The 202,000-nt window shown below is 37.8% G+C and overlaps 1 protein-coding gene and 1 long non-coding RNA gene across 3 annotated transcripts; one reads left to right on the top strand and one right to left on the bottom strand.

The window, feature by feature from the left end:
* Window positions 1-26,274: 26,274 nt before the first annotated feature.
* Window positions 26,275-44,638, bottom strand: LOC128810184 (uncharacterized). The gene is made up of 3 exons (XR_008437969.1): window positions 44,087-44,638; window positions 27,154-27,229; window positions 26,275-26,339 (listed from the first exon to the last, which is right to left on the bottom strand). It is a non-coding gene; the product is annotated as an uncharacterized LOC128810184 (long non-coding RNA).
* Window positions 44,639-44,721: 83 nt separating this feature from the next.
* Window positions 44,722-192,681, top strand: RAPGEF4 (Rap guanine nucleotide exchange factor 4). 2 transcript variants are annotated; one of them, XM_053981813.1, is made up of 31 exons: window positions 44,722-44,809; window positions 56,284-56,426; window positions 57,502-57,590; window positions 66,191-66,337; window positions 114,985-115,057; window positions 116,114-116,178; window positions 138,449-138,502; window positions 138,799-138,905; window positions 140,527-140,648; window positions 142,098-142,281; window positions 147,121-147,205; window positions 150,696-150,756; window positions 151,492-151,568; window positions 152,682-152,828; window positions 154,062-154,177; window positions 157,281-157,369; window positions 158,948-159,026; window positions 163,473-163,623; window positions 164,836-164,924; window positions 165,345-165,375; window positions 165,611-165,689; window positions 166,912-167,058; window positions 168,228-168,325; window positions 171,349-171,474; window positions 171,932-172,110; window positions 177,821-177,911; window positions 180,132-180,182; window positions 180,813-180,900; window positions 181,232-181,296; window positions 189,814-189,868; window positions 191,420-192,681. In XM_053981813.1, exons 1-31 carry the CDS (start codon window positions 44,745-44,747, stop codon window positions 191,545-191,547), a joined length of 3,081 nt encoding a protein of 1,026 aa, XP_053837788.1. In that variant the 5' UTR covers window positions 44,722-44,744; the 3' UTR covers window positions 191,548-192,681. The 2 variants fall into 2 exon arrangements, with proteins under 2 accessions (XP_053837788.1, XP_053837787.1); XM_053981812.1 differs by lacking the exon at window positions 138,449-138,502.
* Window positions 192,682-202,000: the final 9,319 nt, after the last annotated feature.

The raw sequence follows: 202,000 nt of genomic DNA, 5'->3' as shown, positions 1-202,000 counted from the left end.
CAAGCATTTTATAAAATTATTAAAAGCAAACTCCATTGTCAATATACAGTTTATAATTTCCCTGTTATTGATTAATTTTTGTATACATTTTCTTTACCCAAATCACCTACTAAGTTTTCTGACTCAGTTGTGGTTTTTTCCCCCCAGTCTTGCTGTTTCCAGCATAATTCCCAAATTTTTGGTGCACTTCCTTGTAGTAGACTCCAGGGAGACAAAAGTAACACATGAAAGTAGGAGCATAAAATCCAAACTGTTCCACTGCCCACCATATGTAAGGTAAGACCTAAGGAGCAAGGACTGATGTTAGCAGCTTTTAACAGTAGGGTCGAGCTCTTTGTTAGTGACCAACCTGTTGTAGGACAGGAACAGAAGATTAGATAATGTGGTATCTCTCTTGTATGTTATCTTTGTCTTGTATGTTACTCAGAGGAGATAATGATAGTAGATATAGCAGGAAGACACATTTCCTGACAAGAACTTGGAGCCATTGAGCCCAGAGAGTCCCAAATGGAAAAGAGAGGGATGATTTGTACTGAAAGTCCTTTCGAGGCTAAATAATTTTAGTGGCTTTTTATGTGTGAGCTCCAAAACCATGTTTTTGTGGTATCCAATTTAAATAATATAGAACTAATATAAAGAAGCATGCTATTCTTAGAGAACAGGGCAGACCTGGAGTTACAGATTTAAATAGAAGGAAGAGAAGTGAGGAGTATATATTTTGATTCAGCTGTGTTTGAGAAGGGTTTGAAAAACTCTTGTTCCTGGAAACAATGAGATACAAACCTGTTTGCATAGTTGATCTCTGGCCAGAAAGGATTCCTGTCAGGTGAAATATTAACCCATAAGGAATGCAGTTTCTTAGGGCAATGAGCTATTGGCTTCAAACCAAATTCAATGCAGAGCTAAGGTGACCATTTAAAAACATATATGCATCCAGAGGTCTGCATGACTGCCAGACCAGAATAGGATTATCCTTTCTCTTAGCTATAGCTTACCTGTTTGCAATTGGCCTGGTTCCATAGAGCTGAAAAGTAATTTCTAGATGTATAGTGGACAAAAGTCTATTACTTTGGTTGTGTCATTACTGCACAAGCAGGTGTTTATATTATGAAAACTATAATAGCAGCTGGGAGCTCTACTAGTAGTTCTAATGTTTCAGGATAAAGAGAGAGCTCAAGGAATGTTTCCTTCCCAGAGTCTCTGCTGGGAGTGATAATCTTCCTAAGCAAGGTCAAATTTACACAGGACCATGCGATAGGAGGCAGGAAAAGGGAAACATGAAAAGCTCTGAGCTTGTTGAAGGTGACAGGTAAAAAGTCCCAAGCCCCATTCCTTTGCAGCATGATGTGCTAGTTCTGCTAGTAAATGCCATGTTCAAGATGCACCCACTGAACCCAGCAGGTAGCTGCTGCTCCAGGTAATGCTTTTTAGGCCCCAGGAGGCATCTATGCTAAAATGGCAAAATACCAGTGGAACAACTCATTCTTTCTGTCAACTCAGAAAAGGCTAAGCCTCTAAAGCACAATCTAGACCACAGTGTTCATTCTAAATTGTTCCCTTTTTTTTTTTTTTTTTTTTTTTGTTCACAAAGTGCAAAGTATGACTTTCTCTCCATGGGCTCTGATGGACTCTGATGTGCTTTGCAGGTGTTCAATGTACAGCTGAAAGAGGCCCAAACATGTTGGAACTCACACCTGTGGGATAATTTAAAAAAACCCCAACTGTGTCCTCTGCAGAGTTTCTTTTTATAAGTACTATTCACTTCCCAATGACTTGGTGGCACTGTGGAGATACCAAGAGTAAGACTGATGTGCTCCTTTTTTTGGTGGGTTTCAGTTCACTCATAGGTTCTTGTAGATTCCTTATGATTAGAACCTTTTTGACTAGGAAGTTTAGAAGGAAGATGGGAAGAGGTAAACATTACATCCCAAATCCTACTCACTTGTGACAGTGAAATGGAAATTTATTCATGGAAGGTATATGACCTTAAAAGAAATAAGGCCTTATTGATAGCAATGTTAAAACTATAATAACTAGGAAGCTGGGTTAATCCACTCAGAAGGAAAAGGTGTCTCCATTTGCTGTGCTTTTATTTTATATTTTTCACAGGGTCATTCCAACATTCATTCACATTGGGTGAGCTCCTAGTCACAGCAAAAAGAAAATACTTCCTCTAGAATTTCTTCTCAGGTTAAGTGTTTGACTATAGCCTCAGAGAAGGACTGTTATGGACAGTGTCCAGGAAGTGTCTCAGCTCTCATTAAACACAGATCATTAAACATACTGCGCAATGAGTCATTGTGGCTGTCACATATAGTTAGGCCATGCTGCTGCTGCTGCCACTATGCAAAAGGCATGATGTTAAGCTTTATATCAATACAATTTTGTCCATGAAAAGATGCAGAAATTTAACCAAAGCAACCACTTTGCTTTCTTTAACTCCTCCTTTTATATCATACCTGTTAATATTGATCCATGGAGGGATTTCACTTCTCAGCAAATATCAGTGGCTTATAGACAGAGTTAACTGTAAAACAGAATTTGTGGACCCATAGTTCACATTGCTTTCAATGACAAGGAAACAAAGACATATAAGGGACTAATTGTTTGAAACACTAAGCATTTCTGACAAGGCACTTTGAGTAGAAAATGGAAACCTGATACTCTTGCAGAACCAAACTGAGCAAACAATTCTTTAACAAGAGTAAAAAAGAGAGAAGAATACAGCCCTAGAGGGGATTTGTAAATGCCTTAATAACAGGAGGCACTACTGAACTCCTATAATGGCACCTAGAGTGTACCACCATAAGATCACCTTTCTTATGGAGGTGTATGGAAAACAGCACATCAAACTGCACCCTCTGCAGTCAGTGATTAAATTGCTCAGTCCATGAACAGAGTAGGTCCCAATGTGGTGGAGATCGCTGCTACTATTTTTAGTCTGTATTTCAGTAGCTTCAGTTGTCTTAAGCAGGTATTGCCCCTCATCCCTCTCACAGGGGATGTACTGTCAACTACTGTGTGTCTGCAGCTGGGATGCAGCCTAATTCCAGCCTTCTTCCAATGTGCTTCTGTAGCACAAGGGCAGAGCATTTAGTAATCTGTGATTCAAGTACACCTGGCGGTTAAAGCTATTGCAGCACAACTAGCAGAAAAAGAATAAATTGTCTGAAACAGGTACTCAATGCTCGAATGGACAATCTCCTTCCTTTAAAAAAAACAGAAAAACCTCACTGATCCCATGTTCTGCTTTTATTTAAGAAAACCCTCAGAGCAGAATAGAAAACCCACTCCCCAAAAAGCAAACAACCCTTCACTCAAAACCACAATTCAGGTGAAAAGGTGATAGATAAACTAACCAATTGGATTTTGACTTGCTGAGATCTATGTAATAACTCAGATCTTGCAACTGGGAGCACTAAATTTATGTGAATAAAAAAAAAAAAAAAAAAAAAAAGAAAATCTAAATTTTGAAGAGAATCTGCCACCCCAAATTTAAGGAAATTGTATCCTGTTGTTTTATCTCCATTATGACAGCAGGTAAACAGATAATTTTATTTGTGATCCAAATAGAAAAACATTTTGGCATCTGTTCTATGCAAATAGTTGTTCTTGCTATGAACATGCTTACATTTTATTGCATTGGGCTATTTGCCACTTTATGTAAGCTACACCAGCTGCTCTTGCTCTTGCAGGACAGATTACTGTATGCAGCACTCTGGTTTTTCCTAAAGCAGATAACGCTTTGTAAAATCCGGAGAACTAAGTCTCTAGGAAGTGATTGTAAGTTATATTAAAACTGTGATAACTGAGAACCGAAACAGCCCTGAAGAACTGTACTAAAAATCTGCTACTTCAAGGGAAGATTGTGGTTGTGGATAGCTGGTTCTTTTACTAATGTATATTCTTACATTCTTTTACTTGTTATATTTTTTCTAGTACTTGCTGGTTTTGCTTAAAGTTGGCACACAATGAAAAAAAATATTAATAATAACCTTATACACTGAGAAAATGTCTATTTTCATTTTTATGGCAATGAAATACACTGAAATCAGTTTAGATCTACTGAAAAAAAACAAAGCCTCCAAATTCTCTTTGTTGCATTTCTGTGGCAGGTTTCATGCTCTGTTTTCCTGGCAACCTTCTGCCTGGGAAAGCAGCATTATGCAAATAAAAACTCAAATGGCAGCCACAGAAGGAAAATATAACACAATTTTCTTGACATCTTGGTAATATAGGTAAGATTGTACCATCACAAAACTAAACCAAATTTTTTTTTCTTGGGTGTAAACTCTGCCTCAGCTACATTTTAAAACCAGTTTTTCTATGATTTGGATTCAATATGGCTGCAAAATCATATTGATTCCCAATTTAGAAATTACATGGTTAAGCAGTAGTTGAACTTTGCTGGTTTGGACGGGTGTTGGTGATTAAAGTGCCCATAAGTATAAGGTTGTGTGGGCACTGCTGCTGCAATAAAAAGTCTAAGTATAATTGGTCTGAGGTGGAGAGAAGCAGCAGGGGATGCTGGTAGGAACAGTAAAAGCTCAACAGGGTTACGGAAACCTGCCAAATCTCCATCCTCACTGCAGGGAGCTCCTGATGCTGCCAGGCAGCAAGGCAAACAGATGGCTGTTGCCTTTAAAGCCAGTAACATTAATTTCTGTGCCTGTTGTGTATTTTTGCTCCTTCCCCTCGATTTCCCAACTCCTGCAGTAGCTCCCGTAACAGCCAGGCATTGGCAGACATGTTGGAAGGCAGCCACGTACGCGGGTGAGTTTCAGCTGAAGATGATGGCTGCTTTGTTTTGATTTTCCTTTTCCCCAATCTGCTTCCACAATTTGGCAAAGGAGTGTCAGGATTAGAAATACTGGGATTGGAGAACATGCCAGAAGCTATTAGAAGGAAGGAAGCAGAGCTATAGTAAATGTGGAGATGGAGCAGTGCCAGTAGGAGTGTGGGCATGGAGGTTTGGGTGCAATTAGCACAGCCAGACAAACATACCCTAACACGGACACTTCACAGCTACATGCTGAATAATCCTCTATTTTGTGCTTATTTTCAGTGGGGTATAGCTAAAACCTGTAGATAGGGCCCTGTTTTTTTCCTCAAAACCAGCAATAATGTGAACCTGATAAGTCTGTAGCAGCTAGAATTGATTTCATAGAACGCTCTAAACCAAGTGTCTGTATCTATAAGAGAAGAGCATGAGATGGAAAAAAACTAACATTTAAGTTTGTTTGCACTGTATTTCAGCTATTCTGAATGACTGAAAGAGTTTGGGTTTTTTTCCTTAGCTTTCTGAATATTCTAATGCATTTGTGTGCTGTTGTGAAGACTAACGAAGCACCAGTTTGAAGAAAGACAGAAACATATAAGATGCTGAATTTTAATTTTAGAATATCATTAAGAGAGCTCAAAGAAAGACACAGGCTTGAGCTGAGTTAGGAATTCAATGAAATATTTGCATCGGTTGACATGCAGAGTAATGATGGCATATGACTGACTTATCACCTACCTTAGGGGAAAGATTCTGCCCTTGTGCAGGTTTCTGACTGTTGATCTCAACCAATGAATGTTTTGTACTTTAAACAGATGTTTTTGATTTAGGCCAATGAAAGCTAATGGAAGCTTTTTCTAGTCTCTGAGGAAAGAGTGCCAGCCCAATCAAACAGGCAAATTTGGCACTTGGCATCTGAATTAAATAGCAAAACTGGATAATTTCCTCTTGCAAAAGCTGTGTGCCATCATTATTCTATGATACTCTAAAAATTAATAATTAGTACTGATTTGTTATTTTTGCCATCTCCTGCATTTAATCATTTAGCTATTATTGCTGTCTACCAAGAAAGACACTAAAGCCACTTATGCAAAAGGCCTGTCTGGCTTGTCCAAAATAGAATACAATTCCCAAACCAGCAAAATATGATGCATACAGCTGCCCAGCTATGTAATTGTAGCAAATATTTCTAGAAGCACAGCCACAAAACAAACTCAATAGAGGCATCTAAGTATTTGACAGGCATGAATTTCCAATTTATATTCTTTTACATTTTCCTGTGGTGTCATAGGTTATCACCATTCTTGTTTATGAGCTTCACATGGGGAAGCAAAATATAGCGTAGAATAGCCATAGTGCATTAAATCACAAAAATAAAAAAATCCCATTGATAAGTCTGATGGAAATGGTACTTATGACTTAATGGTAAGGTACTTAAGAGCTATATCTACAATAGATCTTTTATTAATGCTGTAGAACATGCTCTGTCAAACTAACAATAAGTATATACAAATAGATGGTTAAAACACCTGTAGATACTCTTATAGTCTACACAGAACTGAAATTATCATTTGGCAGAAAACCATAATATTTCTCAAGAAAGGCTGTAGTATAGGTATAGATCATTAATTTATAGCTTCCAGTTAGGGATGATCTGTGATTAAAGCACTGTATTATTTCTTTGCTTTTAGTCACAAGTAACCCTGTCTCCCTGCAGTCTTTGAATCTGCAAGTAGCTGAAGGATCTGGTGCAGACTGCAGAACATGAATGAACATTTGAAAACGAGTGGCAAGAATTTTCTTGGCTCATTAATAATAACACGTTGTGGAATTGGAAAGAAGATAGATATTGCTTTATTACCTTCTGTTCTCAACAGTCTTAGAATTTTACTTCGTATGCGCTGTATATACAGGCTTTATTCCCCTGCAAAGAGAAATGACATTTTCTCCAAGCCCTTAACTTACAAGTTGGCACAGTGGTATGTGTGATAAGAGATACCGGACCTCTGGAAGTGTATCTAGTTCCCTGTTGTGATGCTGCTGTTTATTGAATATCTCCAAGCATGTATTTTTGGAAATGAACTCATGAGTTTAGTTCCCATTTTGTGCGAGGCTGTTGATACATGCAAATTCTTTTTTTTGTGGGGTGGAATGGCAACCTTGTTTATTACTGTTACTGTTACTGTTACTGTTACTGTTACTGTTACTGTTACTGTTACTGTTACAGTTACAGTTACTGTTATTATTACTATTTATTACTATGCTCTTGCAGTACTTGGTGCTGTTTTGTTGCAAGCATTGCTTGTCTGTGGGACTACTCTTAACCGTCTGGAGTGTCTAAGTTGTATATGAATTAAATTATTCATTGAGGGTCATAAATTCTGGTGAGAAGTGCTGTGTAATGCCCTTACACAAAGGCAAATCATTACCAACTGGATGGAGTGGTAGGCATCAGAAATTTGGAAACTCTGAAATGGGGTGAAAAGTTTTTTTCTTTCCTATAGTGCTTAGAGAGTGCCTAGAGAGTGTAAAATGCCCAAGTGATGTATCTTTAATCCAGTATCTGAGGAAGATGCAAAACCTCACAGTAGTGGGCTTAAAGGTTTGAGGGAAATGAATTTTACCAGTCTGAAAATGTGGAATAAATTACTTGACTCCATCCTAAAGAGGAGGGTGAGGGACCTTTGTATTTTCTCACTGGTTTGACTCTGGGATGGGAAAATTTTCTCACAGCTGGGGGATTTAGTAATCTTCTGGCTGCAGGCTTTGAACTGAAAATACACCCTACTATCAGTGCTAGGTTCCTCAGGCCCTAATATGGGATTATGGTGATAACTGCATGGTTTAATAAAATATTGTAGTTGGGATTTGAGCAGGAGCTGCTCAGATCATGCCAGCATAAGCACTGGCCACAAAAACAGGACATGTAAACTCTCAGCCCTGCTTAGAGCAGAAGGCAACATGCCAGTAAACAGGCAATGCTTCTAACAGATGCTGAGGTTATAAGACTTAAGGTTATAAGATGTTTAAAACCAGATTTTTACAAAAGCTGACATGGTAGAATCTCGTGGGTTTATACAGGCTGCATGACATATATTAATGCTGCACTTGGTGTAGGCACCAAGATCTAAATCAGTTTCAGGGAAAGGAAGAAAGAAATCAAATATTTAATCAAGGCACTGTTCAAGTTCACAATGTGCGTGAAGGTGGAAGGCCTGTGTGAACACACTTCTAGGGGGAGTGAAATCCTGCACTGATCATTTCAGGGAAACAGAAGTCCTAAAACACCCAGTAAATCTGCTGAGGTTCTTTCCCTTCATTTCCCGTTCAGAGCTAGAAGTGGAGGAGAGAAATGTACCACGTGTGGTTTACCCCAGTTGACCGTATTGTGGTGTCTGGGTTCTCAGAAAGCCCTAAAAGCTTTCTGTCAAACTATGACTTTTTCAGTGAGAAATGGGTTCATACAATGTAATTGGACTGTTTTCATCACCTGAGCCTCCTTCCTGAATTGCTGCTTGCTTCTCACTTTGACTCAGCTACCCAGTGGTCCCTGCTTCTGGGGTCAGCTGGAATATTTTCAAAATAACGGGCTAAAATCCAAGAATGTACCAAAAGCTGCCCAGCCACCAAATGCTCCTGAACTAATTTCAAACATTACTTGGGAGTGATTCTTCTTACATTTTGGAAATGTCTTACAGCTATAATGGGAAGCTGATAGTGTCCTGCAAACATGTCTCTCTTAAGGTTTAGTGCATGTTTGTTATTAAAAATGTTATTGAAAAGCAGAATCAGAGTGATAGCAGCAAACCTTTCTTCCATGCCACTCTGAAAGACTTGCTTGTGTAATATAATCAAATCATTAGGAAATGCTTCTTCCTGAGAAAAATACAACAAAAGGACTAAAGTCATTGTGTTTATACAGGACTCCATAAGAATTTTATTTGGCTATCTATTGTGATAGCTCATCCTTGCTGCCTACATCTACAATGGGTAGCACAGTTATTCCAACTCATGAAGTGGACACATAAAGTGCCCACAAAGATTATACACTCTCAAAATTTTTTTGTTTCATTAAAAAAAAAAAAAAAAAAAGATGAATTGCTGTTACGGAACATATCTTACATTGAATTTATCTATATTGTTACCTAATATTTAATCATTGTTTAAATTGGTCCTGCAATGGAGTTTAGCGACTATATGTGGCTGATGTGGAATATCTGGTCAGACAGAATCAGGATAATCTTTCACTTTCCATTTCCATAAAATTTTATGAAAAAATTCTTAAATTCTTTATAGATTTACAGTTGCCTTAATTAGTGTTTGAAACCCTAGTGACAGGGAAATTTCATGTGGTTCAATGTTTGTTTTTCAATCTGCCGACTAACCAGAAACCTCTATGTATTTTCAGTGCCATACATCTTGGACCACGGTCTCAGCTTCTGAGTCCTTGTGCTTCAGGTTGGGATGTATACACATAGACATCCAGAAATACTATGAAGAACTTAAATAAGGTTATTCAGCAATAAATTAGCATTTCTGGTTTTGGCTGGCTTTTAAGTTTGCATCTGCAAACAGCTGAAGATCAAAGGCTGAGACTTCTGTATTTGTTAATCTAATTTTACATCTCATTCTTCAAATAGCATAAGTATTTTAATTTTTTGCAGATTATCAGTACATCTTCCTTCATTGTGCTGTTTCAGGAGCATTCAGTAAGCCTTACAAAGTCATGATCATACCTATTTTCTGGGATGTTCTTCTTCTTTCAGTATAAATCTCACATTTAAACTCCATAATAAGAGATATTGGCAAATTCTGTTCAAAGAATTCATTGCCTTTGTAGCATAGATCTGCTTTTAATTTAGAATGTGTTCCTATTGTTTCCTTTTTTTGCAGCATTACTGGACAAGAGGACCTTGTGCACTTTTGCAATGATTTGCAAAAACGCCCTGAAACAACCTTTACTGAGACTATGTTTTGTACTAGTTGAAATTATATTTGTGAGTGTTTGATAACACAAAATTAAGTGATACTCATCAGACAGGCATTGTTGACTGGCAAATTCACGGAAAGTGAAGAAAGAGGAGGAGGAGTGTGTGGGTAAGGATGGCTATTCTGTAGTAGCTAGCTGACTGTGATTTCAGAGAATAAATCTAATTTTTTTCTGAGGGGATTCCCTGAATTTGCACCTGGGATTCCTAGAAGTAAGGGTGTCTTGAGTCTGAAATGATGAAAATTTTAATGGCATTCCAAGTTTTTCCATACATTTTTTGTGAATGGTAGCTTTCCAGAAACCATTGTAAAAATCAAGGAAATTACAGAAATACTACTAAGTAGTGAAGCTCTGCATGAGTTGTCTATTTTAGCAGGGTTCAGAGTTTCAAGAAAATCAAGTAACTGATAGATGGTCACACTCCTGGTTGGCCTTAGGGCCAGCTGCCACTCTGCATACATGAATGCATACGAGTCATCTAAATGCCTTGGGGAGGAGGTTGCCCCATGGGTTAGGGTAACATGACAGCTTGTTGGAAATTAGAGCAGAGAGAGAGGGCCCTGCAGAAGTTTATAAACAGAACAGGTGGCAGAAAGTAAGGGGTAATCACACATTTTAAATTAAAAAGGAAAAAAAAAATCTCTGCGGGCAGTATGGCCCCAAAATCTTCAGCTAGGTCTAGGAGGGCTCCTGTGAGATTCAATGCTTCAGTCACCTAGCAGGCATACTTTGGTAGGCTGCTCTGCCCCCCAAAAAACTGTTCCCTTAGTGTTCTGTACAGGATTTATATGCTTCACTGAAAGTCCACCTGCTGCATGTATATGTCAACAATCAGCTCCTGAACAGCCATTCAGGGCAATGGGGTTTGGTGTTGTTTTGTCTTTGGGGTAGACTTTTGGGATATATGCTGCAATTCCTTGGCTCATACAAGGCGTAATGAGAAACAGTTGAAAAATTATCTGAATAGTCTTGCTTCTTCTAGTAATAAGGAGTTAAAGGATGCAGATCCTAAACTGCATGATGCACTACTCTCAGATCTTTCCAATACTGACTTTCAAACTTTTGTTAGTAGAAGTACAAACTGGCCTGGTGAAACAGATTCATGCCCTATGCTGTCAGTGTAGCAGTGATGCTGAGAGCACAGGGAAGTCTAGAAAGCAACCAGATTTTTATTTCTTAAGATCATTTGTATAAGGAAAAATAATGGAAATATGTGAATGCAAAAAACTTGTTTTCTAGTATTTTAAGAGTCTCCAGGTCTCATCAACAGGGTCTCAGTGTGGTAATATTCCATTATTTCAGAGAAGATTCAGAGATATCCTTGTGTGTAATATATATAGCTTCTAAATAAAAAGGCAAACAAAAGAATTTGTCAAAAGCCTTGATTTCACTTATAGTACTTCCTCTTTCCTTGCTTCTAGTTTACCATTGCTTCAAGTCTGGGTAGTGGCGGTCTGTGTACATGACTTATGTGAACAATTGTAAGAATCTTCTTTGTACATTTCCATTTTTCTTGTTTTTTCATCATTGTTTTATCCTTCCCACTTGCTGTTCACAGTGACTGACCATTCACCTTTTGAAATATTGCTGGCATTCTTATTCTCCTATTCACTCTCTGCTTCTGAGCACCCAGGCCCTGAAAGTCGAAAAGCCAAGGCTGTGTGGCAGGTGGGCAAGTGCTTCTTATGCAAATACATTAATTTGCATTTGAATGTACCATTTGCATACAAATGCTTTCATTCATAGGAATAAAAAGATTCTCTCTATGTGCACCATTTGTGCAAAGAAAAATTGGATTAATGAAATTACTCAGAAAAGTAGGGGAGAGATCAGGTCTCCTGCCATTTTCACTTTGGTATTATGCTTACAATTTAATAATGTACGTCTGAGAAGAATCAAAATTCAATTTTCAAGTACTGTTGATTTTTAAACTTTGTACTGCATGAGATTTTTGTTGGCTTTCCATGGTGTGCATACAGAGCCAAATAGTGTAGACCTAAAGTGGTCTCAATTCTAACTGGGACCTCTTCTAACTAGAGATGAAGAAGGTCAAATACAATTTCTCCTCAGAATTGCTGATATTGAGCAGAAACTCTGAAAGTCTTTCACTCTTAAATTTTTTAGATCTATAGTAGATACATTTGTACTTGAATCTGTGGCTTTTTAATACCCTTTACTTGAGATCATCACTAGCATAGGCACACCTGCTTCTTAACTTGGCTCACAATTCTGTATACAAATCACTTTTCTATCAGGAATTACCAGTTAAATGAAAAGTGTGTCAAAAAAACCTAAATAGTACTATGTATGTAAATAATTTGAGTGGTGTCATCAGCAAAGAAACAGTCATCATAAGAGATAAGGTCAGCCAATGCTTGAAAACAGACTATTGGCAACACTTTTAAAAATTATTTTTACTTTTTGACTTGCATTTTAAGTGGGATGGGAGGAACTGTTGGAAGAGCGCACTTGTTTAAGTTTTGAAATTTTTCTTTATGTATTAGATGTTGAGCTGACCAAAAATGTCTTTTAAAAATGTTCTGATATGACAGCTACTAGTCTTTGTGACAAAAAAATTCAGAGCCTGTAATCTTCCACCAGAAACTTCTCTCTGGACACTGAAATGATTCTGTGAAGACCTGAACTCATGGCTCTGCTCAGATGAAAATGATCTGAAGAAAATTCTGAGGTAAGAAGAGGTGGTTATAGTGTTTCTTAAGACATTTCATCCCAAAACCCTGATTTTGTTCCAATTGTTTAGGAGATTAAATAGGTTAATGGAAAAGATATGTAACTCTGTAGTGCCTGTTTATTTCTGTCATGCAGAACCTAAGACATTCAATTACAGTCCTAGGTGCACAGCCAAAGATCAGGTACTGATCTTTGAAGACGCAGATACTGCAAGGTACTGAAGATGCAGATACTGCAAGGTTTATTACTTGGCTTCCTGTGTTTTGCAGTGTGTAATGGTGTGGTCTGGAAACTACTAGTTCAGTGCTTGTGGCGGCTTTAGAGTAGGTAGTGCGGTGCAGTCAGAGTGACCAAAGCTGTGAAACAGTTGTTTCTTTTACAAATGCACGTTGTAACTGAGCTCGGTAGAAATCTGTATCTGAATCTTAGAAGCCCCAAGTAAGGGAGATTATCACCCAGAAACCGACATCAGGACAGTGACTACAGGGGAGGTATTTGGCAGAGGTGATGTTGTCTAGCAGTCTACTGCTACTTGTGGTGAAGAGAGAGCCAACAGCTAAGCAGGTGGGGAGTGATATGGTGAGACTGTCCTAGAATCCAGTTAACTTAAAAATTTTTCTAAAGTTAATGTTTGCAGTGGCCTAAAGTAGAAGCAGGCATGGAAAAAGTTTGATTCTTCTTGTGCCTTGCACCTTCTCAAAGGCACCTCATAGCAGCGTAGAGGAGCTCTAACACTTTTATAAATCCAACACATTAACTAGATAATTTATAGTCATTACAGTCAATATGTGTTTCAAAAATCCAAGGAAAGAATAGGATGGGGTTATTCCTGGCTAGTGTTTGGAAAGATAAAAAAGAAATAACAGGAAGATGTTTCACAGCTTTTTCAGAACCACAACTCAAAGGAATCATTATAAAGTGAAGAAGTAAAGGCCAGTGTCGCCGCCTTGCACAGAAGGATCTAAAAACTTTTTGTATTTTCTATCTCTGATTTCATTACTCCTAATAACTCTTTTCCTGATGGAAGGTAAAGAGGCACCTGAAATATAGATTTGAGTCCTTTTAGTTAAACCTTTATCTCTTTGTCATAGCGGGTTTTTTTCTTCTGTAGTTTCATTCATCTGCTCTACTGGAACTTTCAGTCGCACAGCGTTAAAATATGGCTGTTCTGAGCTAATATGCATTAACTTTTTAAAACCTGTTTTATACATAACCTATTGTATTAATATAAAACGTTAAGGCCATTTTTTCGTTTCCTGGGAATGGCCCATTACATTGTGAGCAATCTACTCTTGCTTTTTTAGAAAAGACTTTGAACTCAATACAAAAGGAAAATATAATCATGTACAACTATAAAGACTGCTTTTTTCCCTTTTGTGCAGAGTAACAGAGGTGGATGAGTAGCATGGTAATGAAGAGATGGACCGTCTTTATTAGCAGGCTCGGTGAAAGGGTTCTTTTCAGAACTTCAACTTTTCTTATCTTCTTAGTTTTCATGACGTCTATTCGGACTCTTTCCTTTCTTGACTTCCTTTTAAATATGTCTAACGGACTAGCAAAGCCAAGCCAGTACATCCTTCTTTCCTAGATACAAAGTCTAGGTGGTATAGATGCTTCCATTAAAGTTTTTTCATATATTTAGAGAAATATTGCTGTTTGCATTGCTTAAGAAATAGTCATGTGTATTGACGTCTCACAGTCATTCTTTATTTCTCTAAAAACAAACACAACAAACCCTTGCAACGATGTTTTTATACTGTAGTTAAAAGAGGCTAATGATATAGGAAGCTTCTTTGAGTAACAAAATAGAACTAGAAATACCACTTAACCCTCTGTCCTAGAAATTGGTTAATATAGTAGTTTTGTAGAGGGCTATTTGATGATCTCTCGCCCACTTCTACAATGTGCTCCACAACTCTTTTTGATATTTCTCTGCTCCTCCTCTATGCTCCCTATTTTTCTGCTGTTCCTCCCACTCTTTCTGCTTCAGTATTCTTTGTTATGCACACAGTTCACTTTTAATCTTGCTCAGTTAAGGAATTCCACTACAATGAAAGGTGATTGTCATGTGATTGCAAAAAATTCAATCTGGGTGGTACAACAGATAAAAACTATGTTCCCTTCTGCCATTCTGGTGCAGAGGAAGTATCCCATCATCACTGTGTTGAGCTCTGAGGAAGGAGCCTCACGAACAGCAATCAAGGAACAGGAAACATTATTTATTATCTGAAGCTGGAAAACTGAAACCTTAGTTTGTTGACTAGTATTTGCCTGTTATAGTATTATAAAGAATATTAAAATACTCTGTGAAGGACATTTATTGTTGCATTACTTAGAGTAATATATCAGTCCAACAGTGTTGCTGTTTAGCCTGGGTATCTTCAGTGCACTAAGCTGTTAATAGATCTTGGTTTTGAAAGGATGTGGCTTTTCTGCAAAGATTGCATAGCAAAATCAAAGTATAAATAAGAAATTATGAATTGTGTAGACTGAAGGATACAAATAATGTTATAGCAAAGTTGGCTCTGACTTGAGCTCTTGTTATGAGCAGCTCAGAATAATGAATATTAGTTTGTTTTATAGATGATGTGTTCCAGTGATACCAAGTGCCTGCTTTGTGAAAGATTTACAAGGCACTTATCTTCAGTATACAGAAAGAGCTTGAAAAAGTGATATAAGGCCTTTGTTGTAACAGGTGAAAAAAGTAAAAATTTGTAGAACTGTGAATCAGTAAGAGGTATGTTGATATGAGTCATCTAGAAAGTGCTTTGAGAAGGACTAGATGATCTCCAGAGGCCATTCCAATTCCAAGGATTCTGTGGTTCTGTGAACCATGATTTTGTTTTGCATATAAACTAAATCAGTGGTCATACACAATTTATATTTCACCATTTACAGGCATATACCCTGATCAAACAACCTAAGAGTGTGTATGTGTGTGTGTATGTATTTCAGCAATAGCATTACTATTCCAGGGAATTACATCCCTAAAACTGACATGAATTGCAGGCTTAGTAAATAAGCAAAGTGATTTACACAGATATATAAGAATTATTTTATATGCAAATGGAAATCTTACGTCATCACTGACAGTAATTCTGATTTTAGCTTCTCATCAGAAGATTATTTAAGAGCTGGTTGTTGTAATTTAAGTTCATTGGCTAGAGGTGGATTAAACTAGATAAAAGAAAGACAATTAAAACATTTTTTAGTTTTAACCCAGAATGGTTACTCTTTGTAGCATGGACTTGAGAACATGGTTTCAGGATGAAAAATATTTATCAAAAAGAATTTATTAATTATAAAGCAGATATTTTTGCCAGCTCTGTAAACAGTTTAGGTGGTTTTCACTGTTTAAATTTTTTTTTAGATATGAGCACCATTTGTAGTTAAAATAGCATTTTCTTCTAAGAAATTTAATTTTTTAAATTGTAAATTAACTTTTCCTTGAAATATACCAAGTGTTGAATTTTTAGGGAAGTGTTGATTTTTTATTTTGACATTTAAATACAGAATATGTAACTAGAGATACTTTCTGTCTCTTTTGGGAGACAGTCTCTTTCAGCTATATGTGACTGCTTAGAAATGTCGAAACAGTTTTATAGCTAATGATAGTTAAGAAATAATAAGATGTATCTTGTACACAAGAAGCATATATGCTCACAACAGTGTAACAAGTCCTGATATGGTTCCTTTGAACTGCCTACAAGATGTATAAAATAATTTTTTCCTTGGCTGCAAGTTCCCACACTATGATTCTTTCTTATGCTTTGTAACTATGTTACTGTATTGAAGGGATTCCATTTTTAGTAGAAGCTATTGCCCAGTATGAGGCTTTTCAGGTGACTGTGAAAACTCTTGAAACCATATTCTTATACTGATATTATAATTTTCATGTCATGTCAAAATAAATATATAAATTTAAATGGGGATTTTAAAAATAAATTTGAGATTATTAGCCTTTCATTGAAAATCAGGTGTGCTGCTGAAGAGTTGTCTGGAAGGTAAAGCAAAATCTTTTAAATGCTCAGCACAGAATCCCTGTTGTCCTTACATGTGTCCTTTGGCATTGGCTGCAGCCCATGCCAAAAAGGTATCCATATCAATATTTCATTTGGTAGGAGAAAGGCATAAAGACAATTTGCATAATGTCTCCAAATGGTGCTATCTTTTCCAAGGGTTTAAGTATATGCAATGTATCTCAGCCTTACTATATTTATTACATCTCTTCTAGGCCAAGTGGCACAAATTACTCTGTAAAAAAATTAATTTGGAACCTGAGTTCAGCAAGAAGTGTTGCAACCAGTGGAGTATTGATATAGCATAAAGTATAAGAAAACAGCCTTGTTTTAGTCAGTTGATCTGGCAAACTGGGCCTGTACTATCTCAATGTGCAGAACAAACAGATACATTAATCTATTAATGCCCATTTAAAAGCATGAGCTCTGTCAGTTCAAATGAACTTCAGTAAGAGCTCTTGAGGTGTAGGCAGCCCATTGGGACAACATGGTTAAAGCATATTGGTTTCTGTAGCATGCAGCCAACTTCAAATCCATCCGCCTTCTGCTCCAAACAGTAAGTGCTGATGACACAATAAGAAAATCCCCACACACTTTGTACAAGTCTAAACAAGACTGGTGACAGGTAGGTAGAATATTAGAAGGTAAGCTGCCTGAAAAGAAAGTGTATTCTTTTTGCTCAGAGAAATGTCTGTGCTTCTGGGAACATGCATATCACACCCACTACAAAACATTTAGCCCAGCTACATACTCTGTAACACATACTCTGTCCCTGCTAGCAACTGTGGAGCTACAATAGGATATGATCCTCTGCGAAACTACTTTAGTTGTCATATAATTGTATCATCATACAATGTGTTAATATTTACTCATCATGCAATAGTGTCATGTACATCCAGTTACTTACCAGGAAAACCTCATCTCCCTAGTGAAACACAGTATGTGCAGACTTTCTGACATAAATCAGACTCTGGACTATGAGGTAAAAGGGCTCCTGTGATGGTAAATTTTCACTGGTGAACATACACCAAGCACTACTTGGTTGCTGTGCAGCTGAATGGGCTTACTCAGCAAATCTGTTCCAATAAATTGCTTCTGTATGTGCAAAGAACTAAAATTTTACTTCCCTCTGAAAAACTACATTTAAATTTAAAAAGTATTACCAAAAAGCTGGATAAAATACGAGAAAAAGATCAAATGTGAAGCAAAATGTTTAGATTTCCAAATAAGAGGAACTGAAAATCTGTGACTGTGGCTTTATAAAGATCAGCAAACAGGTATTGTCGAGGTATAAAAAATAAGATGATTTGCTACTTTCAATTACTTCTTCTTCCAATTCAAGTTTAGAGCAGAGATGAAAGAGAAGCACTACAGATTTAGACCCTAATTTTGAAGCTGATGAATTCTATTTTAGATGCAACACATAAATAAACTGAATCATTCACTTGTACAAGACACCTGCAAAACCAACAGATTATCAGGACAAAGAAGAGGATATTGAGAACAGCCACAAATATTTTGGACAAGATAAAAATAAATGACATTGTAAATATTAACTGACTGGACCAGAAAGAGAAAATATCTAGAATCAGGTACTTTATTATAATCATCAATAGGGCTTACTTGCATTTTTTTCTGAAATACTTAGTATTTGGTGCTGTCAGGAGCTGAGTGATGAGTAGGACAAAGCAATCATTTGATTAAGAATGAAAAATGTAATGTTCCTGTTCCAGAAGAACTAGGCGAATTCTTGTATGCTATTTTGTTGTTTTCCTTAGACACTATTGACACTGATTATTCCTTATGGTAAATTTCTTTTTTGTTATTGCTTAGAGTTAAATAACTTAAAAGGAAATGCACAATCAGTGCATTTCTCTTCATCACATATGAGCTATCTCAGATGCAGAGATGAAAATGGTTACTACCCAGACTAGACTTGGCTTCATGAAACAGTGGTATGCCCTTCTAGCAATTCCCAAGGAACATGTCCTGCTCTGGAGAGACTGTTCAATCCATGTGGCTGGCATGGGAGGGGGCAGAGATGAATTTGACTAAACGGCACAGGTAGTTGGACTGGTACATTCATGCATAATACCTCATTGCTTTTTGTGGTTGAGAAAAACAGCAAGACTTTTCTGATAGTAAATAGTTTCTTTTTCTTTATCTCAGTTACAGTGGTAAGTATACAAATATGGAAATAAGGTTAAATTTGGCTCAGCTTCTGAAAAATCGAATTTGAACTCATGCTTTAAAGTACAGATGCAGTGTTGCTGTGAAATATGCTGCTACAACTGTATTTCTAGAATGAAGGAAAAAAGCATTATAGAATTTAGTGAAAGATTAAGCTGCTGGCTGAAGGGTGATCGGCTGCTGTAGCAGCATTTTTTTTTTTTGTGCTAAGCTTTTGCTTGCTCTTGTTAAATAGTCTGCTCAAAGTCTTTTACATAAATTCAGAAGTATTTAATTTGAAATAGCAGCTTAGGTAAGCCATGGATTTAATCACTATAATGATATGATTTGCAACTCATTTGGATTTTCACTTTTAGCTGATTGTAATACTATTTTATGACACTCAGACACTTGTAATAGATTCATTTATAGCTACTTGCTTGAACACAATAAATAAATGAGTGCCTTATTTTTATGGAAAATTTGTGCAAACTTTGTATAATGTTGAGCAAGGGCAAGAGAGTAAAAAAAAAAAAAAACCTGAAAAAAAATTAATATGACCTATTATTATTCTTCCCATTCTTAATGCTTATCCAAGAAGTTAAGTTATTCCAATCCATACAGGGTAATTGCAAAGCCTGGATTAATACTCTGGATTTATTGCTCTTTCAGTATGAAGCCTACTCTGGATGGTATTACATTATATGCATATAATGGCACTTTTTTTTTTTTAGCCATGATGCTTGTGCAGTATTCTTTCCCATTCTAATTGTTGGACAAATGTTAATGCGACTCTGTAAGCTCAGCTTGAAGTTTTACATTCCCCAGAATTCTGGAGGGACAGAAATCCTATTCTCATTGCTGACTATTGAGATAAATGTGCAACATCATATATGCATACCAAACCAGATATGAATATAACTGGAAGGTAGTACTACTATTTTTATTTACTGGTGCTTTGACTCTTATTGTTGAGTTCCTGGTTTTAATGGGGAAATTGGAATAGTTTGTGTTGAGAATAGAATTTTTTTACTGATGTTTTGCATGAAGAACAACAGAAAACACCTGGCTTTCAAAATAGTTCACTGTGGTGCTTGTGTGGGGTATTGTACTGCTGTCATGCTCAGGCAGAAACTGTCTTTTTCACTTTCTTCCTTTTATTCTCTCTTTCTCCCTTCCCTTCCCTTCCCTTCCCTTCCCTTCCCTTCCCTTCCCTTCCCTTCCCTTCCCTTCCCTTCCCTTCCCTTCCCTTCCCTTCCCCTTCCCCTTCCCCTTCCCCTTCCCCTTCCCCTTCCCCTTCCCCTTCCCCTTCCCCTTCCCCTTCCCCTTCCCCTTCCCCTTCCCCTTCCCCTGTCTGTTGAAAATAATATGTGCAATCTGAGCCAAATCATCAATAACATGTAAAACATTTAAAAATGTTATTAGAAATTATAATAATTGGTAAAATGGCTCCTTTAGTATGGCTATAATAAGAGGACTTGTTAAAGGTAGCCATTTCTCATGGTGTATTTAGACAAGGACGCTTCATGCTGTGTTTGGAGATCACTGATTATCAAGGGAGCTATTAATGATAATGAATATTGTGATATGTGTACAGATATGTGAATATCACAATAAGTGTAGAGAAAAATAATATTTTGGAATTGAAGTCATAAAGCATTTTTAACATCTTTTGCTAGTTATTTTCTCAGCTTTAGTACACATGGTAATGAAGATCTTGATGCTCTATTAATATCTTAATATTACGATTAAGATCTTAATATCTGCTTGTATGTAAGTGGTGTTTCATGAGTAGGAAGAGAAGTTAAAATGGTGTAGTTAGTATTTAGAGTTTCTGCTTTCTTTTATACACCCACACTACTGGAAATATTCCACAACTTTAAAAGCAAATCTGAGGTCAAGAAAATGTCAGTTTTATTGTTGTTATGTTCTGGTTCTAACAGTTCTATATTATCACTGTTGGACTTAAAATTGCATTTTGGCAGAAGGGGAGTACTGCTCTTGAATTTTTTTAGTTGTTTTTTCTTTATCAATCAATCTTATTGAGGGGAGGTGAGGGAAAAGCCTAGATGAATGGATCAAATAAAAAGAACAGGGAAAGGAAAAGGGAAATTTCTGTGGGCTATGCTGACAGCATGAAACTCCTAGTGGCTTTCAATCTGTGCACATATTGTAAATAAATGAAAGACTAGGAAATCACTAGGAAATAATACATATAAGACATTAAACAATAAATTTAATCACTGATCCAATTTTAAATGGCCAAGTTATTTATTTAATGATAGAAGTTTTAACTTGTTTCTTAAAATAATATATAACTAGTTCATATAAATATAGTCTGAGAGAGAAATTTCAGTAGTGTGACCTATTGCTTCTCCAAGGCAAATCCAAAAGATCAATTTGAAAACTTTTTTTTTGAGTGATTAAATGAAATGCAGTTATCAGAGACTGAAGCTTCAGCTGTGTAAGAACTTGTACTGGAAAAAAAAATTAATAGAAACCAAATGTGAACAGAACCAGAACTTGTCAATTCAGACACTGTACACTCAGGAAATTCCACAGTTTCTGAGGAAGGCTCATGTCTTAGCATGCTATCACTCCTTCCAACAAATCTTGGACCCGTAAATCTGGTAGGAACTTCCAGAAGTCCCCTAGCCTATCCTCCTGCAGTGTAATGGGATCAGTGACAGTTCTATAATTCCTGTTTTTTTCATTCATTATTTATTATTTATTTATTCATTCATTCTTTATTTCTTCATTAGCTTATTTCATCCTAAAAAAATTTCTAATAGACAACCTGCAATTTCTTCAGGCAAGCTATTCCAGTCTTCCAGTATATTTGTGGTTAGATTTCTCCCCCCACTTCCCAATATCAAATTTTAAATTTTTTCTGGTTTATTACTTCTTGCCTTGTACAAAATAGAGACAGGGAATACATTTATATTATTCCTTTACAGAGTCCTTTTATATCCCTTAAGACTGTTACCATGTTGCCTCTAGTCCTCTCACACAGAAACCATTCTGAAATACCCAAAATTGGACATGGTGCTTTAGCTGTGGCCTAAGCAATGCATAGCACAGCAGAGGGATTATTTCTCGTGCCCTGCATGTTATTATCCTATTTATGCATTTCAAGATCATGTTGCTTGTTTGCTTTTTTGGCTTGTTGGAAGCCTTCCGTTTTTGTTTTGCTAAAGTGTGCTCAGATGTAGAAAGATCTTTCTAATGCATGCTAGATGTTGTACATTCCCAGGATAAATGTCAGTTATTTTTAAAATATGTCAAAACCAAATTCTGACTCTAATTTTAACCTTCTACATGCTTATTGTGAGCAGCACCACATGACTTGCCAGAGATTCCAGCTGCTTTTTTTTTTGGTCATTTTCCAAGCAATGCAATCACACAGAATATTCTGATCTGGCAGACAGAGCCTGAATGTTAAAGTGTCAAACAAATTGTATTATAGTTAAATTATTGTAAAGAATAACTGTGTGCAGACATATATTTTCATATAGGCTTCTGCACACACAAACACATTTTGTTGTATTCCATACTATGGGATAAGAAAAGCACAGTAAAGGCAAAAGTGCATGGATTGCTAATGTGCTTGGTCTCCATTTTCCATTTGTTTTGGTGGAGACTGTTCAGTGCCTTTTACTTCAAGCAGGAAGTCAACACTACATATTTTGTTCAGTCAGAAATAAATCTGAATTTTAATTTCTTTGAAATCTAACCCCTACAGCTGGATGGATCTAGGAAATTCTTGACTAAGTGTCATTTGGATATAGTTCCATCCATGTTTCTTAGAATGTTTTTATATCCTATGCCCTTTAAAGTTTTCCTTTACCTGTATTTCAGAAGGAAAAGTATTTCTTAGCCTAAAAAATATTAAATAGTTACTGAATTTCAAATTATAAAGTTATGGTTATACAAAACTAAACTGTGACATTTTGTAAGATTGTCAATACATTTAAATGTATTATTTCATCTGACTAGAATGTGCTAGAGGTGGCTCAAAGGTTGGTTCAGTCTCAAAGAGAATTGCATCACAGGCAGTTGAGTCTTACACAGCTCTTCCTCAAGTAGATGGAAAAAGTTCTCTGTATCCACATAGAGAATCTTTAATTTCTGGCCTACATATGTAGATTTTAGTATCTATGTGGGCCTTTTGAAATCAACTGGACTCCAGCAGAAGGCGAAGATTGTCATAGCAGGGATTTACATATGTTATATATATAGCTATTACAAAACTCTCTCTCCCTTTCTCTCTAAGGGCTAGCCTTCACTAGGTGCTACAAAGTCAGATATTATATCTTAAAGATTTCCCTAATAATCTTTATATGCAAACTTTCTGATTGATGAAAACTTGTTTGAGATGAACTAATCATCTGGTACTTTGCAATGTCAAACATTTTTAACATTTGATGCATTTTCAAGTATTTCTGGAAGCACAGAATGGAGTATCTGTGGTTTTGGCATTTAGTAGTAGTGATCTGGATCTATATGATGGCAGTGTATTACTTAAAAAAAATCTGGAGAACTGCTTTTAAAAATGTTCTTTGAGGAAGGAATGCAAAGACAGCTTCAAGAGGGCTTAGAAATCTGTTTGGCTTGTCTGCTGAGAAACTTGGCTGCCCATCAGTCTCTTTTATACTTTTGGGTCTGAGTAACATGTTTGCTTCTAATAATGCAAAAACAACTCCTTTTGTATATTTCCATGAGATCAGTACAGATTCATTCTTATAGTCCATTGAAGTTTGTTTGACAGTCTGTTGAAAATATAATTGCTGAATCATCACTGCCTGTCCATTATGAGTAAATTCCTCTTACCTTTTGAACAACATGACTCATTTTGAAGAATACAAAAGCTATTCATTATTGTTATTGCTTCTTGGCCTAAGTGGTTGCCCTGAGTTTGAGATCCTGCAAACTGTTTCTTTTGGGAAAAAAGCTCATGATAAGAGCAGAGGATCTCTGTACAGAGCTGCATTGAAGAACGTTTGAAGGTCTCATTTTGTGCATATAGGAGGATCTAAAGAACAACAACAAGCAAATTCTTTTGCCTGTACAATCACCGCGTTTTAGCACAAAATGTATGGACATTTTTCCAACAACTGTTTTACTAGAGCTATTCCAGGTTATATTTCATATTTTTGTACCTTTTTCTCTCTTACTTCTTGTGTTTCTCTTGTTTCTCCCTTACATAAAGGTAGATAGGTATTTCCCAGAATCACTTCTGCCCAGTATATTCCAAATCACTGCAGTCTCACATGGACCTTTGGAGTGAGTACAGGTGTTTGTACTGTGAATTGAAGGCATTTGTTTTAAAAACCTAACTAAACTTAAACCATGCAAATACTATCCTGTATCAGCTTGGAAGAAATTGCATGGTGTCTGTGACTAGACTACCAGCTCAGATTAAATATTACAAAAATATAGTCTCTTTTCCTTCTATTTTAGATGTTCTGTCTTCTCTATCTGTCCAGACCAGCAACCTTGCTATCATATCAGATTCTTTTTGTTCTGTTTCCAGATTATGGATTTGTCTGGAAAGTCTATGCCTCTTTTCTGTGCACTGACCACCTTGTCTATATAATCCTTACAAGGTGTACTTTTGAAAGCATATTGATTCTGGACTCCAAAAAATGGTAAGTATGGAAAGGAGGGAAATTATGCTGCCATGAGATTGCTTCTTCAGGCAATATGAAGTATATAATGTTTCAATTAATGAGCTCTGTATTTCACACTGCTCAAATTACATGATGAGGCAGCTCATATCAGGCCAAGAATTAGAACTGAAACCCTGAAAACCCAAAAGAGTTTGTGCAGATTTGACCCATCAAGCTCTCTCTTTATTGTCTAATCTGGCAGAATCATCTGGGTAGTTTGTGAATAAGCCTAATTATTTCATTGTCATACAGCTGGCTGAAGAATACATGCACAAAGTGGTAAAATTTTAGTTTTGGTTTCCTGAGATACAAAACTGCCTTCTGTACTTTGAGCCTCTTGAGAACTAATCTCCAAACAGCTTTCTCCTATTCTCTGTATTACCTCTCACAGTTTCTTCCCTCCAGTTTTTCACTTGCACCACAACTCACCCCTTCCCCTTCCCTTTCCTTCTGTCCCTACCTCCTCCCTAAGCCCCCTCTTAAGTTTTAGTCACTGTCATCATCTTTGACTCCATCACAAATTATCTGTAAAGTATCCCAGTTCTCTCTCACTCTTTTCTTTTTGCCCTATATCACACAATTCTCACAAGCATATGTGTGCTTCAGTTCTCTGCCCCACTGGCTAAGTGCAAGATTTCACCTACCAGGAGGCAAAAAGGTGGTCTAAGGAGGGCCAAGTTTGGATACCCTTGCTTTTATTCCCCAGTGGCTGGAAGACTAGGACTCAATGGTGGGGATCACAAGGCAGAGGAATACACAGTATTCCTATTGCAAGATGAGACAGTTTGGCCAGACAGTGGCGGTTTCCTCTCTTGTTTCAGGCCATGACTCAGTCTAACCCAGAAATGCAGAATATGTGATAGAAATTGCAAATTGGATGGCTAGAGGCCAGTTAAATCTGTAACTTCGCCAATAAGACTGCCCCACCTACCTAAGGCAGATGACATATTCTTTGCAATGATTTTCTGTGGTTTTTTATGATAACAATAATAAGCCAGAATCTGAAAAAAGGAAAATAAATGCTTTTCTAAACAGCCACTAAACCACAACTTTCTGGAACTGTTTGGGTCCTGCTGGACAACTGTAGTTACCAATTTTCAGACAGAAAAAGCCCTAATATTTTTGAAAAAAATGGATGTTGAAACCCATATGTAATGTTCTTGATCATTCTATTTTCCCCTTATATTCTCAACACAGAAGCCTATCATTCTAGCAGAAGTACATCACATTGTCAGTGGAAATTTCACCCAAGGAAGGATTTTGTAATAGTGGGTTTTGCAAGGCACATTTGTAGCAAACAAATGCCAACCATTCCTCTTCTCCACTGCAGGGTAATTGTGTTACAGTGAAAGGCTTTTAACTATGAATCTGACTGAATTGCTCAACCCCCCAGGAGACATTCCTGGAACATGAATTTTAGTCTGGCATGCTGAACGCACTGTTCCTGCAGCTGCTGTTACCACTGACCAGATACTCTGTAGGAGGGGAGCACTGCAATACAGTGGTGGCAAGGCAATCCTGAGAGAGTGTGGGAGAGAATAGTGCTGCTTCAGAGCAGGAATAGCATTGACTAAAAGCTTCAGCGTAGATTTAAAAGTGTTATACACAAAACACCCATCTGAGTAATAAGAATCACTGACTGTCATTCAGCTCTGATCACAGCCTTTTAACTGCTTCAGTATTTGGTTAATCTCAGCAAAAAAAGTAAAAACTAATGTGCTTTATAATTTTTCTGGTTATTTTCAACCACAAAATCAATTAAATTATGTCATGTATTGCACTACTTACAGTGATAAACAACTGTGCAAAGGATTGCCCTTTCTCAACAGTGTCTGGTATATATATTTGTTTAATAAACATAAGCATGGAAAGGTGCTTATTATGGAGTACCTGTCATAATTTTGATTTATACTTATGAAAGCATGGTGTTGGCACTAAGCTCCTGGAACCTTACCTTTTGCTTTTCATCTTGACACCCTGCCCAAAAGAAATGAAGAGGTCCTGTTGCAGTTCTCATTTTCCTTTGGAAAACAATACAGAAACACACATCAAATAATATTATTCTCTTATCCTAAATTGTTGAATACATAAGGAAAGGACACAAGACTTAGAGAGCCCTTCTATGGATACTGTCTTTTATTAGATTTTTATCTGATGTCAATTACTATACTTCCTTTGTGTTCCCAAACTGAATTTACTCTTCAGAAAGTTCAAATTAGCATTTTAAATGCTCTCTGTGCAATTTAGGAAGCCCTGTGCTGCTCAGAAACCTCTTCTCCCTTCCCTGGGCTGACCACTTCCTGAGCAAGGGAAGAGTCCTTCCAGGAACTAGTCCCAGCACACAGGGCTTCAGGTAGTAAAAGGCAGTAAAGTGAGAACAGTGTTTTAATTTCTCATTGTATCATCTGTGTACCATGTGTACCAAACAAACATGTACCAGCATATGTTTGTGTGATTAATTTTTTTTTTTTCCTGTTCTGGAAGAAGTAGGTGCAAACCTAGCAAACCTAAACAAAGCAATGGGAGACAGGATACTCACAATACTCACAATGAAGTGACTCATTTCTATTTGGCCAGTGGACTGAGATGAAAAACAAAAGATTTCTGAAGTCTTATGAAATGCACAACCACTATCCTCCTTCTCTAAAGGCACTTCCAGGAACATTAACGCATGAGAAAACCTCTAAAACTGTTTAACAGCATCTTTCACATGATCAACTCAACGTGCACTCGGGGCTGAATATTGTTCTGATAAGCAAACCATTCTAATGCACAGGATTTCAGAGTTGTGCTGGAAGATAAATGGATGGGCAGGGGCAGTTTCAGGACACTCACCCACTTTGCAAGGTCACAAAGTCCCAGAGATGTAATGGTTCAGCCATACTCATAGGAACATAGGTGCCCCAACAGCCTGAAAGAGAGAAAATGGGGAAAGTGACTGGTTCAAACTGGAAGTCTTGTAGCAACAGTATTTGAAATACAGGATAATGGAACAGGCTATAGGAAATGGGAAATACTTTGAATGAAGGAAACTCATGACACATGAGAGAAATAAATTCTTTATAGCTAACTGGGATCAAATGAGCTCTCTTCAGCTTTGAGTGGGCTGCTATAAATGTAGTGGGCTTTGTTCTGGTGCCGTAACTCAAGAAGGACTTCAATCACATATTTGCAAAGAAGTATAAATATCTTTAAATAGCTATGTAGTCTATTGAGACATTTTAATTTTGTAATTTCCTCTGAGAACAAAAAATCATACTTTATTTGCTTTTGATTTTAAAGGATTCTTCAAGAACATAGGATAAGTCCTATGAAGAGCTGCCTTTGTCCATTCAGATTTGGACTCTTTGAGATCTGTATGGTAATAAACAGCTGTCATTACTGGGGTTCTGGACATAATCCCAAGGTGTGCATTGTAACTACATCCTCAGGCAGCTCAGCACTCAGCAGGGGGAGACCCAAGCAGTGTTTCTCACCAGAGCTCCACTCTCCATGAGCAGAAATCCCTTCGTTTGAGAGTCAAAAAGTACCATTAAGTGGTCCAAACAGGTCTCAAATCCAGATGATGGGGATTCAGATCATGTGAAATTTTGCAGTCTATACTTGCCAGGTACACACAAGCTGTAAATGTGTTTTCAGATCTCACGTGGTAAGAACTCCAGAATGAGACAAAAAAAATCTGCTCAGGGCTTAACTTCTAGAAGATATTTCACTTCAAAAATTAGATTTTTGAAAAGAAGTAGGACCTTCTGAAACTCATCATTGAATGGTTTGACAGACAACAAAATCTGAAAAATAATTTCCTACATCTCCCTTGCTCTCTTTCAAAAGGGCTTGGGATATCATGTATCCATTTTTTGGGCTGTATCAGGAAACCTGCCAGGCCTAACCTAACTTGTATTTTCTACTTTCAAGCCTGGTAAGAGTGATACCCACTTTTCTCAAGTTTGTTGAATGACACAGGAACTGGTTGCAGGCACACAAAGAACATTTTTGGCTCATGGGATTATTTCTAACCTAAATGTGGATCTTGGTTGATGTAGAAGAAAGAGAACTTTTATTGGCCCGAAAAGAAGCCTCCAAAAAGCTGCTGGACTGCAAAGAGGAGGATGACAGGCTGAGGAGAACACTAGGCTTGTAATTCTTTTATTTCTCATTTGTGCTGTTTACAATTCTGAGAGTTCCTTGTCTTGTTGGCAAGTCTCTTACCAAGCTCACCCAAGAAGCAGCCTATTTGGTTTGCTTTTGTTGAAGCTCTTTTTGCCTATAATAACAACATTTAGGGGGATGTTAGTTAAGTACCTGTCTTACACATGTACAATGACAAGAATAAAAAGAGCATAGAAAGGAGTTGTCTTCTCCCAAATACAAAAGAAACCCTGTAAGTGGGAAATCTCAGAGTGATGTGATATGACATGTGTAACCCATACAAATATGATTCATACATAATGAGGGCAGGGCCTGTGTAAGGTTAACTACTATGCCTGAGTAACATGCGCTCTCCAACAGAAAATAGAATAGCTAGATGCAACTGGGGATCTCAGTAAACTAATGAAAATCCATGTAGGTCAGCACTAAAGCCATGAGATGGCTCACAGGACCCCAGATAGCTCAGGTATCTCATTCTGTCGTTCAGACTCTTAAAGAACTGTTTAAAACAATTACTATGGTTGGCTAAAATTGAATTTTTTTTAAATAAAAAAATTCTTTCTTTTCAGTGAAAACCAAGATGATGCCTTTTTAATTGTCTGTTTCAAAATATGAAAACATGACTAAAACAGATATTTTTAATTTATATATTTTAAACTTTTTTTTTTAAATCTGAAACTGTGGTAAAAATTGTTATAAAAATCCAAACTCCACAGCTGCTCCAAGAAGTAATTATAACAGCAAATAAAGGATTTATTTAAACATTATTTAAATGTATCTATCATTCTGTATCTTGATGATCTGAGAAAAGAGATATAGTATTCTCGTTACATATTAAGGTCCTGAAGGCAGAGACATTGTCTTTGCTTCCAAAGTGCCCAGCATATTTTAATAAGATGGTGTAATATAGCCATGTGGGCAGGCATACTTTTTTTCAATTGAAAATCTCATCTGTTTCCATTTAAAAAAGGTGAAAAATGTCTACCAGAGTCCCTCAATAATTAAGCGGTAACTGTACATTGCACATTTTCATGAACAAATATATGTATTTTTCCACATTAAAGCTAATTTGATGTAACAGCTGTGGAAAGCAAAATACACTTCTTTTGTAGTTTTGAGGGTCTCCTGGTCCTTTTAGATTTAAAGTGCAGGTACAACCTTGTGTAATTCCAATAATGGCATTATGAAGTTTTTTAATTTGAACTTTTCACGTATTCCAAGGCAGCAATCCACAAAGTCGATCACTTAATTTCTGCTTAAAATTTTGAACTTAGAAGTACATTTGAGGTGCAACCCTCATCTTTTTCAGTGGATTTGTGAGCTTAACAGCACTCCTTAAAGCCACTGGTGATTAGTAGCTTGTAAAGTATTTTTCACTGCTTTTTTTTTTTTTTGCTTAGCTGTCTGAAGACAGAAGCTGAAATATTGGTGCAGGTTGTAGAAACTTGTAAATTAAATGTGGAATGACTCATGGGATAGTTAGCATGGCATTCTCATGGAACATATATTATTGACTGTCCAGATCTCTTCATAGTTGAAAGGTGCAGAAAATTCAACTTCTCAGCAAATGCCTATACAGCTCATTGACATAAACTAGGACAAATACCATCCTGTCTGTGAGAAAAGTTGTATCCTGTATAATACTGAATATTCTACTAAAATTTCTAGCTCAGGACAGATTTGAACAGCAGCTCTGCTACCTTACTACATCCAGTGGAACCCGGAGAAATGGGAGAAGAAACAGGATCATCAGGTATGGAGAAACAGCAGGACAAACATTTTGCATAACATGCTGCCTTAAAGTAACAGGCCATGATCACAGGACCTCACAGTGTCAGTGCTATTATATTGGGAAGAAGTTTTTCTGACCTGACTCAAATGATGCTTTATGGTGTTAGGCACAGATATCCAAGTCTGTATTACTGAAATGGTAACACTGCCATTGCCTGTGATAGGGTCCTTCTAAGTAAGAAGCCAATTTCAGTTAAAAAAAAAAAAGTAATTGAATAAATATTTCTTTAATTCATTCATTATCTTATCTTTATAATCATGTGGAACTATTTGGTGTTTTTGGAAAGGTTGTGCCTGGATTCAGCCTTATCAAACTGTTCCACTGATATTTGTGGTGACTATGAATCAGTTTCATATTGGCTTTTTAAATTGTAACATGTTGCAGATTAGTGAAATAAAGCTTCCAAGTAAGTACAGACGTTTCAGTTGGGGGTTGGGGGGAGGAAGATATTTGGTAAATCTTGCTTCCGAGTCATGAACAACCTAAGTGATGTTTCTGCATTGCCTAGTTACCGTTTCTGTTTAGTTGGCAATGGTGTTCACTGAAAATATTTCTGCTCCAGACAGCTACAAACGTGCAATCATACGTAATCTTATAAACTCATACACTGTTAAGTGGATGCCCAATACACATCCTCAAATGTGAGCAGCGGATTGCATTGCCAAGTTACAAAGTCAATATTGAACAGCACTGTCATGCTAAGCTAATTTACAAAAAGTTTTCACTGGCTGGTCCATTTCTTCAGCTGTTAATAGTCTAGCCTGACATATATAGAACAAAGTTCAAAAGCAAACATGAACAATTTGCTAGACTAGTTGGCAGAAGCCAGACTGACCAATGGCCTCAGGAGACTGATGCTGACTTTATGCCAGTTTCAAATCTCTGCTCACTCTCCCAGTTTACCAAAAAAGCTACTTTTCCTTTCAGCCACACTGCTAAGGGCAACATGCGGAAGCCTGGTATCTGACTAATGCTCACCAAGTGTTACAAGGCTGGAGCAGAAGGAAATATGCAACCTTGTGACCCTGACTCAGAATAGCCAAACTCCATCTGCTCTGAAACTTTAAATGGTAAGAACGCCTCCATTTCTTACTGGACATATTTGGAGGTAAGGACAGGCAGTGACTGCTGTTGTGTTCATTTTAAGCTGCAAAATTTTCATGCAAAAAATTGGAAAAAAAAATTCTTAACTTTTCTGGGAAAAGTTAATCTTAAGAGTTAAAGACAACCCTCAGAGTTGAAGCTTAAGTGATGTGTTGGATTTAAATGCAATTAGGAGTCAAAAAGTAACAAAAGACTGTTGTATTGTGAGATGATGCACAGTTGAGATGTTGTATTGTGAGATGAACTTCACAGTTCAGATGGCTGCAAGAACACAAAATGTAAAAGGAGCAAATGGATCTATTTACAACATACAGGCAAAAATGTATAAACATGAGTGGTGTAATGACATATCACACATGCATATTAGGACTAAAATATCTTTGGAATTCGAAAAGTTCTCAAGAAGCATTTCACAGCTCAAGGAACTGCATCCAGTACAGTGAAATCCTGTGAGATACTATTTCAAAAAATAAAAACAGACTAATCAAAGTGTCTAAAAACAGTGGTAGCTTATCTTGAAAGGATCATATGATCACATTTTTTATTTGCAAACGGTGAGAACTACTTAAATATATACAGTTTGTGAACTTGTGTCTGAGACAAATATATACAAATTATAACAACATTCTCTAACTTTCTTGGACCATGAATCATCTTCCATGAAGCTTTCCATGGTAAAATTATGTTCTTTTTAGTCATGGTAAATTCAATATTTTTCCTTTTTATTTTTTTTTTTACACAGGACTTTATTCAGGGAAAGCTCAGAAACTAGAAGTACAGAATCTCACAAAACCAGAGAAGAATGATCAGGTACTATAGCTTACAACATATTGAGCATATTAATCACTGCCTGATAGAATCTTTCACAGCAAAATTTGTTATGATCCATGTGCTGATATTTGTTGCAAGGAATCCTTATAACAAATATATTAAAAAACATCAGTGAAAAATACCACCAATTCCTCCTTAAACAAACTGATTCATTCCTAGTAATTGTCAGTACTCCTGAAGCCATGTATTCATACCCACACTGGAGTATGCCTGAAATCTCACTGACATCTCCCCCCCAAAATATCAATATAATGCTTCTTTCACATCCTGAATAACTGGTTTAAAAAAGAAAAGTAAGTTGCATAGGAAATACTGCTAATAATTAATTATGATTCTGCAGTTTAAGATTGGTTCAATTATTTTGTCATTTCTTAGTCTGATAGTTGTCAACTTTGTGCATCTCGTTGACTTCTTTTAATCTACCACCAGGGAAACTCTAATCACTGCATACCCTCTTCACAGGATGAGTACCTTTGGCTACTGTTAGAGATCATTCTTTTTCTACAGTGAGGGATTATTTATTTATTAAATGAAATAACTTCAATTCCTACAATGCTTACAAATCACTGATAAATAGATTTACTGTCTGTAGTACCTTTCACATTTGGCTCTAAAAAAGTGGACAATAATATCAGAGACTTCTTGTTGTTACTTTTTAAACCATCATTTTTATACTGATACAACAATAAAACTTGAAAAGAAATTAAGAAAAAATAGGAGTAACACCCCATATCACATAAAGACTTCAGAATATATGCATTTGACCATCTCTACGCTACTGAAATTGAAAAAATTCTCAAATTATCTAATGCCGCAAATGTGTCAATATCTTCAGAAAAGAACGCGAAATGTTAATTACTCTTTACCAGCGTTTAAAAATAATTTGTATATCCTCTTTGACAACAGCTGGAATGATAAGTAAAGTAAGAGCATTTAGCTTAGAATAATCTAGGAATATACTTCCATTGCCCCATACGTTATCACAGGCATTTATTTCCTCACATTTATTTTCTCCAGCTATATGGTTCCAGATTTTTTTCTTGTTTCCATATTATTTGCAAAAGTGAAATCTTTTACTGAAAGACTTTTTAATCCTGCTTTTGGAGGCAGGAAAGAAGGTTGGTGGTTTTTTTTTTTATTCTTTTATTTTTATGACAATTTAGTCAGAACTTTTCAAGTGACAGCCAAAGGCCCAGTTACCTCCCACAGGCTCTTGTCCAGCAGCCTGTGAGCTGATAGCTGGATCTGCTTTCAAACAAGTCTGATTTAGATTTATCTAACTTCACCAGTCTAAGAAGATTTTCTGTTTTATCAGGAATTGAACAAGCCCAGTTTCATAAATGAATAAAGTTATTTTTAGATTGTTTTGAAGAGGATTTCTGGAGTTTTCAACCTAAGCTTTTCAACACATTTCTCAGTCAGATTGTCTTTTCATTTCTAGTTTGATAAATACCTGTTCAGTTCACTTATAAGTATTTAGCCCTCTGTCTACTGTCTGGAAAGTTAAATTTAATTATGATCATAGGGAGAAGACTTAAAGCATGGATAATGCACACTGAGGAATGGAATTCACTTGCAAATTATTTTTATGGCAATGTTGGAGAAGGTAGCAGGTATTCATTTTGCACTGATAGAAAGATAATAGCTCTGTTTCTTGCAGTGGAATATTAAACAGCAAAAACAGAGAATAATAATAATGATCTTTCTACAAAGGGTCATGTTGCTAAAATGGTCACTTGGTCATGCATCCAAATTAATTCACATCCAGATCCTTTTTTATTTAATTTATGAGAAATCTAAAAAGCTGTTAAGATTATGTATATAAATCCTACTTTTTGCACCATGAGGAGATCAGTGATTTTGGTTAAAACTAGAATTAGGAAAACAAAAATGCCAAGACCATAAGGCAGTAGTCCAAATTAAGGCACAGTAACAATTTAAAGGAAACAGAAGGAAAGTCTTATCAGAAGAAATAGAAATCTCATAAGCTTCTTGCACTACAAATGCTGACAAGTGAAGTACAAACCCATTACTTTTAAATTCTTTTTGTATAGTGTCTTATATTTGAGGTGCCTGCTATGGCATAAATATTCTTCTGCCAGAAAATGAGCATAATTTTCATAAACTGTGCTTTTGAAATAGTTGAACATGTAAAGTATATTAGAGCATAATATTAGTTCATCTGATTTCTTGTCCTAGCAGTTGCAAGTGCAAAAGCATCACACAACAGTGTGATTTATACCAAGCACATTAATACTCTTGGAATGCTTGTTAATAGTAACAAAATTCTGGCAATTTTTGTACATACAAAGCAAATGTTTGTATATCTTGTACCCAGAAGCCTTTAAGGTGACAGATTGAAGATTTTATTCACTTTCTCCAAAACCCCATGTGGGACAGTGATTAGTAATGTTGTCTTTATCACCTAAGTTTATGGTTGACAGGATCTACAGGGCCATTTCTGCATAACTTCCATGGGTGTAACATCTATATTCCACTCTTACTCCAAACTCACTCAAGTTAATGGCAAAACTTCTGTGTCCCTCAGGGTTTTTCTTGGGCTCTTTGAACCATATGGAAGCAGAGCTGCTAGCTTGTTATGGATCCCCTGTCAGAGTGCTGCTGCACACTTGCTTCCTAGAAGAATCTGTATAAAACAGAAGCTTTCAAGGTTTTCTTATTCCAGTGCTCCATCCATCTGTTAGCTTTAAATATCTTATGGATAAACTTACATGGTCAAAATAAGAGACTGGGCACCTTTGTCATCTGGGAATATGTAATGGGTTTGTAACAGAAGCAGCTCAAGGAAGGAAGACTGCCTGTTGGAGTGCTCTGTAATTCTGAGACTATTGCATTGGTAAAGCACATACTTAGTAGTAGTGGATGCTTCTTATTAAATATTGCTGGTAAATATAGCTGTATTAAGTCTTCCAGACTCACCAGTGCGTAAATGTAAGAGCCTTACCTTATAAGTAATTAAAGTTACTACTCTAAAGCCACCACTCCACTATTGTCTAAGTCTGGAATTTATACGCTCAAGACCTTTATACTAAAACTCAAGTCCCCAAAACAAATGTGTATCATAAACATCAACATAGGTGCACTTCATCACTGGGGATAATACTGTGACACCACATATTTCCTTTGTAAAGAACAATACCAATAAGCTAATGTCTGAAAATTATTTGGAAGGAAGTGAGTGTAGCACTGCAGCATTTTTATATTAGTTTGGTCTTGCACAATGCTGTCCCTCCTTTCCTTCCTGCCCAATACTATTTTAGCAATATTCAAGGTTTTTAAAAGAGGCCAGAAAACAAGAGCCAGAACTTGATTTCCATACTAGTCACAAATGGCAGCTGTAGGGCAAACACAAAATGTTGCGATTACAATCAGTGCCTTTTTTCCTATTGAAAAGATTCTTTCCATATTCACATAGAGTAAACTCAAAGGAAAAGCACAAAAAAGGAATTTTCTCTTCATAGTATTTCCTTGGCATGGATAAGAAGTATTTAAAGTACAGCAGATGTGCCTATGTTGTACAATGGAAATGGAGTATTTTATATAATCTGTTTAAATATTTTTATTTCAATATATATATTGCTGTAATTGAACAGTGGCATGCTATCCTCATATTTTTCTTTCCCAGAACTATGTTAGTTTCAAATATCTAAATGTTTTACACAGGACTTCTATTATAAACTACAAAGGACTTTATTATAAACGACACAGTTTATAATAAGATGACATAATAGTTCTCAGCTTAGTGAAGGCAAACCAAAAAATGCCTTAAATAATTAAATTTGTACAATTTGCACATTTCCCTGGTTTAGCTGCTAGCAAATATTAACTGAAGCATTTTTGGTGGATTTGTATACTATCTTCTGAATAGAAGTATTCTGTAACATCATCTCTTCCAGCGAGCAGAAAGCCTAGAATAAATCAGTCCCTCTGCCAAAGTGAAACGACATTGGTTAGTCACAGACAATGTCTGCTTATACAGTCTACATCATTCAAAACCCCAAAACCTTAACTGAAAACCTAAAATTTTCTATGTAAGTAAACCTGAAAAAGATCAACAATACAAGTGAATCAGTGCTTTGCTTTTTTTGAGTTTTCCTGGAATCATTCAGAAAGACCTGTAGTATCTTTATCCCTGATCCACATTGTTTTCACCCCAAGAAACTTACTAGGTTGTTGTGTAAAAGGTGCAATCATAGCAAAACTCTTCAAAACTTTTAAATGCATTGTTTAAAAACTTTTTTGGCAAAAGTGTGCTTACAAGTGCAGCTATTTTGAGGGACTAAACTACTAAGGAGAGCAAACATAGGTACTTCTGTGAACTCTTTCCAGAGGTCTGCTAAGGAGGAAATGGAGAAGAATGGGTGCATGTGCTTCTAAAAGATATCTATTTTCTGATGAGTACATGGCTCATAGGTTGACAAATTTTAGCCCTCGTGATGGGGCTCTATCACATAACCGTCCCTGGGGATTGTGACAACGTGAAGGCTGTTGGATATTCTGAATATCCAGTGAGGGCTGTAAGCATGCCAGGAAGGTCTTTTGAGGGCAATATTGCTGGGCTGTGCTGAGAACTAGCCCATCCCCGTCCCACAGGAAAGTAAAATGATCACAGGGAATCCTGGAGTGAACTGTCCCCAGAGATCCTCTTCCATCCCAGCCCTCTGAGGCACCCACTAGGTTGCTAGAGGGAATATTCATATGCAGTAGGGAAAGATGGCCAGTATTTTGTCATATATGATGTGTATCTGAACAATATTAAAACTGTGAAGTCTAAAATCTTGTAAAACCCAGTATGATGGACTTAGAGGCTAGAGCTAAAGATGAAGCCAGACTCCTCTCAGACACGTCCAGACACAGAACAAGAGACAACAGGCACAAACTGAAGTGGAGGGAATTCCACTTGAAAAAAAAACCCTAACTATTAAAGTGATTGAATAATGTAACAGGTTACATTGACTAGAAGTAGAACAAGAGCACAAAAATCAAAATGTTAAAAAATGTTAATATGCACTTTTTGAATAAGGAAATGCAACAATGAAACCCTGCCTTGTCAGAAACAAGCTGTGGCTATTTGAGGACCATAAAAACTTTTGGCAACTGTCACTTTTCTTTCTCTTTTCAGGAACACTTGGTACGTGGGAGCTGATGAGCTATTACATCAATGAGGAGGTACTTATTTGCTGCATTTCTTGGCTGTTCCTAGAAGCCCAGCTTCTTCTGCTTAGTGCCTAAGAAGTCTTTCTCCCCTGTTACTTTTCTGGTCATAACTTCATTTTATTTCTTTATCTGCATCAAATTTTCTCAGTAAGATTCTTCTCCACAGTCCTCAAGAAATTCAAATCCTGTAAAATTTTGAAGTCAATGCACTTCTCATCAGCAATCTCTTTCCAGTCTGCTGCTCAACACTTACCCACTTTTTGTGCTGGCCTCTTATTTGCTTTTTTCTTAGCTTTTGTTTATCCATCCTTTCCATCCTTCCACAAAGTACAAAGCATTAGAAAAATAGGAACTTTAAGATAATGTGCTGCTGTTAGGCAGCTGAACATTGCTACTCTCAGGGAGCAAGGGAGCATCTGAAATCTGGAGTCTTTCTTTCATCAGGAAAATCGGAGAACACCAAGAAAATAGAGCATTTCTGTAAAAATTTGCTGTATGTTGCCCAGTCTCTTCTTAAAGCTTTCAGATTTGTGTAACTTTTCTCTAGAACCAGTATCATTTATATGCAAAAAAAACCCCCATGCTTCCAACTGGGGAATTATTTGGTTTATGCTACTGTGGTGTCATTAACATATTTTTAATCCATACAGGTTTTGTTTTTTTTTTTTTACATACCCTGTTGTTTTTACATGCACGAAGTAGCACCTCACAACTGCTATTCAACTATGTGGCTGCTGTAGCTGGGTTTCCTGTTACACAACTCAACACTCTGGTTTTAAAGCAACAAATGCCGCCTGTCTGTACCAACCAGCATGTAGCCCACAGTCAAGGCAGCTTCTTTTCCCACTTTCTAATTGGTTCACCCTTTTTTTCTCAGCCAGAATACATTATTAGAGATGCCTGTGCTTTATTCAGGTTGTTCTTGGTGTGAATTAACTGGAAGAATAAGCCTGCAAGCAAATTCATTGTAGGTGTATTTTCAAAGCTGTGAAAAGAAGACTGTAAGCATGACATATAACCTGAGGTGTACTGTGTAATTTATACCATATAAATAAATTATTAAATTTGTCTTTCTTTTTTCATTTGCCAAATTTCATAATTTGATTTTTATGGGCATGTGTTGGTGCCCCCAGCAGGCTCTTAGAAAAATTAAATCTGAAATCCTGTGAAACAAATGTTGCAGAAAGAATTAACTCGTTTACTGTATTGTGATGAATAGAATAGCTGCATTGAATGTATATGAAGCTGCACAATTAATTACTACATAAATGTTTTGTCAAGTGCAAATGTGTGTCATGTATGATCTTTACCTATAGCAGACCATATTGCATTGTCCAAGTAAATATAAAGCTCTGAATGCTTTCATTGTAGTACTTCTGTGATGCCAACTACAGTCCTGTTCTTAGAGGAGTGAAGAACACCTATGCAAAAAGGAAATCTCACACTTATTAAATGTCCTGGACTTTCATTGCATGTATTTCTGAAATTATCACTTGCACTAGAATAATTTTTGAATTTTATCTGAATTACACTCATAGCAGTGTATCTTCTTTACTGAAAGAATTTACAGAAAAGAATTATTTCGTTTCTTTAGTCACTGCAGATCATGAGTCATTATTTCATATAAAGTCTAATTAAATTACATGTCCCAATTATATAGGACTAATTCTCAGAGCTTTTTAGGAGTGCTTGTTTCATGATATGAATAATGTTTTACAGCTCTCAATTTTGCAAACAAGGAATCAGTGTGACAGCTAAGGCATTGGAAGCTAGAGAAGGAAGGCTATTGAAAACACCTTTCACCCACATGACAGGAATTTTATTTGCCTGGAATCAAAGTACCATGTTCCTTTTGCCCTTGAAAACCTCAGATTATAAGGGGAGGTGTGGTAGTCACATAAATAAAAGTGTCTACTACTGAGAGGTTGTTTCATGAATTATCACAAAGGACTTCTGACAGAGTGCAGTCAAATGATTTTATGCCCCATATCTCGTGAATAATACACATACACAAATAAATAGAAGAATCTCAGCATTGCATCAGAGTCTTGACATTGCATCAGAACTTTGTTTTTTAAGTGTCTATGCATCAATACAAAAACAAATTGAGAAAAAAATAGATACATTTGACTTCTGGAACTGATTGCTAGAAGAAATGGGGAACAGACCAGGAAGACTAAATTTCCCATAGTGATCAAGCAATGTTGAAATTAGATTTGGGTTTGAAACTAATTTGAATTTGAATTAAGTCTGAAAAGATCAATATAATGAAAATAAGGGTCCTAAGGAAGGCCACCTTATACACATTACACATTTTCTTGCTGAGGTATTATCTGTGAGGACATAGAAAACATAAGGTTATTTAACTAAGTACTTTGCTCCTAGAAATTCACAGGCTTTCCCCCAGACTCCACACCGCAAAATGATGAAAACTAGGTATTTAATAATGATAAATAATAGTAGTCTAATAGTTTCAATAGCATCTGTAGCAAATGTAGAGGCTGATCATGGACTAGTGCTCTTCCTGCCCAGTGTACCTAGCAGAGAGAGCTGACACCAAGTTGTGAAGATAAAACTTGGCCTGAACAGTTAAAATATGCTCATCTGGCTCTGTAGGTAAGCAAAACCACATTTTCTTTCAGCCTTTGATGAAAATCTATGAAATACAGCAAAGCTGGCAGGGAAGGATAAAGGAATAAGAAACTAGACATATAGACAAGAAAAACTTTCATCTGCTTTTGTACTTTGGGTGAAAGAATGAATAATTACAATCTAATAATTAATTCAATTAGCCATGATAAGTATGTTCCAGAGAAAGTGAGACATTTGAGCTGCCAATGCAGTGTGGATAAGGCACACTGGAGTTTCCAAGTGCATGCTTTGTGTTCTAAATGAACACTTGTAGGGTCAGGCCCAGAGGCACCACAGCTGCTTTCAGGCAGTGAGGAGCTGAAATAACCTGTCAAGCTCTTGTGGGTATGTGGAGAGCCAGCCTAGCACTTCATGAATCCTATTCCTATGACTGGGCACAAAGCCAGACCCTCTTCATCACGTCTGTGATTCAGCCCCGGCTGATCAGTTTGATTTGGGTCTGTTAAGAAGCACTGGTGTGTCTGCCCTGTTGATGAGCCATTACATCCCAGAGCAAGGAGCAGGCTGAGTGGGTCTAGTGTGGCACCAAGTTCTACTGTCTCCCAAATATTGCACTGAAAAGGGTCATAGTGCAGTCTGAGTCCCAGCCTGACTTGTATCTTAGGCAACTGCATTCCCTGATATTTATCATCTTGAAATTCCTTATGTTGTCCTGGGTTCTGCATACAAAATTTTGTTTTAACACAGTATGCTGATGTGTCCATAAATCTAAGCAATGATATATTAACATTTATTAAATGCATTAAAGCATTGCATCTTCAAAGAACTATACTTCATTAGCTAATTTACTCTTTACTTAGTCTTGTGACTAAGTTAGAACTCGTTTATTTATTTCAATAGACTTTCCTGTGAACTAACTGGGGAATTATCTTGAGTAAGTGAGGAGAACAGGAACAAGAAAAAGACAGAACACAGAATGATGCAGGAAGGAAAGGAAGTTCTTACTTGTTGTGAAACTCTCTTGCTAGGTTATTGTATGCTGTTGGTGTTTTTTTTTTTGGTTTTTTTTTTTTTTAGCACTGAAGAGGAGAATTACTATGTTGCTCTACATAGTTTTGTTAATACATGCATTGGTTTAAAGCATGTACATCATCACATCTTTTGCAGCCCTCACAGCACAACACAAATCCCAAGAGAACTCACACGCAGGTTCCTGTGCCTTTATTCCACTACAGGCTGATCACTCCTCTGAAGTCCGTAGGTGTTGTGTGTGTACAACTGAATCCATTTTGGTGCCTACAACCCTAACCACACTGAATGTGGCACTGCTGTATTCTAAACATGGATCACAGTCCTGTCAGTCTCCATCTTTCTCCCAAGACTTCTGTGTGATACATGAATTGTAACTATTGCTTGAGGTAGAATTTATGTGCTCATTCTGGACTTATACTATTTAAATTGGCTTCCATATAATAATAGAAAACATGCTTAAAATCATCTTCAGTGAAATTATTACTGCAGTTACTTGAAACTCCTTGAAGTTTTTGGTATAATTAGTTTATAAAGAGTTTTCCACGGCAGCTCTCCTTTGTACTCCATTACCCTGTAACCTTAATAAACCTAATAAGTAATTTTTTCAAGCTCTAAAAACTATGATTTAGTATTTTGGTTCATATTTTTCACAGCAAATTTCTAATTGAAGAGAATTAATTTTTTTCTGGAAAACTTCAGCAAGATCTCATTGGCTGTATTTGAGTAAAAGTGAGGGAATGAGTATTTGTACTGGCCAGAAAAAGCAAAGAAAAAGTCAAAGTACTAAATTCAACATGATTTGTCTTATGTCCCATAATGCAAACAGCAGTTTGGATGGTACACATTTGAACTCTTATTCTTACAGGCATAGGATAACTTGAAGGCTGGCTAATTTCTTGTTTTCTGTGTTTAAGGGCTTCTTAAGAGCATGGCCCTGTAACTCCTTCCTAAACTGTGGAAAGTTAAAAGGCCAGCTGATCTTTCACATACCTCAGCTGGCAATTCTCCATTTCTCAGCAGCAATCTCCTTTGAAAGCAGCTGCCATCTTAATTTTTTGGCTGCATAATCACATCTCAGTTTCTAAAAAGTCCCATTAGCCTTCTGTTCAATACGGAGAAATTAAATCTCAAATATATTTTTAATAATATTTTTTTTCATACCAGTGTATAGCTTAGAAATGTAATGAGGAATAGGCACTGTGAGGCAGCAGGAGGAGGTACAGGCTATAAATTAATGAAGTGTGCTTAAGCATGTTCTTTCTAGCATATGTTCTCACAAGCAAGTGGGCACTTGACCCCATTAACATAAGGCCAGTACTCTAAAATGATGTTTCCTACGCTTGTTATGGTCTAAATTCTTAAGAGTCACAGGATAATCTGTATTCTATTTGACTTGTCATGTGAGATATATAATGCTTATTTGGTACTTTTCATCTCAAGAGAACATGGACTGTCCTGGGGTCAGGGATTTCTGATTTCAATAGTCAGGAGCTCCTGACATTTCTGTGCAGTTTGGAGACTCTTTGGTTGACACAGGCTGAAACCTGAACTACTCAAATATTTATTCCTTGCTAAGTTTCTCTGAGAAGTTTCACTGGTGTCTTAGTTAGAAAGATACATGATTACTCATAATACAAACACCAGAGCTCATTTTGGCTGTCTTGCTCTAATTGTTCTCTAACTGGGACACTTCGGAATGAAGTATGGATGCAGGCAAGGTTCCTGGCTCATTCTGGGCATGTCTAACTTAGACAATCCACGAAGTGTTAAAGTCTCTTTTAATGGTTACTCCACAAAAAGGTATCCATCTTTGAATGGTGTCTGCCCACAGTCAAGCACGTGAGCAACATCCCCTTCTTGCCGACGTGCACCGCATTCCTTGGAACCCGAAGTACGGCTAACTACAGAGGGCTGTCCCAGGGCAGGACCGTCGCTCGGTGAAGCGCAGGTTCACGGCACCGACATGGGTTGTGAGAGGCGGCGCTGCCGGCAGTCACTCCGAGGACCCTCCCGGCCCCGCTCCGGCCGCTCCCCGCCGCCCCCGCTCCCGAAGGCGGCGCCGCTCGGCTGCCCTCTGGCGGCCGGGCCGGGACGCGGCTCTGATGAATGTTTTCTCATGGAAGTACAAAATTAGGGAGTTTTATTGATTCATCTGTCATGTACATGCTGTGCTATAAATCATTATTTTGATTGAGAATTTAGAGCTCCTTACCTTTCAAGCTCTGGTTCCACTGGCTCTCAAACACTTGCATATTGACAAATGAATAGCATTGATTTTCCTTGAGCAGATAGATTGCTTAGATGCAAAAAATTCTCTTTTTTTTCCCCCCATGGACGACAGAAAAGGAAGAGCTGCAGGTTTGATCTCACTGACTGGAAGCCTCTTCTATTCCTCTGGCATACAGTTTAATTTTTTTTAATTTTTTTTTTTTTTGAGGCAAAATGAAAGAATTGCCTTTTGTGGCATTCTCCTCTGCTATGCCAATTTCTTAGCTGTATCCATTTAGCAAAAGAGATCTTTAGATACATTTTCTTAGATTTTTCATCATACTGTTCAGTATTCCAATGTAAAAAGTTATTTCTTTTAAAGTGCTAAAGAAGCTGTGGCAGCAAGGCAACCAACTAAAAGGCAGATGTGAAATATGAAGTAGCACATGTATTTAAAAAAAATCACTTGGTACAACCAAAGAAATTACAACAGAGGGTAGAGAACATAGCCCATGGAGAAGTCTGAAAGGCACTGGCTTATGATCACAATTTGAACGAATCATTTGTCCCCACACTGTAGTGCAGAGAGGAGTTATAGCTTCCTACCCTTCTCAAAAGGTACTCAAGGCAATTTGTGTTGACTGTATGTGGAAGCTCATGGTCATAAACTGATTACTTGGAAGATACTATCTAGAATCTGAAACAATTTATAGAACATATTTCATAGAAAATATTTAAGGTAGAATTTGCAAAGCAGGGAGAACTGCTGTTTTAAAATCATATATGTGTAAGTATCATTAAAAGCCCTGCACTTTGCAGGCCACACTAACACAACAGAAGGGCGTGAGGGTGTGGGCGTGTTTCACTGTACACTAGACTCACCTTTCTCATGCTATGTGTCAGGTTCCTTTCAAGTGCCAAATCCTCTTCACAGGCTATACTGCCCAGCTCATTTTTCACAGAGAGACTTTGTAACACATAGTTTCATGGAAGATGACAGGATGAACAGCGGACTGGAGAAAGGGTCCAGGAAAAATCCTGAAATGTGGACTGCACCTTCCTTTCACTCACCCACTGTGCGTTTATTGCTGAGGGCGGGGGGACGGGACAGACACGCAGTGCACTGGAGCACCGATAAAATACTCCTGAACTGCTTATTTCAATTAAAACTCTTGTATTGCCCCTCCAAACCAAGTCAAGGTGAAGCAAGGGGAGGGATCACTAAGCCGGGTTCAGGTATAGGCACTGAGGAGCTCACGAAAGCCGGAGAGGGACACCACATTTTTAAAGGGGAGTGACTTCTTCCCGCCCCCTCCCCGGGCCGCTCCCTGCCGGCTGCGCGGAAGCAGGGCCGCGTATCTCGGCGGCCGCGGGTCGCAGCCCGGACGCGTGAGGGCGGCGGGGCCTGGGCGAGCCCATCGCGCCGTGCGCGCAGGGAGGGAGGCAGCGAGGACGGACGGACGGACGGACCGACCGACCGGCGCGAGGGCGGGGGGAGCCGCCGCCAGCCGGGTACGCGGCAACCTGATCCCGGTCCAACATGGTCGCCGCTCACGCTTCTCATTCCTCGTCCTCCGGCGAGTGGATCGCGTGCCTGGATAAAAGGTATTGGCATCTTGCCAGGAGCGGCTGCGGAGGGATGCCGTGTGTATGCATGTATATGTATGTGTGTGTCTGCGCTGACACCCTCCCCTCCCCGCTCTCCATCAGATCCTTCCTTACATAAGGAGCGTGCAGGTGGGAAGCAAAACGCCTGGGGGAAGCCAGGGCGGCGGGCAAGGAGGAGGGCTGGAAATGCTCCGGGCAGCGGAGGGGACAGGCAGTCCCCATAGGGATTGCTGCTCCCCGCTGGGAAGATGCTGCACGTGGTGGAGGAGGGGGAGCTCCGGGGTGGGGAGAGGGCCTGGGGCTGCCAGCCGGGCGCCCGCCGTATCGGCCATGGCAGACCCGCTGCATTCTGCCCTCGTCCGCCCTCACCTGCCCTCACGGCGCCCCCGCGCAGCTGCCGCTGCCTCCCCTCGGCTCGGCACACCGCCCCCGCCTCCCGCACAGCCCCCGCCCAGCATCGTCGCAGGGCGGGCGGCAGAGGACAAGTCCTTCTTGTCCCCGCTGCGGTGCCCCGGGGCCCGCGGTTGTCCCCCGGCTGCGGGTCAGGTGCAGGCGGGCGGCGGCGCCGCGTGGGTGGGAGGCACGGCTGCCTGACGTGTGCTCAGAGGTGGCGTGCGCGCTGCCAAAAATACGGGCAAATTATTATTTTTTAAAAAGTAGCGTTAAAAATTCTCCGCAGTGCTTTCTCTCGGGTGCTGCAGCCCAAAGTCTCGCAATGTCGAGTCGCGTGGCGTGTGGTTTGAACACCCTTTGCTGTATGCATACCTTTGATTCTTGGATTAGTTCAGAAGTCATTTAATGTCGGAACACTCACTGTGTCTCCTGTAGTCTAGGAATTTAGTTAACAAAAATGTAGACCATAGGTACCTTATTCAGCTCAAAAGAAAGCTATCAGAGAGAATTCCCTTACGTGGTTTATGGCAGTTAGCTGAGCATCCTGAGCCAGCTTTTGACAGATGGTATAATTTGGGGCTGTGCTGTGGAGAGAACCCTTTGTGCACACAGAGGGGACCTTCCCCTTCTCGTAGTTTCTCCCGTTTTCAGGTAACTCTTAGTCTTGTAGGACTGCACTTATAATTAGGTTTTCCTTAACAGTCCAGGTAGCAAACCGTAAGTTAATGGAACTTTTGGGCTAGACACTCTCGACACCTACCACAGACACTGATCCTCCTCTGTGGCATGTCACTTAAGACTAATCTCTTAGAGATCAAATAATGTGTATAAATGTTGAAAGTACTTGTAAAGTAAATACAAACAGAACTGTTGATGGTAATCTAGCCGCCTAAGAATCAAACTGAGGCCTCTCTGTAAACTGACATTGAGCAGATGTGAAGGAGAGCATGAGTCCCAGTACTTTTAGTTTGGTGATCCTGTTGTTTGTTTTCCTACATGCTGTGAGATCCAAATTGTGACCTAAAATTCGGGGCTTAATGAAGTACATAACCTTGGGGAGTAGATTATGTATTTAGGAAACATATGTGTGGCATTTAATTTAGAAATCTCTCATAATTAAGAAGCTGACCCTTTCTGTAGCACAAATTTCATTAGAGCTATTAAGGTGAAACTTTCACTTTTTGCTATTTGGAGTAAGCTAGTAGCACTAATTTGTTGAGTGGAAAGAATCAGTTCCAAGTGCTCTTAAGAATAATGCCTTACCCTTTCCCAGAAGGCAGTCTATATGTAAGACAAACCCGTAAGAAGAAAGATTGTAGGTTTTTTCCTGGTCTCTGCTGTGCTTTGCTTTGTGATCACGGGAAGTACACTTATGCATTTTATTCTGGTTTTCCACCTAAAAACGTAGATAAAGTGTTTTTAATTAACTTACACACTTGTGTTTCTAAAGTGTATTTATTTTCTATAGATAGATAGATCTTATCAGTGTAGTGATTTGAATTATTATCAATGTCTATGTATTTTAAACCTTTTAAAAATTGTATAGCAGTTTCCATCCCAAGTGTGAATTCTGTGAATGTGGGGTCATTAATGAGTAAATTCTCTATAGAGTACCATGTGTTTTTACTAAACAGTAAATAGAGTTTTAGTATGTTTAAGTCAATGAATAAATTTCAAGGAGGAAAACAGTTCTAAAACTGGTATGCTTTAGAATGTTAAGTGACCCTCAACAAAGACAATTAAAATAACATGTAATATGGATTATGCAATATAATTATGTAGGGAAAAAAAAAGAATTCAAAATGGAAATAGCAAAATACATCACGTATAGAAATTTTGTATTTTGTATTTGTTCTTTAGGTTTTTCCCCAAATCATGTGTCAAAGTGGAACTACAAACATTTAAAATTAGAACACATATAAAAATGAAGAACTGCCAAAATGTTACAGGAGAAATGTTATTACTGTGTAGGGTACTGATGGGCTGTGGGCTACCAGTGCTTTGTCCATGTGTAGTTGTCCAGCTTCCATGTGTAGTTACTGGCCACAGAAGTCAAAGATGCACACTTAAAAATCAAATACATGGGACAGTATTTATATATAAAGTTACAAGTGTAAAGGTAAGGAAAATTTCAGAACACTGTACTCAATCAAGAATATTTTATTTTTGCAGGGGTGAGAGAGGATCAGCAGTGAGCAACTGTACATCCTGGTTATACCTGGAGATGTAAATAATTTTTCTCTTGAGGAAACCAGTCCTTTCACATTTGAAGTAATAGTTGCCTTAACACTGATTTCTTAGGGAGCAGAAGTATCCCTCTAATCTTAGCACTTTTGTGTATATCTGCTTTGCACATAATTAAAAAAAGGGTCACTGATTTATGCATGTGTGTATAGTTAACTTGGGAAAAATGTTTTCTCTATTCTTGTGTGTTCTTTCACACCAAACACCATCTGACCAGGAAATTTCCATGTTGACAGTATCTTTACTGAATGGTAGACAAAGTATTTTTTTGCTAGTTACGGCATCTGGTGTTTTTCTCTGAATTAAATGTAACCTTCAGTGCCGTGACAGACTGGAGGAGTGGATCACAGGGCAAAGCATGTAACTGCACTGGCTTGTTGTGTTAAGAATGTAATGGTCTTTGCCTAATGATTTATAAATTATTTAAGTAGGAATGGGTTTTTCAGGGACATATGATACATACTGAGCCTTTATAACCTTGTCATCCTTGTTAGTCTTGCATCATTTATGTTTGAAAAACCCAAAATAATGCATACTGGGTAGTATCTCAGACCTGTTCCTCCCACAGATTTGAATGTAAATTCAGATTGAAGGCACATAACAGCAACATATTTGAATCAGGATTTGGTATTTTAGTTCAGTGTAACATGTATTTGAGATGCAAGCTTTGTTTGCTTGGTAGTAAACAAGGGATCCCTTGTGAGCATACAGATAGGCTAGAATAAAGAATTTATATTCTGAGAGAATTGTTGTAGAATAAATAGAGAAAATGCTTGTCATCCTCTATAACCTTTAATTATGTCAAAGATAATGGGATATAGATTTATAGTCAGGCAGTATTATGAATACAGTTGCATTATGATGCTGTTTTATTTTAAAAAATATTTTTGTGTAATTGGTAAAACTTACACTGTGTTCTATATAAATTCCTCCCTTGCTTTTTATTTGTAACAAATCCATAGGAATATCCCCATTTTCATGTAGTTTGCATCTGAACAAAATCATGGCTATACACTGCAGTTCCGGTTGGCTCATGTGCTTCGTGTTTTCTCTCCGTGTGGTGTGTGACTAAGCTGGTACATGCTTGGATCAAGTCTGTGTGGGGATATAGCAGCAGAAGGCACTGCAGTGGATGTGGAAACTCAGAGCTGTATAGACATAGCCTAAGTGCTTTCTAGCACTCATGTGAGGGTGCAGTCTTCTGAGAGTGATGAATAACAAATTTACCTTTCCACATCGTGCACCTCATTTTCTAGTTCAGTGCAAAGGTGCAGTCTTCGATGAATAATAAAAAAGCCTTTTCCTTTCCATGTTTTCTTAGAAAAATCAAAATAATTGTTTCTAGATCTGTGCATTTTATCAAACATGTGAATTCAGATTAAATCCTAGTGAGAGCTGGAGTTGTATTTTAAACAAGCTGTTTTATTCTTTGCCCTCTGGCTTACACATTTGCAGTATCGGCTTCCATTTGTTACATGTGATTGCAGTAAGTTACACTCTTGTGCCATGGACAGGTATTAAGAGGAGAAGAAAGTGATTACCCCAGTGTGTGTAAACATTGTCATAGCCCACCAGAGCAAGGCAGTATGTGCACATGCCTGTTAGGACATGATACATTCAAATTTAGTTGGTAGTCTCGTGAAGCGGCTGCATAATTGGTATACTACATGTGCACCTGTAGGTTTTCTCTTTCACCAGATGATACTGGAAACATGTCTGAACTCTCGTTTCCTGAGTTCTTTCTGACATGTTGTTAGGATTTGATCTCTAAAATCCTATACTCTGAGCAGATTAAATTTCTTTTATAACAAAACTCTATATTCCAGCAAAGGAATAAAAAAACCAGCAAACCAGCTAATTGAAATTGTGCCCTCAAAGTCAGGTGTTCACCAGATATTTTCCAAACACAAGTATTTTTCTATCTACCATGACATCTGTTTTTGTCTGCACCTTACAATTTGCTGCATTTAACAAAGCTTATCATTCTAATGATACTTCCTTTGTGCTGTATTTTCTGCACTGTATTTGGCATGATCAGTTACTATTTCTTCTGCTTTATCAGTATCCATGAATGCTTCCTGAACTGACTTTCCCTTTCATCTTTGAATTTGTCAGTTGTCAAAATGCATGCAAATGTAAATCTGTAAAACTTATTTCATTGTTGCTGTAAATTTTAAATTTTCACTAGCCGCTACAATGCAGATACTAAATTAGGAAAAGGTGCATTTGGCGTGGTGTTATTGGTGAATAGTGGTGGCCAGAGTTTGAATTGAGGGATATCATCACATGCATATTGTTCAATTACAGATTTCATTTGCAGTGTATCTCAGAGTCTGTCTTCATATTAAAGTGCTTTTAATGTTTATTATGAAGCTACAGTGCTGGTTAATGCAATTGCATCTGGATTTACTTCTGTCAAATGGCTTTTTAACTGTCCTGAGCTCCAGTTTATGAAATTTGGAGGTTTAATTCAATAAGATGTAGTCACATCTTGATTACAAAGCATTGGTAATATAAAAAGATTCTCACAAATGAAAGAACATAATTCTGCATTTTGATTTATCTTGAATTATTCTGTCTTTCTAGACCGCAAATGAAGGTGGAAAAGAGTCTATTTCCTACTAGATCTATATTGTTCAGTAGTGTATTTTTAACTTGAGATAAGTCTTTATGAATATAATCAGTTAATAAATCTTTTGCCATTCCACTGTATATACAGATCTAAAACTTGATCTTTTGGAAGGATGCATAATTGATACATCAGAGTATGTAAAGAAATGAGCACACTTGGTTGCTCTGTTTAATTCTCCAATAATTTTTCAGTGTATTGATCAAACTTATTTAATTGAGTAATATGATAATGAGGTAGGTAAAAGAGTCCCCTATATTTGCCTTCCTTTTGTCCTCACTAAAGAAGACAGAACTCAACTATAACAAATTCTGACTGCAGCTAGCAGCCAGTCAGTCTCCATTTAACTGGCTGGCCATTTGGTACCTGTGCAGATCAGGATTATCTACAGTATTCCTTGTACTTTATGTAGCAGGACCTGAGAGATTATCACAGGGATTCTGAGTGTAGGTGACAGTAGTAATTAGCTGAAAACTAAGCATGAGCAATTTTACTTTTTTTCTTTTGTTTTGTTTTGGTTTTTTTTTGTTTTGTTTTGTTTGGTTTTTTTTTTTTTTTTGGTTTTTTTTTTTTTTTTGGTTGTTTTTTTTTTTTTTTTTTTTTTTTTAATCTAAACTCCGGAATGATTTAGGTGTTTCCTAGGAGACAGTGTTTAAATAAAATTCTATTTCCTGTTTGTCAGAGGAAATGAGAGTTGGAATCCCAAAGTCTCTTAAAATGACATTCAAGAGAAAAGAATAGTAATTTGATTATTGTTTAAAAACCTCATGATGAGGCTTTTCCCATGACAAGGGAAAGAGGGTCTGAAGTGTGAGTGTTGAAAACAGGTTTAGTAATACCATTGTAAAAAGTGGAAAGTGGTCTTCTTGGGAGTTCATTATCTTCTCTTGCCATTGAAGTAAACCCTTATCTGGAAACTACGGATTAAAAGTAACTTCATTTATTGTTAGCGTTTAAATGCCTTACTACAGGTCTAAAATGCTTTGATAGATCACTGATATTCCACTCTTAAACTTTCCTTTCTCAAAGAGAAATGAAAAGTCAAAGAGCCTTACAGCATTGTGTGGAGGAGAGAGTTGCAGTATTGTTCTGCTCTCATGAAGGGAAGATGGTCTATTGGTACTGGTATTTTTCTGCATGCTGCAGCATTGTTTTTCTGCATGACAGGAAAGGACAGAAGAAAGTACAGGGAGCATAGAGAAATGATCTGGTTTTAATTGGCATTCCTTGATGCTGTCTACTTGCTCATGTTTCACAGCTGAATATATTTTGAAGTACTGTTAAATTCACTAAATGGCCCATGGTAAGGGTTACTGGTACTTTCATGCTCATAGAGTTTGCCTTTGCATCTTTGCATTGATGCTTTGGTTTTAACCCAGTGATGAACTCGTTTTATTTGTTCTAGTGTTTTAGCTGTTTTCTACAGTCAGCAGTGGAAGAAATAGATCCATCTGCTCATCTTTCGTGGGCTGTTCATTGCTGTCTGAATTGAAATACTGCTGTTTTAAAAAGTTAAAAAGATCAAGGGAAGGGAATTCAATGCTGTCATTCAGTTAGAGCATGATTCAGGTTTTGAACACATTTTATAGAAATAAACATTTTCAAATTCTAGAGGCATCTTGTCAAAGAAGGTAAAACCACATATATTCTGTTTTCTCAAATGTCAAACCCGCTATGAGAAAGAACCTAAAGAAAAGGACATGGTAACAGAAAGTAATAGGTTATAGTTGGATTAAGTTTACAAAAGCAAATAAAAAAAACCTCCAACTTGTTTCTTTCTTCTAGGTTAACAAGTCTTTCATAACATCCTACATAAACATGCAAATAGGTTAATAATCTTAAAAATACTTAATCAAAATAGGTTCTTTTATAGAGCTGTGCATATTGCGTGTGAGCAGAAATACTTTGCCCAGGTTGTGTATGTGAAGAATTGTAACAGCTATCCTCTGTCTGTATTTGAACTTTGAGCTTGAGTAGTTTACATTTAAAAATACAAGAGAGAATTATAGAATGGCTTGGGTTGGAGGGGACCTTAGATTGTCTTATTCCAACCCCTCTTGCCATGGGCCCAGAGAGCTTTCACTAGACTACGTTGCTCAGGGTCCTAGCCAACCTGGCCTTGAACACTGTCTGGGATGGAGCATCCATAGTGTCTCTGGGCAAACTGTTCCTGTCCCTCACCACCCTCAGAATTTAAAATGTATTCCTAATATCTAATTTCAACCTACCCTCTTGCAGTTTAACCATTGCCCCGTGACCTGTCACTACAAGTCTTGTCCTTCTCCAGCTTTCTTGTAGGCCCCATTAGGTACTGGAAGGTGCTCTAAAATCTCCTTAGAGCCTTCTCTTCTCTCTCAGCCTGTGTTCATAGGAGAGGAGCTCCAGCTGTCTCGTCACCTTCATGCTTCTCCTCTGGACTTGCTCCAGCAGGTTCATGTTATTATGTTGGGGGTTCCAGAGCCGAATGCAGTGCACCATGTGGGGTCTCATGAGAGCAGAGTAGGAGGGGAGGATTATGTCCTTGGACCTGCTGGCCATGCTGCTTTTGATCCTGCCCAGGATGTGGCTGGCTTTCAGGGCTGCCAGCACTGCCAGCTCATGTTGAGCTTAACAGCTGTATGAGGATAGATTTGGGGCAGATTTTCTTTATAATTGCCTTTCACAGGTAGTCAAGCAGGCATTGTCAAAAAATTATTTTATCTCTATAAAATATACTCCTGAAATCTTCACATCCAGGAGGGGTAAAATAATCTTTAAAAAATGCCTTATTGACATTACTGAATAGAAATGTGTAACTAGCATCGATGCTATCACTTGTATATGTATGCTGTGATGTTGTATTGAAGAAGGAGAAGATAGATGATGTCTTGCGTGAAAACATTACTGCCAGCTAATCACTTACTATGCTCTGAAGAGGCAAATTAGTAATATAAATAAGCAGGCATTTTGGGGTCAAACAAAGCAGAAAAGCTTATAGGGTATTGAAAATAAATTACTCTTGCTTTTCATCCCTTCCTAATAATTTATTTGGTAGCCTGCATTGCTACTCTTGAAGTGCCCCCTTGGTTTTGGCTACAGTGAAATGAGATGTCAACACAGTTTGACTTAAAATTTATTTTAAATTGGGTGGGGTGGTCTAGGGAGGAGGTGCTTCAGTTGCCTTAAAATGCTTTTACTCTAGCTCATACATCTACCAAATGAGAGCTGGAGAATCCTCATTGGTTTAATAGATTTGTTCATTCTTTTAGATTAACCTATGGTCCTAATTCCATACCTTGGTCTTGAGGTTTCAGAAATGGGTACAGGACAGAAGCTTTAGCAGAAAATCAAGTGGTAGCTGAAGACTTATTGAAATACATTTTTTGACTTTGCTTGCTCATGGATATGAGATTGTAACTCCGCAGCATCAGCAGTGAAGGGATACTTCAGTACCATCAGCATCAATGTACCAGAACAGAACAGAAATAAATCTGCACCAACAGTAGTTTAGCAGAGGAGGGCTAAGCTCAGTGAGATTGAACAACAGTGGTGATCACAGAGAACTGTCTTTAGGTACTCTGATGAGGTATCTGGAAAAGTATTTCCAGGGGCTTTTGGAGCCATATTGGGAGTGTAGGGATATTCCTTGGGACTGACTTTTGCAACACTGCTTGTGTTCTGAGGAATGGTTCCTTTTTGGATTAATACCATTGCCCTTTTTAAGTGTGACTACAGTGAAAATAAAGTTTGAATAATTCTCCATCTGCCATCTACTTTTCTGTTAATAGATTGAATCATTAATGGTCTAAGGACTATATTATAACATTAGCTGTTTAAGTATTACTCCAAACTATGCTTTACAAAAAACAAGTTTACAGTAAGATAGTTATGATGAAGAAATACATTTTATTGTCCTGTCCTGTTTATGTTCCAGGTTAGGGAGCTTGTACTTAGGAAACAGAAAACAAAATTTGGCATCATAAATAGATTAATGTTAAATTAATGATAATTAATGTCAAGTTAATTATAATTGCAAGTTACCATGATGATAATTTTATTAAAAGATGCTTTGTAGAAAGTGGTCAAACTGTGCCTGAGTTTTGCAGGCCTGTGGAAAACCAGTTAATTGATGCCATGGTACATTTTTCTCAGTAACTAATACATGGCTTTTGGAACCAGATTCATTGCTATAGATTCTAAACGCTTAGCAGAAATGAGTTTGAGTGCTACTAATACCACTGTTACACTGCAGTCTGAAATTTTACACAGGCAAAATTTCATGTGCTCCCGTAAGGATAAGGGCCACCTCAGCTTGGGAAACCTGTTGTTAATTTTGTACTCCTTTAATGCTGAGGATGTTCCCAGGAGCTCTGAAAAAAATCTGAAGGCATCTTGTTGTCAAACAAGTTGAATCCTTGTTAATTTTTATGAATAAGAATTCATGATCTTAACCAAACAGCTAAATCTTGAACTGGATGATTTTCTGAGAATGATCTCACCTTTTTGAGTTGTTGGGTTTTGCTGTTATTTTTGAGAGTCTGTAAATTAAGGTAGTTAGTGTTTCAAGAGTTAGTGTAGTTTGGGTAGAGATCTTGTATAAGTAGATTGTAAACCTGTTTGCAAGCTGCACCTCCTAATCTTCTTAAAAGGATTTTGACAAGACAGTTAATGCTTATTAGTACTTGTCAGCTAGTGCACAGCCAAGAAAAAAAGAAATGGGTGAAAATCTTACATGAAATATTTCAAAAGTGAGCTATTGTAGTTGATTGTAGTTTGAAGTGGTAAGAGGATGTCACTGTGATGTAGAAGCAAGTGCATACACCAGAGAATTATTATTCTCATCTGTAGTTAATAAGGGTAAATTGGAGTATAAACGAGAATAGAGATTTAATCCCTCCTAGACATAATTTAATAAGAAAGATGAGATACTGTGATTCAGTGCAAGTAGGATCTGGATTTCTTCACTGAGACAAAGATTTGGATGCCTTGAAGTCTTTGATTTCAAAGAGGAATCTTTAAAAAATCTTGTTGGAAGCAGTGCTTACACTGTTAGCATAACAATAAGGTGAATAAAGATATATATTTGTGAATTTAGTCTTCTTTCATTATAGCTGCCTGACTTCTGTTCATTATAAGCTCATCCACTGGCAAAATGGACATTTTTATCAGTAAAATTAACTAGCAACATTTGAGTGAGTGATAAGTCTAGTGATTACTAGCAGTTCTCTCTTTCTGTTATGCCTTTATACATTAATAATTTCTTCATCTGGTCCAGCATGATGTCCTAGGAAAAGTCTGCTTCTTTCTGTCCTTAGTGGTTTGCATTTAGTCTGTTACAATTTTTTTTTTCTAATGCTGTCAGCTAGTGTTTGGCTTACCTGCTGATTCATAATACTTGATAATCAGATTTAAAGTGTGATACAGAGCTAATTCGCTTTATTTTCATAAATATGTAGTAATATGCTGAACTGCTGGTGTACATGCTGCTTTGTTGTAGAGAGTTCTGCAATTTTATTTTTCTTGAAATCTTGTTTTTTTTAAAAGGTGTTGCTGTCAATATTATTATTATCAATTAAATATTTTAAATATTGGAATTAAAACTCATGACTGTTACCGATGAAAAATTAAGATTCTTGCTTGGATATTTAATTTGTCTAACATTAAGAGACAGAAACTTCATCGAAGAGAATATGCATATTAAAGTTTTCCTTCTTCCTTGAAAGTGAGAAGAGGAAAGTCAGTTTATAGTCAGTAAAATGCAGAAGAGAAGCTTGGATGTAGGAGTTACTGTTGGTAACTAATGCTTTCCATTTAGCCAGATAGAGAGCATCTGATTTGGGCACTGATTACAGGGACCTCTTGTGTGTTTGGACTTCTGTTTGTTAATGCTTTCTTACAAACCTAAAACTACATATCATTCAAAGATCTTGAGGATAAGAACTGTATCATCATATATACTTGTACAGTGATGCTGCATCGAGACTTTGGTGCTAAGTGGGCTTCTGGACACTGCCTGTGTTGAAATGATAAGAATCATACTCAAGTTGATAAAGGGCAGTTGTTAGGATGTCTTGGAAGGACTTAATTATGTAGTTGTAAAATGCACTTTAATTTGTTTATATTATGGTGTGCTATTTAATGCAAACATTTTTAAGTTTGGTGCATGCAGGTGGGACTGTTTCTCTGATTAAACCCTTGTCTTTTGTTTTCTTTTGTTTTCTTGCAGGCCTTTGGAACGTTCTAGTGAAGATGTAGATATAATATTCACACGACTGAAAGAAGTGAAAGCTTTTGAGAAATTTCATCCAAACCTTCTCCAGCAGATATGTCTCTGTGGATATTATGAAAATCTGGAAAAAGGGATCACATGTAAGACAGCTTCATATGATTATGTATTTTATGTAGATAAACTTGGGAGTTAAATGTGATTGTCTTTAGGAGATTGATGAGAGCAGAATCAGTGAAATGTTTGCAGTCACAGTCATGGGGCAAAGCAGGACTAAAGTGCTGCTTGCTCTACAAATGCAGTGTGTAGTGAATCTATGGTAACAAGGCATACAGTAGGATGTTAAGACTCTGCCACTGTTCTTTCGAAAGATTACAAGCCAGTCATTGGACTTAAGCCTCATTCTTCCCCTATAAATGTATTATTGATTGCTTTTGCCAGTGCTTTGTGCTGTCAGGGGCAAAGGTGTGTCAGCAAGGCACATCACTGATAGTGTGTGGTTTCCAGGCACCCTGGCTGGCACAAGCCAGACCTGCAGAGCTGCAAACTGCTGCAGGGTGCAACAGCTCTGTGCCTGCACTGGCACCCGTGGGCCAGATGTAGGTGCTCACCTGTGCTTGGTCTGTGAAGCTGAGATGGAAAGTAGTGGTAGTCCTGTGATGGGAATGCATAACAGGGGAATAGCTGATGAAAACCTGTGGTATTAGTAAAGTCTCAGAAACACCTCAGGTAAATCCGGCATGCAGCACTGGGGTTTGCTTAGAGTTACAGGGATTTTGATGCTCTGTAATAACACAGTTGGAATGCCTGGACATCAAAGTCTTGCAGTTGCTGTTCAGCCAGAACTCTTACTGAATTCATTGGTAGATGTGTCTGCACTGGAAGATAGTGAATTTCAAAGGGACAATGTTCAGAAAAACCTTTTCCTTGTTTGTTTTGTTTCTTTGGTTGGTTAATTAACTAAGAGAACAGTAGAACAAACTGGGGAGAAGAGTGAAGCACTTCTGTGTGCTTTCATTGTTTCCATAGTGTATTGACTAGTTTACTAAAATATGTGCTTTCTAGTGTTACTGGAAGTATTACTGTAATAGTAAATAAGTAATCTCATATGGCAAATTGTATGGTGACTGCAGTACTGCAGTAATATGTGAGAAAATGTTTATTACTGTTGTTAAACTTGAAGTGATAATGCTTATTTACAAGATTTCATCTTTCCAGTATTCCGTCAGGGTGATATTGGGACGAATTGGTATGCTGTCCTGACAGGATCACTGGATGTGAAGGTGTCTGATACAAGCAACCACCAGGTAAAATAGATTTTTCATTGTGACCATCCAGTCAGTAGTACAAAGGAAGAATATAATTTATGGTGAGGTAGATAACGACACATTCTATACAGATATTTTTTCATATCACAAGGATGTGTATGTTTCTCTGAGTCTCTTTTAGTCTTAGTTATCCTTAGTCTAAGGAAGGCAAATCATGGCATTGATTTCAAGAAATTGAAATGTAATGCTCTGGAAATGGTCTACATTTTAATGTGAAACAAGACTCCTCTGTCTTTTCTAGTAGTGCTGTTGAAGTTGTGCTAAAGATTGGAGAGTTGTTAATTAATTCCCTAGAAATATTTTAATTCAGTTCTTCTTCAGGAAGTTCAAAGTGAACCCACTGACAGTGCAATTTAATGACAGCATAATGCAGTCTCCACTGCAGAAATGGGGAAGTAGTGTAGTAATAGCAGACTATTGGAACTGCTGCCATGTTGGACAAGAAGCCTATAGGTAATGCCTATTCAGTGTTAAGAAACAGAAGAACAAGCAAGATTCTCCACAATTTTAAAGTGGTTTCTCAGTATCTTCGTGCTCCTGGATTTATAAAATTTAGAGTAAATAAAAATCCAAAGGGATGAGATACTTCTCCTAGAGTCTCTCATCCATGTTGTCTAGTGTCATGTACTTGCTGCTGTGAGCATAGTCTTCTGGGAAGGCATCCTGTCCCTTCCCTGCTCCCATGTTTGAGACCAGTGATTGTCCCATGATGTAGCTTGGCATGGAGTTGTACCTCTGCTAAGGGGCTCATTGTGCCTTCTCATGAGTAGTATAGCTACCCAGGACTACTACCCATTTTCCCCACCTGGATTGAATATTGCATGTGGTGGGGGGGGAATGGTGATGGTGTATTCTTTGCCCAAGTTTGGCTGATTGAGGAAAGTTTTTTGCTCATAGCAGAAATTGGATTTTTTTCACTTTGTGGAGCATTACATCACCATTGAAATCGGGTCAGAATGCAAGTCAAGGCAGTGTGTGAGTACTGGGTCTTTCTATTTCCTGCAGTAGAATGGTAGATGCAAAATAAGCTTCTTTCATATTATTTTTAGCAACCTCTTCACTGCACTAAGTAGAGATTGATTGAGAGTATAATTAGCTTAATTTGAGCAATTCTTGGCATGGCCTAGCTGTCATTGGTATTGTCACAATTTGGAACAGTACTGGACTCTTATGAGACCCTTTTCTGTGCACATCTAAAGCAATCAGGATTTTCCGGTGTTTGCCAAAAGATGGCACTACACTGTTGTGAAGAATCAATGCTCTTTACTCAGAAAGTAATACATCTGCACAATCTGGATGTTAAATTAAGAATCTTTGGAGTGTTGATTTGTTCCATTAGTTGGAGTATGGAACACTTCAGTTTCTTAATGAAAATAATGTAAATATTTTTTCCTGCTTGTTCAGGTTAACTCAATTTTCCTGCTAGTAGGAAGCTGTTGAACTACAATTCATGTAATTCTAGTTCTAGAAATTATATTCTGCAGCTATTTCTTACCTCACCTTTCCTTCTCACATGAATAACGAACTGAATTCTTACCACTGCCTAGTTGCCCTAGAATACAGCCTCACTGCCAAAAACATGGCAACCCATGCATTTACCATTCCTGTCTGGATAATTTGGATGTTTGGGGACTCATAAATTTGAGTCCAACATCTTCTCTAGTTTTGCTTCAGCTTGGGGTTTATACCTTGTTCATTCTTGGTCTCCTTCTCATTCTCCTGCCTGTAGCTCCTGGATGTGGTTCCTGTACAGTCTTGCCTGTACTTTCTTGTTGGCACGGTACTGGTGCTTCAAATTCTTGAATTTGAAGTACTTGCTAGCGCTCCCTGCCTACTGTGCTCACTACAAACGCAGATGATGGAGGCTATAAGGTGTTGTATTGCTGTCAGGGCAGCCCTGGCACACTCAGTTGACAGCATTGTGCTCCCAGCTGGGAATGGATGACCAGTGCTTAAGATGTAGGGGTACTTGGAGCACATTTTCCAATCACATCTCCCAGGCGTGAAGGGTTCCTTTGCAAAGTTGTAATAATGACTAATTGCTCTGCTGTTACTATTATACCATAAATGGCACTAATGCTAATGAGAAACTTCCAGCAGAGCAGGACAGATACAGATGTTTACCTGAGTTGAGAAGTTTGTAGAAATTTGTAAAAGTACAGGATTATTCCGTCTTTCCTAGCAGGAGAGAAGCTAACTTGGTATTTGGTTTCCTATTGGTTAAAATGTCTTCAGGCATGACTAATTAATTTGGATACTGTTTAATACTTCAAATAAGCAGAAGCTTGTATTAGATGACCTCCTGAGTTTTCTTGCAGCTTGAATTATCCTATATGATGATACCTACAGTGTTAATGTAAATACAGAACATCAATTCTCTTGATTAAAAATATAAGTCCCATTTTGTTAGGTGTTTATCTATGTACTTGGGAAACTTAAATTTCATCAAGCCTAGGAATGAATGCATTGTGTAACAGATACCATGTGCTACCTCTCAGTGCAGTTACCTTTGGTGATTGGTAACTTTCTCCCATTAGAAGTGCAGTAAGTTACTGTGCACTTGGTCCCTACTAAAAATGTCTTAATAGCCTTTGTTCCTACAGAAGCATGTAGGAACATGTCTTGCATTAGAAATTAAATCTTAATGTACTAATGGAGCAAGACTTCAGTGTAGCTAGTGGGGTATTCACGCACATTCTTGCTGTACAGCAGCTTACTAATGTAGATGCCTGGGATTTCTCTCAGAAAATATTAATGATACTGATTAGGACCAAGTTGAGAATTCATATAAACAGAAATATTCATATTAGCTATTATTTGAAATTACAATAACAGGAACTATTACGTCTGTTGCTTTAAGGGCTTTAGTAGAGACAGACACGGCTAATTAGGACCTCATTAAAGCCTTGTTTTAGTACTGGTTTGGCAAAATCCTTTCTGCTTGCAAAGCTGTGTTCTGTCACGAGAGGGCAGTGTCAGAACACAAAGCAAACCCGAGTGCGGGCAGTGTTCGGTGCTGGAATGGACACTTTGTAAATCGTCTAATCTATTTACCATACACATCTGTTTTAACGAGTTTGGCCAGAGAAAATTTTGCTGTTACTGTTAGTTTTGTTCCACCGGGCTGGTAAAATGTGCTGATAATTTCATCTGCCACTGGAATGGCTATAGAGATTTGACAGGATTACTCATCCAGTACATCCTGAGTGGAGTCTGTGAAAACTATTGATGGATTTTTATGGGCATTCAACAATCAAGAAGAAATCGTAGAGGACTTTTCCTAAGGTGAAAACGTCTCACTGTGAATTCCAGAGGTAACTGTAATGAACTGGTTTGATCTTGCCTCAACTTGTTTGTAACAAATACCCTGATAAATACAGTACTTATAAGTCATAGAAAAATATAGTTAAATTACCTTCAAAATAACCAGAAAATGCAGCCTCTGTAGAATATATCAGAAAGAGGTCTTTGTCCTCAGTTATGATCAGATTCTGAATTTCATCTTTATTTGGCACTGTTGCTTACCCAGTGTTGAGATACCTAGTAATAGAAGTTTCTCTTAGAGATATTTCTGGTTTAGTGTTGTCTTAAAAACATTGCTGACAAATTGCCTTGTGTATGTTTCATTTTTGAACTCTGTTTTGAAGCTGAACAGTCTAAGGATGACTGTTGGCAATGTATCAGAATAAAGCTGGGAATAAATGCGTCATGACAAAAGCGTCAGGGTTACAATGATGTTAGATTCTGCAACATCGTGATTTTTCAGAATTAGATTCAGAGCCTTTTACCCCAAAGATTTTTCAAACAAACTATGAAGGAATGAAGAGAAAAAAGACAAAGACCAATAGCAATTTGATCTTCTGATTTGTTTTTTTTTTCCTCTATTTTGCCAGCTGAATCATGGTGTGTGCTGGGGCCTGTTGCCAGCTTATCTTGCCTATGTTATGATGGAATTTTTTAGGCAGGTCAGTTTTTAAAAATTGACCAAATTGAACATAGGGCATTGACTTAAAAAACAATTAGCCTGTTTTAGAAAAGCTATAAAGGAGGAGCTGTGAGTGCTTGGATGGTACAGCAGTGTCAGCTGTAAGAAGATGCAGAGGGCTGGGGATGAAAAGCCAAATAAGTTAGTGGGGTTGCTGAGAAGAATGACTGTGAAGAAAGAGATTCAGATGTTCATGTAAGAAATGGAAGAATTTCACAGCTCTTTGAAATTGAGGACAAAGGAGGTGTATGATAAGATGAAGTGTTAGCGAGGAAAGGGATTTAAACAGGCTAGTCCTTGCAATACTGCTTTCAGCATGAAAATGCCATTATGTATTTTGGAGATAACCTATATGAAGTTGTGACATAGGTTTGTACTGTAGTTACTGGTATAAATATGCTAAGCTAGTTTTAAATTATTTAGTTTGAGCATGAGAACTGCTGTACCCATTGTAACACAGAGAGTGACTGAACTAATGTAGTAAGCAGAGTGTGTCGGCTCATGCTGAGCTCCAGTGTGGTGGTTGTGCTCATTTTGGTTTTGAATTTTGCTTATTGGAAGTTAATATAGAAAAATAATTTCACTTCTGTCTGTCAGGTGATGTAGGAAAACATCCAAGACATTGCAGGTAGCTTTTAGAAGATCAGATAGAAAGGTATGGAAATAATGAATGTGGTATTACAGTACAGTTAATCTGAACCATACATATTTTAATTAGGTACTAAAAGAGAAACTGCTCACAGTTTTTGTAGAAGTGTAATGCTTCTTTAAGCAAATAACCTTGTCTTGTGTAAAGAGGGTGGTCTGACATGTTTGCAAACAGCAGTTTTAGTGTGTTCAGAAGGTATTTCTAGGTTATTGTTAGAAATAGTTTGATAAGGATTTCTTGTCTGAATGGCTGAAACACTCAAGTGAAAGTAATGGAACAAAAAAATCACTTCATCATTTACTTTCATGTATATCCTTGGTTTCTTTGTTATAAAAGGAATTTTTTGCTGAGGACAAACTGAACTGTGTCCAAGTAATAATAAGCAAACTTCTTAAAATGCCAGCTTTTGCAAAACTCCAGTTAAACATAGAGATATGATTTCCTAGAGAGACACAAGTGAGATAAAGATGCAAGGTGTAAGAAAATGATGAAATCAAAAAGAATTTAGCTACATCAGGTCCCTTATAAACTCAAAATGTTGAACAAACTAAAATTTCAAAGGAACATCCTCAATCCCTTAGAGCCTAGCACTAGTAATGTTTTCCCTGATTTCTTAATTTTTCTTTCTGACACCATGATTTTATTTACACACAGTACAAAAATTCTGTTTGTCAGCTTGAGAAACAGAAGGGGTCACAAGTCAAGGGGGAGGGATACAGGATGATCCTTGAGATGGTGGAGAAGGGAATACAACAGAGCCTTGTTTCTGATTCTCATCCATTCCATAAAATGGTCTTGCAAATTCAATAATGTTTTGGATTGATGGGGTGAGGGAAAGGCTTAAGAATGCTTTCCCTGCATGTGTCTCATCTGGCAGTAAGAGTCAGTGAAACTACATACACAAACAGCCTCTGATTTGAATGCTACTGTTTTATAGTGTGTACAGAGGACAGCTAGCAATGGAAGCAATCTCATCTTTCTAAGTCTCTAATACTGCCTTTTAAATAGCTGTGTGAATGTTAGCTGGTTACCTAGAACACCCTGCTGCTTCTGGGATTGCAGAGGGGAACAGCAAACAGAGTTTTGAGCTGCCAGCAATCCATCTGAAGTCTTCACTGAACAGCAGGAGATCCTTGAGTGTAAGGTTAACAGGCATAATAGGCAACACACCTGATTCCCGAGGAGGCTGGAGATGTATAAACAAGGAGTAGTGAGAAAATGGGGCTGTGAAGCCCAGCTGGCTTGTGCAACTGCATCTCTGTGGAGAACTGTGATGGCTGGGCAAAAAATCTGAAAGAACTTGATGTGATGCATTAGGTTTTAGCTTTTATATTTTTCAGATTCTGTACTGCTTTAGTGTGTAGTGCTAAGCTTTATATTAAGGGATGGTAAGCTCTCTTCATAGAATAGCTAGAAAAACCAATTCATTCTCTAGCTTAGGACCAAGGACAGCTGATCCAAATTTCAGGCCCAAGAGCATAAACAATGTGGACTGAAGAGAGGGAAACAAGAAAGATGAGACTTCATAACTTCAAGCTATAACTGGACAAGTAACTCCAATATACGAATGGACCAGAACTTATAAAAGTGAGAGACCTCGTGACTGGATGTCCATTTTGTGACCATTTTGGTTCATCTGGGGAGTAGCCCTGGCTGGGCTCTTGTATGGCCCAAGGTGTATCCATTGAGGCCTTCTAATAAGTACCTACTTTATTCTTTAACTCCATCTAGCCTCTGTTCTAGGTCAGCCTTAACAAGGCATCAGATGGAAGCCTGGACTTTCCTTTAATGAATGTAGATAGCAACATTCCAGCCTCTTGACCTAACCCCCACAGTGTTAATTTATTTCTTAAGCTTAACAACTGCCTCATCAGAAGTTATCTTAAAAAGTAATTTCTTAACCAACAATTATCCTTTTTTCTTCTCATGTCTGTTCTGTCATTAAAGATTATTCTTTATGGTTGTAAACAGTTAGAGAAGGTGAAATGTTTAAAATGAGTTATATTTTTTGAAGGGAGAGGAGTGAGTGAGAAGTTAGAAGATGTAAACAATATTTATGATCTACCTACAGGAAGAGTTTCTTTTATGCCAGGCTGTTCAGTTGTCCTGTCCTGAACAGAGCTCTTTTATCTGAACTTTCTGAATAGGATTGAGAATAATGTATTGTATATCTGGAGATCAAATTTTGTATGAGCAGTAAGCACATTTTCTTTGTTGCTCCTTTGAATGCCATTGTGAGTATCATAGCACGCATAGAGAGTTTCAACTCTGGAATGTAAGCTTGGGAAGGCAGACTTCAGTGTATAAACTGTATTATAGTCTGTTTGCAGAGGCTTCTATTTAGGTGTCTAGGTGCTCATTCCCGAATATTCTTTCTTTTAAAGAAAATCTGTTCTTATTTTCCTTCTGACAGTTGGTAAATTTTTCCTTGATCTTTTCTGAGACATAACTGATTTTGTTTTCCTGAACACACAATTTTATATGGTAACATCTGTGCAAGAGCAATTTGCTATGGTTCAGGACTATTATGGGCTTTTGTCTTTGTATTGCAATTACAAAGCTACTAACCTTATCTTAATAACATTTGCCTATTATGACTTATTAGATGCATGAAAGGAAAGCAGTGCAATTCTAAAAACAGAAAATGATGCTGAAACATAATCATGCATCTCTTCTGGATTATCAGCCACGAGGATAACAAACGTTTCTGCTTTGATTTTTGTTGATGTTGTATGAATCCTACATTTTAGAATTAAACTATACTTCTCATGTTGTATGAAGTAAAATTAGCGTGTGTTTTTATATGTTTATTTGTAATTGTCTGTGTGCATATGCAATGTTTCCCTTTGTTAAGAACAGTTTGTATGATTTAAATTTTTATGCTGTTGCTAATTTTTAAATTACTTAACAGACCGTCTCAGATAAAAGACGATAACCTATATGGAATAGATAAGACCCATCTCAGAAAAAAGACGTGAGTGTTCAGCTTCAAATCTGTGATGAGGAACAAAGCAACTTTTGAGCTCAAAATAGAGCATGTATCTAAAGATCTTGATTCAAGCAAGTTGTTTAATGGCTACTTGTTTTCTCTGCAGTAGCTCATATTTTTTATTGGAGCTACTACAGAGGAGTTCCTGGCCAAGGGAGATTCATTTAGACATCATTTAGAATGGCATGTGCTCATACAGACACCTTTGAAGTGGACTTTGCTGCTTGTTTGGGACCTTCTTCTTGCTCTGTACATGGATCCATTTTTTCCAGGTTGTTTGAACTTTAATAGTTTTCTTGAAATCCCTGATTTATGTGAAAATAATTATTTTTTTTGTCTGGTAGTTAATTGAAAAACATCCATAAACAATTGAAAGATTTGCTGGCATTTTCAACAGAAGGGCCAAGAGTTGGTTCAATGGTACAAACACATTGCTTGTACAATAGAGAAATGCAATATAAATACAAGAGGATATGATAATTGGAAGTTACATTTACATAACAGAAAACATAACAGATGAATTGTCTTTCTGATGAGGATAGCTTGTCTAGGACAGAAGTTTATTTTCCAAGATTGCGTTTCTGATTCTAGTTACCTTCTCATCACCTCTGGGATTTCTAAAGATCTCATAATCACAGCAGTGTTTAGAGCTAGATTAACAGAGATCATAGGTTTTTATAAAGATGAAAGTGATTCTTGTGTTCTCAGATTTGCTTTCAGAAATGTCTAATTCAACTGATGAATATAGAAAACAGAAGTCCCACTTGTTTCCATGTTAAAGTTTCCCATGTTGTTTATCAGCATATTGATTTTTTTGTTGTTGACACTTAAATTAATTTTCTTTTTAAGCAGATTGCTGAAGAGTCTCAAGGTAGTGCTTTCAAAAATAAGACACAAAAAATCTCAAAACATCCTAAAATATTTAATGTATCCTTTTTTTTTTTTTTGAATCAAAGGATGCTGTGACGATATGTACTCTTGGAATAGGAACTGCTTTTGGAGAGTCCATTCTGGATAACACTCCTCGCCATGCAACCATTGTTACCAGGGAACACAGTGAGCTCCTTCGAATTGAGCAGAAGGACTTCAAATCACTTTGGGAGGTAAGTTCAGATTCATTTGCAGTTAATGCAGAAAAAAATGCCTTGACCTTGGAAGTATTTTTAATATAGTATTGTTGCATTGCACGTCGGATGAGCCCTTGTTGCTGCTGGTGCATGCAGCCCCAGGACCAGAATCAACTGGGAGTGTGGCAATAAAAAATAAAAAAGAGACTGGAATGACTAAAGGGCTAGAAATGGAAAGCTTCAATGTAGATAAAAGAAGGCACATGAGGGCGCAACACAAATCATAAACAGCGCAGATCTACATAGCTCCTTTAGAAGACCCCCAAATGGGACAAACACAGTCTTATATAAACATTATCTGAAGGCAGGGAACCAAGGAACAGAGAGAAATGGAAACAATACCTTTCATGGAACACACAATTAACTAATCAGAGGGCAGGGTTCAGAACATAACCTTACAATGATTAACTTAATCTGCATAATGTTCCTATCATCCTTTTCTTCTCCTTCACTTCTCACCATAACCTAACTAGAGATTTCTCATTTTAGCTTCTCAGTGTCCAGGGTCTAATGTTGTTATTTGCTGCATGGTTGGCCCACAGCCTGTCCTCTCCAGGATGGACCACCACATAGTATGAAGACATTTATGTCATAAGCAAAGTATAATTATTTTAAATTAGCCTGAAAAAAAAAAAAAAGGAAAGTTTTTACTTCTCTTTTAGTGCTTCATATTACGTATGATTACGTACTCCTGTATTTCTTTCTTGTGGGCCTCTTGTAATGAAATAACTTAGGTGGTAGAATTTCTGGTAGAGTTTATTTATATACTGCAGGTGTTGCTCTCTTAGCCTTAAATTTGCTTTTATTGCCAGCTTTTATGAGGAGTCTATTCTTATTATACTCTGAAATTTTAAATTATTCTCATTTACTCTTGTCTCATCACCAGCTGTAAGGGGTTTAGAATTTGCAGATGGATCAAGATCACTTAAAAATTGACTTACTGATTACATGTGAATTCCCTTAAAACTTTACTTTGTGGAGAACATACTGCTGAGGTTCTTTATTCTGTAGTCTGTCTGCTTTGGTATCCATGCAGAGAAGACTTCGTTAACATATTGCTGCAGAAGGTTACTGAACTTGAATCCATTTGCAATTTTGCAAGCATTACATCTGATTTGAAAAGTGTTGTGGGAACTGGAAGGCATCCTGTTGGCCTGGCCTACACTACTGCCAGTTTGTACTTCCAGCTTCTTTGAAGTGGTGACTGTACAAGTGTAGGTGTTGTGCAGAGCTACCAGATGGTGTGACAGTATCCTAAAGTTGCAGGTCTAGGGACACTAATTATATTTAAGAAGTAGGTGCTGGTTCTAACATTTAAGTTCATCTTCTAATTGTGGACAGATGGATTTATTTTTTCTTTCTGTTTTCCTGCAAAAGAGCAGTATTATATTCCAAATAATTATCCTAAAGCAGTTCTAAAGTCAGTATCAGAAAGAAAGTCAAATCCCCAACTATCTACGTTGATGGAGGAATTGGCACTTTCATCACCTGCCTAACAATATGTTACCTTGAGCATAGTTAATGGTGCAGCATTGCCAAGGCATGAAAGACCACTGTGTGAGTGAAACATGCTTGTTGTTGAATGCTCTGACAATATCAGATATCATTCTTTGAATTGCATAGCATGAAAGACCACTGTGTGAGTGAAACATGCTTGCCATTGAATGCTCTGACAATATCAGATATCATTCTTTGAATTGCATAGCCAGGATTTGTACTGTTTTTTGGCAGGTTCTACAGCTAAATGAAAATGTTTTGGCAAGTTCTACAGCTACTGATGTTTTGCAGCAAATTTGAAGAATTTGACAAGGCAATATTTTTTTGCAGTTCACAGGGATTTTTTGCTACAGCAGCTGCATTGTAGTTTTAGGCCTTGGCATGAAAAGATTAAATATGCCAGTGGTCTCATCTGTTTTAACATATGTAACATTTGCCAGTAGTCAGAAATTTGATCATGTAGATAGTGTTTTACAAGATAATGATGAGGGGAATAAATCCAATTTTAGGTTTTTCTGGTAACATTTTTGTAATAACTCACTTTTGATTGGTATAAGCACAGTCATTTCTCCCATGCATATGAATTTCCTGCTAAGCATTCAGAGATTGTTGTTCTCTTATCAGGATTATTGGGGGTGTGGAGGTTCCCTTTTAAAAATTTTTGACTCTTATATTTAAAGTTGTTTTAAAATTTTTTTACAACATAATTTGCTCTTTAATCATTAATACAGTTTTGATTATAGCAGTTTTGATGATTTTGCTGAGGTTTTTGATGATAGATGCTTTTGTGGAAGATGATGTGTGTTAGAAGTACTGTTAGATGTGTGTTAGATCATAGGCAGCTTTAGCACACACCTTGCATGTTGCAGCTTTTATGAAATTGGGCCGTAGAACACGTCACAAATGCTGCAGGTGTCAGTCAGAGATCACAGTTTAGATTGTGGTGCTTCTTTGCCTTTTGTGCCATTTTACAGTGAACTTCTCATATATTTTGATGTGCTTTCTTTCAAGAGGCTATCCCTGTGCTCTCAGTGAGTGGAAAATTTTTCAATGTAATACAGCTTTGCTGGTTGGTCTCAGATATAATAAAGTTGTTCATTTTTTCAAGGTAATATTTATTTCCTTACAACCTGCTAATCCCAGAGTCTGCATAAACTGCAGCTAACATGTGATAAAGTTTAAAATAGATGGAAAATTATGTAAGAACATTTTCCCAAAATATTCTAGCAGTAGCACCAGTACTATATTATTATTAATATTATTGTTACCTGATGAAAAGTAAATACTTTTTTAAAGGAAGACTTTTTGTGTTTTGGATGCTGCATTGTTCTTTCTGCCTTACCTAAGGTTCATATATCTTTGCTGTGACAAAGTCTGTATGAGGAAACTGTTATTGTTACATGTCATTCAGTTTTTAATTAAAGAAAAGTTAAGAAAACCTACAAAGCCAAAAGTGGATCACTGATATTTAATACATATGGTACAATGAAAAAATGGGGAAAGGCAATAATGTCAGTTCATTATAGCCCAGATACTGTAAAAGCTAAAATCTACTGTGGGCAAATTTCAACTGTCCACATAATGAGAACTTAATTCATGAAAGAAGTGTAGTTTATCTAGAGAAAAAACTTGAATAATTCCAAAATAATGTAATACTGTAGTAAAAGAGCAATGTAAATAAATTGTAGGGTTAGTACTCTTAAAATGGTTACTGATATTATGTATGAAGAATTTTTATTATTAATAATAGAAGTGCAAAAATACAGTATGTGCTATTTTTAAATTTGTTTGTTTTTCCCCAAGAAATTAACTTTTTTGGGGAAATTTACTTTATTTCCTTGTTTTTAGGGAAGGAAAAAAATAAAAACTCTGTTAACCAAATAACAGAGTTATTCCTACAGAGGAAAGCAAATCCAATACTGCAATTTAAAATATTTGTTTCTTATTTTTAGATTGTGAATGTAATATTGGAAAATGAAACAACAGAAATAGATTCAGTATTGTCTTTACTGTACAACTAATCTGAAATGCTAGGAGTAAAAACTATGAACTGTCCTTCTTAACACTAAAAATTTGCCTACTGATGAAGTTCATATTTGCAACAAATATTTTTATACCTCAAATATATGCCATTCTTTGAAAGAAAATTACATATCCTTTATGCTGCTTATGAAACTTTTAGTATTTATCCTGAAACTAGATTTTGAGAGAAATATTATCTATTTTAATTATTTCTAAGTTTAGAATTTTCAGAATCTCTCAGACTTCATATTGTGAATTTGCAGACTTCTCTGAGTTTTGTTTAAATTGAAAAGTAACTTATCCTATATGAGCTGTGTTGCTCTAAGAAGCAATTGTATTGGTATAATGATTCCCAGATTAGATATATTTTATTGATATACTTAATGCACAATATACAGCAAAGTTATTAATTTCTATGTGTACTATTGTAGTTGGGTCTATACCTGAAAGAAAAAAAGATAGCTACTACTAAACTGACTTCTTTTTTTTTTTTTTTTTTAAATCAGTATTAGTCTGCCAGTTTTTAAAATTTAAATATTCTTTGAGGAGAAGATAGGATATTCTTTATCAAAAATACAGTAAGTTGCCTTCTTTAATAGATGCAGCCCCATATTCAGTCAGCCCTTTAAGCACAGGAAGATTTTCTGTGACCTTCATTTCTATCACTCAGGGGATGCTGGTCAAAACAAATGACACTGTCCTGATCACAACAATTACCAGTTAAAATGGGCCAGTCTTTTCTCTAATGACTGTGTCTGTTGGAGTAGAATCCTGTTGGGGAACATCTGTTGATCTTCTCTGCTTACTCATCCTTGGAGACTCGTTGTCTATCAGCGCTGTTACAGCGGATTAAAGATGATGAAATCTCACATTGAATTCTCACACAGCTGAACACTGTTCCCTGATGAAGAACTAGAAGGTTATAGGAATTATTGGTGATGTTTCTTTGTGCACTGATTGTTCCTGGCTTTGGTGTCTGAAGAGCACTAACAGACATGAAAAAAAGTGGCTCATTACTGTTACAACACTGTAGACTTCCAAGATACTCTATGAATCTGTAGGAAAAAATATTGTTTGTGTTGATGAGGGCTTGCTTTCCTTCCTTAGCATGTATAAGTGATTGTGATGCTAGTTACCTTGCCCAAAAAAACTACTTCAAAGCATAAAGGAAAATGCATCCAAAAATAAACATGAAAGCAGAAGGCTACACATTGGGGCTTTGGTCACGCACATCCTGTTGAGCACTACCTTGCTCCACCCCTAATAACTGGATTCTTTTAAACAGAGTAGGAGGGAAATGAATGCATTTGGGCAGTGTGATCATTACAGAAGTTCTCCATAGTTCATCCTCGAGCTTTGTCCTTTCATGCAGTTGCAAACTGGTTCAAACCCAGACAGGAAGGGAGTGAATCTGCTGAGAGGTGACTTATTTTTAGAGGTCTTTCCTACTGTGGTGTATTACTCAGCCTTCCTTGGATAACATACAAATAACCAATTTCCTTTTGTGTGGAATAAGTGTGTTAGAAGTTACTGACCATGCCTTGAGAAACACTTGAGTAAATGAAGAGCAGCTATTACTTCAGTATGCAGTGACTTTGGAGAGAGGGAGACTTGGCCCCTATAAGGTCAGAATAAATTTTTTTTTTAATTCCTATTCAGCAGCACTTACACATCTTGTAAACTGATAAACTGTAGTGTAACTTGCTTCCTGTTTTTGCCCATCTGCTGCTAATTCAGTAGCCCTCAGCAGACTGAACTCCTCTGTAATGATAGCTTTGGGAGAAGCAGCTTTCTTAGTTGCTTTGTTTTCTGAGCACTGTGAGCACTAGGTTTTAATGAACAAGCTTAAAACCAGATCTGTCAGAAGAGAAGTTTTACACACCATTTCATTGGAATGCCATGTAGGAAGTACTTGTATGAAAGGGGGTGCTCTAGCACTATTCTGTGGGGTTTCTGAATAATGCTTAAGTTCATCAGAATTGGGACCACAGCTCTCTGTATGTTTGTATGGAATATCAGTCTGTCACTTTAAGGTATATCTAATCACACCTCTCATATCAAGGTATAATACCATTTTATGCTTCATTTTATGTCCTGGGATTATAGCAGTAGGAATTATGAAGGCATATAAAAATACATTAATGAAAATAGATATGGAAGGATTTAAATTTGTTTTTATCCATTTGGTCATATTGTAAGTGCATTGTTTATCAAAGGATGTTACTGCATCTCGTGTGGTGTTTTGCAGTGTAATGCAGTAGGCAGCATTTCAGAGATGCAGCCTTTTCCTTGCCTTGGGCTGTTGGAAAATACATGTTGAATTGTTCAATGAGAATGTTCTTGCTTCTTTCTCTGGTAGGCTCCTGGACACTTCAATGTGTTTAAGGCGTATTAGGAATCTCACGTAATTGTCAGTACTTTCTAATATACCTTTTTACCAATGAGTATTCCATACCAGAAATTCTTTCCAGTTCATTTGAGTAAGAGATTAAATTTGATCCTGAGAAATGAAATATTGGAAGGGGGGAATCAAAGAAAAAATCAGATTAATGTCCAGCCCCTAAACTATCACCTTGATTTATGGTGTACCACTCTGCCCGTTTATTGCCCAGTAATCAATTGCAGAAGTCTCTGCCCTGATTTACTGATTTCCCATAGGCAAACATAGTAGAGGTATAAAACTATAGTTAATAAAATATAGAATATTTAGCTTTGCAGGATGGGTGACCATGTGATTTAAAATAGTGAAGTGCTTGGAGACCCACGAAAGTATAAAAAGGTGGTCATGGAACACTCGGCTGTCTTTACCCGCTTCATGTCACTCTCTCCATTGACTGCTCAAATGATTCCTTGATGATTTGTCTCTCTAATGGGATTTTATTTGAGAAATGTAGAAGTTATCAAATTGTGGTAGCCTGCATTTTCAATGCACCTTGAATACTGTGTTCACCAACCTCCCAAATAGCCATCTTGTCAGAATAAGGAAGAATTATTCCATGTTATCAGATACAGAACACAGCACAGAAGAGAGATGTGGAAGTGATGCCTGGAGAGGCTCCCTAGACCAGAGGCTAGACAGAATTAAAGGTAGGTAGTTATGGAAAGGCTTTCAAAGGGTACACCTTGGGCAGTGGAGGAGTCTCACAGAAACTACACCCAAGACGGACTATCAAAGGTTTTTCGGACAGATATAAATTTGGTCTATTTACATATCTGAGGTTAATTGTCCATATACAGCTTCAGGTCACATTCTGCCAGTTTGCCCCCTACTTCACTGTTGTTTACATTTTAGATGCCTGAGAAAGTGAGGTGTACTTGAATTTCAGGTCTAGAGAGAAATTGTTTTGTCTGAAAAAAAGAGAGAACAGTAGCTGACAGTCTGTGGAGTTTTAGTTATACACTAAAGCAGTACTGATCTGAAAAATATAAAAGCTAAAACTTAAGGCATCAGAAGAACTCAAGTGTGTGGAATCTGTTGCCTTATGTTGTCTGCAAATCTCAACTGATAACAAATACATTTTTTAATGCAAAAACACAGAGCTAGTGTGAGAGACACTGAAAAATTAAGTGATGGTAGGCAAGATTTTTTTTCCTATAGGAACACATGGAAGGAGGAAAAATAAAAAAAAAAAACTCTGTGCCCAGTTTTAGAATATGACAGTAAACACAGAATTGGCTAGATGTGAGCAAAGCTGTGAAAATAGCTAACATCCCACCTTCATATGTTGTGTTAATACTCAGGAAGCATGGAAGTGACTAGCAGGGAAAGATTCCAGAATTGTTATTATACCAAGAAAAAGTGCCAGATAGTGCTCCCAGTTTTGCTGGTATGAATTGAACATATTTCAAGTGAATACAACACAACTAATTTAATACGTGAGGAGCTACATGGGAGCAGATTTTGGCCTTTAGTACTACTGTTTGATTGGTTTTAATTATCTTCATAATATGATTTTAGTTTTTATTCCTCTTGTTTTGCTTTTTCAGACATTTCTAATGTTAATGAGTGATGCTCTGTCTGGTAGAGCAGATTTAAATGAGCATGAAACAGCATTTAATCCTCAGTAGCCGTACGTACATCAGAACCAGCCATGTTTGTCAGCATAGCACCATGGTGACTGCTGCTTTTGTTTGGTTGTAGCAGTCACTTCATATTTTAAGAACAGATGCAGATTTTGTGAACAGTGTTTATGACAATCTATCTCCTAAGGTAACCTTCCTGGCCATTGGCAGTGGAAAAGCTTATCTAGGAACAAGATTTTTCACTTCAGTAATGCAGCATTTGCCTTGGCGTGATATGTACTGATGAAAAAGTGTTTTGATATAGTCTTGCTGTGATAAATCCTTTGCTAAATAATGGCATTGTGACTGAAAAATTCATAATTGGTTATTGTCTGCTCTGTTTCAAATTATTTATTGTGTCACTGTTATGATAGTACTGTCCATGAGGCAGAATTCTTGGAGAAGATCCAGTTCATTTTAACTCTGAATGTCCCTTTCTTTGTTGTTATCCTTGGTTTAAGGCGACAGTAAATGGTGCTTCAGACACCTCTTAAGCAACTGAAAATATTGAAAAATAACATGCTGATTGGAAGGGTCTTGATCCTTCCACATGTCTCTCTGCAACAAACTTTCCTTGTGCATGTTCTTGTGTGTCATCCCTACAACTGATTTGTATCTCAGTCTCCTGAGATCTCTGGCTCTATTTTGAAGGCAGCATTTGTGACTCTGTCCCTGATCACCATGCAGAGGTGGAATAGGACTGTGTAGATCTGGCTTCTCTTAAGCCATCCTACCATGTAATTTCTCTGAAGTGCTGTTCTGTATTACTGTAATAATGACCATCTGCTTGAACCCCCTGTTGAATCCTGTTGTGCGAGACACTGTGCAAAAATATTTTGTCATTCCTATCTACAGTCCATATAAATGCTTATATGTTCATGAGCACTTCAACAGGTCTTAAATAAGTTAAGCTTTCTGCAATATTATTAGAGGTTGTTTCTTGGATAAAAAAGAATTGAAACATCCAGAAAGCATGTCAGTCTCCCTGTTAAGGCTTTATTGGTTTTCTCATATTTTATCATGGTTAGAGGTAAAGTTGAAAAATATTAATTCATCTGATTTCCAAGAAAATAAAGTATTTTGATTCTTAAAATATTTAAATTACAGAAGAACATCTGACAAACTGAAATGTATACACTTAAAGTCTGCAGGTGGTTTTCAGGCTGCAATTTTTCTTGGAAGCTTTATTGCCAAACTTGCACTTTCTGTAACCAGCTTTTTTATTAGCAAAGAAAATGCTTTTCATCCTCAGCAGATTGTATTATTAAATGTGGTATCTCTAAGCATGATGTGCTAAATGGCAAAAACATATATTGCAAAACACAACTGGGAGGCTATGAATAATACTTCAGGAAACAAACTTCTGGTCTTTCATTAGTTCATTTTTATTAAGTAAAAATGTTTTTCAGAAGAATCATAACATTTGAAGCATATAAAATAGATTCTGGCTTTTTTTCCCAGACATACTTTTTACTATCAAATATATGTCTCATTCTCCTCTGTCACAGAGAGAAAAGAAAGCCTAACATAATTATGTTTTTTCAGATATGTGTGCATATATAATCTGCTATGTATTGTGTGTGTATATGCTACAAGGCAAATTTAGATTTGCCTTGTCAGACTTCTGTGTCAGATTGCCTGGAGCTTTGGTTCTAGCTGTTTGTGGTTGGCAGTGCCCTTTCCTGCCTTGAAGTGGATACCAAAGTGATCAGCTGCCTAGGGCTTTGCTTACACTTCTCAACTTCTGGATTAAACACAGACCATCCTTAACCGTGGGGTTGTATTTGAATGGGTTATTTCAGAGATGGACCCTTTCTGATCTTCTGGTTGGTGTTATCATCTCAGTCCTTTGTCTCTTTTCAAATGATTTATACTTTTTCTTCCTTACACAAGAGGTTTATCTATTACTACTGTTAGTCTGCAGGTTATTGAGAAAAATAGTAAACCCTTAGAAGCTTGAGGTTTTTTGTTGCTTTATGGCAATTGATACAAGTGATATGTTCCTCCAAGGCATTACTATAGAGAATGTGTGCTTGCATTCTGCATTTCAATGGGTGCTTTCTGCTTTGTGCAATATTATAGCTGAGGCAAGTTATCTGATACCATTTCTTGGACCAATGGGTATGTTTTAATATTTACATTTTAAAAATCCATTCGCTTAAACCTGGCAGTTTAGAGATATAATAATTTAGAGATATTTGACAATGAGTTTTGTGGCAGTGGATGATCTTAAACAGACTAACACAAGCTGAAAGCAAGGTTATTGTATATAGTATGTATTGTTCCATTTTATTCCCACAGTTTTGTGTAGTTATAAAATATTTTGTAAAAATATTTAAAAAATGTTCACTTTCATGTAGCGAGTGTAATGAAACATACAGGTCCTATTTAGTGGAATATAAATTCTTCTATTTTTAGTAAGTACTCCCTTGAATGGGTATTCAGCAACTTAAAAGAAGCTATACCTCAGACATTATGAATTGTTTAGGCATATGGATTAATAAATGGGTTCAAAAGAAGAGTGCCCTTTGCTTGCATTAGGAAGTACTGTTCTCATATATACCTTTTCCTGGTCATAATCAGAGTTCAGTCATTATTAGAAACCTTAGCCTGGTTCCTCCCTGCTTTTCATCCATGGTGAAACACTACCATATTGAAATCAATGAGCACTGTGAGATTTCAACCCAGGTAATTACTAATTGCTTTTTTCTCCTTGTATAATATGCAGCATGGGCTGATGGCTGTAGTGTTCAATTGTCTTTAGCCTTATCCATTCTGTAACAGTTTCTACCCACTGACACAGCTGATACAATGGGAGAACAAGAGGCTGGAATCCCTCAAATGATTTTGTGCCTAAGTACTTCAGGGGTGCCTAACACAATGGTCAGCCCAGTACTGAGGGAAGTCATATCAAAGCCTTACGAACTCTCGGCATCCCTGAGGTACACTTAAATAGGAAGATATAGACAACTAAGACCTAAATATGGAATATCTCTCCCGTGGCAGAGAATAAGAATTACAGGGCTCAGCCTGTCATCTTTGCTGATTATGGCCAGTCCCGCATATCAAGAAAAAGAGATTTTAAAAACCCCAAATAGTCCATGTGATTGCTCTTGAATCAATCCTCATTTCAATCTGAGCAGTAAAACTACAGCAGTTACAGTTCTCAGGGTTTGTGGGTACTGCTCAAATTGCATTTGTTCAGTGAGCTACAAAATTCCTAGAAATCTGTTCACCAGGAATGTGAAAGGGCCTGCTGGCCTTCAGGAAATGTTTACATCTCAAGGAGATTTATGGAAGCAAGTCTATTTATGGGTAAATATTTTTCTTCTGGTGAATAGTTGTTTATGCCACAAATACTGAAGAACATCACACAAGATATGGTGTCTTTTAAGGCACGTGTTCTGTGTATTTTTTAACTATGTAATGAATTGGATGTTCACAAAATTTGTGGCTTCATTTAGTATTTCTATTACAGGCTGTTGTTGAAATCAATGGTTTAGCAGAATATGTGGATTCATACCATCAGTCCAGTGTAGTGCTTAAGGCTCAGTTTCTTTATCCTTTATTTCAGGCCTGATTAGATACGACCATTAGTGTGTATTTCCTCTGAACTCTCCTTAAAATACTTTCTCAGTTAAATCCCAAGTGAAGAAGTTGAAAGAAAGCTGAAATTCCCAAATTACAGTTTACACACTAAATATCTTCTAAATGAACTTTACTGCTGTTAATTTCAAGTTACAGTGATAAAATACTGTTTTCTTTCTAGAAGCTGTACATAGCTTTAAGCCAGGCTTATATAACAGTTGTTCGAGGGTGATAAATAATAAACATTTAAAGTGAAACCTTGCTATCCTGCGTCTAGTACTTAACTGATATAGTTCAACTTGCTGACATTTTAACCTCTGACCATTTCCCAAGTAATTTCTATTTAATTTTGCATACCACCACTCTCTTGACCTTTGAAAAATATATTTTCTGACTACCAACCAAAATAGACAAACTCTATTCTGTTAATTTCCACAGAATCCTATCTACATATTCCTGAGTGCAGGTTAGTGGAATCAGGTACAATTTTGTTTTAGTGCAATAAAAATATGCATTACAATATGATTTTTGTGTGACCTAATCTTTCAGAAACTGAATCCTTTAAAGAAGTCATGCTGTTCTGAAAGGACTTCTTAAAAAGGAACTTGTTTGAGTAACTTAGTCTTTTATACTTAATTCTCTCGGGGGATAATGCTGGAGACTCTCAGTACAATTAAGGAAAGATTAAAAGCTCAGTACAGACTTATTTTCTCTTTTCTTCCTTTCTGCCAATACCCTTCAAGCCTGTATCCTCTCTGAAAGCATGAAACACTTTTCAAATGCCTTTCTTCTTTCTACTGTCATTTCTCAGTTTTCTGGTATCTGTCTCTTCCACAGATTTATTAATATGGTTTTTCTTTCTCCATTTGTCACTTCTGCTCCTGCTAGCATTTAATGGAAGCTTTGTTGATCTCTGCTTAAGGGTTTGTTGGGTGTTTCTCCTTAGGTTTATTTGGATCTTACTAGATAACCAGCAATCATGAAGAAGTAAGGAAATAATTCTTGCACTGTTGAAGGTGGTGACAACTATGTATCACTTAGTATTTCTTAGCACATTTGCTCTGCAGAGCTAAAGAAGTGAAATGTAGTAGAAGTGTAGACAATTAAGCAGATATGTCTGAATACACTGATGCAGCAGCAGAGTTAATTCCTGTACCCATTTTACATAATGTGTTATCAAGGAAGAGCTACACTTCAATCTGAGCCTGTAATAGCTGGGACATTTAGTTATGCTGTTGCTGTGGTATGGTTGAAAGATTATATGCTTTGAGATTATAATAGAAATTCACATCAAAACTTTCATTTTTGTTTCTGTCTGATGTATTTACATACATCTGCCACATAGAGTTGCCTTACAGAGGGTGTTACCTGCATCTGACCTCATATACAAAAGATATTTGGTGTAATTTTATTCCAAGAGATAGACTTTTCCTATTTTAACAAGAGAATGTGGATTTTTCCGCCTTTTAAACTTTCTGAATATTCAAATTCAGGACTGATATATGCTACCAATCAGCCCATTAAGTATTGATACTTGAGTGAATTCTTGTCAACTTTGCACACTAAAGTTACAGGAAGGTGTGAGGCAAAGGAAGTACTGCAAATGCTTTCAGCCCCAGCAACGGTAGGAATACATATTTTCCTAACACAAGAATTCTCTAAGACATTGATTTTAAGTGGGTATCCATACTGTTAATCCGAGTATCATTTCAAAATGGTAGGTGAATTTGCCTTCCTGGTATCCATTAACTGGACAAAGTCTTTGGATAAGAATTAATTTGTATTGAATAAAATGTAATAAATGGCTGTGATATCCTGGAGGAGACCATGACTTCTATTTTCCCTTCTTATTTAACAAAATGATTCATACTACTAGTATGAAGTTTCTGCTTTTTAATGTGGGAATGAACAACTCGCAAAAAACAATCTGTGAAACTGTTCTGTTGCAAGTAGTTGCTATAGGGAGATGGAGAGGTACTTTGTATTTGCCTGTTCCCCTGGTGTAGAACAATGGCAAAGCTCACCCTCTGTGGTAGTAATATATGTAAATACAATGTCAAATATCTAGAAAGAGATAGATACTTGACTGTAATTGACTATTTATTCTTTCTTGTCCCCAGCTAAAGCAAAGCATCAGCATGTTTCTTCTGTCTTCACCAATTAACATTTTGTTGAGCTTTCCTTTTACGTATACCTTTACTGCTAAAACACTTATTTCAATCTACCTATGCATATAATTATCTGATAATGCTGTTGCCACATATATAGATGAAAATTGTTATTCCAATGTGCTGAAGAATACAGAAGGAGAAAACAATTCTTTCTTTGAAAGTTGTTGAAGTAATAATGAATGCTTTCTTTATATTAGATGTGTTCTTTTTAAATGAATATTTTTGAATGGCTGGTTTATTATGAGTAGAATTTGCTAGAAGAGATGTCCTTGTGACTGGAACATACCTAATCTGATATTTACTATCTGATTTATCTGCTAACGTTTGGTAATTGTTGAGAAAAAAGTATTTTTCCATTGCATTAAGAAAAACAGTCATTAGTTAAGCTTACATACATACCTGTGCAGAGGTAGAAATTATGACAGTGGAAGGCCATACTATTGTATACTCCAAATATGTTCAGGATTATTGCTTCCCAGACTTTACTCAGTCTCTAGCTCTATGCAAATAATGTCTCCATTGAATTTTCCAAATGTATCTTTTCCTCAGCATTGCTAATTTTCTAGAGACTTAAATACTACCTTTTTTGTCCATTTTTTATCTTCTCCTTCTCCAATGTTTTCATCTTATCAAGTTGTTTGTTCTCTCTTTGAGATGATGAATTAATAAAAAGAAGAAAACCAGAATCCAGCCCTTTAGCACTTCCTTAGATGCCACCTTTTTATGTGTTGCCATGTTTCATTATGTTTTGTTTGCAGTTATTTGGCTAATTGTTAATTTTCATGACAATGCTTCTACCCAAGGCATTTTCAGTTTTTTAAAATGAGCTATGACTATTAGATATTTTACTGATATCCAAATATGTGACAGCTACTGCATTTCTTTCTTCCTCCACTTCAGTGATTAAAAGAAAAGAAATCAAAAGCAACCCACATAATTGTATTTAAAGCCTCCAACTTTGGTTATGTCAATTTTGCTGCACTTCAGGTTTGTTTTTGTTAACTGTAAGTGAGGGCTGTCTGATCTAAGTGTAGTCATGTTTACTGCTTTAGTCTTGAAGAATGATTTCCAAGCATTTTTGGGTTTTTGTTAATTTTAAGGAACCTTATTACATGGTGCTAGATAGAGCCTGGTCTGAACTAAAGTGGTTAGTGGCATCCATATGCATTGGATGGAAAAGAATGGAAAATTACTGCAGTTCTGGTATTGTAAAGGTTTACAGAATCAGTTGGGAAAATTCACTCTCAAATGAAAGAAGGAAAAGCATTTTAGAAAATAACATATTGGCAAGAATATATAATTCCATTTATTTTTCTATCTTACCTGTTTTCATTCCTCTTGTGAATTATTCCTAGTTGTCCCAGGACAGAATACACCCAGCATAAACTGGTGCAACCTGCATTATGTTCTTTGGCACATCTGCTAACATTTAAATTCATGAAAATTAAGGTTTTTATTGGCACTGCCTCACAGTGACCTCTTAGCATGATCTCTGTTCTGCTACATTTGTCCCTCTATCAATGTGTACATCATTAAATAAATAAAACCCATAAATTCTGAATGATCTCTTGTCTCAGTGAACACTGTTGATGACTCTGTATTCTGATAAAGTCTTAATTTCCATGTGTTGCAGATGTGTTCTGGTGTTTGTGGAATATCCCTTTGTGCCCATGTTGTAAGAAAGCGTGAGGAGGGGGTGACCCCGAACTCTCCTCCAGTTTCACCTTTTTGCTTCATGTCACATCTTGTTTTCCAGTCCAGTTCAGTAGTAATTAATCAAGTTCAGGAAGATAAAGCAGAAGTATAGTAATTATACACCGTGTTCTACAGAAGCTGCAACATTCAAAGCATGCAATTTCAATGATGACTAGAAATTATTTTCAGTCTCCTTCTGTGCAGAATTTGTGTAAATATTGAAGTGAAAGTGTACTAAGCAAGGTCATTTTGTCTTCAGAATGAAATTTCTCATCAAATGTTGTATCATTAATCCTGTGCTTCTCCCTGAGACATGGTGAGGCAAATAAGTCTTATTTCTGTGTCCTCTCAACAAACTTGATTTTTGTTGGCCATCCTGACTGCTATTTATGTTCTCAAAGTGCCTGATCTCCAAAACACAGTAATGTTCAACAACCATAGCTCACTTTTCAATAACATTTTAGTGCCAGGTCCAGTTCCTCTTCATACTTCTTACTAGTGCATGATTGCCATTTTACCTTTTGCAGCACAATTCTTTGAGAAAACTGCCGTATGCAAATCTTACTGATGAGATTAGAGGGTGGTAGGAATCTGAAATTTATTGAAACTTCTGCATAGAAGAATGAAAAAAATGCATTAAGTATCACAAGTTACAATTAAATCCAGAGTTATTAAAAACAAAGAAAAATTTGGAAAGAATCCCCACTGAAAAGAAGCAGTGTACCTGTCATGTGTAGATTTACTTATTCCAAACTTAGTTGCAGGTGAAGAAAGTTACTATATGTGGTGTACAAGCCATGGCAATTGATCTCTGGAAAAGAAACCTATCCCACACTCACTGTGTGAAATGCTACCTCTTTACTTAGGGTATCGGTCTCTATTTGTTAAAATAATTTTTCTCTGTTTTCTTCATCCAAGTTGGTATTTGACCTCTAATATATTTTAAATGTGGTCTTCTGTGTCTTACAGTGGCCTTTACGCCTGGGCTTTCTGAAAGTAAACATCTTTTTGTGAGGCTGTATCTGTCCATTGGGCAGATGCCCCATTAGCAAATGAGGAAGCTCATTCATCTGACTGGATTTGAAGGCTTTAAAGCTAATTTTATCTCTCTTGGTTATTAAATACACATGTAATGATAGATTCAGCATGCTGGAGATTCTTTAAGGGAAAGTAAGGAATTAAGCACTTACAGTATTATATTGTCATGCAGTAAGATCATTTGTAACTGCCACCTTTTATTTTGTCTTCAACTTTGATGTGAAGTGGGAAAGGGACATTTTGCAACACTGACACTGAAATGCAAGCAGACACAGATGACCACTTCGACAAAAGTGAGAAACTTTTGAGAAACTTTTGAAACTGTGAGTAACAGTAATACTATTCTAAGGAAAAACATACAGAAGGATAAGATATAGGCTTGTGTTTGCTGTATATTCAGCTTTTCCAGTGGTTCTTAGAACAGTTTTGTTTGGCAAGTTCTACAGCCTATGGGACAGCATCTATTCACTTCAGTTTTGTTCTTCATCCTTGTTGCTTGCATAGCCCACATTGTGGCCTGTGAAGTTTGCAGCTGGAAGACTACCCTGAATTTTAGGGATCTCTATTTCAAATCCCAGCTCAACTTTAATTCTGAAAAAGGATCCCTTATTTCTTGCAGAGGGAGCCTTGAAATGTAGATTGGATACCTGGGGTTAAAGTGTTACCACGGATTTATTTTCCCTAAGCATTATTAGGTCTTCTACTCACTAAAATCATAGTCTATGCTAAACATTTTGCTGGCCAGGCTGTGGGTAAAATGTCATAGTGTTAGGTTGAGAAAACGGGAATTTTGTGTAGTAGACTTAGCCTAATGAAGGACTGATATAAGGAATAGTTGCAAAAGAGGTTTTGCTGGCAGAAATACCATTATCCCTAGGATAATTTGCTGACTGAGGTTTAAATGTAGGGCAAGCTCTGAACTGGCCTTTGGAAACTTGTATATTCCCTTATTTTTTTCCATGACAGTGGGAGGAGTGGGTTGTCAGTGATTAGATAGACTACAAATTCATTGCTGTGCTCTTCCTTCTGGAAAGCCTAAATCCACAGCTCTGCTTTGTGCCAGCTCTGCTATGAAGTTATTGTGATTTCTAGCTGCTGTGATTTCTAGAAAGACTGGTCGTATAAACCTGTCTCATGAAAGTCATCTTACTGCAATTTTAATCAAGACATTTAGTTTTACTCTCTTGCCTTTTTCCATATGCAAAGTGAGAAGACAGTATACATTTGTTTTTTGAAAGTGTTTTGATGATTGTTGAATGGTTGAATAAGCCTTTAACATCTACATGCATTATATGCAACACTTACTTGAGCACAAAGGTGAATCTCTTCAGCTGAAGAGAAAGCTTTACTAAGCGTTCTTGGGACCTTAGCACAAGCAGCTAGGTGCCTTTCTGTGATGGGCCTCCAACTGTGGGTTAAAAATTCTGGGGATTTTCTTAGGGTTTTTCTGTGTATAGTTTTTACTAGATTTTAGATATCTCCATATTAATCTTTAGTAATATTGTTGATCATTTTAACTCCAAGATTCTTCCTGCTTGTCTCAATCTAATATTTGACATTTTAAACAAAGCAGTTACTTCCATAAATAAGCATTCTGGTCTCTTTTTTTATGGTTGTGAGAACCTGAATTTTTTACGTGCATGTGTGTTTGCTTGAAATTGATGTGGGCTTTGAATCAATAATAAGTTAGAAATACATTTAAAAGTCTGCTTTGCAAATATTTTTTTTGCGAACAACACCCTCTTCACAAAACAGTGTTTTGTTCATTCCTTCCCCTCCTCGTTAGCTGTCTTCCCTTTTAGTAGGGTTTTAATGTGGTTTTTTTTTTTTTCAGTAGAGGAGTAATGTTTAATTAAAAGTTACTTGCATGTTTTCAATTATAGATGATAATTTGTTTGACTTTACACTCTCAATTGCCTTGAGTAATTTCCTGTAGAAATACATATAATCCGTTTGCATGTTTGGAGTATTAGTGTGTTGTTTGCATAGCTTGTGTGTAACACTTAAGGAAACCACTGGAGCCTAGAAAGAACAGATGATGCTTTTTAGTGACAAACAGTGATACAATAGATATTCTTTCTTCTCCTTGCTGAATAGTTATGGAAACAACTTTTTTCACAGAACTGGAAGTTATGTTATCAAACCAATATGATGTTTTGGTAAAAAATTGGGAGTTAGGCAGGTGGGCCAGCAGTAATGTTACATCCATAAGCACTTGACATATGTCATTGCTGATTGGTGTTAATTCCTAACTTCATGGCCTCATGTAGTATAGCAGAGAAAATACATATTAACACATCCCAGTATGTTGATATATGTCAGACTTTTGTTACAGATAAATATGTAGCTTTTAGCTGCTGAAGATAAGGTAGCAGGAGGCTTACATGTTATTGCACCATGTGTTCAGTTGAAGTGGAACATAGTATATCGTTCTGCTCTCCCTGGTTCAGAAGATATGAACTCAAAACAGAGAGAGGTGAAGAGAAGGACTACAGTGGTAAGGGAGATTGACTGTCTATTTTATGTGATAAAAGTGCATGTCTGGGTTAGTCTTGTTGGTATAAAAGCTGATCTGGAATTTGACTGGTGCCTGTAAGTACACAAGACCACCATTCTGAGGATGTAAACTGTTAAAGCATGGTGCTGCTCAGGAGCAGATGGCTACTAAGCAGCTTGAGTGTTTAAGTGTACATCAGAAGTTTCTTTCTAGCCATCAGAATGATGAGGTTCCAAACAAACTTCTGATAGGAGTTTGGGGACAATATAAATGGTAGTGTTTGAAGTGGAGTTGATTTTTTAGAGTGACTCTATGTGTATCTGCAGTAGAAGGTGCAATGCTGTTTGTATACCAGATTTAAATTTCAGTAATTTCACTATATACCTTTTTCCTAGTACAGCAAAGACATATGTGAAACCATGGGATTCAAATTTAGTTTCAGTTCTTAGTGAAAAAGTGTCCTTGCATCTGATACTGCCTTCAGAAGATGACAGCACTTTCTACTTTTGTTTGCAACATCCATGTCATACCCTGTTTTGTTGGTAGAATCCTGTCAGGAAGGTCGACATCGTTCTGCCCTCTCTGATGCAGTGAATATTTCTGTTTCGGTATTGTAGCATGCTTCTCCACAGAAAGGGAGGAACACTCCTAACTGGAGAACTGCTAGTGGAATAGAGCTATTTTTTTAGGATCATGTCCTGACACGACAATTGGGAATTTTAATCCCCAGGGAAGACAAGTGAATGTAGATTTGCTGCTCTTTGGATGAGCATAGTCCTGAGGAGGAGGAGTTAAAGTAAGAAGCATAGCACCAATCTCCATCTTTCTTGAAACAGAGACTTCCAGTTCTTTGAGCGTCTGGTGGTAGGCACCTCTCACACAGAGACTTCTCAAGTTCAACACCAGAAGATGCTTACTCAGCAATTGCAGATTGCTCTCTGAAGGCCAGAAGGGCCATGGGATTGAAGGTACATCAGCCCTTCATTGAAATGGCCAGGTGCTGTCAGCTCAGTGCTGGGGATGCCTTGAAGCTCTTTTTTCAGGAGATTGTCACTTTTTCTGGATGCCCTTCATTTCATTCCTTATCAACAACACACAAAAAGAGGAGGAAAGCTGGGGAGACTTGAAGTAGTCTCATGCAGTCCCACACCAAGATTTAAAATTGCCTTTGAACAAATTCTGTGCTAATGATTGTGCTTAGGTCTTACATTCTGTCCCCAAGGTTGTGGGGCACTGTGTGCTCCTGAGGAAGATGTAAAAATCAGTGTATGTATAATCCAGAAAGAATTTTGAAATGGATGTGACCACATTAGACTTCCATATTAGAACAAAAATAGTCCTTTGTTTTAGCATTTTTTATAATGTAATGAGTTAATTCAGTTTCGCTTTCCTTCCTGGTTAGGGCAAGACAGTCCATATGATGTTTTTTAAAAATGAATGCTGATAATAGACATGGAATTGGTCTTTATGAGTAGCTAGAATTTTTCTTCTGTTCAAATATTGCTAGTGTTCAAGTAGCACATATTTCTTGTTTAATATTCAGGTATGGCATTTGGTTCCTAAAACCAGAGAGAAATAGTTCTATGATCAGAAGGAGTATCAGCTAGGAACAGCAGTGATGTGAGTCATTTTGACAGTGAGCAGACTTGTCAGAATGTTCACATTTTCAAGACTAGATGGTCTAAGACATCCATTTTTTTCCTAAATATTTTTCAAAATCCTAATGAAAATTTAAAAAACTGTGCCTCATGGTGTCTTGAATTGAAAAGATAATAAATTAACAATTGTATTTTACTGCTAAAATAGTAGGTGTTTACTGCAAAATGAAAATAGTAACAAAGAGGTTCAGTCATGTTCTTTGTAATACTTTTAATAGTTGAATTTGCCAATCCCATAGTGTAAAATATGTCAATCCTAAGGCAAAAATAGAGAATTTATAATGAATGAATACACTGTAAGGCACTGAAATAATTTTTAATTTAATCAGTTTATATATTAAGTACCTTTAACATATAAGGCACTTGCTTTTTTTCCCCTCATAAACCCTGTTTGTGTGAATTAATTTCACATTGTCCACTTCTTTGGGATAAACTGGAGCTTCACTGTGTGTAACAGAATACATTTGTGTTACAAAGTGAAGATCCCCTGGTTTTGGCTGAAATGTTGCTGCTTTACAACTGTCTCTTGCTTAGGGCCCTCTGCATAGGAGAATATTCCTTTAACAGAATAAATCACTAAAAGACTATAGCACACTTACTGGACCCATTCTTCTGTATCTCTGACTACTGTTCTTGCCAAAAGTATTAAAAAAGAAGCTCAGTGGATAAAAGAATCTATTTGTGTGAGACTACCTGCTTTGCAATGGTTTCAGAAAGAAAAAAAAAAATTGTGCTACGTTCACTGGCTCTTTAATTCAGATTGCCAATGGTAATGCAGAGTCTACGCTGAAGAGAGGTAGGATACAGAAGCAGAAACATTAGTGCTGATCTGCTGCAGAAGGACGAGATAAATCAGCACAGCTCTCATACATCACTGAGAGAGAAGCTGATTGCAACTTGACCATGTGCCTAAGTGGTCACATCAGCAACAAGAACGGAGCATGGATAAAAAACCTAAAATGTATCCTTAGGGCTACTTGCTGTGCACGACCTATAATAACACATCAATGTAAGTTTAAGGTTTTTTTGTTTGTTTCCTCTGTTACAATTCTTGTTGTTTACAAGAGTATATTTTTATTTTGCATAGATTTAGGGAAAATGTAATGGAGTGTAATACTAAGCAGATAATACTTGGATGCTGTTTATGTCTGTGAATAGTAATGGGCTTATTGCTGTGCGTCTCAACATAGTTCTTTGAAGATGTTTTAATATTTAATCCTGTAAGTCATATTTTGGGAATTGAGTAAGGTTTTGAATGAGATGATAGTGAGATCTCCCTCTATAATTTCTGTCATCTTATGTTTCAAAATGATCTTAAAAAAAATATATTTTTACTGTGAGAATTTTTGCTTTCCATAAATTTTTTATGTTAAGAAAAGTGCTCATAAAGAGTGATTTATCCAGACCTTTTGATTCATGAATTTAGTGCAGATGGTAATTTTCCTACATTTTAAAAAATTTGTGCAATTGTTTAATTTAGTGTCATTTAAGCATCTGCAAAAAGGGAAGGCAGGGATAAGATGAGAACTGAATAAGCATTGATTGCTAGTCTGAAAATTAAATTTTAAAAGTTTTTGCAGTAAATCTGATTTCAGTTCATTTTTACTAAATTAGATTATCATATTTAAATTGAGGCTACTGTACAGCAAACAAATGTGTGAAACTGTCCTGGAGAGCACACATTTCCTGTTGTATCCGACTTTAAAGATGTTGATTGTATCTGCCTAGGAATATCCTAATTGTAGAATTCAGAGAGCATGTTTAAATAATGCATGGGAAAGTAAAAAGGAAAGGTGGGATTTTACTGTTCAGATGATAAGGTGATGCTTTGCTCTAAGAGAAAAAAAAAAAAAAGAGTAGTAAAAGCTATTGATGTGAAATCTCAGGCTGTCTCTCATGGCTTTAGGCAAAAAGGCAGGGAAACCCAAAGCAGGTCTTGCTATGCAGTCTGAAAGCAAGGGAAATTTGGAAGCATTTATGAAAACACACTAATATTTCTATATTTATTTACTTGTTTCTAAGGAAAGAAAGTGTCTTTAAACAAACAAATTTATAAAATATGTGGAAGGAGGTGTGAAAAGCACTTCAGTGATAGGACCTTGAGAAAGTAGGTATAAAGATACAGATCAACATCTATTTATTTTATAGTGTTGTAACTGTGGCCAAATATAGTCAGGAAGCTTAGAAACAGCCTGTATGAGTGTGTCTACAAATGGTTTATTTTTGTGGCAATTGAAAAATGTAGGGATAGTTGTGTGGCTGTTATCCCCTTCGCAGTCCTCAAATATTCAGAGTATGGGCCAGTTTCAGATTTTGCAACACAGGTATTTTTTTTAGGTCCTAGCCAAAACAAAGGGTTTACCTGTTAGTAGTTGCAACTTTCCTACAGGACTGATGGATAGAAATAAGAGAAGAGAGAAGGTAAAGCTGTATTGCAAAAAGGGTGCTCATTCTTCCCAGCAGAAAAAATAACCAACCTAGCCAACTGGCAGATGCAACATGGACCAAGTAGAGAGTTTATTTTTGTACAAATGTGCGTACGGATGATCACACAGGCCCTCAGTTGTACTTAACTCCTGAAGCAGAGATACCATTGGGAACTCACAGCTTTAGCAGTCTGACTTAGAAAATAATAAACTGAAAAAGAGAGGAAAGCTGTACAGCAACAGGAAGCAAAGAGGAATAGTGATTTCTTTGATCTTGTTATGTCTGTTCTAATGTACCCAATGTGGTGTTAAGTTGTCAACTCCATGGCAAAGATTCCTATGTTTTGTTCTTTGAAAGACTCTCTTTACACATGTGACAGAGTAATATAATCAGTCTGGCTCGTCTTAATGGAGCTGGGCCTCTGTTGGTGAAATAAAAACATCCTTTTTTTTCCTGTCATCTGTGTTCATTGGAACAGCAGAAGATTATTTGCATTTACAAAGATAATGAAACAAGTAGCTTCCCTTGTTTTGAAGTTATTCTGAAGAGTTAGAAGTCCTGTATCTGCTAACACGCTCTACAGTTGTGTTGATGTTGTGATCTTAAAACAAACATTTGCTTCACTGTGTTTCTGTGAAATTTCATAATGCAGTCACACTTAAATTAGATGCTAAATTAATTACAGTGCATACGACAAAACTGGAATTAGATAACTGCTTTTTTAAAGTTTCCTTTTTAGTTGAAGAGACAAAAGTCTATTGTGGGCTGAATATGGTTGTGATGAACTTTCCATTTGACAAGACAAGGCTCAGCCTCCTTCTCCAGAGTGAAATTCTGTGTTTGTCAGTCTGTTACCTTGTTTTACTGTTACTTGTAAAGCTCTTTCACTAGACTCCAACATGGTCTTCGTTTTCACCTTCCGTTTTAGTCAATAAATTTATGCTAAGTAGTTTCTTGTGCTTTAAAATGTGCTAATGGACACTAATACCTGCACTTTCAGAGCTGCAGGGGGCTCCTGATGCTAATTTCAGCATACTGAATTTGCTTCTACTTATGATATTTTGGAAAACAACATAAAAATATTCTTGTTACATTTGAGTTCAGTGGAAAATCTCCTGCCAACCAGAGATGCCAAGGCAGGGCCTGAAACCTTAAAGCAGCATGAGTTCTGTGGTGGCATGACACACAAACAACAGGCTGTCCTGGGAAACATACAGTCATAGGAGCTCAGACTGTGTTGGCTGAATATAATTTCTTCATTTTCTGTCTACAGAACAGTACATCTTCCACTTGAAGTTGAAAGTCTGACCCCTATTAGCTCTTCTTGGGGCTATATTGCCCCAAGGAAACTGTATTGCCCCAAGAAGAGGCCTTTCAAGTTCCATGATAGTGGAGAGAGTCAACTTCTATATTGGTGCAATGAGTATATTGTGTCCCCATCCCAAAGCTTATGAAATCTGCTGGCCAGAGAAAGGAATGACATGACTTTCCATCCTCCTGCTCCTCCTAGTCCTTTTTGGGTTTAGTCACTTCTGATAAAAAAAAGAGGCACAATTTTGCAAGTATCCCAAGAGACCTAAGAACTGTCGGTCTTTCAAGCATGCATAAAAAGCTTCCATCTCACTATATGCATGCAGACCTAAGAGCTCATTGATTTGTTCCACAAGTTCAATAATCACTAATCCATCTACAGAATTGCATTTGGAATACTCACAACCAACTTCTGGCATAAAATGTTAGCTCACAAGCTACAGTGTATAAAGTAGCCCTGATCAACAGCATCAGGTTCTGCCAGAAGTATGCTTAGAAGATTTTGATAAGTGACTTTGACCTCAGACAGTGAAGAGAATACATTTTTAACTGTCTCAACAAAGTGATCTCTCATCCATGTCTTCTAGGGAAACAGGGAATCTCTGAAAGGGGAAAAAAATTACCTGTAAATTGACTCTAAAAGAAATAGTACCAATTACAGATTTTATGAAAAACAAACTGTACCTTGATTGGGTCCTCTATGAAATTTTGGAACCTCTGTTGAAAACCATAAAAAATGATAAGCTACTGAGAAAGATCGTACTTGAAAGGAGTTTTCTTGGTATCTCTCCATCTAGTTTTCAGATAATCTTTCCAGCCTTTCTAAATGTTGTCTATGAAGTGGGTATCTTCCAGAGCATAGTGAACTGCATGGTATCAGACTACTGGGGCACACACTACAGTGATCTCAAACAGTTAGCTCTGAAGGACAACCACTCATCTGATCTTTCAGTCTTCCTGAAGAAAGACATATAATAATGAAGGTGTGTTCAAAAATGGGATCATTCAGACTGATGCCTAAAACTCTGCCATTCAGTGAAAATCATAGACTCCTAATTAGGGTGTTAGTATTTTGTGAAGATTTGTGAAGCTTTTAACGGTTTTTATTGCCTCTTTGATTATCCTGGAAAGTAAATAGTTACATATTGGATAACCATATGGGATGATGTGTTAGTGTATTTAAAGAAGATTGCTCAGATGGCTCAGAGCCCATAGTGGCAATGCCAGGATTTTTATGCACTAAAAATCCAAACAAATAACTACTAGATGGAGGGAGCAATCACTGAAAGGAAAAGTGAGCAATAAAATATAGAATTCACCTTTACCATCAGTGACAGAGATTAAGGCCTTGGGAGAAGTTATAATGTGACTTCTCATACTACACTTGGGCTGTGTCCCAATTAGCTTTCCAGCTTCAGCGGGGAAAGTAGAATGAGGTGGTTGTTCCTTGTTCCCAGTCAACAGTACTGGACTGCCAGTGATCTTTTTAAAAGTCCAGGTTTCTACCTCAGTTTTATATTTCCTCAGTGTCTCCAGCTGAACTTCCAGCAGAAGGAATGGAGAATCAGGTTGCACTTTTCACCACAAACCATACAAATTCTGTTTCTCAGCATACCAATGTACCATAACAACTTCTTACGATAACAAGGCCATTGGATAACCTGGCATGGTTTTCCTTGGATGATGAGTGGTGGGAGGAAGGAAGGAAGCAGAAAGAAAGGCAAGGGATAATAGAAGGAAAATTCTTAAGGGACTGAGTAATTTCTTCAGGGACACACTTCCCATATTTTTCATTCAGTGCTTGAATGCTGCTCATGCAATATATACAAATATTCTCAGTCTCTTCAAGTGAAAAAGGACTCTGTAATCCAAGTCCACTCACTGAATTGTAAATGTAACCTCACTGAGGGAAAGGAATGGTTTGAAAGATTGACTCATATTTTAGTCAGGATTTATCATGGACTTAAAGCACATAATTCTCATAACAGGAAAGCTTCAGTTTTTTTAAACCCTGGCAATTTTTCATTTGAGAAATACCCAAGCAGCAAGCCTTCTCTCAGATGAGATAGAGCTGTTTTATATCAGGAATTGCATTTCCTACTTTGCTTCATCTGCCAGAAATTCTCTTGCCAGAAACTCTGTCATTTCTGTTTTTATCTGTTTTTGAGGGGAAGTTAGTTAACTGTTGCAGTAGCACCACCATCACTACAAAAAATATCTGCAGATAGTGAAAGGCTATGGAAAACTGATAATCGTACACAAATGCATCATTTTCCCCAGGCCATGACAAGTGATGATAAAATTGCCAGCTCCATTTTACGGTGGAAAGGATTGTGGTATGGATATGCTTTAATATTAAAGTAATCTGTGGACAATTCTGAAACAAAAAGGTAGCAAATATGTCAGGTCCATGCCCTTTACTACTTTTGTTGTGTTGGTATATAATTAATAAGATGTTACAGCCAGTACCATGTTCTGGTAGTGGATCTGTGAAAAATCTAACCAGTGTTTGTGTGTTCCTTCAATGACAATGTCTTAAAAAAATTAAATGTAATAATGAAAATTTTCATCATTTAGCTACTGGAGTCAGAGCTCTGTCCTTTTCAATTAGATTATATGCACAGACCAGACAGACCTCACTGGGACAGCTCTTGCATGCATTTGATGGAGAATTTGACCAAAAGTGTTTGACATCCAAACAAGCTGAAGGCTTAAACACACATGAGACAAAATTTTTTATTCTGTGTGATGAGAGTATTGCTGATTGTTAATTAATTGGTAAGCTGTTAGTAGAGAGTATTTGAATATAATTGTGGAGCTGAGCTTGCTGAGACTTTGAATGTGGTGCTCAGCAGTCAAAGATACCTGTTTCATGTGTTGCTAGTTATGTCAAGAATTACTTCTGTAGTGCATGGCATTATTCCAGATTGTATCGCAGTCAAATGGATTGTTCTTCAGTACAAGGCTTTTCTAGGGAAGAGAATATCCAGGGTCCAGGTGTGAAGGCTGTGTTGCAGTTTTACAGAATGCACCTGAGAAGAACGGTCAGTTCTTTTTTTGCTCAAAGCCTGTAATGTGTTTGCTGTCTGTGCCAAGAGGCAATCAGCGAATGTTTGTAAAGGGAGTTTGTGGGTGTGGATTAAAAAAAAGTAACTGAAGAGAGACTGTGGCAGAGAATAACATAACACATGACGTATCACTGCTTTTTTTTTAACTTCAAATTAAGATCTGTAGTGTGCTAATAACTTCATGGCAGTCGTGACTAAAATGATTATTATCCTTGTTGTACATGCATTATAACCAATCTTTAAAGTGCCTAGCACCTATCCAAAAGTTCTGTTACATTTTTACAGCAGTGATGATAGCAGTGGTAGTGGAGAGGAGTATTGTAAAACAAGGCAGTTGAGCAGGGGTGAAGAACAGACTTTCTGAAAGAACTGAAATACTTCAAGACTAACAGTAAGCTGTTAGTGCAGTATAGCTTTCATTTCAGATATGGAGAGCAAGTGATCAGAAATACAAGCCCACTTGTATTCTTTATTATCTTGAGAACAGTTGTTCCCATTGAACTCAGTCTTGAAGGCACTGGTCCTGCTTTTCACTCCAATTTGCTCTCCCTAATTGACTATAATTTTATTCATATATGTATGTGAAGTCCTCCAAATAATGTAAGCACAAAAATTTGGTGTAGAAAGAATTTTATTAAAAACTAGATGTTAGTGTTCCAAAGGAGACTAGAGGATCTCCTGGGATTACTGAGTAGATGGGAGGAGTTGATTGCCTCAGGCATAACCCAAGGCCATTAATTACAGCTAGTCATTAATTCTCCCGTAATGCCCTGTGCTGATGCCACTGTTCCTGTTACAACACAGAAATAGAAAGTTGGCTGACCTGTGGACTTTGATGAGTTATGTTATTCTTATAATGATTACTTATATTTCTAAATGCTTATCGCTGAAGTGTTCATCAGAGTTTCAGCTTGTAAGCTTCATGTCTTTCCAGAGAGTTAATGTTTTGCTTGTTACTCACAGGAAGCCTTTAAATAGCTCTTGAAAACACAATAGCCTTTATGAGGTATGCTCTGTATATTGAATCCTGGGAAAGTAAAATTGATATAGATGCTCCCTAAAGATAATCAGTATACCTATTTTCATATCTAGAGAAAATGAAAATTGAATATATAATTTCCTTACTCTTTGCCATATAAGGCAAAGTGCAGTCTAAATTCTAAGGACCAAAAACTAAAGATCTAGTTTTTGGGTTGTTTTTGAAAAGAAAAAAGTTCTGACATTTTAATGAGTTTATTTCAATTCCTGAAGAAATGCTAATAAAGGATAGAATAGTTATAAACCATTTAGAAAAATAGAAACCAACTATATAATATAAACCAATATAAACCAACTTCCATCATAGGCCATTTACATGCATGCTCATGTACTCAGCACTGCCCAATAAAAGCATCGCTGGACTGATTGTAAAGTGCAGGAGGAAAAAGTTCAAGAGCAAGAGACAGCCCCCAGCACCCAGCTTAGCAGATCATGTGAACACACATGACTCTAAGCAGCACAGAGTTTAGATAGCAAACAGCAGCTGTGAGAATTTCCGGATTGCTAGACTTGCATGTCTGTTTAAATTATCTTAAAGTGTTTTTCTCTAGAAAAAAGTTATTCATCTGACCTTTACTTAGAGTCCTTTGTCAGGGATCCCAAAGTGTTTTACAGATGCAGAGATTTAGAACTGACATGCACATGTCAGAGGGAAAATGAACAGACTGATTGCACCATGGTTGCGCAGAAGTTTGGCAGTGCAGAAATATGACTACTGATGGGCTTCACTGCTGCTTTCCCTGGAAGGCCATACAGCAGCACTGCATAGCACCCCAGTCGGGAAGCGTGAGATACTTTACTCAGCTGAAAATATAGGTGAGTTGACAACACTACTAGCCTGTATGAGAACACTGCTAAATTACTTAAAGAAGAAGCAGCAGCTGAACTCTATAATTTGCACTTGTGGTGAAGACATGGATTTGTATAGCTGAAATGTGAAATTCCAGCACTACACAGATTCCAAGAAACAGTATAATGTTATTTGCAGGTTGATTTAGGATAAATAACCACTTCCTAAGGTGTGTTTGTTCTCATTATTTACCCAGCTGGACCTTTTTTACTTTATGAATTCAGTATTGATCACAGGAATGTTGGGGCATATTAAAGCAAAAGAGGATAGACTGTCTTTGGGTCTACTAAAACATTTGAAGTTTAGAGAATATATTTGTAGGAGAAGTTGTACTTGCAGTTCCTTAATGACAATATGGTAGAAGAATGGTATATGGATTTTTCCCTCTATTTGTATGTTAAATCTCATTGACCCTTGTGTCTATTTCATACCCATAGTGGGAGTAGAGACAGTGTTCTTTCTTTTAAAAAAGACTAGCTAGAATTCTTTTCCATTCAGTTATGTTTGATAATTCTAAGATTTCAGAATGGGTATTTTAAAAATGGTTTATAGTGTTCCTTTTCCTTCTCCGAATTTGCTCTTACAGTTTGACTTGCCACTGTGCAGGAGGAGGTAGTAGCCCTCTTTGCTGTGCCGATCTTCCCCCTTTCCTCTGACTCAAAATAAATTGTATACAGGGCTTTCAGAGAAAAAGAGGGGTGGGAGGGAGGAGAGGAAAGAGGAAGAGGACAGGAGAGACAAAGTGAGAATGGGAGGAAACCTTTGCCCTCTGGCATTATTATGAGGTCAACATGCATCCGTCACCCATATGAAAAACCGTGTAATATGAATTAGACCATTTTAGGGTATAATGAGGATTTACTCTTCTGTAGCTGGGACTTGGCTAACAAAGTCTTAATTTCATTCTTCTGTGATCCAGTAATTTTTAAATACTGAACATGTTAAATGATAATTGATTCAGCAAACAAGTCCCTTAGAGATTTGTGTTTACCAGATGAATCACAGGAGCTGACTGATCTTCTGATCCTGTTGTTTGGTGAAGTTATGGGTGAGGCTGTATCAAATACCCCCTATTGACCAAAGCAGTCCTGCAGGCCTCTACAGAGAGTTGTTCTCAGTGACAGTGCATGCACAGTACTGAAGAATTCATGTGGAGTTAGGGGTTTATGTCTTTATCTCAGAAACCTGGAAGTAGTTTCCTCTGTTAAGATTCTTTTCTCTTGACAGATCTCCTGTCTGTTAACTTTAATCATCTGTGGGGTCTGGAGTATTCCAGCCTTCTATTAGAAAGGTTATTCTATAGATAGGAGTGTCTGAAGTGGAAAGTATGGAGCTCTGTGAGCACATAGCAGAGCTGTGTGTGTTGTACACAAATGAAGGTCTGAACTGTCCGTACATACAGAGACAAATGGAAACCATTGGGCTAAACCCATCCAGAGATTGTAGCGACTTCCTGCTCCCTGTCTCAAATATTTCAGAGAGGTACAAGCAATTCTTACGTGCTGTTCTCAAAGAGACATCACAGCAGTTTGATGGTGACTTACTGCTATTTGAATTTATCTGGTTTGAGTTTCCTTTTTCTTTGAAAGGACTTAAACTTTTTTTAAACTTCCTTCCTGATGTTTGTCTTTTTTCCAGATTCCAAAATTAGATCAAGTCTCATTTCCTCATGGAACTTCGGCTTCAAGGAGGCATTGAGCTATTGCAGCCCCTAGTCTGAAGGTTCCTGCTCCAGTGGATGACCTGCGCTGTCATGCACAATATCCAAAAACAATTGGACAATGGCAAACTTAAAAAGTTAATGCATGTCCTGCTTACTGTCCCATCCTCCTCAGCTTGTGCTTTCTGACACTTGCTTGATGTTGCTGAGTCCTTTTTGTTGAAAATGTTGCTTAGTCCATGACTTGCCTGTGATGAATATACAGTTCCTGTGATGCTGCTGGACAAGAAATTTTTTAGTTATAACGCAATTGTAATTAAAATTCCTCCCACTCTTTCTTTGGTGGTTTCCCATATAGCCAGGAGAGCCTATCTATCTCTAGTTACCTTTTTCCTGTTTTTGTGCCAGCTTGCTCACCCTTAGCCATACTCCTGTCCTTGGGAGACAGTGCTGGCTTGCCAGACTGGAGTTGCCCTGAACAGCCCAGCATAATGATTGAAGTTATGGCTGCTGTTTCAGAAGCTGCCACTGACATTAAACAAAACAGAACTGGCCCAGCACTTACTACTTTGGAAAAGCCATCCTCTTTGGAAAAAGCATTTTAACTCTGAATAAAACATTGGGTTGGCTTTTAGCTCATGAATAGCACTTTATTCCACTTGAATAAATATCAGTACTGACAAGTAACCACATCATGCCCTGACCTTATGTAAGTGCATGGCAACATTCCAAGTTAATTTTGGCTATTATTTCCACAAACATGTTGGACAAGCTTTTCTATGTATTTGATTCCTATTTAGGCAGTGCTTTAGCAGATGGGCTGTAAAACAACCTGACAATTATCAAGGCTCCATGGACTGATTAGTTCTGGCTTCAGACACTGACAATATCTCAGATACTTCGTTCCCAGGCTCCTCCTGAAGGCTTTGCATCTTTAAAGGAGCATGTGACAGATGAGTGTTAACAAATGACTGAAGAGCTAGAATTTTATGAAAAGGTTTTGAAAGCAACATTGCTTTATTAACAGGAAAAGTTCAAGCAATTAAAAATCACTGGAAGACAAATGCCTTCTGATCTTACTTTTGTTCTTCACAGTCCATGAGGAAGGGCTGTCTACCAGTGTGTAATCAGGGAAACAAGTTTTCTTCTTGCCTCACTGGGCCCATGTTCAACCAGTCTGCTTTCTGCTTGGACAATTGAGTGAAATACCTTAGACAACTAATTGAAATACCTTGGACAATTACATGAAGCTTCTAATGCTACTGTAAGATCACTCCTGGCACTGTCCTGGTTGGCATTTGCTTGCCCTTGCCATGTGCTGTCATTGCAAAGGTGAACTTCGCCATCATGGTTCTACTTTTTAAGACTGTTGAAATAGGAAGTCACCTTCATTTAATCACCCTCTTACTGGAGTTGGAGTATTGATAAAGATAGATCTTAACCTCACATGGTAGCCCCAAATTGTCATATGCTTCTAGTGGGATTCTTAAGAGGCACAGCACTTAGGTAACTGTTTCTGAATGCTTAATATCTTTAAATTATGTTCCTGGGTTCACTGAACGCCATTGCAGTGTAGTTTCTGCAATGTCTAGGTTTTTGCTCTAAATGCAGCATGGTTAAGTCATTCTGGTGCTGGGGAACCTTCTGGGAGCATTCTGGGAAATTTTGTACCTTCAGCTTGCTTACTTGTTAAATAGGGAAGGTTATTTTGTTGCAGATGCTTTGTGTATGCTATCACCCAAAATATTAATGTTTGGAAACATAGACTACCATATTTATCTTGACATTGTTTATTTAATGTAGGGAAAAGCAGATTGAGATTCGTATGAATGTTTTACAAAATGCCCTCTCTGTGCTCTGTTGCTATACAGCAGTCAAATCCCACATACTTTACTATGCTCTGCCAGGAAGTCTACCTTTCATATAATACTTAATAGGTGTTATAGCTAGTGCTGCTGAGTTGTTTTCCATACAGGAGGATTCTCAGCTATTTTTTTTCTGCTGCCTTTGTAAGACTTGCACTGGTTCTTTCTACAGTGCCAGATGTTGTACATAAAGTAGGAAATTATATACTCTTCTCTTGCTTATTGAGCAAAGAATCTACTTTCAAGACCTAGCAGGGAGAGGTTGCTAGAAACGCCAAGTTTAAAAAGAGAGATCAAGTATAGGAGATAAGAAGGCAAGACAAAACTCACTTGAATGTGAAAATGAATGCAAAATCTCAATGGAAACACATTTGATGTACTGACATTAAAGGGATTGTACTGAATATATAATCATTGTGGATATATGCAGGGGGTTTTGTATTGTACAATAATCAAATGAGCGGTTTTTCGTACACTGATGGGATCTCCAGAGAACTCTAATGATCTAGATTTAAAGAGAGCCCAGTTATGGACTATGGTATTTGTCTGTTCCTGAAGGAATGCAGTATCAGAATAATACTATGTATATGTGATCCTTAAGCATTTTACAAATAATAAGCACTTAATTCAGTAGCATTCTGCTGGGCTGTGTTCACAAGCATGGTGATGCACTAAATACAGAGATCAAGTTGAAGAGCCCCTTGTGAATAACCCTAGTGCCCACTTGGCCATGCCTGGACTGCAGTTTTTTTTAATTTGCCCTACTGCTTTTTCCTGTCAGGTAGTGAGGAGCAGTTGTTTAGCCACTATGCTGCTTAATAGCCAAGTTGCTTGTGCTGCTCATCAGGCTGTTCCACTGTCTGCACATTGAACTCTGCCACCTGTCCATGCAGGAAGAGAGTATGGCCCGGGATGTGTGGCAAGGGGCCACCAAAAAACCGACCACTGGATGCCATAGCTGCAGAGGTTTGACCATTCTGCTGCAAAGCATGATAAGAGAACAGTAAAGGAAGACATCAAACATACTAATTCTCATTAGTAAGCCAAGTCTAACATGTGACACTGAGAATTACAGTTTTAAGGGGATACATCTTTTATCTTTCAGAAAACATTTCTAAAACATACTGATAAATTCAGAGTTGATTTGGGTCAAGCTCTTAGTAGCATTTTCTGCTATAGACAGAATCACTTTAGGAGTTCTTTGCATGCTTGTCACTGTTCTTTTTACTCTTTAGGGGCTATAGTAAGACAACTAGATAAAACAGCTCTGTGAAAGTTAGAGAAAAGGCAATCAAATTGTCTACTGGGACTGCTGCTCCAACAAAGAGTGTCACTTGAGTATGAAGTCTTGTCACTTTTGGCTTTCATCTTCTGGTAGCTTCAAACAGCTTTACTGGCCACCGTCATCCTTCTGCTACTAGTATACTCTGAAAATGTCTTGTGAATCACATCTCTATTGCTGTAGCTAACCTGATATATGAGCATTATTTGAGTTTTACACCTCATGAAAAAAAGTCACACTGACCTGAAATTGTAGTAACACATTGGTGCATCAGACCCTTAGTTTCTGTTTCGAGGCAAAGCAAATCAGCAGGTCTATGTTGGCAGCATTGGTCTTGCTTGGCATCTTGGTTACATCTGCCCTTTTTTGCCGACTTCTTTATTATAAAGACACCTTTGAACACTTACAGCAATTTTGCTTTTTTAAGAGCCCAGATTTTATCCATGCTATTGTTGACAAATAATTCCCTGTCAAGTATTCAGGTGCTTTTTCTTCCTGTCTGGATTTTCCCCACTGTTTCTGTTTGCAGGAAGGATTCTATCTGAAGCTAGCACTGCTGACACTTGCTGAGCAGTGAAGTCATCTAGTAGATCTGCAGGCCTGTTCACGCTGCTTTTTCTGATCATGTCAGATCTGTAATAACTGTCAAGTTTACTAATCTTACAGGATGCCACTGATGTGAACTTTTGATTTATGATTTAGCCATGAGAAAACACCACTAAGTGTTTTCCTAGACAATATGTTGTTCCTATTTCATAGTTTTTGTTTACTTCTTTTGGAGCCTGTGATTCCCTGAAGTTTAGAGGTGAAAACAATTTCTGAAATTGCTATGTGATTTTTCTGTAGCACAGAGGATGTGGTGGGGGCCTTTTAAAGTCCTGTGCATATCTGAGTTCCCTTTGGGTATGGCAATGAAACAGAGCCTGGAAATAGAAGAGGGCCAGGACACAGCTGGAATGTAGGCTTCCTCCAATAGCCCTTCCCAAGGATGAAATTTCCACTGCAGAAATTACAAGAAATCCCCTAAAGGGTACAGTGTACAGTCAGACACCACATTTCCCAGTTTGTACTGGTTTTGTTTCAAGTGTCAATTATTGTGAGTGAGTGGCATACTTGGGAATATGGCGGTGATCTCATGAGATTTAGTCTTCAATACTAGCTAGTGGACAATGTGTCTTTTTTATCTGAACATGGATGATCATTAGTCCTATTGGAACAGATCAGTGAATGCAAATCAGCATTGCTGAAGCCAGTGACGCTGTTAATTGATGTCAGCTGGGCATCCATACCAACACAGGTGACTATAATGAACTTTAACTCCTTAGGAGATATGCAAAGAATAATCTTGTACAACACACAGAGATAACAGTGCCTATTTTATCCAAAAGATATCAAGATTTTCCCAAAAGTCTGAAGTTTTTAAACTGAAGAGACAGTATAGTGCTAAAATTACGCTCTGTGATGTTCCCTAAACAAGGAAATAGCAATACATAGAGAAATACTTGTAAATTGGAAATGAACCAGTTAAATATGTTAGGCATATGTGTACAGTTTCCTCATTGTATGACACTGAATTCCCCTCAGTACTATCAAAGGAAAAAAAGATCAGATAAACAGCAATTAACATGTTTAAAAATAGTTATATTAAATGGAAAAAAAATCTTGCCTTATTTTCTATGTAATTGTTTTTTATTACAATATGATTTACAAAACTTGTCTCTAATGTAGTTCTAAAGTTTTAAGATACCAGAAGAATTACATGAAGTGGATTTACATGTAAAGGCAGCTTTTTCTCTCTGTTAATAAAACCTTCCTTAAAGGTATTTCTATAGTTACACTTGTGGCTTGGTGGTTAATGCCTTGTTCTCATATGCAAGTCAGTTGATTCCTGTGGTGCCTCATAATACTCAGGAACCATGGACTCTTGCAGTGTGTGACTCATGATATCGCTTATTTTACTGTATATTCTATATAAAGATTTTCTTTGAATGGTAAGTGGATACACAGGATCAAAGTGACAATAACAAGCTTTGTCTGTCTTGCTTCACAACAGAGAAAGAGCCCTATAAAAATAGATTGGAGTGTAGAATATTGCAAATTAGGTAGCCGTCCAATTAAGACATCTTCTAGCTCTAGTATTACCAGTGACCTTGTCTTGTCTTCTAGAGGGACTGAAAGTCTCATCCCAGTCCTATCCCACTTGCTTCAGAAATCATTCTTCTTGCTGTCAGAAAAAGGATGAAGTATATCAGATTACTTCTCAATAAACCTGCTCTTCTTCTGTCAGGAGTGCATAAGAATGCTTGTGTGTATTTTCCACCACTGCAACAGCAGGTGATAGCAGTGCATTCCAAGCTAGAGCTGCCTGGCTTAGGTGTTCAGCACCTTCAATTCCAGTGCCCACAAAAACCTGGAAAGTCACAGCTTTAGGACATCTGTGCATACTGTTAATGAAAACACTTAGAGGAATTGTTAATAAACTTGGAATATAAATATAATCACAGACAGTGAAAACAATCAAAAAGTTTTTTGTGAGTGGAAGGATTAAAAAAGCTTATTTCCTTTTCATTTTTGCTCTTTTCTGCTAACTACACCGTAGCTTCCACAATGTATCTGTTTGACGGAAGACAATGTATGTGGTGTTTGGAGTTACACCTGTGAGGATTAGCCAGCTGGCTGTTACCCAGTGAATTGGGATGTCCGAGAGTGCTGCCCTCTTAACTTTTCCTTTAGTAGTGACACTTCAATTGCGACCTCTCTCCTATTACTAATTTCTGTTTAGCTTCTAGGACCCTATTTGAACCCTATCTCAAATTCTGTTTTTTTTTTTCCACTGAAATCAGAAGGGTTTCTGTGAAGAACGGGGGAAAGGGAGGAATTATCTGCTAGACAAAATATTTGCATTTTGTTAGGAAAGCAGAGAAGCAGAACAGAGTCTGTACCCATGCCTGATGGCATGATGCTCTGACGCATGGTGGCCACAATTATAGTAGAAGTAACAATTAAAGTTTGTTGGGTATGCCTTTAATGAGAAGGTTGAGAAAATCATCAGGAACTTCTCACTGTAAAAGAAGTGGACAAGATGCTTTCTCCTCTCAGCTGCCGCTGCACAGCCAGACTCACAATTATTTACTGCATTCTTCTAGTATTTTTTTTTTTTTTTTGCAAAGAATTTTGTATTGCCTCTGTTGAATTTTCTAAATCTGCAGTGTAAATCTTAAACAACCCATTTGTCATAGTATGATAATCTACAGAAATTACTTAAAATCATAGTGCAATAATATGATGCACTGTTACTTTTCCTCCTTTACTGAAAACCAATTTAGTTTGCTCTCCATGTAAGAACTGTGTATTTATCTAGTACTGCTGTTTGCTTTGTGTAAATATTATTCCTTGTAATACATCATTTCCAATTAGTTCAGAACAAGAACTGCCAGGGCTCATGAGAAGCAGGTGGTGGGGCCTCTCACCACAGCCTGATGTGTTTAATAATGTTTTTTCATCCTTTAAATAAGTAAATGAAACATGATTCCATAGGGTATGAGCAGGAAATACAAAGATACATAAGAAGTGAACAATTGAAAACAGTGAACTAGAAAGATGCTTTACTTCCAGAATTTATGATCTACTACTGTATGCCTTGATTTAATGAAATTTATCCATCTAGTGGTTACGTTGAGATTTCATTATGTTAATGAAATTATTTTTAGCCATGTGCAAGGGGAAACCCAGAAGAAATGCCTGTTTGCTCCTGTGAAATGGAAACATAAAAGTTCAGAAAATTATATCAGTTCCTAATAAGTTTCTAATAAGTCTATTGAGTAGATAACTTTGAAAACCAAATATAAGTTTTAGAATACACTTCTAAAAGTCAGATCTTTCAGAATGACAACCTAAATGCCAAGGATTTTTCACTCAGAACATCTTTTAGCAGTTTGACAGAAATTATCTTAGTGCAAGAATCAGCTTTCCTCGTTGCTCCTCTGAATGGGAATATACTTCCTACATTTCCTTGGAGAACTGCTGTGTTGTTGCACTCATAGTATGTGGCTAAGTTTAAAGGTCTGTTAGTGAGTCTTAGTAACCCTCTTTCTCTTATAGGTGATTGTTTACAGTCTTCCATCCTCATAGTCATAATCATAATTTGTGTAGTCCTATGTAAACTTAACAGCTGTGTCTCCCTGAATCTGTTTATATCTACTTAAAACTCTGTCTGGGACAGGGTTGGCTCTGGTTTTTTTATTAGTTGCATCCCTTTGTGGTGGTACAGCTTCAGTGCACGAGTGTAATAAATAGAATGGAAAGAGTTTCCTAAGGCATTTTTGTTTCAGTCTTTGGAGGTCCATCCTACAATGAATGCCAAAGCTGTGAACTTCTTGTTCTCAGTTAGCTCATGCTCTGATGTAATAATACTTGCTTTATGTGAAGAATAATTTCTGGTGAAACATTCTCATCTTGAGTTTAGTTAAATTGTGCCATTCTGCATCTTTTGTGCTGTGTCACTTGCCTGCTTGCATCCTGCCCCTAACTGCACTCTAGACATTTCTGTTTGGGAGGAGGAAGAGACAGGATCTGACCTTTTATTTTGTTTGTAGAACTTGGCAAAGCTGGATCCCTAGTTAAGCTGAATTCAGGACTCTATTTGACAGATGAGGAGACTGAGATCTTGTTATTCTCCGTACAATCTCCTTTTCTGGGAAGATTATTATTCAGTTTAGTTCTGTAGGTTACCCTTCATTATCTTGTGTCTCCATTTTTCTCATGTTCCTCTTGTTTCATTTTTCTCTTTTGGTCATGTGTTCAGCCTTAAAATCTCCTTAATATTTTTTTCACTTAAGAAATTCTACAGTGCATCTTCATGACTTTGCCCCACTGCATATCTCAAATGCTGCTCTAATCTTGATGATGAATAACATGACAGATTGTAGGTAGGATAACAACTGATAATGAGGAACGAAAATCAAGTTTACCCTTTTTTTGTGTTATATATTGTACTGTGAAGGAAACACCCCTTCAGAAAATGAAATAAATAGAAAACAAAAGCAGATAATACAACTATTTAATAAAATATTTAAATACTTTTATTTACTTAATACTTACAATACTTAAATATTTAATAAGTAATACTTTTTAATACAAAATTTTTCCCCACACGAAAGTGTCAGCTAGTAAAACCAGGCTATATACTTGATGCCCAACTAAACTGGAAAAAAATCCAGAATTTGAGTAATTTTTAAGTGGTGACTAGAAGAATTCAGATTTTTTTTTTTTTTTACACAACTGAATTAATTGTGAGAATGTTTCATCAAGTTCATCACCAAGTCACTCTTCAGAATCACAGAGCAGTTTGGACTCTGCCTAGTGTTTACTCTCTTAATCCTTTAAAACTCACATATTATATTTTCTTCTAATTTTTCTTTATAATTTGCATCTGCAAACATTTAGCATGCCTCACTATGGAAAGTAGAGATTAAGCTTGGATAATTGGATAATTGACACAGACTTGTTGATTTGTGTCCTGTTCATCTCAATCTGCATAATCTTTAAACCTAAATTATCTCAACACCAGCCTAATTTAAGGAACCAAGCTTCTGCCTGTCGTGGAATTCTATATCTGTTTCTAAGACATCAACAGATAGGACAAGAACACACAGGGGAGGTTTAGGTTGGACATTAGGAAGAAATTCTTCACAAAAAATAGTCATTAAGCACTGGAACAGGCTGCCCAGAGAAGTGATGGAGTCACTGTCCCTAGAGGTATTTAAGGAAAGACTTGATGCAGTACTTAGTGCCAATCTCTGGTTGACAAGGTGATGTTCGGTCATAGGTTGGGCTTGATGATCTCAAAGATCTTTCCAACCTAGTTGTTTCTGTCACTCTGTGAACTGCTTTTTCAGTGGCAAAAAGAGAGAGGAGGGAATTTGTTTATTAGACATATCCATAAGCTGTGTCACATTCTCTTTTTTTTTTTGTCCTTTTTTTCATAGTGTGCCCTCTTCCTTGAAGTAGTCTCTGAAGTAGTCTCTTCATTCCTTGTGACAACTCCAGTGGGTTGAAGGAGTCTGTTTAGGCTATTGCACCCCCCTCCTGCCCTCCACCCATTTTCACTCTTTTCCTTCTTATTTCTTACTACTTTTTCTTTCTTTTCTAACATTTAACTTCCAGTGGAACTTTCTTCCTTCTTTCCCATTCCTGTGTGCCTCCATTCCTCACTGTCCCTTCTTGTCATGAGGTTTGAAAATGTTTCTAGGGCTAAGCTGAAGGGAATATTATTACTTTACTTTTTGCCTAAGGAAAGAGTTGTACAACAAACAGTCACAGCAGGACTCCAGGTCAGAGCTGCAGAACAGCATTTGTGTGCAGGCTTTTTTGGTCTTGGTGACAGCAAAATTAATTCTCTGTGATTTGAGGAAATGACTTGCACTGATCCCAGTCTGTAGGAAAAACCTTGAAAACTGCTCCATTCGAATAAGGCTGTTGCATTGCAGTTTGTTAATGCAGTTTGCCTAATTCTTATGTTATGGCAGTGCTGAATCACTGTTACTAATGTTTGCACTTCAGTTTGATAAAAGTCAGTCATTCCTGTCCAATAAATTTTGAAATCTTCAGAAATTATGCTATTGTACAAAAAGAGATTATGTTTCACAGACTGTTTAAAGGTCGTTTGTAGGGAACTACAGACCTGAGAGCCATGAGATGTCCGACTGTAAATGGATGTAAAACAATGTAACTAAACACTGTGTTACAAACTAGCTGAAACATTATTGTGAACTCCTGCATTTATTATAATACAGTGTGCATGAAGGGGACTCCAGATTTGAGCAGCTTTGACCCTTGAGAGGTTTATGCTGACAAGATAATTCCAGTGGTGCCATTGCAAGGACTGCTGGGTGAATTGGACGCCCAGGTATTTTGGTTCCTGTTAGGTGATATCAGTCTGATTGTGAGTGATTTGCTGTCAGAATACATGCTTTTCACTGGAAGAAATAGACTGTGTTCAGTCATACTTCCTGAAATATAATTGTTTACTTTGTCTTTACATTTCCCTCTCTTATTTTGTATTGTACTTGTTTTGATTTCTCTGCAGCGTTCCTGAGCTGCACAAACTGCTTTTAATCAAAATAATATTTAATAAAAATATTAATAATATTTTAAAAGCTTTGAAGAAAGACTAATGTTATAAGTATGTTTACTTATTTACACTTATTAAATATCCTCATTATTGTTATGCAGAATTGAATAGAAACAATCAGTTTGGAGATTTATCCATGAAAAGGAAGCCTTTGATGTAAGATGAGTATTGGAGGTTGACGTGTGCTTGTTTCTGTGAGAAGCAAAAACAGTGTTAGAATGACCCCACTGAATTACTTAGGAGGTTTATATTGATTGTAGAGGAATTAATATTTAACCCAGAGTTTCCTTCCAGATGAAAACAAATTTCTACATGAACATATTTCTGTGTTCAGAGGTTATAAATATGAAAAACAGAGTTACAGATCAGCTCACCAGCTTTTTCTTTATTTGTTTCAAATCTCATTTTAAAATATATGTAATGGGAGGGAAGAAAATAAACTGTTTGTAACCATGAATAAAGCCACTGCTGTGCACAGTGTCATCATAAGGCAAATGTGTCATTTAAGTTGCACTTAAAACCTATTTTTAAGACTTAGCTACTGCAGAGACCTTGTGGTGACCTTACAGAATATTACTACAGAGGAGTGTGACTTCAGCGCACTGTCAGAGCACAGCCTGTAGTGGGAGGTTTCCAGTTTTTCTCTATCTCAGCAGCACATACCTAGTTTCTCATCAGTTTCTTTAGATGAAGTCTGTTTCATTGCATTCATGCAAAGATATGTTGGTCATATATATCAGGTCTTCTGTATTTTCAAGGTGGCAGTCTCAGGGTAGAACAGCAACTTGGTTTAGAGGTTCTTGCTGACTTCCAACTTCTTGCTGTTTGCTTGCTTTGGAGGCTAAGATACGTGATCAGAAACAAGATGCTTATGTTGCCACAATTATAGAATTTACCGTTCTGTCAGAGTGCTTTCCACATATCTCTCTTGTATGACCTTTTGTCTCAGCTGAAGCTCTGCTCCAGAAAAATACTGAAAATCAGTCAGGGGTGCACGCAATATAGAAGAAAAACTGCAGGAGGCTATAGCTGCCCAGGTGAGGAACTGAACAAAGCCAGCATCATCCTGTATTTGTGAGTCTCCTGTTACCTGTCTTGCAAACTGAGATCATCTGAAAGAACACATCTTTGTTTCTCTACTCATTATAATAGTGTATGTGAAAATAAGAGGTGTGACTGTCTGAAGGTAAAAGGAAGTATTTTGTACCTGGAACTTTAGGAAATTGTTCTTCTTCTTGTGCGTGACCCAAGAGATGATTCTAGACTTGGCTTCATTTGAGTGCTGTTAATGTAAGTTTAAAGGTTGGCTGTGTGGTAAGAAAAAATATGTTAAAACAACACATTTTTATTAGATGTTCTGCTCTTTGTTTTTGAGATGTATCTGCTGACTTTGCTAATAAAGATGCAGGTTTACAATTTGTAGTGTTGCAGAACATTTTGAAGAGGAATGAGGGTTCTGTTCTGTCACTGTGGTGTTCAGCAAATTCCAGCTTAGGTGTGATTTGATGCTTCTCTCCTACCTGTGATAATGGAAGAAGAAGAAAGGAGAGTGCATCTTTATTTTATGATCTTATATTGAGTTTGAAACACTGTCAGTGACATCATCATTTGATTTTAAAGATATCACAGTAAAAAACTAAATATGGATATGTATAAAGCTCTTTTTCAGCCACTTTCAAAAACTTGAACTTGATGTTAAAGGCAGTTAAGTATTTTTTCCTGTAAATACATTATCTACTCTATGTTTACACAATTGAAGTAAAATAAAACACATAAATAGGTGGACTCATTGTTTTTAATTTTTTTTTTGTCCTCTTCTGAGTGTATGCAGTCTTTCCCACCCCTCCCAGCCAAGTCCTGTCGCCACCCAAGTGCATTTCCTGAGTGGATTTCTCTAGGAGACAGAATTAGAGAGCTGTATGATGGCATTTCTGTATTTAAATTAGATGGAGCAGAATAGGCTGTGTAATTTGCTTAATCAGTGCTCATGCTCTAATTTCCTTGCATGAGATTTTTTGTGGTGCAGTCTTATCTTTGGCTTTCTATCTGGTAACCAAGTCTGCTATTTGGCATGATTTCAGAGAGTTCGGTGTATTTTTCTTCTTGACAAAATATCAAGAGGATTCTGTGGTAAAGAAAATTCTGCACACAGAGCTTTTCAAGCATGATAAGTTGATTTAGGTGGGAACGCAACAGGAAAATAGACGTCTCCAAAATAAAGAGATGGAGTAAAATAGAGCGTAGTTGATTAGAGCTGTGCAGAAACATTGTGAAGATGGCAAATAGATAAGTAAATGGAAAAGATGCAGATTCATCTGCTGTTACATAAACTGTACTTATTCTGAGATCAGGATTCAGCAGTTTTGGCACAGACATTTCCTGTATTTATTTTATCTGAACATGACTTAATAGTGCTTCACTTCTGCTATTTCAGACCTTGTCTATCACATTTTAATGAGTTGTTAAGACTGACATATACAAAACAATCTGTTTCTGTTCAGTGAGTTGTGGTGAGATCTTCACATGGCTTATTTTCTATTTTTCCACAAAATAAATTGCATTTTTGCTATTGTAGCATTTTATTTTCCTAATATGTCTTTATACTTTCCTTCAGAAATACCTCAGTTCTGTTCTCTTACCTGTGCTGTTGATGACAGCAAACGTTTATATTCTGTTAATGACAAAGGCAGACATTTAGCTGTAGTCAGGATACTTGTTCTAGTGAAGCACCAGCTTCAAACAATGATTTTTTATCTAGTATTAAACAGCCATGGGTTAGGTCCTTTTTGTGATAACCAGTTAAGTGACATTGACCTGAAATGTATGGAAATTCTGATTGAGCTTGTTTAGAAGAAATACACTTGGTAATTTGTAAACATACTAAGACAGTATCTGAAGTCAGAATTAGGCGAAGTCTGCTGGGGTCTCAGCACATACTATTGGGCAAAAGCAAGGGTGCTGTTTGTTTTCCCCTTTGTAACAAGACTGGGATGAAAAACAACTATCAGTGTGATAATCAGTCTGGTGTTTTTTTTTTTTTTTTTTTTTTTTTTGTGAAAATCTGTAAGAACATTAAGCTAACATAAACAAAAAGATAGCAGGTAGATGATCTGAGATTGACCAGAGTATGAAATCTAAAGACAAAAGTCTGAATTTTGAGACAGCACTCTCCATTTGATTTGATGAGTGAAAAGAAGGTCCAAAAATCTTCATGAGCTCTTTCTTTCAGAGGCTTCTCTCGTTGTTGTTCTGGAGAAAAGAGGAGAAACAGTGCACCATGGGAGTGGTGCGCCCTTGTGAGTAATGCTCGTGAGGGACGTGGTTCACTGCCAACTTAGAGGAAGAACAGAATTGTACTGAGAGCATCAGTGATCAATTATTTATTGTCAAAAGAAAGCAGAGAAGCTGGCTCACATTGTCAAGCTACAGCATATATTCCCCAAGAGAAACCACTGCAGAAGTATTGACAGCTAGTTCAGTAGTATTGCAGAACTCAGGCAATAGTCACAATAAGAGCAGCTGATGAAATAATTACACAATGTTTTGAAAAAATGTGTGGAAAGGTCACCTTGATGTTTAGCTTAGGACTTCCATATCTGAAATTAATTATTTTGTTACTCCCAAATTTGCAAGTTAGGCAGGTTTTGCTTTGTCGCCTTCTCTGTTAGTAAGGGATAGGCCGAAAAAGAGGCAGTAGAAATGGTAAAAAATGACACTGTGATTGAGATTGTGAACAGGGGAGAAAGAGAAGGAAAAAGAAAGATTATGTATTGAACCAAGCATATTTTGAGGTCTACAAAACTGTCCCCAGTGTTACAAGACACTTAATTCCTAGTATTTGGCCACAGATTCCTAGGGTCTATAGATGCACCATGGCACAGGGAAGCATCAGAAGCCTGAGTTCCTAGTGCTACAAACCATCACTGCCTGGGTCCTTACTGCACAGCCCTTATTGGCCAACTGCAGAACTGCTGCCCTTGGGGGAGTATTTGGTGTAGAACCTCTGTTCAAATCTTTATACCCAGGAGGTCTTCCCCTCATTAGTCCTGTGTCTTTCCTGTTAAGAGTACCTGGGGTTTTGGAACACAGTGAACATGTACCTCATCTATATTCTTTACATGTACCTGGCTTATTCTGGAATGTTTATAAACAGGTATTAGCTCTTCACTATTAGCAGCAGAAGAGAAGGGACTAACCACAAAGACCAAAGACATATTTTATATATCTTGTGAATGCTAGAAGCGTATCTCAGGAATTTAGAGGTAGCTTGCATCAGAATTATAGTAATTGCCTTTCTAAACATTAGCATATAAAAATATACCTAATTATTTTCACAGAGTTGAAGAAAACCTATTGTACTCATGAAAGCCTATGAGACAAACTGCAGCTAACTACAAATAAAGCCTTAATTTGAGCATGCAAAGAAACACACTGAGAAACCTGACAGCGAGTGGCCTTAGAAACCATTCCCTCACAGTACCTTCCCAGTAGGGCAAGTGTGTAATTCTGTTTCTTCCTTTTCTCTTCTCCCCAACTGTTTCTTGTCAGCAGTCTTCTTTGCTTTAGGCCATAGCAGTGGCTGAAAAGGTCAAAACGTGTTAATTTTCCCCACTGCATGGGTATGAGGCAGTCAGCAACTGGAAAAAAAATACTGTCTTTATTACTCATGCTGTCAGATTAGATGTAGCAATTGTCTGTTATTTAAGCTGTTGCATGATAGAGTTTATAAATTGGTAGAAATTTGAAGACAGAGTGAATAGGTCATTGAATGTAGCTTTAAAAACTGCTGTCATGTTGGATTTACAAAACTTGAAGACTTCTGATAATAAACAAGCATATGATGATTTGATAATTGTTGCTGTCTATCATAAGGAAAACCTTTCCAGACTTCATACTACCTGTGGAATATATTTTCAAAAGCCTTTTGTAAATATCTAGTCTGTTAATCTTCAGGATGATTTTAAATGCCACCTATGAATATAATTTAACTTACTGAATTTTATTTTCATTTACAGACAGTACGGTAACAAGATAGGTCTCATTATCTCAGCTTTCAGTGATCTCATGCCTGGAACTTTATTATTCCATCTGATACTGGCAAATCTTTATGCAATTACTTAGGTCTGTCTTTGTATGCTTAGGTTTCCCAGCAAACAGTGTTTCCCTGACTCCTTAAAATAAGTTTCCCTTGACATTTAATTTGGCTGATGAGGTGACACAAGTTTAGGCATAAATTATACCTTGTATGTCAGCCCACACCCACTGAGATGTCCTCATGAGAGACCATGTGTAGGCTGTTGTATCAGCCCTCCCTCCAGAGATACCCAGATTTAGAAGAAAGTTCGTTCATGCGGAGGTGCCCTGGAGGAGTATGAACAACTGAGCTTTCTGAGGGCATGCCTTGAATTTTTTCCTCTTCTGGTAATGCTGCTTGAACTCCTTCACAGGCAGCACTGCTCACAGGGTTGGCTGTATCAGACTCATAAGTGGACTGATCCCAGGGCAGGAGGTGACAGAAGGTGACAGAGTGGACATCCTTGGGAGTGATACCAAAATCCTACGTTATGGATCACAAGTCTGCTTTTTTTTCCTGGTGAACTTTGGTGTCCTGAGCATGAGTTGTGCCTGAATGGGATTAGATACCGCCTCTAAAGTTATGTATCTAATTCTGGCTTACTCTACCTGTAGGCTTTTTTTTGAAGATGTGCCCTCATATCTTTTGGAAATTGTATGCTGTGTTCTGAGTTTTGTCTCATGAGAAGAATAATCTGGAAAAATATTAGAGAATTAATCAGAAAAAAAAATACCATGCCGTGTATGATGGCTGTAGACATGGTATAGGAAATAAAAGAAAAAATTACTCTCTTCCCACAGTTTAAGTTCCTTATAAAAGTGGCTTAAATATGGACTAGTAATGTATTTCTGGGAAAATGCTGTTTTGGGAAAAACAGAACAAAGAAATGAATATCAGTTAAATGACGATGAAGAAGAAGAGAACATCCTATACAATTTGTTTTTATCTTGTCCCAAATGAAACATTCCAATTTTCCATCTAAAAATTACATTTCAAGACCAAACTCAGTAGAAGGTGGAACAAAGCATTTATCTACTATTTGAACAAAATGTTATTTCAAACCCTTGGGACACACTTTTGGTTTTGTTTTGTTTTGTTTTGTTTTCATTTCACCAACAGAAATTACTTTTTCCCTTGGTTTATATGTGTGATTTACTAGTTGAACTGAGAAAATAATTATTTTTTATGTTATTCCTCTCATGGAGTTCAGGCAATGGACTGGATGCAGAATATGGGAACTGAGTGGTTTGATAAAGAAAATAGGAGAGCTTTATCCTCAAATGAAATAGCATTTGTTTTGTGTGACTGACCAGGGATATAGTGTAGATTTGCTTTTATGAGTATTCAGCTGGATTATGGGTGAGATTTAAATAATATGTTACTAAGCTTTAGGATGTAATAGCTTGTCTAAAAATAGGATTGGATTATTAAGATTAATGTAATCTTTGTAGCTTTTGTTATTATTTAGAATGCAAGACATTCAGTGTTTAGTGCTAGAATTGATGATATTTCCATTTCCAAGAAAAATAAATGTATGAAGGATAATTCAAGCATTGTTAAAATTCAAGAGGCAACATTTTAAAAGTGAATACATCCAAACAACTCCATAGAGCAAAGGATAAAACTTTAAAATTAAAATTGCACTATTGCACTAAAATTGCACTGCCTCAATTATTATGTGTGCTTAGTTGAAACCTGCATAGATTTCAGCTGATTGATTGTTCACGTTGAGCTCACTGCACACCCAAAGGACTATATGAGAAATTTTATTTATGCTGAACATCAGAATCCCTATTGCACAAGCATGTTTTCTGACAGTTCCAAAAGGGAATTATAATTGTTCATCCTTAATCATGAAAGTAACATAGTGTGATTTAAAATAAAAATGTGTTTCTTATTAATTGAATTATTTGTATTTGATAAAAGGACATTTTTTTTCCTTTGGTGTTGTTTTTGTAGCTTCTGTGAGTTTCTTAAGCCTTAGACAGAGCTTTGAATCGTACTGATCAAGTCATCAGCATTCACTGAAGAAAAATACCAGTTGCTGACATCAGTTACAATTACATAGCTTATAGTTGTATAAGGGATGTTATTTTTACAGTTACAAAGTTTCATCTGCTAATACAGTTTTTTTTTTATGAGGATATACATAATATGAGGTGTGAGGTCTGTGTGTTTCATAGCCTTGTAGTTTCTGAATACCAAACTTAGTGTCTTGGGTTTAAATGTTTAGAGTTTTCACTCTACACCCTGTATATTTCAAATCTGACACTAAAACTGTTGTTGTACATGATTTTTATGAATCCTTAACTCGTCTCCATTCCTATAGTAAAGTAGCTTTCTAGCTTGGATTCAGATAAGTAGTATAATTTCAAATGAGCTTTAAAACAATCTTCGTGGGAAATCACACAGCTAAGTAAAACATTGATCTGTTAGAAACCTTAAAGTAATGCTTTGGGGAAGATGAAAGAGGGAACTGGTTTAGCACAACTTTGAAATAACAGCAGTGTGTACTCCAGTCAAGAAAGCAGACCTTGTAGTGTTAAGAGTAAAGACATGTTTGATTGTCTCATATCTCATGTGTGTGTGAGAAGCACAAGGCAGGAGACACAAGAATAAATAGCACATACTTCCTTGAATGGCTTTATACATCTGTACCTGACTGAATGTGCTATCACTGTCTTTCAGAAATATCGACAGTATATGTCTGGACTTCTCACTCCTCCTTATGGTGTTATGGAAACTGGCTCCAACAATGACAGTAAGTATGAGAGATTAGATATGAGGTGGTGAGTAAACAAATGAGAAAAGGAAAGAAAGGGGAAGATGGAGATTTTCCATGTTTGGGTATTGAACTTTAAAAATTTAATTCAGTTTGGTATTACAACTGCATTAATACTGCATGTAGTAGAAGACGCTTTGGAACTTGCCCAAGTACCTTCCCAGCTGTATACAAGTGTACACAGAGCTGCACCAAAATCTGCGCTGTGACCCAGGCCTGTTGATTAAAACATACTGGATGATGTCGTGTAGCATTTTACTGCTTGTGTTACATGAACCATGGAACATGGCCATGAGTCCTGCTAGTAAAACAAGTATAACAAACTGTCTCAATTTTTTAAATTAGGATGGACTGTACAACTTGCTGGAGAATCTAGGTTAGTGCTTGAGCTTGCAGTAAACATGCTGTTCTCTAATCTTTGTTACATAGCTAAATAATTTTGGCTATGTCTCTGCCTCATGAGAGCCTGTCAAGCTGTGGGATAGTGCTGTAGACATGAATCCAAGGACAGCCTTATGTAAATCAAAGCACTTATATTTATTTGCCAGGGATTCTCTTGATGCCAGGCAGGACTATGTCTGATGGCTAGCAATTGCATCTGTAAATTTTGTCTCCTATGGTAGATGCTCAATATGTTTTCTTTGCAGGATAATAGTGTAGAATAGTATAGCAATGCTGATTAGTGCAATTAGTGCAAACTCATTGTCACATTTGACTGCCAAGTACTGAGACACTGAGATAATGTTAAATGAAAAAATATAAATAACTCCTGTATACAGGCTTCAGATATTAAATTTTGAAAAAGAACTGTGCTTAACAAGCTGTTTAAAATATTCACCCAAGTTAGCTTTTTGTCTTTTATATGTTCACTAGAGGAAACTTTTCTGAATAAATGTTTTGCTCGTTAAAAATTGCAGATTAATGTGTATGTTATCAAAGTATTGAACCCTCAAATTCGCTGTTCTACTAACAAATATTTTCACTGTCACTCAAAGGATGTACAGAATCTATTTATTTTCTGTATTCTTTTTTTAGGAATGCCAGATAAAGACAGTATGTCAAACAGTGCTCTTTGCCAAGTTTCTAAAAATTGTAATAAGGTAAATCACACACAGTTTTGCACTTTTTTTTTTTTTTTTTTTTTTTGCTGGAGGGGGAGGAATTTGGTTATGAAAAATGTAAAAGTATTCAGCTTTCAATTGAAAATAACTGAGTGCAAATGCAAGCATGTGGTTGATACATTTGAGTACAGTATACAAATTATAAGAATAACTTAGATATTGTATCATTTAACTGAAGAAAGCAGCTGGTTCAGAATTATTACAAAGTGTACTGCTACCATAGTTTGTGTTGAGTCTGGTTTCTTGATCTTTGTTGGAAAAGTCCTGAGGATAAGGAAGAAAAGCAGCACTATGACAAGACCAGTGGATCATAAAATTCATTATTAAATTCCATTTTAAGACTTACCTGAGTCTGAACTGATGCACAGGCATTGTTCTGGCCCTTTGCTCAGGGTGAATTTTCTCCTATGTTCAGAGAGCAGCTTCACATCCTAGCTCTCCTTTGTAAAATAGTTCTGTGCCTTCAGCCTCTCCAGATGAGGACCCACATGAAAGAACTCATGAATATTTCTGTGCCAGTTTCAATAGTGGGATAGAGTATATATATAGCATAATAGTGGGAAGAAATAGTGTCAGGCATTGCTGTAAAGATTGATAACTTCTAGAATTTCTGTATGGCAGGAGTAAAAAAGTTACAGTAATAAACAGATGCTTGGATGCCTTCTTTCTAAACATGGGAGTTTAATTGGATGCATTTGTGTGATATCTTGAAAAGGTTAAAGGTGTTTTTTTTTTTGTGCAACAAAAAGCATCTCTTGACAGCAGATGAAGACAAGAAATATTTTAGTGTGTTTCCTTAATGCAAAAATAACTACTTCCACCTCTCCCTGTCTGTCTGTCTTGCTTCCTCAAGAGTACTGACCTTTTTTAATTGTCACATTTAGCTTTTATTTAATGTATACATGTAACAGTATGCAGTTCCTTTTACTAGAGCCTTATTCACTAGCTATACTACTTCTGGACACAACCTTATCCTGTAGGAACATAAATATTTTTCCATGCACTGAGCAATTGTTCTTAGATACTTACCACCTTGGATTCTGTAAGAATTTTATGTAACAGTTATGAATTATGTCTAAGTGCTTCTTTAGGTTATTGGCATTTCAGTGGTACACTTGGAGTTAAGTCAGGTCAGGGGTCTTGCTGGATTTCTCAAGGAAAGCACCAGGTGCAGAATTCAAACTAAAAGATGTTTTTGTGTTTTCTGAAGCAGATAGAAGTAACAGGTAAAGGTAAAAAGGTAAAAACATCTGTCTCCCCTAGAAGATAATATCCCCCCAGTAATGGGATGGGAAGTGATGCTCAGCTAAAGGTAGTAAACACTCTCAGGTACAGAGTATTTTAGAAACTGAGCAAAATGTAATGATTAATAGCTTTGCCAATAGCTGGGCTTTTCTAGCACAACAGGACTCTTTCTGCACAAAGTAATTTCTTGAGTAGGAGACAGAACTTGACTATGGCAGGATCAAACTGCTCAGTGACTTTTACAAGAACAAAGTCCTTTGCAAACCATATTATCTTCCTTTCCAAGCCATGTATAAAACAGACATCCTTCTCCCTCCCACACTGTACACATTTCTCTGGAGAGAAGCAGAGTGAGTAAATACGTGACAAATACTTGTCACCTTGTTTCATCCTGGAGGTGCTCAGACAGTCCCATAGAAAATGTGGCAGAAGAAGCTACACAGCATAGAAATGGTCCATGAATTCTAGTTCTTTGTTTTCTCCGTATGACCACAGCCCTCTTTAATTATGCTCGGTGAAAGGTAAATGCAGCAGAGGTAAATACACGAGGATTTTGTTTACTGCATGCAAACCTCATTCCTGCAGTGTTAAACTGTGCAACTGTTACAGTGCTTACACAAAATGTCTGTCGCCCTTCATGCCCTGCAGTCTGGTGAACCATCAGGGAGTTACTGGAATTCCAGGGCCAAATTCCCTGTGTTGCCAGCTTTTCAAAACAAAAAATCAAGATACCAGAAAACAGTGGTGTATTTCTAGATGTTACTTATTTTGCTTATTTTTAGGATGATGCATGACTCCCAAAATGGCTAGTGCATCAGGGAAAGGCATTAATCCAGGGAAAGAGAAATGTTTTCAGGACATCTTTAGACTGCTTTAGATGGCCAGAATGATACCTGTGAGGCAGGCAGCAAATGCAACTCAGAGAGGCCTGCAGACTACTGTGTAGTGTCCAGAAAAAGACTGAGTGAGGAACCTTCTGACATCCAGAGAAAGTTCCTCAAAATCTTTCATATGGTAAGAAGACATTACACTCTCAAACAGAAAGAGATCACATCTTCAGTATTTCTGATCATTATGCATTTATTTCAAAGTGTGTATGTGTTGTTTTCATTTTCCAGGGAAGTTTATAACTGTAAATAATTTGCTTCAGATGAAATTTAATGTATTCCACTCTGGAAATATGAAATACATGTTTTTCTTTTTTAGCCTGTGGTGAGTCTTTTACAAGTACTCTAATAGATGTTTTTCCATAATTGCTAATTATTTGAGTTTCATCTTCATAGCTTAATTTTTTTTCTCCTGTCACATCTATTAGTTTTTGATGAGTAACATAAGATTTTTCTTTTAATACATGCTTTGGAATTTTCTCACCATATGGAGATGTTTGGTTTTTCTAGTTCATTAAAATCTACAAAAAAAAATTCTATTAGGAGAAAGCAACAAAGAGATTCTTTTTACCAAATGTGAATTTATTTGCATTTGGGGTTACATTATTGCACATCATTTAATGCAATATAGCAGTTAAATTGAGCATAAAATACTGAGAGGGAGTATATTACTGTCCCCAGTTATATTTGGGGGATGGAAACAAAGTAAATTTTATGCTGTCTTACATAAGGGAAAATGTCAGAGCGTCAGTCTTTTTAAATGGGACAGACCAATATCTGTACACTGGGCTCTCTCACTCTAGTTTTTGAAAATTCCCATGGGGTAGAGTTGCATATGTGAGATGAATGTAACCCTAAAGACAAAATTACAAAATCAATAATAATTTCAAATACGTTTTTGGAAAAGATACAGAAGAGTACTTAGAACGCAGGGGAGGCCGGGTTCCAGCATGCAGACAGAATAGTTAGTGATCCTGGTTCCATATATTACCAGCAGAGCTGGCAGCAGGGTTGCATGATACATCCCACTACAGGACTCTCTTCTTACAATTTGGCCACTTTTTCACTGTTAATGCTGAATTCACCATGCTGAGAGTATGCTCCTGGCTGATTTTTAAATTGAAATGGATCAAACCTGTCTGACATTGAGCTGGAGGAAAATACATAACACATACTAAATAGTTTTTTCCAGTTATCCACTGGGAATCCTGTCCTTTGGACTAGAAGCTTGACTTTTGGGGCTTGTTGGTGCAGTAAGGAGTACCATTTGTGAGCCCCTAGAAAATAACCGTATCGTTAAACATTGAAAAATGTCAGTTGAAACTGGCTCACCAGAGGCTTGGTGCAGTCTCACTGCAAACTTGTGCACTCAGGCTGTGGGCATTTTATGTGCAGAATTCCCACACTTGTGTTTGCTTCTGGGTTGCTTGGGCTTTCCTGTCTCAGGGCTTAACCTTGTGGGGTTTCTCTCAAGGGCTTCTTTTAGTTGCTAGAGCAATATTTTGACTGTTACAAAGTCAGACACTGATTGAAAGCCAGAGTTGTCTCCCCTGTTCTTTTAGACCCTTTACTGATACCCAAGTAGGAACAAGAAATAGCCCATCTGCTCTGGAGATATAAGATAGTTTGAAAGAAGAGGGTGCTGGAGGAATGAGTTGTGGAGACCAAGGAATTAATATGGGTAAGAACAGAGGACACAGCCCCATTGAGAGCATGAGTCTCCGCTCTCTTGTGGACTGCGGTGCTGAATGCTATTTTTTGCTATCAGCAAATGTCTTAAATTCCTTTGCAAATTGTGGATGCCTGAAAGCATATAAATTATACAGAAGAAAGAAAGAATTATACAGAAAGAAGAGAAAATTATGATTTGTAAGTTATTTATTCAAGTAGTAGATAGTAAAAAATTGCTAATGATTGAAGATGAAGTTTTATATTCTTTTCCATAATGGAATCTTCATAATGCAGTTTGCTGAAAGAACCCATAAAGATGCCATACAAAATTCTGCTTGAAAGGAAGGTTAAAAAATTAAGTGCTCAAAAGCAGAGTATTTCAAAAAGAGGGGCTGACTGAGCAGTGTTAATGAAGTCCTCTTATCTGTGTTTGTTATGGTACAGACTTTGATTACCTGCTTACATACTATTTTGCTGTGACACACTACATTAAAGCAATGCCTTACCTCAAAAACCATGCTACCTTTCTTTTTGTATAGCTTCACCTCAGTGACTGTTTAAAACATACATAAGTTTGCTCCTTCTTCATTGAGAGCATACATTCTTTAAGGGAGAAAGTGCTTTTCACCTCCTTTGTACTGAGGCATCCATGCTGAACACAGAAGACAAAAGCAGATTAAGTTGTGCAAATTCATACAGTAATTCTTGCTATTGGGTGAAGAATATGTATTCTTCTCTGAAATATTTCATGCTGTATTTCCTTTATGTTCCCTATATTGTCTTCAGGGTTTTATTGTGATATAGAGTTGCAGGAGCTCCCCCTTGTGCACGAAGTAATATTCAAAAAACACATGGATTGAGTTTGTGAAGCTTACAGGTTGAAAAATCCCCTTTATGTTTTTCATGAAATGTCTCCAAATCCTCTAGAGTGGAAGTCTATATTGGAAGTGATTTATTTTAAGGTATTTTTTATGCCATAGCTCCTATAGATTGTGCTGCAATACTTCTGTGAAAGTCACCTTTTCATCTGTCTTCTTTCCTGGCTAATATTATGTGGTAAAATATAGATTCCTTTCCTTTACTGAATTTTCAATAAGATGTAGGTACCATGTTGATTTTTATGTATTTAAATAATTGGGGTGATTGTGAAAACAGTATTTTTATTAACTCTTAATGCATTTAATGTGCAATTATATCATAAAGATCTTAGAATTGATGGAGAAGGACATAATAAAGAGTTAATCCCCAAAGTATTGCAATTTCAACATTGCCTAGAAATTAACACAATCACTTTACTTCTGATTTCCCTTTATTTCAGTTTACTTTTCCTGGATGACCATTGTCAAAGGGAAAACCTATTACGATATCCAGTGTATTGTCAAATATGGACTTTGATAGAGCATTAGCAGAATTATAAAGGAAATGTTTCACATGCTGATGAAAAAAAAAAACCAACTGAGGGATCAGGAAAGTTCTATCAAAGTGCAATTGCAAGGTGTTTGTTTGAAAATTGTACCATCTCCAATATACATGTGAAAACTGTGTTAAAGGGTGACTTATTTTCTTTGTGGAGGGTTTATGTAGCTGCCCAGTGATACGTGTGCATTAATTTCTATTCTCACTGGCCTATTCTCTTATACAATATTTGCATAGGATTAAAAAATAATTCCCTTTTGTTTTCTGTTTTTGAAGTGATTGCATGAAAGTACTACATGCAAATATTTCTAAATAATGTCCTTGTGTAGTCCTTACTGTACCCATTAATTTTAGGGGCTACTCTGATATTTTGGCACCAGTTTCACATATATGAAAGTAATTTGCCTAGAGGTCTGTTCAAGTTCTTCATTTTGCTCTAGGTGAAAGTGCTTAAGGTTCAATTATTATCGCAGCCTGTAACAATTTGGCTAGTGCAGAGGCTGTGGATAGAGACCCTGGCAATGAGTCACACGATGACAGCTTATGGCAGGGAAATACAATACAGAGTAGGAGGAGTCTGTGAAAAATGCGCTTTTCGTATGTTAGTAAGGAACTTCATAATGAAAAATGTGAAGGTCTTTATATAGAGCAGAGCTCTTTAATGTAAACAAAAATTTTAGTAAGTCTGACGACTTTCCTAAGTAGACTTTCCATAAACTAAATTGTTGCAGAACCTCCAGGGAAGGTTGGGTATCTCCAGTTTCAGCCAAGTAGATGATATAGAGCTGCAGACTTCCCTTCTGAATGTCTTTGTGAATAGCAATACCTCAAAGGAAAGCTTGTAACACCCCATCTTCTTTTACACTAATCAGCTCCCTGATAACCTATGAAATTATCTATGATCCATGGTTTTGTTGTGTTCTCTGGATTCTGGAGGTCCTAATGACAATTTCTACTGGAAATGGTTTCTTCTACTGTGCCTAATCATATGACTGAGCAGACCAATACAGAACTAGCCAGAATAGCCCCAGTATGAAACCTGGAGATGTGGGAGTGGTTCTCATTTGATCTAGTACTATACAGGAACAAGTAGCACGGCACTGTGGAGAAAGAGAATCCTTAGTCCACTGTATACATGTCAAGATAACCTAATTCTCTTCAGTACATACTTAATTCATTTCAAGGATTTCTGAAGCTCTTTCATGAATTTGGATGAAAAAATTACAGTCTTTCTGTCTGTTTCTTTCACTGAGGAGTTTTCATTTTGGTGGTTCTAACGATAAACAGAGCTACCTACAATGATAGTGAGAGTGGTAAGAGGTGGAGGCAAGACTTCTCTTGGTGGATGAATTAAACTTTTTGGAAACAAGGGCAGAATTTTTCAAGCTACAGGACCTAAAGGAATACTCTATTTTAAATTTTATCCTTGTTTTCTAAGAGCAATGATGTGAGAGTACTAAATATATGTAGTTGTGTTTCAGTCTTAAAATATAAAAAATGGCCACATTTATTTCTTGGAAGATGAATAATGGGAAAAATAGCAACTAGTGTCCAATAACATAGTACAGTTGAGTTGTCAGCACCTAAAGAAGAAGCCTCCCTTTTCTGTAAAACATTGCAGAAGCAGCTACTGCCTTTGAATCAGGAATGAGACACTGAGCTTGGAAAACTGTGTCTGCATTTGTATCCTGCTTTGAGAACTGCAATGACTTTCTGAGTCAGTGAAACTACCTGCAAGATCCAAGTCAGGGTAGTGTGGGTTTTATCCTAAGGGAGGAGTGAAAAGCTGAAAAATGAGCGGTATGGGAAAGAGAGAGACTTCCTCTGTTACCAGCAGAATAATCTGTGTACTCAAGTTAGCTAGAGCTAACCTGTATGAGTTTTTCATGACTTTTACATCTGAATATTAATATATAAAATCTCCCCAGTATTTTTTTGAATGAAGAGTCCCCTTAAAGTGTAATCATTGTTATTTTGATGCTCTCCACTTATGTTGCCATTCATTTTTATTCTTATTTTTATTCAGACTTTATTACAGTTTGTGTGCATTCTAAAGCCTTGAAATTCTTGTTTGTTTTGGGTGCTTTGATGCAAAGCAGGATTGGAGTCCTCTGCTACAAAGAGCTTTCAGTCAGAGAAAAAACAGAGTGACTATCAGACACTATCAGAAATATGCTGGTTTACTTTGAACATCATAACGCATGAGATTCATGGTTGTTCGTATGTTTCTAATGAATTTTCTTATAGGAGCTTATTGTGATCAGTCCTTGGTGTGATAATCCTAAAACATACTGAAAGTGGAAGGGAGAAGTTCAGAAATCAATAGAAATATGCAAAACTAAGTGATATATATTTCTTTGTTAAAATTGTATTTTGGAGGGGATCTAACTCATGCTGCTGACCTCTTTCAGTGTATCAGCATAATCAAGTACTAACCCATCTGACTAACCTCACAAAAGGGTTGTGGAGGTGCTTGGGGTAGCACAGGGAAGGCAGTTGGGCTAAAGAGACATTTTTCCTTTCAGACTTCTCTTGCCTAGCTGAATGAGTGTTGCTATTGTAGTTTACATAAATAACCTAAATAATGGAAAAAATAATAGGAATTCATCGAAAATACGAAAATTTGTAAAATACTCATTATTGTGGATTAGGTGTGGGACCACCTTTCCACAGGAGCATCACTCTCAGTTCCACTTGTCTGAGAACACAGCCTACTACCTTCTCTGCTGGCAAGGGCAGTCTGAGAATATGCATTGTGGAGTCACATTTGATGACTCTTGCTTCTTGACTGTGTTTTCTTTGAGATTCTTTCCCAACCCCTAAAAAACATGCACATATGCTCCATTTATCTCTTGCAGTTGAAAGGCAGGAAGAGTGGGTAATTATACTGAGAAAAAAGATAGTCCCTTTCAAGGTTCATGTCTTCAGACAAGTCAAGCGTATACAAGTAACACATTTGGCACTTATATTTGAAACAGCAAAAGGAATTTTTTTGAATCTTGTAATTATTTTCTCAAGTTTGGCAGAAAAATTGGATCAGGGATCTTAAAATCAGATTCTTTCTAGTCACTCATATTGTCTCTCACAAAGCATTTTGACTGCCTGTCCTGCAATGCATGCTGGAAATTGGTATTCCACAAAGTCAATTATAGTTCTGAGCCGGTAAGAAGTAATCAATGTGTCTGATCTGATCATTTAGCAGCATCTTTTCTTCTTGTGTATGGATGACAAAAATTTGAGAGGTTAATAAATAGTGGGAAAAAGCTGTCCAATGATTTTGTTCTTTCTCTTGTGTTAGCTAGTCAAGAGCAGAAGCCTGTTGTGCTGGCTGTGCACAAATAGCACCACAAGTGTCCAGTTTGTGGGGCTCATTGAGAGCCATTCCAAGTCAGAATTGCAGAGGTAAAATGTCAGATCTCTACGGCAGAGCTGAAAATGTAATTGGGGCTCTTAGCACCCGTGATGGTTAAGGAGAAAGTGCTGTTGAGGTATTTATGATTTATGACTTTCATTATTTATTCTCTTTGTGAATTTCCTTCTGAAAGAAGGCTTGGTACAAGACTGTGAACGTGTTTGATCTTTGTGTACTTTATCATCACTGATGCAGCTGTCTTAAAATTAAAGATAGCAGTTAGTGAGGAAATTCAAATACATGTTGCTGAGTTGAATAGTAAAGAAATTAAAAGAATACTTAATTTAGGCTCCAAAATAAAATTTAAAAAAACCCAGCTTATTTCCAATAGAGATTGATACTGCTTTTAATTAGGATTACTCAGACACACTTGTTTTCATCTTAGTAAATGAAATTATTTATAATCAATTTGTTTAATAACCTTAAATATGAACTAGATGGAGAAAAAGCTAGTACTGTAGGAGAATTATGATTATGTCTTCATAAACCTCCAATACTGTTCTGTCCATCCTCACTCTTTATAGTAACTTGATTTCAAATTTAAGAATCTGAGGAGCCTAAAGGAACACCTTCTCTTATCTCATGCCATTCTTTCCTTGTAGCCTTTTGCAGAATGGCTCAGGTGGTTACTTTTCTCCCAAACTGTTTTCTGACCCTGCTCACCTTGGAGCCTCCTGAGCAGTGACTCCAGAAGCAGAGGTAGGAGAGAGTGGCTGTGCAGTAGGAACATGGTGGGATCATCGGCTCCTGGAGCAAAGCACGTTTGGGCCTAGCAAGAGCCATGGATGCCTCTATGGCTGCCCTTCCACAGCAGCTTCCAGTGACCTGCACCAGGGTTGGAGGGCTTGTCCTCCTCTGTGTACCCTCTCCTAGGTCTCTCCTGTCAATGCCCAGCTGTGTGTGCCCTCTCTTCTGTACTACTGATGCTCCTGCTAGACTGTGGTAAGGGAGCAGAACTATCAGAAGCACATAAACCTGTTTTCTGGACTTAACTTTCTTCAGTTTTGCATGAAAATGAGCTTCCTGGCCAGGGCCAGCACAAGCTACGGGATATGGCCTGGGTGTGGGATTCAAGAAGGCAATGAATTGCCGTGGTCCAGTTTGAGACTGCTGTGATCTGTCTGCAGCTGTAAATGTCTGATCTCAGCACAAAGCTCTGCTGAGTCTGACAGCTGTGGACTGACACTCTCTCCTGCCCCAGAGCCAGCATTTCTGCCTGCATCAGCTGAGCAGGAAGCAGAGGGAGAATTGGCGGGGAATTGCTTTGTCAGGCCAGCTTGCAGCTCTCTTGCACTTCACTGCTAAATTACAAGGGAATCTCTGTGATTTCAGTCTCCTGTGTATAAGTACAGATTTCTGTAATGTATTCCTGTTACTTCTGTAGTACGTACAGAGACAGGCAAATATTTGTTCCCCTCTCCCTACCTCCTCTAGAGTTGTCTTAATTGTGTTTAGAGCTAGTCTAGATTAGGGATTTTCAGCTGGTAGTCTGCAGGCTGCTATTCCAAATGACACTGAGAAACAAACCTGAGAAGTGCCTATTGTCACTGGCTGAGCAAGGTCCCTTATCTTGACTGACAAAACTGTAGGGATCCACAAGATAAAGGAGCCTGACAAGCCCTCTTCCCTTTTGTTTCCCCTGATTCGGTTCAGATACTGCTCAGTGTCAGTATCAGCTGCTGTGCATTCCAGGATGATGTTGGAAAACCTGTGTTGACAAAACTGTAACAGTAAGGTTTCTGGCATTCCTTGTGCTGTAAATATATGGCCACTGCCACAGCAGTCCTGGGCCTGTGTAATGGAATGGCTCTCCTGTCATCCTGGTATACTGGTCCAAACTGGGGGAGAGGAAACCAGGGGCTACCTTGGTAGAACTCCTGAATGCTACTTACTCTATTCAATTACGTCAGTGTTCCAGTCAGTGTTCTTGAAATGCTGTCTTTTTTGTTTTGTGCTTTTCTGCCTGCTGTGTGTTTCGGGGTAGAGAACCTGGATTTCTGCCTGAAAAGTGACCTTGTGGCAGTACAGGCACTGGACAATCTGCAATAACATTTGCTTTCATTATAACAGAAATTCCTGAGGGCAGGATGCTTTTTCCTTTCCCCAAGATAGTCTCTGATCCAACTGTCATGGAGAAGCTGAAGATTCCTAATCTGCTGAAGATTATTGCAGAAATCCCAGAGTTTTTTAAACACAAGTTAGCTGGGAATACTCTGTGTACATTCAGTATTTTTAGGGAAACTGATTTGGATTACAGTAAGTAAATTTCTCTAGAATGGTATTTTCACACCAAATTTTCAATTTCATTATTTGCTTAATGTGGTGCAACAGTTGTTATGCTTTACACAACCGACTAAGAGGCACTAAAAGTCCATTAAACCAAATAAGATTTTGAGATTATGTTTAGAAAGGAGGTGAGTGGTTGACAGATGGCAGGGACAGAATTTCAGCTGGACAAAACAAAACTTTTAGCAATAATATAAAAATCAGTGCCAACATTGAAGAGAAATGGGAAAAAGGGGATAAATTGCAAAATACATACAATAGGTGCTCTTCCTTTTCACAGGGATGGGGCTGGTTCTGTGATATCCCTAAAAGCCAGACATCACAGAATTTACACAGCTTGGGCTACATACTGAGAGAGGTAAAAAGAGGTCATCTCTTTCAGAAACATGCTGTGGTGAATTGGGATGTAAAGAGATGTGGTTAGCTGGGGAAAATGTCAGGTAGAGTAATTTCACCTCTCCGTACCCATCTTGGGTTAATTACTGCAGTGTTCTGTGTGCATTTGTGGAGATAGTTTTTTTTTCTCAAGTTGTAATAAAGATTCATTTAGCAACAGAAGCATCTCAGAGTATGTTTAGAAATGTCTGTCCCTCACTAGTTAATCAGGAAGATGAGCTAAATTCAAAATAAGAAAGAATGTGAACCGACCTGGTTTATATAGTAGCAAGTTAGGCAGCAGCAAACTCTGTAGAAAGTTAGAAAGAGAGAAGAAGCAAATTTGCAAATATGAAATATTTACTATTTTCCAATTGAAATCATATTTGTTATAATTGACAGGAATTAAAAGTATTACTCTTCTGCTATTTAATCAGAGAATATTTACTGTTCACACAGATGCACATTAAGTCAATACTGCTATTTTGTTTACTGATTATTCCCAATGCACTATGGAATTAATGTGAAAAACAGCATATTGATCTGTCTTGTTCAGATCAATAATTTGATTCCAAATGCCTTTGTACGTTTTTAATCAATGCAATTACTGACACTCTAAAGAGCACTGAATGAACTGATTAACTAATACAGCAGTTATGGTTTCTTTTCATGCTAGTTAAATGTATGAGACCACAATTGGATTTCACCATAAAATGAAAAAAAAAAAGCCCTTATCCTACACAGCCTGAGAAACTTGGATTAGCTAGGGTATGTAGCATGGTTCAGCACATCAACACCCACCACTTTGACAAGCTTTTTGTAGACATCAAGGGAAATAGAAGTTTTAAAGAAGATAAGAAGGTTGTTTTGTGGATATTTGTCAAGAGCAGAATGCATATCTTTTCCACTGACACAAAAATACGTAAATTAAACCAGTGCTTGATGGGTTTTTTTAATGTTTATGACAGAAGACTTAAAACCATTGAAGTAGAGAAGTATCTGGCTGAAAAAAGAATGTTTGTGCTTTTCGTAAAATGTGTTCTGATCAAGCCATCAGTTTGGGATTTCTTTCCTCTGTTTATTTTCGTATTCTGCAGAACCAACCATCTGCCTTTTTAGGAAATATATTCCATATAGATGGAAAACATCAATATAGATCAATAAAAATCTCCTAAGAAATAGGACACCAGAAGGTGTTGCACTGGATATTGTTAGATTATTCCTTCTCAGTTTTATTTTTAGCAAAAAAAATGATCTCTGAAAAAGATGGCAGGAAGAAGAAAAAGGAGTAGATAAGGAAGCTGGACTCTGAGGCTTGTGTGCTGCACTCCTTCAATGTTTATTCATTTCATGTACTTTGAGACAAAGCACAGTCCAGAACTTGGAGAATAAGGAACATGAAGTCACCAGAAGAAGCATAAAACAGGTTAAATTAACTTCTCTTGCCCTCTTGCCAGAGGCTTTACCTTGTTGCTAACCTCCCCAGGGAATTCAGGAGGTAGCCTTCAATGTCCTCTAGCCCTGTCTCACTTTGATGACTCTTTCTTTCTGTGTTCAAAATAATTTTAAAGTTCCCAGCATGGATTTGTAGACAGCAGACTTCCAGGATTCCAGTTGCAGCATTCAGCAGTGTTGTCAGTTGCTTATTCTCATAATTTGTTGAAGTTGTGAGTAGACACTGTTGTCCCCATTTTACCATGGAGAGATTGAGATGCTCAGAGTTGCAATGGCTAGTGGGGATCACACACTACATAAACTGCTGTCACCCAGGAGGCAGTGGTCCTCTTGCCTCACTTGGGTAGTGTTTTGACTACACTGAAGTCAAGAATTTTGCCACTAATTTTAACGGGTTCACAGTTTCACACATAATTCACACTCCATCCAGGTTTTGGTGCCCTTATGTTTGACATGAAATCACTTAAACTAAAATTTCACTACCTTGTCCTCAGAAGGCAGTTCTGGCATTTGGTTGTAATTGAAACCTAGGAGAGTCCATCTAATCCTGTTTCCTAGAGAGAGAACCTTCTGGGAGTCTTGAAGGTAGAAGATGCTTGCCAAAGTTAAAAAGGTATCTAGAAGTAAGTGGGTTAAATCCTCCAGAAGCTCACTAATCTTGAGCATCCCTTCAGTTTGTCTTTTGAATAGATGTTGTGTGCCTAGAGCATGCATGAGAGACAGGCCTTAAAAACTGGCAACCTTGCTGCCTAATATTTATTGTACTTTTAAAGTTTTTGTCATTATAGCTTGTTTCTAAAGAAGTAAGCAATTTCAGGTAAGCATAATTTTAAAGCCATGGATACTAAGAATGGATACTAAGAAACCGGTAGTTTGCATGAGAGACAAAAAAAAAAGAGTTTGATTATTTTGTAGGTTAAAGAAATGCAGGAGCAGAGAAACCCTGACAACACTGGCTTGAAACTCATTACGATAACTGTAGTCACACCTCTATCAGAATACTGGGAATGCTCACAGCAGAGTTAGCATTTTCTGACATTTTATTCAATGCAGGCAGTGCAGTTATAGCAGCTGTTTCATTGTAGCAGGGAAGTAGAAAAATGACAGGAAAATAAGACATCATTAGCCATGTTCTGGGGGGCTTTGTGCACTGGTCATAGTCTGTTTCAATATTCTTTTTCCCTTTGACATTCACAGTGAAGTGTCATTTTTGGTAATGGCTGAATCATTTTGTGTTAAAAGGAGGGACATTTATAGTTTGTCAAGGAAACATTGTAGAAGTGTTAATAATGTGAATTCAATTTAACTTCCTAAAATAAATTTGCTATGCTGAATATTTGAGAATTTAAAGAACACATTTTCCTGTTTATGCTATTAAAAATATAGATTACTAAAGAAAAGCAATTTTAGAATGTATTTTAAAATACAGCATAGTCTTCACATTGTATTACATTTAAAGAATATAGATTTTAAACCAGTCATCATTACTCTGAATATTTTGATAGTAGCCCATTTGCTGACAGTATTCAAAGCATTTTACAAAGGTAGAAATTATTAGTATTCCTCTCTCCAGAAAGAGGAAAATGAAACACACTGTGATTAGGTGATTTGTGTAAGATCATGCAGTCAAAAAAAAAAAAAAAACCAGAATAAAACTGGGCTGTCTTTAACCACTGGACCTGACAATTTCTACTAGGCTATTTTGCTTGGTTTAGATAGTTTGTAGTTAGATTATTGGTTTTTAGATTACAGGTGCTATAGCTTTATGAAACTCAGAAGATTTTTAAAATTTGATCATTTTCTTCTCTAATTTTGCAAACATCCTGTGACTGTGTGTTCATCCATTCATACCTTGCCATTCTCCCCATTTTGCTGTTTACAGATGTTTGTTAAGAAATTAGAATAGTTGTCTCCTGTGAGCGTGGGTGGCTTGAAAATCCTTTGGTAGTATAATTTGAGACTGTCTCTTCTGGTCCTTTTAAAACAAGTGATCTTGGGTAATTTGTCCTTTGTTAGTTGCCAAGTATTTGTTGATTGCTAAGTCCCCTACCTAAGACCTGGTATGAGGTCAATCATTGTCAGTTTTGGACTTTTCCAATTAGGAGATGTGAGCTGGTACTTTGCTTTTTGGCCACCAGTGCTGTCTTGTGCAGCACAGACTGGTTCTCCCAGCTGTTGCATATGTTTGTGGGGAGAGTGAAGAGGAGAATGAATTGTTTACAGCATGATAGGAGTGATGATTGCATTTTTCCTTTTTTTTTTTTTTTTTTTTTTTTTTTTTTTTTTTTTTGGTTTTTGGTTTTCTGAGGGGGTGTGGTGAATCTCCCTGTATGGGCCATTCATCTAAGAGTTGGACTTGATGATGCTTGTGGGTCCCTTCCAACTCAGAATATTCTGTGATTGGCTCTGTGATTACATGTAACAGTCTGGGTATGACCCAAAGCTCAGTGCTGGTACCGTGTCCCAGCCATCGACAGTCCCCACGGCAGGGAGTGTGTGCCAAGGTTTCTTACGGACCATGCACCCTCAGGGGTTAGAGGTCATCACACAGATTGCTTTCTGATAACAAGCATTGGTCAGTACAGCAGCATATCCTACATAGGGCTGCTCCAGAGATCTGCTATAGGTTAGTATAGTCACAGAGCACAGAATATTCTGTGTTGGAAGGGTCCCACAAGGATAATAAAGTCCAGTCCTGAGTGAATGGCCCATATGGAGATTGGCCTGCAACCTTGATGTTATTAGCACCATGCTCTGACCAACTGAGCTAATCTCAGGGGAACTCCTGCAATATTGATTACATTTTCCTTCAAATTTTGACAAAAATGTGTTCCAAAGGACCTTTTTATGTCGAGATCTTTGGTCAGCTGTTTCTCTCATGTTCAGCAATCTGCATTCAATAAGAATATTGTTTTCCCTGTAGTATCCTAGCAGAGGTTGGTGCAGTCTGCATAGACATTCTTTCACTGCAGCTGGAAATAGGACCAATGGAGTTAACTTCAAGATACTCTATCCAAGACTGCTTTCCAGCTGAAAATGCTTTCCAAAAGCTGTGATACTGTATGCTCAGCTTTATCCCTGTTACATAGTTGTTGTGTAGTGCTGGAAGTAATGGCCTGTATTGGAAAAAAAGACCTCCACACCGTCTTTGGAACTCTTATCTCTGCCTTTGGCCTGAAGCAGCACAAATAGATGACATTACAAAATGTTTGAGAAAGAATGGTGAGAGTTGTGTGGGAGGGCAGTGGGAACTCTGGCTAGTTGTCAGCTGTATCCTACTGGCTGGTTATAATTTTGCCAATATTGTGGGAATGGGTTTTTTTGTTTATTTTATTTCTTCCCATGTGAACCAGATACAGCACTAGAAGTCTTTTGAGAGATATATACAAAGATATTCAAAAATGTCAGTCAAAAATGTCAGTTGTCAGAAGGCATCAGGAGTCATTTGGAACCAGTAAGAGCTAAAGATGCTCTGCTCCCTGAAATACACTTAGAAGAATCAGGTGCTGTGGGCCTGGCTCAAAATTCATTGAATCCATTAGGGACTTCCTAGTGATTTCAGTGGGATTTGGATTAGACCATAAATCACCAATAATGGTAAATACTGAGGATGTAAAACAAACAGACCTCTCTTAGTGATGTGGTGTTGCTGCTGACACCTTTCAACGTGTGTGTGGCTTTTGTCCTTTGTTTGTTCTGGATCCCCTTTGCAGCCAGCAGGAAAACAGATGTCACTTGCAATTCCTTTCAGTTCCCTGCTTGAAAATAAAGGGATCAACAGTAGTGCACAGGTTTATCTGATCACCCTGGTAACATGCTGTGGTTAATTCCAATCAATGCTGAAATTTGTTCAGAGATGAGCTACACTGAGGTCATGTGAAAAAAAAGTGATTCATTGGCTTTTACTTTATTTCACCTTAGTTCTTTGCGATACACATATCCTAGGTTTGCATTTGAGAATAGTAAATTAAGTTCCCTTCATCACTTGATTTTATAGATCCAAATTGCTGTAGATCTAAAGCATTCATTCATATGTAAAGGCTCAGAAACATCCCTTTACAGCTATTTAACAAGGAGAATGGAAAAATCTATTTTTGTAAGACATGTTCTTGGATTTTTTTAAGCAGATTCAAATAAGTTGACAAATACAGATCTCATGGTAGGTCACTATTATTGTTGTTCATTTTATTATTTATTTGTCTGCACATTGCTCAGTGATGTAAGAAACATTAAAATAAAGACAGGCCTTGCCCTGTCGTTTGAAATCTAAGGCCTATTTCTCCACAGATTAAATGTGTGCATAAAATTATACACATGAATAGTCCTATTTAAATCTGTGGTATTGCTCTCATGCATAAATATTTGAATCTTGAAAGGAATGGAGGCTAAAATTACTACTTTCTCTGCTTCACCCCAATTTAAATAGGGACTTTTGTGATTGGCTTTGTGAAGGGTTTGTTTGAATGGCTCAAATATGAATCCATAAATGTACAGCTAGGGAGTTTGTCAATGTTAATGCTAAAAGCCTTTTTACCACAGTTTCTCATAATAATTTTCTGCTTTCCCCTACCAACACCAGCAGCTTTCCCTTCTCCACCCTCCAGACCCATATGACCTCCTGCCCTACAGGGAAGATCAGCAGGCCATAGCAAACTGTGTGTGATATTGCTGTGTTACTTTATCTCTCACTGAAGGAAAGCTAAGAGCAGTTACACTGGTCACTCCTGTGGTCAGGAGATGAATAATAGTTTGTAAACTATTGTAATTGTCTTGCTTATCTGAGCTCTTTGCCTGATAACTTTTCCCTTATTCAGAAGTCCTGAAAAATAGGATCATCAAGGACCTCTGTTCCACATGTATGTACTTTAGTCTCATTAATTCTTCAAAGATACCAGGACGTGTTAAGAAGTCAATTAAACACTCCTCACTCTCTGCTGTTTTACAGGTAGAGCTACTTTTTTTTTTTTTTTTTTTTTTTTTTTAAAGTGCTTTCTAAGCAATCCTTAATGAAAGATCCAGGATTGCAAAGATTCACAGAACAATTCTTGGTCTTTAGCCAAATTGTGACTGTCCCTTATAGAATGTATTTTTTTTCTGATGGGAAGTTGTTGCTGGAACCCTGTATCTCCTATTAAATAACTGATGTTACATTTCTCTGCCTTTGAAATATATCTTCCCTTTCTATAGCAAACTCAGTCCAAGCCCTGTGTTTCCATTTATTGCATATCAGCTAATCACTAGTGCAGCCAGAGCTCCCTGCAGCAGCTTTGTAAGGCTGTAGCTCTGGGGACTCTTTGCTGGGCACGTGTTTGGATGATGGTGGCGTTGTCCCTCAGGAGGAATGACTGTCTGGGGCTCACTGCCCCGGGGGCTGTTACTGATGGCCTCTTTAAGCACCACCCTGTGTCTGAGCTCATTTTAGACTTATAAAGGTGTCCTTGAAAATTGCACAGTACCATGTAGTGAGGCTAGAAAGTACTTCAGGAAAGCATTGAGTCCATCCCCAAGCCACATGCACGCTATAGATGTGTCACTTCTGACAGATTCCTTGAGTACACTCCCAAAGACAGAGGAACCAGACCTCTCTGGCAATCTGCCAGTACTCACTGTCCACACTGCGAGGAAGGGTTCAGTAATGCCTAAACTGGATCTTTCTTTGAGCAATTTAAATTATTTCCTGATCTCTGCATAATGGACAAGGCCACTTCTTTCTCCTTTTCAAAGGCTTTTTAAATCTGAAGACTTTCTTTATCACACTTCTGCTGAGATTTTTCCTTAGCTCAACAACTTTGATTATTTATGTTGTGCTTTCTGATTATTCTTGTTGCTTTCCTGTAAATTCTGTCCAGCTGTTTTAGATGCTTTTGGAGTAGTGGGCAAATGAGACACAGTGCTTTATATTAGGTCTTACCTAGGCTAACTAAAGCAGAACACCATTATGTATCTAATATATTACTACATTCCAGCACAGTATTTGCTGCTTTCACACATGTATGGCATTGGTTATTCAGTTATGTTTAATGTTTAAATATTTAAAACATTATAAACCTTTTTTCCTTTTCTGTGGTATTGCACTAAGACCCTTGTTCCCTATCCTGTCTTTATTTAGCTGATTCCACCTGCTTCAGAAATGTAGTCATCACTCTATGTTGCATAGAAGCATAATTTTTAGACCAATGTTACAACTGTTTCATATTGTAAACTTATTCTGCAATGTATGTGCATTGTCTCCCATCCTGAAGTCTCCTGCAGAATCAATAAAGGTGTATTCTGCTTCATCCCTTGTTAATATTTAATTTTATCAGATGTGGTATATTCCTGAATGCTGCTTTGAGCAGACCTCTGGTATGACTGCCAGTTTGACTTTGCTTCCCTGGTAATTGCTTTCAAAATGCACTTTTCCAACTGACTTTGCACCTATTTTGTAAGAATTTAATCTGCCTGTCGCAGAAGAGAATATCTGATGAGAAGGTCCTAAAGCCTTACTAAAGGGTTGAAAATCTAGTTTCTTGCCTAATCTATCAATGTTGCTACTCGATAATGCAAAGAAGTTAGATCAGTGTGGCATGATCTGTTGGTTAATATATGTCACATGTGACTCATCTCCCTGTTCTTTTCCAGGTGCTTACAAATGGACTTTTTCTAGGAAGCCTTTAAGCTGACATCTATATTTTTTCATCTCCTTTTTCATATTTCTGCCTTCAGCTGCCTTCCGTAGACCCTGAGTGGCTGCTGATGGTTCTGAGATTGATACAGCCCTCTTTAAGTTTCTTCATACTCTTCAAGTTTCCTACATGAAATTCTACAAAGCCAATCTGAAAACAGCTCATTTATGTTTTTGGGTTTTTTTCAAGGTTGAGATTTTACTTCTGTCACTCTACTACCTAGGATATTAACCATCTCTCTGCCACTGATCTTTCTAATGAACGTTGATTAAAGATAAATCAAAAGTCTCTGGTCTTCCTGAACCATCTGTAAATAGATTTCCCTCTGTTAAACAGTAGCTCAAGACTATTTGTTTTCTTTGTTTTACTACTAATGTACTTGTGGAATATTTTCTTACCTCTTGACATTTCTTGGCAAGTCTCTGTAATTTTATACCTTTGCTTTTCTAATTTTGTCTTTTGTTATTAAATTTATACTTGCTTTCTCTAGACCCCCTATTTCTCCTTTCTGTGTATTTCCTTCTTGTGTGTCAGTGAAGAGCTCTTTCTTTAGCTGAGTCTTTACTTCACCTTCTAGTTAAGTTATAATATATATTGTATGTTTGATTAATAAGGTTTCTTTAAGTAACTGCCAGCTCCCATTAACTCCTTTTGCCTCACACTTGTTCCCCTATGACCCACTCCAGGAATATAGCTATCAGTATTCTGTTTTTATGGAAGCTTTTCTTCCTAGTCCATTGTGTCTGCTTTGATGCTCTTTCTTCCTTCTGTAAAGTTCTGACACTGGATCATTTCACAATCACCTTCACCCAAGTTATGTTCTATCTTTGCAGCTGATCCTTCTGTATTGGTCAGGATGTAGGTGAACAAGCCTTCCTGCTGCTTTCTGGAGATTCTTGTGCTGTGTCTTAGCTTTCACCTTTTTGGGTTGAATCAGATTTCTTCCAAATGCTGTCTTATATTCTGTTTTGATTAGGTTGGGAGATTTATTAAAAAATCTTCATCCATGTTCAATTTTTCACCTATTAGTTTATGCATTTTTGTTAAACCTTAATTGACACTCCAAAAAACAAAAATGTGCATTTGTTTTTGCTAGTCTGTTGCTCTAAAAGTCTCCTATATTTTTGTATTACACATTTTATCTCTCCTCTAAGTATATTCCTAACTAGAATTAAAATCTGGAAGTCAGATTGAGGATATTATACCTGTTTGAGATTGTTATTCAATGTTTTTGTTTTCATTAGAGGAATCTTTGAAAAGATTTTTGCTATTCTTTGCCTGTGTTAACTGCAAATATAGACTGTCTAGAGCAGATTTCACACAGTTCCAGAAACCAAGAAATATTGAGGGATGTGCTACTGCTCTTCTGGCTGGACAGAAATATTTGGAACTCAAATGAGTTTATGAAAAATTGTTGACTTACTAATAGAGAAAAATCAGAAATCCCATTTTAATTGTATTGATATGCCTTTTCAGAGACTTCTTGTAAGGTATGACTAGAAACAAGAACTTTGTATTGGTTTCCATATACAGGCCTCTATGTTAAGATTATTGATTTCTGTCATATGCTTCCCTCATTTTCCCCTTCCCACCATAGTTTCCTGGTGCATTTTTAGCTCTTAGCCCTGTTTGATAACCGCAAGGACTTTGTCACATCATTAAAATCCCATGGGAGCTAATGGACAGATGCCCAGTTTAAGGAAAGCGGTACCTCAAGCCAGAAGTACATGGCGCATGTTTCACTGTACTTCTGCCCCGGCGCTCTTGGCTTTGCCATAGGGATGTTGGGGGACTGTGGCTGCCACGGGCCAAGGTGCCAAGTCTTGCCCTTGTGGGAGAGCTCTGCTCAGCCTGATCTGCTGTCAGCCAGCCCTGAGTGGCAGCCAAAGTCAGCCCTTGTGTCGAGTCTCCCGACATCGCAGACTCAAAGTGAATTTGGTCCATGCTGTTAACTACCAGGCCCAACAAGCCAAAGGTCTTCCCATCATTCTGAGGTGGCTGCTGACATTTGGTCTTGTTCTCCTTTGTCTCCATTTCTGCTGTCCTTTAACCTTTGCTTTCCTTTTCGCTCTGTGTTGTGCCACGTGCTCCCTGTCTCCCTCTTTCACCTGTTTGTTATGTGCCTGTTTTCCCATTTCTCTCATCCCCTTCTCTCCTTCTCCCCTGTAGAGCCGAGATGGTCTTTCCTTTCACTCTTCCCTTTGTAGAACCAAGCCACCTGCTTTGTTCTTTCCTTTTTTCTTCACCAGCCCCAGTCCTTGCCTGGGTCCCTGTGAGTGGCCTGCGTGCCTCTGCATTTCAGAGAGCGGCTATAAAAGGGTTGCCAGCTCAGCCTGGTGATAATTTAGAAAACACAGAGGAAGAAGAGCTCTATTCCATTCCTGTTTCTTGTGCTATGCTGTAAGGGAGAAAAGAGCTGAACAGAAAAAGGTGCTGAAGGAGGAGAGAATTTCTGTAGTGGGTGGCTGAGTGGCAAAGCAGATGCATGTGGGGGAATGCTGTTGTGTGGGGAGAAGAGGTAACTATGCCTGTGTATGCTCAGATGTGGTGTGGTGTTCAGCTATTGCCCTTTTCATTAGTACTCTTTACAAAGTTCAGCACAGATTTGTTATTCATCTTCACATATCATGTCACTGTTTTAATTTGCTGAGCCTCAACAACCAAGTTTGCCTTTAGGATGTGTTCAGAGGCTTTTTATATATTCCTATCTCCTGGGTAGCACTTGGAGTTTCACATTATTCTTTGTTATTACAGCTTTTTTGTTCATTCTTTTTACTTTAGTCTTTATTTTTCTGGTCAACCTTAAAAAAATTATTTAATTTCATTTTATTTTTCAGACACCTCTTATTGATCCTCACATCCCACATCATCCTACTAAAACCATTACTCAGGTAATAGAACATAGGTGTGCTGTAGAGCCAGGCCATTAGACAAATGGAAATAACTATTTCCAACAGTGTGATATGAATCAGCTGAAGTGATGCTTTCTGTTAGATGTGAGAAGTATGTGAAATTTAAAATCCCAAATATATACTACATTGCTCTGCAAAAGTAAGCCTCTGTGCTAGAGGACTTTTAATTAAGGAAAAAGAGCATTTGTGGTTTTTTTTGCAGAGAGCAGTACAGAGATTCGAGAAAGTTTAAAATCTGTGTCTCTTGGTCTTTCTTTTTCTCCATGATCACCAAGGTTCCTTCAGAAAAGATCCTTAGAGCTGGAAAGATTTTGCGAAATACAATTCTGTCCCGAGCTCCTCACATGATAAGAGATCGTAAATACCATCTGAAGACTTACAGGTGTGTGAGCTGATTGTATAGAGGTCTCTGAATTTTTATGCCTGCCATTCTCTGATTTGTCATGTATGCCTTACCATACTTGCAGGTCTCAAAAGGTTTGAAATTATTCTGTGATGCTATTTGAGTTGGATGTTATGCAGTCTTTAATGTGCCTGGGAAATCCTTTCTGAAGTAATTTGACTGGAAATTGAGTCCATGATTGTGAACAGAGCATTCACATACAAACACTCTTCCAAAGCATAGTTAATAGCATAGTTAGCTGGAATATTCTGTGTAGTACCAAGTTAAAATGAAGATTCTGTTCTCTTTGTATATCAGTAAGAGATAATAGAAAAGTTCATTATTATGTTCCTGTACTGATTGCTACAGCAGTCTTGCTCACTCTGGCATTCTGGAAATTCACCTGGTGAGAAACATTCCTGATGCAGATTTGCTGCTCTATTTAATTTTTTTTTTTTCAGTGTATTGCCAGGCTCTCTTATCTTCCTGCTGGTGGCAGCACAGTCTTGCTGAAGTGGGATAACAATGGCACTTGTAGAATAGAAATCTGCCTGCAAGATGTCAGGATCTACCTTCTATTGGCTTAAGAAACAATCAGTTTGTTTTAGTGTCTAGTGTTTAAATCAAATACCTAGTACAATATTCAGAGTCTTTTTAAGTAAAAAATATTTTTAAATCTCTGAGTTTGTCTTTTTCTAAATAGTAAATCAATATGTTGCTGATCTTCATTTGAAATAAATGCATTGATTTCCCATATTTCAGCCCAAAACGTATTTATTATACAAAGGTATTTGGTGCTTGTGAGTTGATTCAAGAATATGTCACAAAATGAAATTGCTGATTGGTCTAGAAGAACAAAAGAGCATATATGATAAATGAAGAGCAGTGCTGGTCCAAAGAACTGCACCACTTTCTCTTACACAGAGCAGGGAAAACTCTTACTGTTCTGCTGAGCTAGGGAGTATAACAATAAAGAATTTTACTAAGTGGCCATGTGGCTTTTTGCTTTTTTAACCCTTTTTGGGTGTTCTCCAGAACTTGAGACCTGCTGTCGTCTGCCTCTGGGTCAGTCAGAAGGTGCAAGGTTGCCAAGAGCTCACATGAGAGAGCCTCAGGAACGCTGTACCAAAACCAGTGTCTCCAAATACAGTGTGACAGAAGTTTGGTTACAAATGCAGGAACACCCTCATAGCACTCACTCTTCCTGTGGAGGCTGCATTGGCATAACTTTTACAGTATTAAATTTTTGTTTTCATGCAAGATTCTGAAAAGCATGAGGCTTTTGGTATCCCATGGTATATAGAGGTTTCTTTTGAAAACTGCGTTGGAGGTTGTTGCACTGGTGCTATAGGTTTGTACCAGGTGTCACAGGCTCCATTAGATCCTCAGAACTCTGCATTTCCCAAAACGCTTGTTTTGCTAAGGTGATCCTCTCAAAACTGGACACCTTCACTGGTATTTCAAGCATGTGCATGTAGATGGTGACATGGGGTTGGTTTTCTGCAGGGAGATTTAACTAAGTCTATAGAGAGTTTGATATCTCTGTTGTTGGCTGTCACTGCGTGCAGTCTCTCTCTTAGCTAGTTTCCTTTTTATTCCTGTCTGTTTATCTGTCCTTCAGGCAATGCTGTGTGGGGACAGAACTAGTTGACTGGATGATGCAACAAAGTCCTTGTGTCCATTTACGAACCCAGGCTGTTGGCATGTGGCAAGTACTGCTGGAAGAAGGTGTTCTTAACCATGGTAAGATAAAGAAAATCAGAATCTTGACTAAAATATGGACAGTGTGTGACATCAACACCTCCGTAGTTCTTTTTCATGCAAAAGAAAGGGATCATGAGCCTAAAAAAAATGCCACAGAGCAGCCTGTTCATTCATAAGTGCAAGAGCAACACTCAGGCAGTATTATTTGAATCTTGCTGCCAGTATGCTTTTTTAACTTACAACCATATTGCATCATAAATGAACAATTTATAATGATAGCTCTAATTATACTTAGGAGTACACTGGCTTGTGCTTATATTGTTAGAACGGGGTAGCACTCGGGCCAAAACTAAGGGATGTATTACCATACATAAAACTAACTTTCATCAGAGATTTGCAGTATTTAGAAGTGAATGTGGCTATTTGTGTTTGCTCAGATCCATCATTTTGGAATTATTTCCATTGGTTTTGGAGGGGTTCCCAAATTCAGCACACCAGATATTCCAGTGCAGAAATCTGGGATTTTATGTTAGCTTTCTGATTGCATTTTATATTGACTTTCAGTTTCCATTTGACAGGATATTGTAAGTAACAGGATATTACAGCCCTCAAAAGGGTAGGTTTCTAAAGCAATATTCATATTTGAAGCTTTGCACGTACATTTTTATTAAATGTAGAAGAGCAGCTCTACTACAGTAAACTTGCATTTATTGTCTGTTGTGCTTCCCATATGCCAGGGAGAGATTTCCATACTGGGAAGGCAGGTTGTTTCCACTGCTGCCTTACCCTAAGGACTCTAACTTGAACTCCTGCCATATATTCCCTTGAACTCTCCAGGGCAAGCTATTGCAAGCTGCATCACAGTATCCAACTCAACACATCACTCTGACTTGCTTGGAAGACCAAGGGTTTGTCCTTTGCAATATCATAGTGTTACTTTAGAGGTCTTCTCTTGGCAGTTCTTCCATTAAATTATTCCACCAGGACACAGGTCAATGAACTTGCCCCTGGTGTTATACCTTGATGATACACATTTCTGCTTCATCACAAGGATTTTAGTTGCTTTTGCTACCTTTTTTCAGCTTGTCTAAACATGTATAGCAAAGTGTTTGTGCTAGAGAATACCTCTTAGAAATTCACAGTATAACCATTTTCCCCAGTGTAGTTTGTTTGATTAAATGAAATAGTTTGAAACAATAAGAAAACAGAACTAATAAAGAAAACATACATGTGTATACATGTATTTATACACACCCACAACACACTTATATGGAAGCCTTTTGGAAACTATTTGTAGTACACAATTGTGTATCCTTCAAGCTACATAACCTGGACATACATGAGAAATAGTTTCATGCTCTTACAGTTTTTCTGTAGCTTTCTTTCCCTTCTTAAATAATCTATCTGTAACAAACATGATACTACACAGATTTCTACAAGGTTTGCTTTGTTGAGGAGCATTCAGTAGATGTGTTATGTTGTTTTCAGTGGACCAGGAACACCACTTTCAAGACAAATACTTATTTTATCGATTTTTGGATGATGAGCGTGAAGATGCCCCTTTGCCAACTGAGGAGGAGAAAAAGGAGTGTGATGAGGAGCTACAGGATACTATGCTGCTTCTCTCTCAGATTGGGCCAGATGCTCATATGAGGATGATTCTCAGGAAACCGTAAGCAGAATAATGAGTTAATATTATGGGTCTTCCTTGTACATGGAAACAAGAGAAACCTGTGTTGATTTACAGCCTTTTTTCAGCCAGCTTTGTAGTGACTTCAAAGCCAGTATTAACTCTGTTTGACCCTCCATTGAAGGCAAGCATTAAGCAGGTAGGGTTTAGTGGCCATGGCAGGCATGTTTTACTGCTAATTAAATGCACTGAGAATAAGGAATAACTTCAACTCACCTTCACTGAAGATTTACTTGTAAGGGGCCATTCAAGACAGGCAAGTTCACAGGGCTGGATCCTGCTACCTTGAGGCCATTGGCGAAGTTTGTCTTTGCTATGGGAGAGGAGTGGACCCTGCTTATAGTGTGAGAACGTTTTTCATAGCAAAAGATTTTTGAATCACATAACCCAAGTGCTTGTTCCTGTTCTGTTTCCATCTGTATCCTTTCCAGGCTCCATTCCTGTTTAGATCACAAGCTCATTTCAACAGCACTTTTACAAAACTTGCTAAAAAGCATTGAATTTCCAAAAGTACCATCAAACACTTGTGCTTATAAAAACATGAAACACTACCATGCAGCAATAGTTTTGAAGTATACATTCTATTTCTTATCCTTATTAGAGACCTAGTCAACACAACCAAAGGCGCACTTGCTCCCTGTCACACAAAATACATGGAAAGCCAGGTGAGAGCAGGGTGTTTCCATACACCCTTAGGGAGTCATGGAATTGAGATCTTGTTTCCTCACAGACATGTCCTGTGCCTTTTCCACTGAGGAGCAAAAGTGACCTTTTGCACCGCTCAGCAGACACCAGTCATTGGAGTGTGAGCAATGCTGTGTGTGCTGGGACCCTGCTTCTCTGCACTTCCTCCTTTGCCTCAGGCCGACTGAGCAGGTCATCTCTTGGAGAATTTCCTGTTAGGTTATCGTGCGTTTTGGCTACCTATTACATTTGCTTTCTGTCATGACTTCCAGAACAGAAAGTGTAGGTTTACGCTAGCAGGATAAATATTGATTGTCATCTGGGCTTCTTACAGAGAGCTGAAAGGATGCTGTGGAAAGTACTGCTCTTCTCTCTGTGTTGTCACTTGCACAGCATCACCTGAAAGAATACTAATAGGAGATTTTTCATGGAATATAGTGAGGAGAAAGAGGTTTTCTCAAGACTGATATTCATCTGACATCTTTCCCTATCCCTGAAAGTGTTTATTTTTGCAGCCCTTTGCTCACTGAAGTAACCTTGTACTGCCAAGTACCATATTAACTACTGTTCTAGAATTCAGTTTACATACGTAATGATTTTGTTAGTTGAAAATCCTCTCTGGGCTGAGCTGTAGCAAAGCTGTTAAAATCCTTATGAATCCTCAGAGTCCTGCTAGTTTTGACTAGACGCTGTTACAGCTGCCAAAAGTTCAAAGGAATTGTCAAGGCTTCAGAGATGCTGACTCTAGCTGACCTGAGCAGGACCCACAATTTTCAAACCAACACAGCTGCATTTTATAACAGTAACCATTTCCAGAGAGGTTGCAGAACTCAGATAATTACCCTGAAAGAAATAAGACAATATTCTTTGATGAGAAGATTACTTTGAGAATTTGATTGTATAATGAAGCTGTTGCTTTGAAAGGTACTTTCTATTGTTCGAAATCTAAAATCTCTAACAAAAAGTGTCACTTGTTTTGACAGCCAACTTAAAAAATTCTCTGTTTATTACATTAACTGCAGCATTTTAACTGTCAAACTATGAAAGAATGTTCTATAGTTTAAAAAACAGAATAGAGCTCAGGGAAATTTTTGGCAGGCTCTTGTTGCTATTGTGGTTTTTTTTCCTTTGGAAACACATATACTGAATGTGAAAATAGCTTTTTGTGAAGTAGCAAACACAGCTCTCTGCTCCTTATAATGGCTGGAGCACAGGTGCAGACCTTGCTCAAGTCCCTGTAAAAATTACTGTAGAATTAATACAGCTCCTCCTTAAATGCTTCCCCCCTTCAGTATGAAAATATGTCCTGATGGTAAACCCTAATTTAATAGGATTCTATAATACAAAGCTAAACACAATAATAACAGGAGTCTTTAAAGGAAGAATTGTATTCATCCAACAACAGTATTTAGCTCAGATAATGTTATGGATTACATTCTTTTTTTAATGCCCTAGCCTGAAGTAAGTTAGCAGTGTGACTGAAATAATAAATCTGTGTTATATGTTCTTGGTGGCTTCACTTAGCACATTTTTTTCTTAGTAGAGAGCATTTGACACTTAATCACAATGTTATGGGGTCTCTGATCTTTTCCCTTGGTCTTATTATCTGAGAATTTTCTCGTTAGTTGTACAATAAAAATAATCAATTATACTGCTTGGACATATATGGCTTATCAATGGCAAAGTACTATGTTATTGTCAGCATCCTAGTCACAGAGAAGCTCGATGTCTCTGACCTTGGTAAATTCTCCAAGCGCTGAACAGTTTTTATTGATCACTTAATATCACCTGAGTTCTGTCCATTAATGTGTACCCTCGTTCCCTACCTATTCCATTTATTATCCGCTCTATAACCAGCTATTGCTGGTAGAATGTGTCCCCTGCAGAAACTAGGTCTTTACACAGCAGGATCCTACAAATCAACATCAGTGGGTCACCACACAGGTTTTAAAGACACAGTGATGCCTAATATCTCTCCACGTGACATCTGCAGGAGCAGAAGTAAAGACTAGGTACAAATATCTGCTACAGATTTCAGTCCTTCCAATGTGCTAGCATAGGAAGCAAATGGACATGCTGAAGGAAGAGTGTATCCCTTTGTTTTTATGACAAAGATCTGATACAGTAAGACATTATCCTTTTATCTTTTGATTTAATGTAGAAATATTTTAATTTGTTACACTATATTTTCCGAGACATACTCGTTTTGCAAGCATGTAATAAAATTAAAGTTGCTACTTCCCTATTATTTGTTAAAATCCTTACTTTTTGTTTGCTAGCTAGTACTGTCTTAGTTTTATGCTGTACTTAATTAAGCTGCCCTGCATAAATCACTAGGAGTCTCAGCCTTGTAATTTCAAGCCAGATTCAGAAACAGAGTATTTTGAGTCACTAGAGGGCATAGCAGCACCAAACCAATTTCTGGTTTTCCCTTAACAGTTTATTTGATTCTATGTGAGAAAAGAGTAACTGGTTTTCAGTCTAAATGTGTCTTTAATCTGGGCAATAATAAATGCATGTCATTGTTAAGTGAAGAACAGAAGAAAAATAAAGCTTACTTAGCAGAGATGTCAGTTGTCCTTATGTTTTCTGTGACTTCTTCAGTGCTTCTTTCATCCAGAAGTCTCATCCAGCTACTTTTGTAAAAAGATACAGTATAACTCCAGAGTAACAGAGCTGGGTACTCCCTGTATCTCACACAAGATGTAGACAGACTGCTGGATCAGGAGGTGACTAGGCAGAAAATCTGTAGAGCACAGTATTTCTTCATATGGCTTTCCTGATCCTCTAGGTGTTAGTCTCCTGTAATACTGACATTTTAGGAGGAAAACTTCTATCAGAAAGGCTCATTGTAGATTTTCTTTTAGGGCTGTCCAAGGATTCAATTGTGCTGTTAATTCTTTTGACACCACACATTGCAGACAGTAGGGTTTAGAACTGTGCTTGTTGTAACAGTGGAGCATGTAAACCTTCTCATTTGGAACTCCTGCCCTCAGACTGGGCTTCTGTATCCCATTTCCTCGCATCTTAAATTTATCCTCTCCCTTATGTGTTCGTTGCTCTTTTCTTTTGTTCTTGGCCCATTGAATTAATTACTTGTAATCTGCTTTTCACAAATCTAAACCATATTGTTTGGAAGGACTTAGTCCTATAAAAGTACCTTGAAATAATGCTTTAAAGGAAGTTTTTTTTCCTGTGTGTGTCCGTATGTCACTCCAGTGTGCTGTCTGAAATTATATGACAGGAGAATTTGTTCTTTTAGAAAATAATGTTATATTAGATAGTGTAACTGAAGAGAATCTTGTGAGTGGAAAAAAGATTGGGAGTCACTCTCAAGCTCCCACAACTCCTCTTGTGTGCTGTTTAGTAGATCCTCCAAAGCATCTCTGACACGCTGCAGTGCCCACAGTAGTTGTGTCCTTCTTTAGCAATCAGAAACTTTGGGTAGGTTACAGAAATGCAATTATTTCAGCCACAGTGTGAGCCTCCCTACTACTCCTTGTGCTAGAGAAGAATTATTCCTTCATCAATGCATGCTTCTTAGTAGTGGCAGCTTCTTGTATTTTTCAGTGAGAGAAGCTGAAACTACTGAGTGGTTCTTATTTACCTTTGTGGCTAAACAGCAACACTCAGCATTAACTGTAGAGCAGTTGTTAACTGTCCTCCAAGATGCGCTGCTGCATCTCCAATTTGTTCAGCAGAAGTTCACACACTCCTTTACAACCCACTACAACTGTGTTTGCTACAACTAATTAGTACTGCATCTGAAAAATAGTGCATGCCCTATGCTCAGGTGTCCTTTTGAAAGGTACAAATCTTTATGTACAATTTCTGATTTATGTGACCATTTTATACATATATAGACCACTTGATTTAATCAGAAAAGCTGCCTAATCAGAACCTCTCTAAGGTGGTTGCCATGGCTGCTGCTCAGTGTCATTCAGGTAGCATTCACAAAGCTTCCATCTTTTGTGTGTTTCAGTCCTCCAACCAGAAACATCATTCAGTCCCTCTTTAGAGAGGATGTACACTTCACTAGACAGTTCAGCAGCATTTTGTGTTGTTCTGTCCTTCTCTGAAGTATTTATTTTGGGCATTTATTGCATTTAGTTATCCCTTTTTATCTTCTCTCTATAGCCCTGGCCAGAGAACTGTAGATGACTTAGAATTTATATATGAAGAACTTCTCCACATTAAGGCCTTATCTCACCTTTCTACTACAGTAAGTAATTTTAAAAAATATAACTCATCACCAAAAGGGAGGCTCAATTTTTACTTCTGTTTTTATTAACTTCTAATTAAAGTTAGAGAGCCTGTAACCATTTTCATTTATACTTCCCATGCAAAGAATTTATTCCATCTGTGAGAATCACTGAAGCACTGTGCAGGTGTAGGTTGTCTATTTCATATCAGATATAATTCTCTCCAAGTATTTCTGCACAGCCCTGTTCTCCCTCACTTGGCACGGGTGCCACTGTCTGGGTCTCTGTTCATGTGTAAATGAAAGTACTGGTACTACTGAATTTTGTAGAATTGATTTCTTTAAGGAGTCTTGTCTTGAACCAGTCAGGAGGAGGAATAACACTGTGAAGAAAGGTGCACTGTGCAGGGCTTGCTGGTTGGAGTTTGGTCATTGAGTGAAAGAAAGCTCATCAGACACTTTCTCCCTGAAGTGGTCAAGAACAGCACAGAGAACAAGATAAATGGAATGGACAGGAGAGTGCATCTGTTTTAAGTCTCACCATACACTGTGCAGACAACTGGAACAAGCTAAATAGCACTTTACTTGGTAACAATAAGATGTGGATGCTTTCAGAAAAAGGAAACCAGTCAGAAAATAGATCCATATTTGACAATACTTTCTTCAGAATCTCTTGTTATTTTCAGTCATTCTCAGTTAGCTTGGCCAGATGCAGCTAATTATGAAACTGCATTACAGAAAGATAGTACTCCATGCAAACATAAAAAAAACTGAACTGTGTTTTTTAAAAGAAAATAGACATTCGGAGTTGATATCTGAATTACATTGGTGTTAAGGAAATTTCCCAGTTTGACCATTTGTGAGACTCTGGCAGTCACACTCCCAACACCAGAGACTGTCACTGCTGCGGCTGGAGCCCCTTCACAGGGGACAGCTCCAGTGACCTGGCGGGTCCAGCTGGACTCCTGCACATCCCCCATTCACACAGCCAGACCAGGTTTCCTCACTGCTTCCACCCCAGGTTTCCCATAGCAGAGCCTTGTATGTCTTGCTCCAGAAAGCAATTTATTCACAGTGTAGTGACACACAAACAACTCAAGCTGGTGCCTCCAAGGAGGGATCCCCGATAAAGGAACCCTTGGACTTTTATCCCCTCACCATCCAAGCATTCGCAAGTCTCACCCTTCTTGCCATGTCCTGTGCTTCTGGTGTGTCTCCCAGTGTCTTTTCACCTGGCTGGTGCCACTTGTGCAGTTTGCCATGACAAAGGTTGGCAGTCCATGGCCTCTTGTCTGTCTGGGCTCCCACACAGAGCGCAGTCTGCAGACAAACTGCACCTTGCAAACCAAGGTACCTGCAGAGTTACCTGCACTAGTATTCCTCAATGTGGGAACAGACATCCAAAAGCCTTAAAAATTCCTGGAATGTAGAGAAAAGAGTAATTAAAGAAAGACCACTGTAAGATCCAGAAATGATCCTTTGAATGTTAAACAAAAGAAACTACCCAGGATAGATATTGAGACGGAGTGAAGAAAATTCTCCATGCTGCGGACATAACCCAGAACAAAATATTTGAAACACAGAATATTTTCAGCTCAGAAGAAAATCAGACTTGAGGTCATATACCACAGCAAGTACCATATGGAACAAGTATGGCAAGTGATACAAACTGCAAAAAATATGTGGCATTTTGAAGTTTAGATGATTCCATGGTTTTAGTAAGAATCAGGAAATGCCAGCTTATTATGTGCATCATGAACTAAAGCAGAAGACAGAAATTAAGACTAGCTTAGAGGAAATCTTCAGAGGAACAACAGACAGTATCGCTTCTATGAACCAGAAGATTAATGACCAATCAACTTGAAAGGAAATGGAATGTTTGATTTATTTTAAGTTAAGGCATAATTCCTAAAGTAATAAGTTTTGTTGATATGCCACAAGCAGTAGAAAGTAAAATCGATAAAACTCAAGTCTTATGGTGGTGAACTAATTCCTGATAGAGAAGCCTGTGAAGTTAATGTAAGAATGGAGAGCAATTATATAACACAGTGTTAAAAACAAGTCAAACCTTGGGCTTTATCAAGTGGATTCATTCACAGAAAAGGCCAATGACTGAATCAACTGAGAAGACATTTGAGGACATAAATGGATAGGAATGCTCTCTGCTATGTGCAGAACAGTGCTAATGGGATTGTATTTCCTGGCCTTATGAAAGTACCATTGCCTTTGAGCAGAAGTTATAAAGGAGTTTGGTGAGCTAAGTGTTACAGAAATTGCAGGCCTCTGAATGTGTTCACTGGTCAGTGCACTTTAAGAAACCCATCCAAGCACCTCTATTTATCTCTCTTTTTCTCCAGGCTCCAAAAAGGGAGTACTTCCCCTGATTGTCAGGAAGGAGTTCTAGGAGAGGTGGCTGATGTAGTATGTTTGTACTTGGTGCCTGAGCACCAGGGTTGGGTGGGTGCCTTTAAGTACATCAGTGCCCAAATTTTTCCACCCATTTTAGGAGAGGCAGCCATCAGATTCTCATTTGGATTGTGTCCAGAATTTGAGATGTCCTTCCCAACTCTTTCTTCATGGTCTAATTTTCTTTTTTTTAAATTTAAACAAATGAGACAGTGGTGTGAAAATACTACTAGTAAATAGATGTTGAAGCCTGCTAAATCTGTATTTAGCATGGTTAAGTTACATGGTAGTACCTCTGAAAAATGGCTTGTCACCAGCTGACATTCTCCAAATAAATGAATCCTGCTGCTTGGAAATTGGCCTCTAAGTTCTTGGAGACTTGTGGTTGCATGAAGAGAAACATAAAACACAGAAGGACTCGGGATCATACAAGATTCCCAGTGCTGCTGCTATTTTGTGGCAGTAACACAGTGTTTACAGTGACAAAAAGCAGTTGTAAGCAGTGTCTCACTAGAGACAACTGCCCAGTCAGTCAGAGCTAATCACACCAAGGGCAAAACAAACCCAGCAAGGAGCTGGCTGACACCAAGGGCAGCATCACATTCTCCAGTTCTTGGAAGAGGTACTCAGCTGGATGCTTTGCCTGGGAAGCTGTCAGGCAGAGAGGGGACTCAGCAAGTCCAGATGGCTGAGCTTCACAGCTTGACACAGCGGAAGCACAGACTTACATCAGTCTGAACCAGATTCCTCAGGAGAGAACAGGAATAATTACTCCATGGAGTAATTGACGATCACTGGCTATCTTCTGTAGCAGGTTAACTATTACCATTTGAAGCTTCCTGTCTTGTTAATCATTTCACATGTGTGTGTACAAAGAAAGATGTGGAGACCCATATCTTAAAGATGCCCTTGTCTGAGCCATGTGGAGCCAGGAAATGTAGCTCTGTAAAGCCAATCAATAGGAATTAGGAGATCAAGTGAAGCAGACCAATAACTGATCAATGATGCAGAGGGAAGGAAAGTGCAACGGGGCTATATCATGTGACCTCATCACCAGGAGGAATGAGATACATATAATAACTATAATTTCTCTTTCTATTTTAAGGTAAAACGGGAATTAGCAGGTGTCCTCATTTTTGAGTCACATCCCAAAGCAGGAACAGTCTGTAAGTAAATGGAGTTCTGTCAGATCTCTTTCTCACCTGTGCTATGAATATTTAAATTCCTAATGTTTAAAATGACAAGAGCAAAACTTGGATGCATTCTTCAAACTTGATTGTCTCTTCATGTTTAAAACCTAGGGTAGTAAGTGTTAGCTTAGTTTGTTGCCAAATGCAGGGACAATACCAAAATTAGTTCTGTATCTGTGGTTGAGTGTATGTATCACTTACAATTTGGGTGTGTTTTTATCTAGAATTTTTAGTTTGACCAATCTCTATTTAAAATGTATTTTAATATAATCCTGTATAAAAAAAAATCTTCCTGCACAAAAGAAAGGATTTTAAATGGTAGATTACTCAGACGTATTAATACTGAGACATTTTAGCAAATGAATAGTAAATTCACGGTCACTAGAGAACTGGGTTAGAACATGGTGCTACTAGTGGGAGCCAACCTGTATGCTAATAAGTAATTGATAACCTTACATATTGATAAAGTAGTAGTTGGAACTGTCATAGAAAAGAAAAGCAACTTTCACATCAGTATAATAAAATAACTACTATATGGGTATGAATTGTTTTCCTAAATTCTGAAGGCAATTGCTTTTAAAATCATGCCCTTTCATAAGGCAGACATTTTTATGACTGTAGAGTTACCTTGAATTTTATTGGGTGAAGAATCTGGCCCTTTTATATTTTGAATAACTATATTCTAACCATAAAATCTTTTCTCTCTTGTAGTATTTAATCAGGGAGAAGAAGGTACTTCTTGGTACATTATCCTAAAGGGATCAGTAAACGTAGTCATTTATGGCAAGGTATTTTTTTCAGAAGCTATTTTATATGATTGTTATTATTGAAATTGTAAGAGTAAACTTTGAAGGAATGCAGTTTAATTTAGAGCAAAATTGTTTTGTCTGACAAAACAAATAGATTGTAATTTTATTAAGAAATGATCCAGTGGTTTCACTGATTATACTTCCAGTACATTACTCTATAATTTTGGGATATATTACACAGTTTCTGACTATAATCCATCAGAGTTCCGTCAGTATCTTTAGGACAAAGTAATTTACTGGAATTTGGTGGATTGCCAGGCTTCTCTCTCATGGGGGTTTTGCCCCATCCCTTTACTACCATGTTGTCATGCATTTGGATGACTAACTGTTCTCATGCATGTCTGACAAAAGTACTGTTTTGTGACTGGTGGTTCTCAGGGTGGATGAAGCTCTTCCAAATTTATGCCAGCTATTAATTTTAGTTAAGCCATAGACTAGAAAGCATCTTTATTAAATTTCCTGTTTATGAGAGAGATTTTTCAAGACAAAAAAGGAGATCTTGGTGCACAGGAATCCCTTGAGTTTTTAAAAACCCTACTTCTCATTGATTTCTCATTCAGTGACCCGACAATCCTCCATTTGAAAACAAAGCATTTCACCAAAATCCAGCACAAGGGCCCTAGTGCTAAGTCTGTTCCTAAGTAACACATATTTAGCCATGTTTTTTACATCACTGGGTGGGCCAGATCCTCTCTTACCGTGAATTGGAGGAAACAGAGCGCTGCTGATGTGCAACAGCTGGAGATGTGTTGTTCTGTGTTACTTCTGCAAACCTGATTTTATTTTTTAGGGTGTCTGTAAATAAAAAACAAAATAGTCGACAACTTTCAGCCTTCAGCAGGCTGAGAAGAGTCCTTCAAGCTGAATGCAATTTCAGAGAACAAGCTGATTCTTTTCTGTTCTTGCCTCTCTTTAGTAATAGTAATAACCAGCTATCAAGTATTGTTTCCTAGTCATTATTTTGGCTGTTGATTTCCTGCCAAATAGATTTATTTTGGTGTTTGATTGTGAAGTCCAGTGTTTGTACAAGGACTTTCAATAGAATCCAGAGTAATGATGGGTTTCTGCATGTAAATGTTTTGCTCTGTGCAGGGTGTGGTATGTACTCTACACGAAGGAGATGATTTTGGCAAGTTAGCACTTGTGAATGATGCTCCCAGAGCAGCATCCATTGTTCTGCGGGAGGACAACTGCCACTTCTTGAGAGTAGATAAGGAGGACTTCAACAGGATCCTTAGGGTAAGAGTGGGAAGGGCTGCCCTCAGTGTGATATCAGAACTTTTAAGTTTTTCTAGAGACTGTAATTTTTATGAATATAGTAATATTAATAAACTTGTTTGTAGTATGCCTAATTGTGGAACAGAGATGTGACAGTCTGGAAGGTCACATAAAGAATATGTTAATTACCTTTCCTCTTTCAGTTCCCAGCTCAGACATGAAAATATGAACAAATGGAATCTTTTGTCTCTCACATTCTATAAATCTAGCATTTGCCCTGCTCAGATTTTCCATATGCTGCTCAGGATTTCTTGGTGATACTCCATCCAAATATTGAAAAAACAAGATCACCTCTACTCCCACATAGATCAGTGTCAGATACATTAAATTCAAGAGTTTCAAGGCAGAATCTAGTGGCAAATGGCATAAGTTACAGATGTCTTTATCAGAGAACTCTAGAAAGATATTCCCAGACTAATTTTACAGTCATTAATTTTGGGGTAAATGTGTTCCAAAGTCCAATTGTAATTTTGTAAATTCAGGCTGTTTGTGGTCACTCATAGTAGAGGAAGTCAAAACTAGCATAAAACTGGTCCAGAAAGGGTACTCCACTAGAAAAATGACTTGTGGTTACTGTACAGGAGGGAATGAGGATCCCTTTGGGAGTAAGGCTGGGTTGGCTGTGGAGACTTAGAACTGATTAGGCTTTGGTCTATAATTCAAAGAAGATCCAAGTCCATGGTCTTACTAATTTTTACCTGTGTTTTTTGAATGCACACTATACTTAACTTTTTTCTTTTTCTACTCTGAGTGATCTGGTAGTAGAAAATGAACAGTTTACTGAGCTAAGACTTCCTATTCTTAAATGCTATTTTCTTTTTATTATTATTATTTTATTTTAAAGAAAAGTCAGATTGTAGAAAATAGTGTTTGTATATACGTGGGGATAAAGATTACATTATATATGGCAAGCTGTGGAGAGACTGTTTTCCAGCAAACTTTTTTTTAATTTGACATCTCCATAAAATGGAGATTTTTAATATAGTTCTTGCTCTAGTCTCTCCCACAGTTCTCTGCTTCTTGCCTCGGTGCCAGTGTTTCATTTTTGATTCTGCCTGTGAGGAAAACAGAATAAAGACAGATAAATACAGAGGGAAAGAACCAACACCAGTATCTTGTGTTTGAAAGTCATGCAGTTTGTTAGAGAAACTAATCAAGTGCAGTCACATTTATTGAAAGTAACTTGTCTTGCAGGATGTGGAAGCAAATACAGTAAGACTCAAAGAACATGACCAAGATGTCTTGGTGTTGGAGAAGATCCCAGCAGGAAACAGAATTTCTAATCAAGGAAATTCACAGCCGCAGCACAAGTATGTTTTCATTCAGTAGTGCAAATGTCAGACAATTATTAACCTTTTAACATGGTACTATTATCCAAACAATAGCTTATTCCCTTTCGGTGGAAGACTGCAGTGCAGATAAAGGTTTTCTTTTTTAGTCATCAGCACATGCCCCATACTCATATATCCATTTCTAGCAGCACACCAGCTCTATGTCTTTACACAATAATTCCCTGAAGATCTCAGTGTAAATACTTACCTCAAGAAATAGCTTCCAAATAGACTAAGCATGGAGATTGATGAAACTCTATTAATCTGAGTTACTGTGTAAAAGATGTGAGGAAAATACATTGTTTTATTGTTAAGTACAGATATTTTTATTTTGTATTTTGTGCTCTAGATGCTAAGAAGAGTTTGCTATGCACAATTTATATACAATAAAAGATCTCATGCAATGAAAGTTGCAGAGCTTATCTTACAGAATAGTTTAGCACTGTAATAACAATATTAACTATATTTTCCTTTCTTACTGAAAGGGACAAAGTACAATTCTGTTTGGATACTACTGTGATAAGAGTAGAGTGAGGCTATTATCATTCTGAACCTTGGTAAAACCTCTAAAGGCTTTGTAAATGTGTTATTTGCAAATGGATACACAATTTTCTTCAGAAGCATTCGAACAATTTAAACAAGTTTTGAATCCTTTACCCTGGACCTCACTTTCTCTCAAAAAAGAGCTAATTTATTGTGCAATACTTTGGGTACAGTTATTATCTCATCTGGATTTTCATATACTTATTTTATCTGCAAGACTGAATGCAAAGATTTATAAAGATCTGTGAAGGTTGCATAAACCATTCCTTGCATTTTATATACACATTTCACATTTTTCTGGAACTTGTATTTCATTTTTCACTTGATCTATTAAAACATCTAGAAGAACAATCTATGCTACCAGGTAACCATGTACTCTTACAGAAATTTTTCTTTGCGCAGATGAGGGGAACTTGACTGAAGCCAGTGGATTTGCATCAGCAACTGCAATGCACAGCAACTTGGTCATAGTTTTAAATCCATTTTCTTGGGTCTGAGATATTTTTCATGCTTCCAAAAGTGAAAGTTCCATTTGAACATTTTGAAACACTGCCTTCCTTGCAAACTCTTTGCACCAGTGTTACTTGTATTATTTAACTTTTTTTTTCAGATTTTGATGAAAATAGCCAGAGGTATTTATGGTAAATGGTTAAGTTAGGCCTTACATACAGGAATATTTTCAAATAAAGCTCAGAATTTCATTTCTGTAAATATTTTACTCATTGGTCAAGTTTTGGGTACTATAAATGTGCCAGCAAGGGAGCTTTTGCTGATAACTATGACCAGGAGACATAAGTCACTCAAAAGAGGAAGTTACCCTGAAAGTTCACAGTCTGCTTTTCACCAGTTGGATTACTTTGTTAATACTGTGTTGGCAGTGTCTTTATGTTTAAAGTCTTCAAAGTGAGTTCACTAGGTTTGAGGATGACAGTTCTTTTCTTAGGAAATGTAATAAGTGGCTACATTTATGTTTGAGAAACCAAACCAAAATTAGCAATGTTTCTTGATTTCCAGAATGTGTTACTGGAATGTGTTAGTTGAGTGCTCAGAACTTTTGAAAATGACTGCCCGAAAGAGAAGCTTATCAGGCACCTCTTCTCAGGAAAGAACTAATTTTCTCATCTTGGCCTTGGGGGAAGCTTCATTTTGGGAGCAGATCCTTTTGGTTACGGTCCGGATTCCAGTGCCTCCTGTACGGAGGAGACAGAGCTCCTACTCAGCTCCCTGAGCTGTGCTTTCAAACAGTGACAGTTTCGCTTGGGAGGACTGGCTCTGAAGTTATCACTCCCAAGATCTGACTCTTTATGGGTGATCACATCATGCAGGATGAATTCAGCAGCCCTGCAAGTCACTTCACTGTTCATTTTCACTTTCATATTCAGAGTACAGCAACCTGTGATTTCTCTGCTTCACTCACTTAGATACTTGGTTAGTATCTCTGTGAGAATGTGCACTGGCTTAACAAGTGTTTGTGTTCTTGGGACATCAATACAGTTCTTCCAAAGAGGTTGGCAGGTAAAAGAACTGTGACGGTCAGTGCTCAAAGTGAGGAGGAGCTCCCAGGAGCTCAGCTCCACCACTTATTTCTCAGCAGGAGCAGAGTATCTTCACTTCTCAGGGTTTTTTCCTTTCTTTTTTTTTTTTCTTTTATTTTTTTAAAGTTTCATACTTTATCAGTTGAATTCCCAAAAAAAAAAAAAAAAAAAAAAAGAAAGAAAATAAAAGAGAGAAAGAAAAAAAGATGCAAAGATTGAAAGAATGGAGGATGGAGGGAAATATTAAAAATTCTGATCTGTGGGAAAAGAAAAAAAAAAGATGACAGGACAAGTTTTCCAATATCATACGATATTGTGCTGGTATTTAAAATCTTGCCAGTGTTTTTGCATGAAGCAGAAAAACCTGACTGTTGCACTAGTTCCCTCACCTCACTAAACTAATTCCAGGAAATGGTACAATCCTCCGTTTATCGACTTGAAACACTTACTTCAGCTATGCAAGGCGTTGCACATATTTGAAAATACAATGTGCTGTTTCATTATCTGCCCCCACCTTCCCAGACCAACCTGTGTCAGTGATGCTGAAGGAAATTGTTTCCTTGCTCTGACACCGATACACACTAATTCTTACTTCATGCTCATAGTGAGCCTGTTAAGACCTTTTAATGACTGCAAGTTGCTGTTGTTACTGAGATATTTATTCTCAGTGGAGGAGCATTTCTGCTTGTACTTCTCTGAGTTTGGACAGTTGCAGCTCTGGTGATTGTGGTGTGATTGTGGTGGTGTTATACTGAAGTACTTCTGTGGGGAGGGGGCTGTTTCTCATCCCTGGGCAGAGTGGAGAATGTTACTGCTCCTAGGTTTATGGAGGAGAAGCCAGCAAAGATTGTGAGTGGTTTTGCCCTAAGCACACAGATATTCTGGCCAGAGCAGGTGTTTGGCACACAGTAGCACAGCAGTCCTGATCCTCTTACTGGTACACAATTATTTCTTGATTAGCTCTTTTGGCTATGAGATGCTAACTGCTCCTTTCCCTCCCTCAGGTATATTGTGATGTCAGGAACCCCAGAGAAGATTTTAGAGCACTTTCTAGAAACTATGCGCCTTGAAGCAACTTTAAATGAAGCAACAGGTATCTACACAGCAGAAGCTGTTTTATCATTACCCCATAAGCTGGATTTGCTGTAATGGATTTCACTGCTTTGAAAAGCCCCTACCTGTAGTGGTGGTTTTTCCCAGAACTGTCTGCTGCTCTGAAACAACCCCAAGAGAATTAAGGAAATCCAGAATTAAAAAGAGCAATCCACTTTTCCAAGCCTGCTCTATTGTATTTGTACTTGAAGGTCATAGTAGAACAGCAAAATCCTCCAAGGTGCCAGACCAGCAGTTACGACTTTAATTAGGCACAACCATAAGGCCTGGACAGAGCACCCTGTTAGTAATGGTACTTCCTGTTCTGGAGGTCACTTTTATACTGTGAAATAGCTTGATACCTCCAGACATTACAATGTGCTAGTATAAGTATTCTCAAATCTTCACATCACATTTGAAGTATCACAATTTAAACGTTGTATTTGTGATATTTTCCCATATGCAGGGAAAAAAGAATTGTTACTCAAAGGAGAACTTGGCACAGCATAGGCCAAGTCCCAAGAATGCAGATTGCTGCATCTGCACTTAATGGGCTGCTTTTCATTAGTGTAAAGAGGACAGAGAATTTACATCTAGGGATATAGATATTTGCAGATGTACATTTTAGTAAGTATTTTAATTTTTTAAGAGTCAGACACAAAAAATCCTCATAATTGTGATAAAGTAATGCATAGACATATATTAAGCTATGTAGCATTGCTTTTGCAAGTTCTTTTGCACTATAGATGTCTGCTAAGTATATATTCAAAAGTGTTCTTAAATCTAGTTAATCTGTTATTGACCTCATAGTATTGGAGAAACCTGTATAGTGGTCCATAAATGGTGCAATTAGTGAAAAATTGCAGAAATCCTTTTAAAGTGTATGCTTTCACTACATTAAAACAGAAATAAAAGAGATCCTTTTCATAGATACCTGTTTACTAGATTTGCAAGCAGAATATTGTTCTTCAGGCTTGCAGCCATATAATCACAAGTTTGCCATCCGCAGTGTACATGTATTATATATTTTTCAAAATAAACCCAGAAATTTGACGGACCATTTACCTCTTTTAGGCATTCTACTCACTGCTAGAAAATCAGCAAATAATGAAATTATTTGCCTTCTCCTGTGTAGGATATACTAAGTGTGCTGCCTGGTATTGTAACTCCTAAAGCCAAATGTTACAGCTCATTTTAAGTACCCAGGTGTGAAAGGCCTAATTCTTCCTTGCATAGAACTCCACACTTGTAGAGAAGTATATCCAAATACTTCACTTCAGCACAGATGTGGGGCCTTTTGCTGTGCCAGATTTCTCTTTGACACTGGCAAATGCCTGTTAACAATAAAATTCATGCAATAAAATTCATGCAGACAAGACTAAAAGATTAATATTTTAGCTCATATTTGTTCATTACCCTTTTTTGTACCTAATGCCTACAAAGAAAGTGCAAAAAGACCACTTTATTATCTGCAGAGGGCTAATAAGATAGTTCAGGTGAAAGAAAACTCATCCTTGACACCCCCAAGCTGTCTGCAGAGGCTTAATTGACTGTTTTCTTTCTTTTTTTTCTTTCACAGATTCTGTTTTAAATGATTTTATTATGATGCACTGTGTTTTTATGCCAAATAGTCAGCTCTGCCCAGCCTTGATGGCACAATATCCTTTTGTAAGAGAAAAGTTAAGTCTCTTTAGCCATTATACCTATCAGTGATGGAAATGAAGCTTCCCTCTCTCAAGAAGTACATCACATTCCATGGAGGCTGTGCCTTGTGAGTGGATTATCAGTGCCTCACTAGCAGCTGTCCATAGCTCAACAACTCTAAAATGGAGTTGTATAACCCATGATGAGATACAGTACAGACCATGAAAACTCTGTATTTCCTGTGCAAATTGTTATGCTAGTGGATTACTGTTCCAAGGGAAATAAATATATTGTCTCTCCACCAAATAAGTGAAATTACATAAAAGTTTGGGTTACTCTTCCTATATCCTTCCTGTCTTTCTTGGGTTTTACTGAACTACAGCATCCACATTTTAACAGAGATAGTCAGGTCTTAGTGATTTCAGTGGTCCACTTTACAGATTGCATGCTGTGAACTGCCTCTAGCAAGAGGCTGCCTGAACTTATAGACTAATGGGTAAGTAGTTCCTAGGCACTGTCATAATTGTTATGAAAAAGTAGTAATAATCTGTAATAATAGTCTATAGGAAATGCAAACAAACTGCAAGAAACTTCAATTGGATGTGAATACTAGGAGATGTAATCTTAATAGTGGAGAGCATTGAGAGCTGGGGGTGATTCTTGTACTCTGCATGTTTCACAGGAATCTGTGAAATGTCCATCTGTCAATTACTGGCAGATTATTTAGTTTGAGGAGCTGTTGGATGTAGAGAGTTTTCCTTGTGCACAGTGACTTGAAGCTATCAAGTGACGGGGAACATTAAATAAACATATAATGTTTTCTGTTTTATAGAATTCTGACAGGGGTATAATAACTTCAGTTCCCTATTTATTTGTTTCAAATTGCAATGGTGTGAAAGTGCTTTCCTTCAAGCTCAGTGGGGCGAGTGACATGTGGGAAAGCTCACCTCCTGAAACCACAAAATAGAGCATTGTGTCCTTGTCTGGCAAGCTTGAGAATCCATTTGTGTTACTCCTAGTGAGGACAGTAATTGTTTTGAAAACCTTTGGACCCATGAAACTGGTCTGTAGAAGATTGTTCGCACACCTGAAACAAACATATTTTCCAAAATCACATTGTTTTGGATATCAAAAGTATTACGAAATGCTGTTGCTGACAGCATTGAGAGGGGAAGAAAGGGCAGCACTTTTAATGTTTGGGGGTTTTTCTCCTGATTCACTTAGCTCATATTATTCAGTCAGTCCATTTGAGATTCTGGCTTCTCTATCCTCAGTTATAATTGAACGCCTCTATCCAACAACTAGGAAAATCAGGCCCATAAGCAAAACGTACCTCATTTTTTGCAGGGGAAAAGCTTTTCTGGTAATCAAAGTTAAGGATAATCACACTTAAGGTTAAATATTCACTTGTGATGAAATCTGTTCTGGGGAGGATGGAGACCATTGTCTTCAGTGGGTCACGGCAAGCATCATGTTAATTCTTTTCATAGAGGAGCTGGAAGTAACTGGTATCCTACTGCTTTAGTGTTAGCTTTCCTGGAGCTGAATTATTATTTATTTGGTCCATTCTGAATATGGAAAAGCTAACTGTGCTTTGTTGATTGTACCATTGAAATTTATTGTTAGAGTTGAAAGGTTCCTAACAAAGCTCATCTTTTTGGAGCAAAATCACGCTACGAAAGTGTTCGCCAGTGCTGTGAGACTAAGGAGAGATTAGTTATGCTCAGTGAGGAAACTAAAACAGAAAAAGAAGAAAAGTTGATTCAGTGGGTGACTTTTTGCTTCAGCTCCCAATTTTGAATCAAAACAAGTCTATTTTCCTGCACCCACTTAAGATAATATTTTAGCTGTCAGCATGCAAGTATGAGTAGAGCTAGACCACTGAAGTGCTTTCAAGCATAGTAGAGGGTATAAATTATTTGGGTTTTCACTTCTTTTACAGCAGTCATTTGTAAGTTATTTTAATCCTAAAAGGAATGGACAGGTGCACCACTTTGCCAAGTAACATTATTGCTTGCTGTGGACTTCATGCTTATACTGTGCTGTCCTTCAGCATACCAAGTCTTTTTAAGTCATTAAAGAATATAGATTCTGCAATATGAAAAAAATCACTTCTGTTTTATAGGGAAGCAAAGCATGCTCCCCTGTCCTGGATCAGGGTATAAGTCCTGTGTGTTGAATCAAGGCCCCTTTTTCCCCCTCTTCTTCACAGAATAGAAATGGACAAACTCTCAGAGCTACAGCTTGTCAGAGGGAGGCAGGACAAGGCCTGAAAGAGCACCTGAAATAGAGCAGCAACTCCAAAAGTGCACTTGGGGTTAGTGCAAGTGTGCAAGCATGTGTGCAGGGGTGTACCTTTAAAGGACCACTGTCTAAATACTTACAAAGTATAAACTCCTCTTTTGCTCTCTGTAGATGATAGTTCTTCAGCACATTTCTGCTTTACCATCGTGCCACCAAAACGTTTGCATTCTGTTGTTGCAATGATCTTGCACAGCTCCTGATATAGCTGCATCTTCCTATACAGGGAAGAACAGCCTTCAGAATTACTTCAATTTCTTAGCATATGCTAGGGAAAATTAGAAATATATGTATATATTGAGCTCTAACCATATTGGTAGATATGGCTGATAAATTTTGCAATTATCTGACACTTGTTGCAAGTACATATCACAGTTTATTTCTGATTGCAGTCTGTAGTGAAGCTGCATCCTGAAGATCACATAAAAATGTGAGAATACTTAATTGAATTTCCCTGTGATAATGTTAATAAAAGAGAAATCAATGTAAATGAGCAGTAAAAATACAGAAAAATTACTAGTGCCTGTGGTGAGTCAGTTAATAAGAAAGTAAAAATACATTAAATAATTATAGTGTTTGAAAGGTAAATATGGCATGAGAAAAATGACTCAGTAGAATATTAAACTTGCTCCCCAAGACATTGGAGCACAAAACTTACAATGAATTATTTACTTCTTATGACCTTATTACTTACTTTCTGCCTTAATTATACTGTCATGTTCAGTTCTCTACTAATTTTAAACCTTTCCAAATGAAATTAAAATGCAGATTTCTGAAAGTTTGTCAGTCAAATGAGCGCCGCAGTAACCCTGGTAGAATGTCAAATCTCTACAGGGGCTTTAGGCCGCAGGATCATTTCACAGTGTGATTTAATAGGTACTGTTCCCCATTGCATTTTATTAATAGTATTATTAGAGAATTTTTTCTAAATTAGAAGCTTAGAATAAATATATTATATAATTTGTATTAATCATTAATATTTTTATTTTCTAATTAGTATTTTATAATATTTTGGTACAGCAACTGAAAGTGCATCTTGAAAGGATGCAGAGGTGCTGGACATGGCTGTGAGGGAGAGTGTCAGTATTTTAATGTTACACATTACTACGGAATTGGGAATAGCATTAGTCATGGCAGTCCAGAATCAGAATTCCAGTAACTGGGAAGCAAAGTTGAAGATGTAACTGGACTCATTCGGTGCTTACTTGCCACTCAGCTGTCAGCTTATTTGAACAGTTGAAATATATATTGTTAACATTTTTTCAGTGAGAAGTAGACACACAAATTATTGTATCCTGTTTATTCTGGAGGTACTTCATTATCACACATGTTAAAGGCTCAAATTATCTCAATTTATTACCCATTGTGCCTTTATTTTTTTTCTTGTTTTTTTTCCTTGCACTAAATGTTGCTTTTGGCCTTTAAGCTATTTGTCTATTTTTGTAATGTTGACACTTTGTCTTTAAAAAGGTCAATAAAATGTTTCCAATTTTTTCCTATTGTTCATCACAAAATAACTTTCACAAAGTATTGTGTCCAAAATACGCTTTATTTGACATATTGTAAATGTCTGATTTCCTCATAACAATGAAGCTACTACAAAATGTATTATTTTACCCTGTGTTTCTATAGTCAGTTTAGGCTGTAAATGTCAAAGTCCCCCTCCCTTAATGGGACTGAGGTTCATTTTGAGTTACAATAATTTGTAAAAACAAAAGGAATAACACTGGTGGTTCATTCTGGTAGTCTTCCTCACGAATAGAAAATTGGAATTGTTAATAAATACAAAGTGACATTTTTCTTTTTCTTCAACTGTTTCCAAAGAGGAACAAGGAGAAATATCCTTCTTCAGTCTCCATGGCTAATGCTCTTTGTTGTTCAAAGTGTCCTTTCTGTTCTGTTCCCCTACAGCAACCATCTCTGTGGTAGAACTGTGATCCTTCCTGTGCTCTTCAGAAAATTTATTGTCATTTTACTTTTTAGTATGAACATGAAAAGTTTGCAAATTGTTATGCCAGTGGATGTCAGAATTTAGAAATATATATTGGAAAGTTGTGTTTGAGCACCCTGAAAGTGGTTTGTTGGAAGTCAGTTGCTCATGAATTCATAGTGGGTTTGATATTTTCAATCACTGAATGTTTTCCTTGACACTGGGGCACCTATCATGCCCAGCCTTCTCAGGGTACAGAGCAGGAGAAAATGGATTATGCCCTCAACAATAAAAGGCGAGTCATTCGACTGGTTCTGCAGTGGGCTGCTTTATATGGAGATTTACTGCAAGAAGATGAAGCAGCAATGGCCTTTTTGGAGGTATAAAGGAATCATTGTATCACTGAAGTGAAAGAGATCATTTCAAAGTGCAAAGTTTATTTCAGTTTACGATGTTTTGTCAGGTTTAGCTGCAGACAGTAAAGGCACCACAACAGTGTTTGAACCATTGCCAGCCTCTGGACCTCAGAAAATAGAGTTGCAGATCCCTTTCAAAGCACTGTATGGGTAGCTTGTGTTAGAGCAATAGCTGAATTTGCTTTTTCTAGTATTTTCTTCTGAATAGTTATGGGGCTTTACAGGTTGAACTGGAGGGCTGTTTATGGCTGCCTAAGGTGTGCCAGGAAGGAGCTGGAGGGCTGCCACTCTACAGAACCAAAATTCCTTTCCATTTGAATAAAAACTGTACTGCAGCTGCTGGAACTTAAGATTTGACTTCAGAACCCTTGTAAATTCTTTGTGGTAGCTGCCATATCCTTGGATTTCTAAGATAAGAATGCACTGCCAATGTCATGTTAAATGATTGGGATTGCCAATCTTATTATATATGGTGTTTATGGAACAGAATCCCATATGTTACTGGCTGAATGAAAGTTCTTGTCCTAAAGAGCTTAAAATTGAATCTAAGATTTAGCAGAGGGGAATAGAGAGGGGCTTCAAGAGTGGTAGGCACTCCACACACCCACATGGGAAAGCTTTTCAAGCTTTGGAGATGACATAGTCTTTCATTAGTCCAGATTGTTCTTTAACAATCACCAGTTGCAAGCACAGAGATCTTTCTTTGGGACAGTTTTATGTAGATATAACTGGAAGAGGTTTGAGGAGGGTTTAAAAGCGGGTGATACTGTAGTGGATTAGAGTAGTAGCTGAGAGTCAGTGACTCAGGAGCAAATCAAGCACTAAAGGCTACAACAGCAATGAACTAAAAAACCTATCATGCTAGATTATTTGTGGATTTTTTAGTCTTTATCCTTGACAGTGTGAAAATGCAGGTTTTACACAGGCAGCCGGTGGTTACAGAGTGAGCTAAGGAGTCTCATCAGGCTCCCCCTCTGCATGTATAACTCTTATTTTAAATCAGCTGGAGATAAACAAGTAGAAGTAATAGAGGGTTGGCCCCAGCATGTGTTCCTCTATGCAGATTATCATTCTTTATAATCATTAAGCTATCAGATGTCATCTCATAATCCTGTCTCCTGAGTACTGCTCATTTACCCCTATAGTTATTTAAAGACTATTCTCTATCATTTACAGGAATTTTATGTATCTGTATCAGATGATACTAGAATGATTGCAGCACTAAAGGAGCAACTTCCAGAGCTAGAGAAAATTGTAAAGCAAATGTAAGTATAGTTTTTGCTTCTTTCCTTCCCCTGCCCTTTTTTTCAGTAAATTGATGAAGAAAATTTATTGGTTATATCTATTAAAAAGCCATTTTGTGAATGACACTCAGTTATATGAAATTGAAAGTTTGCATGCAGGCTTATTTGAATTCATGTCTATGGCCCTCTTTTCCACATCATTCTTGCAAGCACCATACCCTCACTGAGAGATTGACAGAAGCTTATTTCATGCTTACTTTGTATAATATTTTTTCTGCCTTGGTCATAGATTAACTGTGGTATCATCTAGTCTTTTCATATATAACTAAGATTATATTGATATGCTAGTTTGACAAGTGGTCCATGTTCTACAGGTGATTTTGTACACAAACTCTTCCAGACAATATTTCATTTTATATTCTATGCTTTACCTTTTTATAGTTCTGAAGAACCTAAAGCACCACAAAAGAAGGTAAGAAAATTTGTTTGTTCATTTTCTCAAGTAAAATCTTAAGCACAGCAAATTTACACATCTTTGCTTTAGTAATCATGGATATATTAAAAAAACACATTGAGAGATAGCTTTTAACATTGTCAAATTTTGCATTGCTACTCTTTTACCTGCCATTGATCAGAGATGTATGGTAGTTCATGTGTCCCACATGTTTGTTCTTTAATTAATGTGAATCTCAATGATTCATTTTCAGCACAAAGTTCTTCTGCAGCTGTTCAACACAAGTGATGACAGAGCACAGAAACGCCAGCCTATCAGGGGCAGTGATGAAGGTGAGTTTCTCTTCTGCTAAGTTTCCTTGAGCCACTGACATCTATATAAATTTGTCTGTCTCAAAAAAAGGTCTAAAAATAAATGAAAGAACCTACCTAGAATTTTGAAGCCTGGCCTGAAACAAACTCTCTTTGCTTTTGCTAGCCCACTCTGTTGTTGATTTGAGGTGTTCCTGGTCTTTTCCCTTAGCTACTTGTGCTGTCAAACACTGCTTCCTCAGAGGAAGATGTAAAAACCTTTAAAATAAGGAATGACCAGAACCTTTAAAATAAGGAATGGCCAAGGGAAGAACCAATAAGACACTGTACTGCAGGTAATGGCAGTGCAATAAAGAGTGGAAGCTGAAGGTCATGTTTGAGCCTCTGTCTTACCTATGTAGTTTGAGCTAACATGTACAGTTGTTCTTTGCAGGGTAGGAGTGGAGCAGATAATCATGCCATGGACCATGGATTTAGAATCTGACAGTCTAGGCACACAGTGTAAAAACCAAAATCTGCTGGTTTGCCCTATTGCTATTGTTTGATTCTCTGATTTAATTAAGGTATATTTTTAAATTAAGGTAAATTAAGGTATAATTTACATCAGTGCATCAGAATGTAATTTTCAGATTACTGATAAGATACTCTTAATGGTTGCTTTGTGGAACTTTGTCACCTAAAACAGCTGCTTCTTCAACACATTTGATATTAAAGGATAGCTCTTGCTAATGAACAGCAGTAAAAACAAGGTAACAAAATTCAAGGTGATGTAGCTGAGAAAGCTGGTGGCATAAATCACACCATTAAAAGAACCATGCTAAAAGCTGGAACTAACTATGTATGAACAGCAGACATCCTGCCAGTCATGCAGCTTCTGTTGTCCATAGCAGTGTTTCTAGGCCTACAAAGAGGGGAAACAGTTCCTGCTGCCAATACTACCCCTTGTGTCTATCCAGACAGGCAATAACTGCTCTTTTCATATGGCTGCACCTTTCTCATTCATAGGACAGGCACTGTCCTGAACATTGAAAATCCAAAATCCAAAACTTTGGGAAATCAGAGATTTCTGTGCTTGAAATTGTAGAGCATCTGAGGAATTGAAGAAACAATAAATCACTATGTAGTGATTTATTGTTTCTTTGTTTCATTTTGTGAGAAGTGGTTACTGAAGTTGAAGTAATTTGTATGGTAAATGAGTGTTTTTTGACACGTGGAATAAAGTGTGCAATGTTTTTTTCTTTAGTTCTGTTTAAGGTATACTGCATAGACCAAACCTACACCACTATCCGTGTGCCAGTGTCTTCTTCTGTGAAGGAAGTGATCAGTGCAGTTGCAGACAAGCTGGGCTCTGGAGAAGGCCTCATCATAGTAAAGATGAGTTCAGGAGGAGGTACTGTACTTACATCATCTTAAACACTCCTCAGTTATGGTGAAGCAGAATTTTCGGAGGGATTGAAAGACCAGTTCAGTCAAGGTTTTATACCCATGTGCATGTTCAGCTCCCACAAGTCCTAATGAGAGGCAAGTCCTTCCTCTGCTGCAGGCACAGACTGCAGCTCACATGGGAGACAGGACCAGTGGAGAAGCTTGTGTATCTGCATGTTACAGAGCACAGCTACCCCAATTTTCCTTCACTATTAGACTTGTAAGAGTTTTTTAACAACAGAAATAGGAGGCAAGCGTGGATAAATTCATACTAGACTCAGGAATCAGTAATGTCAGAAAGCACTGCAGTGCCAACGTTCTGGCGGTGGTTACTATCATTTTGGCTGCTCTGTCCATGCAAACCATTGAAGAGCAACTTAGTGCCAAACACACAGACCTAGTGTTTGCAGAGGGTCAGGGATCAGGCCCCCCTCTAGGCTGTGGAAATGTGAGAGTCACTGGAGGGTGAATTCTGCTGGGGAATTGGTATTGCTCAAGTGCTTTGGTTGAGTATGACTGTGTGGAGACACACAGAGGTAATGAGAGCTGTGTTGGAAGGCATTTTTGCAAACAGTGGAGCCTGCCAAAAATGGCTCACTTCCTGAGAACTGACACCAGGCAGCTTTACTTTTTGCAGTTGAAGCAATTTTTTGTCAGATTTGCTGACCACCAACATCTGCTGGAAGAGACTGTTTTGTAAGTACTTCATTATCTTTTCTTTACCTGTGATGTGATACTCTTCTACAAACGTAATGCATTTCCATCACTTCCTTGAGCAGTTCCTACCTTTCAGAGCAATTTCTTTTAAGAACAGCTCTCTAAATGCTTACAGCTCAGTAGTGAATGAATGCACTCCCTAATTAGGCTTAATTTTTGCAGGTAGTTTCTAGTGATAGCAGCACAGGCTTCTTGACCTGTCTGTACGGTTTGGGATTGGGATTCTGGTTCTGTAGGAGACTGGTTTGGACTGAGCTTACCACATTTCTTCAGTAAAGAGGATCTTGCTATCTTCTGTTCTGTATTCTGGACATCAGGTTACTGGGCAAAATTTGTTCCCAGAAGGGTGATCTGTGCAGCTGGTAGATCAATCCTGCTGTAAATTGTAATAAATAATAATTTGTTTCATTTTTACAGAAAAGGTTGTGCTGAAGCCTCACGATGTTTCAGTGTTCACCACTCTCAGCGTTAATGGCCGGCTGTTTGCCTGCCCGCGGGATCAGTTCGATTCTTTGGTATGTATGTGTGCAGTGCTCAGGAACGTCTGGGCTGTGGTTTATTTGAACACCTGGCCCTTGTTGCATTATCCACACTTCAAATAAAAACTAGTGGAAACATTCACAACGATGGGTTTGTCACACTGCAATAGGATGAGCCCTGAAAATAAAACAAGCTGATGTTTTAATTCCCTAAAGTAGACCAGAAATCCCTCCATTGGATCCACATAACAGAACTTGATCCCAGTACTCTCTCTGTCACACTGAGCATTCAGGAAGAGCTGAGTATTGTCACCAAGACATACAGTAATTCTTCATTACAGAATTATCTCCTCAAAGTCATAGAGATATATTTTCTAAGATAAATGTTATCAATTAAAGCATTCTGGAGATTTGATTCCAGCAGTAAATTCCTTAATTTTTTTTTTTTTTTTTTTTATTTCTCATCCCCACAAAATGCTGTGTCAAAATCGGAGATAATTCTAAGTAGAATCACAGAAAATATCCTGGTAGAAAGTCTGTTTTTTTCTTAGGTAGAATTGCTCATAAGTACTTACAGTTTATACAGTCATTCTAGCTATCTCCATGGGGTCTGCTTTTATAGAGTTTGATTTGACTGTACGTTTTGTTCCTTTTATTTCATTAAAAACAAATGTCATTGCCAAGTCATGTCAGCATGAACTCTATTACTCCTAGCCTTGTTTCAGCCTCCTGTATGCTTTTAACAAGCCACTTAGTATGTATGCCTGATTTCTTTTATGGATATGGTAAAATCTATTCTTTGCTGCTGCTTTCAATTTAGTAACCAGGGAATGCACATCCAGCATATGTAGTTCCATGCAGAGATACCTCTTGTTCAGCTTATTAAATTCTGGTGTTCCCTTAAGGTTAATTAATCCTGCCAAGTAGATACCCTCATGGGGCATGCTACTGTAAAGCAGGGGTGTTGCATCAGTAAAACTGTGCTGGGTTCTTATTTATGGCTCTGCATTGTCTATGTACACATAGCTTTCGCAGCAAATTGTCCTGGCTTTCTGTACCTTTTCCTGGTGCTATTTACCATGCATCAAGTACTCAAAGTGCTGCAGGGAGCTCTAAGATACAGGGCTGCAATGTGCTACTTTTCATCAACAAGACTGAATTCAGTAAGAATTACAGAAGTACATTCATCACTTTAAAAATGGTCCTCAGCACTGCATAGCAAATTACAACCCCTTATCAGCTGCATTTTTTCAAAGAGGTATAAACAAATCAAAAAATGTTACAGCCTTAGCTGCCTCACAGTTTAATCGTTTCACATTCCAGTTTCTGGTTGCTTCCTGTTCATGAACATTTATCCACATTACATTTGGTAATTCCCATGTGAAAATTGTTCTGGGTAGATGAATTTTTCAAATATGCTGTAAGTTTGCATCTAAGTGCTTCTTTCCTAGCCTTGGAAAATATGTGTTTGTTATGGTAACAGCTATGTTGTGTTCATCTCCAAATGGGGGAAAAAAGACATCTTTCAGTCTGTAGGCAGTTCTCTTTCCGCAGATTTCCACAAGTTAGAATTTTCTACAAAGCTGCTGTACTTTTATTTCATATGTTGTGATAAACTAAAGAAATTTTGTGTTTGTGCAAATCCCAATTCAAAGCAATCTGCATTTTTTTTTTGTAATATTAATGGCTGCTCTGGATATTTTAGAGAATACTTTTCTGCTCTTTTTTAAAATTGTAGATGAAGCTTTTAAGAGGATAATGTTCGTGATTTAGTTTTTTTTTTTTTAATTAGTTTTTATGACAATGATAATTGAAAGGAAAGTTTTCCCTAGAGTAAAAAGCAAGAATTCATACAGCAGTAAAAGCCCTACACACTATGTGTTACTGAGAAAGTGATTTGATGTATTAATCCAGTCAGACTTATTTCTGTTGCTAGTATATTACTCTTATATAAAATAGAATTCATTTAGTAGGCTCATTTCTTATATTGCAGCATCTAAATATGGTCTGTTAATCAGGCAGACTCCGCTGAGTTTGTACTGGGAAAGCAGCCTGTTGACAGTTCCGTGTCCATCATTCCGTGTTTAACAAAGGCGTGCGGAGTCGGGAAGCTCGTGTGTGAGCTCTGCCGCCCTCTCCTGGGAGCAGAACCGGTGACCCGCGCGTTCACGGCCGGCTCTGCGGGTGTTTCACCCTCCTGTTTGCCAGGGGATTGGTTGGCAGTATTTTAGCAGTTTTGATTCAAACACTTCACCCTAGTATGGACAACAGACTTCTTCAAATCTGACTTGATCTCCAGCCATGTTTTAAATCTCTGTTTAATACTTCACCTGTGTGCAAAATCACAGATCACGTCTCATTTATTGGGTGGCATGGAGGTGCCTTTCAGAAATGTTCTGTACTTGGTTCTTTCTCATAAGACTGTGTTTATATCATTTTAATCAGCCTAACCAGGAATTTGCAATCACAAATTGTGCATCAAATTTGTGTACTGTCAAAGAGAAAGTATGAGGTTTATTTTATTAGTGATCAGAAGATCTTGCAATCACTGCAGATTTCTGAAGCACGCTAGATGTAACAATTCTCATAATTAGAATCAGAAATATGTAAAAGTATTTGGCTTGTCCTTGGTGGCCTAGTTATTTGTGTATGTGAAAAAGGAAACATAAAAGTTTTTTGGAAAGACCTATGCTCCTAAACAAACACACATGCTTTAGTTAGCATAACGTGTATTATAGATTCAAATTTTAGAACAATGTTAAAAATAACACACTGAGAACAGTCTGGTTTATTTTCTTATAGTGTCTCTGAAGAGCTTTCAGAATTTTCCTGACTATCCTGTGCTGATACTGGTTTTGCACTGGGCTTCTCATTTCCTAATACCTGCCTGTGTTTGAAAGCAAATCTCAGTTTTACTGCAATTTCAGTTTTACTATTAGAAACATGATTAGGAAAGTGGTCACACTGAAAAAAAAAAGTTAGAAATATTATGAAATGAAAGCACCAACCACATGATTTAGCATATCTAAAATATTTTTATAATATTTTCTTGTTTGTAGGCACCATTGCCAGAACAAGAAGGACCATCTACTGGTACAGTAGGAACATTTGAACTGATGAGTTCCAAAGACTTAGCACATCAGATGACAATTTACGACTGGGAGCTCTTCAACTGTGTGCATGAGGTATGAGGATCTATCTGTTTAGCAGGTTAGAATCTATTAAAAGGTGTTTAACTGTACATTGTAGCTTTGTGCATTATTTCCAAAACCTTCTCCAAGCTTGATTTTCACAAATTCTACAATAAAGCCACCTACAAGTTTTGAAAGTATAAGACATTCTTAATTTTATAGGCAAAATAGAAGAGTAAAGTTGGACTTCTTCTGGGCATGTGCTTGTTGAATTACTTTTGTTTGTTTTAAGTATTAAGCTGTTTGTATATAATCTGTAGTTACGCTTTTACTATGCCTCAGCTATTGTATACTGAATTTGTAACCTGAATCCTTGTCATCTGTGCAGCTATAAATGTAAATTAGACTGCAGGGCAAGTTTCAGGCTAGATACTTACCTGGTCAGACTTAGTCTCTTTCCTTGAAGAAATGTCACTTCAAAAAGAATTCCAAACTGTTTTCTCTTTCCTAGCTGGAATTGATCTATCACACTTTTGGAAGGCACAATTTTAAAAAGACCACAGCAAATCTGGACTTGTTTTTAAGAAGATTCAATGAAATTCAGTTCTGGGTGGTCACCGAGATTTGTCTTTGCTCTCAACTCAGCAAGCGTGTTCAGCTCTTAAAGAAATACATTAAGATAGCAGCCCAGTAAGTATACAATCATATGGGAGCTGGAAGTGAGGTTCAGTATAGCCAATGTGTTTTTATTTTCTCTTTTCAGACAGCCACACAGAGTAGAGGTTAAAACATTCTGTATTTGGTAATTCTGTCTGTTTTCTTATAGGGCTGTATAGAACCTTGTTAACACATATTCTTCTTTATTGTGCTACTCTCCATTGCTCCTTGATCTGTGATCTCTTAGGACCATGTTTCTACATCAAATTTGTGAGAAAATATATTTCAGTTCATTAGGAGACTCCTTCATTTACCCTTCCGTACAGCAATATTAGCAAATATTAGTATGTGAATTAGTAAATATTAACAAAATTGAGCCTAATTCTCCTGAGAACAGAAATGTGTCTGGTTCTGCTCAGGGAAACCATTCTCAGAATTGCCCTGAGTGGGAAAACCAAGAAGGGAGAGTAAAGAGATGTAGCATGGAGATGATGACACTCATGTTACTTTCATTCTGTTTGGGATTTGCAGTAAGTTTGCTGATGATACAAAGTGTAGGGTCCTGCACCTGGGGAAAAGTAGCCCCAAGTAGCAGCACAGGTTGGGAGCTGACCTACTAAGGAGTAGCTCTGCAGAGAGGGACTGGAACTGTTGGTAGATGACAAGGTAACCATGACCCAGTAGTGGGCCCTGGGGGCCAGGAGGGCCAGTGGGATCTTGGGTGCATCGAGAAGAGTGTGGCTAGCAAGTCAAGGGAGGCGTTCCTCCATGTCTATTCAGTTCTGGTGAGGCCACATCTGGAATACTGTGCCCAGTTCTGGGCTCCTCAGCACCAAAGTGACAGGGAGCTACTGGAGAGGGTCCGGTAGAGGCCACAGAGGTGATATGGGGTCTGGAGCATCTCTCATAGGAGGAGAGCCTGCAAGAGCGGGGCCTGTTTAGTCTAGAGAAAAGTAGACTGAGAGGAGATCTCATCCATACATTCAAATATCTTGAAGGGTGGTGCCAAGAGAATAGTTCCAGACCCTTTTCAGTGACTGACTGAAAAGGGAGCAGTGACTGACTTCAGAGGGAGCAGGGGTATATCCATGCCCTGCATAGGTACAGATTTTTATTATGGTTACACTCACCCTCCCTTTCCAGCTCATGGTGTATTTATTGATGTCTGAAAAACAGTTTGCTGAGGTCTGTAGTGTTTGTCTATAGCTCTGGGCATTGTAGCTAGAAGCCTTTAGGCAGTTCTACCAACAGAGATGCTGTTACTTGCAGTTAAACCAAGGTTTTAACTTTTTTGCATCATTACATGGAGTTGTGTAAAAGAAGAGATTACTATTGCTGCTGTGATGCTGCCCTCCTCCCAGTTAGTAGTTGCACATAGCTGAAGTCTGTGTTCACATCAAAACTGGGGATCAGTGTGGCTCCTTCCTCCAGGATACCCTGCTCTGCAAGTACCAGCTTCCTTCTGGAATCTACTTCGGGCCCTGCAATTGGATTGTGGTTCGTCAAAGCTGAAGATTTAAAAAATATGGTGGTGGGCATGCAGGATCAGTTTTATATTTAGAACAGAGGACAGAATTTACCTCTTTAGTTTCTAAAAATACACGCACCGCATATTCCATTATCTCACTGCACAGCGCAAGAGTGGGAAGCAGCTGCCGGCCTGGCGGGCTGTGCCCAGGAGAGGGCAGTGGCACCCACACAGACGTCGGGGTCTTTCCTAATCTCTGGCATTAAATGAGAAAATGTTGAAATGTGGTCATTAAGATAAAATAGTAATTTCCATAAACACTTGAAATCAAGTATCCTAAAAATTACAGTTAAATATCTCCTTAATAAACTTCCCTAGCCTGCGAGTTCCTCCAAGTCATGGGTTTAATCTTGTGCTATTTACAACAGCCTGACAACCTCCTGTTTACGTCCATGTTTCTGGTATCACTACAATGCTAAAAATAAATAGCTAAAAGCAGTCTGCTCTGCTGGGTTCTCTTTGTCTCCTAAAAGCAGAGAAATCTGAAGCACAAGATTTTCCTCTGTACAAACCAAGAGGGCAGGTTTAATTCCAGCTGCTGGAAAGGCGCTGGGGAGTTTTGCCAGGCTGCTGCCCTCTGTGCAGTGCTGCCATGGTAACAGCTGCTACACATGCACTAAAACAAACACAAAGTGCACCGAAGTTAGAGAGGAGAAAAAGCCCAGACCTTGAAGCAATATCTTTGAGGAAGTTTTGCCTGTGAAGATCCTTGAGACCTAATGAGAACTTTACCCTACCTAGAAGTACTAGACTCATTAGAAAAGTGTTCAGGGAGAACAGCTCAGTGCTGCACTATTAATCTTAGGCATGACTGGTGGTAACGAGATGCCTTGCACGTACTCATTTTCAAAGATAACTGCTACTGAGAAGCTTTTTTCAGTTCTGTGGCTTGAGGTGCAGATATCATTGCAGAAGGCACATCATTTTGTGTCTGCCACCCTATGCACCCTTGATGTGTGCTCCCAAGTCTGTGCAGGCAAGCGCAAGGCCAAGTGCTGGCTCCAAGTGCTGTGCACATGTGCTTTCAGTTCCAGGAGCCAGTGTCACTTTAGCATCTGCTGGAAAAGGATGTAGGGGTTACCAAGTTCATCTCTTTTCTCCAGCTATTGTAGGAATGAACTTTCAAACGAAGGAAGAAGTGAACTATATTTCCAAGAGTGAGTTCTTCCCATATTAATTGTATAAGAAAGTCCTTCTGGGATGTGCTTGCACATACTCTTATGGATATCTGCAAATGCAGTTTGTGTGTATTTTCTCTTTGTGGATATATCCACAGGCTATTTAGAAGCCTTCTTGTGTATCAGTGTACTCAGATACTTTCACTCAGATTTTGAAAATCATTCTTTCTGTACATGTGCATATGTTATAAGCCCAAGGAGCCTGTAAGAAATTTTTGAAATGTGTGTTTACAGAGAAAATGCCAAGATGAATATGCTTCTCTAAGTACAAAGAGACTTTAACCACATACATGTTTGTTTTGGAGACGAGAGAGTGTGTGTGTGTGTGTTTACTATTCATTCTAACAGGAAGATTTTTCTTGTACAGTCCATTCTGTGGGGCAGAGGGACCTCAGCTCTGAGGTGGTGCATTGTGGTGCTTTAGAGGATCCACTTTTTGACATTTTACATGGAGTTTATATGCAGTAGAGCTATGCAGCTCTGTTTCTAGTGCCTTACAGGGGTCATTTATCTGGAACTGAGCTATTTATAGTAGTCCCTGTAGAATTTACTGAATATCTGGGGTAGAACATCATGTGTCTATATGGATTTTAACTGGGACTTTGTCAAATTATATTCCTTACCAGGTTATTTGGCAAAACATTTCCTTTTTAATATGAAGGTAGATGCAAATTAAATATTGCAGATACAGTTGCAGCTGCCTACTTTGTTTGAGCACTAGTGCTGTGTGTTACTAATTATTTTACCCTGCCATAATTTATTCCTAATCCTGTCACGGGCTGTGGACAGATATCCCTTTATGGATTTACTTGTGCCTAGGGAAGAGGTTATCATGGACAGCCTATCCTGTCTGCTTTTCATCTTTAGCTCCCCTCAGATCCACTAGTGAGGCACTCCCTCACCTGGACTAGTAGATTAAGTTGATGTAGCTTTAGCATTTCAGTTTATCCTTTCTACCCTTGCTCACTGTCACTGTGGGAGAATTTGTATGAGCAGCTCTGCCAGAAGATCTGAGAAGGCAGCAATCTCCCAACAGACCAACCAGCATGTGGGAGAGATCATTTATTCACATGCTCAGTGTTCACACAGTGCAGACACAAGTGAGGCCAAGATCTCAAGGATTCACTCACTCAATACATCCAGGTCTGGTTAAATGGAGGTACAGAAAGAATAGAATGGTGTGGATGATGGAGAATAGGATGATGTGACAATTACGGAGTCAGAGAGTAGGACAAGATGATTGTACTAATTTTGTCTGAAGCTAAGGATACCTCAGAGGAGCTAAGAGCTTCAATGATGAATTAAAAATATGAGAATCATAGGTTGAATCTTGTTAAAGTTTTCTTGGTAAATCATGGAATCATAGAATAGTTTGGGTTGGAAAGGACCGTAAAGATCATTAGGTTCCAGCCCCCTTGCCATGGGCAGGAACACCTTCCACTAGACCAGGTTGCTTAAAGCCCCATCCAACCTGATCTTGATCCCTTCCAGGAATGGGGCATCCACAACTTCTCTAGGCAGGCTGTGCAGTGTCTCACCACAACAATGTCCTCCTTTGCACTCACTCCAACAGATCCATTTCCTTCATATGTTGGAGTCCCAGAGCAGGACACAGCTCTGCAAGTGGGGCCTCACAAGAACAGTAGGGGAGAGCCACCTCCCTTGGCCTGCTGGCCATGATGCTTTACTGCAGCCCAAGACATTGTAGGCTTTTGGGGCTGCGAACACATATTATCAGCTCATGTAAGATTCTTGGCCACCAGCACCCCCAAGTACTTCTCCCCAGGGCTGTTCTCAATCCATTCTTCACCCAGCCTGTGTTTGTACTTGGGATAGCCCCGACTTAGGTACAAGACCTTGCACTTGGCCTTGTTGAATTTCATGAGGTTCACACAGCCCCATCTCTCAAGCCTGTCAAAGTCTCTCTGGATGGTATCCCTTCTATCAGCATGTCAACTGCACCACACAGCTTGGTGTCATCAGCAAACCTGCTGAAGGTGCACTCGATGCCACTGTTCATGACACTGATAGAGATATTAAACCCCAACAGTCTCAATACCAACCCCTAAGGAAGGCCAGTCACAACTGAAGAAACAGAGACTGAGGTGCTGAAATTGGATGTTGGCACATCAGTTGAGATGTGCCAAAACCCAGTGAGATGCAGTTTTGTGAGTTTTTTTTCTGATAGGCTTTGTTCTATCTCTTCCCTTCCTATTGAGTCAGTGAGCCAGTGAGGCAGACCCAGCTGAGCAGTTGTGTTGACTATGCCCATCAGATTGACTATACCCATCAGATTGTATCTACTCCTTCATACGACATGTTGGATCTTCCCAAGGTAGCACTCAATTACATGTTCCAGTTTTTCCTGACTGATAGCAAAATCCTTCTTTGCATTAGAGATGGAGCGTGACCTGGAGCTCCTTTTGCCCGGGACCTCTTTAATGAGGCTGGTAACAAATGGCTGCTCTTTTCCTGAAACATACTAGAAGTCCCAGAATCTATAAGTAATAGAAATCCTGTACTGCAGGAGAGGTCACTGGCATGGGGCATCTCTAGACAGATGGTCTTCTCCCTTTAAAAAGACTCAGTGGCCCTGTAAAGTGCAATGAAGATTGCCTAAGGAGAGCTTCAAGCAGTCATTAGCTGTTCAGGAGCTCTCAGCAAGTTCTGCAGCAAATGAAGTTAAAAACAGTTGTTTACACTGTTTCTGGTATCTCTTGGGACTGAATTGAGCCCAGTTTCAGGACAGTGTTTCTGGGTGGAGAATTGCTTCAAAGACTATAAGTCCTTGCAGAAGCTGGCACCCAGTGAAGTAGAAGAAGGGAGATCATTTTAGGAGGGAAAGGAAAGAAGCCTCCAGAGTGTGGTGAAGTGCTAACACACTGGTGAAGAGGTGTCTGCAAGCATGCTGGCCAAGACTGTCTAAATTCAGTCACTTCTAAGTGACCTAGATGCCTGGGTTCAGCGCTCTTAAGGTTGTCGTAAGTACTGCTCTGACTGATATATACAACTTAAAACCTGGCCCTTTGTGTTTCAGCTGTAAAGAATACAAAAATCTGAATTCCTTTTTTGCTATTATTATGGGACTGAGTAATGTTGCTGTGAGCCGTCTCTCATTAACGTGGGAGGTAAGTTGTTGCTAAAATCCTATTCCAGGAAGCTTGATGGGGACTTGTGCTTGTAATTAGCAAAAACATGAATTGGGCCTTTATTATTGATAAAGCTAGATCTACTAATTCAGCTCCTGACCATAAGCCTTAGCTAAGGCTGACAGTATTTGTTAGTAAGGCAGTATAGTACACCCATGGATATGCTGAATACTCACAGGAGTTAACAAGAGTGACAACAGTGGCTCCTGTTGCTGAGCTAAACTGCCCAACAGGATGAGCAAGCTAGCCAGCTAACCTCTTAGATCAGCCCATCATCTGTGTGCCTTCACTTTACTGGTGGTTCAGTGAGATCACTCCACTGATAATTCTGTTAAATTCATCCTCTGTTTATACATATTATTTTCTGATCTCCACAGGGACTCTGTTGCCCTGTTAAAATGTGGGTTTCTTCTAACCAGTTCTGGTTTTCTCTCTGACATACATTTCCATGCTTACTGGCAGTTTGGTCTTCATTCTCAGAGCTTCCACCTTTTGCTGTGGCTTTGCTCTTTTGTATGAGTGTATAAAAAGGGTGCAGTGTCCAGCTGCAGTGTAACCACTGAGAACATACTGGTTATCAAAAGCAGTATAGATTTCAATGTGCATACATTTTGTTCATTAGAAATTCAAAATAATTAGCATGACTGAGGTTATTGATGCAACTGAAAGCAAGATTTGAATACCTATAAAATGTGCTCTGACACAGATCAGACTAACATGTCTGAGAGTACACCAGTCCTGTTTTCAAAAGTATGTGTATCATATAAAATCAGTGCAACAGGCAAAGATTTTCAGTTTCTCAAAGTAATGACCTTTTATTTGTGGCTACTGAGAGGAGTTGGAGAGCTGAGACAGTACAGGACTAGAGAAGAAGGAATCGAATGTATATACTACATACAGCAATCTGAAATAGGCACCAGGTCTGAGCTGGTAGGGGGGCACAGATCATTTGTGCATGTGGAAAATTAACTTGAGATCATGGAAATGTTATCATACTCTGGTTCTGTAGAGCAGTTGGTTTAACAAGAGAATTTCTGCAATTTGATTTTTAGCCAGATATATACAGAAAATACTTAAAGACAAACATACCAAGACCTATTTTTTTTCTATATTATCACGCATTTACATTAGTTGCATGCAGAAATTAGATATTTGCAGGTGCAAATGTCCAATTATACCACTTACTTCACAAATACCTAATCTGCATGCATATGCAAACTAGGCACATAGTTGTTGACACACATCATTAAAAATTAGGCCCTTGCTGTGGCACAGTGTAAATAGCTTGCTAGGGTACACACTTCAAATGTAGAAAGTATTGCAAAAAATCATTTCTGTACTGTAAAGTCTCTATTAATTTTTAATGTTATCCACTGCTAATAGTAGTCTGAAAAATTCAGTAAATATAGAGAAGTTTCTTACTAAAAATAACTGACATGTTCTGATTGTACATAAAAATTTACAGTGATCTCTGAAACCAATTTATAACATATCTTATAGTCTTCAGAGTAAAGTTATTTAATCTGTGTAACATACTATGCACGAGGGGGAAAGAAATTTTTTAGTAAAGCCCATCTCATCTCAATCATATGATCATCTGACCATTATTCATTTGTGCAGGTTGTGGATTGAAAAAATACTCATTAATTTGTACCCCAGAAAGTGATGGAGGACTTTTGCTGCTGAGCATGTCAAGAATTTTACTAATAAATGCATCAGCATGAGCAAAAAAACCTCCTGGAAATGCCCAGGCCTGGATATGAATGTTTTCAAGGGCAGTTCATCATAGGTATGAATAATTAAGCTGATCTGCCCCTACAGAAGCTGTGTGCAAATTGTATTTTCAGATAGGCTATAATCAGGGATGTCCTGAAAGCATCCACATGAATTTCCATTACATTCTGAATTCACTGATTGCTATGTGAGCCAAACAAAAATCTGAATCGAAACATCCCAAAGGACTAAATTCAAGTCGGGGTTTAAATCAGGATCCAGGTTTCATGGCTGGTCCCGTCTCTATTTTTAATCTGGTTGCTAGGAAACATGTTGTATTTTAGATTAGCACATTGTTAGAAATATCTGGCAAAAAAAAGAGCACTTTCCTGACTTAGGGCATTGTAGAAGGAACTAGCATTTACACTAAAATTACCGCACTGATCTGATTTAATTAAGGTTTGCTATTTTTGTTTTTATTAACAGAAACTCCCAAGCAAGTTCAAGAAGATCTATGCAGAGTTTGAAAGCTTAATGGTGAATAGCAATAGATCCCTTATTCTATGCACAATCTGAGATAATTCAGTTTCTGATTTGAATTCCTTGATTCAGAACATTTTATATGTCCTTGTTTGACTTTAAGAAGTTTATGATCCCATTTTAGAGCTGCTAAAACAAGTATGTATGACTAATAAATTATACTCTTAGGAACCTACTCTGAGAGAACTTATGTACCACTCAAAGTTAATCTGGGAACTCAGAAAAGCTTTATCACTTGTTTTCCAATAGTGCATATGGGAAATTCTATTTTTCAACCTGGATTTTTCCAGGCAATACATTTTAGTGCTATAACATATGCAAAACTGGATCTGCAGCTGTAAGGAGGGAGGAAGAAATACATGTTATTTTTATGAAGAATGTTTTTGTAATCATATCTAACCTAGCTATTTGGCATGAAAAAATGTTTGTGTTTAGTGGCTGCATTCTCATTGTGTAACCAGTCTGGGAGAATCATAAAAGGTATATGAATTTGCAGATGCACTTTTAAAGTCACAGGAAAAAATAATGTTTTTAATAAATGCCATGACATCTAAATCAATGCATATAGTGTCTTGATACGTATAATGATACTTATTAGTAATTATTTGATTTCTCTTTTTTTGTAAGGATCCATCAAGAAACCATAGGGCCTACAGACTAACTGTAGCTAAATTGGACCCTCCAATAATTCCTTTCATGCCACTGCTTATAAAAGGTAAGCTTGGATGTTACTAGAATTATTAACTTGAAAGCTATTTGTCAAATATCTGAAGGATAAGAGTAGCAGCAAGAAAAAACAAAAATCAATCTCAGTGTGAGGTATGATCTTTTTCCATTATGAAAAGCACGACACAGAGACGAGACAAACTGGGTTTGTACATCTGGATATCATACCTCAATTTTATTAGTCTTAGAAATGCTGCAAATTAAAGCCTAAATGTTTTACTTTTACAGCTGCTACAATTTTTGTAAGGGTAGATCATTCTGCTGTTTTGTATGGCCATGATTCAGAAATGGGCTTTTATGTGTTTTTTATTTCTATACAGACATGACGTTTACTCATGAGGGAAACAAGACATTCACTGACAATCTAGTAAACTTCGAAAAAATGGTATGTATGACATATTTGAAAGGAAACTTAAAATACCTCACTGTTCACCTCTTCAAGAAACTTCTCAACAGTGACTTTCATCTAGAGAGAATGAAGGCAGGACCAAGACCTGGCAAAAATAGCCTGCATTGTACACAGAGCCTGAGACCGCTGGTTTTCTGGAAAACATCACAGAGGCGGAGAATAAACTGCCCACTGAGCCTTGCACAGCCAAAATGCTTCATAGGAGAGGGAGTATCAGGGACAGGAAGCAGAGCTGTTAGAGACACTTTTTAACAGTTTGGGACCAACCTGTGATTTTAACTGCTGTTCCTTCAAACAGGCCTGAACTGTCTCGGGCTGGGATAGTTCTGCATTGCTCCTTGGAGAATGAAAAAAGCATTGAAAAGAACTTGCACAACATATATTTTCTTCTTTCCCTTCACAGAGGAAAAGAAGTCTGTGGCTTGATTGCTTTCCTACTGGAAAGGAGAATCAATGATAAAAGGCAAGAGTATGCTCAAATTTGAGATAAGTCCTGCACCTAAGCTGTTATAATTTCAAACACCATTGTCAAAAACTGCAGACAGGCAACTTTCCATTGCAGAAGTCTCAACTGAAACTTGAGTTTCTCAGCAGTAAGAAGACATTTTCTTGGTTGCTAAGGTCATGTTCCTCATTAGTGTGGTTAATGACACCTGATTCTGAGAACCTGCATTAGCCAAACCCAGCTATGGCATCTGCATAGGAAAACCAAACCTGATGTATTGCTCTGGCGGTCAGTAGTAGAATCACAGAATCACTAAGGTTGGAAAAGATCTCCAAGATCCCTGAATCCAACTCTTAGCCCAGCACCACTGGGTTCCTCAGTAAACCTTGTCCCTGAGTGCCACGTCCACGTGCTCTTTGAACACTTCCAGGCATGGTGATTCCACCGCTTTCCTGGGCAGTCTATTCCAATGCCTGAACACCCTTAAAGTGAAGAAATTCTTTCTCACATCCAATCTAAACCTCCCATGGCACAACTTGAGGCCATTTCCTCTCAGCCATTCAGCAGCCATGCTAGAGCATATTTCCTCTGGCATCTACATGTGCTTCTTCTTAGTAGTACAGTAATCAGAACCACTCCATTCCACTGGAGTTACATAACTCCAGTTATTTCCACTGCACTGTGGAGGTGTTTGTCTGACCCTCTGAGCACTGATAACTGCAGAGGGGAAAAAAGGAGTACTTTAAGCTCTTTAAAAAACTTCACAGAAAAATGATCATCACTCTGAGTGAATTCTGTTAGATTTTAATCTGTAGCTCCAGGACAGCCTCTGTTCTTGGGTGAAAATACCCCTTTAATAAGATGAGACATTTTGTAAGTAAATGGCAGTGCTAATGCCTGAGTAAGGGCCTGACCTCACTTTGCAATAATGGCATTCTGTAATTGCATATGCAGACTGTGTTGCCACCTCCTTCCAAAGGCCTTGAGACTTCTACCTGCAGAAAAGGACTTTTTTCTGCATTGCCTGTCGTAATTGGGTATAGATTTAACAGCAGAGATAGTAAATACTTTGGGGAACACAAAGGGATCTCAGACTTGGCTGGAAAACTTCCAAATGGAATGGATGGCAGCTGCATTGCTATAACAATGAACACAGCCATGGTGCTGTGGCTAGCTCCAACATGTCCACCTCACTTGGCCTGTTTGCACCTCCTGAGCCAGAAGAGCTGGTACATCCACTGGCCTCAGAGCTCCTGCTTCAAGCTCTTTATGCCTCATTTTGTGTGAAAGCCATTACAGAAGGGAGGAGCTCTCCTGTAAGCACTTCCCATAGACAGAAGTTCAACACGGGCTTGTCATTTAAGAATAGTTCTACACCACTCTGTACCACATTTGGCACTCCCAAGGCCAAGAGTGAATTTTATAGCAGCTTAAACTGATCTATATCTAAGTTGCTGCAGTTCTGCCCTCTTTACGATAGTCTGCTAATTGTCTTATCTTCAAAAGAATGTTACCCCTAGAAAAAGAGTTTACTAGTAGCACCCAGAAGTTCTAAATAATATTTTATGCTGCAAGAATGTAGTACCAGTAATCTAAGTTTTGATCATTTTCTTTAGGAGAGGAATGTGAGGATCAGATAGTGCATTTTTGATGCTGCATATTTCTTAGGGATTCAGTATTATGTCTCATGTTCCTCAACTCACCAGAAAGGGAAACATTCTCCTTTTTTAGTGTTCTAAGCCTTTCTTTGGTTGGTACTGTACCAAAAAGCTCACTCTGGTTTTTCCCCAGGCCTTACTGCAAGTATATCTTCCATATCTTTATTGTTCTTCACTCTTCTGCATGCTTCTATGGTGCTTTTACTGCTTTTCTCAACCCAAAGATGTTCAGAGCAACCTGTATTCAAATTCCACCCACATAATTCATTCAAATCCTACTGTGGACCTGGCAGTTTTTAGCTTTTTGCATGTGTCATCAGGTCAAGCAAAGAAGAAAAGCCTACTGTTAAACCTCAGTCGCTGCCGCCTACTTGCGTTAAGCTTAAAACTGTCATATCCACACATAATTGCCAGATATTAAACTGTGAAGACAAGACCACTCAGCCAGATAACTCTCAGGTAAATTATCCTCTCTTTTAAATAAGTATAAGCCCAAGGTGTTTTTGTGATGTTTCTTTGCCATTTTCAGGAGAAAAGTAGAAACCAGATTTTCTCACAGGAATCATGTCTTGCCCTTTGTTGTTTCTTTCTGTTTGTTGTGCTGCACGATTCTGTCATAAGCAGATGGAGATTCCTTAGAGTATTGCTGGGAGCCACTCTTACTGATGTTTCTGAAACATCTTGGTTCTTTGGAATATTGTTTCCTTTTATGTTTGCTGAAGTTTATGAATAAAAATATCTGGGTAGTTGCCACTGGTGGTGCCATTTGCCACTGGAGGAGGTGGGTCCCTCCTACTCCCATGTAAGCCCAGTGATGAAACTGAGAACAGCCTCTGGCATCGCATCTGCATTCTCACCACAGAGCTCTGATCCCGACAGCTGATGTGCTGCTGACAACTTTATTCCTGTAACTGGCAGCCAAAAGTAGAAGTTTTTTCTAGTGGCATCTCTTCAGCTGAAACAGCTTCCTTTAAATCTTTTCTGTTTCATGATGTTTCTGTTATTATTTATATTAAATGATGCATCTTAAAACATGCAGAAGCTGTCAGGCAGTGTCTGAGCCAGGAGCTCCCTGAGTGCCAGAAACAGCAAGGCCTGGTTTCCTAAACATTTGTGTTTCATGGGTGCTTGAGCTCTGCTCAGATCTCTCCTTGTGGCTGGGGCATGTGTTGTTTCTTCATGGCTGGGGAATTCTGTGTGAATAGGCTTTTGTCATAACATAAGAACTTGCACTACAGCCTTTTTCCTGAAGGAGACAGGAGGGCACTTACACAATCTTTCTCTTGTCCACAGCCATCTGTTTTCACAGAAAATTGGTAGGAGCTTTCTTGTGTTTGAAAACTCTGGGTTCTTTTTTCAAATTGAACAAAATTATCTAGAGAAGAAGGGAAAAACAGACAGATGGTGTTGAGCCACATTAGCCTAGTCTTTTTTAGCAACTCAAGCTAACAAAGAAAAAGACTGAGTCAATTTTTTCCTGCTATGCTTTCCTATATATTGATCTTTTCAGTGGTGGACTGACAGAACAGTGATATTGGCAGTAGTAAGGGGACATCACTCTGCAGAGCATTGCTGAGCTTTACTTGCTGCTGCCTTTGTGACTGCCTGCTCTTTCTTCCCCTTCCCCATCCACTGATCCCCACAGATGCCTTACCTGGAGGAGGCTGTGAGGAGTGGGAGGACAGGGAGACCTATCCAGGGAAGAGAGTAATCACGTGTGGCAAAGCCACAGCTATGGGTAAAGAGGGAAGTTTGTAAACAGACCCATTTGGTTTGTACAAGATGTGGGTGAACAGTTCTGAACATGTCAGAAATAGGTATGCTCTTAGTCTTTGTATTTGCACTGTCTTTGTGCTCTTTACTCATGCCATTGCATGAAGCCTTAAAATCCAGCCTGGAAAATATTATTTATGCATTTGTCAATAAGTAGGCAAAATTACTAAATTACTGGTCTTTGTAGTGTAAGTCTTTAGTAAAAGGCTTTGTCTTCAATAGCAAAAAAGACATGGTTTAAGAAAAGTATTGGATGTCTTTTACTTATCTCACTGCAAGAAGCCGATGGGGAGTGATTGCAAGCTGTTTCTACCATGGTGTTGCTCAGATGTACATTCTAGTTTGGCATATATGACATGACACCAAACCACCTACATCTCTTCTCCCCTGGTGACTTGACAGTACATGTTAGTTGTAAATGTGCCTTCAGAAGACACATCTATGTAATAACTGAAGACGTATTTATTACAGAGGAGCAAAACTTTTAAAGCTTTTTAAATACTGTAGTTTTAGTTTGGAAGGTGGGGAAGATTTTGAGAGCTGCAAGTACGTGAAAGATACAAAGATGGCAGAAGGCAGCAAACACAATTAGTTTGTGATCTAGAATGACCCTCTTCTCAGGTGAAGGCAAGCACCCAAAAAGCACCAGTAGTAATAGTTCCTGTAAACTCTGTATGATTTAGCAGATACAGAACAACCTACAACCTGCAGTACATGCCAATATACACCATTTAAGTGACACTGCTTTTATAGCTATGTATTTAGAAAAAATTTACAAGCGTTTTCCTAGAATTAGGTCTTGGCAGGGAAAGAAGAGAGAGGAAAGTGAGGAAAATACTGCGTATGACTCTCCTTAGGGACAGGCAATATTTCATATTCTTGACCACTTCCTGAATTTATTTGCCAAACCTCAGCTGCCGAATAGCACTCTGACTGCCAGTACAGAATTTTGTATTCATAGACAAAGGGAAGATGCAATTAATTGGGAACTTTATCAGTGCCATTTCTCAAATCTTTGTTCAGAGAGCCTGAACAAAGATTACTTTCTGTGTCACCTTCCCCATATGACATTACCCGGCATTATCTTAGGAATAACACCTGTAGGGGGAGCAGAAGTCAGGAAAAAGCTCTGAAAGTGCTGACCTGCCATGGCAGCACAAGATAGTGCCATGGTGCTGACCACTGACGCTTCCTTTTGTCAAGCCTCTTCACCCTTCAGGTGCGAAAAGAGGATTAGAGAATTTTTACATATTTGTTTTCAGGTTTTGTGGAGATGAACAAAAGGGAATTCACACTCTTATCCATATGCAAAAAAAAAAAAAAAAAAAAAAAGGACAAACATTCTTTAATTTTTGGAACATAAAGATTATGCAAAAAGTGTGTGACTAAAGCCCTTAGTAGTTTTCAATAGCATCTATGAATATTTATAATATTTAGCAACCTGTGTTTGGAATGGATTAGAAGATAATGGGCTGGCCTGCTGCCACAATTCCAAACTGTAAAACTTGAAAGAGTATTGTTGTGTACACACAGCATGCTGGTAGTAGCCATTACTTGTTATATTATGCAGTTGGTTCTATGTCAGAAAGATCTAAATTTAGGTTTGTATGGCTTTTTGATAGTGGTCTTGCTTAGCACTTAAACAGAGGTTAATCTTTGCAGGCATTGACTAGAGGTAGTCCTCTATTTGAAGAAAAACTATAAGGAGCAGGCAATTAAACTTACATCTGAACATTTTTTCTGTCCCTATTTCCAGTTTTCTTGCATCAAAAGAAGACAATCTAACTTATCTATGAGATTCGGGAAGGAAAATTTCACTTTTGTTTCATAACCTGTTTTTCTATTCACTTGTACCTTACAAAGAGGAACTGTTAGGAGATTAGACATTATGAGACAGTAGAACAGCACTTGGAAAAAAAGTAATGTGAAAAGAGCTCTTCAAAGATACATAATGCTTCAGAATCTCCCCATTGGCTTGTGCTATCTTTGGGCCACAGTTTCTCCATTTACTCAGCCTTAACATCCACTTCCTCATTGGTTTGTATTTCATCATTGCCAGGATAATTCTGAATGTACAGATAGAATCACATCATCTTCAGAAAAAGGCAAAGGAACCCTTTAAAATGAAGTCTTTCAGCCAACTGAAGGAAGCCAGGCAGACCAGCCTTTAACCAGAAGTCAGACAAGTCTGTTGCCACTTCCATTTTTCCTTGCCTAGAAGAGCTCACATAATGGCAAATTTGAAAATAGCAAAAGCTTTTTTAAAAACCTTCACTACACGCCCATAATTTTTCTTTCAGTACAGTACTGCATGATAGTATTTTTTCTGGATATTCTGCTTTTTTTGAGAACAAACTCACCACAAGAGAAAAAAGAGTAAAAGAACACTTTTTTTGATAAATCTGTTTTCATATATGAAGCTAAATAATAATAGCTCCAAAGATTATTATGAGATGAGGCTTTAAAACCTAAACACTTACAGGTATGAAAAATTAGGATGTGTATTAACAATCCATCTAGAAAGCACATCAAGCAAAACTAGCTATCTTCCTAAAAATGAAGTGTTCTTAGCAAAGCTTCCTTTGAAGCTAGACAGTTTTGAAACTTCATTGTGTTGGCTGGGGCAGTTCAACTTTATGATCTCTCCTTGAAACAGTTATTGTAGATTAGTATATTTTGAACTGGTATAAATCAAAATAGCAGCATCACGTAACAGAGCCAAATATGAAGCCATAGAGGTGTGAAACAGTCATGCTTATATGATTGTGTTGTGTTGACTTACATTTGGTTGGTTTTGACTGAAAAACTGACACTGTACATGCAGTGTGTTCTGTCTCGGCCCAGTTACCATGAGTATTTAGGAGGTTCCATTGAAGTCAGTGGAGTTTATTCACATGCTTAATGCTAAGCACCTGTGAGAATGTTTGCAAGGTAAGTGCCTTAGAGAATCCGCATAGTAATAGTGGCTTGAAGAGGTATGAAAATTACCGTAGGATAAAATTTACTCTCACTTGAATTATAAATGTAGATACATATAACTTTAGGAACAACATAAGCAGATCCATATCCAGATTCCCTAGATATTTTGGGAAAGTGTGTTTTAGAAATAACATATTTTAGATCAATTTCATTTGATAATACAATGTGTAATCCACATTTAGGACGTCATTGATCAATAGTGTTTCTTATGCCGATCAACCAACTCATTTTTGTATGCTTGATAGTACATTAAAAGTCTGAGATTGTCCATTGTGTGTGTAAGGAATGTCTTACATTGGCGCTTCCCACTTCTGGAATGACAGATTTCACAAGCTTATTTCATTTGTAACATTTTCATTTAAGATTATAATTGTGATTTCATTTAAGATTATAATGAATTTAGAGGAGCATATGCCCCAGGCTTTCTTGTTCACTAGTAAGAGATATATAATTCCATTTATTGAGAGCTTATGGGTAACTAGCTTGTTAATCTCACACAAAATTTCCATAATGTGTGAAGCAGCCTGGTGAGAGTGTGCTGCGTTAGAAGATGTAGCTGTGTTGGAACACCGACATTGGAGTCTGATGGGGAACAGCATTTCCTTCCTCTGCTTTTTCTTAACCTAAGCAAAAGAAACTGAAACAAATGTTGTCCTTATAACAGGGATTGAATCAAACTATCTAGCTAACTGCTGAAGTTTCAGTTTATTTGACATTATGTAGAACAACTAATTCTGCTCCATACTAGTGGATGTATTATTTCTGTAGTGTTAATCACAGAAACCAGTTAAAATTCTACAGTCCAGAACTAATGTTTTGCTGTATGACTAACCTTAATTTCTTTTCTTAAAAACTATTGTAAAATAACATCTGATTTATCACAGCATGTGTATTGATTGAAACTGAATTGAATGAAATTATGTCTTTTTTGCTGAAGGGGAAGCACAGCCAAGAAGTGACTTCTGCTTTTTTTTTGTGAACTGTCAGTAGAAGGGTCCAAAAAAAGTGAATCCACTTTTCAGATTGAGTTAGATACACTTGTGCAAAGTAACAATGTGTAACAGGTCTGTTTATGAAACTTGGCTGCAGGCCACAGTACTGACAGTGGCCTTCTCACCTGGGAACCAAGCATTGTGCCAGTGGAATCACCCTCGTGCTTATTTACACTGTCATCTTCCAGGAGGACTGCATTTTAAACTCGAGTTTATATAAAAGGTGGAAGCTCTTTAATTGCTGAATATATTCTAGAAATGGCCTTGCTGTTAGGAGCTGATAGTCTTTAAATTAACATGTATATACTCCATGGTATTCCTTTTACTTTTTAATATGGTAAGATGTTATCAAAGGAATGCACATTGAAGGGGCTGATTTTCATTCTTGCTTAGGGCCTTTTACAGCATTCAAGCAAGGGAAGGAGTTCTCTGAGCACATGTAAATTATACTCATGCTTATTTAAAGCCTGTGTAAATGCAAATCACACCCTATACATTAAAGTAGCAGCATTAAAATTATATTTTCATTCATATGACTGCTTTTATTGGCATGTGTCTTCACACTCAGGCACAGTTAGGTGCTTCGTTTGAATGATGATGAAATACAGTGCTTGTTCTCTGATTGCATCCCATCTTTTCCTTCCAGCGCATGATTGCCAACACTGTCAGGACAGTGAAATTCTGCCGAAGCCAGTCTTTCAGTAAGTGTATTACAACATCTGTACTGTCAGCATTATCATCAGTAGCTACAGTAATTACAACTAATTCTGTGTGTACCAGAACTGAAGAGCCTGCTTTGCAGTGATTCTTCCATGTTTGGATACTGTGATGTTTCATGGGATGAAATATCCTTCAGGAAGCTCTAATAAACCCTTTCTCCTCTATCTCTTTTCCATGCATGTGAAAAAGCTAAATATCTGTGAGGTCTCTACCCATCTCTCAGATTAGAGCCAGTTGAAATTAGACACTGGATTCAGAAGTGGTTGAAATAAGTCTAGCAGGCAGCAGCACACAGATATTTGCTTGGATAAATGCTGTTTTAATATGAAACCAGTCTGGAGACATGGCCTTTACAAATGACATAACTGCATAAGGCGGTGAATTTAAAACCTGTTTGTCAGTATAATTACTAGAACTTCCTTGAGGCCATGTAAGATGACAGAGCTGTATGGTCAAACAGGCTTCTCTGTGGGTCTCATCCCATCGAGCTGCATTGTCAGTCTCAGTCACATGGGCATTTCCTCAGCACTTCATCCATTTTGACTCACAGCACCCTTCCTCTTTCTCAAACAACATAATAAACATAATAAATAATATAAAACTATATTTTTATAAAAATAGTTTCTTTCCATATGAGTCAAAGCTTAGCTGTAGAAGATCTGTAGAAATTTCTGTAGAACTGTAGAAATTAAGAAAGATTTTTTTTTTCATCCACAATCCAGGTTTTTCTGGTTTTGTGTCTTTAATTTTGATGTATTAAGCATTGGTGAGACCTCCACATACTTAGAAATAGAAGCAGATTTTCATTATTCATGATATAACAAAATGTCAGTATATAGATCTACTGGATCTAAATTCCATGGTTTGTGTGTGTGTGTATGTGTAATGTAATGTAGATGCCTCAGTATTATTTTTTAGTTGAATTTAAGTTAACTAACACATATTACATTACACTGTAAGCTGTTCCCTGTGGGGCTGAAGATACTTAGAATTTAACTTAGTAGTATTCCATAACTGCTGCTGAAGTAGGTATAATGTGGTTAAGTAATATAAACAGGTAGTAAATTCTGAGGCTTGAATGGGGCAGCCACTAAACATTACATTGTTACAAATATTTAGTACTGAGCTAGAAATGAGAATATTGCATGAAAAGAGGCTTAAATCAATTACATCATTTTGAATCTGTTAAAGTTGCTGGTTCAAAAGCAAATGGGCAGCTTTAAATTGTACTTGTTAGCTGTATAATATATAGCTAATGACTGATAAGGTGATTTCTAAAACTGTAACCAAGGACCATCAATTTTAGTAAATGTAGCCAAGGATGTCCAAAAGAAAAGTTAATTTGTGGGGGTAGTAACCAGAAAGACCATCAGATACCGAGAAAAGGTTTCAAAGAGAGCAATTTCTAAATATTTCCTTTTTAACTCACCAGGATCTAGTCTTTCCTGTGACAGCTTGTAAGGAGTTGTGCATTTTGTTCAGGCATTTGTCCATTTACGTGTATCAATCCTACATCATTTCTCTTTCACCAGATCCTGATGCAGCCCTAACTAATAAAAACCATCAGGATGTTCGGAGCTACGTGCGGCAATTAAATGTGATTGACAACCAGAGAACTTTATCACAGATGTCTCACCGACTGGAACCGCGCCGAGCATAAACATTTGAAGCAATGATGAGAAACGATCTTTTATCCTCTCAAGGTCACTTGTTAAGAACTTCACTTTCTCTGCTACTGCACTGCCACTACAAATAAGCAAAAACATACCATAAGGTCTTAGGCAACGCACAATGTACCAGCCTGCTGGAGAACTTTGGCTGAGGAACAATGTATGCACTGTAGGTATATGGGTGGCCATGTTGTGAACTGTTAATTCATCTTAAAGTGTAGTAAGTGATATCTCATATGGATTAAAAAAACCCACATAGATAGAATAGTTAGTGGGAAATGCACAAAAGCTTTTAACAGTTCTAAGGTAGGTAGTGAGTCCTTCTCCCTAATTAAGAATCTGTATTTTATGATTTATGCTTCAGGTCAGGACCAAAACTGATCGTCAGTTTAGCTTGCTCAGCTACTGTTGACCTCAATAGAAGATAGATGTAAGGATCTGATGAAATAATGTAGGTTCAAGCGTGGTCTAAGGTGTAGTTCCATTCAGAGAAGACTTGCAAATATTTCCATTTTAAATACAACAAATACTAAGAAAAATTCCTAGTCTTAATCATACTGTCTACTACTACAAGCAGTGTGGCCATTTCAGAAAACTGACAGGACTGAAAATATTTTGAATGATAAATAGATTAATCAGTGTTTACATTTTACTTCCTTCTTTTTAAACTACCAATCAAGTTTTTACAAAATTCAGTTAAAAAATAAGGTCGTTAAAATCAATAGCATTAAAGGTAGCAAAGGACTGGTTCAAAAAGAGCACAATATGCACAAATGGATTTCAAGAGAATATTTTCCTGGACATTAAAACCTTAAATTTCAGCTAGAATTAATCGTGGCTGGTTAACACATTTTCTGGTCTTACACATTTACAAATATCTTAATTTTCAGCCAATTGTTTGCACTTTCAGTAGACTGTAAATAAATGTCAATTCATTATGTTCTAGAATATTTATTTATGTAATAGTTATTGTGCCAAAATAATTCTGGTTTATTTATTTTGTTTAGCATGTTACGAGAGTACAGCTTTTGTCTTCACACTCTGTGCATTTACATGTAGAAGTTGTGTGATATATCTTTTCTGTAAATAACATGAAGTACCTTATTAAATGTAATTGCTGGAAAGGTTTAGTCACTGGCCTTATTTGCACTTTCAGCTTCATTCCTGCATAAATACCAATGCTACTAATTGGCTGATATATCAAACTTGGCTTGTCATTTGCTGGGCCTCAAACCCGCAGTTGGCCTTCACGCACTGAGAGATGGACAATGAGATTAAAGCCAGCCAGATCCATCCCAGCCATGGGGGATGACAGTCAGGCAGTGATGCAACACCATGGTCTCGTTAGCTCATTTGTTTCTCAGGAGAAAACATTTGAATTGGAAGGGTTTAAAATAAAGAAGGGATTCTTAATTTTAGCTATCTAAATAATTTGTCCTGCTCAGTCACTAATGTGAGCACTACAAGTAACCTTATTTTGGGCAGGATTATACCTCAGGTTGGCAAACTCAAGACTTTGGCTAATAAGGCACTTGAGAGACCTCTGGGTTCAATGACAGATGACCACGGGGAGGTCTCTCAGGACCTGCAGCCATGAGGAGAGAGGTGGTCTGGCATGTGCCCTTTCCCCTCCTGAATGCTCCTGGGGATGGCTGTACTACTGCTGGGCAAGCCCAGATGGCAGCCAAGTGCATGCCAAGGGAATGACGATGTTCAAATGGCAAAAGTCTTTCCTATTGCATTCACACTGGTTCTGTGCTGTGAAGCTGGATGTCATAAAACTGATAAAGCCTGAAATTAGAAGTTGCAACTATTATCTCATAATTAAGCTTCAGAGATGACCTCATTGATATAGTCTACATTTTGCTTTGGATGCAGAGCATATTATTTTTCGCATTGAGCAGGACTGTGTGAAATCAGTATACAAATACAGATTTTTTATCTCTAAAAGTAATTACATTCTTTTAGTAAAAATATAAATGCTGCAAAAGCTGAGAGACACTGGGGAAATGCTGACACAGAACCACAATCTGCTTGGTACCTGCATTCTGCAAAGGAAAGAATTACACACTTAAGAAATATTCTGCAGCATGATGAAATAATTTAACTTTGCTGTCTGACTAGAAGTTCAAGATGATTCAGAGGAAAACCAGCTAATATATAGAGACAAATTTGTGTCTTGGTATTTCAAGTGAGAAATATTTATTTCGATTTGTGCTGTTCAACGAATATACTGCATATGGCTTTTTCAGATACAGAAACTTCCCAGAAGCAAAGTATGCAGTAGAATAAACTACAGGGACACAATTACTTCAAGCATTTTTATCTTTGCAATCAGTTGGTAACATTTCTGAGTTCATGATTTTATTTGTTCCAGGTTTGTTCCTATTGTTTGTCCTTTCATTTATTTCTGTGTTAGCTGGTTTATAAAGCTGCCAAGTTTTGGCTTGGCTCTGTGTATAGACCAATTCTTCATCCGTTTAGCATGTTTTTATCCCCTTGGTTTATTCTTTTTTTCTTTAGAACTTCCAACTGTTTTACTTATTTGTTGCCAACAGTCTCTATCATGTAGTTGTATCCCAGTGATAGAAAGAGAGGTTTTATGGCACCTCCATATCAACAAATGAATGCAGTTTACCTACTCAATGAAACAGGTATCTGACTTTTTTTTAATTTTCCAATAAAGGGTGCTGTATAAATAACAAGTGTTGCTATCGCTGTATCTGACTCATTCAAGTGGCTCAGGTAGTTGCTATGGTTCTAATCACTGTCTAAATACCTAGCGATTAGATGAATAAAACTACCTTCTGGTTCTAGGATCTGTCCTGCACTTCCCTTGCTCCCTGTGTTGACTTCACAACAGGAAGGCAGCTGTCAATATATTGCTTTAGCTGTAGGAAGTCTAAGCGACTGTTGCACTAGAGTGGAGAATGAATAGGAACTCAAGAAACACTGAAATGTCAAAACATCCATCCTGACTTCACCCTGTGCTTGCAGCTGCGAGTCACAACTTGTTCCTGCTTCACTGAGGGCACCGCCTTGCTGCTGACTCTCAGACAGCTCTGCAGGCCTGGCTGCAGGGAGTTGGGCAATCCCCAGCACCACTCTGCTTATGGTCCATCCTGTTTTAGGTGCAGCGCTTGGCCTGGTTTTGGTCCATGCCAGCCACCCCTGCAGGAGAGTTGTCCAGCTGTTACTTATGGGGGATCATGCAGCAGGGCCATTTCCAGAGGAAACTACAGAGCTGTCTGTCCTGTCTCTGTCCCACCCCCACAGTCCTCCAGTGGAACCCAAGGTGCTCTTGCACCTCCATCACACCCACTTGCATAAACACTACAGCACAGCCCCCTCCTCACTGCAACACTGCAGGCTGAACCAACATAAACCTGTTCTAAATCCTAATCAGGATGATTATGCCTGAGGGTTACAGGCCATACAGTGCTGATATGGCTGGTCCCTGCTGCTTGGCCTCAGGGCCCAGAGCTCTTGGTCCTGTTTTATTTACTGGCAGAGTCATAACTGTAGTATGAGTTTTCAGATGAGATATGACCAGGAGGCGGTGTCCATAATAGATATCCACTGCTGGGGACCACTGAGCCAGGGTGGTGACACCTTGGGCATTTTGGAAAACGTTCTGCATTACAGGGTTCCACCACTGGCCTTTTTTTGCTCAGGCAGCAGTAGAGAACACAAACACCTCTGTTTAGGGCTGCAGAGCCTAAAGAGTCACAGGGTACAGCTCTCCCTACCCTGGCACGTTTCATTCTTGTCACTCTTGTTAATTTGTTAGGATTTCTTCTTTTTCTCAATGACAGCCCAGTGCTGACAAAAGCACGGAAGAAAGGTTAAATCCAGGGAAGCTTGAATCCTGCACACCAGAAGGCTACAACTGTTTGGTAAAGGCAGGATTCAAAATATTTTCCACGGACACCTTGTTCAAACCCAGTCAGCCACGAAGATATAATAGTGACAGATAAAAGAATTCAAATGTATTTGCAGGACTCTGTAGATGAGGGTTTGGGTTCTTTCTTCCTAGGTAAAATATTGTGAGGGCACACAGTCTCTTCAGACCAGGTACAAAGAGAGACAGAAACAAAATGCTTCTTTTCAGAGACATTGGCAAAGCAACCTTTTAAGTACAAGAACTTTAAATATAATTTAGAAATCTTAAAAAATAAGTTAGAGAGAAATCAAAAGATTTAACCTTCAGGGGTACAAAAAGAGATAATGAATTTTGCTTGGGAAAAAAATTTAACAAAATTATAAATCTAAATTGTTAACACAGCTTCTTAGTAAGGTCAACTGCATAATATAGAGCACCTTAACCTCTTCCAGCAATTTTTAAACACCATGCAGCTTAAATAGACTACTTCTGAATTCAGCAGTATTTCTTTTGGGAGCTCTGAATGCAAATCAAGAGGTAATAGTAGAAGGAAATTAAAAGATGTGCTATTCTCATTTCATTTTTTGTACTGATAATAAGGAAAGCAGCATAGAGTGATATGGCAAAGTGAACCTCTAACTTCAATAGCTTTTCTTTCACTGTTAATCTGAAATGCATTACACTCTGCCTTTTCAAATAATCATAATGTTCTTTACTGTAGCCTGCATTAAAGTTTAGCAGGCATAAGCAGCAGCTGTCACCAGAGGTCAAGGTATTAGCAATCAAAGAAAATAATGACCAGATTAAAAAGTTACCATTAAAATTGTGAAACCAGAAACTTCTTTAGCAGCTTATCTTTGGAGCTCTGCGTCCAGAGCTGTAGCTGTGCCCATGGAACCCCTGGCACCCCTAGGTGTCTCCCCATTGCAGTGTGGTAGGGCTGGGCAGCCCTAGGCTGGAGGGGAGCCTCACCCTTCTGCCTCCTCTCTTGGAAAGGTGCAGCACTGCCCCAAACCAATTCCCACAGAACAAGGAGCTCTCTGATGTGGCTGGTGGCTAAAACCTGACGTCAAGCTTCTCGCTGTGGTCAGCGTTAGAGGAGCACGCAGGGTACGGCGCTGCATGCTTGTACCTCATGCTATCCAACAGCATGGAGAGACTGCCTCCAACCCCACCTGCCCTGTGCACTGCTTTAGCAATTACAGCCCTCAGACATCTTCTAACTAAGGCAGCAATTTGCAAATCCACAAAGGAGCATAATCCAACCACGGTCTTGGCGGTTTATGACTCGAGTGATGAGGGGACTGCTGAAGAAGGGGAAATTCTTAAAAGGGAAAAAAGAGCATGTACAGCTACAAAATCTATCACATCTAACTGCTGAAGGGTATTTCACAAAGGGTTGCTTTTTAATAGGCCTGGAACTCAAAGGCAATTTCTGAATTCAAAATAAACTCAGAAACTGACATGATAATGCATAAAGAATGAATAATTACTGATGCAAATTGGAATATTTTTCTTGGAAAGTCCATGTAATAAAAATGAGACACATGGGGGTACTGGTAAGAGCTTGACCTTTATTTCCTGGCCCTAATCCATTTGGGTCAGAGTGACAAAAAGCAAACCCTTACTCACATGGTAGGGGTCAGCCAGTTGTGTTTAATTTTTTTCTTCTTTTTGCTTTCAAATGCAAATAAAGCACATTACCAATGAAAATAATGATTGTAAATGAATACCTCAATTAAAGGAAATTTACATAAAGATACGTAGGATAATGGTAGCAGTAGATATTCCAACATCCTAACAGACAATAATCCATTTCTTTATCAACTTCTGTCAATAATCATAAGCTTTCTGCTCTCCATGGTTTCCTCATTATAACACCACCTCTTGTGTTTTTAAATAGTTCTTTCTTCAGATGCTGTCCGAGCCAGCAAGTGAACCTGCTATCTGTATTTGCCGACTCTTTGTGTTTTTTTCACAGGTGTACATTATTTCTGCACAGGACTACTGTCGGCAGCATTGTGGATGTTCTCAGATAACAGAGAGACAGTTTTGCCTTGGGTTTTCTTTAGATGTCCTCATTCTCTGTAGGACTGACCCTTGAGGGCTGCAGTACTGGCAGGTTGCTGTCTAGTGTCTGTTTGAAATACAACATTTCCTTCCATTTGTAATTCCTGCCCTAGTGTTTCTCCTGTTCCTCTTGTCTGGCATGTAACTCCTTTGTGGTGCTCCTGATCAGTTAGCACTGTTGCCAGAAACTAGTTATAGGTTTACAGGGATTTTTGTTTCCTTCCTGTCATAACTAGAAACTGTTAATAACTGTGCTTGTGTTTTGGGGGAGTTGATTACCTCTATTTGGAATCACAGGAAAAGGGACTGAGATGATACAGCTAAACAGATTTATCTACAGTAATGGCTTTTCTGAGGCAGTCTAATATTATGGACATTTTCTAGTCTTATTTAATCTCTAAATACAAAGAGAAAAAATATGGGATGTCAAATAGACAGATTTGGTTCTAATTAATGTCCAGTGGATTAAGTAAGTAACAAAAAATGTAAGCTAGTGTATACTACAGTACATCATTAAAAGGAGTTAATATTTTCTTTGTAATTCAAACCAATTCTCTGCCAATGGTGGCCAAAATTTTCATTATTCCAGTACCTGAATTTACTTTAGAAGAAAGGTAAATGACATAAATATTAATAATTGTTTTTAATAAAGAAAATATGACAGTATACTTTAAATCATTTGTTGAAAGTTCTGTGTTGTTATTTTCCTTTGGTGGTCCTCAAAGGTGGTGGAATTGTGCCTGCCTCTCCCCAAACTCTCTGTGACCGAGCAATGTATTTGGAAAAAAATTTAGAGAGATGAAGGGACTGTTGCTTCAGTGGAGCTTAGAAAACACAAATGGGCACAGCTACAATAAATTCAGTACAGCTCTAAAACAAAGAAAACAGTGTTAAGCTGTATTACATTTTAGAGAAAAAAATCTGCCAAAATTAGAACAACAAATTAAGTCCATTGGACCAGAAAATTTAATATAAGAAGGAGTATGAGCTATATATATATATACAATTAAAAGTATGTAATGAAATGGTAGCTGAGCAGAGTACTAGTGAGTGGATTACAGCTGAGTATAATGATCGGCTAAAAAATGTGGTGCCAGAAAAAGATAAGAAAACCATTCTTGTAAAACAATCAAGAATTGGATTTCTTGTTAATATTTTGCTATCTCATGGCTATCTCATTACTAATTATATTGACATTTTTGTAGCAGTTACATGTTCTTTTTATACTGAACACATGCCTGATCAAAAGACAGTGTACAAGCTGTAACCTGCCAGTGAAAACCATTTTGCACAAAACAGGTACTTGATCCACACCCATTGCACACAAGCATATTCTGCCACATGTCTGTATTTAATCATTCTAGTCTATGTTAAATAATTTTGTGCTTAATATTTTTACAATTAATTGATATTTAATAGTATATTTATAATTTCATGTTAAATATACCATATAGGCACTTTCATAAAATCCTTATTTAAAAATAAAAAAACATTAAAAAACAACAGGTAAGAAAACAACAACAAAGATGGATCTCATAGGTGGATGATGGTTGGTACAAGCTCTTTCTTAATTTCCCATGAAGGACAAGAAGAAGCCATTTCTGACAGGACACCAAAGACTGGGCTGCTGAAGCAAACGGGAATCACGGTCTGGGCTGTGCGAGCATGGGGACTGCATGTAGCATCATGCTGGTGTTTGTGGGTGTACACTCACCTCCTCATGTACACCAGGAATAGCAAGATCGCTTCTGAGCCAATTCCAAAGACAATTCCTTAGATTTTCCACTTGCTATCATCCAGAAAGAGAAAAGGCAGCTTATTTTGGCTAGCAGTTGTCATGCAAGTTGTCTTTTAGTCATTAAACCAATCCTGCTAGTTATGTTTTGGGGTGTAACTGCAGAGGTGCGTGATTGCAGCATGTGTAGACATACCTGCATGTATTTCATTCTGGAAAGCAAGCAAAAATAATGTAGAGAGGGCTTTCAGGTGAGCCATTTTTCACCTCTTCAGATCACAAACCTGATGGAACAAATGGCATAAACCTAATGACACCATGTAGTTACAGCTAACATTGATCAAACTAGCTAGATTAACACTAGCATACACTAGTGCTACATGTCCTACAGCAGTGTGTACAACCTTCCCAGTATATCTGGGCTTGACTCCCACCATGTTTTCTGGCCAATTTTTTAATCTAGAAATGGAAGCAAGCCATAGCAACCAAAGAAGCAGCCGTGCTTCAAAGAAACTTCTGTGTTAAGCCTGAGATGAACTCTGGGCCAGTCTTGAAGGAGAATTGAAAAATACAGAGCAGGTGTCCACCTCCAAATTATCTGTGTCTAGAGTTTCACATACAGTTTAAGCTGGCATAAACCACCACACTGCTAAAAAAGCACTTCCAGGCTCCATCCCCTCTCAGCTGCTTTTATCAGCCCTTGCTCCTTTCCTGCTTTTGTGCTGGCACAAGTCTGTGCAATTGCCTGATGACCTGCATTCTGCTCTGAGTGAAAACTGATTTGTTTTCTCTGCAGTAACTTCTCCTGCACAGCCCAATTCCCTTGTGCAGCCGTGCAAACACCATGCTGGCAGAAGGTGAGGTGGGCAGCGCAGCAGAAGGAGCAGGGCTCAACAGGCAGGGCAGGGCTGTGCCTTGTGCTTTTGGCAGGCAGGATGATTTAAACCACCTGGACATATGCATGACACTGTATTTTCCATGTTGAAACGTGGTGAGACATCATTACACAACCTGTAATGAGATGTAAAGAGACAATTCATATGAGTCTTTTCAACTCTAAAATTGAGTTAAAAGTTGCTAGAACTGCCTTTATCCTTTGCCAATTTTTGTGGCTTTACAATAACTTTTGTTAGCTTTTAAAGATTTTCTTTTTTTGCCTGTCCTACATCAATTGAAGAAGACTGTGATTAGGATTGAGCTCTCTAGAGGTAACTTTTGAGTTTCTCTGTTTGAGTTTGCTGCCTCAGAAAGGAGGGAAAATGTGTTGGCTTACTGTATACAGTAAGCCAATACACTTAAGAAATTGCCATTACACTGGTTTATGATCTTTTCTAGCTATTTTTAATTTAATTGTATTGATAATGGAAAAACAACTTGAAAATATACAGTCTCACTAGCCAGAGGGGAGAAAGAGTACAAACCCCAAAATGCATGCTAAAAACCTTGTTGTAATAGTTTCAGCATCACAACAGTGTAGCACCGGGATTGGACAGTCCTTGTGCCAACTTCTTTGCTTTCTCCTACTTGTCCTCTACTAGAGCAGGTGCAATTAGTGATTTAAACAAGTGGTGTGTTAACACATTGCCTGGTGCAGACTCTGCACTCCTACTCTTGAAGTGGGAAAATTGTTTGCTCCCCAAGTCTTTTGAGTCTCTTCCTTTAAGTGTGACACCAGTAAGTTGTCTTATTGAAACAGTAATAAGATGATTCTATTTGCAAAAAGTTTTCTTCAACAACAGAATATCTCAAAGCCATTAAGATGTTTGGATAACAAGTGGTCTCTATGGCTGTTTCATCTCTGACCTTGGCAGCAGAGAATATGTATGAATGATGGGGGGGTTAAAATTGCCAGTCAAATTCTCCTCTTCCATATTCCTGAAAGAAGGACTGGCTGTAGGAGCAAACCTGCTCCCTTCCTATTCCTTGAGACCTCCAAACCCTCACCCATGGCATCATGGCAATCCCAAGCGATACCCAGGACTTAAATATGCTGCATCTTGGGAAAACACCATCCCAGCCCCCATGGCACAAGAAAACGAAGCAGGTTTTTTTTTTTTTTTTGTTACCTTCATCTGGTCATTTTGGTAAAAAATTGAGCTATACTACCTATCACAGAAGCAGGAACCCTGGAAGGAAGAAGCTTGTGCTTCCAAAGCTGTGGCCATGGCAGTGCATCCCCATGCCTGGACTCCCTCCACCGGCAGTGGCTGGGCTACACTTTTCCAGTGGAAACACTCGAGAGAATAGGCCCTGCTCAGTGCAGAGGCTCTTCCCAAGTTTGGCACAGCTGACCAATAAGCAAACAGCAACTCTTGCCAGAGGCTGACCTCCCTGGGCAGTCCAAGCCAGGAGAGCCAACCCTGTCCTGGGGTACATCAGGCACAGCATTGCCAGCTAGGCAAGGGTAATTTTCCCACTCTGGTCTGGACTTGTGTGGCCTCACCTCGAGTGCTGGGGGCAGTTTTGGGCACCACAATATGAGAAAGATATAAAGCTCTTAGAGAGTGTCCAAAGGAAGCCAACAGTGATGGTGAAGGGCCTTGAGGGGAAGCTGTGTGAGGAGAGGCTGAAGGCACTGGGTCTGTTCATCCTGGAGAGACTGAGGGGAGACCTTCATTGAAGATACAACTTCTTCATGAGGGGAAGCAGAGGGGCAGACACTGACTCTTCTGTGTGATGACCAGTGACAGGACCCAAGGGAATGGCCTGAAGTTATGTCAGGGAAGATTTAGATTGGATATTATTAAAAGGTTCT

This window comes from Vidua macroura, chromosome 7 (assembly GCF_024509145.1).
Source record: "Vidua macroura isolate BioBank_ID:100142 chromosome 7, ASM2450914v1, whole genome shotgun sequence".
In the NCBI taxonomy this organism is placed as follows: Eukaryota; Metazoa; Chordata; class Aves; order Passeriformes; family Viduidae; genus Vidua; species Vidua macroura.
The sequence above is the reverse complement of the archived record's forward strand: the minus strand, read 5'-3'. Positions and strand labels throughout refer to the sequence as shown.

What these genes read in the sequence shown, in the direction of transcription:
- RAPGEF4 (XM_053981813.1), top strand. Translation starts at nt 44,745, where the DNA reads ATGGTCGCCGCTCACGCTTCTCATTCCTCGTCCTCCGGCGAGTGGATC. An exon ending in AGAAGGTGTTCTTAACCATG is followed by an intron (nt 140,649 to 142,097) that starts GTAAGATAAAGA and finishes TGTTGTTTTCAG; the next exon opens with TGGACCAGGAACACCACTTT. An exon ending in AAAGATGAGTTCAGGAGGAG is followed by an intron (nt 167,059 to 168,227) that starts GTACTGTACTTA and finishes TCATTTTTACAG; the next exon opens with AAAAGGTTGTGCTGAAGCCT.